This window comes from Sminthopsis crassicaudata, chromosome 1 (assembly GCF_048593235.1).
Source record: "Sminthopsis crassicaudata isolate SCR6 chromosome 1, ASM4859323v1, whole genome shotgun sequence".
Taxonomy (NCBI): Eukaryota; Metazoa; Chordata; class Mammalia; order Dasyuromorphia; family Dasyuridae; genus Sminthopsis; species Sminthopsis crassicaudata.
Genome location: NC_133617.1, coordinates 351,543,492 through 351,831,849, shown reverse-complemented (window position 1 = coordinate 351,831,849; position 288,358 = coordinate 351,543,492). Strand labels below are relative to the sequence as shown.

Sequence of the window (288,358 nt, the reverse complement as noted above, 5' to 3'; positions counted from 1 at the left end):
TCCCTGCCATACTTAATTGGTTGCAGATCTCTATGATATCTCACATATTACCTAGTCTTTTCCCTCACCCCAACCATCCTACTTCAGCTCCTTTTGCCTCTACTTTTACCATAGCCCTGTTTTTTCTGCATTTAGACTTTTATTTTTACAGTTCATCTTTCATAGTTTCCAAAAAATATTCCTAAATGTCTGATCATACTCAAGAATCTTCAATGGCACCATATGCATTTAGGAAAAAATACAAACTCCTCTCTTTGGAATTTAAAGTTCTTCCCAATAGAATTGCAGGATTTCTTTCCAGGATAATTATTTTTTATTCTTTTTAAGAATAGTAGTTCCCTACTTTCCAATCAAATTGGTCTACTTGTTCTTTTTCATATATGACAAACTGTAATTCACACTCTCTAAGCTTTTGCATAGACTATCCCTCATACTTGGAATATTCTCTCTTCTCATTTCAACCTCTTGGAACCCAAACTTCTTTAATAGCTCATCTCAAGTGAGCTTTAAGAGAGCTATTCTGATTCTTCTAATTCAGTGACTTTCAAAATGTGATTTGGAGGGTTCTGGGGTCCTTGAGAATTACAATTATTTTCATAATAATACTAAGACGTTTTAATTTCTAATACAATTCATATTAAAAGGACCCACAAAAGCTCTTTGAGGGGGACTTCAATAATTTTTAAATGTCTAAAGAGGACTAGACATCAGAAAATTTAAGAATGACTGCTCTAGTTGTTAGTGATCCATTCCAAAATTATTTGGCTTTTATTTCATATACAGCTGAAATTTACTTACCATAAGTGTATTATGTTGTAATGACCCAATGAATGCTCAATAGTATTTGACTGACAAAAAGGGGATATGATACCATCTCCAACTGAAACCAGATAGGACATGTAGTGCTGTGAGTAGACTATAATGACCTCAAATAGAACTTGGCCTTGATTCAGAGATTAACAGTAAGGTCTTTCTTGGAAACCCCAAGGGAACATTGCAGACAACAATTTGATCTTTCTTCTTCAACTGAAATGGATCACCTGCAGAAGCTTTAACACCAGGCAAGGATATTCCATTAAGCCCTACACAGAAATAAAATGTTTCTGGTTAAGAGGTTAGTCTTGTTAACAATTACTGACATTCTGATTTGATTTTTCTTGTGCGGCAAAATAATTGTGTAAATATGTAAGCATATATTGGATTTAATATACATTTCTACTATGTTTAACATATCTGGGGAAGGAAGCAAACGAAGGGGGGGGAATTGAAACACAAGGTTTTGCAAAGGTTAATGTCGCAGAATTATCCATGTATATGTTTTGAAAAATAAAAGGCTTTAATAAAAAATTACTGATATTTATATGGCATTTTGCAAATAGTATCTCATTTTCTTTCAGCAACCCTATGTATTCAAATTCCCCATAAAATAATATAAATATTAATATCTATTAGCATTTACATGATGTTTTAAGATTTGCAAAGCACTTTATGACCTCCTTTGAGCCTCACAATAATCCTGGGAGACAGATGCTATTATTATCATCCCCATTTTATGGCTGAAGAAATTGAGACAGATAGAAAGAGGTTAAGCATACAACTAGTCAGTGCCTAAGGCAGGATTTGAATTCAGTTCTTCTTTACTCCTGGTTCTGTGCTCTATACATTGCCTCATCCAGATGGTATTATTATTATTATTATTATTATTATTATATAATTATATTGAAATTATTATCACATGGCTTTTATATAGCATGTAAAGGTTTACGAAGCACTTTAATATGTTTTTAAATAGCTGAGAAAGATTAAGCAGCTCATCCAATGTTCATCAATCTCAATCTTCACTAGGATAGCAGGATCATAGAAAATTGAATCTGGAAAGGATCTTAGAAACCACTTAGTTTCCCTGTATTTTTTCAGATTACTCTGATGTTTGATTTTCAAACTAAGTTCAGTCACTGAATTTTACTGGAAAAATTAATTCATTGGTGAAAGAGGTGATTGCTACATTATGAAAGAGGATCATTTTAGAAAAAATGGAATATACTTATGCTTTTGAAAGAAACATTTGTTTGTTATTCTAAATACTACAGCAATGTTTGCTTAACTTTTATTGCTAACCAAACAAGATGCTATTTCTTATCAAAAGCATAGTCACTGGGTATCCTTGGCATTTTATGAGATGAACACTACACAAAAGATTACATATCCATCTTTCCTATAAAAGTCAATAATTTTTGACATTTAGTTTACCCTACTAACCCCAGGCTGGGTATGACCTACTTGGCTACTTCCTTGCCTGATTCTTTGCTGAATTGTTATTCTTATCCCACCCCTACTGCCCTAATTGTGATTATACCCTGAGGTTCTGCCCCAGGGTTCCCATCCTTTGCTCTAAACACTCAACATTCTCCTGGTGAACTCATCAGCTCCTATGGAGTTCTGTTATCTCAGATAATTCCTAGATTTTATACAGGATGCTTCAAAAATCTTTAAGCTATTAATGTTTTAAACTAGTCCCTCTTTTCTGACCTTCAGTTTCATATCAGCTGCCTGTTTGGTATTTTGAACAGGATGACCTATAAACATCTTCAACTCAAGGAGTTCAAATAAGAATTCATTATCTTTCCCCCTTCTCCCAAAACCTTTTCCTCCAAACTTCCAATTTCCAACTTGATGGTGAGAGCACTAGTGTCCTTCCATTTACACACATTCACAACTTCTCTCACTCCACATAGTTGATCAGGTGCCAGGTTCTTGTGGACTCTACTTTCCTAACATCCCTTCCTGATGTCTCTTTATGTCTACTGACATAATATAAGCTAGCATCATCTCTCATGGATTATTATAATAGCCTCTTAATTGTTCTCTTTGCCTCAAGTCTTTCTCCTTCCCTATCTTTCCCCTGAATTCAGTAATTTTTCTAAGGCAAAGATCTGACCCTTTCTCTTTTCTTCTCAGTAAACTACAGTCTTTCCTTATTTTCTCTAGGTCAAAAGCCATATTCCTCAAGTTTGTTCTTAAAATCTTTTACTACCAGGCTCCAGACTACCTTTCCTTTCTATTGTAATAGAATAATATTCTATTATACCCTAATATATAGGGCAGCCAGGTTTTTTTTTTTTTCTGTTTCTGGTTAACAGCACATTTCCATCTTGGAGTTTTTGTTCATGGTGTGCCCCCCGGCCCCCCCCCCCCCTTGAATGCACCCCCTCCTCACTTCTGCCTGATAAAATTCCAGTTCAAGGGCAAACTTGCTGGAGACTTTTTTTGATGTCTCCTCCCAAATCCCTCTCCTCCAATAGCTACATACAAGATTTTGTATATATTTATCCACATTCTACTTCAGAGAATGTGAAAATGGTCTAGAATCATCTCATGTTGGATCTCCCTTTTGCCCTTGTGTCCCCATCAATCTTTTCTATGCCTGGAACATAGCGGGTACTTAATATTGCTTGGTGATTGGTTAACTTATTGTGTGACTCTACCAGAAAATATTATTAGGAGATTCAACTTTATTAAAAGCATATAAGCTCATATATTTTCAAACCAACATAATCTTGCCATAGCCCCCACATAATTTAACAAAAACTTGCCTCTAAAGTAACTCATCCCTGGTCATGCAATATTCCCTTCTATATTCTAATTGTCAGGAAACAGAGAGTTGCTCACCTAGCTGCTTTTATGACTTAAACCAATCAGAAAACTATTGCTTAGGGTATCCAGGATAACAGAAACAAAATAAAATGATCTTCTGTCCTCATGGTGCTTTTTTCAGTCATTTTTCAATTAATGAAAATTCCCTCATCTCCAGTTTTTTGCTGTAACAAAAAGAGAAAAATGAATGGAACAAGAGAGCAGCACTGGATGTTTCCAAGCCTGCTATGGACTAGGTAAGGGGGTATTTATGGGACAATTCTACCTTATTTTTGCCCAGAGGTAGAAAACCATGAATCTATTGAGTCTCGGATCTTTTGGGGAAATCACTGCTATTATTATAACGATTATATAGTCTCAGGACTCTATAAAGACCTAATTTAAGATTTTATAGACTAAACTTTGATCATTTAAAAATATATCTTATATTTATCATTCATTATAGGACAGAGTAGCTCTACAATGTTTTCACCTAGGGGACATTTGGTACTAATGGGACAAATGATAAATATTGATCTCATGGAGACACAAAGTAGCTCTTGTTGGAGGATAGGGAACTGTGGTATAGACCTCTGCATTCCTAAAACCAGAATTGTCAGTCCTAACTTTATCAGCTTCTAGTAAACCTAATAAAAGTTTTGTTATCTAAAGGTATAGATTATTATGGGATCTTGGGATATGTGGCTGGGAGTTTTGAAACATTTATTCTACCATCCTCGTTTTATCAGTTGAAAAACTGAAGCCAACAGAGGTGAAGGAATTTATTTAAATTTAGGAAATAGAAGAACTCATATGGAAATTCTCTGTTGATTACGCCATCATAAATATAAAGCAATTTGAGGAAAGGAAATAGTATTTTGCTATTTCACATAGTTTTTTGATTTTAAAAAATCCAGTAGCATAGGTTATAGATCACTTGAAATATAACCCAAGTACATGGAGCTAGAATGGAACTGAAGTGATTAATGGTATTCACAGGGGCAAACAGATGGCAAAGTAAATAGATGGTCAGACCTGGAAAGGAAGACTCATCTTTCTGAATTCAAATCAAAGAGTCAGACTTAAATGATTCAACAATAACAAATGGTATTCACAAACTCAGATCTTACAATTAATTATTTTGTAGAAGAAATATAAAGGTGCTTTTGGGTCAGGGTCCACTGACAAAATTTTGTTACTTAAAAGTAAAGTTACTGATTTAACAAATTAAGTCATGTGTTTGCCCTTTTGGTTTTTTTTTTTTTTTTTTTATTGGTTACAACAAATTAGAAGCAGTAAGGTAGAGGCAGGAGGCCAGAAGAAGGACCTGCTTAAAGCTATTACACTTGTCTAATCATGTCATTGATTCTAGCATCCCTTTAGTATCAAGAGCTACAGATACAATGAAATCCATTTTTAATACTCTTTAATTTATGCTTCCCTACAATTTATATTTATGCCTTCTTGTATCTCCATGTAATACATTGCAACAGATATTTTTTGTAGCAATTCTTCCCTTTCTTCAGATATTGGATTATGGCCATACATTGATTTCATAGAGGGGATTTAATCTTTGATCCAAATCAGAGTTGCTGAGTTCCTAAGGGATACCAAGGAGATCTCACCTGTATAAAGAATTTGGGCCACTACTAATCTATTAAACAGTTTTAGTGCTGAACTGATTGATTACCTTTTATTAAGATAATATTCTTCCCATTGTCAGTCTTGAGGCAACTAAGTATCACAGTGAATAAAGTGCTGGCCCTAGAATCAAGAAGCTGTGGGTTCAAAGCTAGGCTCAGATACTTGCCGTCCATGAGATCCTAGGTAAATCACTCAGCTTCTATCTGTTTCAGGTTTTTCTATTGTAGAATGGGGAAGAAAACAAGGAAGCAAGGAAAGAAAGAAGGAAGGAAGGAAGGAAGGAAGGAAGGAAGGAAGGAAGGAAGGAAGGAAGGAAGGAAGGAAGGAAGGAAGGAAGGAAGGAAGGAAGGAAGGAAGGAAGGAAGGAAGGAGGAAGGAAGGAAGGAAGGAAGGAAGGAAGGAAGGAAGGAAGGAAGGAAGGAAGGAAGGAAGGAAGGAAGGAAGGAAGGAAGGAAGGAAGGAAGAAAAACAAAAGGAAGGAAGGAAAGGGAAAAGGAAGGAAGGAAAGAAGAGATAGAGGGAAGTAGGAAAAGAGAAAGGGAGGGAAAGAAAGAAAATCTCATAACTGCACAGGTACAGAATAAAGGAGATGTGGATAGTTCATGTGAGGAAAAGACTTGGGAGTTATCATGACTATTAGACTCAGTAAGAACTATGGTGTGATATGATGGTCAAAAGAATTTAATTGATCTTGCTTGTGCTGTATTAAGTATAGTATCCAGAAAAAGAAAGATTGTAAATCCCTCTCCCCACCCCACAATATCAGTCCGGTTAGATAACATCTGGAGTATCATGTTCAGCTCTGACCACATTGAAATTTTTTGTTTTTATTTCACCTTTATTTCCAAATGCATTCCACTCCTCCCACCCGCTCCATCTAGAGAGCGATATCTCATAAGAAGGAATTAAAAAGGAAGAAAAAAAATCAGTTTAGCAAAATTAGCAGACACAGCCACCAATCTGACAGTGGGTGCAGTATTCCACAGTCATAACCTACCACCTCTACAAAGAAAGAAAATGGGGAAACTGACAAATGCATGGAACTCTCTCCCTTCTCATCTCTACCTCCAAATTTCCCTGCCTTCCTTAAGAAGCTCCAAGAACAAGAACAAGAATTTCCCTCTTAATTCTAGTGCCTTATTTATTTTGTAAGATAGCTTATTAGTACACATGTATTTGTTGTCTTCCTCAATGCTTAACATGCTGCATAGCACATAATGGCATATAATAGGCACTGACTAAATATTTATTGACTATCAGAATAGAAAATGTCTAGAAGAAGATAACTGGAATAGTGAAGGGATTCTAGGCTATGTTATATTTAATAAAGAAAATGAAAATATTCCATGGAGTCTGGAAAAGAGAAAATTTGGGGGAAACATGATAATTATTTTCTTTTATGTGAAAAATTGTTTTGTAGAAGGATTCTGCCTATATGTCTTAATATACCAACTTGTTTTCTTGCTTTCATGATTTAGTCAAAAAAGCATTTACTCTGAAGTCAGAGTACCTGGGTTCAAAACCTTCCTGTCACTTTTGTGTGACTTTTGAAAAATCATTTAACTTCAATGAGCTTCAATTTCCTTATTTGTAAAAGAAGGGGCTTGGTCTTTTCCAGCAGAATCTTATTTTGTATCTCCAGTATTTAGTATTCATTAACTGACTATTCACTGACTGTCACTGTTTTGCTAAGTCTGGTTTCAATGGCCAGAGATAACAAGCTTCAGGTTAACCAGGAAAGAATTCTGTAATCCAAATGGCTCCTATAGAAAACCATGAATGTTGAAGAATTAGTATCTAATGAAACCTACATAAGAGGAGACAGAACTTTGGTATTGTGTCTTTCCTTAAAACTTTCTATTCGTGACCTGAGATATTAAGTTAAATGGGTTTTAATCTTAGAAATGTGAATGTTTTTATTGTACTGAGATGGCATTACTGTCCCAGGATTGATTATATCTCATTTTTTTCTATTTTCTTTTTAGATTGGAATTAGAGGAAAGTCCAGTTATATGTAAATCAGTCTGCTTGTAGTTGACATCAAAGGTAAGAGGTGAATTTTATATTTTATATTTAACACAAGTGAATATTTATGGAATGCAAGGCAGTACATTAGGTGCAAGGGAAATATAAAAATTAAGGAGACACAATACCTTCAGAAATCTTACAATCTAGTGAGGGGACATAATGAGAACACATCTGCAATAGAAGGCAGATAAATATTTTCACTATTAAGATACAATATTTCAAAACAAATATTTATTATGTATATATGTGGAAACAGTATTAGATTTGGGAGTAAAGGAACATGTAATGAAATAGACCCTGCCCTAAATGAGCTTACAATCTAATGTCAAGAAAGATTAAAATACCAAAATATTATGCCATAAAGGAAAGTCAGGTATTTACAAAGGAATATTCCATACAAAGTTCTATGAGAGATTTAAGAAAGAGAATCACTTCAAATAGAAGAAAGGGGGTAGTCACAGAAGGCATCTGGGTTGAGCCATAAACAAAGAGAGGAACTTTAGTGAATTGAGGTGGGAAAGAGTATGGTCTCTTGCTATGAGCTAAAAATACTTTGAAAATTGCATGAAGTAGACTAGATGTATAAGATTGGGGGAGGGAGCCGAAATGGTACTAAATGCCCACTAACAGTAACTTTATTCCTTTGTAGTTCTGATGTTGCCAGCCTTTCATAGTGTGGGAAAATGGAATTCATTTCCATTTTAAAAATATATGATTATAAATTTTCATATCATCTTTTCTGAAGTTTTAATTTCAGTTCTTGATATCAGCTTTACTGAAATGTACTGGATAATTAATTGGTGCAAAATTTTATTTTGGGCATGAATTTTTGGATTGTTGTAGCAATTTTCCTTTTAGATTTTATTCAGTTCACTTTAACACACACTTATTAAGTCCTTACTATATGCAGGGCACCTTTTAACATTGCAGGTACAAAAGCAAAAATGGAACACTTCCTCAGAAAATTCTTCCCCATATTAAGGGGAGATAGTCATGAGAAGATGACTAAATCCATAGTGATTAGGGAAGAGAAAAAGATATTTATACATATTTACACAAACAACTTTGTGATAGCCTCCATTATGTGAAAGGATATCCCCCCCTCATTCACATCTCTTCCTTCTATCTTTATCCCCCTTTAATTCCTCTCCTAATTTTATAAAGGTAACCCCCTTAAGAAAATGGAGGAAACATCAGAATGATATTCTTATGCTTTCTCTGATGTTGCAAATTTTAATTAATTTTTATTACATGCTGAATATTTCCTTTTTTTATAGTATTATGTCACTTTTCCAATCATGAGAGTTTGGGAGGAAGGGATAGCACTAAAAGAACCTTGTACTCCAGTGTTTTTGCATGTTTTTAGTTTGGGTTATAGTCAGCTTAAAGAGAAGAAATCAGTTGAGATTTGGAGATATTTTGCCTTTTCTTCAGTCAAGTTACTCTATCCATGGAAACTCACAGAATCAGAAAGAATCACTGATTTTAAAATTTAAAAGGGTTTCAAAATATATGCATAGATAACTTTCAACATTCCTCTTGCAAAACCTTGTGTTCCAAATTTTTTCTTCTTTTAACCCTTTTATTTTAGAAGTGAGAAACTGGAATCAAATAAATATAGTGAGTTCTCTAAAGTCACATGTTGTCAGATATGAAAACTGAGCACAGGTCTCCTAACTACCTTTGGGATCTTTTAGATTTAATCACTGTTTTTATGACTTCCTCAGTAAGGACCTACAATGCTAAAGACATGATATATACATATTTATATAATATATATGTGTGTGTGTGTATATATATATATGTATTCATATGAAAGGATAAAGCCCCATCTACACTTCCTTCTTCTATCTATATTCTACTTTAATCCTTCCCCTAATCCCACAAAGATAAGCCCTTAAGAGAATGAAGGAAATATCAGAATGACATTCTTACCCTTTCATTGCTATATTAGGCATGTAGCAGAGAGGCTGATCAGAGATTTAAAAAAAAAAACAAAACCTTATTTCTAAAAACTTACTCTCAGAATCAGGAAAATATGGTACACAGCAACAGCAAGATTATACGATAATCAGTTCTGATGGATGTGGCTCTTTTCAACACACACACATCATAGTGATTTTGTGATTAAGAGAGCCATCTATATCCAGAGAGAAGATTGTGGGTTCTGAGTGTGGATCACAACATAGTATTTTTGTGTTTTTTGTTGTTGTTTGCTTGCTTTTTGTTTTCTTTCTCATTTTTTTTCCTTTTTAATCTGATTTTTCTTGTGCAGCATGATAATTGTCAAAATATATAGAAGAACTGCACACATTTAACATATATATGTATATATATATATACATATATATATATGTATATATATATATACATATATATATATATATATATATATATGATTGCTTATTGTCTAGGGGAGGGAATGGGGGAAGGGAAGAAGAAAAAATTTGGAACACAAGGTTTTGCAAGGGGAATGTTGAAAGCTACCTATGCATATATTTTGAAAATAAGAAGCTTTAAAAAATAAATAATAAGTCACTCTTATATGCACATGATGTTTAATAGTCTTTAATCAAGATCAAATGACTCACAATTAGAACTGAAGCAAAAGGAAGATACTCTTAATTAAGAAAATATTGCAATGTAAATTCAAAGAAAGGAATATAGGATTTATTGTCAGATCCTTTTCTGAGAGCAGGCTTTGATAATGGTGAAGGGAAAAACAGTGAGATTTCTGCTTGAAGGAAAGGGAAGATGTTCCCCCCCAAAAGAAAAGAAAGAGAAAAAAAGAAAGAAAGAAAGAAAAGAGAAATGGAGGGTAGAGAGGCATAAACAAATTGTCCACTCTGCAGTTTTGCCTAGGGCCAACTTTAGGTATAGAACATGATCAGAAAAAGTTATAAAATGGTTTACACATATGACATATAAGTGACGTGTTAAGAAAAATTAAAACATTTTTAAAATTTGTTAAGAAAATTGGGAAATGGATTATGTAGATTAATCTCCCTACTCCCTACCTTTTCACATTCCCAATTTATCCTTCACATGGTGAGTAAAAGTCCCTTGAAGGCATAGTTCTGATCAGGTTGCTTCCCTGCTCAAAAATCTTCCTTAGCTCAACATTGCCTCTAAAATAAAATTCTGGTCTTTCAGAGTTTTCATAGTTTCTTTTCAATTTATCTTTCTAGCCTCATTTCATACTTCTCCTATTTGTCTACTCTACATTCTAACTAAACTGACTTAATTGTTGTTCTCCAAAATGTTACATTTCATCTTCCTCCTCCATACATAATTCTACAGGATGTTCCCCATGCTTACAAAATACTTTCTCCTCACCTCATCTCTACCTCCCAGAACCTTTATTTTCCTTCAAGTCTCATCTTAAATACCACTTTCTTTATGATGTTGTACCTGATTTTTCCTCCATACTTTCGCCTTGCAAGGTTGTTAGTGTCCCTTCCTTCCTCACATTACCAGATATTTATTCATCTATATATAAGGTGTATCTCTTAGTAGAATACTAACAATGTAAGGGAAGAGCCATATTTTGTTGGAGATGATGTCTTTCTAATTCTAGCAACTAGCAGAGTGCCTCAGATACAGGCAGAACTAAAAATGTTTTCTTCAATTAAATTGAAACAATATAAAATGGTCAATATTGCCCCAAGAGAATGAGTGAGAAAACTCTGTTATATTCATACAGTATAATTTCTTCAGTTGTTTTCAATTAAAGGGCACTTGCTTTGTTTCCAGGTTTGTTTTTTCCCCTGCCACAGAGTGCTGTTATTAGTTTTTTGTTATATATAGGGTCTTTTGGTCATTAACTTCCTTGGGATATATGTCATATGTGAGATCACTGGGACAAAGGGTATGAAGAGTTAATCACTTTTCTCACATAATTTAAGTTGTTTTCCAGAATGTTTGGAATAATAAACAGACCCACAAAGGATATATTAGTATGCTTCTCTTCCCACATCTGTATTCTTGATTAAACACATTACATTGTTATTACTCAGTTATGTCTAATGCTTGGTGATCCCATTTGAGATTTTCTTGGAGATATTAGAGTGGTTTGCTGTTTTTTTTTCAGCTCATTTTACAGATGAACTGAGGCAAACAGGGTTAAATGACTTGCCCACATTCACACAGCTAATAAATATCTGAGGATAGGTTTGAACTCAGGAAGAGAAATATTTCTGACTTCAGGTCTAGTACTCTATTCTTTGAGCCACCTAACTGTGCTAAAGCTATTATATTATGTTTAGAAGAATTACTACATGTTTAACCTATATCAAATTACTTGCTCTCTAGATTAGAGAGGGAGAGAGGGAGAAAAGGAGAAAATTTTGCAAAGATGAATGTTGAAAATTATCATTGAATATATATTTGGAAAAATAAAATACTATCTAATATTTAAAAAAAAAAACATAATATTAGTCAAATATTTTAGGGTTTTTATTTTTATAAAATTGGTAATAGACAATTTATTGAATCAAATTAAAAATCAAATATGGCTTTCCTCACATGCAAGGTAGGGCTAATTTTTAAAAAATCTCATATGCATCTTCAAGACATTTCATGCCTTTAGTGAACTTGTATTTACTAACTACTCTGTCATAGCATTTGCCACCAATATTTGGAAGATGTGTCACATTCTACAAATGGTTGCAAGTATTCACATAGAGTAACAGTATTACTAGACTATTTCAGAAATTCCTGTGACAAATGAACGTCAATCTAAGGAATACCCATTTCTTCTTGCATCTAAAATCCACTAGCTTTCTCTATATAAGACATGCTACTTAAAGATTACCATATTCAATGAAATGGATTTCCTGGGGCTGCCCTCTTACTCAGAGGAGAACAATTACATATTATGCCTTATATAAGACCAAGAAAAGACAGACCATTGGACATTTTTCAAGGCAATTTGCAAAGGCAAATACTAGAAAGTAAACCAGTCTTAATGGATTCTTTATAATAATCAAACACAGAACTCCCTTCTGAAAAATTTGCCACCTGTTTGTGAATAAATCTTTCAATTCCCACCAGTGAAATGGGCAACTGGGGAATTTGCTCTTTGCTTTCAACTCCCAGGTTTCTTATTCCCTCCATGGTTTCCTTGTTTTAAGCAGAACCAGATATTCCCACATTTGAAAGTAACACTACAATGCATTTCAAAGCTAAGAAATTTATTTTGGATCATCCATTGTTTTGAATTATCCTACTTCAATATAGGTAAACCATTCAAACTTTTGGTGGGAGGTTTATGTTGTGTATCTAAAATTGATAAAGGGGACAGGGAGTCTGGAAAGCCCTATGCCATATATATATAGTACTCCCTAGCTTAGATACTTAATAAATGCTTTTAAAAAATGATGAGTATTTAAATAGTAGTCCACGTGTAAAAGGCTATTTGATTGATGTAAAATAATCAAGGCTAGGAGAAAGTTTATTTAAAGCAGAAAATCGGCAAAGCATAGAATGTTAAGTGACCCTAGGAAAGCATTTGGGCTGAAGTTGCAGAAGGATGTAGAGAAACAACAGGACCACCAACAAACAGGGAATGAGAGAGATGGAAATGTGTCTTTAACATGGAGAGCAGATGCTCTTTTGTAATGTGAAATGCAGGACTGAAGAATAGAGTTCTTCAGCACCCTGACACCCTGAATTCTCATTTTAACTATGATAGTAAACTACCCACGTCACTTTAGGCAACTCATTTTACCTCTTTTTGCATTAGCTCTACCTGTGAAACAAAGGGGGTTGATTAGCAAATCCTTCCTGATCTTTTCAGATCAAAATTTTATAAACCTATGATTTGTAAGCTATTTTCATTGGGAAAACTGGAGTTATACTATAGGTAATTGGATTTTTGAATTAAATACTCAAGTAGTTAAAAAAATGAGACTCTTTGGCTTCAATAATCTGGATTGTTGATTCATGATTATTTGTGATATGGCTTTTCTAGTTAATTGATTTAATTTGCCATCTCATTTTTGTGGGCAAGTGATAAGACTTTTTGAGGCATCTTTATTATTTAAAAGTGAAATGTGTAAATAGAAGAAAAGATCCAGTTTCTCTCTTGTTCTAGCATCTTCTAGGTATGATTATATAGGCTTTTTCAAGGAACTAATTGAAAAAGCAGAACGAATGGAATAAACTATGATGAATCTGAAACTTCCCCCCTGAATCTCTTCAGCTTGTCTAAACAGTTTCAATAGGAGATCATAATAGGATAGCAGTTCAAAGAACACAAATCAATTCCTTTCTCCAGAGCCAAATGGGACGCTAATGCTCTTCAGTGTGGGAACAATCTTGCAGCTCCCTTGTGACAGTACGGCTAACATTTCTTTTTTACTGTGAGGGCATTGTCCAGGGATGAAGCCTCAGATTTCAGTTGTCACAGGTAATCCTGAGACACACACACAAAAAAAGCCATTATCTGTTTCTTCAGAATCTATATTTCTGCAAGAAAAAATTTATTGAGGATGTTTCAGAATTGGCATCTGGAAGATAGGGTGTAAGATACATGTACATTTATATCTAAGCTAATCTTTCCCATAATGACGCAAATATATCCAGTTTTAACTACATTTATTGACGTTATCATGTACAGATGAACACACAGGTCGTGGGAACACCCAAATCCTTGCGTCAGATTCGTCAACTCTTAAAATCAGCTTAATTAGGAAATAAGAAACTAAATCCATTAAATAAACTGAGAAGCCCAGAGAGCCTTTAACAAATGGTCTCATGACAATCCTTCTTTTTGGCATCTTAAAGGGGGTGTGTATGGTAATATATTCACTACTAACCTCTCCTCTGGAAGGGAAAAGACAAGATGTACCTGGCACTCCATAATTGCTGAATTCACATTCATTTATCATTAGGGTGCTATTGTATTTTGACCTAAAAATAACAATAAGGGGCCTGATTTTATTATAAGCAATGGCTATGCACTTATATATGCATGTGATATTTTTATATGTTGTATTCCCTTCTGTAAGATATAGAAATGTATATCTCCATCTATTATGGAGTGAGCTCAATGTTTCACTTTCCCTTTCCCTACCTGAAAAAACTGGACTCTCAGAAGGTAGAGGGATGGGATGATGATCTGAGATTTCTTTTTTCCTTTTGGTTACTAAAATCTGAAGCCCATCCCTTGCCCAACAAGGGAAGTTTGTGGACTAAGAGATAACATGTAAAATTGGGACTATCCTCACAGCAACTAACAGTGGGACTTAATTATTCTCCCAGATGTTCACAGCAGCTACTGTTTCCATAGGAAGAGAACACTCACAGTAGGTGTTCTTAAAAAAGAAAAAAAAAAAAAAAAGAACAAAGGTGACAAACAATCTATATGCATTAGCACTAACTTTACAAGCTAACTGGTATTTTGTTTCTAATAGGCACATAAGTTGAACTTTTATAGATAATAGTGTCATAGTCTCGAATCTGGCTTGAGAATATCTTCATTAGATTGTCTCTAATTTACCATACCTTCCCCTTGATTTCTTACTTGGTGCCTACTCCATCCCTATATTTCCTCTTTTTTGAGACCTCCAGTATTTAGAAGTTTCTGTGCTCAGAAGCTTGTGAGCTAGAAATTTCCAGCTGATTGATTCCTATGGTCTATCTCCTATCCGAGAAGAGAAATCCCTCAGATATAACAGAATGAGATTTAGCCTATAAAATACTTGACTTGATTCTAAATCAAAAATGGTCTAATATATGAAGTAGCGATGGACTCAAGAGCATTACCTATCTATGGGACTGGTCAGAGTTTAATATAATATGCCAGCTCCCAGAAACTGCTTCTCCCAAGACAATCAAGTCATGGACTCCACCATTCTGACTTGGACGAAAGATTATCATGGCTGAGATTCTCTGGCAGTCTTTTTGATTTTATCTCTTTCCTGTGCCACCTTGAAGGTATAAACTTCTACCCCAGTTTAGGAGTGGGTTCTGTCCCATGCTCCTCCCTTTGTTTTCCCTGCCTTTCTTGCCTAGGCTCTCTTGGCTGTCTCCAGTCAAACCTAATGTTTATCCATTCAGTATGCGAAATTAAAGGGCTTGTTAAGTTCAACCAGCATGTATTTGTACTTTGAGGCTTGCAAAATGCTTTACTTTATCTTCAAAATCACTCTTGAAGATAGTTGCTAGAATTATTTCCATTTTATAGATGAAGAAACTGAGACAGGCAGAGGTCCATGAGTTAGTAACGTCATACAGCTAATAAATATGCAGATCGCTCTGACTCCAAGGACATGCTTCTACTATCTCACATTGTCTTTCATGGTTTGAATTGCTTTTTCCTAAAGTACCAAAAGACTGGCGCTAGACTGATTCCTCATAGGAATCATCCCGTTTCCATTCAGATAAGTCCATCTGTCTCCTTTAGTTCTTGGATTTAAGCCAGGATTTTATTTTTAAAAATGTTAGCCCTGACTCCCTAGTGAGGGTGAATTGATTTTTTTTTTTAGTAGATTTTAGTTATGGTTTAGCTAAATATATCAGAGACTTTTTGAAAGTCAAAATGAATTGCATCCGCTAGAACCCTCTTGTTCATGTTTTTTTACTACCTCAAAGAACTCTAATAGATTAGTCAGACACAATGTTTCTTTAGAGAAACCATGCTGTCTTTGCCCCAATAGATTATATTTGCTTAAATATTCAGTGACCTGATTTTTATGCCAGATTCTATTTTTTTTTTTCTAATGTGAAAGGATGACTCATGAAGTCAAAATTTTTAGAATTCCATCTGGAATTTTTTGAATGAATGGAAGTCTTGATGGGATCTCAGAATCTCAAAGCCGGGCAGCACCTCAGGAGGCTGTAGAGCAATTCCCCTTTGTCATACCAAATAATCAAATCATCAGCAAGCCTTTGCTGGAATGTCCTGATCAAGAGAAAACCAACTATCTCTTGAGATAGTCCATTGCTCTTGGGGATAGTTCTGATTATCAGGAAATTTTGTTTTGTTTTGTGTTTTTTTTTTCCTCTTATCAAGCCTAAATCTTCACTCTATAATTTCAGCCTTTCTTATTACAGTGTGCTCAGAGTCATCACTTTATGGCTCTCAATTTCTTAATCTGTAAAATGAGGGGTTCATATTAGGATAGCTTCTAAAGGTCTTTCTAGCTCTAAATCTATGATTCTGTTATTCAACCTCTTATTCTACACTCTGGTACTGAAAAGAACAGGAATGAATTTTCCATATGAAATTGAAATATGAAATTCCATATGAAATATGAAAATTACATTACAGATGCTTCTGTCCCTGCTAAGTCTTCTTTCTTCCCAGTCATATTGCATTGAAAGAGACCTAGGGGATCTGATAGTTTGGGTGTGCTTTTTAGACTGTGCATATTTTAGAAAGGATAATGTTAAGCCATGGAGTGTTCAGAGGCAAACTAAGATAGTGAGGACCCTTAAGACCCAAACATTTGATGATTGGTTTATGGAACTGATAGTGTTATTCCCAGACCTTCCATAGATTATAAGTTACCATTCAAGAAGCAATCGATAAGCATTTATTAGGTACCTATTATGCACCAAACATTGCAGTAAGCATTAGATATATAAAAAGAGGCAAAAGAGAGACCCTGCCCTCAACAAACTTACAATCTAATGGGAAAATATGCAAACAAATATAAATGAAGCAAACTATATTCAGGATAAATAGGAAATAGAAAAAGGAAGAAGTGGGAATTAAGTGGAGTTAGGGAAGGCTAAGATTTTAGAAGTGAGGATTTTATTGAGACTAAAAGAAATGAAGGAGATTAGCAGTTAGAGGGAGGAGGAAAGGTTTTCATTCTGAGTATAAGAGATAGCCGGAATGAATGCTTAGAGCTGAGAGATTGGAATGTAGAGCAGCCAGGAGGCCAGTTTTGCTGAATCAAAGAGTATGTGGCAGGGAGTAAATTGTAAGAAGACTGGAAAAGTAGGAGGGGCCTAGGTTTTAAATGCCAAACAAAGCATTTTGTATTTGTTGCTGGAGGTAATAAGAAGCTACTGGAATTTATTGAATAGTGGAGTATCAAGAAATGCTCCATCAGATTATCTAGTTGGTTGAGTGTCTGAATGTCATCTGACCATGTCAGTATCTTAATTAATAAATACTAGTGCTTTTTAAGATCCTAAGGATCAAATATAAATTCCTTTTTTTTAGCCCTTTTAGACATTAGTTCCTTTCACATATACAATAGACTAGCCAATTTGGTCATTTTATTATTTCTCCATACATGACCCTTCATTTCCTGTTTTTATGCCTTGTCACTGGCTGATCCCTAATTGGGATGAGCTCCCTCTTCACTTTAGTTTTGTTTTTTAGAATTAACTTCTTTCAAGGCCATCTTTTCATGAAGCCTTTTAGTATTAGAGGTATTCTTCTGGTGCAAACAGCCATATCTGTGCCCATTGTGTTATTTCACATTTTTTATTTGAGGGAGTCACACAGCTACTAAGTATTTGAGGTCAGGTTTGAACTCAGTTTCTCCTGACTCCAAGGTTGATGCTTTACCCACTGTGCAGCCTAACTGCCCCATCTCCATATTTTTTGCTTTTTTTAATCAAATCCCTAACTTATATTAACAACTATGATTACTCAGAATCTGTATCCTGTCCTGTCTACTCCTTTCTGTTTCATTTGAGCCTTCAGACCTTGACCCTTAGCCTTAAAATCTACCACTTCTCTTTTCCTCTACTTTCTCCAGTATTTAATCCAAGTTTCTTTACTGCCTTTCCTCTCTAGAGGCTATAGCAATCAGGCAACTTTTAAAAATATTTTTTAATAATAGCTTTTATTTTCCAAATACATGCAAAGATAGTTTTCAACATTCATCCTTGCAAAACCCTGTGTTCCAATTTTTTTCTCCCTCCCTTCTCCCCCTCCCCCTCCCCTAAACAGCAAATAATCCAACACAGATTAATATGCAATTCTGCTAAACATATTTCCAGATTTATCATATAGGCAAGCTCTTTTTTAAAGCAACTCCAAATTCTGCAGTCCTCCAAACCTACCAGCAGTCCACAGCACTAGGTTCTGACTGGGCCCAGCCTTTATCTACTTGACTTGTTCTACTCTGTGGCCACCCAGGGCTTAGTGCTCATAGAGCAAAGAACATCTTGAACAAAATGCAAGCATGCAAACTCAAAGCAGAGCACATATTATTTCATTCTGGGAGATAACATGGATCAACAATTCCCTTTCTCCTCCCCCATAGTATCACCTCCCTCTCAAATTATTGGGCTTCTGCTTGAATTTTTAATTTGCAGCTGGCTGCCTCCCTGCGATTTTCCCTGAAAACTTCTGGGGACACTAATTTTTTTCTGCTCTATATCTTTCTTGATGCAGATCACTTCTCCCTGCCCCTCCCTCAGTAGCTCATCACTGATCTTTCCCCTTTCCCTGGCCCAGGCTTAATCCAGACTCCCATTGTTATTGGGGAGGATCATGTTTGACTAAGGAGGAACTCAAAATAAATTTAAGTTTAAAGTATTAGAGTCTTGTATCTCATGACCCAGATACACCCTAGAGAAAAGGAAAGGTCTCTGGAGGTATTGTCAAGGACATAACTGTGGCTGCCCTTATAACACGGATTCCCCACCAATCCCTTTGGCGTTCTCTGTGCCCAAGACCTGCATAACTCACTGCATTGAGCAGGAGATTTCTCCAGAGATATACATAAAACTGAGAGAAGAGGCAGCCATAGCAACAATAGATCACTGCCACTATACTCTGTGTGTGTGTGATTGTCTGTCTGTCTGTATCTTTGTCTCTCTGTTTCTTTGTCTCTTCCTGTGTTTCTGTCTCTTTTATCTCTGTTTCTCTGTCTCTTTATCTCCCTGTTTCTTTGTCTCTCCCTGTGTCTCTCTATGTTCCTTTCTCTGTGGGTTTGTCTCTGTCTCTCTGTTTCTCTGTCTCTGTCTCTGTCTCTCTCTGTCTCTCTGTCTGTCTCTGTCTGTCTCTGTCTGTCTCTGTCTGTCTCTCTCTTTGTCTCTCTCTCTCTCTCTCTCTCTCTGCCTCTCTCTGTCTCTCTGTCTCTCTCTGTCTCTCTCTGTCTCTCTCTCTCTCTCTGTCTCTCTCTCTGTCTCTCTCTCTCTCTGTCTCTCTCTCTCTCTCTCTCTCTCTCTCTCTCTCTCTCTCTCAATGGAAAACTAATCCTGCAGCCACTATACAGTGGGTATATTATTGCTTTTTCCAATGGGAAAGATGTTTTTGTCTCTTTTTAGCCTTTGGCAAGTGATTAGTTTCTTTCCAACTTTTAATTCCACTCAGTTCCCCACACAGAGCACTCCATTTCCCATCTCTGTACTGTGTCTTTGCATTGGCTCTTTCTTGGGCTAAGAAAACTGCTCTGTCTCAGACCTCTTTTCTCTTCCTTCCAGATGTAGATCAGGCAATACCTTCTGCTTGCACATCTTTCCAGATTCTCAACTACTAAGCAATCTTTCCTTCAAGCCACCTTGTATTTGACTCTTTTGTATTTATTTCTAGCTAATAGATTTGTAAAGAAATTTTTAAAAATTATAAACAATTGGGGGAGAGTGACGCTTCTTTTATTCCTATTTTGCATGATGAGAAAACTAAACTGTTTTCAAGGCTCAGTTAATTTGACAATTTTTTTCAAAAGAAAGGAACAACCATTTCTTGTGTCTACTATGTGCCAGGAACTATGTCAAGAACTTTTCAAATATTCTTATTTGATCCTCAGAACAGGTGCTTTCATGATCCCCATTTTATAGGGGAAGAAACTGAGGTAAATTGAAGTTTAATGACTTACCATGGTCATGTAGCTAGTAAGCATTTGAGGGTAAATTTGAACCCAGGGTCTTCCAAACTCCAGGAGTTTATCCACACTGTACTGCCTAACTGCCTTTTTAAAAAATCTCTTTATATTTGTTCTGAATATTGATAGAGATATATACACATATATAGGCATGTATATGTATACAGATGTATGTACATACATTTACACATTTATAATATATTCTTGAAGTGTCTTCTGTTAGAATTTTTTTTTTTTTGCAACTAGAGCCTGTTTTGTTTAATGTGTTTGGGTCCCCAGTGCCTAATACAATGCCTAACATCCTATAAATGCTTAATAAATGCTTGCTGATTGACAGATTAGCCTACTATCTTTACTGTGGTATGGAATTTATCTAAAAGTAGATTGCAAAATCCTGTATGAAGGTGAGAACTGAGAATTTCTGGTCTATCTGTATTGTCCTTACAAGATTATATTCTGTTTTTGAAATTTTTTTTCTTTTTTTTTAAAAGCCATTTAATACCATTGCAACTCTGACTTGTACCAAACAAAATAAATAAACTCTTGCAAGAGTAAGAATAATTGGTATCCCTCACTCTTCTGTGCCTTGATCTGATTCCTAAGAGGTATTGCTCTAGAGAAGCTACAAAATGCCTGGTGGGATTTGGACTACCTACTCTGAGTTTCACTTTTATTTCTTCACTTGGATTCAGGAATCTAGGAGATTACTCTACCACCTCCCTTTGAGCCCAGTGAAAGGTCTGAATATTTAGGGAAGGACAAAAATATTAAAACTTCCCAAATTTGATCACTGGGAATGGAACAGGAAAGTTGGTAAGGGGTTAATGTTTAGAATCCACTGAAAACCTCTATAGACAACTATGTAGAAATTTTCCTTGCATTAGAACCTGGGCAGGAAGCTACTAATTGCCTATCAAATGCAGTGGAGCAAAATGGCAATATAAGCAAAAGAAAAAAAAAGAAGTCAGATCAAAAATTTAGAGCAGAAAGAACCCTTATTACTAGAAAGGTCACCTACTATTCACTCTCTCATTCTACAGACACTTGGTATAAATAAATAAAGCCTCAGCAGCCCCTTGTAACAGAATCTCCAGAAGCATGCAGGCATGACAAATTGGCTGCAAGAATTACCAACAGGAAAGTGAAGAAACTCCCTTCCAGCAAGTATGAAGAGCTAGGAAAATTTTTCAGTAACTTGAAGAGAGTATAATATGTTTGTGTTTCTGTCATTGATTATATTTAAAAAGCAAAAAATCATTTTTTCTTTCTCCTGGAAGAGAAAAGAATGAAAAAGTAAGAGCAATACATCTTCATGGTTCACAAGAGACAAAGGGGAGCTAAGAATCTTTTGTTACTATCATGCTAAATTTATCATGCATACAGATACAGAGAAGTTTGCAATTTCATTTGTAACACTGTTTTCTGTTCTTATAGTTATATGATATTATAATATTATATACTATTCTTTTTACTTATTCATGTTTGTTGATTTTAAGTTTATAATAATAAAAAAAGAAAAGTTTGATAAAAGAATGCTTCCTCTCTCTCCAAGTTATTAGGTAGAAAAAAATAATCCATGAAAGAATGGAAGAAGTGCTTCAATATAAAAAATAAGGAATGCTGAAGAACCAGAAGGAAATAAATCCTACCATTTTATTAGAATGTTGGTGGCTGGAAGGAAGCCACCACAGAGGAAGAAGCAGGACTAGTGAATAATTAGAGCTAAGTAATGGACATTATCGTTTTCCCATAGTGAGGAAGCTGGACTATTTCAGAAGGAAACAACTTCTTTCATTCCAAGGAATAATGACATAAATTCATAGGAGAAAGCAAGAAAGAGGTCATTTAGAACATCATTTTATCCCCATGGGCAGTCTGATGCATATTTGTGACTATGTGCATAAAAGAAACTGTATGCATATTGCACATACATATCCTTCACAGAATACCTACAGAATCTGGACAAAGGTATAGGCTGACTTCATAAACTAAATAAACCTTGTTCTATGCAGTTGGAAAATACAATGTTGTCACTTCTGGGAAAAGAGAAAAGGCAGCCAGCAAACAGGCTTTTGGCTTGTGGGAGAGTGAGTGTGAACTACTCGAGAAGAGGCAGCCAGTTTAATCCAATAAACATTTATTAAGTGTCTACTATGTGCCAGGCACTGTGCTAAGCACTGAAGATACATTTAAAAATTGTCCCTGCCATTAAGAAGCTTATAATCTAAAGGAAGCAGGAAAGATGCAAGAAGAGAAGGGAAAGCAATAGTTCAGGGAGTTTCCACCATCTTGAAAGCAGCAGACGAATAATTAGATGACAGTATATAGAAGGGCTAGGCAGTAACTTGAAGAGAGTACAATACGTTTGTGTTTCTGTCAGTGATTATGTTTGAAAAGAACAAAATCAATTTTTTCTTTCTCCTGGAAGAGAAAAGATTGAAAAAGTGAGAGCAACACATCTCCATGGTTCACATCACAAAGGGACAAGAGGAACTAGGAATTTTTTGTTACTATCATGCTAAATTTACCATGCACTTAAAAAAAAATCAAAATATACACAGAAGTTTGCAATTTCTTTTGTAACACTGTTTTCTGTTCTTAGGATAATATGTTATAATAGTATATATGATTCTTTGTACATATTCATGTTTGTTGAGTTCCAATCCAAACTCTCATCTCCTCCACTTTGCATCTGCTGCTCTTATTGTTCAGCCATTTTTCTCAGTCATGTTCAACACTTTGGGAAGAAGTTGATGTTACATCCTCTAGCTATCCTGTAAGAAAGGAGAAGAGGCTTAGGGAGATGTTGTCAATCACCTCTTCAATTAGCAGCACAGTGGTCAGTTTGGAAGTAATGAGTGTATCCTAGGAGGGACATCTTGTTCTGCAGAGTTGAAAACCAGGCAGAGCAGCAGATGAAAAGAACAGTTTCCATAGTATATGTGCCTCCAGGTCATTCTAATTTGAGTTCAGGCCTCATTTTCAGTGTTTCTGGAGACTTTAGAAAAAAAAAAAAAAAAAAGGAAGGGGGAGAATGCCCAGGGTTTTGTCAAGTCTCTGCTGTGCCTTGGGATTTTTTTCATTTTGTTTTGTTTTGTTACATTTCAAGATTTTTTATTGTAACAACCAAAATTGAAGCCAGCCTTTGGAAAATTTGCTTCCTCCTAACAGATCCACCCATCCCCAAATGTATACTTTAACATTTTCCCACCTTTCCAATGCCCTCTTTCATTGACTAAGGTTTTGAAGTAATTCTCTAACACAAAAAGAATAGTAATGGAAGAACCAGAAAAAGAAAGAAGAGAAAGCAGCAAAATTCTACCTAAAACAGGATGTTAAAAATGGCAGAGGGTTATGGATCAAAATAGAAAAAATAATTGAAAGCGGAGGAAAAGTGGTCAATAAAATGTGATTGAATGCTTGACTGCAGTTTTAGCAGTTATGTGGTGTTTTGCGGGCAATTCAGTGACATAATTTACTTTGCTGTGGAGTGAGGGCAATATAATTTTGTCTCCTTGTTCCCTAAAAATGGCTCTCTCTGTGATAGGTTAACTCAAATATTCATGCCTCTGTTCTCTGGTAAATATAACCTGACAGAAACCTACTATCATCTGATTTTGAACTAGATGTCCCATAGGCATCAAAAAATTAACATATCCCAAACAGACCTCTTTTCTTTCTCCCTTGAACTGATTCTTCTTCCAAACCTTCTCTTTACTGTCAAGGCTACCTCCATTCTTCAGTTACCCAGGATAGAGACATCATTATCCTTGATTTTATATTTTTCTTCATCTCCACATTGAGTTGCCAAATTTTAGTGTCCACAGTATCTCTTCCATTGGTCCCCTTCCCTTCACTCAGATGAACATCTTAATTCAGTGCCAAGTCATGGAAAGCACTAAATGAATTCTTATTGATAGATTGATTTGATGTCTGCTTCTTTTTCTATTTCTACTTCTTTTACTCCTTATCAAGACTATTCACCGAATATTAGAATCACAGAACTTTAGTGCTAATAAGGAACCTTAGAGTAAAACTTTCTAATTTTATAAAAGAAATTGAGACCAAGAGCAAGGAAATCATTCTCCAATTAGTTGGCAAAGGCAGCAGGCCTGAAACCAGGTCTCCTATATATGTCTGTTTTTCACCAATCCAAACAATAAGCTGTTAAAAAGTGCCTACTATGAACAAAGCATTGTGCTAATCACTGGAGATAAGAAGGCAAAATTATGATCCCTCACCTCAAAGAGCTAATATCCTAATGGGGAAGAGATAATCTCAAATGAAAGACACAATAGAGATTACCAGGTTTTCCTTCTATCTCTGGCAACATTTTTAAATCTAAAAAATGGTTTGAAAGTTTTTGGAAAAAAGAAATAGCAACCCTATGAAGTCAGTATGACTTTATTTTTTTTTAATGGCCCATACCAGACTAACCCCATTCCCTTTTGTTGAAAGTTACTAAGATATATCAGCAGAATAATGTAATTTTCCTAGCACTAGCTTTTGGCATTTGGCAGACTCTTTTATGCTAGCCTAATGCAGTATTGTAGAATTATGGGTGAAGTGCAAAAATGTGCTGGAGCCAGCTCATATCATTTCACAAAATTTTCATTGTCAGTATTTACACTCCATAAATCAGCAAATGATAAATATTGTCTTGATTTATTATCTTTTTTTTCTAGATATAAGAAAGAAATAGAGAAAATGTTAATAATGCATATTGAAATTTAAAATATGCCCTATATACTTCAAGGGGAAAGAAAGAAGAGTCGATTATTTATACATTTATTAGCACACCCTGGTTAAGTGATGGAATCTTTTGTGTATTCAGAACTTGCTAAATGACAATACCAAAAGAATAGCCATTAAAAGTTCATTGTAAACTTGAAGAAGTATCTAGTGGTGTGTGACAATTCAGACTCTATTCTTGACCCCATTTTAACTGTTCTCTGCTTTTCCATGTCATTAAATCTTTAAAGTCCTTAGGGCCTGTGTGTCTTATAACTACATTTTTGTTTACCTTAAATCACAGGTAACTTGATGGTAGTATTGCTAAAAACCTTTCCCCCTCCCCAAGTGTCCATTATTTTATTTATTTTGGATTAACCTTAAATCATTCTTTGTTTATCTAGCTGTTTACAAATAGGGGCACTTGTCTGCAAATGGGCAGATTTCTACATATAAGGTATAATATATAGTTGTACTCTCAGTTAGTCAAAGGAAATAAACTGAATTATTTTAAGTCAACTGATATGCCAATGACACGGTGGAATGTTTGCCAACTCTTTAGGGTCTGATCCTATGCCTTTGTGTATTCAAGACTCCCAGTAACGGCCTCACCAACAAATTCTTTTGTCTTTTTTTGTGCTGCTCTTTATGTGGCTGTCACTCGTGTTGAATCACTTGACTCAACTGCTATGGATTACGTCAGAATTCAATTATGTGATACTTTGTGAGATAGGATGTGATGCAAGTTTATTGTGAATTTTTTTTCTTCACTTTGTCTTGGAGGGGTCCATAGATTTTGAGTTTTAAAACTATGAGATTTTCCCTATGACATTAGTAACATTTAATTTGGGTTATACTTTATGTATTTTTATAAATAAATGGACTTAAATTCTAATCTCTCATGTCATTTGAGCCATTGCTAATGACTAGACATTTCTTCTGTTCAAAGTTCAGTGGAAATAAATACTTTTAACATTTTAAATAAGTTTGAACTTAATGTCCTCAGCTCCTGAATTTTTAATCATACTTAGGATGCCAATATTTTATTAACTCAAACTCACTTTTCAACAAGTGTGTTTTCTTGGTTTCTTTTATTAACTTTTTAGTTAGCTGGCTGGACCAAGAACTGGATATATCCCCTCTCTCTTGCATCTCTTTCCTCCCATCCTTTTTTTGATTCTCTATGAGAACAAGAACTGCATTTTAAAAAATCATCAGATAACACAAGCCATAAGGATTTTCATTCACAGTTAAAAGTGTTGTGCTTTGTGAAAAGAACTGACAGAGGGACAAAGCTGTATACCTAGACACATCCTAAGGCCACACATGCTCAGTGACCTGTGTACTAAAGGTTAGTGCAAGGTCAAGCCGTTAATACTAGAGATGGTGATGAATTCTGAGTCACAAATTCTTAGTCTGAGATTCCTAGAACATTGTCTCTTTGATGAGCAACTTCAGCAAGATAACAGTTGATTACTTCAATTTGACAAAGCAGATTTCTGGTATTTCAGTAGCTCAGAAAAATATTTCATAGTAGTGCCTAGAAACCTAATCTTTTTTTAAAGTATTCTATTAATTACCAAGAATAGGAATGGAGGGTTTTTGAAATGAGACTGAGATAGCCTAAAATAGAGTAGCATCTAGGGGAGGTTTATAAGAGATGAAAAGTATAACAAGGAAAAAAAATGTAGGGTTTGTTTTGCTTTGTGGAGGAATTCTTTGTAGGGCATACTTAGCTAATAACTATCTTATGGATTTTTAATGTGCTTATTTATAAAAAGAATGGGGAATGGCTGAACAAGTAGAAATGATAAAATGCTATGCTCTAAGAAATGATGAGCTCACTGATCTTAGAAAAATATGGAAAGATTTATATTAAATGATAAAAAGCGAAATGAACAGAACCAAGAGAATATTGTGTACAGTAAGTGCAAAATTTTTTTTAAGAATGACTTTGAGCAAATAAGTCATTCTGAATATTTTAAATACAAAAATTAACTATAAAGGACTTATGGCGGAAGGCACTATCTTCATCCAGGGAAATAACTGAAGTATGATTAGAATAATAGATAGATAGATAGATAGATAGATAGATAGATAGATAGATAGATAGATTAAAGGAGAGAACCAATCTCCTGTTTATTTCTCTTTCATAGACAAGATAGGTGGAACAAAATTAAGGACATGCTACATTCAGGTAAAACTGGTGCAGTTTCAATGTGATCCACTTTATAGTGTTGTAGTGATGAAAGCACTTTATAAACACTAAAATACCATGCAAAAATTATCTGACATCATTTTCATTATTATATGTTTTTTATATCTAATCTTATACACATAACCTACTTATGATTAAGAATGCAAATATCAATTATTAATTCTAGTTTTCATGATGTTTGCTATTTTCTTGTTGTTTGTATTCTTGGCAAAGATATTGGAGTATGCCATTTTCTTCTCCAGCTTGTTTTATGGATAAGTAAGCTAAGGCAAGCAGGATTAAGTTGCCCAGGGTCATACAACTAGTAAGTGTCTAAGGTCAGATTTGAACTTATGAAGATGAGTCTTCCTTATTTACTATGGCATAATGGATATAGAATTAGCTTTGGAGCCAGAAGGAGTTATATCCAACTATAGCCTCTGATATATACAGACTATGTGACCTTGGGCAAATACTGACTTTCTGCATATTTTAGGCAGCTCTCTAAGACTCTGAGTTGCAGAGAAGATATATTACTAGAAAAAGTTCCTCCCCAGAAATTCTCACTTTCACAGATCCAGTCCTGATCCCTGTCTGCAAGAAGCAGCCTTATAGAAGGTAGGGTTCTGATATATTTTGGAAGATTTTTTAATTGACCAAAAAGATTATTATTTTACTTACACTTAAGGAAGTTTTCCATGTAACTGAAATTCCTTAAGTCCAAAACTTTAAAAAAATTTTAGTAAGTACTTCCTTGCCTCTTTAATAAAAGTAGATTAAATATAATTTTTCTTTTGGTGAATACTGAATTGCTATTGTGAACTTCCATTATTACAATTTGCTATACTATAAGAATCCCTTTATGGCTAATATTCATTCAGAGTTGGAAAGGATATTAAAGTTTGTTTAACTCAAACTGCTTATTCTTCAAATTGAGGAAAATGAGACTAAGAAACTTTTCCAGAATCACTCAGATAGCAAGTAGTAGAACTGATATTAGAATTGAGGTCAGTGACCTCCAAATCCACTGCTCCTGGTTTTAAACCCAATCATTGCTAGCCACTGATTTACAGCAAACACTGGTTTTAGGATATTGAACTTGTACCTGTTGTACCTAACTATAGCATGTCCTTAATTTTATTTGGACCTAAAATAAACTTCATGACTGACCATAAAAGAGGAATAAAGAGGAGATAGGTTCTCTCCTTTTATCTGACATTGTGACCATGGTCCCTTTGCTTAGTTCTCATGATTTCCTGAAGCTGGGAAAAAGAGAGCTGCACAGGCTCTCCCTCACATCTACACACCCAGATGGAGCCCACACAGTCAGATGTTGTCTGCGTTTTTTTTTAAATTCAATTCTTATTTTATTCATTTTCTTTTTGGTTCCATGCCTTCCATTTTCATTCCCATTCAGCTGCTTCACATTAAATTCTACTCTCTGTGGTCAAGACATTTCCCAAGATGGTCTCTGATTAAAACTTTATAAAATTTAAAACAGAAGCAAGTTCAGAATAGAATGATGGAGCCTTAGAAATGGTCTAGTTCACTGCCCCTTATTTTACAGATGCGAAAATTGAGGTCCAGCAAAGGGAAATAGCTTGTTAAAGGAATGATATAAACAACTCATTAGTGTCAGTGCCTGGATCTCAAACCCAAGTCTCTTGATTTCAAAGCCCTTTCTACTATATCAAATGCCTTCATTCTTTCAGGAAGTTAATGCATTCATCTTTGAAGATCTTGTATGCACCAGGAGCTAGCCTACTTAATTGGTATTTGAGTGGGTTCAAACTAGCCCACTGTACTAGCTGGCCCTAAATATCAGAACAAATTTGACCTTATTATTCAGTCCTAGCCAGATTATTTTGCCATCTCCTTACCAACTTGGGCAAACCCTCTTAGTCAGCAACCTGTGCTCTATCACTGCTTTCCACCATTTGTTCTGAAAATAGTAATCAAATCAATAAAACTATCACTTCTGGAAAGGGCATGTCAGCTGATTATTCTATATATTATCACTCTCTCTATGGCTCCTCAAGTCAAAATTCCTTTCCTTTATCATTGCTACAGAAATGTTTTGTCTGTCTTTCGTTATTAAAATGTAAGTTCCTTGAGGGACTTTCTTTAATAGAGCATCTGGTATAATAAGCACTGCTTTTTAAAATTAATTCATTCTCTTAATTAAAGAAATGGCAATTAAATTCAAGATGAATTTCACTGTATTTCATTGAATACTATCCAGCATTGCAGAAATGCTAAGTCAGTATAAAATTGTTTCTGATCTCAAGAAGTTTACAGTCTTGTTTTGAACATGATTTACACACAAAACAAATAACAACAAATAAGATACAACCAATAACCAAGAGTTGAACAAAAGAACTAAACGCCAAAAATAAATATTATGGGCAATCAGGAATGTCCACATTATTCATTGTCCTTTTTTTTTTCATGTTTTATCTTCCTTGGTATCCCTGTCCTCCTTTGACTTCCACAACCATTCACCATCTTATCTTTCTTTCCATACCTCTAACTACTACTTTTTTCTCTTCCCTAATTTCTTCCCACTTTCCAAATGTTACTGTACCACAAGGTATTGTTCTTTGCTTTCTGTTCTCTCTTAATATTCTCTTCCTTGGAGATCACACCCATTTCCATAACTTTATGTCTATGTAAATGTCAACCACATTTATATCTTCTACCCCATTTTCTTTCAAAGTCTAGTCCCTCACTTCTGACTGATTGCTAGACATTTTCTTCTGCCTTTTCCCTCAAAACCTGGTATTTGATATCACATAAAGCTGATTCTGGCTTTTTGAAGTCTATGCAAGTAAAATTCAAACTCTGAAAAGTCCATTCAGGCCAGCAAAGCATCAAACATAGCTTTAGTAATGGACTCTTGTCTAAAGTTCAGTGTAAGAGGTTCATCATGAGAAGTTGGCCATCAATATATAGATTTTCTGGCAACAGCATTCATGAAACCATCAACTAAGTAGAGAAGCTATGATCTGTACTAAACATCCCATACTGATGAAGTGTTAAAGCTAATACTTCTACTGTCCCAAATTTTTCTATCACCCTTCTATAATATCTATACCTGGAAATACTGATGTATAAACCCTCTGCATTTCAAAATTATTATTTCTGAAGCCAAATTTATCCACTTTCTCCCCTACACCACATGGCTCACTAAAGCCTCCATTTCTGTCAATGAAACCACCATTATTCCAGGCATCCAAACTCAAGGTCTCAGTCATCTATAGGTCTACCCCATCTCCATCCTCACCCTGACCTTACTCCTAACTATTCTTTCAGTCGTTTGGTTCTCTCATTTTATTCTTTTTTAAAAAAAATATCTTTAGTCCAGAGATTATTAACTTGTTGTGTGTGTTTCCTTTAGCAGAATGGCGATGCTTGTGTGTCCTTTCCTGGAATAAAAATGTTAAATGTATAAAATAAAATATATAGGATTTCAAAGGAAATCAATTCTGTTGAAATATAGCTATTAAATATATTTTTTAAAAAGTTCATGGGCTCCAGATTAAAATATCCTGCTTTAGAACATACCCCCCTTTCATTATATTCCCTTTTATTGAGACCCTAGTTAATTTACATATTTTTCTATGACAATAGAATCCTAACTGGTCTTCCCCCCCACTGCAGTCTATATGACAGAACACTGCCAGACTGTTAAGTCTTTGCTATTATCATCTCACTGTCTTAAAAAACAACAACAAATGCAACAAAGAACAAACTTTAAAAAACTCAAACAAACAAAAAAACAACCTTTCATATTCCCTTTCTAGCAGAATACTGTTCAAATTCCTCAATTTAGTATTCAGGGTTCTTTACAGTCTGAACTCATGTTTCCAGCCTTACTTCACTTTAACCATGAACTCTTAGCTCTGCTCAAATTGATCTATTTGCAGAACAGACCTTCTGCTCACTGCCTTCAGGCCTTTGTCCGTCTGGCAGCTTTTATATCTTCCCTCCCTCACAACCTTTCTTAAGGGACCAATTTGCATCTTACTTTTTCCCTCTTCATTAGCCCATTCTGAGATCATTAGAGCTTTTCTTCCCACTAAAGAGACCTCCCCTTCCCATGTACATCTCTAACCTTGTTTTGTCCACATCAGAATTTTCAAACACCTCACTCATTGGCCTTCCCAACACTCTGAAGTGTGGCTGAACCAGATTAAAATATATTTGGAAAAGTTTAAAGAAATAAACACAAATATAAAAAAATAGGTAACATTACATTTATAACTGAGTCAATATATGACCCTCAAAAATTCTTATTTAATTTTAATGGTCAAATTTCTATCTGATACCACTAATCTGCACCTTTCATTTGGGATTTATCACTTGCTACTGTGTTCCCTAGTGATTTTTTCAAGTGTGTGTGTGTGTGTGTATGTGTGTGTGTGAATATGTATGTATGTGTGTGTGTGTGAATATGTATGTATATATATATATATATATATATATATATATATATATATATATATATATACATACATATTCACACACACACATTTTTTTAATGAAACTGGATTATAATGCTCAAAGTGTATGTAGCTCCTGTCTCAGGTTTTTTTTATCTTCCTTTACTAGGTTAGGTGATAAATTATACAGATTATAGCTATAGATTATGTATATATATATATATATATATATATATATATATATATTATAGATAAATAAATTATATATTATAGATTAGCAAATAGAGTGGTAAGTGATGGTTCATGTGATATTATTTGAACAGTCCCATAAAGGCCCCAACTGTTCAAAAATATTTTCCTGTTGGAAATATATAAAAGAAATATTTGTTGAATGTAATTTTACTGGTAGAGAGCCATTCCTTTTGTGTTAAGCATTAACCTCATCTATTGGTCCTCTTGAAATTCAAATTTTCCTGGGACAGGTTAAAAAATATTGTGCAGCTAACTTTCTTTAATTTGTTAAATTGATATCTGCACAGAAGAAAGAGAAAGCAGGACTATTTAAGAATAGTATAAGTTTATGCCACAGAAAGGAAGAAGGAAAGTGATCATTCAAAGTGGATAAAAAAGAAACAAAAGCAAATTTTGGCAACCATACAGTTTAGGGTTTGGCCAGTAGATCATTGTGGGGAAATTGTCTCCTACACATGTGACATCTGTAGCCTGAAATTCATAATACAATGAATTCTCACTATTAATTTTCTCAAAACCACACATGATCTAGTCGATTAAAACCCAACCTAATTTTTTTTTAAAAGTGTTTTGTTCTGTGTTTTTGTTTCTATCTTTTGAATCCAGTTTCTGGAGAACAATGCCTTGCCTGTAAGTAGGAACTTAATGAATGTTTGTTGAATTGAACTATATAAAGGGATGTGGCCATTTTAACTGAGACAGTTTGTGAATTCGAGGCTTGCTAAGAGCAAAAAACTTTATAAAAGTGAACAAGCTCTCAAGTTGAGTAAGATCATAACAAATTGGAAAAGGAAAGAACTTAAAAAGTAAAGTGGAAGGCTGTCTTTCCTTCTATAAATTCTAAGGGCTTAGCACATCACCCACCATTTCCTATCTCTGTACATTTCTACCTGTTCTCCACATCTGAAATGATTTCTCTCTTAATAAATGATTATTTATTTATTTTTGCCATTTTTGTTAAGAATGGGTTTAAGTTGTCTGCTTTGTTCTTTCCAGTTAATCCTAGTTAACTTCTTATGGTTAAATATCACATGAGGAAAACTGAGAGAAAATTTAGTCTTCAATGAAAAAAAAATCCTAAGAACTAAAAATGTCTTCCACATGAGAATGGTTTCTAATTCTCTTATATATTCCTGTCTTCGCTACCTTTTATAAAGTCCTATAATCTTTAGAAAGGAGAGATATGTTCTATTTTAAGACAAGAGGTCAGAAGAAACAAGCTATTGGAAAGGGAAGAGAGAAGGTGTCATGAGGTCTGCAGAGAGGCACATTCTTTTTGATGCTAGATATAATTATTCCTTCCACATTGTTACTTTCATCAATTTTGATAGATCATGGATCAGCAGAAGAAACTAAAGGGGAATTTAGGGGGACTTTTGTACAGATGACACATGAAGGCCCACAGATTATACAGAGCCTATGACTAAGTGCTTCACCATTTTATAAGAAAGTTCTTTAAACACCCCATAAAAGACAAAGAAAAAAACCATACTTCTTTACATGTATTTTTCAGGTCAAAGAGACATCACATCCTGAACTCCCAGGTTGTGGAAGGGATAACTGTACTTCTTATAGTTGTATCACCTTTCTTTCAGGGTTCATCTTACCTCTTGGAGCTCCTAACTATCCCTTACCTTTCAGAAGTTCTTAAAGAGTGGTCCAAGCATACCAATAAGTTCCTGAGACTCTTTCAGGAGGTTCAAATGTCAAAATTTTTCATAGTAATGACATGATTTGTCTATTAAAATATTCCTCCCTTTTCCAACTATATTTCTGCTTGAGACTGTATTTGCTTCATTTACATCAACCAAATTATATTTTTTTGAATACAAAAACAGATATGAGAATGCAGCTGTGTTCTTTAAGCCATACATGAAGGAGATTTGCAAAAATCTATAAAGGAAGGACACTCTTTTCACTAATTTTTTTTGTTTTGGAAAATGTAGATTTTTTCATCAAAATGTTATATTAACATGTAATGGGTTGATTATTGTTTTAAAATAAATAATCTATCTTTTAAAAATTGTCAGTTTGAACTTCTAATATGGTAAAAATTGATAGATAGGACCCAAATAAACAAAAGCTCTTTGAGATCCTCAAAAAATTTTAAGAGTATAAAAGATATGAAGAACCATTGCTTTACTTCACCAAAAATGCCATTCTGCAACTCCTAAGAGATAGAGCACAAAGATTCTCTTATCAATTGTATAGTCTTTATTTCTGGACAATATCTATCTTGAGTACCTTTCTCCTTCCTTCCCCTAATAATCTAGGCTGGATTTATGTCCTTGTTTTTGTACTCTGAGTCTAGAATAAGCATAAAATAAAGCACTATGAAGTAGCCTGATCCTTCCTTCTTCCATTCAGACCAATTATGGTTCCTCTGTCTCTTCAGATTCAAATATATTATTCTATCAAAAGCAACCACCTACCCCTTGAATGAAAAAAAGCATTCCATCCTTTTATAAAATTTTCTTTTCTTTCTCCAAATGTTTCCCTCCCCAACTTCCACCTTCCAGTCATGTTATGCACATACCTACAGGAAAGAAGAGAGAAGAAAATAATTGTTCCTCATCACTAGATAGGATAGGGTCCTGCATTCTTTCCTCCTAAACTTTTCCTCTCAACATCATTCATACCTTTTCTATTTTTATGGAGGGAAAGGTTCAGATTCATCTCAGTTTATTCCATTCATTCTGTTTTTTAAATTAATTTCTTGAAAAGGCATTATGTAATCATATACAGAAGATGCAAGAATAGGGGAGAAACTCTATCTTCCCATCTATTTATACATTTCACTTTTAAAAAATGAAGATGCTTCCTTATGATAAACCACAAAAAGTCTTCACTCATCTAATTTTCCTCTTTTTTAGGTTCTTTCACTCATCTGATCTATTTATATTCTAACTTCTGTTTATTTTTATTTTATATGACATTTGTTTTCATGAGAACAAAGACTAATATTAGTCATTTATTTTTGAATCTTCTGTAATTTCTAGACCATACCATTACATATAAAGAATAAATGTTTGTCATCATAAGAACATAAAGTTGGAAGAGATCTTAGAGTAACCTTATATAAAGAAACTGAAGTACAGAAAGGAAGATAATTTGCCCAGAATCATAGTTAGTATGTGTCTGAAGAATGATTTGAACTCACTTCTTGGCTACAAGTCCAGTACTCTATTCACTACACATCTAGCTATCTAAACTATCTGAATGTTAGAGTCAGCTAGGTGGAGCAGTGGATAGAGCACCAGCCCTGAAGTCAGGAGGACCCAAGTTCAAATGTGATCCCAGACACTTAACCTTCCTAGCTGTGTGACCCTGGGCAAGTCACTTAACTCCAATTGTCTCAGAAAGAAGGGAAAAAAAAACCCAAACCTAACAATATCTGAATGTTGAATGAATAAAAATAACTAAAACTTTCATAGTACTTTAAGATTTGCAGAGTGCTTTCTTTATCACAGTCCTATGAGGCAAGCATATTTGGGTATACCTAGGCTATCTTCCTGAGAAAACTGAAAATAAATGGATTATATTCTCTTAGAGTGGAAACTACAGATGTCAAAATCTCCAGCAAATAATCATCCAGCCTTTGCTCCACCTATCAACATAGCCTTTTAAAAAAATCTTTGTACAGATTTAATGTTAGGAAAACTTAGTCTTCCTCCCTCTCTCCCTCTTTCTCCCTCCCTCCTTCTTTCTCCCTCCCCCCTCTCTCTCTTTCTCTCTTTCTTTCTCTCTTTCTCTCTCTCTTTCTCTCTCTTTCTCTCTCTCTTTCTCTCTCTCTTTCTCTCTTTCTTTCTCTCTTTCTTTCTCTCTTTCTTTCTCTCTTTCTTCTCTTTCCAATGTTCTTTCCAATGTTCCAGAAGCAGCAGGCTCCATAATCACTATCCATGAATGAAGAGGAAGGAAGAATATCCAGGATAGTACGTTTCTACACCTAGAACAAGGATATATCTTTAAAATCTTCTTGTCCAACCCTGTCATTTTACAGATGAGACCCTAAGATGTTCATGGAGGTGAAGGGCTTTGTTGAAAGTTACCCAGAGAGCATCAGAACCAGGTATTCTGGTTCATTAGATTGCGAATTTATTGGGGGGCAGGGACTGACGATTTTTTTTTGCCTCTTTTAGCACAGTGCGTGGCATATAGTAGGTGATTAATAAATGCTTATTGGCTATTATTGACTAAAGCTCTTAGGACAATGCCTCGAACATAATAGTCAGTTACTAAAAATTTATCGACTGACTATTTCCAGAATCCATCCCACCATGCAGCTCCAGTAAATAGAATTCTGTCCTTTCCCACACCAATTCAGTGTCCCCAACTATGGTGGACTGTCAAGCTGGTGCAGAAGGCAACTGTCTTCCTTTTGTCTCACAGCTCTAGCATCTTATGTGATATGACTCACGGCTTCCAGAAGAGGGCAGCACACACAACCATACATCCCTATGGCTGAAGTAAGGTTAAATGGCCTGATTTTACCACTGAAAATTAAGGAAGCCATGAATCCCACGGAGATTTTGATATTAAAAATAATAAACGAATTAAGGAAAAATATTGCTAGAACTTTGGAGTTTTGTGATTGGTTCCTCATCTAAAGATTACAAAACAACATTTTAAAAGAAACTAAGCTTTCATAACATGAAATCAAAGTTACTAGATTCATGGAACATTTAAGGTCAGCCAAGTCCAATGAGAATAAGCAATGAGAAAATTGAGGTGCTAATATTAACATAACAAAGTGTTATTAATATAACATCCCGTCCCTTTTCTGTGTGGACATTTTATTTGCCAAAGGGGCAGAAAAAGGACATTCTTATGAAAAAATAAATAGTTTGTGATAATTTTAAGGACCTGAGGAAAAACTAGACTTTTTATAAATAAACTGAGAAGATCTATTTGCAAACAGCTCACAGTCACAAGTAATGACTGAAAGTGGGTTTAACTTCAAGGCCCTGTTGTCTAGAAGTTCATTTATATATAACTGTTCCAAGATTGTGAAAAATATAGCTAAGAGATTGTATTTCAGAGAACTTTTAGGGAGCAGTGGGAAAATGGCTTTATTGTTTGTGCACCTGATGTACTTAGTACACCTAGCACTTAGTAGGTGCTTCTTAATAGATGCTTGTTGACTTGTTGGATCATGATGTGCATTATTACTCAGTAAGAAGCACTGATTTGAGGATTAGAAAATTAACAGACAAGGAGATGAAAAGATAAAGAGATAGAAAAGAAAGACACAGTAGTGCCCTAAAGAAAGAAGCTGATAGTAGAGATTGCTTTTAACTCCTTGGAAAAGAAAATAGAATCAAAAGATGAAAATAGTTGCTTGAGACAAGTTGATTAAGGGAGGGAGGTAGAGTCCCATAGACTGGGAGCTGCTGGAAATTAATTGGAGAAAAGCAAAATCCCGGTTTGGGCTTATTGCTCTTTAGTGCCACCTACAGTCTGAAGAGAGAAAACACTTTTATGAACTTGTCTTCTACTGCCTTCTGTATTGAAAAGGGAAAGGAGTGAGTGGGGTGAGAAAGATGTTTAAGAAGGTGTTTCTGAGAGCTAATTAGAAAAACAGAATTCTTAGCTACTTGAATAGATGTTTGTTCTATGGCGATTTACAACTTGAGAAAGGGGAAAATCTCTTAGGGCTTGCCTTAGTCCATCTTTATTGCCCTCTATGACTTAATAGAAGTCCCATAAAGAAGAGACCTGATTTGCTCTGCAAATTCTATAATAGAAGGAATACCAGTTTGCTAAAAAAAAAAAAATATGATCTCCTAACATATTCTATTTTGTTATTTGTGTTTTCATATGGTTCTTGTTCCTTTCATAGATGATCTAATTCCTATTTCAGGCCATTACACATAATACTATTCAATATGTTTGGTGAAAGCATCATAGGAACATAGATTTAAAGCCTATTTATTAACAGTACTTAACACTGTTTTAAGAATAGTGAAATGCTTGCCATCTAGGGGAGGGGGTGGAGGGAAGGAAGGGAAAATCTGAAACACAAGACTATGCAAGGATCAGTGTTGAAAAATTATCCCTGCATATGTTTGAATATAAAAAGCTTAAAAAAAGAATAGTGAAGAAGTAGTTTCATTTGCAGGAGTTTGGAGGGACTCAGAAGAGGAGCAGGTGACATTGTTTAAATTGTTCTCTAAGAGATATCAGTAATATCTGTTCCAGAGTCACAGGTTACCCTGAGGGTATGAATTGTCCTACTCATGTGCTTCCTAGGTAACTTTTCATACGTGTATATCTGCTCTCTTCATATGAATGCTATGTGTATTGTTTATGGATGACCTTTTACCTTGTGATTATGCCTGCTTTTGCCATATAATTATTACTACTTTTGCTTTCTCATTAAATAAATATTTAATGTATAAAAGTAAATAGTGTTATTGGGACTGACTTTGCATATAGGAGAAGCACATCATTGAGGGTCAGGAATTATAATGATAAGTCAGCATGGGTGCAGGTGAAGGATGATCACATCAATCAAAGCTCTGGAATAGGGAGATACTGGTGAGAGAGATGGTTGGTGGGATACCTGAACTACATTGTATCACTAGGGTTAACATTGCGTCAGTCAGAGAAGACAGGTAGCTTGTTAAAGTGAAAGCTTCCATGTAAGCATAGTTTGTATATAATAACCATAATATAAGATGAAGAACTATGTTTTAGTGATGTTTTAATGACAGCTTCAGAACAGGCATATTAGCAGTCAGACGGGCATTAGCTGTAGTGGAAGAAGATTACTTATAATCCTAGTTTTAAAAACAATACTTATTCATTCCAAATGACTAGACTATAATAACAACCAGGATGAAATTTAGTTAAAGACAAAGGTAAGGTAGTATGCTTGGTGGCCCATATAACCAATATTCTGCATTATATATTCCTTTCTAGGGATGAAAGTAAGGCATAAATGCATCTGGTTTTAATCAGATAAACTATGCTACTGGATTCTGTCTGACACTAGCCTGCATCATCATGTATTGTCCCAATTCTATTGTATGCTATTTATGGTCTCTGTATGACCACATACACCTGTGAACATCTGTGGGTGGTGGAGAGGTGAGCCCCAGGTCTGAACAGTTACCCAGTGTCTTTCAGTCTGAAGCAGTCTGTTTCTCCTTCACTGACTCTCCTTGAGCCAGCCACTCTGACCTCTTGCTGTAGCTTGAATATGACACTCTAGGTCCTGTCTCCCAATCTCTGGGCCTTTTTACATGCAGCATCCATGCTTTCAATGCTCTCTCATCCTTCTTAGAATTCCTGATTTCCTTCAAGATTCAGCTCAAAAGCCAACTGGTGCTAGTCACCTTTCCTGCTGCTCCCCAGATGCCAGTCCCTTCCTCTCTCAGGTTTCCTTCCATCCATTCTACATGTTTCTTGCTTACATAGACTTATTCACACATTTTTCTCCCTCATTAGAATGTGAGCTTCTTAGGGACTATTTTTGCCTTTCTTTGTATCATTTAGTGGTTAGCACAGTTTCTGCCATATAACAAATATATACTATTAATATATCTGATAGATTGATCAGATGCAATTAAGCTATTTCAGTCCAATATACACCAGTTTCTTGCCCTTATCGGCTTCTCATAAATATAAATAAAAATAAAAATTTCCTCACAGTACTGGTACAATCAGGTCGCAGTTGGTTCAGTTGTCTTTTGTTGCTTTGGCACAGTAGAAAACATCTCAGAAAATCTCCTAGGTATCCTACAAAATTTCCTGTATGTTCTTTGTTTGGTCTCTTTGCATTCCCAAGGCTTTTTTTTTCCCCACTGACCTCTGAAAAATAAACCCAAATTCATAAATAAGAGATAGAAAAAAAGACTAATTATAGCTCTGGTTAGAATAGTCATCATTAATAGGGAGTTGGCCAGTAAGATGTGAGATAGAGGAAACTGTCCAAATAGACAATATGACTTCACAAAAACTATGATTTTACTAATGTTCTCATTATTAAAGCAGAAAGTGGTCATCCTGGGGAGTAGGGTAACAAATCATGATTACAGACTCAAATGGAGTGAAAATAAGATGAAATTTAAAATTCAAATTTAAATTATTATAAATTTTACCAGTTTGAATCTCATTCTTTCAGAAATATTAATCATTCTGGACTAAAGTTTGCCTTTGTTCAGCATATAATAAATTTTTTTTTCATTTTTCATTTGTAAGAAGCAAGTTTAACCCATATTTAGTTTGTTTTTTGGCAAGGCAATTGGGGTTAAGTGATTTGTCCAAGGTCACACAGCTAGTAAGTGTTGAATGTCTGAGGCGGAATTTGAACTCAGGTCCTTTTAATTACAAGCCCAGTATTCTATCCACTGTATCATCTAGCTGTTCTTTAACCAATATTTAGGGGGAAAAATATTTTTTGGATACAAACAGCCCATTCACCTAATTTAATTAATTAATTAATTAATTTTTTTTTTCTGTTTCTAAATAAATTTAGTTTATTTAACTTATTTCTATTTTGGTGGGTCTTCAAGCCTCAACTTGCTGATATTTTCTTAACTTGCAATTAACAAATGTTTACTTCTTTTATGAAAAATCAGATTCAAACTTTCCACTAATTCTGGGAGGTCATGCAATTTAATGTAAAAGCCTATTATGTACAAGGAGTTGGGAATATAGAGATATAAAATCTTTTCTCAAGGAGTTTATAATCTAATGATTAGCTGGAAAAAAGCAACCATTATGGGAAGAGGATGGGGGCAAGCAGTAAGAAATAATCCAGGCAGTACTATGAGAAAAAAAAAAGGGAATGAAGATGTGAGACAGGAAGTGTTTCTTGGCTGGCTCCAAGGGAGAGGTAGCACTTGACTTTAATCTTGAAAAGAGATATTTAAATAAGATGGTGATAAGGTATTCATTCCAGATTGAGGAATGGCATAAGAATAGTCTGGAAAAGGAAAGGCTGATAAGAATGGAGGAGAGAATCCACTCTAATGTGTCTGAAAGATAACATCTATTGAGGATACAAGAAAAGACTGGAAAAGTAAGTTGGAGACAAATTGCAAAAGGCCTTGAATGCTGGAATCAAGAATTTCTACTTTTTTCAGGAGATTGTAAATATCCATGGACATTTTCTGAGTAAAGCTAAGGCACAATCAATGAGCTACATTCCTAAGATTAGCTTATAGGAGGCTGCATGGTAGGAACAAATGTTCATGAGATCTAAGGCGTGATTTTGTCTTTGTCATTAAACTAGATCTTCAACAAGTGTTTTAATAACATAGTATCTCAGTTTTCTCATCTGTAAAACAGGATAATAATGGTTCATTCTACCTGTTAAACAAGGCTGTTGTAAGAATCAAATGAAATACCCTTTAAGAAGATGCTTTGGAAAGGCTAAAACTCTATAAATGTAAAGTATTGGCTATCAACAATTATAACAATTTCTACCAATTTTCCCCATAAGTAGTGCAATTTGACTGTATGATGGCTACTGATCCAGGCTATGAAAATAAATTACAATTGAAAAGGGGAAGGTGTCCTATTTGTTAGCCAGGAGAAAGCATTTATCCAGACTTCTTAAAAAAAAAAATAGATGTTTTGAAAGAAATCCCAATTTGTCTTTGTGTCTTCTGAATGCATGCCATGTAATTAACTCTCTGTGGTTTCTGCCTGGGGTTAGTATCATTCTCTTAAATTTTCTTTTCTGTAGTCTTTTACCTGTAGTCCCACCTATAATTCATAATAATAAAGTCTAAGAGAAGTATTACCAGGCACTGAGGAACCCTGAGGGTTCAGCAACATGGCACGAGGAAAGGCTGAAATCCACTGTCTATCCCCAGTGAGTCTGTTAATGCACTTTGTATGTGTGTTCCCTATTGATGAACACTTGACTAAGGAATCTGTTTTGTCTGAAATGTGTTCTCCAAACAAATTCCACATTCTTCCTTTTCATCTTTGTATTCCCAAATACCTAGCACAAGTGTCTGGCATGTAGTAAGTACTCAATGAATGCTTATTCATGTTTGTATAAAATAAGTAACTTATAGAGCAGCTCTTTTATATATAATACTGTGAGAGAACATTTGGCATATATGCCATGCTTTATATATATATATATATGGATTTTACTGTATATAGTTGTCCCATGTAGTGGAAGAAGAAGTAGATAGAAGTATAATTTAATCCAGGGATGTTTTGATGAGACTTATTATAATCATGATAAAAATTAAAATTCATGTAGCATTTTTCAGGTTTTTTTCAGCATGATGTATTGGAAAGAATGCTGGATTCAAAGGATGAAGGGAATCCACTAAAAGATTTCTATGGTCTCTTCTAACTCGGTACAAGAGTACTGTGAGGTAGGGGTTACTGCTATCCCCATTTTACAGAAAAAGGAACTGAGATATACAAGGGCTAAAATGATTCACCTAAAGTCACAGAGTTAATAGGTAGAACTTTGTATTGCCATTAGAAATTATGCTTCACAAATACCAATGAATGATCTGGGCTATCTTCCTTTCATCAGGAATGGCATACTTTTTTTTTTTTAAGTGCAGAGGAAAGAGGGCTCTTTTCTTACCCTTCCTTTTAAGATCTACAAGTGAAATCTATCTCTCCCAAGCTTGTTCTCAACAGACAGGGCATTCTACTGTTTTGCTCAGTAATCTGTTTAGGGAAACACACACACACACACACACACACACACACACACACACACACACACACACATACATATAGCCAAATCTATAGAGTGCCAGCATCTAAGATCCATTGCTGAAGTTCCAGAAGACTGCCTTGAATTCCTGACACATAAAGGCAGAGTAACTCTCTGAAGAGCTGTTCTCTTAGGGTTTATTCCTGAGGGTTATTTAATTGCCTACAATGGCTTTCGGAGGCATTGGGTTTGAATACTGGTTTTGCTGACCTTAGACAAATCATTTTCCCTTTCTAAACTTCAGTACAAAAACAGGGACCTGGACACAAAAGTTCCTTCTAGCTGAAAATTCCCCCCGGGGACTAACTCTTTCTCACATACTTAAAGGCAACTTATTTATATATTTACTTCCTGAATTTATAAAACCCTTTTCTTCCTTTATCTCTGGATGTTTTTATCTCTGGACTGTCTCTGGATGTTTTTGTCTCTGGACTATCTCTGGGTGTTTTTATTCAAGAATCATGTCCTACCTCCCCATAATTTGCACTTCTCAGCAGATTGTTCATGTGATTAGAACACCTATAATTAGAAATGTGACAGTGAACTGCTTTGTCAGTTTGGTGTCCCAGTTCTCCTTGGGAGAATGATTTTTTCCTAATTCAAGAAGGAAATAACAGAGGCAGAGATAAAAAGATGTTCTCTTTTAAAATTCAGGTGTTTCTGGTGTTAGATTTGTTTTTCATCTCCAAGTTTAATTAGAATTTATGAAGTCCAAAGTTGTTATTTTTAGGAAAATGGTTGTTTCCCTTTTCATCCTGAAGACTGGTCAAGAGTTATAATTGTTAAATACCAAATAGATTTAAGAATATAATATGGTTGTGGTTTTTAAAACTGAAAAGCTTACTTATTGCTATAATACAGATGATTATCAGCTTTTAATTCTACCCATTATAATCATTGGCTAATCTCCTAAATATTGCTAAAGTATATAAATAAATTGTTTTCATGGTGTTTTCTCCTCATCCCCCAAACACTTACCAGGAGCACTACAATATAAAAAGACCAAATATTCCATAAATAATGTTTATTGTTGATCTTTGAGCATACAACAAATCCAATTCTGCCAAATTCCTTTATTTGTCTCCTCAAAGCAAACCCTTGAATTTTTAATTGCAATGTGATTTCTTTTATATATTATCATTTATTTTGAGACTTAACTGATCAAGATTGAAACAGTTCAGTTGCTCCAGAATATCCACTCAATGAGATGGCTCTTAAATTTAGGGCACAAAGAGTCAAATTAAGAGGGCTAAAAACTGTTCCTCTTCTCTATCACTACAGAAGTGAAAGGGGTTTACAGAGGACTAAGGGTTATTTTTAAATTTCCTTTTTTTTTTAAAAATTATAACCAGTCACCAAATAATTCATCATCAAATGACCCTGCTTAATCAGAGCAACCCTTTTAAAGCAGACTCAGTTCTTATTTTGTTCTTTTCTGGGGCAATTGGGGTTAAGTGACTTGCCCAGGGTGACACAGCAAGGAAGTGTTAAGTGTCTGAGGTCACATTTGAACTCAGGTCCTCCTGACTTCAGGGCTGGTCCTCTATTTCACCCTTCAGTTTTTGTTTTTTTTTAATATCACTAGACTCAAAACTTAAAAGAAAATAATATACAAAATTTATTTTTAAAATCTTTCTTAGTATGAGTCTTATGGAACATTGAATATTTGTCACTGGTGGCAGATGAGGAGAAAACACCATGAAAATAATTATAGCTTAATTACCAATGACTGCTGAATAGAATTAAGTAGAAAAAATTGATGACCTTAATTTAAAAAAAATTAAATCAACATATATTTTAATACTCCATGACAACAATGCAAAAGAATAAATATGTAAGTAGATCATATAAAAGAAAATATGGATCAGGAAAAGGTAATTATAAAGGCCACAGATTTGTAGGCTAAACAAAAACCTCATGCTTCCAAATTGAACACTTTCTTCTTTGAGGAAAAAACTGGTGACTATTAAATTCACAAAAACCGGAATTGATTCTATCTTAACAGATAGGGAACAGATTATTAATAATATGGGGTTATTCCTGAACCAACTATCTGTAGATTCCCAACTTGTTAGAGTAAGAATCAAAATTAATACAATGACCCAATTTTTCAGGCTGACTCAAGAGAAGCAACAGGAAAAAGAAAAAGTAGATATGTGTTACTCATCCTGCCTCTATCTCAGACATAGAGAAAAATCTTTGGGAAAGGGAAAAATTCAATAACCATTTCACCTTCTTTTAAGGAAAAATCTTAAATCAAAACCATAGACTCAGAATACCAGATGTCATTTAATATAAATCCTAATCAATTGAAATCATGAGCCATCACTCTAAAATCTAATTGAAAACTTCCAGTGATAAGGAAGTCACTAACTCCTCAGCCATCCCTTCAACTTTTGGAGAATTCTAAATTATAAGAAAGTTTTCTGTTACATTGGATCCAAATCTCTCACCCTAGAACTTTACCTGTTGGTCTTAGTTCTTTCCTCTAGATACAAAAAGATTAAGTCTTTTCCCTCTTCCACATCACAATCCTTTAAATAGCTAAAGATTCTTATCATGTTTCCCCAAGGATTCTCTTCTCTTTTCCACAGGCTAAACTTCCTGAAGTCTTTAAATCCATTCTTACATTGCATAGTTTTGAGTCCCCTCACCCCCGATGACCCTCCTCTGTTTACAAAATGTAGTGTCTAAAACTGGACATCACATTCCCAATGAGGTTTAACTGGGGCAGAGTAACAACAAAATTCAAATTCTTTTTAAAAAATTAGAACTGAAGATATTATAGGAAATAGAGTTGATTTGTTATGTTTTTCCTAGAAGCCCAAATTAGGTCTTCAATGAGGAAATTTGAGCTGCTTAGACAACACACAATAATAGTGACCCATTTTCTAACATTGACAGAATCCCTTCTTCTCACTGCTTTACATGACTATTTGCTACAGTTCTTATGATGATAAACTTGGGAAACTTCCTTCTAAGACTAAGAAGACACTACAGTTTTGAACATTCCTCCTTCCCTTAGGAACTAATTTAATCTTTAGAACAGAAATATAGAGCCAAAGGCTAACAAAGAAATTCTCTAATCTTGGCAAGAGTTATTGACCAGTCAGTACTGTGAGAATGACACCTTACTGTCAAGGGTTTAGTCTAAACTGCAAACATTTGTTTTCCCTCAAACCCCAAAAATATGGTTTGCAAGATAACCCCTAATAAACATTGTATATAGTACATCTCTGAAAAAAATTAAAGGACAATTATTCATATTTATATCAAAAAAGCAAGGAAAGCTGTTTTTTTTTTTTAAGTCTTCTGCTGTCTTTTTTGGGTATATCTTGAATTCTTTAGAATTCAATCTAGAATCTCTTGGGATTTTGAAGAACATCATAAAAGTACATGGAAGGAACGTTTGAGTTGGTCACATATTTTAAAGAAATTAACAGATTTAATTTTTCTTGTACTGCATGACAAATATGGAAATATGTTTAAAATATTTGTACATATTTAGCATATATCAGATTGCTTATTGTCTTAGGGAGGGGAGAAATAAGGGAGGAAGGGAGAAAAATTTGGAACACAAAGTCTTATAAAAAACGAATGTTGGAAACTATTTTTACATATATTTGAAAAATAAAATACTATTGGAAATTTAAAAAAAAAGAAATTTACAGACTTATAAAGAGGATTGAGGGCAATATATGAGGTCCAGTTAGCTTCTGCAACTAAAGAGCCAAGGGCATTGGATATTGAGTAGGAAGATCTGAGTTCAAAGCCTTCTGCAGATATATACGAATATATGAGTAATTCATTGAACTTTTCAGAGCTCAAGGCCATTCTCTAAAAGTCTAAGTTGCAAAGAAGAGGCTGGCCTGCATTGTCCTTCATCAGGAACATCATGCACCAGTGAAATCACAAGGTCAGTTCCTACCCCTATCTCTAGATAGGAATGTTTCATGGCAGTCTGACACAGTAGGTGGTATTTTGAGTTCCCAAGAAAAGACTTTCTTCTTTAAAAAAAACCAAAAGGTAAAATCTTTGTTAAGGAAGGAAAAGAATTAAGTCTATAACTATTTTAGGTCATTTCCATAGCATCTGTCTCCCTATGGTAGTGTATTTCTGCTTTGATTGCATAGGTGGAATCATGTGGCTTTTAACCTTTTCTTCCAAGGATGCTGTCACCAGTAACTTGACTCCACTTTTCTACTCACTGTTATTAATATGAGTGGTGGGGTCTAGGATCACTTTGCTCTAACAAGAGTCTGTGAGCCAAGGCTCATCACAGACTAGTGACATGCCAGTGGACCACACAAGTACACTGCTCCTCTAGGACCACCCACCCCTGACAGCAGATGATAGAAACCCAATCTTCAGGGAATGTGGATAAAACAGCCTTGCTCTGAGCCAAAGACTACTGTCCCTTGACCTTGGGTGGAGCAGAGGAAATTCAGTTCCAATTAATTCCAAATTTTATACTTTTTCTTCTCTGGGGTCTTATAATAAATTAAGTGATGTTAATAGAGCACCTTTTGTGGTATATGCAGGACAATGTTAATAGTTCTGTCTAACTGAATTCAATAATTATTATTAAGTATCAGTTATACTCAAAGCACTGTACTAGGCACTAGCCATAAAAGAACCCTCTCTCCCCCCCGCCCCCCAAAAAACCCTTCCAAACAATAGTCTTCAATTTAAGGGGAGAGGTCAGGGGAATGAGATATGATCCCTGCTGTTGAGGAGCCAAAATTTTATTTGGGGGGAGGGGATATAAATTTACTAATACAATATTGTATATGCTTTATGACAGGTGAGTGACATATGAAGTTAAGTGCCACCAGGGTTCAGAAGAAGAGGAGAACACTATGGATTAAGTTATCTTAAAGATTGTTTTTATGGAGGAAATGGGATTTGAAGTGGGGGTAATTATTCAGACTCCAATTACTGTTACAAGGTTAGCCAAACAAACACATGGTAACAACCAGAACGGTGTCTGTTTATTTTTGCTTATCCACATCTGATCTGCATTCATGAGTTTCCAATCCAAATTTACACCTGCAGGCTATGTACATTTATATTTTCATACTCACATCCTATTAGGCTAGAAACCACAGTGGAGACAAAGAGGCTGCCATCATCCTATGAGAGAGAGAGAGATGGGGTGAGGGAGGGCAGCTGGGGCATGTGTTTGCCCTGAAGGGAATTGGGAAGTTTTAGAAAGCAAAGAAAGTGTGAAGAAGATGGGACAGAGAGATACATTTAAACAGAATTCACTTGTGGCTATAGCATCCTGCCCCAATTAACATATGCAGGTGTTTTACCCATAACTTGTGATCTACCTCTACTTAAAAATTTTTACTGATATTTTCCAATATTATGCTTTCCTGTATTCCCTCTTGGAGTTATCTGTTATAAAAAAAAAAAAAGAGTATGAAAAAGGAAGCAGGGGAAGATCTTAAAAAATGGAGAAACAAAGAAGTCGAAGAGTAGTATTATGCACTCATGATCCCCAGCTTCTGCAAATAAAGGAAGAAGGAGTTGTCTTCTCATACACATTCTTCTTTTAAGTTACTAAGACTTCAAAATATGTGTATTAAATTATTGTTACCCATAAGTATGCAGGTTACAGAGAAGGAGGTACTAAAACATGTTTCTTTTATCCAATGACATGGGTGGCCTACTGGAAACAATTCTGGGTTGGGAGATAGGACACCTGGATCCTAAACCCAGTTCTGCCATGAATTATGACCCCAGGCAAGCCATTTAATTACTCTGAGTTTTGTACATATTGCAGGATGAAACACAACTGCACATATGTGTAAAAAACAGCTTTGTGTTTTTTCAAAGGAAAAAGTTCAACGTAAACTGTATTATCTAAATCAAGGCAACCCCCATTCTGTTTTCTCATGTCTCCAACTTGCAGTAAAGGAGGGAGGTGATAGAGATTTTCTATAACATGCAGAAGGGAAATTTCAGGCATTGCAGAGAGCAAGAAAATGGTATTAATGAACCTATCTTGATTCAAAACTAGAAGTATCAGGAAGACCTGAATTCAAATTTGTTCTTTGTCATTCTGGGCAGATCATTTAATCCTGTTTGCCTCAGTGTCTTGATCTGTAAAGTGAGCTGGAGAAGGAAATGGCAAATCACTCCAGTACTGTCATTATGAAAAGTTGGAAATAACTGAAAATCAACAGAATAACAACAATGAGACTCAAGCTCAAATCTTTGTGAATTAAGTATTAAGACGATTGTTGAGTCTTAATACTTATCTGACTTTTAATGAGAAAAAGAAGCTATAATTCATGCAGATCAAGAGAACTAAGAATTTTAATAAGAACTTTCATTTTCTTAAAAATTCCTACAGCTAAAATATCTCTTCCACTTATTCCCTCTCTCCAATCACACAACAGTCAATCAACTCTCACCTGATTGAAGTGTAACAGTTTCCAAACTGGTCATCCTGCCTCTAATTTCTTCACTCTGAATCCTTTACCTAATTTCTAGATAATATCTTTGCTCTAATCACATGCATTCCCTCCTCTCAGAACTTTCAGATGCTCTCATTACCTACTAAATAAAGTACAAACTCCTTGACTTGGAATATAAAACCGAATGCTTTGTAAGACCCACACCACTCATCTCTTTTCTGAGCTCAGTGCTTCTCATCAAAGAGGCTTTTAATGTTTGTTGAAATGAATTTCCATTATGAAAGGTTGTTTGTGAAGACTCCAGCTATCTTGGGAGGCTGTGAGTTGTCTCTAATTAGAAGTTATCCTGAGAAAGGTGAGTGACTACTTTTGAGGTGTGTTGTGCAGCAGGATCATAAAACCATCGTGTTATATAGTTTTAGAGCTATTAGGGACCTCAATGGTCTAATCCCCTTATTTTTACAACTGCAGATGAATGAGATTCTTTCTCAGGCATAGGATGGTTTCATTATATGGTCTCTTTTGACTGAAATTCTTAAATTCTGATTCTTGGGAGGGGGGTTTCTCCTTTTTTATGTAGAAGCAGTCTTTAAAAAAAAAAAAACTAACTGGAGAGAGGGAAATCCTGTTGACCCTCTTCTGTTCTACCTTTCACTGTAAATTTCAAATCTCCTTAAGCTACAGGTGCTTGGACTCTTCTGAGTAAGGAATCCATATTCAACTGTAGCTGTTCTCATGTTACCAAAGGCATCGTTCCTCATTGTCTGCTGGATCCCTATAATCAGCATATCGGGGCTATTGCAGATCTACTAATGTGTTAAGCCAACTTTGGGGGCAATTGCCCTTTGATATGGAAAGGAGATTGTAATTTCATCTTGGAAAGAACATTGCTGTATTTTTATTTCCCCCCATCCCAGTGGAAAATGAGAGATGAAGAAGCCTTGGCTCCCTGAGGGGCAGTGAGAATAGCTTTGTTTGGTGCTTGAGCGGGAAGCTCTCTGTTCTGTGCTGCTGGAGGAAGTTACATCAGCCTGCATAATTAAGCAGCTCGGGAGGCTTTAGCCCGTGAGGCTCTCGGTTTCTCACGGTCTAACAAGTGGGCGACTGCCTGAGTGGAACCTGGTACTCTCCCCTAAGAAATGTAGCGCGGGACAGACTGCGGGCTAAAGCGGAGAGCTGGGAGGGCAGCAGGGAAGTGTCAGATGAAATTTTTCAGGGTGCCGGGGACTTCTGCACAGTGTGTGCTCTCTTGACAAAGTGGATTTTATGGAAACATTTTTTACATTGAGATTGGAACAAAGGCAGTACCAACATGAATCCCAGAGCCCCCGCTCCCAAGACCCGAGGTGATAACTATTTGAGCATAAAGGTATGTTGGGATAACAGAAAAGTGCCACAGTCGTGGGGAAGTTTCCGATGCAGATGAAGAGACAACTCTAGTTACCTTGTTCCTCTGTTAGTTCATGGGAAAAGGAAACATTGACATTTTGATAACTTTTAGGATTTGGTTCTTTGACATCAAACCGGTTTGGAAAATTCAAACCCTGCAGCTCATAAATATGTAAAAGTAAAGGAACTCAAAGCTTTGCCTTTCAAGGGAGATTCAGACCCTCAGAATCTGAGTGGGGGTATCGGGGACAAAAGGGGCATTTAGGAACATTTTACCTCTTCTGTATTTCTGGCTTCCCAAGCCGGGGGTGGTGCTGAGCCCAGTCTTTAGCCCAAAGCATGCAAAATGAACCCCGGGAACTGTTTCGGGCTGGAGAAAAAAAGGAATTTGTCGCCTTAAAAATACCAGGGTTGGCTTTGATGTAGGAATGTCTCTTGGCTTAAATAATGGGCATTGCTTAGTAAAACGAGTCGATCTTTTCAGCTTTTGGATAAACGTGAAAGAAGCTGTTTTATATTTCTTCATGTGAATTGCAAAAATGAGTTGGACCAGTCTTTGCCTTTTCCTGTGAAAGCTAAATTAAAGACTGCTTTTCCGGTAGTTAATTACATTTCTGTTGCTCACAAGCAGGTTAACACACATTTAGTCGGTCGTTTCAGGTGCCTAATTAAGAATAAAGTGTATAATTAAAAAATTAAATGAAGCATGGGTGAAACTTTGTGCATGATTTTTTTTTTTTAATTTTGAAACATTTGCATTAAATGAGGAGAGGATGAAAAAAAAATTGTTTATGCTAAATGATGACCCTGCTTAGGAGACATAAATATCCCTTACTTCGGGTAAGATTTTAGGGCATATATGAAAGTTGAAATTTTGGATTATAGTGGGATTTGCTTAAGTGTAAGATACAATCATAAAATGTTCCAGGCTGTTAAAAACTTTGGAGATCACTTTGGACATCACTTAGCCCAACCCCTTCATTTTACACATGAGAAAACTCCCCCAGAAGGAGTTATCTAAGAGTTACCAAGCTAAGTAGTGACAGTTGGAACTAGAACCTAAAGTTCCTTGTCCTGATCTTCTTTCCAAGAAATACTTTGCCTCTCTAGGAAAACATTTTCTTCATAGTGAATATGCACTCAAAATTTTATAAGGCTTTTAATAGTAACAGATTTCCATCTCTAATGGGATTTTATTCCTTGCATTGGCAGCATGGTTAATATCCACCTTTACTAAGTTGCATTTCTTTAAAGGGGATCATCACTTTTCCTGTTTGCTAAGGAAATACCAACATATTTAGACCATGCTACAGGGTAAAATATCACACCCCCAAAATTGGCATTTGTTTTATATAAACAAATGCTGAATGGTTAGGACTTAAGATACTTTATTAAGTGGGAATAAAACGAGAACACTGACTTTAGCCTCTTTCAAGGTTCTTATGGGTAGCTTGGTATTTAGTTAACTCCATATACCTCTCTCTACAACATTTAGCACCTCCTTTGAAAGAGTCGTAAGATAATAGATTGAAAGAGCATCTCCAAGACTATCCAGTGGTTTTTTCCTTCCTTTTCATTTTTCCTTCACCTATCTCACCCCTACACAATTATGAGTGAAGTTAAATGACTTATCCTAGGTATTTGTCTGTCTCTCTTTCTGTAATAGTCTCTGTTTCTGGCACTATCTCTGTCTGTCTCCCTCTCTTTCTCTGTCTCTCTCTCTCTCTCTGTCTCACACACAAACACACACACATATACACAGAATAAGCATCAGAGATAGAAATTAAATAACTACCTCAACTCATACCCATTTCCTCTATATAATCAAATGAGATGAAATTTGTAAAGCTTTTAGGACATTGCCTGGTATGTAGCAAATGCTTAAAAAGTGTGCCTTCCCTTTCCTTGTTCCCTTACAATGGGTGTAGGAACATTTTTTTTAGCTGTGCTACCTTATGCCATTTATGTTAAACTTGCAAATTTGGGACTTGCAGGTGAATTAATATCCATGTGTTTTTTGGTACTCTGAAATGAATATTTGGTTACTTGAGTAATAGCCCAAAAATTAAGTCTGAGGAAATCAGTTTTTCAAAACTGAATGTAACTCTAAATTTAATTAATAAATGATCACAACACAAAATAATTAAATTTAGCATAATAATAGTTTTGGTGCTTACCTAGACCTAAATTCATAGGTCTTAGAGCATGTTCTGTTCATCTTCATAATAACCTACACATATATGTAAAAACAAAACATCATTATCATTATTTAAGAAAAAAAGAATGAGCATAGAAATATGAGTTGCTTCGTAAAAATTGCAGCAAATTATTGGTGACACTAATTAGTGACTAAAACACTAGCTCACACAAGATTTTTTTGCCATTTGCTAATGCTATTGGTGATAATGATGTTGATGATAAGAATGATGATAGATTATACAAAACTTATATTCTTGTGCTCAGCTCACTCTATCCACCGCCATTCCATGGAGAAAAAGTAACTCAAATGGGAAATAATGGGATTCCCTTGACACTAGTAGGTATAAAGCAGAAAAGAGCCATAAGGAAGAAAAGAAAAAGTTTATAGTCTGGTATGAGGAAGAAGATAGACATGCAAATAACAATTGATCAAAAAAATGCTTATTAATACTCTAGTGAGGGTGTAAAATGGGGAGGGAGAGAAAAAAATAGTGTGCTTAAACACTGAGCAGAGTGGATCACAGAAGTCTTCATGAAAGAGGTAATATTGGAACTTGGTCTTGATGGATAAGTAAGATTTTAATATAGGGAGAGGGCATCTCAAGTAGAGAGACTAGTATAAACAAAGATGTGAGATTTCGTGGTTTTTAAAATAAAATTTGACACACATCTAAAATATATATAGACAATACTGTGAAATATATAGCATTTTTAATGAATCCAAACTGATCTCTGGAAACCCCATCCTTTTAACACCAGTATTCTAAATGTTGTTGTTCAGTCATTTCTAGTTGTATTCAACTCTTTGTATGCCCATTTTGGAATTTTTTGGGCAAAGATACTGGAATGGTTTCCCATTTCCCTTTCTTCATCTTATGTTACAGATGAAGAAACTGAGACAAATAGAGTTAAGTGATTTGTCCAGGGTCATACAACCAGTAAATGCTGAGGCTGGATTTGAATTCCGGTGTTCCTGACTCCAGGCCTGGTCCTCAATCCACTAAGTCATGTAATTACACTGAAATGCTTGTTATATCATTACAAGTTATGGGGCACCAAAATCTCCATAGTCAAAAATTATAGGTGAGCCAGCAATAATAGAAACATATGGTGACTGTAAAAATAGGCTACAGCATGTGACCAGTAATGACTTTCACCTAAGAAATAGCATAAAATACATTTTCTGAGACATGTATAGTCAGAAAAGGAGGTGAACAGGTCATGTGGCAAGCTCAAGGGATATTAAATGGATGGCATCCAGGGAATGTTTAAAAAAAAAAAGGAAGAACTCCATCATATTGGGTGGTCTCCACATGGAAAAATTACAAGGGACCATGCACAGGAGACACACAGAATGAAAAGGTGTGGATGAATTGCAACTTGTACTGTTAGACTGAGTACCCACATCGATAAGATCATAGATTCAATAAAAGATCAACTTAATGTTTGTAGAAGTTTAAAATAAACATGAATAAATAGATTAGAGACATATGCAAAAAAGTCTTGAACTTCAGGTTGGGGAGTTTGGGCTTTAATGTAATAAAAAAGAATGGGCAACTAATAAAGGTTCTTGAGTAGGAGGACATATCTAGAGCTAGACTATAGGAAGATAATCCAGCAGTGTATGAAGGCCAGAAAAAGAAGTGTTTGGCTCTCTATTGAGATTCCTGAACAGAGAATGAGGGCTGCATGGGAGTTGTAGGAAGACAGCCAAGGCATATATTTGAGATCCCAGTGCAATGCCTGAAATGCTAAAAGCTCCAAATTGAATCTGAGTGAGACTACTAGAAAAGAAAGGAAGAGGGAAGTTAGGATAGAGCAGCAGCCCTGAAGTCAGGAGGACCTGAGTTCAAATCTTCCTAGCGGTGTGACCCTGGGCAAGTCACTTAACCCCAATTGCCTCAGCAAAAAAATAAATAAATAAAAATAAAAATAAAAGAAAGGAGGCATATTCACCAGGAAGAAGTGTATGACTTGCCCTCTTCCTATAACCCCCTCTCTAGCTCCATCTAGATTTCTTGAGGTTTGACTATTAAAAAGAGAGAGAGAGAGAGAGAGAGAGAGAGAGAGAGAGACAGAACTGGAAAATACATCCCTCCTTAGGAGGGAGGTGAAGAATATGGTGCACAATAATGTAAACTGAACTTGAGAATATGCCTATGATAGTACCCTCAGTGGGAAATTTTCTAGTTATCCAGAAGTTGATTGAACTGAGCATGTAGACTTGTGTTTGAAATGAAAAGGATTATTTCAATGTCCTATTTTCTGAATTTGCTCATGAAAAAATGAGGGGTTGGGTTGTTGGATTTGTGAGCAGGAGACTTAGACTTTATTTACTCAATTTCTAGGAGTATCATTTGCTTTTTAAGCCTGCATTACAGGTACAGTGGTTTTTTTTAAATTATATTTTATATTATATTTTAATACTTTTTTAGTTACCAGATATATGCATGGGTAATTTTACAACATTGACAATTGCCAAGCTTTTTGTTCTAATTTTTCCCCCTCCTTCCCCCCCCCCCCATGGCAGGTTGACCAATACATGTTAAATATGTTAAAGTATAAATTAAATACAATATATGTATACATGTCCATACAGTTGTTTTGCTGTACAAAAAGAATCAGACTTTGAAATAGTGTACAATTAGCCTGTGAAGGAAATCCAAAATGCAGGCAGACAAAAATAGAGGGATTGGGAATTCTATGTAGTGGTTTATAGTCATTTCCCAGAGTTCTTTCCCTGGGTGTAGCTGATTCAGTTCATTACTGCTCTATTGGAACTGATTTGGTGCATCTCATTGTTGAAAATGGCCACTTCCATCAGAATTGATCATCATATAGTATTGTTGTTGATGTCTACAATGTTCTCCTGGTCCTGCTCATTTCACTTGGCATCAGTTCATGTAAGTCTCTCCAGGCCTTTCTGAAATCATCCTGTTGGTCATTTCTTACAGAACAATAATATTCCATAATAGTCATATACCACAATTTATTTAGCCATACCCATAATTGATGGTCATCCACTCAGTTTCCAGTTTCTTGCCACCACAAAAAGGGCTGCCACAAATATTCTTGCACATACAGGTCCCTTTCCCTTCTTTAAGATCTCTATGGGATATAAGCCCAGTATCACAGGTACAGTATTGAGGAGTATCAGCTGGTTTTGACAAATGAGACCTAATGGTTAAAAAGACAAGAGGTTCAAACCCCAATTAATCCATATTTGTTATGGCATCAAGATTATGCTTATGAAATGGAGAGAGAAACTAGCTTTAACATTTCAAGTAGGCAGTAGCTTTACAACAATAAAGACAATTATAAACTATTTTCTTTTAGATCTTTAATTTAGTTGGACCTGAATGCAACATTGGTATCACATGACATGTCTGAGTCTCCCAAAGAAAAAACTGGTCCTTTAAAATCCATTTTCTAGCCCTTCATCAACATTGGATGATTGGATCATTGAACAAAACTCTACCCACGTAATAAAATTGAATGACAACATTTGATTTGTTATTACTCTGACACTGACTGTCATGATAGGATGTGGATTGGCAATGTCCTCATCAAAGACCTTCTTATTTCCTCTTTTGGTATTTTACCTTTAATTAGGAAGCCTTGCATTCAGGTAATGAGGGGGCCTTAACTTCATAGTCCACAGAGCTGGGGGTCTCATCTCTCTGTTTATTTTTCATACTGCTTAGCTTGGTGTTTTATCTGACACCGAAGTTCTTACTCCTTGGGTTTTGGGGCTTCTATTTAGCAATAACCTGTGTTCCTTCAGTAGATACCTAAACTCCCTTTTCTCTAATATTAAACTCCTCCCTCTTAAGATCTATTTCAGCTGCAGTTAATGGTTGCCTTGATTTCTTCTCTTAAATTCTCTTATGATCCTGAATGTTGAAAACAGTCACCACTTGGCTTAGTTAAAGATTAGAACCACAAGTTGATTGAGCTCAAGACAGGATTGTTGAAACTCAAGTAGCAAAGGTCTGAATGTCAACACAAAAGTCCAGGAATGCAAATAGCAAATGAACTGCAGGAACAGAAAATGAAGCAATAGGAAGACTAGCTGTTGAGATCACATAACTGAGGCTCCAGCAGTCGTACTGGGCTTAATTGTACTTAAAAGTCCTGGAAGAAAATGGACTGTTTCATGAAGGCTGGCCTTGAAAAGCTAACCTTCTGAGTTGAAAGAAATGGTCATACAATCCTAATACTTGCCACATAACTGTCAATAATCAATGGCAGTTTTTGACAAAGGATAAAATTTTTCTGCTACAGCCAAATAGTGCCTTCCTGGAGTCAGTCAGGAAGTCCCATCTTCCTGAGTTCAGTTCTAGCCTCAGATACTTACTAACTGGAAAAGTCATTGCACCATAGGAAACCATAGTTTCTTAACCTGTAAAATGAGCTGTAGAAGGAAATGGCAAACTACTTCATTATCTTTGCCAAGAAAACCCCAAAGAGGATCATAAAGAATTGGACATGACTAAAAAGGATTGCATAACTTCACCTGATGTCAAGATGGGAGGATTTTAGATTTAGATCTGGAGGGGACCTTAGAGTTTATCTAATACAATCCCTTCTTGTTACAAATGAGTAAACTAGATTCTAGAGGGATGAAATGACCATGTAGAAAGTAGCTGCTTCAATTGTGCTCATTGTGATCAGAGGTCCGTAATCAGAGGTGTGCTTCAGAATCTCAATAATTGTATAGAATTTATGACTCAAATGTTCCTGGACTTTTGATGATCTTCATAATCTGCTGAGACTAAAAATTTCCCAAATGGTCAGAGGCAAATTCTGAAGCTAGTTCCTTTAATATGCCATCAGTCACATTTTAAGTGAAATTAAATCAAAGTAGTCTTCATGTTATTTTGCTCCATTGATACTTATGGATGAATCAGATGTAATGGCAATTCTTATATGACTGACCAATCATGCAACTCTAATTTTCTCATCAATTGCTTAATACAGTGCCCAGAACATAATAAGTGCTTGATAAACAATTCTTGGCTAATTACTTTGTGGGTCTCTTTTTTTTTAGCTATTTTCAAAACTGACCATAGTTTCTTGCAGGCAAGTAGGGGGTTAAACTGGCTCATTGGAGCCCCAAAAGGTAACAAAAAGGCAATTGAATCCTGACTCTCAGGGCAAACTCCTTTGAGCTGAGAGATGGTTCTGATAGCTGGAATGCTGCTAAGCTTGAAGGGGGAGAGAATTAATTTGTATGGATTGATACAGGAGTATTTGACCAGGGGATGCAGGGAATGCAAAATATCAGAGGTGATGGACAGGTAAACCATAGTGAATTACCAAAGTTTTATTCAATACAATGAATGCTAAGAAAGGAAGAAGGAGGGAGTAAGAGTAAGCAAGACAGATAAAGAAGAAAATTGGGAACTCCCTAGATGGGAACTGTTGATGCCCTTCTACCAAGATAAGCTGTTGAATGTCAGAAATGAATGAATTCAAGGTTTCTTTTGATTGGAAGTGTGCCAAAGGGCAGAGCTGATTTATACCATTGTTGTTAAGTCTTTTCAGTCATGTCCGACTCATGACCACAATTGGGTCTTGACAGAGAAGCTAGAATAGTTTATCAGTTCCTTCTCCAACTCATTTTTTCAGATAAAAGAACTAAGATAAACAGAATTAATTCATTTGGCCAGGATCACACAGCAAGTATATCAGAGATCAGATTTGAACTCAGGAAGATGAGTCTTCCTGATTCTAGCCCATGCTTTATCCATTACATCACGTAGCTATTCCTATATACAATATAGCATATATTAACAAATATTTATTATAAAATAATAATAAATATTATTAGAAATAATAAATATTGACATATACAATATATTAAAGGATTCACAACTTTTTGAACCTTAATGTTGACACCTAAGACTATGTTTAAAGTATTTAGGATATTATAAAACTGTCCTATAAAATTCTAAGAAAAAACCAGTTTTCTGAGATTTTTTCATCCATGGGACATCAAATATGAGGCAATGGGCAGAGATGACAAGCCTAATATGATAAATATATTATTTTTAATGCTCCTAGGAAAGAGGGAACTGTTTCTACCACTAAGCTCTAAATTGAAGAATATATCTGTCATTCCCTTTCTACAAATGAGTTTGAGAGAAAAGGCATCCAGAAATGTAACCTCGTGTGAAGGCTGAGAGAAGTGTCAAATTTGAAACCAGGAAAATCATCAGCTCTGAAGGAAAGAGCTGTGTTAATTGATGGGAACTGATTACTTCTATTCGAATTTCAACACAAAGTAAATAAGGAAATAGCCTGCCCTAAATGTGAAGATTGAAGATGCTTCTGGTCACAATGAAGCAGGTTTTTGACAGTATAGATACATTTGAACTTGGAATTAGAAATGGGTCTGGAGATCTAGAGATTCACATAAGATTAAGCTGAAGATTGAAAATCAGGAGGCTCTGTATCTCTGTCTCTGTATCTCTCACTCAATCTCTCTCCGTGTCTCTTTGTCTCTGTTTTTTTTCCTTTGTCTTTTTCCTTGTGTGTCTTTTTTTCTCTGTCTCTGATTTTATCTCACTGTGACTCTCTGTTTCTCTGTGTCTGTGTCTTTCTGTCTCTGTCTCTCACTGTCTCTTGCTGTCTCTCTATGTGTTTGTATCTATCTGGCTTTCTGTCTCTCTCTCATCAACACACAGAATACAGTCTATTTAATATGTTCCTGCATTTTTCCTGTTCCTGACAAAGAACAAAGATTCTCTTTCTTTTATCCCTTCTAGGACTTAGCACAGAGTCTGGTATATAGTAACTGGTTAATAAATGTTTACTAGCTGACTAACTGCTTAAAGTCTCATTACAATTCACTGAGCATGTTAATCATGATATACTTTTTGTTGGCTAATCCTGCAGGCAGAGCAGGGCAGTGGATCAAGAGCCAATCTCAAAGCTGGGAGGACCAGAGTAAAAGTTCTTTTTCTGTCTCTTATTGGCTGGGTTGTCCTATGCATGAAATTTCATTTCTCAGTGCCAGTCTTTAAGAACCCAAAGTTGCAGAGACAGAGGCAAGGAGTTACCTGTACTATATAAAATAATAATAATATATCAATCCCTACCATTCTTAACTTTTATCTACAGTAAGGATCTTGTTAGCAATAATAGTAATTATTATTATTTTTAGCATTTATACAGTGCTTTCTATGTACTAGACACTTTACAATTATTATTTCATTTGATCCTCACAGAAACACTGGGAACTAGGTGCTATTGTTATCTCCATTTTACAGATGAAGAAGATGAGGCAAAGTGACTTTATCAGGGATACAGAGCTTGTAAATATCTGACCCCTAATTTGAACTCAGGTCTTCTTTGACTCTAGGCCTTAGAGTCAATCCACTGCACCACCAAGTTGCCTAATGGGGAATAGGAAGATATCATGGCTATTGATATAGTCATAATTAATAGGATATAGAGTGAGAGGTCTAACTCAATAATTTTACAGATGGAAAATGAGGCCCATATAAGCATTAGAAGTAAGATGTGAAGTCAGGTCTCTTGACTTCAAAACCAGTGTTCTTTCTGTGGCAGTAATAATAGTTATATTCTTGTGAAATTTCCCAAGTTAGGTTTCATGTCTCTACATATCTCAGTATGTATTTTATAGTTTTAGGCACTTTACTGATTGCCATTCTGACTATAATGGTGACTTTTAAAGGAGTTTTATCTGTTTTATCTTTAAGTTAACAATCAATATTTCTAATTTATTGAATATGTTAAATATAATGAATAGCATTTATTGAATATAACATTTACTAGGCATATAAGGCTTTATTTCCAGGGGTAGAAAATTTATTTAAGTCACCACATATGACTTTTTTTCCCTCTAAGATTCCTTCCATGTCCATGATAAGGATAGAAATATTTTTCTTTAGATCAATAATGAAAACATGTAGGGGTCCATTTGGTCCTCCAAAACATTATAGGAATATTTGATTTTGTAGTTTCTAAAAACAAATTCTTTGAGACTTCAGAGATACTTTTGGAATGGAGGAAGGCCTAATGGATCTTTGACCTATCTCTGAATCTAGGACCTTTCCTAGATTCACAATAGCCACAAAGGTATTTGAACTTTGTGAACACCTAAAAAGCTGGCACTGTTCCATTGTGACTAGTTCTTCAGTGAGAGATAGCTGGAGAGTCTGTGTCCCCCAGGGGTTACAAAAATGTCGATCTACATTCTGTTTCTATAGCAAAACAGAAAACAAGATTAAATTGTTTTTATTTGTGTTGGCTAAAAGAAACTTCCTTTTGAAAGCATGACCTTTAGTTCATTATTTTATGTGCTCTTTTAAAGGAACAGCAAAATTCATTATACTGTTGAAAAAAAATTTTTTTTATTGCTTAAAAGTTCTGATGAATTCTGACTACTTGTTTTCTTTAAGTGACTTTAATTCTGTAGTATTTCATAGAATTTGTATGGCATCTATTTTGTATCATGCCTTTTCACAAACACCCATACCTTAGAGTACAGCAGTATCAGTGCTGGGTGCAAAGTGTATCATTTAATAAGCTATAATTTGTTAATTGATTGTTAGAATTTAGGAAATGGTTTCTTGTCTTTTTTTTTTTCAAGTTCTGCTAAGTCTCCCAAATATTCTGAAACACTCCATGAAACTAACAAGTTGTTCTGAGAATATGCTTATTAACAATGGGATCTTAGAATTTACATTTGTCAAATTCTATGCATTATAATGTGCATCTTTGTTATCAAAATGCTATAAAAAAATTGAGATGGATAATGTGACTTCAGATTATTATGGATGGCCAAACATGAAGAAAAGGGTCTCATGAGGTTTTGAATGTGAGAAACTACCAGGAAAGGAGAGAGAAAGGAACTTTACTTGAGATTTTGCCGATATAAGAAACTAATTCCCTAGTGAGAAAAATCCCTTTGCTAATGCAGGTTTGCACTTTCTCTTCAACTTAGAATTGTAAGAGTTGCCTAGAGCCCTGAGAAATTTGAGTTGTTTCCCAGAATCACATAGCTATTATCTATCAGAGGGGGAAATAAACAGGAGCAAATCTTAAAGATTAAGGGGAAAAGGATTTGAACAAGATTGGTTTTGGATATGGTTTTGCACTCAGATTTCCTGATTAGAATTTGAATTTTTAGAAGAAAATGGCATCTTCATGGACTCTTTCTTAAGGTCTTGCTATTCCCACCTTGGGGTAGCTGGGTGACAAAATGAATAGTGCATCGTCTCTGCTCAATAAGAAGTAACTGAGTCACATGACTCATGAGTTCAAGTTTATTCTCATACATATACTAGCTGTGTGACCCTGGGCAAATCACTTATGCCTATTTGCCTCAGTTTTCTTATCTGTAAAACTAGGAAATGGCAAACTCTCTAGTATCTTTGCCAAGAAAACCCCAAAAAGAGTCATAAAGAGTCAGAGGTGACTGAAAAACAACTAAACATTTTCTCCATGGAGGAAGAAGCAGCAGCCAGATTCCCGGAGGAGCTACTGAATAGATAGAGAAAGAAGCATTGTTTGGAACTGTAGAAGTTGCTCCATGACTTGGTTAGGTTTCTGATAGAAGTCAGGGCTTCCCAATCCAAGCAACCAAAGTAGCCATAGCCCTTCTAACACCAAAACAGAATGGTTTGTAAAAGGCTATTAGAAACTAATGTCAGGCTAAGACCTGGCATCACCATCAGCGCTTAGAAGCCTTGTGGGTGAACAAAAGTACACAGCAGAGCTCAATTTGACTAGGGTTAGAGTAAGGGAAGGACCACTGATAAACCAAGACTTCTAGAAAAAATACTTTGCCTTAACAAAAGAGGTTCTTATTCTGGGGTCCATGAATCTTCAGAAGTAATAATTACAATTTTATATGTATAACTATAATAAACACACTATAAATATAATAAAATAAAACTCAACATAATTGGTTTCCTGTATAATTCCATATTCATTTTATACATTTAGAAATGGTATTCTAAAAAAGGTGTTCCTAGCTTTCACCAGCAGCCTGTCAAAGAGGTCCTTGGTTAAGAACTCTTGCAGTGATAAAACTATGGTTTCTATTCCAGTATTTCTCTACCTTGTCATCACTCAGGTTTGAATTTATATCAGTTGTTTTGTCTTGGGATAAAGTGATGGTTTGCCACAATTTATTTCCAAAGTATTAAGCACCATTATTTATCAATATGCCAGAGTAAAGGAATATGGGGTTTCTGTTACAACCATACTGACTGTTAAAAAAAAAAAAAAAGTATTTGCAAATTTACAGGGAAGGTTTAAAAAGGTAGACCATTAAAAACAACCTTACATATTAAGTATTTAAATCCTTCAGTGGGAACGAGGACAGGGGAAATATATACACATGTGTGTGTGTATACGCAAAATAATACACACACATGTAATTTCTGTGTATATACATATATTTACATGCAATTTACATATATACCCACAAACATACATACATCTTCATATACATATGCTTATATACACAAATATACATATGTATATTAACTTACATCATCATGATTAACCTTTGTATTGTTAATCTCATAGCAGTGCCTAGAATAACCAGGTGTTTCCTTTAAAACTAAAATCTGGCTGAATTGATTTTTTTTCTTGGCACTTTATTCTCATTTGTCCTTCTCTGCCTTTATTCCCAGGATGCCATGTTTTACAGTTCTCTACAATTACACACATTTGTTTTGCTACTTGGTCTTAAACTATATCATTAAAATAAGGACAGATGAGCAGATAAAAGGAGATTCTGGTAAACCTCAAAGGAGTTGGGATTTTATTTTAATTAATCAGAGAATATAGGAAATTAATTGAAACTTGAGAAATATCTCTTTTCAAACTTTCCTGAACTCATTAGCAATGTTTCCACTTCAATCCAATTTGTTCACATACAAAAACAGAGCCCCATATTTGTCTCTTACTGCCTTACATACATCATTTAACAGGACAAAGTTAGGGTCAAATCTTGCCTTAGATATACTGAGGAACAATGAGATCTGATGACTTGCCCACAGAGCTATTATGTATCTAAAGCAGGATACATAATAGTTTTGTGGGCAAGTCATCAGATCTCATTGTTCCTCAGTTTCCTCCCCTCTTAAATGAAGTGGGTTAGACTTAATGATCTCTAAAGTCGCCCCCATCTCTAATCTGAAATTCTGTGACCCTTTGCTATTATAATGTTTGAAGAGGTCTTAATTTTACAAGGAATGAGGAAGGCCTTAGTCCAAAACTTCGGCCAATGAGTGGTGTAAATTGGCATTCAATCCTGATTCCTTGTCCATCCAAAATTTTATAACACTTGCTTCTGTAAGACCAGGAAAATGGAAGACAATATTTTCAGAACACCCAAGAAGACACATCCACAAGTCATAGCCACAGAATAGGCATTCTTTTTTAACAGAGGGATGCCACGGTGAATTAGAGGGGAGAAATTCAGGAGGAAGGGACCCCCCCAAACCTCAGAGGACCATCATGACTAAGTTTTGATTGAGTACCTGGTGTTTCCTGGAATCCATGCCCATATATTTTAACATCTCAACAGTCTTGGAGTCTAGGGCTTTTCCTGAACTTCCAATCATAATAAATAACATTTATATATCCCTACTATGTACAAGATACTGTGCTAGGTGCTTTATAAATATTATTTCATAGGATCCTCACAACAATCCTAGGAGGTATCATTATGTGCCTTTTACAGTTGAGGAAACTGAGGCATACAAGTTAAAGGACTTGCGCAACAAGTATAGTTAGTGAGTGTTTAAAATGAGTTAAAATTAAAGACTTCTTGACTCTAGGTCTAATTATTTATCCATTGTTCCACTTCAGTTTCCCCATCTATAAAACTAAATAAAAATCTAGTGCATTAACAACAGAGAGTTAACAACAGAAGATGACTAATAATTCCTAATCTAGCATGCCAGCTCTTCCATCATCCCACTTGGGCAGCAGGAATACCCAAGTTGATCCAAGGACTTGTAAAAGAACTTGACCCTATCTCCCTCTCACTCCTAAAAGTTGCTGAGTTCCAAAGGGCAGAACTCTGTTCCTGGCACAGCAGTAAAGCATCATTCTGTGCCATAGCAGAGTTCATTCAAGAATTGAGGAACAAGAAAGTCCAGAAAGATGTGTATATGTGTGTGAGTATATGTATATGTGTATGTCTGTGTGACACTACACTAGAACTCAGAAAAAAGCTAGGGCTAGTTTTGTGCCCCCCAGAAGTCACTTAGATCAGAAACTGAGACTGGTAAACTGAATTTTGCTCAGCTGGGGAAAAATTGAGAAAGCTTAGAGATCTAATTTCCAAGGAAAGTATCTATGTAGGTGAAGGAGTCAGAAAGTGAGCAATAAGAGAAAACAGAGAGGGAAAGACTCTTTTTTCTTTTATAAACAAATATATATGATCTTTAAAAGTTTAGGTCATACCCAAAATCATAACTTAGTTTTGTGAAACCACAATGTGAGGAGAAGCAATGTTACCAGGGGTAGTAAAGATATAATAATGTTTTGAATGACAGATTTAAAAGGTTACAGCAATGTATTATAGTAGGGCATTGCAGTTTGTTTATGTTGTCTAAATAAATTTATTGTGGAATGGTGATGGTCAATACAACCTTATCAATGTGATGTCCATGTGGTGTTTAGGAGTGTTCTCTGCTTCAAGTAAGGGTTACATTAAACACTTTCTTTTGTGCCATACAATTTTATGATTCCAATACTGACTTAGTTTATTGTTTATTTTAAAAGCAATTTAGATTTTTTTTTAGAAAAAAAGAAAAATATACTTATTTCATTTTTAAGTGAAAATTTATACTTTGTTTAGTACCACTCTGGGACCCTGGGTTTTCTCATTGGTGAGAATTCATCACGTGCAGTTGGGTCAAGATCCATCTTACTACTCCCCAAGCATCTTTATGCTATATCAGTGAGCACACATACTCTCCCATATTACCTCCATTTTCTTATGTCCTCTAGCTGAAACAGTAATCTACTGCAACACTCCTACCTGGTTATCGCTCTTTTGTATATGTTATCTTCCCTATTAGCATTGTAAGCCTCTGGGGGCAGAGACTGCCTTACTTGCTTGCTTTTGTATTTGCAAGGCTTAGCACCATAACTTAGCACATAGTAAAAACATAATAAGTGCTATTCCTTTTGAACCATAGAACACAAGATTATTGCACTCTCACCTGCATTTCCTTATGCCAGGTGACCCTATTTGAAAGTAAAGTACTCAAAATAAACTAACCACTTCAAAAGTGATGGATGCTATAATTGAAATATAACAAAGAAACATCATAGTCCTTCCAGAAAAGAAGTTTTATTGTGATTATCATTCTATCAAGAAGTTTTTTTATTAAGTTTATACTTTGTGTAACATAACCCTTGTATGATAAAACCCCTTAAATTATAGGCTTTTAGTGTTGGAATGGGAATTTGGGAGCCATATAGTCTAATCCATGTCATTTTTCAAAACTCTTATGTGAAGTAAATGTTGAACATTTAAAAGGCAAGTAGTCCCAGGAAGTACCTCATGCTGACCCAGCCTTATTACACCCTTCCCATCAAAACAAACTCATTTACCATAAGAATATTTTCCCCCTTTTGCCTCATATCTCTCCTATTTGTATAGTAGATAGAAAACAAAAAACGAGAGACTCCATTGCTGAGGGTTTATAATACAATATTTTCAGATGACAGAAAGAAGACAGAAAACTACTGTTTCTCTTGGATTTCTGTCTTCTTCAAAGAGAAGATTGGTCCTCTCGTTGGAAGGGCTAAACAATATAAAGAAAGAATTGCTACCCAGAATAAGTAGGTAAATATTAAGAAAAGCCCTGACGTATTTTAAGTTATTTCAACTCTCCAGGCCAAAATGAGTTACACCTCAGGGCACTGAAGACCATTGCCAACAATCCTTGAATCATGAGAAAAGAATTTCCTGATTTCAAAAAATTAGGAAAGGGATCCAGAAATAAAAGTGTGATAAGCTTAACATTGATTATAAAATTATACAACAGATGGTAAATAGTTTTTAAGAATTATCTATTTCTAACAAGTAAGGGTATGCTTATTTATGATAGCCAACAAAGACTCTTTAAGGATATCAGGTCAACATAATTAAATTCCTCTTTTTGTTATGAGGTTAATGGACTGGCAGAAGTTCACAGACATACTGCATCTTGATTTTCTAGAATTTTTGATAAACTTGTTGATATGTGTGTGTATATAAATATAAATATATATATATAAGTATATGGGTGTATGCATATATGTATGCTTTGTGATGTCATCAGTAGGGAAATACTTTTGCTTCACCTCCTCTTATGGGAATTTTGTTCTTGACCTTTTGTAATTTTTCATCAAAAACCCAACTAATGTGTTAAAAGCCTTTCTGTAATTCTTTCAGTGTAAGAAAATAACACCTGGGCTCTTCAGATATTGTCTCTCTTCTTTGCTACATAACCAGGTCACCAGCTTTTTAAAAAATACACCTACTTGATGATCTCTTATTCCATCTTTTATGCAAAAGCCACTTTTGGTAAGGTTATAGCCTATAAATATATACACTTTCCATGATCATTTCCATTGCTCTTTAGGGCACAAACACGTCTGTTTCCTCTGAGATCACTTTATTCCACAATTCATAGTCATTTAGCATCAATGTAAGTGTGTAGGTGTCGGAGAGATGGATGTTTGCAATGATAAGCAGTTTCATCAAAACAGGATCATCAAAAGCACTGCCCACTTCTCCAAATGAAGCATAATCTGATCTTTTCTTCTATTCAATATTTGTTCATCATTTCACTTTTATGCATAACTAAATATATTTTTTATTGTTCAGTTGTAATCAACTTTTCATGGTTCTGTAGATCATAGCAGGCCAGAGTAGTCCATGGAGTTTGCTTGACAAAAAATACTAGATGAAGGCAAGCAGAGATTAAGTGATTTGTCAAGGATTATGCTGCTAATAAGTGTCTGAGACTGTGTTTGAACTCAGATATTCCAGACCCCAGGCTCAGCTCTCTGTCCACTGAGTCCCCTCATTAGTTCCAACCTAAATACACACACATGACATCAGATAAACAAGAGTATCTTATGTTCTCTATAGCTCTCATTTGAATGACTGTGAGTTTATAGAGTACTATTAAAAGTCATTTATAGAAAGCCTGCCTATTTTTAAATTTTGTTTTTCATCAAGAATATATTTGTTTCAGTATAAACCATTATAAAGAATTGATGGTAGGGGTTAAGAACCACTACCCTTTTTGTGCCCAATACCCTTTTGGCAATGTAGTTGACTCCATGGATACCTTTTCAGAATAATTCTTTTTTAATTAAAAAAAATTGTGATTACAAAGAAAACCGAACTATATTGAAATAGTTATTGAAATTTCAAATGTGTCCATATGCCTCAGGATGAAAACCCCTACTTTATGGATATAAGATATTAGACATGGCTTGATATTCCAAATTCTTCATACCTTTAATTTTTAAATTATGATCTTTTCTATATTTTTGGATTCTTTTCTCTTTGAAATTTTGAAAATCAATCTTTGAGCACCTTTAAAATATATTGCCCCAAATGTAGATTATTTTTCTTTATATATTTGTTCATATCTAGGCATTCTTTCCAAATTCATCTTAAGTATGATGTATATATGCATTCCTCATTATCTCTCTTCAATTTGAATCACTCAGTTACCTGTTTGGACAGCTCCACTGGCATAATGCCATAATTTTAGAGTCACATCTAAAATAGAATTCAAGAACTATTTTCTTCAACCCATCTGTCCTCCAACTTCTCTATTGCTACCTGGCATATTACTATATTTCCAGTCTTCCAGGCTCCCAATCTAAGAGTCACCCTTGTTTTCTCATTCTCCCTCACTTCCATGTTAATTCTCCCTCCACATATTTTACAATCACCTTCTTTCTACTCACATTCATTCAGTCCTTCTTTCATTCAGTCCTTCCTCCTAATTGGTTACCCTGCCTATAGCTTCTTCCTTCTTCAGTTCATTCTCTACATAGAGGCTGAAATGCTATTCTTTTTCTTTTTAATTAAAGCTTTTTATTTTTAAAAATATATGCATGGACAATTCTTCAACATTAGCCTTTGCAAAATCCAGTGTTCCGATTTTCCCCCTTCCCCCATGTCCTTACCTAGATGGCATGTAGTCTAGTATATGTTAAACATAGTAGAAATATATGTTAAATCATATATACATATACATATATATAGATATAGATAGATAGATATGCACTCACATTCACACACAATTATGCCACACAAGAAAAAAAAAAGACAAGTAAAATAAAATGCAAGCAAACAACAACAAAAAGAGTGAAAACACTATGTTGTGAACCACATTCAGTTCCCACAGCCCTCTCTCTGGATGTAGCTAGCTCTCTTCATCACTGAACATTTGGAACTGGTTTGAACCATCTCATTGTTGAAGAGAACCGCGTCCATCAGAAATGATCATGTAATCTTGTTTTTGCAGTGTACAATGATCTCCTGGTTCTGCTCATTTCACTTAGCATCAGTTCATGTAAGTCTCTTCAGGCCTTTGTGAAATCACCCTGCTGGTTATTTCCTATAGAACAATAATATTTCATAACATTCATATACCATAACTTATTCAGCCATTCTCCAACTGAGGGGCATCCACTCAGTTTCCAGTTTCTTGCCATTACAAAAAGGGCTAACACAAACATTCTTGCACATACAGGTCCTTTTCCCTTTTTTAAGATCTCTTTGGGATATAAGCCCAGTAGAAGCACTGCTAGGTCAAAGTTTGATGCATAGTTTGATAACTTTTTGAGGATAGTTCCAAATTGCTCTCCAGAATGATTGGATCCATTCACAGTTTCACAATGTATTTGTGTCCCACTTTTCCCATATCTTCTCTAACATATGTCAACATCTTTTCCTGTCGTCTTAGCCAACCTGAGAGGTGTATAGTGGTATCTTCAAGTTGTCTTAATTTGCATGAAATTTGCTATTCTTTTAACCCAGAGTTGAACATTTTATTCCCCTAGAAATTTTAAGAGATCTTAACTCTCATCTAGATAAAATACAAACTTATCTGTCTAGTAGGTAAGATTATCACAAATTGGTCTCTTCTTGTCTTTCTGGCTGATTTATTACTTTATTATTTATTATGTGATATTTCGTCTCCTACTACTATTCTTCATACAGACTGCCCCCATTGCTAGAATGCTCTCCCTCCTTATCCAACTTCTTGGAATCAATTCAAGTTTAGCTCAGGTAACCCACTATAAAATGCCTTTCCTGACCCTCTTATATGTTAGCAAAAGCCCCTTCCCTAACTTCTCTGAAAATTTTCATTATATTTACTTAGCTGTATATGTGCTGTATCCTTCTAGTGAATTGCTAACCTATTGAGAGTAGGTTCTATTTCCTTTTTTATCTTTATATCTCTAATACTTAACCTAGTATTGTAATAGGTGATTAAGCAAAGCTTGTTGAATTAAAGCAAACTGCCACTTTTTCACAAAGTATATTGGATTTGATATAGGTAAAAATCAATGTGATAATTTTATTGTAGCCACTGATGAGAAGAGATCACTCTAAAGATAGTGAAAAATCTGTTCTATTTTTGCATCAATTTGTTATCCTGGTATCATCAATAATTTTTTTCAGGATGATTTGACTTAGCTAGATCTTATATCAAGATCCCTGTAAATTCATTTATTTTCGCATTGACCAGTAATGTTTTTAATCTTTATTTTCTTCCCTATAATGTTTCTAAAGCAATGATATTTTGCTCCTTTTTAAAGAGGAAACCAAGTCTTAGCTCTGGACTCTTCCATCATGGTTACTGCTTTACACAAGACAAATTTTTGTAATAAATAGGATTCAGAGTCATAAAGAACCCTATATCTAGTCCGACTGCTTCTTTTTAAAATGAGGAGACTGAGCAGAGAGATTACATGACTTCCAAAATCCAAAAATTTGAATCCAATAGTCCTTATATTACTTCAATGCTTTTCATCTATTTTGCATTTTTCAGTTGATAGTATATTTAAACAACTAAGGTTGGAGTTTTGTACTCACGTGAAGTGAGCCCACTTCTATACTGTTATTTACTTGGACTTTTGTACTAACGTGTACAGATCTGATAATATCTAACATCCTTTTCATTCTTGTGTACCAAGCACTGTGCTAAACACTTATTAACTCATTTGATCCTGACAACAACCTTGGGAAATAAGGTGTCATTTTATCCCTATTTTACAGATGAGGAAACTGAGGCAACGGAGAGTAAGTATTTGTACAGTATCACAAAACTATTAAGTGTCTGAAGCCAAATTTGAAGTCATAATTTCCTGACTCCAGATCCAATGTCCTATATATTCCAAATACAAACTAATTTTGAAGCAACTGCTACATCTGTAACAAATCCTTTTGTTTCTCAAGAAAATTGGGGCAGATAGGTGGTGCAGTGGATAGGATACCAGCCCTGAAGTCAGGAGGACCTGAGTTCAAATCTGACCTCAGACACTTAGCACTTCCTAGCTGTGTGACTTTGGACAAGTCACTTAACCCCAATTGTCTCAGGAAAAAAAAAAAGTTAATTTTTGTGTGATGCTATAATTAAGTGTTCACCATGGCAAGAGATTTCTGACTTTCTTCTTGGAAAAAAATGTGTCAGCAAGCATAACATTTATGAATAATTTATGTCTTTGACATAAATACAATTTTCTCCATTTTTCCCCTGGGCCATTTGGGATTGAAGTCACCAAATTAATTAAGGTATAACATTAATTTCATTTGTAGGGTCTTGATAAATTCTTCATAAAGTGCTCTCCTTCTTGATTGTTTGGAACAAATATTGGATTATACAAGCTGCAATTATTTTCATAGTTGTCTGCTTTTACTTATCATGAGCATTGAAAAGTGAAATAACCAAGTTCTTTTTTCTATTTTATTTTTAGAGCTTTTCATTTTCAAAGTGTATGCATAGACAGTTGTCAACATTCACTCCTACAAAACCCTGTGCTTCAAACTTTCCACTTCTTCCTTTCTCCACCATCCCCTCCCCCAGATGGCAATCCAATATATGTTAGACATGTGCAATTCCTCTACACATATTTCCACAATTATCTTGTTGCACAAGAAAAATCACTTCACAAAAGGAGAAAAATAAGAGAGAGAACAAAAAGTAAGCAAACAACAACAAAAAAGGTGAAAATACCATGTTGTGATCCATACTTAGTCCCCACATTCCTCTCTCTGAGTGCAGATGGCTCTTTCCATCACAAGTCCATTGGAACCGACCTGAATCACTTTGCTGAATAACCAAGTTCTATAATATGGTTTCTTATTGTCTTTGGGCACACAATGAAACCAATTCTTTCATTCCCTTTTCTGAAGTAAGTCTGTGAGTTATTCTTCTACTTCACTACAATTTATTTGCTTTCCAGTTTTATTTATAGTAACAAAAACATGGGTAAGATAGTGTCTTTCAATTCAATAAGCATTTATTTGGCTCCTATCATTGTAACTATGCTATATTCTGGGGTTACAGAGGCAAAAGCAAAATAAGGGAACAGTTCCTGCCTTCAGGAATCCTCTATAACCCTAGGAGAATATAATATACAGTGATAAAGACATACAGAGCATATAAATAGCTAGTAAAAGGCAGTTTCAAGGATTGAGGTAAAACACTAATAATTGGGGATTCAGGGAAATTAAATCAACAATTATAGGTTTTCTAAAAATAGTTTTTAGGATTGAATACCATTTTTATTGTCTGTTTTATGGGCCAAATGGATTGGCCAAGAAATTAATCAGCAAGTAGCTACAATTCCAGTTATGAGCCTCTGAATTTAGCTTGGCTGCTTTTGAGGCAGGAGACAATCGACCTCTGTAAGAATGTGTTCCAGCTTTGTCAGCCCTCCAGGAGCTTGCACCATCTAATCAATCTAGCCTTCACAAACTTCCAGATCATTTTGATAGTACAATGAAGCTTCAGCATATAACTTTATCCAGGAAGATGTAATTTAAAAGAATTAAATGTAAAGTATTGGATTTAAATTTTAAAAATAAATTGTAAAAAATGACCTTGTGGGTTTTAGTGGACTACAAACTAATGAGCCAAAACTGTAATGCAGCTACTAAGATAAGTAAAAGGCAATGCCATCTTAAGCTATATTGAAAAACTATAACATCTAGATTATAGGAAGTTATAATTCCATTGTACTGTGAATCATTCTGATCATTCTTCAGAGAGCGGCATTCAATTCCAGTGCAATTTTTAAAAAAGTATATAGATATACTAGAATTCACCTAGAATTAGTTGATAAGGATGGCAGAATGTCTAGATATCTGACTGCACTTGAACATCGTATGAAATATTCTTCCAACATCAGTTAAAAGAACTTGGTGATTTTTGTCTGGAAGGTAGAAAGTTTAGGGAAACTATGATAAGATGTTTGAAAGTATTTAAAGAATTCTTAAGGAGATAAGAGAATGATTTGTTTCATGCTAAGTCAGAGAAAGAGACAATGAATAGTTAGAATTTATAGAGAGGTTAATTCCAACTCAATATAAGGAAGAACTTTGCAAAAGCTTTATTTGTCTTACTATGGAACAGTCTTCATATGGAGCTATGAATTCTCTCTTGTTAGTAGTTTTTTTTTAAAAGAGACTGGATAATAATATGATAAACATATTGTAGAAATAATATCTATATTGGGCAGTAGATTGTATAAGAATCCTCCCCACTTTAAGATTTTGTGATTCTAAATAAGTGTCTACATACCATATATGTAGCATTGTGGTATGGCAAAAGGTAAAGGAGCCTGCTAAAACCTTCCATTGCCCTCATCTTTTCATCCAACTCACCTTATCACCATCCCATCTCCTCATCTTAAACCATTCGTAACCCACGGTGCTTCTACATGTTTTGATCTTTTCTGGATTTCTTCTTGTATTACACTCCAGGGAAAACCATTTCTCTCTAAAATTCTGGCCTCTTGAGAAAGGTGATTACTTCCTAAAGTAGCTCGTTCCAGTTTTGCATATTTTATCTTATGTTAAGTCTGCATCTTCTATTCATTGATCCTAACAGACCTATGGTCCAAGTGTTATAAATCTAACCCCTTTCATATGGCAACCAGAAAAATTATTTAAAGAAAACTAAAATGGCTCTTAGGTCTTACCTAAATGAAAGATCCTCAATTCCTTCAACCTCTCTTCATTGTTCAGTCTATGTGTTTATATTTCTATATTTAAAAAAGATGATCATTGCCTACTTTCTCAGACATAGAATGGAAAAGACCTTGCTTTGACCTACTACTTATGTCTTAAAGACTCCAGTGCCATTTTAGCCTATTTCTTGATGCACCAGAGAAACATGAGCCAACTTCTGGTCAGTCTGTGTGTAAGACACAAATTGAAACCAAAAATACAGGGCACAGAAAGTCTGAGAAAATAAACATTTTGCTTCAAAGCTTTATTTGCTTTAATGTTTGCTTGAATTTAGCTGTTTTCATAAAGTTATATTTTTATCTAAAAAAAAAAGATGGGGTCATCTATGGTTATACTTTGGTGGAGCTTTGAGAGGATAGCTACTATCTATAGTCTCAAGAAAGATAGACACAGCTTAAACTTGAAACCTTGAGGCTAACTATTCACCCAGCAGTGTTCTTATAGCAGCCTTTCTAAATTGAAAACATAGACTTTTGAAAAGTTAGATCATTCTTTGAGGCAAAAACGGGGTTGAAAAAAGAATCAAAAGGGAACTTAGGAAGTTGAATAGAGACATTAGGAAATCCTACTTCAGCGAGGTTTCTTTAATAGGGAATGTCTCCTTACTGAAGATTTACTAACATGGAAGGTAACTTTCCTTTGAACCAGGGCTCTGAAGAATAGATAGACTGATAAAACACCATAATAACTTGTACTAGCCAGTTTATCTCAGATGTATTCATTCAAAAAGTACCTACATCAATTTATATTAGATGTGAACATAATATAACATAAAATAATGCTTTGCCTAGCCCAATATTAACTGTAAGGTATGTACTGCCAAAAAAAAAAAATAATGAATTTTTATAAATCCTTTTTCATCCTGTTTATGCTTTGATCCTGTAATGTTTTTTGAAGTAGTAAGTTTCATGAATTGATGTTTGTCTTATAAACATTAATTCATTAACCTGTAATAAATTTACTTCTTTATTGCATCAAGGGCTTTGCCTTAGTGCTTGATTTCTAGGATTTGATGGAAAAAATCTATATTTACTCCACTCCTATTCTTCTTGTACTTTTAGATACATCAATTATTTCCTCTGGGATTAAAGGTTTCTAACTCTTTTAGTGACTCAGTGCACATCTTTCTTCTTCCCTCCCCAGTATTCCATCAGTCTCATCCTTTGATCATTTTAGTTGCTCTTATGTAAAGTTTACTGAAGTATAGTACTATACCTCCACACACTTTGTGGTTTAAAATAAGTATAATGTTTTATCTTTACTTTTATATTCAGTCTTATGCATATGGTTTGGATTTATCTTTCTCTTAATATACTAACTTTTAACCACATTGAAACTTTTCTGCCCACATATCTAACCTCAAGAGATTTTCCTACAATTTATATCTGTCAGCTTAACCAGTGTATCAGAATTTAAAAGAGTTTAAACATCATTTTTAAACTTGGAGACTTACTACTTCATTATATTTTCCCCTTTCAAAATATTTTTTGAAATGTTGCATAAGACTAATCCTAGTGTTCTTACCTAGATGACCTCATTGTTTATAGTTTTTCAATCCATGAAGAATACTCATTTATCTCTATCTTCTATTTCCTGTCTCTATGCCAGTTCCGTGTCTATATAAAATATTACTCCCAATCCTATGCTGATCCAATATTTTAAAAATAGTGCATGGTATAGTACCTTGTTAATCCTGGAAGTCTAAATAAATGACATACATACATTCCATCTTGTTCAAATATTTATCTATAAACATAAATGTTACTAATTATCACCTAAGCATCCAATGCAATGGTATTTTCTCAATTATCATCTTTCTCCACCTGTCTAGCATTTTAGAACACTGAGTGCTCTGTCCTCCTCTTTTCCCACTGGATTTTGGTGACACTGCCCTAATTTGTTTGTCCTCCTAAATGTCTAACCTTTCCCAAGCCTCCTTTATGGATCATCACCACTATCCCATTGCCCAACAATGGGTTACCCCACATGTCTGTCCTAGGCTTTCCTCATCTCTCTCTTTATTCTCTCCATTGGTGACCTTACAAGATAACATAATTTCATCCATTACCTCTATGCAGATGACATTCAGATTTCTATATGTAGCCGCCATGGCTGAACTCACGCTCTAGTCCAGAATCACCAATTGCCTATTTTATTTTTAAAAATTGGATGTCCTATAGACATCTCAAATTCAACATTTCTTAAACAGAGCTTATTATCTTTCCTCCCCCTTGCTTATGACAACAAGCAGAACTCGAGGTGAATTTCTCTTAAAACATTAGTCCACCCAGGGGTTCACTGCTAAAATCAGCTGGAGCTGGTTCATGAGAACCAGTTGCCAAATTTTCAGTGTGAGCATTTACACTTCAGCAATTGACATCGCTACAAACAGGGTTTGATTTATTGTTTTGTTGGTTATCTAGACCTAGGGAAGTGATGGAGAAAATGTTAACAGTATAATGTTGTCAAAAAATATTTCTCCATTTTTTGAGATGCAATTAGAGAAATCCTTACCAGTTAACAAAGCTCTAATAGATCTCACATTTATGTTCATTATGGCTACAAAATGGTTACAATATGTTCAATATGGCTATAATACAATTTATGCATTTTATGTGCATATCATGTATTTTTCATGTCTTATTTTCATAATATGTTTAAAATTCATTCAACAAATATTTTATTAATTGACCGCTGTATGCAGAGCACTGAGCAAGATAATGAAGAAAAGGTAATGAGACAAGGCACCTGCCCTCATGGAGCTTACACTCTAAATAGATGTTAAGACACAAAAAAAGATATCATTAATATAGCATATTAAATGCATGAGAAAAGTTGTGAACAAAAGTACTGTGTAATGTCCATAGAAGATGTTTTCTTTAAAATTGAAAACCAGGAGAGTCTTTGTAGAAGAGGTGGCATTTGAATTGATTTTTAAAACCAACATATGAAGAAAAGACTTTCCAGACACAAGAACTAAGGTGAATCCTGTGGATAATGAATAGTCCAATTGAGCAGAAGGATAGAATGCATAGAGGGGAATAATATGAAAAAGGGCTGAAAAAGGGTATCACTATTTTATAGAAAAATTTTGAATGACAAGCTAAGTAGTTAACAATTCACTTTGTAGACATTAAAGAGATATCAAACACATCCAAGTAGAGGAGTAACATGATTAAGTCTGTAAATTGAAATTATTCTAATAATTCTATCTTGGTTTTCTTTTTCTCTTTTTTCTCAACTTAAAGAGATTGAAGGAAAGAAGGATTAGAAATCTGATAGTTTTTTAAAAAGGGAAAAAGAAAAAAGGGTTTTATTGAAACATGTTTTAATGCACAAAAGATAACAGAAGGAAAGTTAAAAAGAATCACAGATGAACAGGTCAGCTTTGAGAGTTACATGTTTAACTGATTATATATTTAAAAAGAATCACAAGCTATACATAAGAGATTACTCAGCTTCATTTACAATCTCCTTTTTCTCTTCTATTATGTATTTACTGTTAAACTTAAATAAAAATTATATGACATATACATACATATATACATATACATATCTCTATGTTGGACATATACATGTTATATATATGTGTGCATATGTTTTATATATAATATATGAAACATTATATATATATATCATACAATAAGATTAAAGTATATAAGAGAGAACATGAGAACCCGTTAAGAGACTATTATAATATTGAAAGAAGGTTTTAATGAAAGTCAGTAATAGGATGGCACCACTGGAAATAATGATGAGATTGATTCAAGAGATGCTGCAGATCTGGAATTGATAAAATGTAATCATTTATTAGACTGGAGCAATGAAAGATAAGGAGGAATTTAAGATAACCTCAAAGTTTCAAACATGAGATACATGGTGAATAATGTGCCAGGAAAAATAGTGGAGGCAAAAGAAGTAAGATCATGAAATTAGTTGTGTTGATTTTGAAATATAAGCAGAACATCCATGTGAAAATTTTGTAGACTGAATTTAAAAGAGAGTTCAAGCTAGAGATTTTGATTTGGAAATCATTTACATAGAGATGGCAGTTGAAGTTATAGAATGAAATGTGACTGAATAAATAAACTAAGAGAGAAAATGAGTTGGAAATCACACAGAAGTTGCTAGCAGAGCCAATGCTTGAACCTGATCCTCCTTGAATCCTAGCTGAGTGTGTGGCTCTTGGTATGTGGAATCAACTCTAATCTGCTTAACAGGCATGTGTTCAGTTTCATTGTGAGAAGTAATTGGCAATTTCTTAAAACTAGGACTTGCTTTAATTGTTTTATTGATTGTCTAAACTTTTTGTTACTGTGATGGTTGAGTTGCTTGGGTTTTCTTGGCAAAGCTACTAGAATGGTTTGCCATTTTCTTCTCCAACTGATTTTACAGATTAGGAAACTAAGACAAATAGGGTTAAGGATCACAGGATCACACAGCTATCAAATGTAAATATCTAAGATCAGATTTGAACTCAAGAACATGATTTTTCTGACTTCAGATTGGGAAATTTATCCACTACACTATCTACCTGCCTTTGTCTAGACTTAAAAAGCTTTAATAATGCAGATTCAACTTGAAGTGTTTGTATACATATCTTCCCACCCCCAGCCTGTTATCTAACATTGACCAGTGTACTCCTATTATGTTCTGTCACCATTGCTTGAGCTCAGCAGGAGAGTAATAGAAGGTTCAGAGAATATAGCCGTCATCAGATTGGAAGCCTGGTGACTATAAGCTAATTAATAGTAATGATAATAACAACAACAATAATGGGCATTTATAAAGCACTTTAAGATTTGCAAAAAAAAAACTTTATATCCATTATATCACAAAATTTTGCTGTTATATGGTGGGAGAGTATAATGAGAAACCCTAGGTTTAAAACTCTGCTTCTGATACTACTTGTGTTGCAAAGAACAAGTCACTTAATCTCTCAGGCCTCAGTTTCCAAATTAATAAAATGAAGAGATTGGACTAGAAAGTCTCTTAAAGCCCTTTTGAACTAATCCTATGAACTATGTAGAAATGCTTCTCTTTTTATTTTATTTAATTTTATTTATTTTATTATTATTATTTGCTGAGGTAATTAGGGTGACTTGCCCAGGGTCACACAGCTAGGAAGTGTCTGAGACCAGATTTGAACTCAGAGCTAATGCTCTATCTACTGTGCCTCCTAGCTACCCTTGTAGCAGTGCTTATCAAAGAAAAATGACAGTGAGGAAAAAATCAGGAAACAGGACAAAGGAATTTACTCTCCACAAAATCTAAAAGAAATGAGGGTACCTGTATCTTCTACTATTTGACAAATAGCAACATAAAGTTTTTCCTTTTGGGTAATTACATGCGAGATATATGTTAGAGTTATTTTATCCCCAATTTATAAATGTGGGAACTGATGCTGAAAGGATTAATTTCTTGGAATCACAGAGAGTCCCATAATAAGTGTCTAATGTGGGATTCTGTCCAAAATCCTCGTGATTCTAATTCTAGTTCTATGTCCATTATTCAGTGGGCTTAATTCTCCAAGTTTGTCTATCTCTCAAAAGAAAAAAGCTGGCACTTAAATATTACTTTAAGGTTTATAGTTATTTTACATATATTATCATTTAAACATCACAACACTTTTGTGAGGTAAATGTTACTTTTACCCCCATTTTTCAGATAAAGAAGCTGAAGTTGGGTGAATTTAAGTGACTTGCCTAGCATGACACAGCTTATAAATATGTTATTAATCAAAATAGTAGGAGAACTTTTACTCAGTTCAAAAGTCTAGCACTTTTTCCACTACTCTGCAACTTTGGTTTAGGTAAGAAATGAACTTTCTTATTTTCTTTAAAGATTTTATTTATGTCTCTTTTTTATACCAATGTCACTTCCCAGTAACCTCTCTTCCACTATAACTTTCTCTTATGACATAGGAAACAGTTCAGCAAAACAAATCTACGCTGAAACAATAGTATAAACAAAAATTCAACTCTTCAGTATATCACCTTTCTGTCTTGAGGGAGAAAAAGTGTATCTTTTCACCATCAGTTCTCTAGAACCAAAGGCTAATTAATTTTCATTACTAATTGTTTTTGGCCAAAAGATTGTCAGTATTTGTAAAGGTAGCTTGGCTTCAAAAATTTTTATTAAAAAATATAAAACAGAAAAATAGTGGGTAAATTAAATTTAGCTATATGAATGGAAAATTGAGTGGGAAAAACAAAAGGCTAAATATATGCCAAAAATTCTACCCCAATGACAAATGGTGTGAAAGGATTTTAATCATTACCAATCAAGTGATTTATAAAATTATATACCATTTATTACAAGACAAAGTTGATTGATTTTTAAATGCAATTTTGGCAGGAATAAGATCCCATGGAACTCTTATTCCATAAAATATTTGTCAGAAATATTAATAGGAAAAGAAAAAAATTTTCTTACACAAAAATGCAGTCTGGAAAAGAAATATGTTTAACACATCAGGCATAATATTATATACATAGTGATATCCCTAGTTGGTTTCAGGGTTAACTTCTGCTAATAAATCATTTGATATACAAAACTTCTTGGAGGAAAACAACTCATAATATTAGTCATTAACTGTCTGATTCAACCTGAAAAATTAACTTTAAATTATGCTGCTCTTTTAAAAAAAGTATAATGTCATAGTTCTTAAAATATTTTCCTTTATTTTCTATTCATTTGTTTTTCTTATTATTCAGATCAAATCAATAAAAGATTATTCAATACCAACCACATATAAAGTAGTATGTGCATGTATACATTAGACACCATGAAGATACAACCACTAGTCTTACTTGGAATAATACAATGGTATTCATATTTCTAACAAGAAGTGAACATACTTTTCACTAGTAATTTAAAAACATATAGTTGCACTTAGTTTTTCTATCAGTTATTATGACAAATCTTTCTCATAACAATAGATTAAAATTAAAATAAAGAAAATTCATTTAAAATTATTATAATAAGTGGTTCTGCTCTCATTTATAAGTTAGAGTAACTAGTTAAAAAATTAAAGCATCCAGAAATACTAGAAAGGAGTAATTGTTATATTATTGGGAAACATCCACTGGAAAGGGAGCAACAAGCCAGGTGTGTTGTTTGAAGACAGGATGCCAGACAGACATTGGCAAGGTGGTTTGACTCATACAAAAGACATTTTTGTTCATCTTTAAAGCTAGTTTGTTTTGGCTAGATTTAAGTGAGTGAAATTGAAGAGAAAGAGAATGAACAAAAACAAAATACTTTGATGGACCAGAAGAAAACAATGTTTGTTTCTCCACCTTTGACTTTAGGATATTAGAAAGGATTATTTTAAAGCCCTGAAGGAATACTGAAAACATATGCTTAGGGAACATATTTCTTTCCAATCTCAGTGCTTTCTAGGCATCACTTTAAAAATCATCCATTTGTCCACAGTTTTGTTTTATAGGTGGGAAATGGAGGTCTAGAAAGATGCATGACCTGCTAAAATTAACCTATTCACTGATGTTGCCTGGAATGCTTTAGCTTTAGTAAGGTGAACTTTCATGCAACTGAGCTAATCCTTAAGAAAGAATTTAATTTGAATAGTCAATAATTATCATTGTTGAGTAGAAGATCAGAAGAGTTTTGTTTCATTGAATTGATTTTGGAGAAAACTGAAAAGACCCTATTTGGATTGGGATAATATTGACTCTAGTTCATTATACTTTTAGTATTTATTAATTCACAGGATAATAGATGGAGATTTAAAAGGGACCTTAAAGTTCTTCCAGTCTAATATTCTTTTTTATAGATGAGAAAAGAGAGGCAAAGAGAGGCTATTTGATTTACTCAGGGTTAGTACTATTAGTGGTGAAATTTGAACCCAATTCTTCTATCCTGCTTCCCAATTATGAAACTAATCCTGTGAAGACTATCAGTCTTAGATATGTGATGTCACAAAAGTTAGTATAGCCTTAAGCTTTCATAATATTATATATATATATATATATATATATATATATATATATATATACTGCAAACCTTATTAAAATGATTTCTAGATTTCTTTAATACTTAGTTTTGTAAATTTTGAATAACTGATTTTTATTTTTTATTTAAACAAATAGGTCACCCTAACCCTGTTTTTGGATAATATTTTCTCAGACTAGTGATTGGCCTGCTTGGCTATCCTGGCCATCTATCCCCAGTAGAATTTTTGTGAAAGCATATCCAGTTTATCATGTAAGCATTAACTCTTGATTCTTTGGATAATATTAAGGCTGGTATGACAGATTGATCTTTTCTCTTACTGGGTAGCAGCTGATAAAAGCTTATGCAGAGTTTGAAAGTTTACTATAGTGATATATAGCACAAGAAGGTGGTTATGTTAAATTTTAATAAGAAACATCAACATTTTTCAATACACATGTAATTAAGGTATATAATTATATAATGATAATTATATGATGGCATATCGTAATTGTATAACATAAATAAATAGTTAATATATAGGTAATTATAAAATGTTTTTTAATAAGCTTGTTGCAATTATACTTCTGAAGTTATTAAAGCTTAAAAGCTGCACAAAGATGTTTGGAACAGGCTACAGAGTATTAGTAACACAAAAGTGGTTTGGTTTTTTTAATGACAAAAGAACTTTACAATCTCTGTGATTGATAATTATCTCTTGCCCTCACAGAGTGTTCCGTGAGCAAAGTTAGCATTTTTCAAATGAAGAAACATACTACAGGAACAGAGTACAGTGGAAAGTAGATTTAGGGTTCAAAAAAACAAAACCTGGCCTGGACACTGACCATAATATCTGTGTGCCATTGGGCAGTCCCTTCCATACTGCAAACTTCCATTTCTTCATCTCTAAAATGAGAAAGTTGGATTGTAATCTCTAAAAATTCTTTCTAGTTCTAAATGCTACTGAAAGTTCAGAACTCTTGTTCATTGTCCTAGTTGGTGACAGAACCATTTGCTTGCTCTACCTGGATTTTCAGTGTTTTAGCCCAAATGAAGTAGATTTCCAAGAGGTGCCTATGGAATCAGCGGAATGAGAACCTTCCCTTCCCTTTCTCCTCTAAGCAGGTGGAGGCTTTTAGAAAAACAACAGTCCCCACAATAAACCCCAATTTCCTTTTTTCATGAACAGGAGCCCTCCTATTTCACACCTATTCCACACCTATTCATCTCTTCTTTATTCCTTGATCTGTTCATTTGCTGGCTTCTGCCAACAAATGATAATTGAATAAATTGTTAGGAAGAGAACTCATCATGGGAGCCTAATAGGTAGGAAGAAAAAGACAGGTTTCTGTAACCACTTGATAGATTACATCTCAAGCAGTAAACCTCCACACCACCATCAAGGCTAGCATGATCTCCTTCTAGATCGCCATTTTATAACTTTCATGACTGCTTTAAAATGGAAGAGAAGAGGGGGAGAAGAAAGATAAGGAAAGGAAGGGGATAAGAAAATTAAGAAAAAGAACAGATTCAAAAGTTAGTTTATCTAAACCCCCTCAGAATGAAATAATTTTATAAGACTTTCAGATGTTTAGATGCCTCTTTGCTTTTCTTTAAAAGAATTATCAATGATATAACTTTACATACTTCTAATTGCTACTGCCCTCTTTTACCTCAATTCTTACCTAGCTTTTAACAACTGAATGAATGTCATCTCAGACAAAGAGGGGCCTGTGAAAGACCCAAGATTAAAAAAGTCAAGTTCTCCCATTTCATCCTGAGACATCTCCAGTCACCCTGACCTTTATTTTGCCATTGGACCCAGATAACTCTGGAGAATAGAATGAGGCTAATGACTTTGTACAGTCCTACCTCACTTAAATACAATTCTCTTGCAAGTCAAGACATCACCCTCCTTATGTCATTGGTCTTCTTTGAGATTGAAGGATGCACAATAACATCAAACAATTGCTTGTAGGAAATTTATGAAGGAGTGGTGAAGGCAGATGATCAAATTTCTTTGCTGTGGTAGTCCTGAAACATCTGAGTTTTCTGAATCTTGCCTTTCTGGCAGTAGCAGGTCTATACCTCTTCTTATCCTTTCTTCCTGTCTGCTATCTGTTCCCTGTCCCTTCTTTGGAGACCTTCCCCTTCCCTTGCTTGCTTATGTGCCCATGGGTAAATATACAGACACATAAATACTTATATAGATACACACATACACACACATATATATGTATCAGAAATCATCCATTCTGAAAACTTTTATGACCTATGAAATCTTTCTTCATTGAAACTTCCCTGCCTGTAATATCAGGGGTTGGAAATAAATCAAATGTTCCTAAGCAAGACCCCTCCATCCTTATAAAATATTTAACCTCTTTCAAATTAGTATTGTGTGGGATAGTTCAGGGGACTTGTACTAAAGCATTGGAGTGACTAAGAGCTTGATATGCTAAGGAGTCAAAATGGGAGTGCTTCTTGCATATATCATTTACTGGTTTCCTTCGTCTTCTTATTGAACCTGAAGATCTTCACAACATATCTATAGCTGGATGTCATGTATCCTACTTTCTCAAGAGTTCTATTTACATCCTTGATTCTATGAGGAACCATGGCCTTAGTTCAGTTCTCTGCCCACCCTCTTTAACTTTTCCTTTTCTCATACTTATGTCTGGCCCCCCAGTTTTAAAAATTTCTCCACTTTCCCTTGTTTGAAGTCAAATTTGCCTTTTATAAGTCCCATTGCATTTTAGAATTTTTGGCTGGCTTTTCTCTCAAAATATTCCCCAACCAGCTATAATGGACTTGAGATTCCTGCACAGCTTTTTTTTCTTAAGAGGTGTCCATATCATTAGCCCACATTCTTTCCAGATTCTCAGGAAAAAAAACCCTCCAACTTATTATTTTTTTATTATTATAGCTTTTTATTTACAAGATATATTCATGGGTAATTTTCAGCATTGACCCTTGCAAAACCTTCTGTTCCAACTTTTCCACTCCTTCCCCCCACTTCCTCCCCCAGATGGCAGGTAGATCAATACATGTTAAATATGTTAAAGTATATGTTAAATACAATATATGTATACATGTCCATACAGTTATTTTGCTGCATAAGAAGAATTGGACTTTGAAATAAGGTAAAATTTACCTGAGAAGGAAATCAAAAATGTAAGCGGACAAAAACAGAGGGATTGGAAATGTTATGTAGTGGTTCACACTCATTTCCCAGTGTTCTTTTGCTGAGTGTAGCTGGTTCTATTCATTATAGAACAAATGGTACTGATTTGGTTCATCTCATTGTTGAAGAGAGCCACGTTCATCAGAATTGCTCATCATACAGTATTGTTCAAGTTATTCTTAATTAAATATCTAACATGTATTCTTGAGAGTTGATTCATGTTAGCTAGATAAACCTGAGGAATATTTAATGTTCTTTTACAATACATTGGGGAACTTCTGTAGAATCATTTAACAAGACATTTTAATTTAAGGAAGGCAAGACTAATAAAAAAAACCACTAGATTTTTAGCAGAAGACTGGGGTTTTAGCCCCAAGTTTTCCATAAATTCATGTGACTTTAATCTCTCAAAGCTTACCTATAAAATGAAGAAATTGGTCTAGAACTCAGTTCTTACATTGTAGTTCATGACCCCATATGGGCACTCATAACTGAATGTGGAGGTCACAAAATTATGTTTTATTATCAGTATATGTTTGATTTGTATACCTGTTTTATATACCTATATACACATAGTCACATAAAAATTTCTTGGATAAAAAGGTGTAGTGAGTAGAAAAAGTTTATGAAGCCCTTGTCTACATGATCTCCAAGAGTATTGTTGTCTCTATAATTCTATCACTATAATTAGGAGCATATACTTACCATCCAAGGTGATTATGGGGGTTTATAGTTGTATCTTTGCTTCTCTGACAGCACTTTGACCATATCTGTGATTTATTTTTTGCTGAGCCCATGGTTTGAAACACCACCTTCAATTATAATATTGCTTCTATGGAAAAATCCATTTTGCATCATGCCAGTCTACTTTACACTGTGGTTTCCAGTAGTAACCTTTGGCAAAAAGTTGAGGACCGCCTATATTTGGATGAAAGAACAGTATGCTTAAGAGACCAAAATGAAAAAGCTATTCTGCATAAAGACAAGTCCTCTCATTAAAAAGTCATGGCATCAGTCTGATAGTCACTGGAGGTATGGATGCTAGGGAATGGTAAGACAGGAGCATCTTTGCATTGCATGATGCTCAAAGTTGCTTTACAATAAACACGATAAATACGTTTTAACCAACTGAGGACTTTTGTTGTTTGGTTATTTCAGTCATGTCTAGTTCTTCCCCATTTGGATTTTCTTTTTTTTTTTTAACTTAATAGTATTTTATTTTTTCCAATTACATATAAAGATAGTTTTCAACTTTATTTTTTGTAAGATTTTGAATTCCATCCCTTATTTCCTCCCCTCCCCAAGACAACAAGAAATCTAATATACATGAACAGTCATTTTAAACATTTTCCACACTAGTCATATTGTGAAAGAAAAAGCCACAAGAAAGTAAGAACAAGCAAACAAACAAAAAGCTGAAAATGGTATGCTTCAATTCTCTTTCAGTCTCCACAGTTCTCCCTTTGGATTCAGATAGCATTTTCTATCCCAAGTCTTTTTGGATTATCCTGGATCACCACATTACTGAGAAGGGCTAAATCTGTCATAGTTGATCATCACACACAATTTTGCTGTTACTGTGTACAATGTTCTCCTGGTTCTGTTCACTTTCCTCAGCATCAGTTCATGTAAATCTTTCTAGGCTTTTCTGAAATCATCCGGCTGATTGTTTCCTTTAGAACAATGTTATTCCGTTTCATTCATATACCATAACTTATTCAACCATTTCCCCAATGATGGACTCTATTTCTGAATCCTTGCCACCACAAAAAGAGCTGCTAGAAACAATTTTTGCATAAGTGTCCCTTTTCCCTCTTTTATGATCTCTGGGATACAAACTCTGTAATGACACTGCTGGATGAAAGGACGTACACAGTTTTTATAGCCCTTTGAGCTTTAAATGCTCTCCAAATTGCTCTCTTCAGAATATCTGGACAGCTCTACCAACAATACATTAGTGTCCCAGTTTTCCCACATCCCATTTGGAGTTTTTTGGGGCAAAGATACTAGAGTGGTTTTCCATTTCTTTCTCCAGCTTATTTTAGGAAATTGATTAGGAAACTGAGGCAAACAGGGCTAAAGTTAAGCAAAAAGCAAGCATATTCCTGAGGCCAGAGTTGAACCCACAAAAATGAGTTTTCCTGACTGTAGGCCCAGAACTCTATCTACTATACAACCTAGCTTCCCATAGCTAAAGTCTAAGTCTCTCTGAAAAATCATGCATATGCAATCCCTTGTTCATATGGAAGTAATTAGTTTTGATAGAGATAAATTGTGGGAGAAAGATTCTCTGTAGTCTTTCATTTTCCAGAGCCAGAGTCAGAGCTCTTCTTCCAGGATGTACCAACCAAACTGTCAAAAGTCTGCTTTTCTTATTACAACTTTTAGTCAATTCTTCAAAGGTATTTCGTTAAACATCTGCTCATACCACTAAATTAGCCTGTGATAAAGAATATTAGCAGTAAGAAGTTAAATTAATAATAAAAAAGAAATTCCAATAGTAGGATGTAAGCCATCTGGAAAGTCCATGCTTCCAGGTGGATTTTGGTCTAATGAAGACTAAATCACAGAAACAATGAATTTGGGGGAGGGAGGGAAGAAAGGCAAAAAAGCAGTACAAGCTCATTTCTAATTCTTCTCTTCATCCTTCTTATAAACTTGAGAAAGAAGTTGGCCTGGCAGTAGTCCAAAGCTGAGCAACTTCAGTTTAATTATCAAAGTGAAAAGTCCCAGCATGCTGAAATTGGCAGCTGCCCGGGAGTAAGGTTGGAACTGTTCGGATCTGTTAACGGATTTATCATTGGCAATGCACCCCCAACACTCTCTAATCCACTGTAATCTAAACACTGTCTATAAAGTTATTGAATGCTGGCAGTTTGAGTGCTTTACACTCTGTCTGATAAGCAATGTGTACATTAAGAAAATGCCCCATAAGAATTTAAATTTAGAATACTTTGCTTTTGTTTAACCCTACTTCAGTTAAATAATAGTAACAGCTGGCAGCATTATGGTATTTTATAAATTGCTTTACATGCTTTACCCCATTTAATCCTTACAATAGATATATGACATAAGGCAGGATAAGCATTATCATCTCTATTTTATAGATGAGGACTCGGTGATGTGCTTGTTATTCAGTATTTTGATGGATGGAATAACAACCACATCTCTTGGCCTCAAGGGCTTCATCTATAAAATGGGGATAGTTTTTATTTATGCTGTCTTATTCATATGCTGTATTATTCGTCAAGATTAACAAAGCATTTCATTGATAATAACTCTTAGAAATCAAAAGATTGTAGCTCATAAGTGGCAGATCAGGTTATAAGATCCTAAATCTGGAATGGGAAGGACCCTTAAATTTTATCAAGGCCATTTTACAGATGAGAAAATTGAGACCCAATGAATAGAATGATTTGTTCAAGGGTGTCACATAGGTTTCTAGAAGATGACTCCATATTCCATGTTCTTTTCATGGAAAGTAGAAAGTGATGTCTCATTAAACATGGCATCTCTTTGAGTACAGGATACCAGAGTTCTTTTATACCTATGCCCTCCTCTCTTGTCCCTCTGCCTTAGGACTGGTCATTGTTGCCTCTCAGTAAAGGAGGCTTTGTGAGTTATGAAGAAATGTATGACTTTGACTTAAAAAGTATTTCAAGGGGGCAGCTAGGTGGCACAGTGGATAGAGCACCAGCCTTGAATTCAGGAGGACCCGAGTTCAAATCTGGTCTCAGACACTTAATACTTCCTAGCTGTGGGACCCTGGGCAAGTCACTTAACCCCAGCCTCAGGGAGAAAAAAAAAAGTATTTCAAAAGTATCCTCAGTCTCTTAGGGAGATTTGGATTTACATCCAAAGTAAAACAAACCTAAACTTCCCCATTTTGGAAGCATCTTGACTTGGACCTATTTTTCCAGAGGCTTCCAAGAGGGCACTGAATTAGGGATCCAGATCTTTATTGAAGTTGGATGAGTCACTCCAAATGTAGTCACTTTGAACCCCTCTGGGCCTGTGACCTCCTTATGGACCTCCTATGTATTGCTCCCAACATAGAATAGAATCAGTATTCCTATAACTCCCCTGAAGGCTTTTAAAAATTACCCAGGTTCTGGGGGAATCCCAGCAGGGCACCTTATGACTGGTTCAATTCCGCATTTATTAAGCATATACCATCTAGCATAGCATTGTGCTTGGATATTAAATAAAACACAAAATCAAGATGAAACGAACTATTCCTTTATAGAGTTTACAATCTAGTAGACCAAAATGTTCCCAAAACACTTAAAACGTGCCAAAAGTCCATGCTGCCCATGATTATCATGGAGAAACATCTCATTTCTAGATGACACCGTATTCTTCCCTCTGAATCTACTTCCTGCTTTCAAATAGTTCACACAGCTTTATGTGCAAACTAACTACGTGTGAATCATTCCAGTTACTAATTACCAATTAATCAGTAACCAGTGGTTCTTTCTTTATCTGTAACAATCACCATCACTCTTCCTAAAACATGAAATAAGTCTAGTAATGTGACTGGTGGGGTATAGGGAGTTCAGCAGGGATAGATCAGGTTCACTGAAGGGTGGATCAGGGTAGACAAACAGTGTTTGTTATACTTGCCCAAGCATATACATGCATGCTCTCAAACACATAGGCAGTCAGAACCGGGTCTCACTGTGTCTTAGGGAATAACACTATTCATATCTCCACCCAGAGCTAAGTGAAAAATGTATGCATATTAACCAAACATTAGTAAATGAAATCTCACTTTAAGCTGATAGAGGAGAGCTTAACATTAAAAAGAGGGCTGAAGAGAAGCCTCTTGTAAATGAAAGAACCCTTTGTAAAGGGGTCACATCTAAGTAAGTTCTAAGTATGATTTTATATTACATAGATGCATTATGTATATATGAGTTTCATTTAAAGCAGGTCATGCCTTTATAAACAATTATCCAAACAGTGGAGAAGCAAAGCTCTCTTTGAGAGCAGTTTCATCCTTTAGGAAAAAGTGGGGGGGGGGAAGAATTAAATAAAATCAAAGGGGTAGCTGCTACACAGCCTTTAAGGTTATTTCCAGAATCCACTGAGTATCTTCCAGATCCCCTTGCTGGCTAATGGAACCAATGGATTTCAATCCTGTTGTGAGTATATATATGTATATTTCCCTCGCTGCTTATTTGAGTCTCTTATCTTTGTTTTGAATAAGTTCCTTCTGAAAAACCATTTCCAAGAAGCTTGCATCCATTATCCCAATTTTACCTGCACTCAACAACAGCCTTTTATAATGGTGCCATTGTGCATCTACTCTGACGTGATAACCCTGATTAAAAAACAGAAAAGAAACTGATCCTCTATCAATTTCCCTGAATCCAAATCATTCATCAGCTTCCTGTCTGGCATTGTTGTCCCTGCGGATTTTCTGTACATACTCCTGATGCCCTCTCCTTTTGTTAGGTCGATTTTAGCCACATTTCCAATCTGTTTACCCATTCATTTATTCAATCATTCAACAAATATTTTTTGGAGTGTTTGCTACAAGCATAGACTACCTTCTAGCTAAGTTTAGGGGTAACTATGTGGCAGCATAGAATTCTGGGCCTGGAGTCACAAAGACCACCTTCTTGAGTTTAAATCTCTCCTCAGATTCTCAATAGCTGTGTGATCCTGAGCAAATCATTTAATCTATTTGTCTCAGTTTCTCCATCTGTAAAATCAACTGGAGAAGGAAAAAGCACACTGTTCTAATATCTTTGCCAAGAAAATTTCAAATGGGTCCACAGAGGGTCAGACATGACTGAACAGCAACTAGCTAGATTTATCCTAGTTTGTAGCTCTCTTGTTCAACTTGTTATATTCTAGCATATGGAGAAAATTATGGTACATGAAAAGGCTTTTAAATCAACTCTTCCCTGGACATGGAAGAAGACTAGCTCTTTTCCCATAGTTTCTACTACTTAACTATTGTTAAGTCCTGCCCATTTGATAAAGATGGTTTAATTTTTTATGTCTGCTAAAGGCTGGCCTGATTGTTCCTGTTATTGGCCCCACTTTTTTACCCCCTTATCCACTTGACCAAAACTTTGAGAAATACTTTCCTTAGAGATGATAGAAGAAAGTCTTAACACAGTGATGAGACCTCTTAACTTTTGATTCTTGATTGAGACAAGGATTGGATCTTATCAGGTCAATTCCTTGAGTATAAATCGGGCTTTTTCAGAAATCTATTAACTCGTTTTGACTGGCAGGGGATTGGAAAGTTTCTGAAGAGGCAGCTTAATAGCTTAGAAAGTTAAGACTTTTTAAAAGGCCTCACATATACACAGTGATTTATTATTAATCTATTAGTTGAATCCTATTAATAAGAAATTTAAATGTATTGTATTTTTTTAAATCATGTTCTTTTTTATGGTGTATTGAATGAAATTCAGTGAAAATTAAATACACAAAGAATATCAGCCAACAAACTTGTATAAGAAATTAAACTATGAATTTTAGCTATGTTCAGTTTGTTTTTTAAAAGTATTTATATAACATTATATGTACATAATACATATATATATATAATATGCATATACATCATTTAACAAGATAGTAACAAAACCACTGTTTTGTGTCCACTTCTATGTTTTTATTTGTTTTATTTATTTTATTGATGCTCTAGGGTTTGGGGTTTGGGTTTGTTTGTTTGTTTGTTTTTTTTGCATTATCAATAGCCTACATTACCTTCCTTCCTCCCCACAATATTAGTTCTTTGTTACAAAGTCCAGAAAAAAAATCAACACATTGGCTATGAGAATGTGTATCTCACTCTACATCTCTGGGCCATGTGTTTTAGAAGAAATTCTTCTTTGAAGCAATTTCTGCTTCTGGTTATTTCTCAAAAGATACCCTGAATCTTATTTTATTTTTGAAAAAATTCTTTAAAAAAATCATATTGGTCTTTTCATTTAATACAACCTTTATTTCTGAATATATCAATTTTCTCAGCAAGATATAGATATGTTTATATGTATACATACATATAGACACATATGCACACAAAAACATATATGGATAGATGTTATATATAGATAGAGTTCAAATTTCGTAGTTCTCATTTTTATAAAGGAGAGGAAAGTGTCTTTACATAACATTCAATTTTGTGGGTTTTTTGTGGTTTGTTTTTCCATTTTCTTTATTGAAGTCATTGTGTATAGTGTTTTCCTAGTAGTGTTTCTTTTTTTTACTCTGAATCAGTTCATGTAAGTCTTCCCATGCTTCTCTGAATTCTTATTCATTGTTTCTTGTATCTTGATGCTATTCCATTATATTCATATACCACAATTTATTTAGGCATTCCCCAGTCCTGGGGCATTTACTTTTTTTTTCCTGTTCTTTTGTTACTACAAAAAGTATGCAGCATTATTTATGAAATAGAAACGGAATCTTTGTGGGTCTACTTTTGTCAGAGGATTAAAGTCATTCAGGCTGGAGTATTGAAAGAGAACATCTTACTTTATTTAGTTCACCTTCTAAAACAGAGTTCCTTTCATCACTCTCCTTGACACTGGATCATTTGGAGATTGCATTGGAATTTTTATCCAGACTTTTAATTGTGCCAAACAAGAAGAATGGTATCTGATCAATTATTTGAAATTAGAAAACAAATTTAGTTAGCACTAGGGAAGAAGGTCAGTTCTGGGGAAGTCCCTGAGGATGTGGAAATTAGGGGAAGGGGCATATAGTGGTCCTAGTGTTTGGTCTTGTCTCTTGCCCTGGAAAGATCAAAGGTGGGGAGAGGGAGGGGAGTCTTCATATGTGTCTGTGTTTTTTGGGAGTGTGCCTAGTTTCACAACTGAGGAAACAGCATGTTGTAATGGAGAAAACAATGTTGGACTTGGAATCAAGTGAATCCTGCATTTAAATTTTACTTCTAGCATTTTCTTGTGTTGTGCGTATGCAAAAGTTACTTAATCTCACTCATTTCTATAATAGGAATAATAATACTGTAGAAACTACCATAGAATTTTTTGGGGGGCTCAAATAAGATGTGTATATATATATAATTCTTAGCAAATCTATAAATGCCAGTTTTTTAAAGCAATATAATTACTAAAATCCCATATATCACATGGGGCAAGTGGAAATTTAGCTCAGTTGGATTTTTGTCTAACCCTACCTTTCTAAATTGTACTAGCTGAACTTGTTCCTGGTTTTCCTCAATAATGTCTAAGGCCTAGTAATTCCAAGAATAATTATAGTTGTATGTTGTTTATTTGGGGGGATTTTTTTAAGTCTTTAAAACTTTGTTTTTGAATGAATAATGGAAAAGCATTTATTTAGTTCTTATTTTTTGTCAGGAACTTTGCAAATCATTGCAAACATAAAACAAAAGTGAAATAATCTTGCCTTGAAGGAATTTATATTCTATTAGGGGTAGACAGCAATTGTAGGAGAGAACTAACTGTCCAGAGAAAAAATTTTGTCCTGAAGAGAACATCTCTTCATAATGAATGGGACTATTAAGAAGCTAAATGATAAAAAAAATTTGGAAGTAATGGCAGTGTTAGATTGCTTAATATGTATTTTTATAAGCAAATATATGAGTGTATATATATATATATGTATTTATATATTATTCATCTTCAATCCGTCATCAGCATGTCATCAATGGTATACCCATTTCAAGTAAACAGTCAAAAATGAAGGTGAGGAGGAATAGCCATTTTTAATTCTTTTCCCTTAAGTAAAAAGTTTGGGTTTTTTTTTTTGTACTTATCTTCCAGATAATATTTAAGTTAATAATCTGTTGTCAGTGATTCCCATAATGTACTTTCAGCTTCTGATATATTCTTTGCTATCTCAGTAGCCTCATCTCTAGTTTGAAAGAAATCTTAAGATTTCTAGTTGTTGATTATTCCAAAGAAGTTTTTTTTTTCCTAGAACCACCAATCTGTTAGTATAAACAGTATAAACACATGCATTCTTTCAGAAAGTAGAATGAATTTTAGTTTTGCAAAAAGATGAAACAAGAATTCAGCAAGGGAAATCATGAGGGAAAGAAAGAGGGCATCATAAACAATGGAAATGTTTCTGCTTTCAGTAAATAAGAGATCTCATATTATGATAAATATCATTCTTGATGTCTGGTTCTGGGTATTTTCAGAGTCTGTCTCTCATGCCTGGAACTTGTGTCCATCTCCTGACTTCCCAAGATTCTTTCAAATCTCAGCTAAAGTTCTACCTTCTAAGTGAAACCTTCCTAGTCTTTTTGTATCTTAGTGCCTTCCTCCTGGGATTATTATCAATTTCTTCTGTATATATTTTGCATATCCATAGGTTATGCTTGTTATCTCTTCCTTTAGGCTGTGAGTTCTTTGATAACAGGTATTTTTTCTTTTGCTTTCTTTTGTATCTCCAGCTCTTAGAGTTAGCATAGTGCCTGGCCCATAACAGGTGCCTAATAAACGCTTCATGACTGTACTTAATGTGTTTTTTGCAAGTTTAATGGGAACTTTTCTGATAAGTTCAATAAAGAAATACACATTGTTTCATTTTCTCTATATATTTATTAAAAATGAAAATCTAATTGATTTGAAATATCACAGGATTGTTCATCTGCTCCCATCTTTTATTTAAATAGTATTTTGTGAATTTTACAAAAGGAAAGATCTGGGATAATAAGGTATGTTTGTTTGAAGGAATTCTAAAATCTTGGGGTTTGCCATTAAATTCTTACAAAACTTAATGATGACTTGAGATGCTTTTGTTCTACACATTAAAGAATAGAAATTTCATGTTACCCTTCCTCATTTCAGTTGGAAATTTAGGAGTGAAGAGGGTGCCAGAGCTGGAATCAGGAAGACCCATCTTCTTGAGTTCAAATCTGGTCACTGACAGTAGGTGGGTGATCCTGTTCACCTCTGTTTTCTCATCTATAAAAGGATATAGCAAACTAATCCAGTAATTTGCCAAGAAAAACCCCAAATGAGGTCACAAAGAGTCAGGCATAAAAAACAATTGAACAATAACAAACAAAAAGCAAGACTTCAATCTCAGAGGAATTTATTGACCAGATAACACAAACAGAATGGGTAAAGGGAAGATAAAATGGAGAGTAATACATTGCTCCTGCCTTCCAAAGTTTTCTAATCTAATAAAGAAGTTTACATTATTTGTTAAAGCTGGAAGTGATCTTCAGGAATCATTTTCTCTCAGCTTCCCATTTTACAGAGGGGCAAATAGTCTTTGGATTTAGATCACATTTAAAGGCTTTGGTTCAGAAAAGTTGGGGTCACATTATATATAAGATTTTCAGAGTCCTTGTGAACTTTTAAAGTAATGATTTATGTTATAGGTGTGACAGTTATGAACTTTAAATAGCACCTTAGTGTCATTTTATTATAGTTTAGGTCAGCTCCAGGAAACAAGTTTGTATGGTGAATTTTCTTTTCAGATCTTCTATTTACAGATTATTTTTATCAACTTTATAATGTAAGATATTTCAATTTGGAAGTTTGGGGAAAAATGTAAATTGTACCAGGATTTTGTATTGTTCCCAAAGCATATATTTCATGTCGTAGATAGAGGTATAACACTCTAGAAGAATATTAGGTTGGCTTTAAAACTGAGTGGAAGGTAAAGCTCTGGAGAGAAAGAGAGAAGAAAGAGAGACAGGGACAGAGAGAGGGGGGGAAGAAGGAAAGGAGAGAGAGAGAGAGAGAGAGAGAGAGAGAGAGAGAGAGAGAGAGAGAGAGAGAGAGAGAGAGAGAGAGAGAGAGAGAGAGAGAGAGAGAGAGAGAGAAAGGAGGGTCATTCAGATAAACAGAGAAACAGAGATGGGGGGACAGGTTCTGAGAAGAGATTGTATAAAATGCAGCCTGTTGATTGCCATTTAGATGCTTGCATTTGGGAGGGTAGAAGACAAAAAGCAAAGTGTCCATTGATATCATCAGTAATGTTGCAAGATGATTTTGCTTCTACCATGGAGCAAAGCAAATAGTGGGTAGTGTACTGGAATGTGTGGATTTTTTCAAGCATGCCTATTTGGAATGTTTGGCAGGCACTAAACACCTCCAATGGGTTGTAGGAGTCAGACATAATGAACCTCATTATCAATGGTCAGCCAGCTACAGTACAAGATTATGCTCTTGTCTTGCCTGTTACTCAAGGAACAGTTGTCAGTCCACAGAAATCATGATCACTCTAAAGCTTGTCAATATTAAGCTTTCATCACAGTCATTGGGTTTAAGTCAGATTCAATCCTTATTGGCCAATACTTCAAAAGATCCATGATTTCACTAATTTCAGTACTCTGTCTGCTGGCATAGATTATAGCTCTTACATACCACAAACAAGGCTTTGGATTCCATTAGTTGCTATGACCAAAAAGCACCCCCCTACCACACCACCTCCCAAAAAATATTCCTAGTGGTTAACTCTCTGGTTATGGATTTCTCCAAACTTAGCTACTACTAGACTTCTTACCCTAGAGGGTCCATGAATTTATTATTTAAAAAATTTTAATAGTATTTTACTTTTCAAATATATGTAAAATTATTTTCAGTATTTATTTTTATGACTGTTTCATATTTTTTTCTTCTCCCTCCCTTACCTCCTCCTTCTCTAAGACAGCAAGCAATCTGATTTAAGTTAAATAATGGGCACTTCTTTTAAATATATTTCCATATTTGTGCAAGAAAAGTCAGACCAAAAGGGAAAAAAACAAGAAAGAAAAAACAAACAAACAAAAAAGGTGAAAATACTATGTTTCCATCCAAATTCAGTCTCCATAGTTCTCTCTCTGGATGTGAATGGCATTTTCTATCCCAAGTCTATTGGAATGGCCTTGAATCACCACATTGTTGAGAAGAGTCAAGTCCAACCCATATGGACTTATTTTACAACAAATATTTTGATAACCACTTCAGCAAAATTATTTTACTTTATAATGTTATATATTTTATGCCAATATATATTTATATATATATATATATATCATTCTGAGAAGGGGATCATAAATGTCACCATACTACCAAAGAGATCCATGACGCATGTACACCTGTGCAGACATACTCCGTTAAAAGCCCTTGTACTAGCCTGCAAAGTTTCCATTTTTTTATCTAAACTTTTAAATTTGCCCCTTTGTTCCCTGGGTATCCTGTGTACAGGAGGCACTTTTAAATATTTGTCGAATTGAATTGAATTAGCTTGGCTGATCCTTGGATGTTCAAACATACAGCATGCTACCAATGCATAGCAACAGGATCAACCAAGCTTTGTTACTTACAAGGACTTGCTAGAGCTTTAGAAGCACAACCTTGTGGAGCCTAGAGTCACGTGGAGGTAATTTCAAGAAGACAGAGAAGATTGAAATAATGGATCATATTTGCACAGTACTTTATAAAGAACATTTGCCCCCCCCCAATAACTTTAGAAGATGAATCAAATCAGTATTTTACAGATGAGAAAAATGACACTTAGAAGGGTGAAAACATTCATCTAAGATCACACAGAGCAATATCTTTTGACTCCCAAGTCGTTTTCAAAAATTACTAATCTGGTAGGTTCTTCGTTTGCATTGCCCGAAACACTAAGGTGATGTTTTTTATTTGTCAAGTTTATTAGCAGTACAGTTTAAAAACCCAAGCATTCAAAGAGGCTTTTAATTAAATTTTTAAAATTTATATTGATATATTTTCTTAATTTCTGAACAAATCCTTCTATTTTATCTCCATCACCCCACTCCCTCCAGCCATCCTGACTATTATCCTCTAATGGCTGTCTTTTTTTCTTTTAAATTTTATTGATGGCTTTTGGTTTGGGCACATCCGTCATTCTCTAATATGTCTTATCTCTCTAGAACTTTGCTTTGTAACTAAGAAAAAGAGTTAAGTAAAAGAAGCCATATGGAAACTATATGACAGAGTGAGTAGGAAGCATTATTCACCCATAGAGTCAGCTAAGGGCCGCAATGGATACAGAGATTTCAAACATGGAGTGAGTTCAATTTTGGTCTTAGAAACTTACTAGCTATCTGAACTTGGGCAAATAATTTTAATCTCCATGTGCCTCAGTTTCCTCAGCTATAGACTGGACATTAATGGCACCTATGTAACAGACTTGTAATGATCAAATGAGATTATGATTAAATGAGAGTATTTTTTTAAATTAATTAATATATTTATTTGTTTATTTATTTATTTTTAAATCTTTTTTTATTTTTTTATTTGGAATTTTTTTTTCACAGTATATATGCATGAGTATTTTTTATAACATTATCCCTTGTATTCATTTTTCCAAATTATCCCCCCCTCCCTTCACTCCCTCCCCCCGATGACAGGCAATCCCATACATTTTACATATGTTACAGTATAACTAGATACAATATATATGTGTAAATACCATTTTCTTGTTGCATGTTAAGTATTAGATTCCAAAGGTATAAGTAACCTGGGTAGATAGACAGTAGTACTAACAATTTACATTCACTTCCCAGTGTTCTTTCTCTGGGTGTAGTTGTTTCTGTCCATCATTGATCAACTGGAAGTGAGTTGGATCTTCTTTATGTTGAAGATTTACACTTCCATCAGAATACCTCTTCATACAGCATTGAAGTGTACAGCGATCTTCTGGTTCTGTTCATTTCACTCAGCATCAGTTGATGTAAGTCTCTCCAAGCCTCTCTGTATTCCTCCTGCTTGTCTAAATGAGAGTATTTTTAAAGCACTTAGCTCAGTGCCTGGCACATCAGAGATGCTAAATGAATACTTGTTCCCTTCCTTCTTGTCAAAAGGAGGGAAGTGTGTTTAATAGCTCTCCCCTGGGATTTTATGTGAATTGAGTTGCCTTTCAGAGGTGGTGTTGTGTGTTATCTTAGTTGTATTTCCCTGAATCCCTTCCTACAAGTCTTCCCATGTTTCTCTGAAATTTTTATTTTCAATTTTTTTCTTTTTTTTTAGGATATTATCATACTCAATTCTATTTATATATCAAGATTTATATTTTTCTAAGGTTTTTTTTGCTACCTATTGGCTTTCTGAGGCAATTGGCTCCTAAAAGGATTAGAGACACTCATGTCTAATTCTTTGTGCCCATTGAAAGCGTCTAAGGGAAATTATGCTGTATGTAATTAATAAAATCTAGAAAAGATACAATCCTTACTCTCATTAGGCTAAGAAGAGGCTTCTTTGGAGGAAGTAAGGGAAGGAAAACTATGATTTCATTGGTATAGGGAATTCCTAATAAGGAAATTCCCACTATCATTACAGATTAGCACCTACTTTTTTTTAAACTAAAGCTTTTTACTTTCAAACTATATACATGGATAATTTTCAACATTCACCCTTATAAAGCCTTGTATTCTAAATTTTTCCCTTCATTTCCCCCATCCTCTCCCCCTAGACGGCAAGTAATCCAATATATGGTAAACATGTGCAATTCTTCTATACATATTTCCACAATTATCATGCTGCACAAGAAAAATCAGATCAAAAAGGGAAAAAAATGAGAAAGAAAACAAAATGCAAGCAACAATAACAAAAAGTGAAAATACTATGTTGTGATCCACACTCAGTTTCCACAGTCCTCTCTCTGGGTGCAGTTGGCTCTCTTCATCACAAGACCTTTGGAACTGGCCTGAATCCTCTCGTTGTTAAAGAGAGAGCCATGACCATCAATCAGAATTGATCATCTTATAATCTTGCTGTTGCCGTGTCTAATGATCTCCTAGTTCTGCTCATTTCTTTTAGCATCAGTTCTTGTAAGTTTCTCTGAAATCTCCTGCTGATCATTTCTTAAAGAACAATAATATTCCATAATGTTCTTATACCATAACTTTTTCAGCCATTCTTTAACTGATGGGCATCCATCATTTTCTAGTTTTCAGTTTTTTGCCACTACAAAAAGAACTGCCACAAACACTTTTGCACATGTGGGCCCCTTTCCCTCCTTTAAGATCTCTTTGGGATACAAGCCCAGTAGAAACACTGCTGCATCAAAGGGTATGTACAGTGTGATAGCCCTTTGAGCATAGTTCCAAATTAGCACCTATTTTCAATTAACATGCTTAGAGCCTTACCTGGTCCAAGGCCAGCTCTCCAACTATTCTATCATGCTTCTTCTCTAGAAGAGGGATAGATATTCATGCATGATAAATGCATTAAAGGGTTACAGAAGAAAGTGATTGTTCCTGGCAAGGGCATTAAGAACAGTGACATTTGAGTTGAGTTTTTAAAGGTAGATAGTCATTTAATAACAAAAGAGGGGGAGAAAAGACATTCCAAGCTGAAAGATTAAGGTTTTGTTTTTAATTTGGGGTCTTTTTCCATCTACCAGGGTCATCCAGACATTACAGGCGAGTTAAGGATGCAACATGCTGAAAACTCAGAAAAATCAGTGGGATTTCTGAAGTAATGTTTCTTTCTATCTAACCACATAGGGATCTGTGTGACTACCAGAGATGAGCAGAGATTCTAATGAATGATTGCTGCCTCTTACAAACTGACATACTTGATTCCAGCTCTCAGCTAGTGTGAAAATGGTCTGCTGTACCTGGAGTCCTCACTGACTATACCAAAAGGGTGCTTAAAATTTCTTTCGGTGACAGGATCAATTTCAGCTGGTCTCCAGGTCTCCACTAAGAGGCTGGAACAACTAAACTCTTAAGGAGGGTGGTCATCACTGGTTAGTATTCAAAGTAGAATGTCTGCCCAAAATGACAGGGCCTGCCAAAAATAGAACCCACAGATAAACTCTGGATCTCCATATGGTGTATGCCCTTATTTGTACTTTGTACTCCTCTATACTGCCCTTTACTTCAAATTGTCCTGTGAATGCTCCCTTTTCCCTTATGTTATACCAATATAGGAATTAGAATCTGGAAATGAGTGAATGAATTAATTAATTAAAGGGAAAATTTATTGGGACTTGAACAGTCTGGCATAGCACTTTGGGCCATTTGAGTCTTGAAACACTGCAGTATACTACAATAATGAGAGCATCAATGAACTGGATCTGGACACAGGAGTAAAAACATTTTCTGTTGTTGACAATGAAGGGATGATGACAAATTCCAAATTCTGTCTCAGACTGGACTCAAGGGAGAATTTTTCTAAGGATCAATTAGATCCTTGAACTACTTCAATCTTGATACTTTGGGGTTTTTTCCCCTACCATAACATTTGGGAGGAAAGGGCAGAGTATCCCAGGGGCTTACTAAATTCACACTTTTTTCTGGGTTATTGATCACAACAGGTTTGGTTTCAACTAAATGAGGTTAACATGTTACTGTTTAAACAGCTGTAGATAATCAGGAGGAGTAAACCTTAAGCTTGGATATATAAACAATCTTTTAAAAAACATTGAGGGGAAAGGGATAATTTGCTTCTTAGTTCATTTGAGCTCAGAGTCTGGTTAAAGTTCAGACCTGATATGCATATTCTGGCCCCAGGTAGAATTGAAAGAAAAATATTAATTTTGGAAATGTGAAATCTGATGAATAAGTCTAGTCCTAGATCTTGTACCTTTTGGAAGGCACTTCCATTAATGAAATCTCAGATTCATTCAAGTTTTAAAGCAAGATGATATTGATTGAGGAGTAAATCATTGACTATAAAGGTTATCCCGGTGAGATTTTCTACTTGAAGGATCTTGCTCAGTAATTCTAAAGCAAACCAATTAATTTTGAGTGTCAATTGCACAATTCATCCTATCATGCTTTTTTTGTCCATTATTGAGTTTCTCAGGCGGGTCACCAGACCACATAAAGGTAAAAAATGAAAACTTAAAAAACCTCCTAGAAATCTTTCTGTGCACACATTCTGGGCTAACTACCTGAAAAAGCTAATTTGCTTACACTGTGGTGGCCAAGACTCTAAAACACACAAGAGACTTGCCCATGCTAAATTTACAAGGAACTAGTACAGACAAGTAGACAAACAGCCTAACTAGGCAGACAGGTTTCTGAAATTTTTTTTTAAAGAAGAAAAGTAGATTCTGAATTCTATGCAAACAGGATGGAAAAGATGGATATCAGTAAATGAAAGAATGTGAGCACTATCTACCATTCAGGGTCTATCTGTGTCTCTAAGGAACAAATACTACTGTTTATAGCACCTGAGAGGATATAGCCTGGCTAATAGCCCTATGATAAACCTCCTGGAGAGAATAGGATTTCACACCCAACCTTTTTCATTGCCCAGCTAAGATTCTTCTAATTGAAAAGGGAATAGCCTCAGGAGAGGACTTAGAAGGCCCTTCATATCACTGTGCTTGGAGAGTCTGGAATCTGAAGTCTCTGACTAGTAGCCAAAGGGACCTCAGAAACCTCTAGAAAACTGCACCAATGACCATATATATCTGCTGCCATTATTACATTTTTGATTCTGTAGTAGCAGACCAAAGCAGGTGCAAAGTGTTTGTTGCTCTGAGATTTCTGTTAATAATTAGTAGTCTCAATTTGTCACCTTCCAGGTTGAAATTCATCTATGCATGAAGAGGTCCCCTCTGCTTTTGGACCTTTCACCTACAGCTTCTTATCCAAAAAGGAAAAATAATAACTCTAGAACATCTTAAAAATGTTAGATTTTTTCATATCTTTGTTACTTCCCTATAAGCTTCTTCTTACAATATAACCTTCTCCTTATAACAAAGTATAGTTTAGCACAATAAATCAATATGTTAACCATATTTGACAGCATCTGTTTCATTATGCACCTAAAATCTACACCCCTCTCTATTCAGGAAGGAGGAACTATATTTGATCTTCAGCCCTCCAAAGGCAAGTAGTTATTGTGTTTAATTATTTTTTTCAGTTGCGTCCAACTCTTTGAGATCCCATTTAAGGTTTTCTTGGCAGAGATATTGGAGGTATCTCCTCCAGCTCATTGTACAGATGAGGAAACTGAAGCAATCAGGGTTAAGTGATTTATCCAGGGTCACATAACTACAAAGTATTGAAGACTGGAGATGAACTTAGAAGATGAGCCTTCCTGACTTCAGGGTCAGCATATTATCCACTCTGTCACTTAGCTAATGTTTTTAGTGATTTTTCCTTTATATCAAGATATCTTAAACTTTTTCCACTTGCAACTCCTTTTTTGTTAAAGAAATTTTTTGCATGGCTCCTCATATATAAGTATACAAAATAGGTATATATATCAAACATTTACTGACAATATATCTTAATTTTGTGACCCCCCTCCCCAATTCAGTTATACAACTCCATGAGGTTACAGCCTATAGTTTAAGAAACTTTGCTTTTTATCATGGTAGTCAGTGTGAATATTATCCTCTTAGTTGATTCACTCTTCTTTGGATTTCATACACGTCATCTTAAGTTTCTCTGAATAATTGTTTCTTTTAGTATAACATTAGCCCATTTCATTCTTATGTTCCAGTTTGACCATTTTCCAATGGGTAGACACTCAATTTGTTTTTACTTTTTGAGTATTGCTGGGTGCAAGGATATGAATAAATTAACTTCTTTCTCATTCTGGTTGAACCAATTCCAAGATCTATCAAAGATGTTCCCATTTAGACAGTGTTTTTTCTGAATTTGCTCTCCCCCTCATCAATCTACTTTTGAAAAAAGCTACTTAAAAAAAATTCATGTCAATTTCCAATGATTCCCTTCACACAGAACCTCCCTTGTAACAAGGAGGTATGGCTAAACAAAACAAATGAATGCATTGACCATATCTAGTAATATATGTGTCATTCTGCATTTTTATCCTGTTTCCTGAAATCATTATTGGGTGATATGTTTATCAAAGTTCCAAAAATCTTTCTATATTTCTTTTCTTTACATTATTCCTTTATCAGGTATGTACCTTGACTGTCATTCTTTCACTAAAGTTTGACAAAGATAATCCCTGGGCATTATACTTCAGCTTAGTTCTCAGAGTGGAAAAGTGTATTTGAAGAATCCAGCTATTCCCCAGGCCTTGACATCTTATTTCATATTAAATAATAAGAATTCATTAATTATTTACGATGGTCCAAGCACTGTGTGGGGACACAAAGACAGAAATAAAACAGTTGAGTCTTTAAAGAGTATGTTCTAGAATAATACACTGAATTATGATAGTAAGATTCATTCTATGGAAACCTGCCCACACAGCTGCCAGAAGAGACAATAGGTATGACAGTGAAGGTCATGCTAGCAACAACTATTCTAATAGCCCTTTAGAAATCTGTCCACCAACAAAACTTTACTATTCTAGGCAAATTTTTTTCTGGTGTAATCTGCTATTACCATGGTAGCATTGACTCAGAAGTTCCATAACTACAGCTGTATGTCAAAGCACCTTATTTTAATACTAGTGTGATCCATGACAAAAGTCATGGGAGCAGATTCAAATGAAGGCTTTTGAGTATTCAGCATGATCATCACAAATACATGCTGTACTCCAGAAAAGGGATCTTTTTTAAAGGGAAAAATAGATAGCTCTACATTGAAACATAAATAGAGGAACTCTTATTTTTAAGAAAAATTATAATTTAGATCTTATTAGCTTTGTGATGGGGTATTCAATTAATCTATCTGGATCTAATTACTCCTCCATAAAAGAAGGTGATATATGAACTATTATCTCTGAACCCTTCCAGCTCTTAAATTCTATGATAAATCCTTATCCAAGATGAGTGACCATTCTCCTTCGCTCTCTCTTTCTGTATCTTTGTCTCTCTCCCCACTTTCTCTCTGTCTGTCTGTCTGTCTGTCTGTCTCTCTGTGTCTCTGTCTTTCTGTGTTTATCTATGAACACACACACACACACACACACACACACACACACACACACATTTTGATTAAAGCGAGACAGGCTTGGCTTACACTCTGGCCTGAAAACCTTCAAATCTATTGACAGAACCAGGCATTATAGAGATGTCTCTGGTTCCTCTGAACAGACTTTTGCCTTCCTCATAGAGGTTTTCTTATTACCCAGAAGCAAGAGATGCTTCAAAGGTCAAAAATAGAGCTGGTCCGACTATGGTACCCTTCTTGTCTGTGGATCTAAGATCATGTTTTTAAAAATGTAAGGGACAGTAGAGGTTAGTTAGATTTGAACAAAGTAACATAGCTAGATGGCATGGACTTTTAAAAAGGACAAAGAGTGATAGTGTTGAGTTAATAGTCGAAAAGTGCAATTGCTTTGACCCTTTTCTGTAATATTGGCACAAGAAAAAGAGGAGAAAGCCAGGCCTTCCTGGAAAAATCATAGGATTTGGAGCTAAAAGGAGACCTTAGAAAGTATCTAATTCAGGATAATTAATGTGGCTTCCTTGTTCTGGTCTTTAAAATATTGACAACTGTATTTCAAAATAACTGGTTTGAGGCCTTTTGTGTTTTGTCTTATTTTGTATCTTGGTACTTTATTTTATGCATTTAAAATATTATTTTGAAAGAGGGTCCATTGCTTCTTTAAATTGCTAAAGGGCATCCATGAAGCAAAAAATTTTAAGAATCCCTAATACAATTCATTTTATAATTAGGGAAATTAAGATCCCAAGAAATGTGATGTTCCTAATTTTGATCAATGAGAAATAAGCAGAGAAATGGGTAGAATACCAGGTCTGAAATTAAGAAGGTTCATGTTTCTGAATTTAAATCTGGCCTCAATTCAAATCTGCCTTTGTGACTCTGGGAAAGTCACTCCATCCTGTTTGCCTCAGTTTCTTCATCTATAAAATAATCTGGAGAAGGAAAATCAAATCAAATTATTTCAGTATCTTTGCTAAGAAAACTCCAAATGGGATCAGAGAGAGCTGGATACAATTGAAATGACAGAACAATAAGAAAGTAGGAGCTGACAGTATTCAAAACTAGGTCCTTTGACTGTAAATTGAATTTTTTTCTCTATACCAAACTGCTTTCTTTGTACCATGTTGCTCTGATGTTTCCTTCCAGACTCCCAAGAGGCTTGTTCCCTCTTCTTTTGCTTTTAACAGCCTCCCAGCCTTCTCTCCCTTGCTGGTCTGGCTCACTATTTTGCCTTCTCAGGCTGGGCACCAGATGTTCTGAGAAAGAAATCAAATCATGATTCTGTTTTCTACTTCATCTATGACAGACTGAATTGAGATTGAGCTTGTTTAAAAGCAATTATCCTTGTCAGAGAAACAGAATATTAATTTTCTCTAGGAGACAGTTTCAACAAACATTCCCAGAAACTTCAAGGCAAACAGAGGAATAAACAAGTCACAGCTGCTAGAGGAAGTCAAGACGATGCAGTTTGCCTAATCCACTGGAAAGTTCCTCTTTCCCAAAACCTAGGTGCCCAGAAAAACGAAATCATGGTAGACAAGGTGGTAAGAAATCTCAATCACCTATGCAGCTGAGTTTTCAAATCACTTGGAAAACTCTGAATGGCATCCCTTAAGAAAACATTGTAGATCTATTGTGTTTGGAGCACTGTGCTAGACAGTGGGAGAGATACAAAATTTAAATAATTTAGTTTCCCTCTTCCTTCTTTCCCCCCTTTTCCCCTTTCCCCTTTCCCCCTTCTTCCCTCTTCCTTCTTCTTTCTTCCTTTTTCATAATCATGATCATCTCCTGACATCTATTTTGATTTAAAGTTTGAAGAAATATATATATATATATCAACCTCTACAGAGCAGAGTTCCTAAAGTTCAAGTCTTACAATGTTAACTTCCCACTGGTTTAATGAGTTTGAGGTTCAAAGTTAAGTGATTTTTCCACTCAATACATGGAATTTGGCATAGTAAGAAGATTTATTGTTGTTCAGTCATTTCAATCATGTCTAGTTATTTGTGACCCCTTTTCAGATTTTCTTGGCAAAGATACGGAGGTGATTTGCCATTTTTTCCTCTAACTCATTTTACAAATGAGGCTAAGTGACTTTACAAATAGGGTCCAACATCACAAAATTAGTGTCCAAGGCCAGATTTGAACTCAGGGCTTTCTGACTCTAGACCTGGCACTCTATCCACTGCATCACATTAGCTGCCCTATAATAGGAGGATAAACTGCAATAAATAAACCTGAGACCCCATTGCCCCTAGAACAAATATAAGCTTCTCTATTTAAACCCCTCACAATTTGGAGAGATATGAACTGATGCTAAGTGAAGTGAGCAGAACCAGGAGAACATTGTACACAGGAACAACAAGACTACATGCTGATCATTTCTAATGGACAAGACTCTTCAACAATGAGGTGATTCAGGCTAATTCCAAAAGACTTGTGATGGAGAGAGCCATCTGCAGCAAGAGAGAGAACTGTGGAGACTGAATATGAATTTCACCTTTTTGTTGTTGTTTGCTTGCTTTTTTTCTTATTCTTTCCCTTTTTTGATATTACGTAGCATGCTAAATACAGAAATATGTTTAGAAGAATTGCACATGTTTAACTATGTTGGATTATTTACTGTCTTAGGGGAGGAGATGAGGGTGAAGGAAGGGAGAAAATTTTGGAACACAAAGTTTTGCAAAGGTGAATATTGAAAATTCTCTTTGCATATATTTTGAAAAGAAAAAACTTATTTTTAAAATAGAAATTCTGAGAGACAAATAAAAGAAATAAAAAAATAAATAAAGGGATTGGATCAGTTCTAGATCTTTGATGATACTATGGCCCACAACTTATTTGTATTTCCATTTTATAGAAGTATTGAGTTCAGGAAGTTAAGTGATTTTTTTTATATTGGACACATAACTAGCAGATATTGTGAACTCGAAGTCATAGTGGGATAGGGTACAAATACAGGTAATTATAATGTATAGTATCATATAAGTGCATTAGACAATTGCAAAATAATTTGGTCTTCATGAGATCTGAGAGGAAGGCCCCATAATGATACTTCACAATTATCTTGGTGCTTTATGTTTTCAATTGCACTTTTGATGTCTGTTTTTTCACTTGATCCTTATAATGATCTTGTGAGCTTTTCAGGGAAAGCATCATAATAGACATTTAACAGAAGCAAAAACTGAGGCACAGATGGGGTTCATGAAGATTGACTAAAATGACTAAACAACAAAAACAATAAAGATCATTGAGTTTTCCTGCAACTCAAAGTCTGGAAAGGAAATAAAAACTATGGCCATTTTATAATTAATTCATGGCAGGCAAATTTGTGAAACAATAATCAGATGTTCAGTGAGGTAAATCAAAATATGCTCCTCCTTAACAGCTTAAGAAAATTTCTTCACCAAGATTTATATAAACTGATACTGAATGAAGTGAGCTGAATCAGGAGAATTTTGTACACAGTAATGATAATGAGTGATGATTAACTTTGAGACACAGCTCTTTTAACCAATACAATGAGTTAGCATGATTCCAAAAGGCTCATGAAGAAAAATGCTATCTATATTCAGAGAAAGAACTATAGAGTCTGGATACAAATCTAAGTATACTATTTTTACTTTTTTATTGTTTTGTTGTAGTTTTACACTTTTGTTTTGTTTCTTCTTTCACAACATGACTAATGTGGAAATATATTTACATGATTTCACATGTATAAACTTTATCAGATTGCTTGCTGTCTTGGGAAGGAAGGATGCAAGGAAGAAAAAAATTGGAACTCAAAATCTTATAAAAATGAATGTTGAAAACTATCTTTTCATGTAACTGAAAAAAAAAAGGCTGTTTCACACACACACACAAAAAAAATTTCTTCAACTTATTAGGTTTAATATCTCTGTTTTTACCTGAACAGCCTTCTCCATTTTCACTATTTTTTATTCTCTCCTTGCTTTCACAAATTAGCTTATTCCCTTCCAAACACTTTCACCATCACTTTGTATATTTTCTGATGCCTAGGAAAGGTATGCCTTACTTTAGGACAGAAAGAAATGGGGACCACTGATTCACAGATAAGGATCACTGACTACTACATGTTGACTTAGTTTCAGAATATATTATCTGTTTTACTGTATTTTTATTTATTTTGTTAAATATTTCCTAGTTACATTTTAATTGGGTTCAGCCTTTACTCAAGAGTGTTGTGGTGTTTGATATCTCTTCTTGGAAACAATAGATGTGCTCCTAAAAGTATATGGTTGGATTAAATTTTAGTAGATTGTATCACTTGAATGCATTAGCATTCACTGTTCAAAAGAAACAGGAAGTCTGTTTTTTAAAGCCAAGAATACCTTGGAAAATGCATGCTAGCTCTTCATTTACATTTTTTCTAAGACAAGATCTTCATATATTGGAATTTTTAGAAATCTGGCAGCACCTAAGCATTAATGAAACTTGATTTGGGTGATAAGATATGTGTGGAAAGGTAATTAATTAACCAAGCCTTTGCCTTTGGTATTAAGGGAGGTTCTATGTGAGCAAAACTCTTAATTTTAGATTTCACTCTAAGAAGAATCATGGGTGGCACGCTAACTTATTGAAGAGAAAGTTAATGGTATGAAATCAGTTCCAATAGAGCAGTAATGAACTGAAACAGCTACACCCAGCGAAAGAACTCTGGGAAATGACTATGAAACACTACAAAGAATCCCTAATTTCTCTATTTTTGTTCGCCTGCATTTCTGATTTACTTCACAGGCTAATTGTACACTATTTCAAAGTCTGATTCTTTTTGTACAGCAAAATAACACATGTATACATATATTGTATTTAACTTATACTTTAACATATTTAACATATATTGGTCAACCTGCCATCTGGGGGGAAGGAGAGGAAGAGTTGTCACAAAAGGTTTTGCAATTGTCAATGCTGAAAAATTACCTATGCATATATCTTGTAAATAAAAAGCTATAATAAAAAAAGAAAATTAATGTTATGTGTGGTGTGGATCTTTTTTGTTCCAAGATGCACAAGAGACACATTCAAATGAATATTGGCAAGAGCTTCATCATATTGCAGTGTTTGAGATCTGTGCAATAGGACAATGTTATTGGCAAAAAAATGTTATGATCATATGCATGGTTGGTCATTCCTATAATAAAGTGTCTTATTCAATATACAACACAGATTTGTCTGATATAGAGACCCTACTATTCCAGAAACATGCAAAAACAAGGATCTATTAAAGAATAATGTCAGAGAATAGAGCACAAAGGTCTGAGAGCTTTTAGAGGAATTCTGTTTTTCTTAACTTTTTGGAAGACTGAATCCAAACCTACGTAAAGAATTACTCCTTGCCCATGTCTATGTGCTAATTGTTCTAAAGGCATTTAGATTTGATGGTTTCATTTTCTCATACTACTGTGCACTTATACAGAGACCTTGGGGACATGTCAGATAAATTGCCTATATCAATTAAAATAATATTTCCCAAATGAAAGTGATTGATTGTACCTGCTATCATCTCTGTTAGGTCAATATTTCTTCATTACCCTAACTCTTTGGGATTTTTTTTCCTAGTTTTTATTTCTTCCCTTTTTCGTGTTTCAAACTTAAAAACACAAAAGTTTAGCACTAGAAATTTGAAAATACAAATATTGAAGGAAGCATTATAAGTAGAAAGTTCCCCAGAATTCTAGTTCTTTTGCATTTTGTATTTATCCTCCCCCCCATGGGGGAGGGAAGAAAAACAAAACCCTCATGTCAAATATACATAGTCAAGCTGAATTAATTATGAACAGATTGCTCAGTCTTTATAAATCTGGTATTACTAGGGTTAATGAGAGAAATGGGAAGATTTGTTTCTGTAGGAATATTCTATAGTCTAGATGAACAGCTAGAATGAGTCTGCATGTTTTATCGAAAATCAAAGGACACTGATTTAGTATTTGAAGTGGGCATTCATTCATTTTTTTTTTCTTTTTTGAGATCTTTATTCTCCTGGAATTTTGCTATATTTCTCTTCTAAGGTACTCCTGTCTCTCTATTGGTTTCTGTTTGAGCCAAAAGACCCTTCCTTGTATCTGAGACAGGAAGTTGGGCTAGTCATCTAGTAAGCACTGAATTTTTATTTCATAAATACTCCTCTTTACTTTCCCTTTAAAAAGTCCTTTTAGGAAAATTCAGATGAGGAACACTTGTTTTTAAAATTTTGATTCCTCATTTTTGATCTTCTGGATTTTTTAAAAGAGTTTTACATTTTTTTTCCAACAAAAATATATCTTGTGGTATTTCCTCAGGAAATGTCTACTCTAAAAATAGCACTGTTAAAATCATAGTATAATTTTGGAAGAACAGCATTCCCTCATTACAGAGGGGAAAAAAAAAAACCCTACCGCAACAAATTGCTATGAGAAGAATTATGTGGCCTTAATGAACTATGCCTCCTGTCTAACTCAACAATAATGTTATTTTTGAGAGGGGAAAAATCAGTCACTATGGGCAACTGAAATCCATCTGCTATCCATAAAATTGTTTCCCATCCTACCTAAGAACTAGGTAACTCTTCCTCAGCAGTATTAAGAAAATGAATTCATAAATCCTAGAACTTTCTCTCTCCAGAAGTCTTTAAAGATCATCTGATCTAAACTCCTAATTTTAGTTTCTAAAATAAACTAGAATAAAGTTACTAGTCGTGTGACTCTGGGCAAGTCAATTAATCCTATTTGCCCCTAATTCCTTACCTGTAGAAATAAGCAGGAGAAGGAAATGACAAGCCATTCTATTGTCTTTCCAAGAAAACCTCAAAAAATGCCTGTCAGACATGACTGAAATGACCGAACAACCACAAAATATAGTAATTAGCTGGAAATCGCACAGCTTGTAAATGGCAGAACCAGAATTAAATTCTAGCAGTTATAATTCTGATTTTGGAGCCTTTCCCATTATGCTACACTGCCTTCATATTGCATCCTAGTAAATAGAGGATTGACACAGAAATCAGAAAGTCTTGGGTTAAATCCCACCCCTGAGATTTGCTGACTGTGGGAACTTACGCAGTATGGGTAAGTCTCTTAACTTCTTAGCGTACCAAGAAACACTCTAAGGCAGAAAGTTGCAAAACTGGTACTAATATGCTGTAGTAGAGGAAGTTGCTTAAGAAGGCATTTTTTTATACAAAAGAAAACATAAATACAATCCTCACACACATCCTCTAAAAATAATAAAAGTAGTTTTCTAATATCAGTGAATGAATGAATGAAATTTAAACAAATATATTCTAGCTCATCTGCAACAGAGTAAATTGTGAAGACATAGGCAGGAGCTAAATGGTTAAACTGGGAAGTGTAATCAGTGTACAAATGCATAGACAACATCTTTGTTCCTCTACTTGGGAACTGAATAAACATTTAATGAACAAATACAAACTAATGAAATCTTTGTTACAATTATGTTGTCATAGTGGCATTAGATAGATGTTTTGTAAAGGTTTCTGTGAACATTGAATTTCATTTTGGCATTTAAATTCTACTTTTCAGAGAGAAAGAGTCCTATTATGATGCATTTCTGAGTGATTGACAACTGATATTTAGTATAACATGGTGAATCTAAGAAGGATAAAACCATTTAACATACTTCAGTATTATAAGATTTCTCTACGGGGTAAAAGCCCAACATTGCTCAGGTAGACTGAAAGGCAGGCTTCTCCAATAGCAGTATTATTAAGGGGTTTCTTGTGCCTTGTCAAAATTATATATTTGAATGTCCCTAATGACTATTATTTTTTTTTCCCACAGGACTCTGAATCCCTTGACACCTACATTCAGAACACACTCTCTGCGCTGTATCCTCCCTTTGAGGCAACAGCTGCCACTGTCCTGTGGCAGCTTTTCACTACTGTTGAAAAGCTATATGGAGGAGATGGTCTGCGTTGCCTGATTGATTTCCTTGTTCCTGCCAAGAGGATCTTACAATGCATTCAGCAAGAAACCTGTGTAAGTTTAGCTCCTTTGGCCAAAACAGGCTTTTTATGTTCCTGACTGGGAGAGAAGAGATAAGAGAGAATAGAATCTCTTAACTGGAGAATTTCTGAGCCAAGCAAAGCAAGTTTTGGATAAGAGAAGAGTACAAATGTTAGGCATCTGATGATAGTGACAATAGACAGTTTCTAACCTTTTAAAACTGGGCCAGAAATAAGAGTTGACATATAATGCTTAAACATTTGCTGCTTCCTAAACGTTGCTAAGGAAAACCATAGAGGATGTGAAAAAAAAGGAGAATGTTTCTCTAAAGACACATCCCCAAGGAGACAGGAAGAAAAACCATCTTCCAAAGCCATGTCCTACATCTAGGACAGTCATTTCCCAGGGTTACCATTCTGGTGCAGAAATGACTCTGTTATAGATGTAGAACATGACAAAATGGTCCATTCCACTTGAGGACACTTGTAATCAATCATTAAAGAGTATTTTTTTTTCTTTCCTTAAAGCTTAAATCTGTCTCTTTCTAACTTTATCTTTTCCCCTAATTTCTGTTCTTGGAGACCTAGAAAAAGTCTTCTAATTGAGATCTTCAAACATTCAAAAACTGCTATCTTCCTCCCTAAGTTTTTTCTTCTACAGGTGAAATATCCTCATTTTCTTCAATTGACCTTTCTTCAATATGAAGAGGTTTCCAGTCCTTCATTTTTTTCTACATATAATCCACTTTGTTAATGTCCTTTCTAATATAAAGCACCTAGAATTCAACATTGTATTCCAGTTGATATAGAACCAGGTACAAGACAGAATGTTGCGTCTCTTGTTCTGGACACTGCTCATCCTCAGACTTCTTTAGGTTTTTTTGGCTGCCCTCAATTATGAAAGCAATTAACATGCATTTAGTAAGCTTTACTATGTGCCAGGTGCCACACTAAGCATGGGGGATACAAAGAAAAAGAAAAACTAATCTCTGCCCTCAAGGGACTTAGGTTTTTTAAATGGGGATACAGCAAGTACATAAATATGTATATAGAAGATAGTAAGTGTGTATGTTAATATCTCAGTCATGTCCGACTTTTCATGATTCCGTTTGAGATTTTCTTGGCAAAGAAACCTGAGTGGCTTGCCATTTGCTTCTCCAGTTCATTTTACAGATGAGGAAAATGAGATAAACAAGATTAAGGGACTTTCTCAGGATCACACAGATAGTAAGTGAGGCCAGATTTGAATTCAGAAAGATAAATTTTCCTGGCTGGCACTCTATCCACTGTGCCACCTACTTGCCCATACATAGAAGTTATATGCATAGTAAATGGGAGATAATGTGAGAGAAAAAAAGAGGAGCAATTGGGGGCGGGAGACAACTGGGAAAGGCCTCCTGCAGAATGGGCTGAAACTGTGACTTGAAGGAAGCCAGGGAGACCAATAGTCAGAAGTTAGAAAGGAGAGCATCCCAAGATGGGAAACAGCCATAGCAAAGGCATGGAAGCTGGAGATGGAACATCATGTGGAATAGCACATAGAACTGTAATGCTGTACCATCAAGTTTGTGAAGGGGATTAAAGTATAAGATTAGAAAGATAGAAAGGTAACAGGTTATGAAAAGCCAAAAGTATCCAAGAGAGTAGTTTATATTGTATCCTATAGAAAAGGAGTCTTAAGAGTTTATTTTGGGGATACAAGGTTGACTTGATCAGACTTATTCTTTTTTTTTTCCTGAGACTGGGGTTAAGTGACTTGCCCAAGGTCACACAGCTAGGAAGTGTTAAGTGTCTGAGGCCAGATTTGAACCCAGGTCCTCCTGAATTCAGGGCTGGTGCTCTATCCACTGCACCACCTAGCTGCCCCCAATCAGACTTATTCTTAAGGAAAACCACTTGGTAGCTGGGATGGATATGGTGATTCAAGGCTATTCTAATAGTGTGGGATGGAAAATACCATCTGTATCCAGAGAGAGACCTATGTAGACTGAATGTAGATTGAAGCATAGTATTTTCACCTTTTTGTCATTTGTTTTCTTCCCTTTTGGTTTGATTTTTCTTGCACAATGTGATAAATATGGAAATATATTTAGAAGAATTGCACATATTTAACCTATATCAGATTACTTGCTGTTTTGGGGATTGGGAAGGTAAGGGAAGAGGAAGAAAAATTTGAAACATAAAGTTTTACAAAAATGAATGTTGAAAACAATATTTACATGTATTTGGAAAAATAAGATGAACTGGAGTGCAGAAATACTTTAGATAGGGAGCCCAATGGGAAGGTTTTTATAATAATTCAGGCAAGAAATGGTGAGGATCTGAATTCCCATGGTGCCTGTGGGAGTGGAGAGGAGTCCTATATGAGAGAGGATGGAGAGTAAAAATGGCAAGATTTGGCAACTGACTGGATATGGGGGAAGGGTGAATAAGGGTAAAGAACTCAAGATGACAATCAGGTTGTGAATCTAAGTGGCTGAGAAAATGGGGACACTAATAAAGAAGTTGAGCCCTCCACTCAGATCACCAATTCTTTTACTCTTCTAAGATTTGAACTTGTTGAAGTCAGTTAGGGATAATTTCTTGCTATTCTCTCACTTTATATTGAGTTTCATCTCTCTGTTAATCATCTTTATTATTTTCTTCCCAAACCTGAGTTCTATTTTGTATAGAAAACAAAAAGAAAATAGATTGTGTTGCCATCCATTCATTGTTCAATTAATAAATTCAATTTGCTTCTCATTATGCTTTAATTATAGGTTATTTTTGAGACAGTTATAAGTGCTCTGGCTTTCTTTGCTCATCTTATTGTCTCAACCATCTTCCCTTCCCCTACCATATAGCTCTAAAAGTCATTTTTGCTATTCTTAGTAATCATTGCCAGCCTCAGCTTGTTTTGAGCTTTAGCGTTCCTGACACTATTATTACAGTATAGATCATGAAAACATCTCTGGGCACAAAAGTAGCTACTTATTCCTATGCTATCCACGTGTGATCATCTTATCCACTGAAATGGTCACACATCCAATCTCAGCACAGTCAAAGTAAAGCATAATCACAGGGGCATAGAATAGGAGAATGGGAGGCAACCATGGAATCATCTAGTCTAATGAAATTTGTCAAATGAGAAAATTATAACCCAAAGAAATACAATCAATGCATAGAAAAATTGGATGCAAGGTCAAGAATCGTGAGTGCATTTGGAATAAATTTATCTCAAATTCTGCTACCTCTGTCTCCTTCTTCCCTTTCATTCCCTTTCTCTCTTTCCTGACCCAAATTTTGCTTTCAAACATGTTCCCATGCCCTTTCAAATATGACACTTCTTAGTCTCATATTCTTAGTCTTTTTTGGGGGGGTACCCTGGGTAAAGGTCATAATGAGTTCCCTATATGTAAAATCCAATTCTCCCTGACTCTTCTGGTAGATTCTTATTGGGAACCAGGGAAAAAGGAAGTGAATCATTCTTTGACCTAATCATCAAATAACCAATTTATTGGAGCAAATCCAGTGTATACAAGTTTAACTTAATAGATTTCTTATGTGTTTAGTTCGCTTCTTGTAATCTTTTTATTTTTTTTTATTACAGGGTATTTTGAGGTAGAGATAAAGCAGCACAGTAGCTAAGTTATGTGTTTATTGGCATGGGGTAGTGGGAAGTTTATGCATAGTTCTTAAACAATGTTTTTATTACATATCAGCCTATCTTGTTGCTCCATTTGTATTTAATTATGTAATTTTATTACCAGTGAACTACTCATTAAATTTTTTCACAATCAGTATTTAGTGAGTTAGCCAGATGGAAATCAACTTTGACTTAGTTTGGTCTTTTATGGAAAATGGGTCATCCTACCCAGGAAAATTTTCCTTATTTTTAGTTTAAAAAAAAAATATATATATATATATATATATTTAAATCAATCAAAGGTCAGAGAAGGAACTGAGGTAAAAAAGAAGAAAAAGTAGAGCAACTATCACATTTTCCCATAAAAGCTTAAAATTATTCTCGTATGAGCTTTATTTTATTTTATCTTTTTTTATTGAAAACAGTCACTTTATTATAAAATTTTTGACAGTACATATGCATGAGTAATTTTTTTAATAACATTATCCCTTGTAATCATTTTTCCAAATGATCCCCTCCCTCCCTCTGCTCCCTCCCCTAGATGACAATGCCATACGTTTTACATGTGTTACAGTATAACTTAGATACAATATATGTGTGTAAATCCAATTTTCTCATTGCACGGTAAGAATTGCATTCCGAAGGTATAAGTAACCTGGGTAGATAGACAGTAGTGCTAACAGTTTACATTCACTTCCCAGTGTTCCTTCTCTGGGTATAGTTGTTTCTGTCCATCATTGATCAACTGGAAGTGAGTTGGATCTTCTTTATGTTGAAGATACCACTTCCATCAGAATACATCTTCATACAACATTGAAGTGTACATCAATCTTCTGGTTCTATTCATTTCACTCAGTATCAGTTGATGTAAGTCTTTCCAAACCTCTCTGTATTTGTCATGAGCTTTATTTTAAAAGGACTCATGAATATAACTTGATGGATATAAAAAGGACTCATGGATATGTAGTCTGAGTTAAACTTTTCACTTTCAAATTTTTCTAGTGGAAATAATAGCCTAACCAGCTTTTTCTTCTCTTTCGGTACATCCTTTTTCCCCACCTGTTTCAAAAATTGACTTCCTCTTAAAAGTGTTTATGTGAGTCACTCTTTTTACTTCCTAAAGCCCTGTACACCAGGAATTCTTAAACTGGAATCTATGAACTGTTTAAAAATATATTGTGAACCACATTTCAATAAAACCAGTTTCTTTTGTAATCCTGTATATTTTATTTTATGTCTTTTTGATCTGAAAATGGATTCCTTTGTTTTACCAGGCTGCCATGAGAATCCATGACACAAAAAAGATTAAGAACTCCACTTGTAAATTTATTCCAATAAGCTAAATTCATACAAAGGTAATGTAGGAAGTGACTCCAAAAAAATAAAAGACTGCATTAGTAGGCCCTACCTTATCTCATTATGTGACCCCAATTCCCTTTTCTCTTCATGGCTAATTGGCGATATTAAAAGTTCAGATACTTACTAGCTTGTTTAAGCCTGGGCAAATCAATTAAATTCTTTTGTATATTTCTCATCTATAAAAATGAGAATAATAACAGCCTTCACTCCACAGTTATTATGAGGATTAAATTAAATAATATTTGTATTATTATTTTTATGATTGATGTTATTTTATTAGTAATTATTATGTTTACTGGTAGTTAATAAAATGAATAAATACTACTTAATTTTTTCATTGTTAATTAACTTATTATCTGGTGACTAGACTTCTGATTATGAACCACTCCATATTTTGCAAAGTTGGTCTTAGGACAATAAATATAATATAATAAATATGATGTAACAAATATAATAATGATATAATATATGATATATAATAATACAATAGTATAATAATAACAAATATTGATATAATAAACATATGAGACCTTTCAGCTTGGTGTAGGCCATGTTAAAGCTTATATTTGACTTGCATAATCATCTGAGAATAGAGTCACTTCTATGATGCCATCAGAGCAGGAATTGAGTATAAGGGACTATATATACAATATATAATTATGTGTACATGTATATTATATATATATGCATATATATATACAATTTAATTTAATAAATGGTTAGTAAGATGTTCATGTACCACCACTATATACTCACCTTTGCAAAAGCATAGTGAGTACTTGAGAGTAATAATAATAATAAGAAGAATGTTATTATAATTATAATATATTGTATATATATTTTAATATGACATTCTCATCCAAACCTGCCTCTTCTGTCAGCTCCTTTTTCTGTCCCAACCTTCTCTTGTTGTTAACTCTCTCTACACAAAGTAGAAATATTTTAAATCATTGTTCTTGTTCTTTCACACTCTCTTTACACACTGAGTAAGATTTGAATATTTTGGAAGGTTTTGTTCTAAACTTCTGCCTTGAGATAGAGATAACATGGCCTAATAGAAAGAATCCTAAACTGGATTTTGTTCCATCTCTATTGTAAGAACTAGGTGGTGCACTGGGTAGATTGCCAAGCCTGGAGTCAGGAAGACTTATCTTCTTGAGTTCAAATCTGATCCCATTTACTCTCTGATCCTGAGCAAGTCCCTTAACCCCATTTGTCTCAGTTTTCTCATCTGTAAAGTTAGCTGGAAAAGGAAATGGCAAGCTACTGCAGGATCGTTCCCCAGAAAACCCCAAATGAGTTCATGAAGAGTCATACACAAGGGAAACAATTCAACCAAAACCATTGTTACTAAATATTTGCTCAACACTTATATAAACGGATGCTAAGTGAAGTAAGCAGAACCAAGAGAACATTGTACACAGCAAGAAGAAAATTATGTGATAATTAACTATGATGACTTGGCCAATTGATAGTCCAATTCCAATAGACTTGTGATGGAGAGACTCATCTGCATCCAGAAAGAGAATTATGGGGACTAAATGTGGATCACAACATGTATTTTTATCTTTTTTGTTGTTGTTTGCTTGCTTTTTCTTTTTCTCATTTTTTTTCCTTTTTGATCTGATCTTTCTTGTGCAGCATAATTGTGGAAATATGTAAAGAAGAATTGCACATGTTTAATATGTATTGGATTACTTTCTGTCTGGGGAGGGAAGTGAAGGGAAGGAGAAAAATTTGTAACAAGGTTTTGCAAGGGTGAATGTTAAAAACTATCTTTCCATGTATTTTGAAAATAAAAAGTTATTATTTAAAAAAGAAAAAAATTATTCATCTTCCAATAAATCACTTAACCTTAGGAGAACTTAGTTTCTTCATCTGTGAAATAAGAAGATTGGATTAGGGGAATGCTAAGGTTCTTTTCATCTCCAAATTCATAATTTTAGATTGGAAATGAATTCTGCATTGACTCCTTCCAGTCTCTTTTAGCTAAGCTTTCCTTTCTCAAGATAAACGGAGAGGAAGCCAGTTTTAATTGGTGAAAGCCTGAATTGTAGAACTTTTTTGGGGGGAGGCAATTGGGATTAAGTGACTTGTTCAGGATCTCATAGCTACTAATAGTATCTAAGGTCAAATTTGAACTCACTTCAAGGTTGATGTTCTATCTACTGTGCTCCTTGAATGTTTTTAATACCAATTTTTAAAAATACCAATTACTTTATATGTCATAAAAGTATCCAGTAGTCTAATTTTGAAAAGTAATAATAACTTGGAAGGCTAGTTAATATTATATGTAAATCAAAATACAGTATCAATCTTGAGGAGTAAAAGACTTAAGTCAGTTTGAAAAGACACAATTTTAGGGCAGCTGGGTAGTGCAATGGATAGAGCACCAGTCCTGAAGTTAAGAGGATCCGAGTTCAAATCTGATCTCAGACACTTAACACTTCCTAACTGGGTGATCCTGAGCAAGTCATTTAACCCCTCCTCCCCCAAAAAAAGAAGAAGAAAGAAAAGACACAATTTTACAATTGTATTTTTCAATTGAAGTATCCTCTAGGGGAAAATGCCCACGATGTAGAGTCGGGAGATCTGAATGCAAATCCTACCCATACCATGAAGGAATTGCTTCTCTAGGTCTCCATTCCATAATATTTAGAGCTATAAGCAATCTTGAATATCATTTAGTAGTCCATGCTTCTCATTTTACAGATGAAGAAACTTAGTTCTGAATTAGAGAAGAATCTCACCATTGTTAAATCAGAGTTAAAGCTAAAAAGGGACCTTAGAGACCAATTAATTCAATCCCTGCATTTTAGAGATGGATTCTCTGATGCTATGGAAAAAGGAAATGAATTATTCAGAGTCACACAGCTACTTAGCAGCAGGATTGAGATTAGAACACAGGGGTTTGGAATTTTTGGTCATTTGTTTTTATCCAAGAAAAGAAATTTTTCAACAAAGGAAAACCAGGCAAAAACCTGTCTTTCAAAATCATTATACAGAATCTACAGCCCTCCTCAGTCTCTCCCAACTTGCTAAAATTCAGATTTTCATGTCATATGGTAAATAATTGAATGTCTGTCATGTTTCATTTCTGAGATCCAGTTTCCCCATTTCTCAGACTACATATGGTTCAGAAAGAAAATGAAAGTTTCTGAGTCTAGGGTAGAAAATAGCCCATAATAAATTATTAGGATTACAAGGTGAGAACTCAGGTTGTCTGGACAGTTCTCTGGCTCAGAATTCATACCTTTGGTTCAGGCCTTTGAAGGGAGTTTACACCTTTGATCTTCTGAGGTAGAGTTTACATGTTTAAAAGAAGTTTTCACCTTTAAGAAGCCTGGGTTAAAGAAGCCTTTAAGCCCCTGAGTTCTCACATGCCCCTTTAAAAGGAGCAAGTTCATTGGTTGAAGTGTTTTCTCACAAGCCCCGTAGAGTTCTCACTACAATCTCTGGGAGGATAAAAGAGACAACATTGGGCCCAGAGAAGGAGTCTACTCTAGGTCAGAGTTGGGATGGCTCTATATAGGAAGAAGAGTCTGGCGGGGAAATTGAGTTGAGACAGCAGATCTCCTCCCAGAGAACGATTGGCAGTTTCTGGAGACAACAGAACATTACAACAAATGTTGAAAACTATCTTTGCATGTACTTTGAAAAATAAAAATCTATTATAATTTTTTTTTAATAGCAAAGAAAAAAAAAAAAAAAAGGAAATGACCCATATCTAATGAGAAAGGTTCTCTAAACCCAAGGAAAGTATGGATTACTTAAGTCATAAGATATATAGCTGGAAACAGATTTGGAGATCATTTGTTCTAGAGATCTCATGTTATAGATGAGAAAATTAAGGTCTAAGGTATGACTTATTTAAGATCATAAAAGTGTCAAAGGGACAACAAATGGAATCAGAGTCTAAGTCCTCTGACTCAAATCTGGTGCAGGCGGGGTTTACTATATCATGCTGAAGTGGTTCATAAAAGAAGAGGGCTCAGATTTGCTAAAGGCATAACTTTTTTTTAAGTAATAGCTTTTTTTATTTTCAAAATATATGCAAAGAGGGGCAGCTAGGTGGCGCAGTGGATAGAGCACCAGCCTTGAATTCAGGAAGACCTGAGCTCAAATCTGGTCTCAGACACTTAACACTTCCTAGCTGTGTGACCCTGGGCAAGTCACTTAACCCCAGCCTCAGGAAAAAAAAAAAAAAAAAAGAAAGAAAGAGAAGAAAATATATGCAAAGATAGTTTTCAACATTTACACTTTTCCTTGTATTCCAAATTTTTCTCCTTCCCTTCCTCTATCCTTTCTCCTAGACAGCAAGTAATCCAATATTTGTTAAACATGTGCAAATCTTCTATACAAATTTTTACACTTATCATTCTGTACAAGAAAAATCAGAAAAAGAAAAAAATGAGAAAGAAAAAAAAAAAAGCAAGCAAACAATAACAAAAAACAGTAAAACTACTATGTTGTGATCCATACTTAGTCTCCACAGTTCTCTGGGTATAGATGGCTCTCTCCATTGCAAGTCTATCGGAATTGGCCTGAATCACCTCATTGTTGAAAAGATCTGAGTCCATCAGAATTGGTCATCACATAATCTTGTTGCTGTGTCCAATGGTCTCTTGGTTCTACTTACTTCACTTGGGATCAGTTCATATAAGTCTCTCTAGGAAATGCTTATCTTTGAGTTGGAAAAAATGAGGAAATAATGAGAACATAGAGTGCTGTAGATGAATGAGGGCTGAACCCAATTAGAGATTGAAAGACTTGAATTTGAATCCTGACTTTGAAGTCTACTAGTTATATGACTGGTACTATATCTCTTTGAGACTCAATTTTCTCACACGTAAATGGGAATGGTAACAATGTCTTTAGTATGTAACTCACAGTTGTAAGGATCAAAGGAAATTACATATGAAAAGCATTCTGTAAATTAAAGCATTATATCAATGTGATGTTGTTATTGTTTTTCATTATTTTGTTAGGGCGACCTTAAGGGGAATAGTCCCCTAAAAGAGAGATAGATTTGGGGATAGTAAGGGAAATGAGCAGCACACTAATGGATGCTTCCTTAGTAAAGAAGGGTCTCAGATTCAACAGGGAGAAGAGCTAGATTTGATTACTTCCATGTTCCCTTTCAGCTCTTGAATTCTATGATTTTTTGAATATTTTTTAGTTTCTTAATTCTTACAGAACATTGGACATTAGACAGCAGTTATTATTAATATTGGATTAAACCATTGGTTTAGTAGCCCATTGCTAAACAAAAGTTTTAATATACTTTGCAATGAAACAAATGTTTTATAGACTTCTTAGGAGAGCTCCTTTAATAAAAGAGATACATTTAATAAATTTGAGGTAAATATAAATTAAATTTTAAAAATAACTTAAAATTGGATTAAAAAATTTAAACATTCAAATAAAAGTATGAATTTATTGTGTTTGAATAGGTGCTTCCCAAATACCTAAAAATAAATGAGGTAGAATGTGAAAGCTTTCTTCTCTTAAATATTTAAACATTGCACTTCTTTTCTGGTATTTGCTAATTAATTGAACTTTCTTTCACAAAAGGACTTGCCAAATAAAGATGAATCATGGTTGAACCCTTAGTCAACTGATTACAAATTTTGAATTATCGAAGTTCACATTTGGGAGGTTTTAATGTTTGTTCCTCAAGCACTATATTATGTAAATGAGTCCATAGCACTGATTTACAGTTCAATTGATATTCAAGCCTAGCATAGTTCTTTTTTGTTATCTTAATTCACCTGATCCCTTCTGTGCTGACAGATAAAACTACATGAGACAGAAGAAGGTGACAGGGGGTTATCATGACCTCACAAGAGCTTGGTGAAACCAATATTTATCTTCAGCCTTACTAAATATTATCATTAGTTTAAAGGAGGCTGCTTTGCTGAGCCCAAGATACATGAAAGTACAGTATTGTTTGCTGAGTAATGTCTGGCATCTCTTCCTCTAGTTCAGGAATGTATTAATGGCTTCAACTTGAATTTTCTTATTCTAAAAAGCTACAGGCAGACAGATGACTTCTCATCCAAAATGCTCATTTAAATAACTGACTTCTTTTCTCCTTACTCCTGATTCTCAAAGATGAAATTTCTCTAATATTACCTAGAGATATGACTCTTCAATCACAGCTGTTAGACTCTCACTCTTTGCACTGTTCTGTTTTGTTTTTTTTTTTTTTTTAAACCTATTTAAAGTACTGGCTGAATGACTGTTTGTGATGGTAAGTTCCTAGAGTTCTACCTGCTCTAAGTTTCTCTGTTAATCTGTCCTACACCTTTCCTAGATGGATGGATGGATGTTTGGATAGATGGGTGAATGACATACTCTCTGAAGGGTCCAGAGATAGATACTTGACCATTTATAGATTTTGATTTTATTGGACATTAGTTTTAAAATGAAGATACATGAAAACAAAATGAAACACCAAAAAATGAGGCATAATGTGAATATTTTATTTAATTGTCCTTCTAACTTTTCCCCTCTGTGTAAATGTACCAATTACTGAGGTGAAAATTTACTGTGTGCAACCTAATGGTTGATATTATTATTATTACCATCTATTTTTTATTGCTCCTCAGTAAAACTGGGTTATGACCCTCCATATGAAATCTGTTTAAAGATTAAATCTAAGTTCAGAAACATGTATTCTTAAGAAGTTGGAAAAGATAGCAACATTCCCTGTCTTTTCCTGGGGGTTTCCCAAGTTATGCTTTTTAAAAGAATGTTGACATAGTTACTGTGATTAATTTATTGTCACTTAAACTAATGTTTCACTACCCTGGGGAAGATTTAGCTGTCTTTTGAAATTTAGATTCCTCATCTCCTTGTTGGTCTCCTGCTAAAACAGGACATCACATATTAGAAGAGCCCCTGAGTAATGCTTTTGAATAGCAAAGTTCTTCCATGTTTTTTTGAATTAAGACAACTTTTCTTTTTAATAAAAGAAAAGAGAAAAACCAACACAATCCTTTGTTGAAAGCCATTGTGTAAATAAGCTTAGGTTAGCATTGGAGAAAACATTCAAAGCCAAGGACAGGAAAAGAAAGAGGAAGATTTACCCACATTTGCACTTTACAAACTGGAATTTTCTCAGGACTAAAACTATTCAGAAAATGACTTGAAGATTTATAATGGTTACTTTTTCTAATTTAGAATCCCCCTAGGGGGTAGGGAGTGAATTGGGGAGTATAATCAAAGGATTTATTTTCAAAACTTTGGGATTGGTTTCTCCCTGAAATATAGAATCCTGTTGAAATGGGAAAGGACTGTTTCTTACTTGTTGCTTAAGCTATATATTGTGGATTAATTAATAATCACAATTATATAGTATTTTAAAGTTTTCAAAATAATTTATAAATATTATCTCATTTTATACTCACAACATCCCTGACTGCTATTATTAATCTTATTTTGCAATTCAGAGAACTGAAGTAGACAAGGTAAATAGTGTATTTAGCGTCACACAGTAAGTATCTGAAGGTAGATTTGAACTCAAGTCTTCCTGCCTCCAAAACCAGTGCTCTATCTAGTATGTCACTTAATTCCTTTGTAATATAAACAACAAAGATTTTAGTCTTCATACCACTCTCCTATTGTTTCTACTCAAAGGTTTATTGAATCCATTTTCTATGTATGTATGTGTATACATATATTCATATATATGTGTGTGTATATAAATATATATGTATAAATAAATATATGTATTATGCCTGTATATATGTGTGTAATACATGTATATGTGTATATACATATATGTGTGTATTTGTATATCCTTAGAGAGATACAGTATATAATGATGGTTAAGAGAGGCAAAAAACCATAAGAGAGATCAGGGTTTCACTGAAGTGGTAGTATCTAAACTGGAGACAGGTGACCTATTGGGAGAATGTAATCATTATGAAGTGACTAAATGGCAAAAGTCTGTTATCTATGATGGATGTCTTGTCTTGATTGTTCCATGTCACCAGCCATTATGCCTCCCAAATCTATTTCATATTATCACTTCTGGTACCTTTACTTTCACTTCAATTAGAGGTTTGAGTTTAGAGTTCCAAAAACCTGAGTTTGAATTCTCTGCTGCATAGTATTTGTGTGACCTTAGACAATAAATATCACTCTTAGCCTCAATTTTCTTCTCTGTAAACGAAGGTGAGATTAAATGAACTTTGAAGTTTTTTTCCAACTCAAAGGGACACTTGAGAAAGATTGCATTGTCAGACTATAAGATTGGAATGTTGCTGTGATATAGGAGATAATGAGTTGGTAGAGTAGAAAAATGTGGAAAGACTTAGACTTATGAAGGAAGTTGATATGTATCTTTAGAAAAATGGAGGACAAACAAACATGAATGTGTATTTATAATAAATTAGACATTAAATATCTATTAAATTTATTTAAATTAGCTTAAATAGGAGATTAGAAACTTTGAAAAACAAAATTAATGATAAGAAAACATATCCTAATATTTTACTTCTGGTTCAAAGGATATGGACATTTTAGTCAATTAACTTGCATAATTCCAAATTGTTTTTCAGAATGGTTGTACTACATGATTCTACCAACAATGTTTTAGAATGCTGATCTTCCCATAACCTCTCTCAGGCCATTTTTTGTCACTTTGCTGGATATCAGATGAAACTTCATTTCTTTTATGATGAATGATTTAAAGTCCTTAATACTTCTAATAATGTAGGCTAAAAGCACATTAGTGATTTTGAAAGATTTTTCTGGTTATACTAGTGGTTGGAGTCTGTTACTTAGTGAGTAGCCTTAAGGACATAAACTCTCTGTATCTTACCTTTCTTAATTGCAAAGTGAAGCCTAGGACTAGACATGCATCTTAAAAGAGATATTGTCAGGGAGGGGAAAAAGGAAGGAGAGAGGTAGAGAATTTGGAACTCAAAATTTTTTACATGAATGTTAAAAATTGTATTCATGTGTAACTTTAAAAAATATGTATGTATATTTTAAAAAGAAATATTATTAAAATAAATAAAATTTTAAAAAGAGAGAGGCATTGGCTATTTTTAGGGCATTTAGAAGAGAGTGCCCAGGGTTTGAAAGAAGTCAGAAACATTCCAACAAGGATCAGTTGAAGATAATTAGCTTGGAGAAGAGAGATGTACAGGAAACCTGATTATTATCTCTAATGTTCTTCTCTAAAATATAAAGTTCTCTGGAAGCAGGTTTCTTGGGGGGCTTCTGGAAGCAACCTTATTTTCAGTTCAGTTCAATAATCACCTCAAATTCAGCCAGGAGTTAAAGTCCAAATCCTTTATTGTTTCCTTTTAAGTCTTGTCTCCTTCCTTGGGCTTGGTTAACTTTCTTAGAGGCCTATCTCTCTCTTTGGTTCCTGCTGCTAGTCCTTTGTCTCTTCCAGCTTCAGCCTCTCGTCCTGCCAATGTCTCCACCCACCACAAAGGTGGAAGTTGGAATGAATCTGACTCTGCCTCTGAGAGTGGGCTTGTGAGTTAGTGGGCTGTGGGAGTTCCTCTTTATATATGCTTTCTTAAAGGTGTGAATCTTGCAGAATCTAATAAGTACTAAGTATATAATTATTGTCTCTATCAAGTCCACTATGTTAGCACCTTGTAAAAATTCTAACAATTATCAGTTACTTGCAAGCATAAGTAGGTGACACATCTAATCCTGTTTAGCCTAAACTCCTCCAAACTATTTTCCACCTCCCTGCCAGGGGACTCTCAGATTACATCTCTACTCTTGGGACTTTTTTTTCCTCTGATTGGTGAGCTCCTTCGGAGAACATCTATTTGACAGCCAGCCAGCCAAACTCCAACTTGCCTCAGCCTCCAAATCTCCCTCTCTTTTTTTTTAGCTCTCTTTGATGTGTTGTCTTAATCCATTAGAATGTAAACTTCTTGAGGATAGGAACTAACTCTCTTTTTGCTTATATTTGTATTCCCAAGACTTAGTATGGTGCCTGGCATATACTAATTCCTTGATAAATTTTTAATCTAGTTTTATCTGGTTATCACATGGCAGAATTAGGATCCACAGATGAGAAAGTTATCGGGAAGCTGATTTCAACTCAATATAAGAAAAAACCATTAGACAAAAAGTAATGGACTGCCTCTGGAGGACTATTCTGGGAGTAATAAAACTTCAGGGAAGTAGAATTTCTTGGCTACCAAAAGAAGCCATGGAGCTGACATGTTAAAGATAAGAAATAATTTGTTTTCCTCTAATGTCCTCAGGTCTTTCTCTATGTGCCTACTGGTCTATAATGTATATACTTGGCTCTTTGAGTAACTAGGAGAAAACTGGTTTTATGACAACTTTTTAACTCAGGCTTGGTTGATTAGTTATTTCAGCCTCTTTATTCTTGTTCCTTGTCTCTGCACTTCTTTCTCAAGAGGCTTAATGACTAATCGCCTTGTCATGTCAAGGATATTATAGTTTTCTTATATAAGACTTGGTCTAGATGAGAGAATCTCTGAAGTGCCTTCCTACTCCCTGAGGACAAACCATTTCAGCACTACAAAAAATTTTTAAAACAGATGGTGATTAAAAGTAATTTAATTTTACTTTTTAAAAATTTACTTTTATGAGCATGTTTTATAGTGGCAAAGCTACCTTTTCATTTTTTTTTCAGTTGTTTTGCTTTTCTAATTACTACTCTATGAGTAGAATGAGGGAGAACAATTGGATAGTAAACAAAATCACTTAGAATATATTTTATACCTACCTCCTTGATGGTAAGAGCTCTCCAGAAACTGCTTTACAATGCCCCAGGACTCCTTTGAAATACAAAAGCTGAATTCCTTTTGCCTTGAAATAGTCTATGGCCAACCCAGTGCTAAATAATGAATTAATTCATAACTTTGGATTCCTTTGCCTCCTGTAAGAGCTCCATTTTTTCTAATGTTCTATTTAATTTTTTAATTTCTTTCTGATTTGTTTTGTGGTTTGATTTGTCTAAATCTGAGCGTGCAAGGTTGAGATCTCCCACTATTGTAGTTTTACTGTCTATTTCTTCTTGCAACTCTCTTAACTTCTCCTTTAGAAAGTTAGATGCTATACCACTTGGTGCATATATGTTTAGTATTGATATGGCTTCATTGTTTATGCTACCTTTTAGCAGGATATAGTTTCCTTCCTTATCTCTTTTAATTAGATCAATTTCTGCTTTTGCTTGATCTGAGATAAGGATGAAGAGCTCTATTTTTTAAAGTTCAAAAGATTTTTTTTTTTTTAATTATGTTGCCCAAAGGTCTTGAAGACGTAAAGAGCACTGGGTTCAAATCCTGTTCCTTATGCTGTGTGACCTTGAGCAAATAACCTGAACAAGAGATTTCTCATTTGTGAAATAAGGGGTTTGGAATAGACAGTTTCCAGAGTCCCTTACAATGCTAGATCTATGATTTATGATCTACAAGTTTATAACTCAGTTTGAGTCTAATTTTTGGAAAAGGGAATAACACACTCACATCCAAAGAATTCTATTAAAGTCTTCCCAGATCTGTGTGACATTCATGTTTAAGTCTAAAGGGTTGTGAATTCTAAAGTAAAATTAGGACTGAGCATCTGTGGAAGAAGATAATTATATGATGACCTTCTTCCATTCTGGTCAACTTAATCATAGCCTTATTAGCCATCTACCTATGTAAACTGGGGAAGAAGGAGAGAGAGAGTTGGATTCCAAATCCATAGGAGTGCTACTTTCTATGCTTAGAAGGCTCAGGTCAAACTTGAGATGGAAATTTAGGGAATCAGAATTTCTTGGTTATCGAAAGAAGACATGGAGCATCAGATAATTTTGTTTTGCTCTGATGTCCTCAAGTATTTCTCAGTCTGCCTATTGCCTATCTTGTATATACTTGGCTCTTTAAGTGACTTGGAAAAAATTGGTTTTATGACAACTTTTTAGCTCAAGTTTGGTTGATTAGTTTTCTTCAGCCTCTTTATTCTTTTTCTTTGGTTCCCTAGTAACTCAATATTGTTAGGCCCCTTTAAAAAAAAAAGCGAAATATGGAACCAGTGCCCAGAAAGTGGTTTTTCTGGGAGCTAAAATGCCCCTTGCTTAATAGCCCATAAAAAAAGTACAGAAGCAAGGCAAAAATTGTTTTTCTCCAATATGTGATGTCAGCTGTCAAAATATAAATCACTTGTATCTTGTAGTAAACCCATGACGGATTTCATTTTCCTTTTCAGTTTACACTAGTAAAAGTTAACCAACCATACTCATTTTCTGGAAAATATATTTCACAGGAGCATATCATTGGATAAAGCCAGATGTGCAGTCTTCAAGTCCAGAAGACCCCAGTACAAGTCACACTTCTGACATATACTGTCTGGGTGACTCAGAAAGTTTCTTGAATCCCCAGGGAGTTTTTTAAGACTATCAGCTCTACTTCAGTCATCAATCAATCTACAATGTAGTAAAAGGATTTTCCACTCATGACAAGACAGTAAAGAGAAAAGATTTTCCCCCCTGAGGCAATTGGGGTTAAGTGACTTGCCCAGGGTCACACAGCTAGGAAGTATTAAGTGTCTGAGGCCAAATTTGGACTTAGGTCCTCTTAATTTCAGGTCTGGTGGTCTATCCACTGCACCACCTAGCTGCCTTGAAAAAAAAATTTTTTTAAAGGTGCACTATAACTATAAAACTATGGGACTGGATATTAACCATCCCCATTTCCCCATGAGGGAAAAATGATATCTGGAAGTGAAAGAAAACTTTGAGATAATTTGTAGTAAAATTCTTTTACAGATGAGGAAACTGAGGCTCACAAAGGTTGAGACTGCTTGTAGTACCACAGCTAGTGTATATACCAGCAAGAATCCTAATCCATGCCTCCCAATTCCAAATTCAGAGCTATTTTCACTATACTATTTTTTATCCTATCTGTACCTTCCAAGCAATAGAATTCTTTTAATAACACAGGGTCAGAAAACAAGACCAATTTATACATCATAAACCAAGTGATTTAATGTTTTTACTGTGTAGCTTTATCTTTCAAGATTTGTGGTCTGATGCATTTCATAAGAAAATCAGTGGGAAAAGCACAAGGGATTTACCATATTTCTCATAAATGTTAAGAGACCTAACTGTTGAGTACATTTGTTTTTTGTATAAAGGCATGCCAATAATTTGTATGAAATGAACCATAATTTGCCTAATAACATGGTGAAAGAATGTGAAGTCCTTTTGGAATGGACTACTAACCACTCCTCTTTAGGTCACTATAATCAGTAGACTATGTGGTAGAAATAACAATGTACTTTGAGAGGAGACAATTGGAATGGAAAAGTTGGCATGCCATTCTCAGACACAACAATTCCCACCAATACAGGGACACCTTGGATGAGTCTCCTTATTGCCTATAAGTGGATGGAAGTTTGTCATAGAAGAGAATCCAGGAAAATAAATAACCTCCTAGAGGCTTTTACACTAATGGAAACAGGTCTAAGCAAAAGAAATGATTAGGAAAAATAAACTGATCAAGCTTAATAACTATGCTGATTGCCTAAATGTCACCAAACACTGTCTACCTCCACCCTCCACCCATTTAGCCCAATTTTATTTTGTTTTGAGAAATCTCATTTCTAGTCATTTATTTTGATGACTCCTCAAATTTTGGTACCTCTCTTCTACACTGGGTATTACTAAGAAAGGATACAGTCACTGAATTACTTAAATAAATTAATATGTTTAAGAAAAGATAGATAAACCCAGGTGTAAAGTATGTAAAAGGAGTGGCACAGTGAATAGGGGCTGGGACTAGAGTCAGAAAGATTCTTCCTGAGTTCTAATCCTGTCTCAGAGACTTACTAGCTATATAGTCTCTTAATCCTGACTACATCAGTTTCCTCTTCTGTAAAATGAGATGGAGAAGAAAATGCAAACCACTCCAGTATCTTTGCCCAAAAAAACCCCAAATGGAATCATGAAGAGTTTAATATGTCTGGAAAAAAAATCAACAAAATATATACAGAAAAGGAAACTGCAAGACTATATTTAAAATGGAAACTCTGTGGTTTGGGGGAAACTTTTTTTGTATGTGAGGAACTGATTTAGAAACAAAAAAGCAAAGGCCACCACTATCTTCTTACCTGATAATTCTGAATGACAGAAAAACTGAATTTTCCTTCTCATTGATCCTTCTGCAGCATTCAACATCTCTTCCTTCTAGGTATTCTCTCCCTCTACACTTCTGGAGCAGGTTTTTTTCTGATTCTTCTCCTGCCTATTTGACAACTCCTCTGTTTCCTTTTCTGGATCATTATCATCCTTATCCCCTCACCCATTATCATTCTTAGGGATATCCCCTAAGACTGTCTTGAGTCTTCTTTTCTCTTCCTTAGTATTCTCATCTGATCTCATGGATTCAGTTATTCCTTACACAATGATAATTCAAATCTTTATACTTAACCCTGATCTATCCCCAAAATTCTACTCCATTTGTATCTAATTATTGGACATTTCTACCTCTATAGTTCGTTTTTTTGGTACCTCAGTTTGGTATGTAAAGCTTTTTACATCTTGCACCTTGGCTCTAACTTACCTTTCCAGCTTTCTTTTATACATTACTTTCTTTCATGTACAATATGTTATAGCCAGAATGATTTCTTAGTAGCTCTCCAGATCTGACTTCATCTCTCTTTTGCCAATTCACACTCTCCTTTTTACTATACTTACCTACATATATGTCACATTTTTGAGGGCAAAGAGTCTATCTTTTTTTGCATTCTAAATCCTAGCAAAGTTGTTTGTAGGTCGTTAGCAAATGTTTTTGTAATTGAATTGGAAAAAAAAAGAGTACTTCTCTAGTTAGAAAAAAATGCAAATAGTGAGATCCTTAAGAAAGCATTGCTAGAACTATTTACATTTTTTTCAGAAACCTTGGGAGGAAACCTGTGATGGTATCTGTGTTGGTAGAAAGTACAAAGTTCTAGGTAGCAAGCAATGGTCAATTGCAGGAGGCCTAGAATGGTCATATTGTCCAAAATGTACCTTATCAGGGAATATCGTCTGTAATTTCCCTAATGAGTGACCATTTAGAGACCTCCAGTGATGCAAAATTTACTACCTTATAAGAATCACATTCCACTGTGGACACATTCTTATTGTGAGAAAAGTTTCCTTATGGGAGTCAAAATTTGCTTTTCTGTAATTTTTAACCATCACTTCTAGTATTCACCTTAGTAGCAACATAAAACCAGTAGAGAGTCCTTATCAGTTTGAAGATTGCTATCATATCCCTCTATTGCAGAGTAAACATTCCAACTACCTTAATTTGACCTACATATGACTGGATTCTCAATAAAATAGATAAATCATTAGCTAGTCTGATTTTAAAAGAAACACAAGAAAACCAAATTGTCAGTATCTAAAATGAGGATAATAGTATCTCCAAAGTTGTCATGAAAATTAAATGAAATAAAATGTATTTATGTTAATGTTATTATGTACATACATTGTATACTTACAGACCTTAAGAAATAAAAGAAATTTTAGCAATTTTTGCCCAATTATATACTAATAGAATTGACAAAATGGATGAATATATATAAAAACATAAAATACCAAGGGTAATACAATAAGAAATTAAATTTTTTTCCATTTTTTAATTAAAGCTTTTAATTTTAAAGACATATGCATGGATAATTTTTTAACATTGACCCTTGCAAAACCTTGTGTTCAAAATTTTTCTCTCATTTCCCCCATTCCCTCCCTTAGATGGCAAGTAATCCAATATATGTTAAATATGTTAAAATCATATATCTCAAATTCAATATATGTATCATGTTTATACAATTATCATGCTTACCAAGAAAAAGCAGATCAAAAAGAAAAAATGAGAAAGAAAACAAAATGCCATTGTTATGCCACAATAACAAAAAAAGTGATGCTATGTTGTGATCCACACTCAGTTCTCACAGTTCTCTCTGTGGGTGTAGATGGGTCTCTTCATCACTGAACAATTGGAACTGGCCTCAATCATCACTTTGTTGTAAAGAGCCAAATCCATCAGAATTGATCTTCATATAATCTTATTGCCATGTACAATGATCTCCTGGTTCCATTCATTGCATTTAGCATCAGTTCATGCAAGTCTCTCCAGGCTTCTCTGAAATCACCTTGCTGATCATTTGGTATACAACAATAATATTCCATAGCATTGATATACCATAACTTATTCAGCCATTCCTCAACTGATGGGCATCCACTCAGTTTCCAGTTTGTTGCCACTACATTTTTGCACATGTGGGTCCCTTTCTCCCCTTTAGGATGTCTTTGGGATATAAGCCTAGTAGAAACACTGCTGGATCAAAGGGTATGCACAAGAAATTAAAATTTTAATAATCCAATATTATAATGCTTGGTTTTTTAGTGTCCTATTTAGCTTTATTCCTTCCTTTACATGTGCTCTATTTTGTCAATTTCCTTTTTGAAATCGATTCTTAAAACTGAACATAGCATTCCGAATATAATCCAAATTAGGACAAAATATAGCAGAACTAGATATACCTTCCCCTTTTTAACCTAAATTTGTTTTAGTTCTTTTGGCAACTATACTACATTGATGAATCACTGAAATCCATTAAAACTCCATAAGATCATATTATAGGATACAGAGCCAGAAGAATCCCTGAAAGTCTTTTTCACATGACAATTGTTTAGCCACATTTTTCTCATTCTGTCCCTATGCAATAAAATTTTCAACTCACATTAAAGTACTAAAATTTATTCTCTGAAAGTCCTCATGTTAGATTCAGCCCATCATTCCAACCTATCTGGGTGCTACAATTAATGTAGTTATTATATCTTCTCTCTATGATATCATTTATAAAAGGCAGCTGGGTTAGAACACTATCTTGAAATCAAGAAGACCTGAGTTTAAATTCCACTTTTTTATCCCTGGACAGATTACAACCTCTCAGCCTCGATTTCTTCATTTGCAGCATAGGGATAATAATAGTAGGACTTCACATGTTTTTTTGAGAATCAAATGAGAAAATATTTTAGTGTTTTGGAAACTTTAAAGTTTGGTAGCTTCCCCAAATATTGATAAAAATAGAGTAAAGGATGGATCCTAAGAACAGTCCATTAGAAATCTCTTTGAGTTCACACTGATCCATTAAAGATTCAGTAACAACCAATTCAACAATAACCCTGAAAGACAGGCACTATACTGTGTTATTGTCCCCATTTTACAGCTGAGGAAACTGAAACATAATACATATTTCTAAGATCATAAGATTTACAACTGAAATAAATGACAAATCATCTAATCCAAAACAATCCAAGCAAACAAACGATAGCCAACAACCACAAAACTGAAAATACTATGTTTCAATGCACATTCAGTCTCCATATTCTGTCTCTGCCTGTAAATAGCACTTTCCATTCCAAATCTGTTGGAATTCCTTTGAATCACCTCATTGTTGAAAAGAACCAAATACATCACAGTTGATCATGACATAATCTTCTTGTTGCTGTGTACAGTGTTCTCTTAGTTTTGCTCACTTCACTCAGCAATAATTCATGTAAGTCTTTCTAGGCTTTTCTGAAATCAGCCTGCTCTCATTTCTTAAGAGAACAATTATATTCCATTACATTCATATACCATAGCTTATTCAGTCATTTCCCAGCTGATGGGCATGCACTCAAATTCCAGTTCCTTGCCGTTAAAAAAAAAAAAAAAAAAAAAGGCTGCCACAAACATTTTTGCACACGAGTCCTTTTCCCTTTTTTATGATTTCTTTGGGATATAGACCCAGTGATGACAATCCTGGATCAATGGGTATGCATAGGCTTATATCCCTTTCAGCTCTATATGCTCTCCAAATTGTTCTCCAGAATATATGGATCAATTTTCAACTCCACCAGCAATGCATTAGTATCCCAGTTTTCCCACATCCCCTCTAATATATATTATTATCTTTTCTTGTCATCAGCCAATTTGAGAGGTATAAAGTGGTGCTTCAGTGTTGTCTTAATTTTCATTTCTCTAATCAATAGTGATTTAGAGCATTTTTCATATAACTAGAAATGACAATTTCTTCTTCTGAAGAGTGTGTCCATTTATCTTTTGGGGAATAACTTATATTCTTATAAATTTGAGTCGGTTATCTATATATTTTAGAAATGAGGCCTTTTTCAGAAACACTGGATATAATTTTTTCCAACTTTCTTCTTTCTGTCTAATTTTGGTTGCATTGTTTTTTTTTTTTTAATTTAATGTAATAAAAATTATTCATTTTGTATTTCATGATGTTCTCTTTGGCCATAAATTCCTCCCCTCCCCATAGGTCTGAGATATAAACTATGCCTTGTTCTTCTAATTTGCTTATAGTATCACCCTTTATGTCTAAATCATGAACCCATTTCAACCTTATCTTGACATAGAGTGTTATTTGTTGATCAATGACTGGTTTTCCCATATTATGTTCCTGTTTTCCAACATTTTTTTTTTATCATATAGCAAGTTCTTATCCTAGAAACTGGAGTCTTTGGGTTTATCAAACACTAGATTACTATAGTCATTGACTATTGTGTCCTGTGAACCCAACCTATTGCACTGATCACTACTTTATTTCATAGGCAGTAGCAAATAGTTTTGGTGGCTGCCACTTTATAATATGTTATAGGTCTGGTATAGATACCTTCTTTTGTATTTTTTTAAAAATTCTTGATCTTTTGTTCTTCCAGATGAATTTTGTTATTATTTTTTCTTGGCAGTTTAATTGGTATGGTACTGAATAAGTAGATTAATTTAGGTAGAATTGTCATTTTTGTTATATTAGCTCAGTCTACCCCTGAGCACTTGATATTCTTCCAATTGTTTATAGCTAACTTTATTTGTGTGAAAAGTAATTTATAATTGTATTCTTATGGTTCTTGGCTTTATCTTGGCAGATAGATTTCCAAATATTTTATGTTATCTACAATTATTTTTAATGGGATTTCTCTTTCTCTCTCTTGCTCCTGGACTTTGTCAGTAACATACAAAAATGCTGATGATTTATTTTGGTTTATTTTATATCCTGTGACTGCTAAACTTGCTAATTGTTTTTAACAGTTTTTTTTGGATGATTCTCTAGGATTCCCTAAGTATGTCATCATATCATCTGCAAAGAGTGATAATTTTGTTTCCTCATTGCTTATTCTAATTCCCTCAATTGCTTTTTCTTATTGCTAAAGCTAACATGTCTAGTACTATATTGAATAGTAGTGGTCATAATGGGCAACCTTGTTTTCTATTTGATCTTACTGGGAATGCTTCTAGTTTATCTCTGTTACATAGAATGCTTGCTGATGGTTTTAAATAGATGCTATTTATCATTTTAAGGAAAACTCTATTCTTGTGCTCTCTAGTGGTTTTTAATAGGAATGATGTCAAATACTTTTTCTGCATGTATTGATATAATCATATGATTTAGTTATTGATATGGTCAATTATATATATTCCTGATATTGAACCAGCTCTGCATTTCTGGAGATAATTTTTCTTGGTCATAGTGTATTATTTTGGTGATAAGTTGCTGTAAGCTCTCTGTTAATATTTTATTTAAAATTTCTGCATCGATATTCATTAGAGAAATTGGTTTATGATTTTCTTTCTCTGTTTTGGTCCTTCCTGGATTAGGTATCAACACCACATCTGTTATAAAAGGAATTTAGTAGGACTCCTTCCCCTATTTTTCCAAATAGTTTATGTACTGTTGGAATTCATTGTTCTTTAAACATATGATAGAATTCACTTGTAAATCCATCTGTTCTTGGAGATTTTTTCTTAGGAAGTTCATTAATGACTTGCAAAGCTCTTATTTTATAGAAAAGGAAACTAAGATGCAGAAGAAGCAAAAAGATTTGGCCTGTCACAGGGAGTAAAGTAATGAAGGCAGATTTTGAACTCAGGTTCTCTGATTCTGAATCACTTGTTTTTTCTCCTCATAACCTAGATAATTTCTTAAAACAATTGAGTATAAAGGCAACTCTTACATTATAATGGGGAATATGAGACAGAAAGTATTAGTTCCTGGCAAGTAAACCTAGCATTCTAATCAAATTCCTCACTCTTTCAGAAAGAGTAAAGTAATGCACCTCAGACAAACAGATCTTTGTGCACTCTTTCCTCTACATCTTTTCAGACAAAGCTACCAATGACGTTGTCTTCCTAGTCACTTCACCTGTGTATCCAATAACTTACTTTAGACCCCTCTTGACAATGTAGGGAATTCAAAGCAAATAGAGTCTGTTCACAAAGAAATTTAACACTGAAAGGAAAGGCAACTAGGTAACCAAAATGAAGAACACACACAACAGTCACATGTTAGGTGTCTAGTATGTGAAAAGATATCAGAGGAAGTGAGACATGGTATCCTCTCCATTTACGAAAAAAGAATCCTCTTTTTTGCTGTTTCTTTTCAATCTGCCATTCCTTTTCCTTCCTGTGCTCCCTATCCTTGCTGTAATATGTTACAAGATAACTTTGGAGCAAATCTTCATAGAAGGCTAAACCTTCCAATGGCAGTGAATGAAAACATATAATTTGTGAAGTTTGTGTTGTTTCCCTAATTTGCTGCAATTCACAGTAAATTATCTGGCTTGATCCATCCACCCCATCCCCGTTTTAGAATAAAATAAATTCATATAGGTGGTAAGTTTATGCTAACAAGAGGGAAAGAAAAAATCATTCCGCTACATGAGCAGAACCATATCTAGCAATTCTGACTTCTGGATTAAGTAGAAGAATGGAAAATACTAAAAGTCCATTTCTGAGAGAACCACTGTGAAAAGGGAATGAGAGGTCCAGACAGTGGAGTAAATCTACTGATATGTATCTTCCAGAAAGAACAAGAGAGTAGAATTCCATATCACAAAGGTATTTTGTTTGCTTATTTCATCTTTCTCTATTTTGAGTATTAGAGCTATCTTTGATATAAAGAGTTTGGTAGAATGTACTCTTTCCCAATTTTGTGGAAAATTATATATAGTATAAGTATTAACTGTTCTATAAATATTTTTGTAGGATTTCTAATTTATTTTAAATATTAGTAGGGTTGCTCCTAAATGGTGGCACATTTTCTAAATTTTAATAACCTAGAACAAATTCTTTGTTGCCACAACCTAGTTGTATTTATACATGTGACTGTTTGCCCCATTTGCCTTTAAAGTCTTGTATGATTACAGAAAATGTGGAGCTAAGAAGTCTTACATTCCATCTCAAACCTCCAGTGTTTTATTTCTATTGGAAGAGAATTGTTACTACTATGGTTCCTGGTGATTATCCAAAATGTCCAAAAGCCTGGGATGGCATATTTTCCATCCATGTATAAGAAAGTATATGCCATTCTTAGTTTTCTGGATAGAAAGCAAACTGATGATGGTAATGATGATGATACTGTATTTTTATTTCTCAAGTAAACCTATAAAGAATATTATGATAATGTAGTCTTTAATGATAAAATTATATTCAGAATATATGCTAAAAAAAATCCAGAAAGAATTTTTAAAGAATTCATCAAAATCTAACATGACTCTTCTTTACTGTTATACCTTTACTTACTTTTCTCCCCAAAGTCATTGGAGTAACTGCTATGTGACCAGTACTCTAAAGAGAACATTGTATCCCTAAAGTAGTTGAAAACAGGTTTATACTTTATAGGGATAAATTTAAAGAAAAGTGATAGTTTCTCAAAATCTTTGTAACATTTAAAATAAGTCCTATCAAGTCCTAAACAGATCCTATTAAATGTTTATAGAACAGCTAATACTTAGAATCAATTTTATGACATGGGAGACACTGGCTCAGACTGCCCAGCATGGTGTGCCCTCATTACAGAAGACACTGTACTTTATGAGCAAAGCAGAATTGAATTAGCCCAAAGGAAATATGAGATGTGCAAAATTGGAGAAGCTACCCCAAATGTTTATATAGACTATTTGTATCCGACCTGTGGTACAGCATTCCGAGCTCATATTGGTCTGATAAGCCACAGTTGGATACATTTTAACTCGACTCTAATATAATGATGTCATTTTTGTCCTCTTCAAGAATGAAAGACAACAACCAATTTAGGCTATGCAAATTTTTCATGAAAATTAAAGTATTTATGAAACAAATATAGTCCTAATATTCAAGCCTTGGAAGCTCAATGGGGGGGGGAAAACTATAAAATCATATCATTAATGAATTTTTATTCATAAAATTTAAAGAAAATTAATTGCATAATATGCTACAGAAATATATTCAAAAAATATTCAATGTAACCAAGCTGTATTTATGTTAAAATATAAAAATAATTCAGTGTCAGGAAAAAAATTACTTTAATTGATGTTATTAAAAAACAAAATCCCCCAATATCATATTCTTTTAATAAATGCAGAAACCTTTAACAGAATATAATAATAACTTATAATAAAACCCCTAGTAAACATATGAATAGAAAAGATTTTAACATGATAAAAAAATCTTTAAACCTAAAAGTTAGCATTATTTGCAATGGGAAATTCTAGGAGCTTTCTGAATAAAGGATTCTTTTTCGAGTTATTTGACATAGTTATAAAAATATTACAGATAACAATAAGAGAACAGAAAGAAATTTAAAGGCAAAGAGGAGAAAACACTGTCTACTGTTTGTGAATGACAGTGGTTAAGAAAACCCCAGAGAATCAGCAGAGAAACATATTGAGAAAATTAAGTTTCAGTAAAATTTCAGAATAACAAATAAAATACATTTTATATAGGCATAAGAAATATTAGAAGGAACAATCTACAAATGTAGTGCTAAGTATATTAAGTATACTTTCTGGAATAGATAAAATAACAGCAAAATTCACTTGGATAAACAAAAAAGTCTGAATCTCAAGAATGGGAAAAGCTAGATGCAAAGAGGTAATAGAACTTGCAGTTCTCAGATCATATTGTAAAGCAGTGCTCATGAAAACTATTTGGTCCTGGGTTAGAAAAATAGAAGAGTGGATTGGTAGAATTATCCAGGTATAGAAGAATCACAATTGAATTCAGTAACTCAGTGTTTGTAAATCCCAAAACAATTACTTGAGATAGGTAGATAAATGGAATACTCTGTCTTACAAAAACTCCGTGGAAATTTTCATCTATATCTAGAAAATTCTAGCAATCTTTTTCTAACCTTAGCTTAAAAAGGCCAAGATCTCTCATGTATTCAGAGCCATCTCCAGTCATCCTGATCTATATTTGGCCATTGAACCCCAATGGTTTTGGAAGGGAAAGTGAGGCAGGTGATTTTACACAGCCTTCTCTCACTTAAATCCAATTCACTTGCAAATCATAGAATCACCTGCGTGATTCATGGTCAAACAACAACCACCACTACCTTGAAAATCAGTCTGGCAGAAATTAAGTTCATATTAGCATTTTACATCACTATTATTATCATTATACATAAATACATATATCACTATAAAATTTCAATAAACACACATATATATTTAATTGATCTTCATAACTCCTGGAAGGTGAGAACTATTATTGCTCCCATTTTACAGATTAAAAAGCTGAAGCTGAATGATTTTAAGTGATTTGCTCAGAGTCATGTGATGTCTGAGTATCTAGGGCAAGATTTGGACTTATGTCTTCTTAACTTAAGACACTGGGAGGATTAATGATGCCTTTGACAGAAATAAGGAAGTTTGAAAGAAGGAAGGGTTTAGAGGTAAAAATAGTGAATTTACTTTTAGACAGGCTGAGTTTAAGATGTCTTAGGGACTTGAAATGTATAATATGTATTTAGTAATCTGAGATTAAAGCTCAGAAGAGAAGAAATAATGGTTATCATGACTTTCGATCATGGTTTCTTTTCTTTTTTTTTTTTTTTTTTTTTCTGAGGCTGGGGTTAAGTGACTTGCCCGGGGTAACACAGCTAGGAAGTTTTAAGTGTCTGAGACCAGATTTGAATTCGGGTCCTCCTGAATTCAGGGCTGGTGCTCTATCCACTGCGCCACCTAGATGCCCCACTTTCCATCATGGTTTCGATAAATCATGGATTGATATCAGAATTTTTAAGTGTTTTGTGGAAGCCACAAATGTCATGCAAAGTCTGGTAGGTGACAGAGTCTATGAACAATATTTACTTCAAATTTTACAGTAAGATACCATACCCCATTCAATACTTCATAAATGAAAAAGAAAAAAATCAGACTTCTCTGGTTATGAAGAGCTAAGAAATTTTCATGGATTTTCTGGATCACAAGAGCACCACATCCCCAACCCCCATGATGTGGAAGGGATTATAGTCATATTACAATGACTATAATATTGTAAATGAAAAGAAAAAATTGCAACTGGATTCTGATTATTACTAATGACCAAGCTTGTCCCAAGAGAATAGCTGAGAAAGTACACCTGCTTGTCTGATTTCAGAAAAACCTGGAAAGACTTACTTGAACTGATGCTGAGTGAAGTGAGCAGAACCAAGAAAACATTGTACAAAGTTGCAAGATTTTGTGATGATCAACTGTGATGGACTTGGCTCTTCTCAACAATATGGTGATTGAAGGCAGTTCCAATAGACAGGATGTAAAATGCCATTTGCATCCAGAGAGAGAACTTTGGAAACTGAATGTGGATTGAAGCATAGTATTTTCACCTTTTTTTTGATGATGTTTGTTTTCTTGTGTTTTTTTCCTTTTGATCTGATTTTTCTTATACAACATGACAAATGTGGAAATGTTTAAAAGAATTGAAAATATTTAACCTTAAAAAAGTACACCTGCTTTCCTTCTTGGTAGGTCTGGGAGATTGTTGATGTGGACTATCTTATAGATATATAGACTGTCAGCTACTCTGTAATGTTGGTTAGTTTTGTTAATGTTTACCTCTCCCTTTCCCCCATTTTTATAAAGGATGACTCACTGATTAGAGGAGAAGGGCTATATTTATAAATGAAGGCATTATAAAAGAAATTCACCAATAAAATGTCACAATTTTTAAAAATAGTAATGGCTATGCCAGCCCTGAAGTCAGGAGGACCTGAGTTAAAATCTGGACTTAGACACATAACATTTCCTAGCTGTGTGACCCTGGGCAAGTCACTTAACCCCAATTGCCTCAGCAGAAAAACAAACAAACAAAAAAACACAAAAAAAATAGTGATGACTAGAAGTATGAGGGTAGATGGGCAGCCAAATATGGAGGCAGCAAATGTTGATGTTTGGGGGATTAGATCACATTTTTCATTTGCTTTAGGATATCTTGTCACATTACTTATAACAATGGCTGGCTTTACAACCACATCTTGTCTTTGTGGTTATCTTCTTCTTGACAATGGTATTAACTTGCAGGGCTTCAGACTACTTCCTACCATCCTCTTACCTCCGGATTTGGTTTCAACAGTAAACTTTGGTTTGACTTCCCTTGGTCTCTTATTTGCTCTCTTAGAACTCAAGTTGAACCATACCCCCATGAGTTTATATAGAGTCCTGGTGATTGCTCTTAATCACCAACATCTTTGAAGGCAGAAATTAAACACCCCTTGCCTTTAAAACAATGATACATTTGGTTGGCTAGAAAGTTATTATGATATAATAAACTTTTTTCACCTTCCTTTCCCTTTTCAAAGTCAGAACTAAATATTCAAGAAGATAGGTGGCAGAAAAATTCACAAAAAGTGTACAATAAATGCATGTTATAGAAAAAATAAATCCAAGAGTAGGGGTTGATAAAATCCAAGCTCACAAAATATACCATGGAATAAGTTATTCTTCTCATTACCAAATATTTCTATTAATGAGTAAATCTCTAAGTGTATTTATAGAAAAAAAATAATCTATATTTTATAGGTCATTTAAAATGAGCTGCACTTTTTTCTTTTTTTATTATAGCTTTTTATTTACAAGACATATGCATGGGTAATTTTTAGCATTAACCCTTGCAAAACCTTCTCTTCCAACTTTTCCTCCTCCTTCCCCCTCTCCCCTAGATAACAGGTAGACCAAAACATATTAAATATGTTAAAATATATGTTAAATACAATATATGTATACATATTTATACCCTTATCTTGCTGCACAAGAAAAATCAGATTTAGAGATAGGGTAAAAATAACCTGAGAAGGAAAATAAAAATGCAAGGGGACAAAAACAGAAGGAGTGCAAATGCTATGTTGTGGTCCATACTCATTTCCCAGAGTTCTTTCGCTGAGTGTAGCTGGTTCTCTCCGTTATTGAACAATTAGAACTGATTTGGTTCATCTCATTGTGGAGGGCCATGTCCTCAGAAGTAATCATCATATAGTATTGTTGTTGAAATGTATAATCTGGTTCTATTCAAAATGAGCTCTACTTTTACAAAGAAATTGTGACTTACTTCACAAATGATCTCACAGTGAACATTTATATTTCAAGCTTTTGTTATTAATGGTATCCCCGTATTACTTTATTATACTCATCAATCTGATTTAAGTATTTATTTTTGCAACTCAGACACCATAGAAATACAGTAAGAGTTCCTAACATGAATAGTGACGGCAGTTCCACATCTAGTACACTGCAGCTATCAAAAGAGGATTTCTTAACGCCATGATACAATTTTTGGAAGGGACATCATTTTCTTGTGATGATCATGTGATTTTGTCTTCTTAATTTTCTATTTTAATCAATAATACTACACTCCCCTTTTTTTTTTTACCAAAACTTAAAATTAGCATATTAGATTTGTGTTTCACTGATTTTGAATTCTAATGTTTCAAAATTTAAGAAACAAGAAGCTTAAGATGTCTTGTTGAATTAGCTAAACTTTACTTTGTGGTAAGCAGAACTTGAGTAAGAAGTAGGGACTCAATAAGTGCAAAGTTAACTAATCTAAATTTAGTAATGGGCAGCTAGGTGTTGGACTAGTATGTTTAGTTTTTTATTTGGATTGGTTATTTCTTGGTTATTGAAAATTTCTAGGGGGGAAATTCCTTCTGTCATTGAAGACTCACAATTGCTATCTATTTATAGTTTTAGAGAGCTGCCTGGCTTAGCAAGAATTAAATGACCTGCCCATGTGACAAAGTGAATAGAGTGCTAGGCTTTGGAGAAACATGAGTTCAAATTCTATCTCAGAAACTTACTGTGTTACCTTGGGTAAATCAGTTAATTTTGTTGTGCCTCAATATCCTCATCTATAAGTAAAATGGGGGGGAGTTGAATTCAATGGCTTCTAAGTCCCTTAAACCCTAAATCTATGATTCTAAGTATCAGAGGCAACACTTAGACCCATGTTTTCCTGACTCCAATGATAATCCATGCTGCACAGGAGAATTAGATTTTTAAATGAACTTATTAAATTTTTCATTTTTGTTTAATTGTCTTTGTGACTTCACTTAGCACATCTTTTCTTTGTTTTCTACCTTAAAATCTCATCAAAATCACACATTATACTTTATAGAGCTGTATGGGAAAAAAAGGAAAAAGACAAACAATTTCTAGACTTCTAGATGAGACTAAGAACATACTACTTATACAACTTGTTTCATTATATTCTTGGGTGTATGTGTTCACTAATTAATATTCCTGTCTCTTGGAGGGAAGTAGAGTACATAAGCATGCTAATCTCATAATGGACAGTTTTCTTGTTTTCCCAATGGATGGATACCTTTGTTTTCACTGACTTGTATGTCTCTCTCTTCTTGGCTTTCAGGCAAGGTACACAGGCCTCATTTTCTACCATGAAGGCTGGCCGCTGTGCATCCATGAAAAGGTGGTGGTACAGCTAGCATCCCTCCACAAAGTACGGCTCAAGCCAGGAGATTTCTATCTGCAAGTTGTTGCAGCGGGGAAGCAATCTGCCAAACTGGTTCTGAAATGCCTCGCCCAACATGGACAAGGAATGGAAGAATTCACCGTACCTGAAACCATGTATGGATGCATCTTCACAGCAGAGTTTTTGGAAAATGTGAACTGTGACAGGACCAACTTTCCCTTGCAAAGTTGCTTGCTGACCACAGGCACAGTGGTCTACCGTACCCCATGGAGCAACATTATGAACCCCATCTTTGTCCCTACATCTGAAACCATCCTTCATAATTATTCCAGTAGCCCAGTGCTAAACTCATTGAGTCTCCACAATCTGGATTCCCATTCACCCACGCAAACCATGGAGAGCAACCATTCTCAAGGTAGCTCTACTTCCAATGACACTGGCTGCACAGTCATGGAAGCCTCACTGTCCTGCAGCCGTGGAAGCTCAGGCAGTGACCTGTCCAGCCCACTCCATTCCCCTGAATGTAGAACTGAATTAGAAAGTCCCAGAACCCCTACTGAGGATTGTGAAGGCGAGTATGTAAACCTTGCTGTGTTTGCTCATGAGTGCTCTAGCTTAGAGAGGGACCTGTCTGAATTTCCTGAGATATGTAAGGAGGCAGAGAGAGCACTCCACGTTGAGGAATTATCTGACACAGTAGAGGAGAAGAAGACTGGCCTAAGAAATATTACTTTCAGCACAGACTTGAGCAGTCCATGTGCTAGACGGCGGCAGCTAAGGGATTCTACCTATTTTGAGACCAGACGTCTATTTCGAAAATCATACATGGAAGCCTTACAAAATCCAATGCACCTTGGATCCAGTTCAGAGGAGTCAATAGCCGAAGAAATCTCAGACCAAATTGTTCATTCACCTAAAGTGAATGATGAACAGACGGCAGATGCCAGGGCTACTGCTGAACTAACTCAGAAGGAAAGTTATCTTTCTGAGAGACTTCTCCCTAAGGAAGAATTAAGAGGAAACATGAGTCCTAAGCCCTGTTCCCAGCCAGAAAAGTGGCTTGGACCTGTTGGATCTTCTTTAATGTCTGGAAAGAGGGTTATTCCTAGGAGATCTCAATCCTTGGATAGATCCCACAAAAATTCCCAGGATAAAGGCCATGACCCCCGTCGGGCCTCAGATGATTCATCAAACGTAAATCCTAAAAAGCTCTTAAATGGACAATCTTTTAGCCCAGAAAAGGTGGACGCCAACAATCACTTCTGCATCACTGTTAAAAGTCACAAATGCACCAAAGAGGATGAAGGTAAGTAGGGGGGAGGGAGGGAGAGGGAGGGAAGAAAGGATAAAGAGAGAGGGAAGGCAGGAGACAGAAGAGAGAAAGAGAAGAGAGTAGAAAGAGAGGAAGGGGGAGAAGGAGAAGAGTGGAGATTATTTTATAATTTTTTTAGTCAAAATTCCACATAAATTTTAACTCATTCACTTAAACTCTTAGTCAATTTATTCAACTTTCTGAGAAGGCCTTTGAGATGTAAATGTTATTTATTTAATCACTTTTCACCTATCAGTTTGACAGTACTCTTTGCAATCAGATAAGTTATTGTTCTGATTATTCCTTATACATAAAAAACATACATATATACTTACAGACATGGGCACAACATGTGTAGAAAATATTTCCAAGAAAAAAACCTTAATTGGATAAATGTTTTCTTACCCTCATCTAGAAGTCTAGGAATTGTTTGTCTTTTTTTTTTTTTTTTCCATACAGCTCTATAAAGTATAATGTGTGATTTTGATAGAGATTTTAAGGTAGAAAACAAAGAAAAGATGTGCTAATATAGTGAATAAATTCCAACATTTCCATTTAAATAAAAGAGCAGTAATGCTTTGGAAAAGACCTCAGTAAATACTTCATAAAGATCAGTTATTGCTTGATGAACAAACTTCTGATGAGTCTTTTCAAATTTTGGCTAGCCAGGTGCTTACATGATTGTCAAATAGTATTCTGAAGTGATTCTGGTCCTTCTAAATCATAGAACAAATCCCATTTAAAACCAATACATCAATAAAGATTCATTAAATATCTACTACACATGTTTTAGGCATGATACCAAGGAGCTAGAATTGGATATAGTACACATGCTATAGGTTCAGATAAAGTTGTCCATTACTCGAATTCTTCATTTATTAAAGGTGCTGCTTAAGAGCATTTCAATAAGCAGTCAAGGCAATTCTTTCTATGGTCTTAAATTACATTTTTCAGATTGTAGCTGCAGTTGCTGACTTGTGACACACACACACACACACACACACATATATACAGCTATAGATATAGATATATATACACATACACATATATGCATATATGTAGAATATATATGTATATGTGTATGTATATATTTATTACTAGAATACTCAATTCAGGAAATAGACAGTGGATTTAGTCCATAGTGTCCCCCTGTAACATTCATGTTTCCATTTCCTGTCCTCTAAGGTTTTGGAACTTGGATGCCTAGAACATAATCCCTTAGCTTCCAAGTCTGGCCAGTCACTTTATTCTAATATTGAGTGGAATTTACTTCTGAAGCAAAGTTTCTTTTTATAATGCTTTCTGGCTTCTTATTTGTTATGATAGTAAGAAGAAAGGGCCACCTTGATTGCTTTATATTAGAAATTCTTATCCTTTTTATATCTTGGATCCCTTTAGCAATTTGAGGAAATCCTATGGACCCCTTCTAAGAATAATCTTGTTAAAAATATATAAAATAAAGTGCATAAGATTGCAATTATACAGTTATCAAAAGTCTTTTCCCCCAATTTAACAAATATTTATTAAGTAATTATTATGTATAAACTATTAAAGATACAAAAGCAAATACAAAAGAAATGAATGAAACAAAAGCCAAGCTCCTGAACTAAAGGAATTTATTATATTATATTCAAATGTTATTTTGATAGATAAATCAACATTCTTTCTTTCTTTATTTATTATATAGGTTTTCTTTTTTAATAATAGCTTTTTATTTTCAAAATACATGCAAAGATAGTTTCAAAAGTCTTTTTTTTAAAGCAAGTTCAGAGGCTACTAAATGATGCAACAACTCTGAAATCAGAAGGATCTGAGTTCAAATGTGGCCTCAGACATGTAACATGTCCTAGCTGTGTGAAAAAAAATTCAATATATTATTTGAAGTGCAATATATCTAAAAAAATTTTAATCCCTATCATTTTCTCATGGACATATCAAGGTAATTTAATTCCTTCCAAATAGAGAAATGATTACAGAAGAGTTCTAAGAAAGGAATTTCCAATTCTGCAAAATTTTAATATCTGCTAGACTAGCAATATTCTCCTGTGCCATTATCATTAAGTCAGTGGTAGAAAATGATAACCACCAAAAATGAGGACGACATGTCCCATGTCGTCTGTAAGCCTGTAAGAACCTGTCAAGAGGCAGTTTTTGAGAAATAAGATTATTGATTTCATTTACTTGCCTTGGGTGTGTAAGGGTTGGGCTAAAAGATTATGACCATAAATCTATTATTTTAGGATTTAATCCTTTTATCTTAGACTTCTGTTCATCTTCAGGAAATTTATTTGCAATCAGTAGAAACATAAAACATCAGAGATGGAAAGAACATCTCTCTCATTTATCCCAGACCCTTTATCTTATACCTGAATGGACCTGAAGTTTGTAGAGAAAAAGTGGCTTGTCTAGAACTATAGAATTGATTAATAGCATTAATACTAGAACCTACATCTCCTGGATCCCAGTCCCCAGCTCTTTCAATCAAACAACATATGCTGTTGTATTGATCAAGATCAGCACAATTCTTTTGGGAATACCAGCCTTCTGGAACCCTGACATTTAGAATCAGCCCTTGGTGGTGCCATGATGTTTGATGCCTTCATGGCTATTTTTGTTATTCCATTAAAAAAGGAAAAATAAACAGCTGAGATATTCTGGTATCCCTAAACTGGATGAGGCATACAACTTTTTAGTTATTTTTCCACTCAGGAAGAGCTGCTTAGGCAGACATGTCACTATTTTTTCAGCTTACTTGCTATATCCATGATGTCATCATGAGAGCACTTCCTCTGCTGGTACAAATCACTTATATCTAACTTCTCTTTTTGTTAAATTATTTCCCATGCCTTCCTTTGTATCTTCCATGGTTGAACTTCCCAGTATTCTGGAAGTCTTTCTTTGGGATTTTGAGTTTTCATTTCCTGAAGTAGCTCTTGAGCCATCTGCTTCTTATTCTCATACATTTTCTTCATGATATCTTTTATGTCACTTCTTGTATGCAAATTATCTTGGGTAATATTCTACAATCTATTTACAGCCACCAAGCAGATATCAATTGTCCTCTGGGTCATGTACATTGTTGATCCTTAGTATTTTTTCATGGTTTATAACCATCTAGCATCACTGGGACATTGATAGAGGTAATGAATAATGAGCAAGTTTTGAAATTAAGAAGGTTTAGATCCAAGTCTCACCTTTAAACCCTATTTGAAGTATGATTTTGCCCAAGACACTAGACTTTCCATTGCCCCCAGGCAATGTTCTTAGACTGTAAGTTGCAAAGAAAGTAACAATCTGCATTGGTAAAGGAAGTCCTTTACTAGCAAATTACCAACCATGATGATAAAATCACAAACTCAATACAAGAAAAAAAAAGAAAAGCATCATCAAGAAAATTATTATTATTATTGTGGCTATCATCTGTGGTGACCAATTGCATTGAACTATCCATGCTCTTTTGTCTTTTCTCTTTTAATCATTAATAACATTGTGAATTGCTCGCCCAGTGCTACATGTGAAGACTATGACTATAAGACAAAGTTTATTTTTGAATGTATACATTATACACATATCCTTATTCATTTATTTCTATATAAACTATTTTTTTAATCATTCTTCAGATTTGCTGATGATGTAAGTCTACTGATTTATAATACATCCATTAAATATTTATTGAGAGTTATGTGGTTAAAGTAAAAGAGTAGGAAAGAAGGCCTAGAAGATTTAGTAGAGGCAATGAATAAAATTAGTGATATTCTCATTAGAGCTCACATTTGGTCTAATTTGTATGGATAGATATTTTTTTTTGTAATAAGGTGAATTAGTTAGATTTATAGAGTTTAAATTCACTTTGGAAGTCAATGTTTAGAGTCTGAAAGAATTAGACAGGGAAATAAAATGATAATGGGTAAGGTTGAAATACCTATGATAGTAGGGGTGATGAGCAGGGCAGAGATTTTCATTGATTTTTTTTTTCTCAATGAAATAGTAATTCTGGAATTTTAATGATATTGTCAGGAAGGAAAATATAAATTAGTTCTTGACCTATTATTTTTAGTTGATATGCACAGAATAGTCCACGGATCATTAGGATGATGATGAAGAATCATAAAGAAGTATTGATTTTGAGGAGTGATTAGAGCTCTGTAAATATTTAAATACTACACTTGCTTCTCAAAAATGACTATTCTGGAAGATCATTAAAAAAAATATTTTAAAGTGGTTATTTCTAAAATAAGAGGTATAAAACTGGGATTAGAACCACAACTTTCCGAGCATTACCATAATTGATATCTGGGCAGGTTAAGGTTAGGGTGGCTTGATTTAGTTGTCCTGGGATAATGTCTGCCTTTAAGTCTAATAATAGAACAGCTCTTGTGTGGAGGACTTTTTCTGATGAAATTAACTTTCAAATTGGAAGTTCTATAGGGAGAACTACTCAATTATCAACTTCTAAGAGTCAAAAATGATCAGATAAAGTCTTGAGTTGGGATCATGTATGAGTCAGATGTAAGATCTGTATATTCATAGCTTCAGTATCATTGGTGACCCATAGATTTGACTGTTAAGTAAGGTTATAAATTTCATCCATTATATAAAGAATGCAAAGAGAAGGTAGGGCAATTAATACTAAGATAACAGAGGTCATAATCATTCAAATTGTTTCCATTTCTGAGCTTCTATGGTACTTGTTAGCTTTGTCGTTTTATATATATATATACATATATATATGTATATATATATATAGAATAAGATAAGTTGATCATTGAATAACCATTAATGTCACTAAAACGTAGAGTGGTATAGCTAGATGTCCCAGCCATTTCAAAAAGTTAATCAGTTGGCCACATTTAAAGTGGCTTGAAACAATTGTATTAGGCAATACTATTGGCACGAGACAAAACATAAAGCTCAAATAACTCTTATAAGTTGCCTCAACATTTCAAATACTCTGTAGCTCTATTAGAAAAGCTGTCTATTGCTTCATATATATGATTATGCCAAGAACACTTAATTAACTGAGTAATATTCTTTTATCTGGATGAGCACACAACGCAGATCATTATCAGTAGTTGACATGCTATGGTTGGCAAGCCTATTTTAGTAATCCCAATTTTAAACCTGATCCTTTTTTTTTTTGCACCCATGGGAAATTTTCTTAATGGATATTCATTCTATTCTGCCTCTTGTTCTCACTTTCTTTATGGGAAGCAATGGGGTAGAGTGGAAAGAGTACTGACAATAAATTTAAAACTTGTTACTCCCAGACTCATAACCCCATCTCAGCTACTCACCAGATGTATAACCTTGGGGCAGTCATTTGATCTCTGTGGTTTTCATAATCTATAAAATGTGGCTGATAGCTGAACACCCAAAATTCATAAGATTGTTATAGGAATCAAACATAGTAATGTAAACCACAATTGCTCCTTGTTGTTCAGTTATTTCAGTCATGTTCAACTCTTTGACCTCATTTGAAGTTTTCTTAGCAGAGATACTGATGTGATTTGCCATTTTTTTTTCTCCAGCTTATTTTACAGATGAGGAAACTGAGGCAGATAGAGTTAAGTGACTTTCCCAGGATGACCCAATTATTAAGTATCTGAATTTGACCTCATAAAAATGATTCTTCCTGCCTCCAAGCCTGACACTATTCCATGGCACAACCTAGCTGCCCCTAGTTTATATGTAAACTATAAAGTAGTTTAAAAATATAAGTTGCTGCCATCATTTTCTGTATCAAAGTTCTATTCTGATGCTTGTCCTGGTATAAAAGTAATCCTAGGTTGTCAAAGACTATGCCAGCAAAAGACAAACTGTTACATTTCAAAATCTGCCCCAGCTATATATGTATGTGTATCTATGTAAATGTGTATGTGTTTGTGTACATGTATATGTATAAATGTGTGTACATGTATGTGTTATCTGAAACTGGTATTAACACATTCAAAGAGACTTGCTTCCAGAGATTTGGCCACCAATAGGAACAATTTCAGCCACAAAAACTTATGAAACTCATAGGATTTGGGCATGAGAAATCTGGCCATGGTTGAGAAAAATGTTAGCCTCAATCATTTATCAACTCATGTAACCTATGGGATGGGGAAAAGGAGAATGTGTGTGTGTGTGTGTGTGTGTGTGTGTGTGTGTGTGTGTGTGTGTGTGTTAGAAGGAGGTTGATAATTACAGTAGCAAAAAATAGGAAGAATGCCAGTGTTCATATAATTGTGGATCCTCAATTTATTATTTGCCAACCATAGATAAATAAGAGACCTTTATTCTCCTTTCTTCCCTTTCTAATCTGAAATGCAAAATACTGTGCACTTTGAATGCTGAATAAGATATCCCTTTCCTCATCACTTTCCATTCATAAGGATGCAGTTAGATAGAAGTAACAGTGATCCCTGATTCTTCATTTCCTTGTAGCATCAAGGCAATCTAATGTCTTTGGGGGGGGAAAGGTAACTTTCTGAAAAACTCAAGTCCTACTATGCAAACCGTAGTTTACTTAAGATAGTCAGGCTGTTATCCAATGGATTTTTATGTAGAACAATTTTCTAGAGGTATGGTTCTGATGACCAGGTCAGAAATGCCATTTGGATTCTAATTTTTAGTAATGCTGCTCGCTCGTGCTCAGCTCCAATTCATTCATTCAAAAAACAAGGATAAAGTGACTTCTACATGCAAGGCAAAATTGGACTCTGGCCCTGGTTGCTTGCCTTAGACAACATTGTATTTCAAAAGCTCACATCAGGGCTTTCTTAAGAGAAGTCTTGTTCCAATCTGCCATTCTCTCTCTCTCTAATTGCCATCATCTTCTCATTACTGTGAAAACATAAATCCATTAGCACAATGCCTGGATCCTAACTTAAGAAATGCTTATAAACTAATCAAATTAAAGAGTGTTTGTGTGGTTAAACCTAAAAAAAAAGTTTTAAAAATCATGTTTATAAAAGACCCAGTTCAAATTCTTTCACTGATTCTTAATACCTGTGTGACGGTTGGCAAATCATTTCACTTTTCTCATTTCATTTCCTCTTTAAAATGAAGGGGCTGGCCTGGAGGGCCTCTGAGGTCCCTCCTTCCAGGTAGGTCTATGACTTATATTTTCAGGTATCACTAGAAAGTAGCAGGTGGCTGGTTCTTTAGCAAATATACCAGAACTTATTCAGTGAAATGAATGTTGTACCCTTCAAAGGAGTCACCTTGGAAAGCCTCATACTTATTCTAACAATATAGAAATTGCTTAAAACATATTTTGAAATTCTTCCTTTACAACCACCTCCACAGTCTATGGCATATTCCTTTTGAATATCCTCAGTGATAGCAAATCTTGATTTTTTTAATGTGGGATTTTATTAATTTATATTGTTATTTAGAAGTAATTTGGTGCATAGGGTCCAACACTTAATAGTGAGCAGTGTGACCCTGGGCAAAAACATTTAAATTCTACCTCCTTAAGAGATCTCTTATTCTGTTTCCTCATTTATAACATAGGAACAATACCACCTGTACTGCACAGGATTTTTGAATCTAAGTTAGAAAAGATTCTAATGACCCTTTAACCCTTTAGTTTCTTCAACTGTGATTCATGATACCATATGAGGTCTCATAACTGAATGTGGGAATTGCAAAATTATGATGTTTGATTTTTATGCCTCTCTTATATATCTTATATATCTATATACCCATGGTCACATAAAAAATTCTCAGGTGAAAAGAGGTCATGAGTGGAAAAAATTTAAGAAGCTCTATTTCCTTAACCTGTGGTCCATAAACTTGGTTTTTGAAATATACATTTTGATAACTGTATTTCAAAATAATTGCTTTCCTATGTGGGTTTTTTATACTTTTAAAAACATTCTGATAAAGAATTCATAGGCTTCATCAAACTACCATAGAGTTCATTATAAAAAAAAAAAACAAACTTGTTAAGAACTCCTGCCCCAAACTGTAATATTATCTTCTTCTACAGAACCAATAATTGATCCCTCAGTGACTGTTCAATGGCATCCAGTGAAGGGGAACTCTCTGCTTCCCAAGGTAGCTTATCATCCTTTTGGACACTTTTAATTATGGGGAAATGTAACCTTGTGCTTAGCCTAAATCTATTTCTCTATAGTTTCTTCACCTTATTCCTCTTTCTGCCTTCTGGAGCACAGTAAGCCATGTCTAATCTTTCCTCCTGATAATCCTTGAAATACTTAAAAACAGTGATTCCTTTAAATCTTCTCTTCTCCTTGATAAACTTCCCCATTTTGTTCAGTCAGTCCTCAGATGGCATGCCCTTCTATTTTCTCAGCATCCTGGTTAGTCTTCCAGATGAATTCTTTCTTGTCTGTATTTTGCCCATAATGTAATGCTTACAACAAACCAAAAATAGTTTGATCAGAGTTGTGTGTTGTAGAATTATTTCCTCCTGCATTCTGAACACTTTGCTTCTCAGTGTATTAATTATATAATCATATAGATAGATAGCATAATTACATATTAAAATGTAATTAAGTATAATAATTAATATTAGTAATAAAACTCTTTACATAATCTCATTTGAATCTCATAACAATCTTATGAAGGAGTATAATAATGCAACTTATTATCCCACTTTTACAGGTGATGAAGTTAATATTCAGGGAATTTAAGTGACTGCCCTAATTACCTAATAAATATCTGAGACAGGATTTGAACCCAGACATTCCTGCATGTAGTGTAGGACTCTATCCATTATACCATACTTGTCTTTAATTCTTTTACTTATCAGATCAAGTAATCAATTCATTTTGTAATCTACTAAAAACCCCAGATTTTTCACCAGAATTGTTCCCACCTCCTGGTTCCTATCTATCTTGTTCTTATAAAGCTGACTTTTAAAATTCATCTGTTGAAATTTATATTCATTCCTGTTAAAATTCCTTTTATTTTATTATGCTTATAACTTTAGCCCATCAAGATTTTTTTTTTTTGGGGGGGGGGCTTAACTCCATTCTCTAATGTATCAGCTATTCTTTCTAGCTTTGTATCACCTGGAAGTTTAGCAATCATTTATTTAACAAATATGATAATTCACATGAAAATATTTTTAAAACCACTCTTAGTGAAAGAATAGTGAAGTTCATCAAACTGAGCAATAATACCATTGTTAGTCAAAAAATGAGGAGTGCCTAGACAGTATTCTTGTATGGCTCAAACTGGCTTTAAAAGTAATTGTAAAAGACTCTTACTTAGCATATAAGTATGTTGCAAATGATGTTTATCTGGTTAAATTCTCTTTTAAACAGAATGTCAGCATAATTTGAAGTGAAAGCTCATTTGAAGTGCTGTAATAATACATTAATGAGTATTAAACAGATCCAGCTACACTTGAAGATATAAGAGAAATCCTAAAGGACTTTCAAGTTTATAATAGACTTTGTTGCAATCCTAGATTTTTTTTGTTTGTTTTTAAGTTACACAGTAATCATTTTTTAAAAAACCCTCTCCATTTATGTGTGAGTACCAAGTATTTATACACTTTAAGATTCATACCTTATCCTTTTCTCTTCAAGCTAGTCACGTCACTTGTAATGAATTGCTTCCTAGTAATCTTAGTAAATTCACAATTCCAATGAGAGAAATAAGTAACTGAATGAAATTTATATTCCTGTCAGTTTGATTATATGTAAAAGAGGTGTATCTGTTCAGGTTATCAACACCAGGTCGTGACTGTTTGCCAAGCAGGAGATTTCAAGACCTGGAGTCTAGACTTGTATCTATAGAGTCAAAGCCAGGAAGTCAATCAGCAGTAGAGAAGTGTGTCAGTGCTGAGAGTAAATACATTTGAAGAGGATATGCCCAGTGTCCAAGGATACCAGCAACAGGAAGAGCTGAGAGACAATAAGCAAAGTCTGGGGAACCAGGCCAAGGTCAATGTCATGAACTTCAAACCAAAGAAGTGGACAAACAGGGAGCCCTAAGATTGAATGTGAATCACACCATAGTTTTTTGGGTTTTTTTCCACTTTTGTTTGCTTGTTTTTTTTTTTTTTTTTCTCATTTTTTCTCCTTTTTGATCTGATTTTTTTTTGTGTGTGTGTGCAGCATGATAAATGTAGAAATATGTATAGAAGAATTGTACATGTTTAACATAGATTAGATTACTTACTGTCTAGGAGAGGGGGACTGGAGGAAGGGAGAAAGAAAAATTTGGAACACAAGGTTTTGCAAGGGTGAATGTTGAAAACTATCTTTGCATGTATTTTAAAAATAAAAAGTTATTATTAAAAATAAAAAAAAACAAAGACCCCAAGTCTGATCTAGGTAGCAGGCAGATTCAGGACAAGCAGAACAAAGTGTAAACAAGGAAATCTTCAGTGATTATAAGTGATCCAAGGGTGGAGGCTAGCTGTTTCTGTCTTGTACTTATACTCCCTGCTAGACATGGGTGGGTAAATATTAAGAGCAGGTGTGCCCAGGAATCTAGAGAAGCAGATCTCCAAATGGTCAGAGCAGCTGTCTCAAGCAAACAAAAATGCTTGAAGCATGGAGTCCAATGACCGCAGGAGAGTATTTTTTTGTCTTTTTGGAACTGATCATTTTCAACTATGGAATCCCCCTCTCTTGTTAAAGAGTCTAAACTGAGTCTTGAGAATACCTGCACTCTCCTGCTCTGGGCATGGACTCTCAAGTATCCCACACAAACACAAAATCTCAAGCATTTGTGCTGGAATCTCACTGCAAGGCAAGAGACAAGGTCAGAAAACGCCAGACTGAAAACAGTCTGTGGTTCTCAGGAGTGCTTCTTGGACAAACACAGAGAGCCTCGCAGCTGGTTTCTTGGGTTGAAAAGCTTTGTTTTCAGTTGAGTCAGTGTTCATTTGTGGTCTGACTCAGAGACAGCTTTTGAGCTCGTTTGATCCTTAAACCAATAATGTGTTGCTTTGTTTTTGTGTGGTATAAAGAATGCTGTGTGTTTTCTGTCCTCTTGGCACTCTCATGAAAACAAGATGTCATAAGACTATCCCAGGGAATCTCCTTTTTATTAGTATAAATATGGCATTAATTGATGGTTCCAGCTGCAGCATCATCTCAGAGCCACCATTGTGAACTTCTTCATGATAAAGGACCATGAAGATGCAGAACCTTACCTGAGAACCCAGTCATGGGTCACAGGGAAGCATCAGCAAGCTAAAACTAGATTGCAGCTCCCATTTTCTGAGATGCCAGCCAATTATCCAGCCCTTGTCCCATTTATAACATCATTGTCAGGGTCTGGAAGGAAGCAGGACTGAACAAAGCACAGAAGACAGGGCTAGGCATTGGTCTAGCCGAAAGAATTTGGCAGTAAAAATCATGGTTTCAGGGCCAGAAAATCAATTAGCAAAGGGAAGAGCACTGAAAACCAGGATGTGGAGCCAAGTCCCAGGTCTAGGGAAACTATATCAACAAAAAAGAAGATCACATCCTAAAGTCATCATGTCCAAACAAAACTCTTTTTACCCCTACTCCATCCAACTCCCTGTCTTCTAAATTTCCTATCTATTAATTCCAGTTTACAATCTTAGGGTGATCCTCAATTCCTTACCCTCCCACTTCACAGCCAATTGTTTGCCAAACCTTACCAAACCTATCTCTACAACATGTCTGACATCTTCTCAACTCTCACCTGGCTACTTACAACATTGGTCAAGTTTTTGGAAGAGCCTCCTAATTGGTCTCTGTGCTTCACCTCTCTCCCTTCTTTGATCCAACCTTCACAAAGCTGCCAGTGATATTCCCGTGTCTGATGAAACTATAAAACCTTTAAGTAAATGTTTTCAATCTATCCTTGATCCTTAGTTTAACATAAAATGGGTGTCACTGGTCATTTCCAGGGGGATACATGTAGGTATATTGCCCTTCTCATTCAAACATTGTATTTAATATCTCAAAACCTATCTGAATATATATCATTACCTTGTTTAGGAACTTAAGAGTAATTCACTGTAACTTCTAAGACCAAATACAAACTCTTTCTTTGGCTTTAAATCCTTAAACTAAATGCTGTGTATCAGTCGTCAGTTATGAGATCATGCAGAAGCTAGTTTTGTTATTATGGACTTGATCATGTGGCCATAGATCTTTAGCCACAAAGGACCTCAGAGGCTGTGGAGGACATCTCCTCATTTTATGGATGACTTTTTCTCAGTATCCCTTTTCCTTGATCTCTCTGTAGTATTTGATACTATTGAACATACTCATCCTTGTTACTCTGTTCTCTGTAGGTTTCTAGAATACCGGGGTTTTCCCCACCTATATCATTGTTCCTTCTCAATTTTTTTTATTGGATCCTCATCCAGACCATGTTCTCTAACACAGATGTCCTGCAGAGTTCTGTTCTTGATCCCCTGCTCTTCTCCCTTTATACTATTTCATTGGCAATCTCATCATAGATGCAATTTCCATGTTTATTCTAATGGTTTTCGTATCTTTCCTGTGCTAATCTTTCTACTGCCATCTAATTTCCTATCTATAACTTCTTTTCATATATCTTGGACTAAATGGCCAGTAGACATTTTAAATTCTTCATGTCTAAAATCAAACTCATTATATTTCCTCCTAACCACTCTCTCCCATCTTCCCAATTACTAGTAGTCACTCTGGCACACCAGCTGGGAATCAACCTGGATTCCTCATGATCTCTCACATACTGCCCCAGATATACATATTTTTGCCAAAGCCTGTCAACTTCAGTTTTGAAATATCTGTCAAATATTCCTCATTTTCTCCTCTAATGCTCCCACCACTCTAGTATATGACCTTGTTACCTCATGCTTAGATTACTGCAATAGCTTGTTTATAGATCTGCCTGCTTTAAGTCTCATCCCACTCTAAACATCTTCCATTCACACTCCAAAGTAAATTTTCCTAAAACACAGGTTCCATCATGTCTCCCCTCCTACTCAATAAACTTCATTGTCTCCCTATTGCCTCCAGGATAAAATAAGAAATGCTCTCTTTGGTATTCAAAATTCTCAGTAATATAGCCCCATCTACTTTTCTAGGCTTCTTATATTTTATACCCCTCCATTTATTCTTCAATCAGGTGATACTCTCAGAGATAAGATATTCCATGTGTTGACTCCCAGCTTTTTCTCTGGCTATTCCCCATGCCTGAAAAACTCTCCTTCCTTATCTTTGCCTACTGACTTCCCTGGCTTCCTTTAGGACCCAAGTAAAATCCTACCTTTTATAGGGAGTCTGTCCCAACTCCTCTTAATTATACTGGCTCTTATTTCCTATTTTTCCTATATAGAACTTTTCTACATATTTATATGTTTGTTAAGTTGTGAACTTCTTGAGAAGAGGGATTGTCTTTTGCAGCTTTTTGTGTCCCCAGTGTTTAGCATAGTGCCTGGTACATAGTATATGCTTAATAAATATGTGTATATATAAATATGTAGATATATAGATATAGATATACACACATATATACACACATATACATATATATGTATATATACATATACACAATTTGCTTTAACAAAAGAACAAAATCAATTTATTAGTATAAAAGTGCAAAAATTGAATTCCCAACCAACGAAGAAGAAATAAAAACAATTATTTCATTCACATAAACTGGATATATAGTTAGAAAAAAAATAAATTGTACAGAACAATTCAACAGGAAATTTTATACATGTATACAAACAAAATCTTAGAAAAGGAAATTGTCAAAAAAAAAAAAGGGGGGGGGCAGCTAGGTGGCACAGTGGATAGAGCACCAGCCTTGAATTCAGGAGGACCCAAGTTCAAATGTGGTCTCAGACACTTAACACTTCTTAGCTATGTGACCCTGGGCAAGTCACTTAACCCCAGCCTCAAAAAAAAAAAAGAAAGAAAAAAGAAAAAGAAATTGAACAAATCACAAATGAATACCCTTTAAAAATCACCCACAATAAAATGGATTTGCAAGGGAACTCCATCAAAATCTTTTTTAAAATATAAAAATACCTTTTATTTTCAAAGTACATGCAAAGATATTTTTCAAATTCACCCTTGCAAAATCTTTTGTTCCAAATTTTTTTCTTTCCCCTCTCCCCATCCCTCCCCTAGACAGTAAGTAATCCTAATATATGTTAAATGTATGCGATTCTTTTACACATATTTCCACATTTACCATGCAACACAAGAAAAATCACATCAAAAAGAAAAAAAAATGAGAAAAAAGCAAGCAAACAACAACAAAAAAGATGAAAATACTATGTTGAAATCCACACTCAGTCCCCACAGTCTTCTCTCTAGGTTGTAGATGGCTCTCTCCATCACTAGTCTATTGGAAATGGCCTAAATCACCTCATGGATAAAAAGACCCACATCCATCAGAATTGATCATCACATAATCTTGCTGTTGCTGTGTACTGTGATCTCCTGCTTCTGCTGACTTCATTTCATGTAAGTCACTCCAGGCCCTTCTGAAATCATCCTGCTGATTGTTTCTTAAAGAACAATAATATTCTATAACATTTATGTATCATACCTTATTCAGCCATTGCCCAGCTGATGGGCATCCACTCAGTTTCCAGTTCCTACAAAAAGGTCTTCTACAAACAATTTTGCACATGTAGGTCCTTTTTACTTTTTATTATCTCTTTGGAATACAAGCCCAGTAAAGACATTGCTGGCTTGTTATTTGCTTGCATTTTGTTTTCTTACTCATTTACTTTCCTTTTTGATCTGATTTTTCTTATGCATCAAGAGAATTGTATAAATTTTTACACATATTGGATTTAATATATATTTTAACATGTGTAGCATTTGGATTGCTTGCTATCTAGGGGAGGGTTGAGAGGAAGGAGGGGAAAATCTGAAACACAAGGCTATGTTTTGAAAATAAAAAGCTTTAAAAATAAAAAATAAAAAGGAGACATTGCTAGGTCAAAGGGTATGCACAGTTTGATACCCCTTTGGATATAGCTCCAAATTGCTCTCCAGAATGATTGGATGAGTTTACAACTCCATCAACAATGTATGTCTATCCCAGTTTTCTCACATTCCCTCCAATATTTGTCATTTTCTTTTCTTGTCATCTTAGCCAATCTGAGAGGTGTTTGGTGGTTACCTCAGAGTTGTTTTAATTTGCATCTCTCTAATCAATAGTGACTTAGAGCATTTTTTCAAATGACTAGAAATAGTTTTAGTTTCTTCATCTGAAAATTGTTCATATCCTTTGACAACTTATGAACTGGAGAATGGGCTTGTATGCTTATAAATTTGAGTCAATTCTTTATATATTTTAGAAATGAGGCCTTTATCAGAACCTTTGAATGTAAAATTTTCCCCAGTTTTCTGTTTTCCTTCTAATCATGGCTACATTGGTTTTGTTTGTACTGAAACTGTTTAATTTAACATAATCAAAAATTATCCATTTTGTATTTTATCATGTTCTCTTGCTCTTCTTTGGCCATAAATTCATTCTTTCTCTGCAGATCTGAGAGATGGACTATTCATTGTTCTCCTAATTTGCTTATATTTGCACTAATTTGCACTCTTTAAGTCTAAATCATGAATCCATTTCAACTTTATCTTGGGATAGGGTGTTAAGTGTTAGTCAGTGTCTAGTTTCTGCCACAGTATTTTCCAATTTTCTCAGCAATTTTTGTCAAATAGTGAATTCTATACTTGATCTTAGCCAAAAGGCAGAGAAGCGATAGTGAATTCTTATCCCAGAAACTGGAGTCTGAGTTTCTCAAGTATTAGATTACTATGGTCATTGACTATTGTATGTTGTGAACCTAAATTATTCCACTCATCAACTACTCTTATTTCTTAGCCTGTACCAATAAATATTTATTGATTGACTACAAATATGGAAATGGAAGACAGGAAGGTTTATGGTATTTGCCTAAAGTCACATAGTTATTTAAAATCAGAGGTAGGATTTTAACCCAGACTTCTGCCTATAAAACTATCCCTATTTTTATCCCTATTGTTGGGGTCATTAAATGATGGGTGAATAAGACCTCAACACTATGAGGTCTACTCTAGATCTAGATCTATGATTCTCAGAATTAAGAAACAGCACATAAAACCGAAAAGGGGTTTATTATGTGTCACTTATCATGTCAGTCAAGATCATGTTCTTAATCCCCTCATTTATATTCCACAGGTGGAACTTGACCTCATTCAAGACCTCCAAGATCAGTTAGTCCTCTCAGTTCACTATGCACCATTCATTACCATTGGTATAGAAAAATAGGGTTATTATCTTTCCAGTGGTTAGAGAATGACTAAATAAAACATAGTAGGATGACATTATAGCATATTATATTTTTGGTTAAAATGGCTGTATAGTTAGAAGGCTCACTAGAAGGCCCTAGATTCAAATACTTTTTCTGACATATATTTAAGTTCCATAATCTCTCAATACCTCAAGTACCTCTCTACCACAATGTATTGAGTGCTGTCTCCCTGGAAGGAGTTTCTACTTCAGTATAATCCCAACATTATTGAAATCACAGGTATAAAGCAAATAGATATAGATATATGCATATATCTTTATTTGTATATATAGATGAATATAAATATATAAACATGTATGTATATTTTTTAACCTGATTTTTTTTTTTTTTTGGCGAGGTATTTGGGGTTAAGTGATTTGCTCAGGATCACAAAGCTAATAAGTCTTAAGTATTTGAAACCAGATGTGAACTCAGGTCCTCCTGACTTTAGAGCGGATGCTCTTAACCACAGCACCATTTAGCTTTCATATATATGTATATACAATTTCAATTGAGATTTTATATATATATACTTTCAATTCTGGCTCTAGTTTCACTTCTATCACTATATAGGTCTTTCCCTATTTATGTATTTCATATTTATCCTTCTTATAATAGCATATTTAATTATATTACCATATCTGATTCTTCAGTCACTGAAAATATAACAAAGCTAATATTTCAAGATGATAAAGTGAGTTCTTAAAAGTATTAAAGAAAGATTCTAAACTGTATCTTACTTAGTAGTCTAAAATATAATTAAAACCAAACCTGCTATATCCTCAGATTTTGATTAGAATTTCCATTTTTAATTCATCCTAAATATATCGAAGGCACAAATCCTACCTGGGCCTTGTTAGTCTCCCAGGGTTTCATTTGATTGCTTCCTTCTGTTGTCTAAGTTATACAATCGCAGGGGATTTAGTCAGTCTGTTTTTGACTATTTTTTCTTGTTTAGTCATGTTCAACTCTTCATGACCCCATAGAACTTACTGCTTATGGGTTTTCTTTAGTCATTAGTCATTTCCTTCTATTATGGATTAAGGCAAAGAGAGATCATGTGACTTGCTCAAGATTATATGGCTAATAAGTGTCTGAGGCTGGACTTGAACTCAAAACTTCACTCTAGGTCTAGTGCTCTATCTATCAATTGAGGCACTTAGCTATCTCTTTTAGCTATTAGATCCAACTAAAAAGTTCCCTTGACACAGAAGATGCTAAAAAGAGCTACACAAGCAAAAACATAAATTTCCTCAAAAGCGATCCTCTCTATTCAGAAGAAAGCAGCTTTCTAAAAAATAAAACAAAATAAAAAAAGTGTTAAATAAAAAAGAGAAAGCAGTTTTCCAGTTTTAAAAAATTAGCTTCCTCCACCCTTCTGCTATTTGTTTTTTTACCTGGAGTTAAATAGTAATAATAATTATTATTATCACAACAACAGTGACGATGCATTTTTAAAGAAGTTTAAAAAGCATATTTGTAAAGGCTTAGCAAAATTCCCAACACATAGTAGGTGCTTAACAAATGTTTCCTTGTTCTTTTCACTTTCCTTACTTCCCTCACAACTCTTTGGAGAAGACCTTCCAAGTATTTGCAGATCTTGACTCTCCTATTACATCTATTCCAAGTGCATTATTTTACAGATGAAGAAACTAAAACCCAGAGAAATTAAATGAGTTATCTAAGTCATCTTGTTAGTGAATTTAAATTTAGGTCTTTGACAATGAATTCATTATTCTTTCCACTACTTTTCTCACATTTCCTATGATTCCTCACATTCATTTCCTATGGCAAAGTAACATACCATTAATTCATATTTTATTGCAACCAGTCATTGTCCACTAGATGAGAACTCATTCTGTTTCCAGCTTTTTTCATACAACCAAAAAATTCTGCTATGGATATTTTGGTATATATAGGATCTCTCTGTCATTGATTTCCTTGGGGCATATACCAATCCATGTGCTATATTTCAAAAGAAAAAAAAATTTAACTTTTGGAATTTTCTCCACTCTATTAATTTAGAGCTTCCTAATTTAGAGATGGTACAGTGGATAGGGAGCCAGGGCTGAAGTCAAGAAGATCTGAGTTCAAATCCAACCTCAAATACTTACTGGGAATATGACACTAAGTAAGTTACTTAACCCTGTTTGCCTCAGTTTCCTCATCTGTCAAATGAGCTGGAGAAAAAAAAAATAGCAAATCATTCAAAGATACTTGTATCTTCATTCAAGTATCTTTGCCAGAAAATACCAAATGGGGTCACAAAGAGTCAGACATGACTAAAAGGACTGCACAATAACAATACATTATCTTACTAATCCATTCTGGGGATTTGTTATTTACTTATCTCTGACCCAAAGACCTCAATTACTTCAGGGAGGATAATGCTGATATATACATAAATCGCTGAAGTCAAAATGCCAATTCTTGGTATTTTGCAGTCTACTTAACATTCATTGCATATATCAAGAAAGAATTGTTCTTGGGAGTGTTGTAAGGACTCAATTAAGTTTTCATGAACTTTCTCATCCTCTAGGTTGGGGACCTTTTGATAAATCAGTATCCTATTTCAAAAATGTCTCACTCATGTGATGTAATAGGTATACAAAACATTGTCTATTAACAAATTTCTGTCCCCACACTAAAACTCCACTTCCCTTGCCTTTATAGTCACAAAAACTATAGAATGTAGAACTAAGGGCCTCTTACAGGTCATATAGTCTACTTCCTTTATTTATACAGATGAAAGAAATGAGGTCTGGAGAGAAGAAGGACCTCGCCCAAGACTATGCAGGTGGTCAGTAATAGAGTTTGCCTTTGGATAGGTCCTTCTATTTCAAATCCATTGTTCTTTCTACCATTGCAATCTGGGTCATTTTTCTTGGGGTGATTCATGTTTCTCCTTGGATCAGAGGTAATTCAGTTAAACCAGTAATCTATAAAAATTATTTTCTCCTATCATGGCACTTCAGAAAAGGAAAAATAAAGGAAAAATGTACCAATAAACACTTAACAAATTTGATGGAGTTGTGGTAGAATGGGCAATGAACATTGATTCTGGAATCAGAAATCGGTTGTTTTTTTTAGTCCTGTTTGATTTTTCATGATCTCATTTGCAGTTTTCTTGGCACTGGAGTGATTTCTCATCTCTTTCTCCAGCTCATTTTACAGATGAGGAAACTGGGGCATACAAGGCTAAATCAGAAGATATGAGTTCAATTTCAGCCTTTGAGTGCTTATTAATGGTATAACTTTGGACACACTTTTAACATTTCTGGGATTCACTGTCCACATCAGTAAGATGGGAGTGGGTAGTAAGGGAATAGTGGACTAAATACCCTCTGAAATCACTTCTAGATCTAGGTCCATGATTCTATAATAGCAACTTTCTCCATTATATAGGATATATTTTGTCATTGTTTGGACATAGATCCATGTCTAGTTCATTTATTCTAATTTTAAAATATATATATAATATGTGCATATACATATATATATATTTACACATTTATATTTAATATCACACACTTCACATAATCTAATCAATTCAATTCACTTAGTGAATTAGATTAATTAAATTATGTTATTTAACTTAGTATTGTATATATATTTATATTTAATATATTTCCTGATTTATTACTCTTCTCTCTCTTTCTATCATCATCCTGATATCTTCTCTCTCCTCATATCGCCATCACCTTAGCATAGTCCTTTATTGCGTAGAGTTTTCCAACCCTGATTTCAGGTTCTCAGTTAATACTTACTATACATTACCAGATTATTCTTTCTGTACAGATCTTATAATGTCTCTTCTCTAATCAAAATCTTTTCACTGCTTATTGAGGAATGTCTACTTCCTGAAATTTAAGGCCATCTACAATCTGGCTCCAACATTATCTTATATATCTCCTTCCAACCCCTGCAAATGCATTTTTATTATATTTTCTTTTTTTATTATAAACAGTTTTGTTACACATAATAAGAATTTTAGATATGCAGAAATGAACAAATCCAATATAGAGTAAAATTTTCCCCAAAGGAATATTATTAAAAATGTTTGCTTTTTTTAAAAAAAAATTGCAAACTTAACATCTATGTGTTCTTTTTCCTTTAGATTTCTTTGTACTTGTAAAATTTTTATGTTTTTTCTATTGTAATCATTGCTATATATGCTCTTATCATGTTTTCACTATTTTATATCACTTTATATTAAGATAGCTTTTTGTGTCTTTCATATTATCATATTTTAAGTGGCTCTGTAATACTCTATTACATGTAGGTTATAGTTTATTAAGCTGTTTCCCTAAGCATTTAATAAATGGCTTCCTTTGTTTTTTCCCTTTTGCAAATTCAAGGAACTGATAATAGTTCTGTAGAAAAAGGTTTCTTTTAAAACAAATAGCAGGATACAATCTTGCTAGTCTAATTACTTAATCAAAGTTATAAATTATAATTTTTTCATTTTCAACTTTTTATGCTTTGTAGAATCTAAGTAAGATCTTATTGGGAAGATCATTAAATACCATATGAAAAAGATGGTCTTTGACATGGGTTAGGGAAGAATGGGTGGAATTTCAACATTTTTTTAATAGAATACAATTTTCTTGCTGATATTGTAAGGTCATTTAAATACTTTTGTTTTAAACAGAGCCAGTGTAAATCATAGGCCTTATAAGAGTTTGCTAAGGGGTTCTGTCCATTTTCTGCTGTGGCAAAAGAAACATTATTTTCTTTCAGAAATGGTTTCAGGATACATCTTACAGACTATCACTATGCTTCCTCTTTTGCAAGCCTGTACATATGCAAACATAACCTTTTATTTAAGTCTACTACCATTATCCCACCATTGAATTCTGTAGTTTTAAAATATTTATACTAATTTGATAGCTGTGAAAGGAATCTAAAAATTGTTTTAGTCTTCATTTCTTTGAATGTTAAGGATTTGATTTATTTCTCTCTTCTCAGACTCTGCCCTTGATTGTGCTTCAGACACGCCCTCTATTACCCTAACTCTTAGGATTCACACATGAATTTGTTAATGTTGTTATTGTGTGTCCTTTGTTCTCAAAGAGGATCATGACATCAGGGACACGAAGCCATGACATACAAGTGAATTGGATTTAAGGGAGGAAAGCCTGTGCAAGGTCACCTGCCTCACTTCCCCTTCAGAGCTATCTGGGTCCCAGGACAACATAAAGATCTATATCTGAACACCCTATCTTCACCATGTATATCTCCATCTGTTGAAATTCCACCCATTCTTTCCTAACCAGGTCAAAGGCCATCTTTTCCATAAGGTATTTAATGATCTTCCCCATAGGATCTTACTTAGACTCTACAAAGCATAAAAAAGTTGAAAATGAAATCATTTTTGCCTTCAAAGAGGTTTGTGCTCCACTTAGAAATTTGACACATATATACAAGTTAGAGAATGAAGAGGGGGAGAAGGAAAGATCAAAGTATTCTAGGAAAAGTTGTAGAAATATATATGTGTGTTTGTTGGTTGAATGTCTTAGGCACTTGTTATGTTCATTGTATTATATACATTTGTTTCATATTTTTATCTCCCTTACTTGAGCAACTTGAGAGGAGGGACCATGTCTTAATTCATCCTTGTATTTCTGCCAGCATCTAGGAGAGTGTTCCACACTTATAATTTATTGAATTTAAATAAAATTTTAATTTAAGAAAACATTAGCTCAAACATGATAATAGTCTATAAACTGTAAAGTGTTGCATGTTTATAAATGTTAGTTATATAAAAATCTAAAAATAGATTAGGGGATGATTATTCATATTTTTAAAAAGTCTTCACTTTGCAAAATGTTTTACTGCAGTTTTTTTGTGTTTATGGGTTTTTTTAAGCAATGAGCTTCCTGGTATGCTTTTTTTTTAAGGCTACACTTTTAAATTTTCATTTATGGCCAACTTTTTAGGAACATCTAATTAAGCAAAATTGTTCTGGACCAGATAGTCATAATGAATAAAAATAAATTAGTTAAGCATTTATTACATGCCATAAACTGTGCTAAGCATTGAGAATACAAATATATAAAACAAAAGACAATAGTCTTCTCCCTCAGTAAGCTTATATATGTTCTAATGAGGAAGGCAACACATTTAGTAGAGAAGTGGCAAAGGAAAGAGTATTTTGGTCTAGGAAATGACATGGTGAGTTGAGTCATAGAATAATTGACTGCCATTCTTTTCAGGAGCATAGAATTGATTTGATTACTGTTCCCAGAGCTAGAAGTAGAGCCAAGACAGATAGCTACAGTGGGTTAGCATGGACTCTCACCAGTCAACGATAAGATCCAGACCCTCCTTTGTGTGGAATGCAGCAGCAGGGTTGGACGCTGATTAGAAAGCTATCCATAAACCTTTTATTTTCTTGTGCATATTTTTGAATTTGTACCTATTATAAACCAGAAAGAAAAATCTTCCTTTCAACCAAGTCTCTCTCATTTGATTAGATATTCTTCAGAATACAACCATAAGAGATGCAAATAACAGCTTCCAAAGCCACGAGTCCAACACATTTTCGAATGTATCCCCTGAATTGCTGCCCTGTGAGAGTGAACCATTGTCTACAAACACAGGAGACTTTTATCATAAGCTGCCCAATCAGTTACTTGAAATCAACCAAGAATTGCTTCAGTCTGGAGTCATTTCCATTCCTGGTAAGTTAACATCCAAATCTCTGTCCACGCAAGCACCTTCTAAAGCTTGCCAGTCTCTTCAGTTCAAGCCAAACTACACACATTAGATGCTATCGAAACTATTTTACAAACACTTGTGTTTACATTCCGACTGATTAATTCCCTGCTGTTGTTGCTCACCACTTTTCATGTGAAGCCAAGAATGGGATCCAGGCCAGAATAACACTGTGCCTCTCCATTTCTTTGTCATCTGGTACACAGGTTTCTCAGAGGTGACTTTTTGTTTTTGCAGGAACCAGAGACCGTAATGGGAGGGCAGTGATACAGGTGTGCACCAGAAGTGCCTTCTGGTCAAAGGAGCAGTTCTCGAGCAGTGAGCTCACCCGCCTTTTGATGTATCTCTACAGCATCCCCAGGTCAGCCCAGCTTGCTCATCTGCTTTCAGATTAAGTTTTGATGGCACAATCTGAGAAAGCCTTTTGTATATTTATGGAGTTTTTCTTTCCTTTCCAGGTGGAATGAAATGCAAATTTCATTCAACATGATTAGTAGTTGTGTTAATTTAACCTTTTAGTCTTGTCTTCTAAATAAATCCTGGTTTAAATATAGAAATGCTGCAGCTTAGACTCATGTATCTGGATACATTTAGACAGGTACAATTAAAAAGGAAGTCACTACTGGCACCTGCTGTCTAATTTTCACTGCCTTTCATGATCTAGCCCCAATCTTATTTCCTGCTATCCTCTGGCACAGACTAGTAAGGGAGACAAAACTAACACAGGAATCAGTTTAACATGTAATTAGGGGGGGAGGAATAAAATAGATTAAATTTTAAAAAGAACTTGGTGAAATAAATGTGATTCTTTGCAAAAAGGAGGAAGAGAAAGAGGAGCGGAAGATGAATTGTTAAGTCTATTAAGTCCTGTTAAGTCCATATTAAGTTCTATCACTGACTCATACTCTGTGGCAATGAGTGAGTCATTTAGTCTTTTAGTATCCCAAGAAATGCTCTAATCCTATAAGTCCTCAATAAATTATATTCATGTAGGTAGCTTCCACATTTGGAATTCCTAACACTGGTAAGGTCACAGCTGTGATCAATAACAATATTAATAATGATAACATTCATAATAATAATGATAATGATGATAATGGTGGGTAATCTTAATGATAACAATCTTGATTATGATGATATCATGCTTTTATTTCTGAATTGTGTGTGCTATAATAATTAATTAATTATTCTCTGCTTATTTATCTATAAATGCAGTCATATCTCCTGAGAATAAGGAGAGTAAAAAAGGGCTTTCTTTATTCACATTTCCTGACACTTAGGTGCCAAGAGTGGTGTTGAACCAGAATTTCTAAAGGAAGATTCTTAGCCTGAAGGCCTAAAACACTTATCCCAATCCTGTTATTAAAGGATCTACCAGTGCATTCCCTCATCTAATTTTCTGTTCTCATTCACATCTTTAACCAGAAGTTCTTTTGGTTTCTGCAAGAAATATCCTGAAATTTCAAAAAAAAGAAACAAAATTAGTTTTAATTCACTTTAATTTCAAATAGTCAAAATATTTCATATCACTTTTCAAATAATGAGCTTTAGTCAGAAAAAAATTTTTAATAAGCATAGTGTGTCATAACTCCAAAGAAGTTGGGAATTACAGATTTTAAGGGTATCTACTTTCTTCCTTCAATTCACCCTATCACTTCATTTTAGGTCATCCAAAGCTTTAATGTCCAAAGATACTTATGCATTGACACACCAGAAGGTTCCAGAAGCAGGACTTGAACCCAGGTTTTTCTGCTCTGGGACCATCTTTTGCCAAGCTCTATCAATATTTTTTCCATTGTAGATGGCTAGGATAAACCAAGCTTTGATCTACCCTTTAAATACCTCAACTTTGGATCAGTGACTTTTAAAACCAATCTTGGTGCTTTTTGGCCAAAAACCAGAATTATTATTATTATAAATGACTATTATCCATATGATATATACATGGCTGACATGTTTATATATATATATATATATATATGTGTGTGTGTGTGTGTGTGTGTGTGTGTGTGTGTGCACGTGTGTGTGTATACACACTTACACAAATAAATGCACAAGGGTCAGACATATGTATTTCCCTAAGTCTTTACCTAGATCTCAAGTTTCTTTCCATTCACATCTCTTTAGTATTTTTATTTTCTCAACTCAATGGTAGACCATCCAATTTTTGTCTACCTTTCAGGTCCTTTCCATTTTAGTTCAGATAAAACCCAAAAAGTCATAAGTCTTTTCTATCTTGTTCTTTAAGATAATATGTATAGTTGATGTGTATCAAAATATCATTTTTGTCTCTTTCAAGAGTATTATGAAGCAAATCAAAAGTCATCATGTAGACAATTTCTTGTTTTTAGGATCATAAGATTTATAGCTAGAAAGAACTTTTGAAATCACAACTCCCTCATTTTACAGGTAAGGGAAATCAAGGCTGAGAAGTTAAGTGATTTTCTCAGAATGACAAAAAGAATGAGGTTCAAAGCCAGGTCCTTTGATTTTAAATTCCATGATCAATGTTGTTCTAAAACTCTGTCCATCTAGATTGTTTTACTTTGAATCCTCAACATATAGAACAGTGCCTGGTATATATATTAGATGCCTAATAAATTCTTGTTCATTAATTGTTTTATTAAAATCAAAGTCTATGATGGAGTATTATCTCACAATTACTTTCTATCTGAATCCCCTTTATTTATGTACTTTTTGTTTAGTTTTCTAGTCATTATGCCAAATTGCTTCATAGGATTCTAGGGCATTCTTCCAGATATCATCTTTTCTAAGAGGCTGGTTTTTTTCTTCTTTCTCTCTCTTCGGTCTTTTTCAAAACATTTTAAATATATTTTCTTATTGATTAATTAATGTAACTACATTCTGTGATGAATTGTAATCTTACAATTACTTCATATCTATGGATCCCTTTGTTTATGTACTTTTCATTTAATCTTCTAGTCTTTATGCCAGATTGCTCCATAGGGCATTTTTCCAGATACCATCTTTTCTAAGATACCAAGGATTTTTTCCTTCTTTCTCTCTCCTGGGTCCTTTTCAGAACATTTCAAATTTATTTTCTTATTTAATTTAATTTAAATTTAAAAGTTTTCTTATAGTTAAAACCAGGCTCTTTCTGTCAAGTATTTGATCTGTAGTTTGATAAAAACTTTTCTTAACTTAAAAAAAAAAAAGATATTGTTACATGGTCATGGAAGAGTATAACATGACAGAGTACTGATAAGGTTTTTTAAATGCATGCCATTTCTAAGATAGCATTAGCAAATGATCTCTAGGAGACTTTTTACAAATGTCTAAACTACAAGTACATCTATTTTATTTTTTTAATTAGAAGGAATCTTCATTTTCATTAAGTATGCCCTTATAGTGAGGAAAAACCGGGTGCCTGATTGTCAGTACTGTGGTTAGAGAGCCACAAATAACTTTAAAGATCATCTTAGTCTTATTGAAATGTTAGCAATGCCCTTTCTTGCTAAGAAATTTTAAATGCACAATTAAAAGTTATACTGCTTTTCTTTTTACAGGAAGGAAGTGAGGGATCTGGGACTGGTCATCTTAGTGGATGCTCGAAAATGCCAACCTGTCCCTGCTCTCTTCAGAGCTGTCATGACATTACAGGTGTGTTTGTTGCTCTTATTCTTTGTTGTTGTTTGTTTTACAGATAAGATTCAAAACCAGATTCTTTGATTCTAAATTTTATTTTTCAATGTTGCTCTAAAACCTGTCCATCTAGATTGTTTTACTCTTGAATCCTCAACACCTAGCACACTGCCTGGCATGTATTCAATGCCTAATAAATTCTTGTTGATTAATTGATTTATTGTAATTACATTCTGTAATGGATTGCTATCTCATAATTACTTCATATCTCTGGATCCCCTGTGTTTATGTACTTTTTATTTAGTCTTCTCGTCTTTATACCAGATTGTTCTAGGATTCTAGGGCATTTTTCCAGATATCATATTTTTTAAGATGCCAAGGTGTTTTTTTTTTCATCTTTCTCTCTCCTGGCTTCTTTTCAGAACACTTTAAATTTATTTCCTTAAGAGTGTTTAAAAAAAGTTTTCTTATATTTAAAACCAGGCTTTTTATGTCAATCAATTGATCTTGATAAAAATTTATTTGTTGTTACTTTAAAAAGCCTTTGTTTTGCCTTCAAAATTAATCAGACTGCCATTAGTTTTACCAGCTAATGTTGTGCTCTAAGGGAAGTAGTAATAGAGGAATTCTGGAGGATTCAGGTAGAGAGGCTATCACTAATACTTTCACTGAAATGAAATATAAAGAATTGAAATGAGAGACCAAAAGGATATTGTATCTGTTCCAAAGTCAAGTTTTTTTTTTCTTTTAAAAAAGAACAAATGAGAGCCAAAGAATTTATTTTCTTGGTATTATGCCAACTTTGTCCAATAGTTACTGAAAATAGGGAAGCAGATCCAGAAGTTATTGCAAAGATTCCATGGCATTTGATTTCATCAGTGGCTACTAGGATAACCTTTGCTTTTGGTAGTAACTGAAAGAAAAACAAACAGCAGTTCAGAAAGTTCTGTGGTGATGGAAAATCACGTGATTGAAGGATTAAGCATCTTTATTTGCTCTAAGGAACTGAAAGTTCTGTCAGGGTCAGGTTATGCAAAACCACAAAAAATCTGGGACTTTTAACCTATTTTCTTATGTACTTTAATATTCCAATACTTCAAGGCAACTCACAAAACAGTTATTTTTGCCCTTCCTTGGAATGTGGAAGGGATTGAATGTCTGGACACCAAAAGTAGCTTTGATTGGTGTTGACTTGAAAGGAAATCTCCTATAGAGTGCTCAATGAATCTGTGCTTAGCCTATTTAACATTTTTATTAATCAATTGATAAAATATATATGTAGTACCAGGTGAGAGAAATATGACTAAGCAAGATTTCATTTTTAAAAGATACAAGGAACATATATAACTTTTATCAAATTTCTTGTCATCTCAATGAGGGAAATAGGGAGGTAGAGGATAAGGAAATGTGGAACTCAAAATTGTTAGAAAGAAAGAAAGGAAGGAAAGAAGGAAGGAAGGAAGAAAGGAGAAAGAAAGAAAGAAGAAGGAAAGGAGGAAAGAAAAAAATTTAAAGGCTAAAATTGACTAACATGTAATTGAAAAAATAAAATGTTTTCATTTTTTAAAAAATCAATTATTAAAAAAATCCTGATTAGTACAATGTATTTGAGACAACAGAATGCAATTTTACTCTATGTTAAGAAAGGAATGGTACCAGGACTATGGAGTTTAGTCCTGGTTGGGCCACATCTAGAATACTGAACTCCGTTCTGAGTTTTGCATTTTAGGAAGGATACTGATAAACTAGAAAGTATTGGGCAAGCAGGATTTTGAAAGGTTTGGAATTAATTCCATACCACAGTCTTTTAAAGTAATCAGCATTGTTTAGTCCGGATAAGAGTCTTAAATAATATAGGACTGCTGTCTTCAGGTCTTTGAAAAACTACCATGTGAACAAAGAATTCAAGTTTTGCTTTGCTCCAAAGAGCAGAACTATACTCAAAGGTTGGAAATAACAAAGAAATAATTTTGGGTTTGATGTAAGGAAAAGCTTATTAAGAACTAGAGTCATTCAAAAGAGCTGCCTCCATAGAGAACAGAGTCTCTCCACTTGAAATTTTAAAGCAAAAGTATGGCTTGCATATTATAAAAGGGATGCTTTTTCAGATATAGTTTGGGCCATGTGACCATTGAAGTCCCTTTGGTTGCTGAGATTCTATGATTCCATGTTGTTGTGATGGTGGTGATTTCTATATGCATCTATCTTGTTTCATCAGGCATTTTGTTTTATCATTTCATCAATTCAACCACCCAGTAAATTAGGTGAGTGGGGAAGATATTAAAAATCACAGACCTTTAGAAAGGAACCTAAGACGTTGTATAGTCATAATTCTTCATTTTACAAGGGAGAAAAATTGAGGCTAAGTTAAAGGGGTAAGTGACTTTTCCAATTTTACATAGCTCAATGAATGGGATAAGATAGAACTATAACCTTAGTCTCTAAACTCTCAATCATATTTTACATCATCACCAATTCTTGAACTAGTTCTAGCCTAAAAGAAATTTTTGCTAGTCAACAAAGGCTTACCACAAAACATTCTTAGGTTTGGAAACCTATGACTTTGAAAAAACTGACTTTTTCCTTTCTTTCCTGATCTTTGAATCATTGACTTGATCCCTCTCTGCGGTTTCTATTCTTATCAATGTATCCCCAGGACTGCAGTTCTAAGACTTGAGGACTGAATATCCCATGATGGTGAATTTAGAAAATTTTACTGATGTTCAGTGTTTTGGGAGGTAGGAAACATTACTCTGGACTGTTCTGCCTCTCGGGCACATGAGTGTAACTGCTCTGCTCAATGATCTGTTTCCAAGGCTACCAGTGGGATAAGGGCCAAGTGTTATTGTTCACATTCAATAGAAAAACTCTAAGTCTGGTTTCTGAGTCACAATAAATTGGCTAGAGAAGAATGGGAGAAATAAACAGTGGAAAAACTAGAAAAAAAATCATAATTTTATCTTTTTAAATTACTTCCACTTCTGTAAACAGATAGCTAAGAGGCTACTATATCACAGTGTCTTACAATTTTCAGACTCTGAAGGGATTTCACAGACAATCTATTCTAACCTCTACCTAAGTACTCCCTTTATTATGTCTCTGACAAATAGTCATCCAACTTTGATTCGAAAATAACCAGTAATGGGGAAATGACTACTTACCAAGGCAGTCTGTTATATTTCTAGACAGCTATAAATATTTGGAAGCTTTTCTTCACATTGAAATGAAATTGGTTTCTTTGTAACTTTTACTTTTTACCAAGCAAGACAACTCCCCCAAAACGCAAAGACCACTAACTAATCACAAAAATACCGGAGTTCAAATTCTACCTCATATGCTTATTGTGTGGCCCTGAACTAGTCAATTGAATGTCTCTCAGTCTCAGTTTCCTCATCTCAGAGTTGTTGTGAGGATTAAAGGAGAGAACATAAAGCATTTTGTAACCTTAAATCATTATATGTTGTTATTGTTATGTCCAATTATTTATGACCCCATTTGGGGTATTCTTGGCAAAGGTACCAAGGAATGGTTTGGCATTTCTTTCTCCAGCTCATTTTACAGATGAGAAAATTGACTTGCTCAGAGTTACACAGCCAGTAAGTGCTGAGGTCAGATTTGAATTCAGGAAGACTCATCTTCCTGACTCCAGGATAGCATTTAGCTGCCCAAAGCATTATATACATGTTAGCTGTTATTAATATTATTATTATTTGTATTTGTGTATTATTTGTATAGCACAATCTCCATTCCGTTTATTGACGATAGCTCTCTGGATAAACTCCAACTTACGACCTATTCTAGATGCCAGTGGAGAAAGTCAGCTGACTATTGATTATGTGTCTATCTTGATAATTAGTCCACCTTCTTCTCTATTCACCAATTTCTGCTTATATCACGAGTTCTAAATTCAAAATCTTCAAATTACATCTGTGATCTTATCACTGTGAGTGTTCTTCCTCCACTGATGAAAAACAAAATCTATGTATATCTTAGAAATTCACCATAGGTAACCTTTTGTCAGTCACCCCATCCAGCTTCATTATGCTAAAATATGTATAGAAGAATAAAATGATTGAACTTTTCACGTGATTTAAGGGTATCACTTTATTCACTGACATTAATAAATTCTCCTGCTGGTAGACATTCTCTTCATATATTCTTCAACAGAACCCAAGTTCCTTTTTACTATTTTTTTTTAGCCTTCCATTGTCCTAGACCAGTGTTATATTCAGTCTTAGATATGAAGAATTTCAACCCTAGGCATAGAGAAAATAAAGGAAATTGGTGTCTATCTTAATGAAAATATTGGTCTTACTGAATTTATGAGAACATCTATGAAGATAACTAGTGTAATTAGATGATGTGCTATTCCAGGAAATCTCATGTGATTCTCAAAAGACAGATTGTTTAAAGAATCTTTTATTCATATTTTATTCATTTGTTATGAACATGTAATCCCAGAGAGAAAAGAAACAAAAGAAAAAGGACATAAAAGTGAACTAGAACAGCCCTTGAGAGAAGTCATTGGTCTTGTATTTTTCTCTTGGGCTTAAAAAAAAGATACAAACATCTGTGATTCTGCTTTGTTCTATTAGAATGGTGTCCCTTTCTTCTCCTACCCCACAAGGCCTTTTAAAACAAAAACAAAACAAACAAATAAAAAACAATTGTAGTTTGCTGAAATATATTATTTCCACAGCATTCTCAAAAATGAGGAAAATGTGATTTTTATTTATCTGTAAGGACAATAACCTTGAATTATGAGAAAATAAAGTTCCTTTCACTTTTCCTCTATGTGAAGAAAAACTAGGATGTGTGTGTGTGTGTGTGTGTGTGTTTGAGAGAATATATGTGCTTATAAGTTTCAGCTAAAGAACTAGTATTTGCTAATATTCATAAAAGAGAATAACAATGGAAAAATTATGAATCAAAGTAATATTTATACTTCTGTTAGAGAGTAAAAAAATCTTTGTGTAGTTTAAAGCTATTAAACTTTAAAATCATTCTCCTAAGTATAAAGTTGGGGGAGTGTGGCTAAGCAACAATTCCTTTCATGAAGATGAGAGGAAAAGTTAATGGAACATATTATAAGACAATGCAATATAATCTTACCTTACATTATGAAAGTGTAAGGGCTAAGGGATTTTGCCCAAATGTCTTAGTGTGGTTTTAAACTATTAAAGCTTAAAACAACACTAACATTTGGGGGACACCCTGTATCTAATCTCATTAACTTAATTAGATGATTACAGAAAAATAAGGACTAAGTCTGGATCCTTGTGAAAATCCAAACATATCATTCCATCAGTAGCACTTGCCACCTGTGTGACCTTGAGCAAGTAATTTAATCTTTTAGGGTCTTAGTTTCCTCATCTATAAAATAGGGGAGTTGGATTAGATGGCTTCTGAGATCCCTTCTCCCTCTGGCTCTTTGATACTTTGATCATTTATCATTGATTATCCAATTTGGGGGAGGGGCAAGGCACAAGGGTCACATAGCTGCTAAGTATCTGAGACTGGATTTGAACTCTGGTCCTCCTGATTCCAGGGCTAATGCTCTATCCATTGTACCATATAGCTACCCTCCCCTGTAATTTTTTAAAATCTTTCAATCTTCCACAAAGGATATACTCATCAGTCTTTTACAGAGGGTCCACTCATACTGGAACCCTTCCCCAACACCCCTTGACATTGGATAATACCAGTAAAGCACACTAACTCTCCGTTGATTATCTGTCTCTATTGTTACATAGTTGCCCCACTTCCTTTTCTATTCATATGTCTCTGGCTATATCACAAGGATTTAGTAAAAAGGGTTAGCCCATTTAATTTCTCTGGGCCTCATTTCTCCAACCTGTTTTTAGGAAAAAAAAAAAAAGAGAGAGAGAAAGAGAAAATAGAGAAGGAAGGGAGAAAGGGAGGAAAGAAAAAAAAGTGGGGATGGATGTTAGAATACACGGGAGAGCTGTTGGAATACACGAGAGCCACCTGACAGTGGCTGCTGGAGATCCAACCCAGAATCCTCTTGTGAGATGATGAATCAAGGACACTGAGAGACAGATGCTGTTCTCTGACCTCTCTCCTCTTCCCTCAGCCTCCAATTTATCTCATTCCCAGTCCACTACACCTGTGTCAGCAAAGGCTGCCTTGCAACTCCTTCAGATGTTATGATCCACAGCTGTGGAGGCTCTCAGAGAATTGACCTGTCCCTTAATAGATGGACAAATAGTGGGAGAGGAATGGATGCCCACTTAGGTCTCTTCTAGCCATAAATTCATCATACAGCAAAATGATTATTTTATTCTAAAAATTTGTGGCCTGTTTCATCCTCAACCATTCCACATTTATAGAAACACTCTTTCTGTGTAAACACAACACGCACTGTTTCTTTGCTATAAACTATAATTTTATGATGGTAAATTGAAGGAGAAATAGTATTTTGATTCATATTGTTTAGGACAACAGTTATAATCTAGCCAGTGTCAAATATAAGAAAATCATGAGATGTTAGTGTTTTCCCCACATAGTCATTCTTCTACTGCAAGATTTTTTCCTTCCTTGTATCTCCTGCTCTCCTTCCATTTCTTTGGAGCTCTCTGAGGCAAGTAGGTAGAGCAAGACATAAAATGCTGAATCTGTGTCAGGAAAAACACTGACTCTCCATTTGTTATGACTTCAAATTGAGCCTCAGACAGTTAGTTGCTATAAGACCCCAAGAAAGTCATTTAACTACTTCCAATCTCAATTTACTCAATTTACTATAAAATTATGATAATACCATCTACTTCCCATACTTGTTATGAGGGAGAAAAAGAACTATTTGAAAATTGCTTCACAAACCTTAAAGTGTTATATAAATGCTGTTTGTTGTTGTTAATATCTATTATTGTTATTTACCCCAAAGTATAGCGCTCCTATACAAATAATGAGTGCTGGGCCTGAATTAAAAAAACAAAAAAAGCAAAACCTAAGTTCAAATTCAGCTTCAGACTCTTAATAGCTATATGAATCTGGGCCAGTCAATTAACTTCTCCCACATTAGTTTCTTTATCCTTAAAATGGAAATAATAATAAGACCTACTTTCTGGAGTTATTGTGAAGATCAAATGTGATAATAATGTGTATAGTGCCTGGCACACAGTAGGTGCTTAATAAGTCATTGTGCTCACCCCACACAATCTTCCACAAAGGATATACTCATCAGTCTTTTACAGAAGGTCCACTCATACTGGAACCCTTCCTCAACACCCCTTGACATGGGATAATACCAGTAAAGCACACTAACTCTCCGTTAATTATCTGTCTCTATTGTTACATACTAGGCCCACTTCCTTTTCTATTCATATGTCTCTGGTTACATCACAAGGATTTAATTTAAAATATTCAAGAGATGTCTCCTCCCTCCACTGGGCAAATCAAACCCAATCATGCCTTCCCAACCTGAACGCCTCTTGTTATACCCTCTCTTAAGTTAGTGACTTGTACCAATGCTATAACACCTGCCTCAAATTGAGGCCTCTACCTGAAGTCTCTCTCCATTCTAGTCTATCCTCCATTTAATTTTCAAAATTATCTTTGACGGTGCAGCTATGACTATTACTCCCCTATTCAATAAACTTCAATAACTCCCTGTTACCTCTATACCTATCAAGTCTAAAATCTTCTGTTTAGCTTTTAAAGCTTTTCATAACTTGGCTTTCTTTCTACCTTTCCAGTCATCTTATTTCCATCTTTCTTCTTTCCCACATATTCTGTGTTCCAGTTCTAGCCAACAGGCAAGTAGAGAATTGAGAAAAGGCTATCAGTTTGGTAATTAGGAGATCATTGTATGGTTTATTGGTGGAGTCCCAGGACTAGCAAGATAAAGACAATGTTTTCACCAATTCTCATGACTTTCTGAATCTCTCCAAGAGAAGAATTAAGAGCCATAGATAAAGCAATTTCCTCTATCTTCATGATCTAACAAACATGGTAAAAATTTGATGAAATAACAACAGAGGCCATTAGGCTTTAAACTCCTAATATATGTTTGTTCAGTAACCCCATATTACAGCCCACAACACTCCCAGTAATAGGACTGCACAAGTTGATCCACTGGCTTACAACAGAACTTAACTCTATACCCCTACATCTTCTCCCCAAAAACTTTACTAGAATCCAATACCTAAGGCATCGAAACAACGGAAATTTGCTGGGCCAGAGAATTGAGAAACAAAGGAACTCATGAACTGAAGAACAAAGGAAACAAGAGCGGGATGGGTATCTCTGACTGTGTGGTGCTCTACTAACCCTGAGGAAAGTGCCTAACTTCCAGTTGTGACCAATTCTGTCCCTTTCCTCACTATTGTAGTGGATAGGGTACTGGCCCTAAATTCTGGAAAACCTGAGTTCAAATCTGGCCTCAGATACGTAATTCATCGAATTATATGATCCAAAAAGTAAAATTATTAATGTTGGAAGTCTGTGGGAAAAACAAGGATATTAATGGACTGCTGAAGCTCTGTCTAGAAAGCAATTTAACAAAGTGTATTTTAAGTTAAATTTTCAGAATACTGGTTTTTCCAATTGATTCTATGAATATACAATATTAATGATGCTACATGGCTCTTTTTTACATGGTTATAGGACTATAGGTTCGTATGCTTCTTCTTGTCAGGGACATAAAGTGTTTATGAACTGAGATGATTTCTAGGCTCTTTCAGTCTCTTCATTGTGATGACTAATTTTTATTAGTTAAACTTCATTAAGAAGTAGTAATTAAGTTAATATCTTTCCTTTTACCTATTTCCCCTCTTTTTGGAGTCAGCATCTAGGGAGTCCGATAGGGTTACTCACCACACTTTCTTTAATTCTTTTCAATCTCATCTAATTTGATGTTTATTTTGATAACTTTATTCCAATCATCTAATGATACAATTGCATGTAGATAGCCAATACTGAAATGGCTCTCACACCTGTAACCAGTTTTTTTCCTCTCTGTTATAACATCAGAGGAAATATGGTATAGTGGATAGAGGTTGACTTTGATGCAAAGATTTGGTTTAATTAGACCCATATTGGCTGTGTAAATCTGGGCTAGTCACTTAACATTTTAGAGTGCTGAATAATTCTCTAAAACTATGTGTTTTAGTGGGGCCATCATAGTTGTCTTGACTTGTATCTTGCCACTGGACTCTGATGGGCCTGGAACAGAAAATGAGACTGAATCCAATTCACTCAAAAGTCAAGACATCACTTTCATGATATCTTTGGTCCTCTTTAAGAACAAAGAAGGAACAACAATAACATGTTGTTCGAGAGGCGCTAACTTTTGTTGGTAGAGACTGTTTCTTCATCTGGAACTTCCCTGTGCCAGGGAAATCATAAGTCTAATCCCTATCCTTAAAATATTGCTAATTTCATTTTTTATTATTATTATTATTTTTTTTATTTTTGTATTCATTTTTCCAAATTACCCCCCCTCCCTCTATTCCCTCCCCCCGATGACAGGCAATCCCATACATTTTACATGTGTTACAATATAGTCTAGGTACAATACATGTGTGTGAATATCATTTTCTTGTTGCACAATAAACATTAGAATCCGAAGGTACATGCAACCTGGGCAGACAGATATTAGTGCTAACAATTTACATTCACTTCCCAGTGTTTCTTCTCTGGGTGTAGCTACCTCTGTCCATCATTGATCAACTGGAAGTGAGTTGGATCTTCTTTATGTTGAAGATTTCCACTTCCATCAGAATACATCCTCATACAGTATTGTTGTTGAAGTGTACAGTGATCTTCTGGTTCTGCTCATTTCACTCAGCATCAGTTGATTTAAGTCTCTCCAAGCCTCTCTGTATTCCTCCTGCTGGTCATTTCTTACAGAGCAATAATATTCCATAACCTTCATATACCACAATTTACCCAACCATTCTCCAACTGATGGACATCCATTCATCCTCCAGTTTCTAGCTACAACAAAAAGAGCTGCCACAAACATTTTGGCACATATATGACTCTTTCCGCTCTTTAGTATTTCTTTGGGATATAATCCCAGTAGTAGCGCTGCTGGGTCAAAGGGCTAATTTCATTTTTATGGACTCATTGAATATTTGTCATATCAGGTACTTTCTGTCTCTTTTCTTTAAGGAAGCAATCAAGGTAATTTTCTGTGATTAAGGAATGATTCTCTGGGAAAGAGAAAGGATAAAGAAATCAAGGTGGTATAAATAGAAAACATATACAAAAAACCAATATTTTAGAAAAGAAAGTAATCAGTATATAGGAATAAATTTTCTGATTCGTATTCAAGCCTTCTTTCTTTCATTTCTTGATTCCAAATTGTATCTCCAGTATAGTTTTGCTAACCATTCTTGTGTCCACCTTTGTACTGAAACTGTTGAATAGCAAGGCAGATGTTGACAGTCTGGAGAGCATCCAAAGAAGAATAGCCAGGATGGAGGGCTTTGGATACAGAAACATATTGAAGGAAATGGCTATATTTATCCTATTGAAGAGAATAACATGATAGGGGGCTCCCAGTATTTGATAGCCTTTAACCAATTTATAAGAATTAGTTTGTTAGACTCTAGGACAGTAGAATTAATTAGAAAGAGGCAAGCTTGATCTTGCTATTAGGAACACTTATTAGCAATTGGAGCTATCCAGAGCTGGAATGAGCTGCCTCAAGAGCTAGCAGGTTCTCCTTAATTGGAAGACTTCAGGCTATATGAATACTTATTAAATATATTGCAGATTAGGTTCTGTTCAGATATGTGTTGAATTAGATGGCTTATGAATTTCCTTTCAACTCTGAAATATTGTAACTCTATAACCAAGCTCTTCATAGAATTTCTTAGCTTCTTGATCTGCTGCGACAGATGTCATTACAATAAGCTACAAGTGTTTTCATGGTGGTCATGTGCTTATTCTTAGCACTACAAGGCTAGATGGCCAAAGATTTCATAAAATGACATTTCTGGTAGCTGTGGGGCACATGATAATAAAATCAATTCTGCCAATTCCTCCATTCACATCCCCTGAAAGGTTCTGCTAAACATCTTTCAATTAGCAATTATTTCTCTATTTTCATTCAATAAGCATCTAATTAAAACACTGCTTTATTCAAAGCATATTGCTAGATACCAAGGTTGCAAAAACACAAAAGAAACAATTTGTTCTTTTTGAATCTGCAAGGAAGATACACTAAAATAGAGCTGAAACTGTCTGAATATGTAAGTAGACCTGTTATCTCCTCAACTGGGATGTTTCTCAATGAAATGTAGATCTCAATCTGTCCCCATCTAGTGAAATTCTTGTTCAAATTCTACCCTGTTTGCCACTCATCATGGCACAATCCTTCCTCAATGACATTAATAAACTTTTAAATATTTATTATTAGAATCTTTGCTTCTAGAAAGCAATGTGGAGCTATTAAAAAATTCCTGAATTGTGCATGCTATCTAATCATAGGGTACTACTACCTATAACAGAGTGATCAAAGACAGAGGCAAAGGATCTATTAAGATCCTTTATTTATTTATTTGATGCCTTTTTGTTGTATCAAAGAACTAGAAACAAAGTGACTGCCCATCAAATAAAGACTGCCTGAACAAATCTGGTATAAGAATTTAATGGAGCATTGATTTAGAAATAATGAATGACTGATTCAGAGAAACTGGCCTGAAAATACTCTTGTGATCTGATGCCTAGTTAAGTGAGAAAGACCAAGAGAATAATTCACACAGTGAATAAATAATAATGTAAAAGAAAAGAACTTTTAAAGTCTTCAAAACTTTGATCACTGCCATGATCTTCATCATCAGAAGACTAATGATGAAATGTGTCTCCCACCTATTAGCAAAGAAGTGATAGGATAGACGTGCAGAATGAAGCACACATTTTTGGACATAACAAGTGTGTTTATTTGTTTTATTTGATTACACCTATTTGTTTCATAGAGTCTTCTAATTGGTGGGAAGGAGCATGAATTGCAATAGAAATTTTTTTTGAAAAGCAAAGTACTTCAATGAAATACTTTAAAATATACAAAAAAGAAGGAAACTCACAGGAGACAGAAAAATAAGTTAATTTTGTTGCTTTCAGATTAAATAATAATATATGCTTGAAAAAATTGTAACAAAGGTTCACATTTTCTTACATATTCAATACTCTTGTTTTTTTTATTTATTAAAATGTTCACATTTGTTAATAATCAAACATTTATAAAGCATTTATTATGTTCCAGACACTGTGTTAAGTGCTGAAGATAGCAAATATAAGCAAAAATAAAAATAGCCACATGCTCTCAAGATGCTTATATTCTAGTTGTGGAAAATAACACATTATAAAGAACTGAAAATCAGGGAATGACTAAGGATGTTAGTCCTGGGATTTGGTGGAGAAGCCTGAGAAGTAGGAAGTCAGGAACAGAAGCAGGAAGAGAAGGGAAGCTGACAGCCTGGAATTCTGCTCAAAATGGAGATCCAAAGAATAACTCACAAATAGGAAAAGGGTACCATCCTGATGGAGGATTATTCCAGCACATGAAGACCCTAAGCACTGAAGGAGATACCAGAGTGAAACTATTAGCCAAATCATCATCCATGTAGTCAGGAACAGAGAAAGGAAAACAAGAAAAAAAAATTCAAATAATATTCTCTAATCTAGCCTTACAAACCCAGACAGATTTTAGTCAATTGGCATATAGCCCCTGATTGCTTGTCTGTATGCTTTGCAGATAGGGCTAACTTGACACAATACCATTTGCCTTATCACTTATTATTTTTCATTTGAGTAGCCAAGTGTCTGCAAATTACTACTTTTGCTTAATATTCATTCTGAGTCATGTACAGCTAATTTCCTCCAGCTGGCAACAGTCGCCATATGTGGTCCTTGGATTTGTTTAGCCTTTCTTCCTGAATGCACAGCTGCTGCCCTGAGACAAGCATTTTTTCAGAAAAGTTAAACTGATGATGGGGTGGGGGGAGTGATAGAATTCAATCACTTCTCAAGTGTTCTGTCTTAACTGGATGTTCTAAGGGATTTTGTAATCACTTCTAAAGGGACATCCAAATGTTATCAAGCTGATATTGATGTGTTTTTTTTTTCTTTTTTAAAATTTGGCATTCAAACTGCATTAACTGTTGCATATTTTCAGGTTGTCACAAGTATTGATCTTAAGAAAAAAAACACCATAATCTTGTACCAAGAACTCATAAAAGCAGCAGAATGGATTTTGGCAAAGCATCTAATGAAATGTTTGTTTCTAATGAAGGAAGTTTCTAATGATGGAGTTAGGGAGACATGATAGTATTGTAGTTGGATTAAATTTGAAGATCTGGATATGTTTTCACTCTTAATTCCATTTTTGACTGATTTCTAATTCCTATTCAGTGTGTACCCTACATATTTTCCTGACAAGAAAGATAACTAGTTTTTAAGTTAAAATTGAAAAAACAACCAAAAATCATTGCCATATTGAGTGGTGATGTTTGTAAAAGTTAAAGATCCTGGAAGAATAAGATACAATGCTTTTAAAAATTTTACTGTGTTTTATCTACTCACCATACAAAGTGACTATCATATACCCTAAAGGATTAGTTTTATCTGTAGCTCACCTTTCTTCTATTATGAATTTTGAATGCAACAAACAGAATCAGTCAAAAACATTTATTAAGCACTCACCTTGTATCAAAAATTATCAGATACTGGGGAAGACAAAAAATGAAACAGTTTTTCCCCTCAAAGTACTTGCCTTCTGCTAATAAGTCATAGTGGTAAAATTTCACTCACAAAGGACTTATAAAGCACTTTTAACTCTCAAAATGTTGATTGAATTGGATTATATAACAAAATGTTAAGAGGCCAAAAATGCCTGGTTCATTCTCTAGATGCTGTTGAATAGGAGTAAAATTCATAGAAAAAACTTTATAAGAATGAAATACTATCATATAATCATGCAACTCTATCAAAATATTCTAAAAAAAAGAGGGTAAGGAAGCAACTGCTAAAGAAAAACCAATAAAACTATTTTTAAAAATATAAGCAAATAAAGAAATAAAGTCTAGCCTTTTGAGATTTCAATCAGCCTTTGTACAAGCAGACCCTCTGGCTTGTTCTCTGCTGGAATAGAATCGGCATCAGACTTTTGAAAACCTCTTCTTGAGGTAGAAATTTGGCTAGAGAAGCATTAAGCTCAACCTCATTGTTCTCAACATTGATTCATAATCATCATGTTGAGAGAATGATAAAAGTATTCAGCCCATCCCTCCAGCATGCCATCCTTATCAAGATGGATCGGTGAAAATTGAACCAATTCAGCTGGCAAGATACTAAGGTCCTTTTTCAAGCTGAATTGCCAAGCATTTAAATTCTACTGTAAAGTGCCCAAATTCAATGGGTTGGTCACATTGTTCAAATGTTAAATGTGTATTTGAAAAGACTATTTTACAGAGGTCAGGCACTCGCTTGGCAGTCAGAAGAAATGATATAAGCATGTTCTCAAGATCTTTCTAAAGAACTTTGGAATCGATTGTAAAAAAGAATCATCAGCATGTTGTTCCCACATCCAAGGAAGCACTGTGCTCTATAAGCAAAGCAGAAATGCAGTAGCTGAAAAGAAATGTAAGGCATGCAAATATAGAAACATCTCCCTCCCAGATATTCACGGACTATTTGTGCCCAATTTGTTGAGTCTTCCAATCTAGTATTGTTCTAATCAGCCACAGTTGCACACACTGACCATTGACCTTGACATTATGATGTCATTTTGTTCTCCTTCAAACATGAACAGTAATGAATGTGTTCTTAGGAGCAAGTATTTATCTAATTAAGGTAAATATAATGATTAACAAAATAAATGTTTGTTGAATGAGGAAACTGCAAATTATAGAATCACAGAACATTGAAAACTAGAAGGAATTTTGTAGATTGTCTTCTAACCTCTTAATTTTTAGAAAAGAAAAATATAGTCTCGCGAAATCAAGTGATCAACTATGGTCATACACTAGTGATAAGCAAAGGTAGCCTTAGAATATCAAATTCTTTGATTGGGGGTAATCTCCCAAATCTGAGGCTAGTATTTATTCCATTTTATACCCCGCTATCTCTCCTTCAATTTGAAAATGTATGGCCTGGGCAAATTTCTACCTTTCATAGATAATGTCAATCAATTGCAATTGCATTTAGTTTATTTTTCAGATTAAAAAAATAGAAAAGGCAAACAAGCAGAATCAGAAATATATTGTGTACAGTAATAGCAAGATCATGCAATGATCAACTATGACAGACTTGGCTCTTCTCAGCAGTTCAGTGATCCAAGGCATCCCAATAAACTTTGGATGATAAACACCATCCTTATCCAGAGAGAGAACTGTGGAGACCGAATGTAAATCAACACATGCTACGTTCATGTTTTTTCCCCCCCTTGGGTTCTTTTTTTCTCCCATGGTTTTTTCCCCTTTTGTTCTGATTTTTCTCTCCCAACATAATTCATAAGGAAATATGTAAAAAAAAAAATGAATGTATATGTATAATCAAAAATGTTGTTTTTACATGTAACTAGGGGAAATTAAAATGTAAAAAAAATAGAAAATGTTATGACTTAAGAAGTATTGATGGTGATGATTTGTCCCTCCTACTTTTTACTACAAAGGTGATGTCTAGAGAAGCAGAATGAGACATGCATTTTCAAGCATTGCTAATGTATTGAAGTGTTTGATTATGCTTATTATATTAATATATTACATTAATATATATTTATTATATCATTTCATATTTCATATTATTTATTATAGTGAGGGGATTGATTAGGTGTGGATTGTTTTTATTTAGAGGATTCTGTTGAGATAGGATGAGGGCAGAGTTAATGGAAAGTGTTAAGGATACAAATAAAAGAAGATTAATAAAACAAAAATACATAGGAGAAACCAAAAAGAGATTCAGAAAGGGACACAATCAATTAAAGTAATATTTATTACATGGTAAATTCAATATGTGCCTTTAAAATATATATATACATATATATTTATAATACATATAAAAAATTAAAATCCTTTTTATTCTTTATATACTGAAAAATTTGTATCAAGTATTATTTCATTGATAATAAAAATATAATTTTAAATGAAATTTTTAAATTATTATTAACATTACTTTTTTCATTCCAGAATTCCGCACCTCAATCTATTCACAGCATTCTGCTTCTGGTGGATAAAGAATCAGCATTCAGGCCTGACAAGGATACAGCATTGCAGGTAAAAAAATTTTTTTTATTAATTTTATAATTATAACATTTTTTTTGACAGTGTATATGCATAGGTAATTTTTTTTTTTACAACATTATCCCTTGTACTCCCTTCTGTTCCGAATTTTTCCCCTCCTTCCCTCCACCCCCTCCCCTAGATGGCAGGCATTCCCATACATATTAAATGTTATAGTATATCCTAGGTACAATATATATGTGCAGAACCGAATTTTGTTGTTGTTGTTGCAAAAGAAGAATTGTATTCAGAAGGTATAAATAATTTCAGGTAAAATTTTAAAAATGGTTTTAGATTTTTAACACTATACCTAAATTCAAAATAATATGTATTATTCAGGTGTTTGTATGAGCTGAGAAAAATAAGATATATAGTAAAAAAAAAAAAATTCTGGAAACTTAGTTGTTGTTTTTTTGTTTGTTTCTTGAAAAGACACCCCTCTTAATTCTAATGCTTTCCCTCTTTTAATTTTTTTTTTCCATTTTGTGTGTAGCTTTTGTGTATATGTGTTTGCTTGTTGTCCTCTTGGGTTGTAAGCTTCTTGAGGGCGAAACTATCTTTTGCATCTTTTTTGTATCCCCCAAGGCTTAGTTAGCACAGTGCCTAGCATATAGTAGGCACTTAATAAATGTTTGTTGATTGAGAAATGGACCCAATTCTACTCAAAATAAATTTATCTTCTGTCTTTTGTATATAATCTATTTCCATTAATACAATCTTGAAGTTATTTTTCAATTGTGATGATAAAAAGTAGGAATTGATATTCATTTAATCTTCAGTTTGACAGATTTAGTTTGTTGGAGAAAAACAAATTGTATATTAAAATACAGATAGATAGTTTAAACTTGAGAAGCAAACATAACAAAACTGTCCCATTTGGTTTAATAGACTAAACTTAGATTTCTTTTGTCCTTTTTGAATTAAAATCCAGATCAATTTAGAAAGAAAATTGTAAAAGGATTTATGTATTCTTCAACTTAGTGAAAAGAATCCTATTGTTTCTTTTTTTTTCTTTTTTCTTTCTTTTTTTTTTTTCTCCCTGAGACTGGGGTTAAGTGACTTGCCCAGGGTCACACAGCTAGGAAGTGTTAAGTGTCTGAGACCTGATTTGAACTCAGGTCCTCCTGAATTCAAGGCTGGTGCTCTATCCACTGCGCCACCTTGCTGTCCCCGAATCCTCTTGTTTCTTAATCAAATTATTGATTGTTAATATAGAAAGGAACAAAATCTTTGAATTATAGTTTACATTTAGTTGGAGCAAAAAAAAAGTATGGGAACTTGCATTCTATTGTACCTTTTTAAATTGATTCATTGAATTATTAAAATATAGAGCCTGATTGTTACAATTTGACAAATACTAGAAATTAGCTTAAGGCTTTGTTATGTCATACCAAATAAACTATTTGAAAAGTGGAAATTTCTGTCAATCAACAAGTGACTGTCTTACTCTATGCCAAAGCGTCTTAAACTGTGGGTTGCAACTCTCATGGGTGAAAATTTTGGCAACAGTAAAAGGTATCAAATACTCTGTCAAAGATTTAATTCTTTATGTAAAAATAAACAAGCATATCTACCTCATTAGTATGCAAACTAATAAATAAAATCATGTATACTAAAGAATTGTTTTAAAATAAATTTCTTTTTGATTCATCAGTAAATGTTTGATTTGCATATCTTTTTTACATCCCTATATACCTGGAATTGTGCAAAAATTTCTTGGTAAAAAGGGGTGGCAAGTGGGAAAAGTTTAAGAAGCCCTGTTCTGTATCACAACATGCCAGGTCTGTGTAACTCACAGTCCCCATATCCTTACAAACTTGACCAAATTAACATCTACTTAGAAGGTTAGCTCTACTCCAGACTCAGAACCAAGCCTTGCCCCAGACAGGGACCATATAAGGAAATCTTTGTGAGAAGTCATATGAGATTGCAATGAGAATACCACGGGTTAGTCTTGCTGTTCATCATTATCTAGATCTTAGCATCCCAGTTCTCCAGTGGTTGGATTTCCTGTCATATTCTCCAGGGTCTGTGTCTTTATCTATTTTTGTTTCCCTCTATATCAATTGCATGCCCTCTTAGACGTCTAATAGTTTCCTTTAAGTGGATCATCTACCTACCTTAGATAGACAGCTTCTATCTTACATTCTGTTTAGACCTTGGGAAACTACATATAGATCATCTATCTTTTCTTCTTGGCTTGATATCTCTTTTCTGATGTACTTTTTGGACTTATTTCCCTTTATTCCTCTCTAGAATATTATACCTTGGCTGGACTCTCAATAAGGTCTACTAAACTTGTTATTGTTCTTCCGCAATCTAGCCAAAGACTTCGAGTCCTAATTATGGCAAAATTATTTGACTGATTTTTTTCACCAAATTTAATTGATTATTTTTATAATCATGCAGCTATAACAAAGTTTGTACCATAAATGGCACAAACAAAACTGGAAAGTAAAATTGATACTAAGTTGAATGATAGCATATCTTCCCTATTGTTACAGTTGATTTTCCCATCTAGGATGTGCTGGAATATGTTGGTATTTAAGTAAAAATAAAATAAAATAAAATAAAAAAATTGGTAGCTCCATACCTAGCTGTTCAATAGTCAGAGTTAGTGCCCAGTTTAGTTATGAAAGATTGTTGCTGCTAAAAGTGCTACATTTTAGCCACAGTTCATCAGCCCCAAAAGAAACAATGGACCATAATGGTGCATCAAGTGTATAACATTCCCCCTTTGACACCTCTGTTGTGATTGGGGGGGTGGGGAAGGGACAAACATCCTAATGTAAATATGCTTGCCTCGCTGTCTCCATATAGTGATGGGATTAGAAGGGAATAGATTAAGAGAGTAGTAGTTAAAGGGTGGATCAAAGCCACAAAATCTGTCCTTCAGAATTCTTGGCTTCCATTTCCTCTCATCTCTTCTTGGGCCACACTGGATCTCCATATCTTCTCTTCACACCTTCTTTCTTCCCTTTCTCAACTTCTGCCACTGAATTGGAGAGGAGATTCCACCAAAATGTTCCCAAGTATCCCAGCAATAGTAGTGAGGAGTATTCACCCTACCTAGTTCCATCCAGAGTAGATCCAGTATTATGAAAAACCTTTTCTCTTCTATATTCTTCTCCTTTTCCTTTTGTGCTTTCTCTTTCTTTCTCTTTTCTTTGTAATTCTCTTCGTTCCTTCCCCCTTTTTTCTCTATTCTTCTCTTCCTTTCCTTGACATTTCCTGTTCATCTGTTCCACTCTTGTCTTTACTTTTTTTCTATTCTAGAGTATTTCCTTCTTCCTTTGCTCCAATTGCCATTTTCTTTTCCTTTCTTTTTTTCTTACCACTTCCTCTATCCCTTTGCTTTCCCTCCCGTTACTATTCTCTTTTCTTAGTGCTTCCTTTTTCCTTTCACTCTTTCCTTTCTCATATCCTTCATTCCTCCATTTCTTTTCTTCATTCTTCCCCCATAAAATTCACTTTTCTCTCTTCATTGTTGTATTCAAAGATTTACTCTACTTTTATTTCTAGGAAAACAAAACCTTAAATTTTTTTTCTAAGCTTCCCAAACCTCAATCCTCAAGCATTCAAATATTAGGAAGCAGTACATTAAGGTGACATTCTCCACTAATTCTCAAGCTGTGAGAGCAAAGCCAGGGCAGGCATTTGGTCAGTCTTGGGCCTTACAGGAGCATGGAATGATTAATACCACACAATAAAACAATACAGAATTGAGGCCTGGATTTTCTCAAACTTAAGACTTCCAAGTGCCAGCAGGCCTCTTGGGTATAACCTATTTACTTTCTAGAGTGTTTGAGAAAGCAGGGAAAAACAAAACAAAACATTTCTTGCAGGATTCTCTTTTCCCCAACAACTGGATTTCTGTCAATAACAGCAATCTTTAAACTCCTTTTCCTCAGCAGTGTGAGGTTCTGACCTCCCTGAAGGCCCTGCACAAGCTCATCGACAGCACACAACTGACAGCAGAGTTTGATGGAACTTTTCCCTACAACCATGGTGACTGGATCCGTTTCCGAAGGGTAAATAAGGCTCAGTGCTCTCTTCCTTTGTGTTTTCCTTTTCTGAATTTGTACATAGTTCTGCTTTTCTACCTATTATTTTATAGAGTTGTTTATTCATTCATACAACAATCATTTATTAAATGCTTAATATGTACCAAACAATATGTTAGGTACTAGACATATAGATGTGGTGGCCAATAAGAAGTTTACATTGTGAGGAAAATATTTTGCAAACTTTAGACTTATATGTAAATGTGAATTTATAGAGTATTCTATAGAATATTCTTCTTGTTATAATAATGCATTCAAATAAGTATACTACAAGCTGGAATGGAAGTAGTACCACAATGTAGAGAGATGACCTCTGGGCAAGGAAGACATATTTAAGATGAATTTGATACATACTAACTATGTGACCCTGGAGGAATCATTTAGCCCTATCAGTGCTCTAGATAATTCTCTAATTTATAGTTTACAAATATATATGTTTTTATATATGTATATATATAATTTATATATATTTATGCATATATATATATAATTTCTAGTTTTATAGCAGAGAGGTACCAACTTTAATTGGTAGTCAGGGAGTCTATCTGGGAATTCTCTATCCCATTTAAATCATAGGGACTTAACTGTAATGAGGGTGGGATGTAATAAGCAAAGATATATAGTCAAAGTCCTGTAAAAAATATAGGAGGAAGAGGTAACTTTACCCAGAGGGAATCAGACACTAAGCCTCTAGTTTCTCTACAATCTTTGTCCCGTAGAACTCTTCTTCTCTAGTCACACATCTATCACCCTAAGGGGGAGAGGGGAATGATTACCATCTTTTGGTAATCACCGGACATCATATAGAAAGATCACTGCTTTGTTGTGACAGATAGCTTTGTGTAGCTTAATTAAATTATGAGCTATGCCATGTAAGCTTATCCAAGACAGGTCATGATAAAGAGTTCTAACAAAAGGCATCCAATGGAGAAGGAAATGGCAAACTGCTCCAGTATCCTTGCCAAGAAAACCCCATGGACCTTATTAAAACACTAAAACATATGGCATTGGAAGATGAATCCCTTAGGTCAAAAGAGGGCCTGGTATTCTCTGATCCACAGGGCCACAAGACCAAGACCAATGAATAAAAGCTACAGAGAAATAGGTTGAAACCTAATGTAAAGAAAATCTTCCTAATAATATTCAGAGAAGGAACCTGCTATTTTAGGAGAGAATAAGTAACCCATCATAGGATTCACTGACTGTAAGATGAATGAATACTTGGAGATGATGTGGAGGGAATTCTTCATCAGGTTTAGCTTAGATATTCTCTGAAGTCCTGAAATTCTGTGATTACATGTGATGTAGCAATGATCTCAGAGTCAAGAAGACTTAGTTCAAGTCTTCCTCTGACACATACTACCTGTGTGACCCTGGCCAAATCATTTAACCTTTGAGTACCTCAGGTAATTCTAGCACCATTAATTAGTGGGAGTGTGCTAATCTATAATGGTAGGGGAAATTCCCCATCAGGAACATTCTATATTGATAAAATCACAGATTCACTAAAAAAAAAGATTTAAAAAGTGGTCTATCTCTTTCCTATCCTGTAAACTACATAATGTTGATCATGGTACCTTATCTAGTTATACTCCATGAATGTGTCCTACTTAAACTTTCTATCTCTTCCACTGTTTAGCACAGTGTTCTTGCAGACAGGTAGTACTTAATATTTGTCAAGATGATTTTATTTGAATTGGATTTTATAACCAATAATAACACTTTAAGGCAACAAACAAAATCCCAGACTGGTCTTTGAAATCTCATCTCTGACTTTCTGTCTCTTTCAACTCACAAAACATGGCAGAAACTGGAACCATTTGCTACAAACTGCAAAGAAGCCATTACTTTTCTACAGAATTCCGTCTGTTCCCTGAATACAAACAGGACTCTAAGTACTGTGCAAGTAAGTAGTTTTTTATTTGATTTAGAAAGATAAGGTTTTTGTTCTAAAAAGCAAAGAGATATTTATGAAAGTATAGGTTTTTAAGTAGACAGCTAATTTTGGAAACCAATATTTATCAAAACTGGGAAGTCCAATTTTCAGTTTCCTTGCTTACCTGTGACACTTGTGTTCAAAATTTTTTAGTAATCTTAAGTTGAACACCTTTATTATCTTGCCTTTTCTTTTAATCATCTTCTTATGTATATATTGGGCAGCTAAGGTACAGCACTAGGCCTGATTTCAGGAAGACTCATCTTTCTGAGTTCAAATTTGCCCTCAGACACTGACTGAACAAGTCATATAACCCTGTTTGCTTCAGTTTTCTTATCAGTAAAATGAGCTGAAGAAGGAAATGGCAAACCCCTCCAATATCTCCATCAAAAAAACTTCAGATGGGATCATGAAGAGTCAGACACAACTAAAAATAACTCAACAACAGTTTATATATTGGTTTATGTCTTATGTTAAAAATGAACTGACCTTTCCCTACAGATCTTTTCCAGAAAAGTTTTAGGTAAAGTGAATTTTAAAAAAAAAATCACTTGAATGTCTCCTCCAAAAGAGATCATTTTTTTTCTTAATGAGAAGTTTTTGATTAGTCATTTGGCATGTGATCATATAAGTTACTAACTAAGAGACATAAATAATACAAATTCCCTATGTGGGGAGGGACCAGGGAAAGGGGAACAGAGGATTTTGAAAAATGGAACAGGTCAGAACAGGATAGACAGATAAGTTTCAGAACAGTGCCTAATACAGTGCCTTTTGTCTAGAGACTGCCTAGTAGGAACATAGTAGGCAGGGTTTCACTCATCTCTTTCTCCTGAATCTGCAGGATTTGTTCTGCCAATTCTCCTATTGCTACTACCTATCACTTCTAAACAGTGTTTCTCTCTGAGGAAAAATTTTCCCTTTGAGAACTTTTTTTTTTTTTTTATTAAAGCTTTTTATTTTTCAAAACATATACAATTTTTCAACATTAGCCCTTGCAAAACCTTGTGTTCCAATTTCTCCCCCTCCCTCACCCCCTTCCCTAGAAGGCAAGTAGTCCAATATATATGTTAAACATGGTAGAAATTTTTGTCAAATCCAGTATATGCATACACATTTATACAATTATCTTGCTGCACAAGAAAAATCAAATCAAACCAGAAAAAAAACTGAGAAACAAAATAAAATGCAAGCAAACAACAATAAAAAGAGTGAAAATGCTATGTTGTGATCTACATTCAGTTCCCACAGACTTTTCTCTGGGTATAGATGGCTCTCTTCATCACTAAACTATTGGAACTGGTCTGAATCATCCTTTTGAGAACTTTATAAAGATTTCTTGGGTTCTTTCACCACCCAAAAAATCTTATTAACAAAGAAGAGAATACTTGCTCTCTGGGGAAAGAGGAATGAGGAGAGGGAGGAAGAAAAATATAGAACACAATATTTTGCAAGGGTAAATGTTGAAAATTATTTTTGCATGTATTTTGAAAAACTAAAAGCTGTTGAAAACAAAGAAGATAATAAAAAAGGTCTTCCTTTTTCTCCTTCTCTTTAATACTGAAAGAAAAGATGATGTCTCACAAATGTAGGCTGATGGAGCAGCTCGATGGCTGGCACACTGGCCATGGAGTCAGGAGAACCTGAGTTCAAATCTAGCCTCAGACACTTAATACTTACTAGCTGTGTGACCTGGGCAAGTCACTTTACCCCAATTACCTAAAACAAAACAAAAATTTTTTAAAAGAAAAAAAAATGTAGGCTGAAAATAGGCCTGCAAAAAATGTATTGAATAAAGATTCATCTGTATTTCCGTGGAAATCTATTATAGGCTATCAAGCTATCATTGGCATTGGTCCCTGAAATTCTGATGAGTAAGGACAAGGAATAAGGTTGACAAGAGCAGGACTTGGATTGGGAGAGTTATGGTAAAATGACAAAAGGGTAAGGAGGGCTTAGTCCCTACTAATAGAGAAAGAGGTGAAGAGACTAAAGGAAAATTCTGTGGCTACTCCTCTGCCCTTGAACTTACCTTGTCAGCCCTATGCGAAGATGAAAATGAAATATTAATCTATGTGCATAGTAGTTTTATATTTTTGTGGTTTTATTATTAGCTTTTTTTTTTCCTTTGCAAAACAATTAGGGTTAAGGGATTGTCCCAGGATCACTTAGCTGGTCAAGTGTCTGAAGCTGGATTTGAACTTAAGTCCTGCTGATTTCAGGTTTGGTGTTCTATTCACTGCTTGATACCTAGCTGCCCTATTATTATAGTATTTTATTTTTCCAAATACTTGCAAAGATAGTTTTCAGCATTCACTTTTGCAAAACCTCATGTTCCAAATTTTTCTCCTTCTCCTCTCTGCTCCCCAAGACAGCAAACAATCAGATATAGGTTAAACATGTGCAATTTTTCTAAACATATTTGTCATGCTATGCAAAAAAAAAAAATAATAATAATAATCAGATCAAAAGGGAAAAAAAAAACATAAGAAAGGGAAAAAAACAAGCAAACAAATTAACAACAAAAAGGAGAAAATACTATGCTTTGATCCACATTCAGTCTCCATTCTTCTCTTTCTGGATATGGGTGGCACTTTCCATCACAAGTTTATTGAAATTGCCTTGATTCACCTCATTGTTGAAAAGAGCCAAGTCCATCACAGTTGATCATCACATAATCTTGGTGTTGCTGTGTTCATTATTCTGCTGGTTCTGTTTATTTCACTCAGCATCAATTCAAAACATGTCAAATATAGAAATATGTTTAGAATTATACATTAGCTGCCCCTATTATTAACTTTCATTTATATATAAAACTGTATTTCTCACAGCACTTTCATATCTTTTTTGGCATAATGGAAAGAACATTGGACTTGAGGTCAGGAAGACCTGAGTTCAAATCTGGCCTCAGATACTGGTTGCATAACCCTGGGCATGCTTTCTGCCTCAGTTTCGTCATTTATAAAATGGGATCATAATAGTACTTACCTTCTAGGCTTGTGGTGAAATCAAGCAAGATAATAAATGTAAAGTTCCTTACGAACCCTAAAATATCAAATATATTAACTTTTAATGTTTTATTTTTCACAGTTACATGTAAAACAATTACTTTACATTTATTTTTAAAAACTTGAGTTCCAGATTCTTTCCCTCCCTGTGGAGAAGGCACATATAAAATTATGCAAAACATTTCTATAAAATTCATCTTGCAAAAAACATAGATGTCCCCCCAAAAAACACCTTCAAGAAAAATAAAGTTTTTTTTAAAAAGGTATCCTTTAATCTGTATTCAGACACAATCAGTTGGTTTCACTAGGTATGTATAGCATATGTTACCAATTTATTTATTATTTTATCTATGCATCCATTTTATTTTGCTTTCCTCCAAGGGTTATTTGTCCCTTTTCCAGATGAGGCATAAAACAATTAATCATCAAGTTCGGTATCAGGAACAGAAGCAGAAAGTATTTTTAATCTATTTAATTTTAAACTTTTTGTAGAAAAAAATTGTATGAAGAGAAATTTTAAGTTTAAATAATTTTCTAGGATGATAAGTTACTAGTTCTCACAGCAAGTTCCTTACAGGTTTTATTTTTTTATTATTGTGCGATAGAGATTAGAGTTTTTATTTTTATAATAGTGGACACATTGATAGGAACTAGATTCATGATTTCATTGATATAGAAAATAGTCAGATAGGGACCTTCTTTGCCACTTTTAATCTTAGTTGTGTAGCACTCTGAAAAGTTAAATAATTGCCCAAAGTCTCACAGACATTATAAATCAGTGGCAGGACTAGAATTTGAGTCATCTTCTCAGAGACAATATGTTAATTTCAATTCTATGGGCATTAGTTGCTCCAACAATAAATGTAGGAGGATATACCAGATGATTTTTTTGAGGTCTATTTCAATTCTAAACGCAATGATTTAATGGCTAGTAACAGATTAATTATAGAAATAAAATAGTAGATAATTGTCATTTCAATAAAAATGCTACAAAAAAACCAAACATGGGAAACTCTCAAGGATGACAAAAGGTCTAGAGTACAAAAATTAAGTATCAATGATCAATAGCCTGATTAGTCAATTGACAATTCTTTCTATTCTATTTTTTTGTTTTTCTTTTCAAGATCCACAAAGACTTCCTAAAATTTTTATTTTTATTTGTGAGTCTAACATTCATCAATTCCCCTTATTATTAATAGGCTCCAATTACAAGCCAATTCTTCCTGTGGAGTAATTGTGGGATTTCTTTAACTGGACTGATTCTGTTTAAATTAAAATCAATCTATCAATAAACATTTATTGAGTACTTATAATATCAGGCACTGTACTAAGTGCAGGGGATATAAAAAGAGACAAAAGACAGTTCTTCCCCTTGAAGATCTTACAACCTAATGGGGGAATATAATGTATGGGCTAGCTTTCTGAAGGTCTTTTGGACAGGCCTTGGTCTCAGCAGGATAGACACCATGAGCATGGTCAAGAATAGAGTCTAGAATCTATATTCTGGCCCAGTCTTGATCTTAGTGCAGGAGGCATGAGAGCCGTCACAAGGCTGGTCAAAGAATGTCTATCTTCCAGTCCTTCTTAGCCCTTATATACCTTATTATAATTACATCATTACAGCATACTGATTTTGTGTGAACTAGAGAACCATTACATCACCATACTAAGTATATGTGTGAGCTACAGAACAATCATCTCATAAATTCCACTGAGAACACCTTGTTTCATGTATACTTGTCCAGAGTTCCTGCCCTCTATAGGGGAAACAGCATGGAAATAAATGCATCCAAAGATGATATAAATAGGAAATAGTTAACAGAGGGAAGATACTCTAATTAAGAGGAGTTAGTCTTCTCCCAGGTGATTGTTGCTGTGGTATGGTGTTTGTCACTTAGTTTCTTAGACAGGAAGCACCTGAGTCTTAAATATTGCTTCATACTTCAAAGCACCACCCATCCATCAATACATTATGTAACCTTTCTCTCTCTCTCTCTCTCTCTCTCTCTCTCTCTCTCTCTCTCTCTCTCTCTCTGTATATATATATATTATTGTATTTTATACATATATATTTTAATATATCTTTTTTGCATATATCTTTATATATATATATATATATATATTTTTTTTTTTTTTTTTTTTTTTTTCTCCTCTCCCATAGGAGGTGGTAGAACTAATCAACAAACATAAGACAATGATGAAGCTTGTTCTGGAAGATGTTCTTCTGGTAACTCTTCGCTTAGAAGGTGGCACAGTCCTGGCCAGGCTCCGGAAAGAAGATTTTTGTGTGACTGAAGATTACAGGTAAATGGATACTTTTAAGCAGCATTGGGTAAGAGCCAAAATTTTACATTAATCAAGAATGAGAATCTGCGAAAACAGTACTTAATATCATGTGCTGAGGCACATATGGCTGAGTTTCTTAGAAATTGTTGCTCCAAAAAGAGCAATTGTAAGATATACAACCCAAACTTCTCCTCCCCTTGAAGCCACAATCTCCATAAACTGGCAGAGCCAGTCCTCATTTGCATCTGTTTATATAAAACAAAAACAGGCTAATTTTATTTAAATACTCAAATGGAAGAAAAATGAAAACTCATCTTATTTGCCATAGAGTCAGAGGACTTGTTTGATCATGAATGAATTCTCCTTTGTTGTCCAATATTATAATTTGATTCCATCTTAGGAAACTCCATTCCGCCTACCTAAATTCCTCTTGCCATTTCAATTAGACATGGAATTCAGCTTTGCTCCATGCTGCTCAAGAGTTATTGTTTCTCTTCCAAGGAGACTGAATTGCAGACTTCATACACACGCACATATATATGAGAGTGAAAGGGTCATTGTTTGACCATGGCTTTGTGTGGAGGGATCATGTACTGGCTTTCAAGCAAGACTTAGTTTATAAAATTTAGAATTTGTCTTACTCTGAGTCATCATTGCACTGGCGCATTCCAATACCCTTCCCAGAAATATTCAAAAAAGCTGTTTCTCTTTGCAACAGGCCTGTCTGAATAATACTATGTATTGATCGCTGTTGTTTTCTCTTCATCAGAGATGCTATGGATGCTATAACCAGACTGTATAACCAAGTAGATGAAGAGGTCCATAGACTAGTCCTGTCATCTAATAAATGCCTTCAGCAGCTGGAGAGCCTGCAGGAATTAAGAAAGCTTGAAGAGGGTTGTAACCAGGTCAGTATTCTTTTTGATAAAGAAGAAATAAGAGGTATCCAAGTCTCTGGCTTTCAATCTGGCCATCTACATCCTTGATTAATAAGTATAATTTGAAAGGAAAAAATGAGAAGAGTCAATACACCAATGTTCATTTTCAAAACATTTTGTTTGGGCTGATTTCTTGCCCCCAGAATTCTAGCCCTGGTCACGAAGAGAATCACTCCTGAGACTATCATCATTTTTTCCTTATCTCTGACGGTCTAATATGGCTACAAGGTTCCCTGAATCCTTTATTTTCCATTATAATATCATTTGTCTCTGAGCATCTGGTAACCTATTGCCTCTCCTTTTTGAAAGCAGCTATTTTCCAAAGACAAGAAAGATTACCTTGTTATTTTTCATAGCAGACCATGTTGGTCCAAAGAGTTTGCTTCTAAAATTAAATTTTAAAAAAGCACAATTTTAGATTCTAATTGTAAATCTATCATAGGCACCAGATGGAGGAGATGACAAGAAAGCGGACTGTGTTAAATCCAGGACAGGCTGGGTGTTTGTCATCCATTTTAAAGGGAGTTCAGTTCTATCTTTCACAGAGAATATTAAAGGCTACAATTATTGAGCAGCTTTATGAACATTCTTTGAGGAAAGTACTCTTGAAATTACATCTCTTACTTACTGTTTCCTTTGTGTAGGGAACTTCCAATAAAGACGCTTCCCTCCCCTATTGCAGTTAAAACAGCTGCTTGGTAACTTAAATTCTTAGGGAATAACTAAAGATTATTAAGATGTAAAGTGACTTGCCCACGTTCATACATTTAGTAAGTGTCAGAAAGAGGACTTGAATGAAATTTCTTTCTATTGTGTTAACACTGCCTCTCATAACATCCAAACATTCCAAACCTGAAAGTTTTGAATCCACTTAATTTGTTATTCCAAGGTCCCCTTTCTAAACGGTGAAACTTGTAAGTTTGAACCAAAGACAGTTTCTTGTGCTTTGAGCATTTGTATAAATAAAAATGGAGAACATAAGCTCATTAGTGAATATTTTGTTTATTCAAAAACTTTATCTTTCAGTTGGCCCTGTTAGAAAACACATAGTACTGATTTATTATTTATTTTGCTTCTAGATATTTTTTTTTTGGTAGGGTAATAACTGATTTGCCCAAGGTCACACAGCTAGTAGTGTTAAGTGGCTGAGGTTGGATTTGAATTCAGGTCCTCCTGACTCCAGGGCTGGTGCTCTGTCTACTTTGCTAACTTGTTACCCGCATAGTAGTGTTTTTTTAAAAGAACAGGGCTAATTCTTCATACAGTTCAATTGTGATTGATGCATGTCTAGTCAAAACTTAATTAACAGAAATTTAAAATACCTTTTTGCCTATAAATGATGATGTAATTCCATTATGAAACAAGTAAAACTATTTCCTAAAAAAGGGGGGGGCTGGCTCACATACATGAGGTTATTAGATTCTTCTGAGGCACTATGGTGCCTCCAGGGAATTTAAAAAAAAAAAAAAAAAAAGGCCTCATTTTATCATGATATTTTATTTGGGCCAAGGTCCTACATGCACTTAAAAAAAAAAAAATACTGTTTTAATCTTCTTTTCCTATTTAGATCAAACTATGGTTTGAAAATGAGCGAGAAAAATATCTTGGTCCTTTGGATCTACTTTCTCTGGAGAATGTAAAGAAAAAGCAAGAAGAATTTCGGATATTTGGTGACATGGTGATGGTAGGTGTTATGGAATGAGTCGTTTCCATTGTGGCCTTCACAAGTGTTCTTTTCTATCATTATCATACTTTTTTTGTGTTCTGATAATATCACTTATGTTGTTAAATAGACATCTGAATCTGCTTTGAATGTCTAAGCAATAAATTGATCTTGATTCTTGCTGGAAGACAGGAATGCAGTTATCTCTATTATTCATACCACAGTATCTGTTAGATGCATATGTAAATAAAATGGTATAAGGATGCTTAAGTGGTATCAGTTTATATTCATCAAATTTTACTATCTATGATAGTAACTAAATGCCTTAGGCACAAATTCTATTCTATTTTTCACAGACAAGGTAAAAAAAAAAAAAAATAGGCATCAAAGGTATGAGTATAAATTACCACAAACAGTATCTCTCTAATTCAATCAATCAGTTAATCAACATTAAATGTCTAAGTGCTAGGCCTTATTACAAACATATCAGTTAAACAGTCCCTATCTTCCACATAGAAAAATATGAAAAATATAAATGAAATAAATACAAGTTAATTTGGGGGAGCCACTATAAATTGGGGTAGGGAAGTGGGGATCAGAAAATGAAATTGTCTGAGAAGAGAAGTCTGAGGAAAGAACTTTAGGAAAATGTACCCTCTCCTTAAAGAACTAGGAAGATAAAGATTAAAGAAGATAAAGAAAGGTTTAAAAATATCAGAAGATCAGTAGAATGTTTATCATGGGACCCAGTATATCTATGAAGGAACAGAGTCAAAAATTTTAGGAGTTTCCAAGAAGTTGGGGATAGCAAAAACTAGAAAGATTTAGCAAGAAGTCACTAGTGATCTTAGAGGAAAGTAGTATCTGTCCAGTATAGAATTAGAAAAAAATGCAATGTGGCATCTTAAGTAAAAAAAATAAAATAAACTCCAGAATTTGACTTTACTGATGTTTCGTTCTTGGTACTACAGCAATATTGTAGGAAAGGACTACAACTGGTAAAAGATAATAACTCACCCAACATGGAAGAAAAAATTCAGAACTTCAAAAGATACCTGAATGACATCATCAGTCAAACAGAAAGAAGGAAAGGGGAGCTGGAGAAACTGGCCAATCTCTATGAATTTTATGAGACGGTAAGAGATTCAGTAGCTCTAAAAAATGTGAAGAAATTATTTTTTTTCTAGGTCTCATTCTGGTGCTCTTTAAAGTTATGCCCAAGCTCCATCTGGCTTTATAAAGTTAGAAAAGCTTTGCACGCAGTCTCATTTGGACTGATTGTGCCATTCAGGGCCTAGCTGACAATGGAGATGTAATGCACCAATATCTTGATTAATGCATAATGAATTGTTTGGTCACAGCAATGATCAATCAAAAAAAAAAAAAATCATATTCAGTCCTGTGCATTCTCCTTCTGTTTCCAGAAGTTTGAAATCAACTATAAACATTCTTTAAATTTCGTTTCATCTAAATGTTCTATCTTTATCCAATGACCAATTTTGTATTTTGTTGAAGGAACTAAATGACATCAGTATTAGCACAAAATGTTAAATAACCTAGAGGAAGATATATAGTATGTTGGGTAGATGTTTCTATGTGAAATTATGAAAGAATGTGAACAAGAATCACTCAAGATGACATGACACAGATGGATAATGACAGATGCCAAAGGAAAGGATATCCTCATCAGCAAGATTTAAAAAAAAAAAAAAAAATATATATATATATATATATATATATGTATATATATATATATATATATATATATATATATATATATATATATATATATATATAATTATTGATGTAAAGTTAAAATATAGCCAGCCTTCTAATTTAAGAGATGATAATTTAGCCATAAACAGAGATTCTATATTGTTAACTTTAGGAAGCATATTGAACTTTATGCCAAGGTTGTCCTGAATAAATAAATCTTTTTTTTTTTTTTTTTTCCTGTTAACGATTGAAGTTCATTATTGCCCCAAATCCCTTGGCTAGACAACAACCAATTCAATATTCATCATTTTCCTCTCTGGACTACTAACATCAAAATCTGCCTCAAGAAGAGATTTTCTTTAAGAGACAGCAGCCGTGAGAAGGAGCAAGAGAAGTCTGGATTATGAGTAAAGGTCTAGCCCTGGCTCTGATACCAAACCTGAACCATAAGCAAATAACTTTACCTTTATCAGTCTTAATTTTTTTCATTTATATAATAAGGAATTTGAATTAGTTGATCTTTAAAACCTCTTTTAACTGTAAATTTCTACAATTCTGAAACCATACTCTTAATTTCATGCTGCCTGAGCAGTGCTCTCCATTACTGGGGACTTTGGCTAATAGAGGATGAGATAGTAAGTTCTGTCTGGGCTATGCAATAGCAAAGAACATGGTTTATATGGAAGTTACTGCTGAGAATTAGGTGGTGAGTCTGTTTCTACTTTTTACATCATACAAGTTCCTTATTTGACTGCTTTGCAATCTCAATACTAGAAATAATATTGTCCTACTGGGCCACTTTACTTTGAAATATCTCAGGAAATAAGGATACTTTGTAGTTATATGGAATTTTATAGAAACTCTGATTAATCCATACCCTCTTTTCTGGTGATACAGGCAAACGGATGGATGCTCCATTGCAATGAGTACCTTGAACATCTCTCTCTGGAGACTAATTATTCTCCATCAGTAATAGAATATTTAAAAAGCTACCACCAAGAGGCTACTAAAGTATCTGCTGAAAACTTCCACAAAGTGAATGAGATGATACTGGGCCTTGGTAGCAAGAAGGAACAGAAACAGTGGAATATTTTATGGCTAAAGTGTCAGCAAACCAAACATCGTTTGGAAGAGGTACTTTCTGAAGCCATTCGAGGTTCTGGCAGACAGTCTTTAAGCCAGGGTCCACTGGAGGCAAGTCAAAAAGTGGAACATGAGTTTGTCATTGAAGGTCTGCGGAAACATGGTCAGTCTCCTGGACTTTCTCTTACTAACCTTGAGAATAGCCTCTGGGAAAACAATAGACTGCTCCTTCCTCAGAGAGCCAGTTTTTCTGGAATACAGGCTCTTTCAGAGCCAGAGGGGCCAAGTTCCAGTATGTTTACTCCTCTTAGCACATCACCCTCACCGAGCCTTACTCCACTGTTGGGGGGGCTCCCTAGGACTGGTCCTCCCTTGGAGGATATGGACAACATCTCTACTTGCTACTCTGAACCTATTCAATCCCCAACAACCCGCCACAGGAAACACCCCTTCAAAAAGATCATGAAGAAGACCCAAAGTTTTGAGCTTCCTCAGCTTGACAACAGCCCCAGTGAGCTGCATCGACATGGATACTCTGGTGTTTATATAAAAGGACTGGAAGTGGCCAGCAGTGTGGCTACTGAGAAAAAACATGGGCAAAGGCCAAATGTTAAGAGCCCTCTGGTCAGTAGGAACCGAAGCTTGTCATCCCCTTCCAGGATTCATCATACTGAGGAGGAAAGAAAGAGAGTAGGAAGGTGAGAAATGACCACCACTCAATCCTCTGAATCTAGGGAGGAGAGGATTTTAGAAATATACAAATTGTAACTGTATCTTTGCTTTTCTGCAAAGTAGAAACTGTAATTCTTGACTCCAAGATCTAAAAACATTCTGGTCAGCCTGAAAAGGACATGAGTTTGTTTTGAATCAACTGAAAATATTCAGAAATATTTTCCTGATTTTTTAAAGATGGGAATCAGTGAAAATATTTCATTTTGTTTCCTCTTTCCCTTGTGGTGTAGAGACTCAGAAATACTGGCACTGATTAATTGTCGAGCTGGTAATTACACCAACATTGGACTAGACTTGTTTTTCTGGTCCAGATGGAGAAAATATAGTAATCAAATTAACATCATGATTTGAAAATTAATTACATTTTTTAAAAAACTTTTTTCTTTACTTCTAAGTGCCAAGAGGTAAGAATTTTGAATACAATTTCTCTGTTGCACCATGTCTCTTAAAGGAGAGAATTGTTTTGTCATACTTTAAAATGTTTGTAAAGAAATTGACTTAGTGAAAATAAGGATAAAGATAATTTACCAATGGTTAAAAAATTGAGACCAGAATTCATATCATAATATTTTCTTATTTAAACCTCTTTATCAGCAGTTTCAAAATAGTTTTGAGTTTGACTGTCTTTAGGTTCCAAAGAAAGGTATTTTTCATTAGTGCTTAAAGTGGCACCTTAATCCAAGGAGGAGGATGAGGTCAGAACAATAATTATAAGAGAAGGCTAAGATTTTAGGACATCTGAATGGCAAAACACAAAACCACATACCATATGCACACCTAAGATCACTAAATATGTAGGTAATTTTTTGGAATAATAAATCAGTCACAAGTATTTATTAAGTACTTACTCTGCACCAAGCACTATACTAGGCACTTGGGATGCAGACAAAATGTATCTTTACTCTCAGGGAGCTTATATTCTACAGGGGGAAGAAATTTAAATTTAGAAGAAGAAATAAATTTAATTCAAGGTAATTTATGAAAAGGCATTATTATGAGTTAAAGTATACAAAGTACTTTCCATTCAATACATCAAGACTTTATTGAACACCTATCATTTGCCAGGCACTGTGCTTTCCCCCTAACATTATGATGAAGGTATTATAAGTACTTTCCATCATCATCCCCATTCTCTCTAATCTTCAATTTCTCCCTAACTTCTATTTTCCTCTATGCTGCTTACAAACATGCCCAAGATTATTTCCTCTTTAAAAAATAAAAAATAAAAAAGTTTGACTGCATTCCAACATCAGCTATCATTATTCATTCCTCCTTCCCTGCTCAGCTAAACTCATTGAAAAAGCTGTGTACATTCAGTGCTTCTACATTCTATCACTGCCCTAAGCCCTTTCTGCATTCCAGCTTCTGACTTCTTCATTCAATCAATATCATCCTCTCGAAGGTTATCAGTGGTCTCTCAATGGTCCTATATAAATGGACTTCCCTCATTTCTCATCCTTTTTTATCTATCCTGCCATGTTAAATGACTGTCTTTACAAATACAAATGAGATTCAATATAGCTTTCTCTGTGAGGTTTTTAATATAAATATAATTTTTCCCAAGTTGTTTTACAATCCTGGTAACTTGTAATCTATTCTAGGTTATCTGTGGTAATGAGATTAACTCAGATCATCAAAATCCATAGATAATCCCAAAATTCCATTCTAATCAATAGCTGTTGTCTTCTTTCCACCTACCAAAGAAAAACTGATACAGATGCAAACCCACACACTCAAAAGAGTGTGCATAGTCCCAAAATTCTATCTGAGACAGTAGCCACACTTATTGGTTTTTTTATCTCATTTCTCCTCCTTATTCTTTATAAGAGATTCTAAGGAGTAATGCAGTTGCCAAGAGAGAGAGAACAATATAAGAAGGACAAATAAGAGAATCCAAACCTGGTTTGTTAGTGAACTTGATAATGAGCCCCTGAATCAAGGAATTAACTGCACTTAAGTCTTTAGGAGAGGAGGCAGGAAGGAAGAGTTTGAGTTTAGGATGCTATCAGCAGAGCTCATATCCATAGCATCCTAGTTACCATCCCTTACTCATCTCTGAAGTAGCCTGCACTTTTTGAGGAAGGCATTATTCCTGACATGAATTTGCCCTATAGAGAATAGATAAGCTATTTCAAAGAGCATTGTCTTTTTGCAAAGCACAAATTTGTGGGGATAGGTTCAAGAATTTTGCATTGGTAGAAAGCTCTGCTTCATTAATATATTTATGGTAATTCAAATTTTCTAACATTAGGAATTATTTACATTAGAACTCAACAGAGACAAACTCAGGAATGATCAGGAATGCCATCATTATATACTCTTCTTCATTCTTGGCTTTTATTCCTTAATCTAATTAAATTATTATTTTGAGTTTAATCACTAGACTAATGAAAAACAAAAGGCATCAACAAAACATTAAAATAAATCACCAAACCTCTGTCTCCTCGTGAAAACAAATTAGTTTTAGCAGTCTACATAAAATTGGTATTGATTTTTTAACAAACTAACGACAGAAAAAGGAACTTATTCTCAATGTTGTACCCTACTTCCTCTCTTCCCTCACTGCTCCTATAGCAACCCATTGTAATTTAAGCACAAAAATCAATAATTCTCTGCAAGTCTTTGCTTCCCCCTTTAAAAAGGTAGTAGTAGCTCAGTATTTCTAAAACTGACCATAACACCTAAGTCTTATTCAGCAGAGGAAATCCTCACTGCTAACACAGCAGTTTCCTTCTTTGTTGGCCTGCTAGATAAAGTTTAATTTGGTATAGCACAGATACCTGCCAGAAATGTGTTTCAGCCATGCTGGCCAGCTCTTCATAACCCAGTGGTGCTATTAATAATCTGTTATATCTGAATCTATTTAAACAATTCATATTATTTTTTAAAACAAAACAAAACATTATCCAGTTAAGTGAGCAAACCAAATGTGTTGTCCATCTATAATATAAATCAAATATCACCAGACTTTCTCATTATGAATATCATTTTTGATATTAGGTAAGTTGATAATTACTTTGTCAAATTGTATAAATGATGACAAGTCAGCATCTATCCCTATCCCTTCTTACCAGCCCAGTGCCCTACTGAATTATTGCAGGTACTACTGAGGATTTCAAAAGGCTTTTAATTTAACTATATCCTAGTAAAGAGTCAAGATAAGTACTTAGTTTAGTTTTTGTTTTCGTTTTTTAAAGGATTGGACAAGCTGTCACTCTTTCTGTAGGTGATAGTTATCTTCATTTAGGTCTCCTTTTGAAAATATGGTTGGATTCTGACTTAAGCCAAAGGGTACAAAAGCTAAATCCATTGGGACATAATATTAAAGTAATCACACACTGATTTCTCCTCATAAACAACAATGAATCTTATAGCCCATAGGCTTGGCTCTTTAGTTACTGTGCCTTTCATTTGTATTCCAGGATTTCATGCTGAGTTTATAGTTGGAACACCCATTTTATCAATTCATGCAGGAATCTGATGAAAGGAATTATACTAGCCAAACTCATACAAAATTGATTTTTAAACCAGAAGGCCACTTTGTTCGGTTTTGAGAACTACAAATGGATAATATAGTCTCTTGCAAGGAAGGACACCTACTTGTGGAATGAAATAAAAATTAGGAGAGGATTTCCTGAATACAGAGGCACAGCAAAAAGGTTAGAAGATTCATGGGTTCAAAATTTTAAGATCTCTTACAAGTTATAGATTTATATAACGTCTATTATGTAAAGGGATTTAGTGGTTTCCTCCATTGCTACATTGGGTAGCAAATGGCATAGCTGGGCTCATAACCCAGACAATCTGACTCCAAAACCAAATCCAAATTTTATTACAACACACTTAAATAGATTTAGGTACTGTTAATCAAGCTATGGGAGTCACACCTTGAATCACATAGAATATTTTAGCTCAGGCCCCCACTTAGTCACTCTGGAGACACCATGACACATTCTCACTTTCTCTCTCCTTTTTAAATGTCCCATAAGGACCATGAGCCTTTTTATATGTTTAGGATTAGAATATCCCATTTCTTCATTTTAGCAGTCTTTCAAGACATGTCTTAATTTCTAATGACACAGCGCATTTCACATTGATCACATTTTAAGACAGTTGCTTCCTGATAGGAAATACACTTATCGTTGTAGTAAATTATCTCCCAATCCTATTGTAAAATGGATTATTTCAGGGACAGTTTCCTGTGGACATTTATATGATAAGTATATTCTGTGAGTTCCATCATTCCTCCTCCTTGAGCTGGGTGTCTTGAACTTTTCTTGACTATTTCCTGACCTGATCTGAAACATTTCTTTTCCTGTATCTTTGGAGTCCCATTTTATTTTGAAGCCTATTGCCTTCCATCCACAGTTTATCTTCTTAATTTTTTATTTGGTTGAATTTGTGACTACAAGACAAAATGGATTTTTCAGAGCATTTTGAGTTTGAATAATTGGCTTTTGAATCAAAACTTAGTTTTTTCCCATTTATTTCATTAGCTTCACCTAATTTTTTTGTCTTGTTGAATGTTTTTAATTCTTCTTTAATTATAGAACTACTCGTGTTTAAGACTCCAAGAACTGCATATATTTCTGAACTAAAAGTCACTTTGACTCAAAATATATGCAACATTTTTATTAATAGCTTGGATAATGGCATAGATATGCATATTCAATGTAAAGTCGGGATAATTAACATGCTGGAAGACAGCATTAGGATTCAAATAGATTTTGATAGGTTAGAAGATTGAGCTAAATCTAATAAGATGAAATATAATAGGAACAAAGTGAACTCTCACATTTGGATTTAAAAATTCGAATAACAAGTACAAAGTGAGGAAAGCATGGCTAGACAGCTGATCATTTGAAAAATATCTGGGAATTTTAATGGCTTATAAAGTCAATAAAAGTCAGCAGTGTGAGTTGGAACCCAGAGCAACTAATGCAATCTTAGATTACTTTGAAGAACATAAGATCCAGTAAAAATGAGGTGATAGCCCCATTATCTGCTTTTATCAGACTACATCTGGCATTTTGGGGTAAAGTTTTCAGTGCTATGTTTTAGGCAACTGAGGAGTGAGTAGAAGAGGGTGACTTAAACAGAGAAATCTCAAGTTTCATCCTTAAGAGGACTCATTTGAGGAACTTGGGATGCTTAACATAGAAAAGACTGAAAGGGAGACATGAGAGCTGTCAACATATTGGAAGGGCTGACATGTTGCAGAGAGATTAAGCTTTTTCTTTTTCTTTTACCTCAGATAGCAGAACTAGGCTAAGTGGATGGAAATTATAAAGAGGCAAGTTTAGGCTTGAAAAGCTTCAAGATAATTAGAGTCATCCGAAGGTATAATTGGCCAGGTAGTAAGTTTCCCTTCATTGAACTCTTAATGCAAAAACTGAGTGACATTTTGTCAGGTATATCATTTAGAAAAAAATCCTGTTTCAGAATAGTTTGGTTTAGGTGACTTCTTTAATCTCTTCCAAACCTAAAATTTAGGGGCTTGATGCATGGAGTCCCTCAAGAATTCAGTCATATTATACTTGTCTTCTTTATTTCTTTATTTGGGGTAGGAAAAGGACAATACTGCCTTTTATAAATAATATGGAAAACTTTCCTGCCACAGAAAGATCTTTCTAAAATCAAATAGTGTTGTGGGGGTTTTTTTTGTTGTTTTTTTTTTACTTTCTACCATTTCTTGTTTTCCTACCTCAAAAAAAACAATCCCAAGGATTAGAGAAGGCAAAATAGCCCTCAAGGGTGCAGCATTAGAGAGGAAGGATGCACCAAAAAAATTATTTTTTGTAACTTCACATTTTTTTTAATGCTAGAAAACTCCATTATCTGTGGAATAAGGAGATTCATGCTGTAATGATTTATTTTGAGTTGCATAGAGGAATTTAATTTTTCAAGTGGAGGGAGAAATAGAGATGTCATGCTAATTTCATCTTCCTTATACTACCCACAAACCTTGTCTTGGTCAATTCTGAGGTTATCTTGGAGGAAGGGAGGGAAACCATGGTATTAGGTCATTTACTAAAACTATGAATATTTTACTGTGTAGAATTATTCATTCTTTGAAAATTAGAAGTGAATGAAATGATTATCTTTTTGACCATGTGACTAATCTATTTATAATCTAGCTTACCTCTTTGCTTCTGTTAAGTAATTGCTTTCCTTTTTTTTTTTAACAGAGTTCTTTAAGCCTGTTTTTGTTCCTATGTATGACATGTATAACATTAAATAAAATTTCTTTTATAAAACCCAAGCAAAGCCACTATGACAGCACCCCAAGGACCCCTCACCATGTTTGACTGCTGAGTAGACATTGTCATGACCTGTCCATGTTCAAAACAGATGTTCTGTGTCTTCCAGCAATAAAGTGCAGCATATAATGGATGAAATGATCACCACTGAAAGGGAATATGTTAGATCGTTAGGATATATCATCGACAACTATTTTCCAGAAATGGAAAGAATGGACCTGCCCCAGGACTTGCGAGGGAAGCGCAACATAATCTTTGGGAACCTGGAGAAGCTCTATGATTTCCACTGTCAGTATTTTCTAAAAGAGCTGGAGCACTGCAGAGACTGTCCCTTGCCTGTCAGCCACTGTTTTCTGAGACATGTAAGTTCCCCTTCCTAGGAAGGCTTGGTCCTCCCAAGATTTCAGGTATCTACAGCTAGCCAAGTGTTAGGATTACCAAGAGAATTACTGTATTCCTTACCTGTTCTGGGTTTCACTGAAGAAATTATGTCTAGCTAATGAAAACCTGGTGAGTCCTTCCCAGTTTTAAAAATTCCTCCTGGATAGTGAATAGTCCTGTTTGCCCACAACAGTAAAGTTGAATTTTTCAGATGCTTGGGATGGAAACACTACTGAGTCAGGAAATGTATATAGAAGATCCAAGACAATTTGCAAAACAAAAAAGTCTACGCCAAAACAAATTTTTTGTTCTTCTAACAGGCTTATAAAAGTGTTAATTTTTTCCCATTTTTCCTCTTTTCATTTTTAGGCATATTTTATTTTTTTATTTTTAATAATAGCTTTTTATTTTCAAAATACATGGAAAGATAGTTTTCAACATTCATCCTTACAAAATCTTGTGTTGTAAATTTTTCTCCCTCCCTTCCCCCCATTCTTCTATCCTAGACAGCAAGTAATCCAATATAAGTTAAACACATGCAATTCTGCTGAAGTGTTATTTAGACTAGTCATTCTAAGGGGATGAAGTAGGCATGCAGTCTCTTGGATTCTCTTGCTGTTGGCCTCCTAGTGCCTGTCAGTAAAAATAAGAAGAATGTTGTAGAATTGTATAGAATTTTGTGGTTTTCAAAATACTTTCGCAGACATCTCATTTGTGGACTAGCCTACTTACTGACACACCTCCTGTTCCTTATCCAGAATTGTACTCTATGATCTCTGTGTTTGAATATGAAGAGCTCAGGTTATGACAAAGGAATGGTTACTTTCAATTCAGTTCACCTTCTGGATAAGTCACTTTACTCTCTGTTTTCTCATCATTTAATAGTAGATTGGACTAGATGGCCTCTCGACCTTTGAGAAACTTTCCAGAACTCAGTCTATGATCCTTCAAATTGGAAAGCGACTTCAGTTTCTATCCTAGGACCATTGGGAATTTTTTGTTTTGTTTTGTCCTTTCATCAGAATGTGCAAGTTCAGAGCTTATTTTTCTAAAGCCCAATAATAGACACAAACAGAATAAGTTAATTAAGTTTTGTGAAATTTTTCAAGGAGTAATATTTGATTTTGCATGAGGATGAATGTTGTTTTGAAAGTTGTAATAGTAGTAATTTCCAATATTTATGGATCATTTTTATCTAAAATAATCCCAATATTTCTCTTCCATTAATTCACTCTATTATCTTTTGTTGAGGCAAATCAAGGTAAAGGGAATTGGGTCTCAAAAACTCCAAAGCCAGAAGGGAGTTCCAAAAAGATTTTAACAAGCTGAAATAATGGGTCGTATCTAATAGGATGACATTTCAGAGGAATAAATGTATGGTCCTGCCCTTGTCTGTACCAACACATGTGGCCAAGGGTCCTACTCCATCTCTTCATAACACTCTATCCTCTCTTATCAGATTTCCAAAAGAAATTAACTATTTAAATACAGGATAGGGGAGAAGTATTTAGACAGCAGCTCATATGAAAATGAGCTAGGGGTTTTACAGATCTGCCAGCTCCATACCACTCAAGCAATTGATGATGTACCAAAACAGAACAATTTTTTTTTAAAAATTACTAGTGTGATTTTAGGCAGCCAAGAAGGTGATAATCTTGATCTACTCTTTCCTGGTCAGAGCACATCTGAAGTATTGTTTCCAAGCTCTTGACACGACATTTTAGGAGAGACTCAAAACTATGACATACAGATAGAAATGGAAAGAACTATAGATATTATCTGGCAGAAAAGAATATGGAGATGAAGGATTTATCTTCCAGTGTCTAATTCAATACAAAAGCCATGTGTTACAGTAACTTGTGACATTCACTGTTTAGTACTAAGGATACAAAAATAAAATGTTACTCAATCCCACCACATACAACAACAAGCTTATACTCAAAAAAGGAGCTATAATGAAAGTCCCAGAGGCTGAAGTAAAACAGCTGGATTGACATTAAAGAGAGACAGAACTTTGCTAAATAAAAGGAAACATTCCTAACAATTGGAGACTATTCAAAAGTAGAATGGTCCACTTCTGGAGGTAATGAGCTTTCTTTTTCCAGAGGTCTTCAAGCAGAGATTGTATGGTCCTTTGTCAGGTAGATTGGATTCATTCAGGTAAAAGTTGTACTACATAATTTCTGATATTAATTTACATTCTAAGAGCCTCTGATTCTTAGATTCCATCCATTTCATGACATCTCAAAGTCCTATTTCTTATACCTACCCTCCCCCTCTCCAAAACACACAACTCACTCCCTTCATTCCTAAATTCTAAAGCAATTTCCTGCTCTCACTGTGGTATGTGGGTAAGAAGGAGTAGAGATAAGAGGATATATCAGTTGTCCTGTCCCATAGAAGATAATGATAATAAGATTAATGAGACTTTGGTTATTAATGCCCCCTTTTAATATCTTGAGTAATGGTGGATAAGCTACAGAATGTGTCAAGAACTACATAGCTCCCTTCAATTCCCCTCCATTGATTACCAATGAAAATCGCAGTCATTTTTTGATGTTTACAGAGGTCAGAAAGTAAGGTCACTATGAGTGATGGCTAAAGACCTGCTTTGGGACTTGGGGACTCAATCTATTTAGATGTAGGAGAATAATGACATGTGTTCCTTGGAACTATTGTTTCTTTGTTCTTTGAACAGTAGAAACATAAAGTGCGTGAGAAGTAATGCCAAAATCATGCTGGGTTTGAGAATGTCAAGACATTTTGAAAGATGGCAATCCCTGACTGCCCTCCACCCCATGGCAAAAGCTTAATGCCAAAGAAAGAGAAAGTGAAATTATTAGATGTCTTTCTGTCATCTCCTTAGCAGTATGTTGGAGACTAGGGTCTGCCAAGCAAAATGAAAACAACACAAATACCATCAATAAATAAAGTACTACAGATAACCTGGATAACATTACCAATATAAGAAAAGCTTCTGGATCGTCAGGTACCAAATGCATAAGATGTCAAAATGGAAGCTTTCAGAAGGGAGCCAAAATCTAATATCTCCTCTTCTTCCTTCCCCACCCCCACGAGCCCTATAAACAACAGCAGCTTCAGATGTTAACATCTTACTATTTTAAAAAAATAAAAATTCTAGGCCACAACAGTACTGTCATGACCTCTGAAAACATTTTCTTGGTTAATAATAGAGAGATAGTTAAGTGGTCTAGTGGATACAACAGTGAAATTAGAGTCAAGATCTGCATTCAAATCTAGCCTCAGATCCTTACTTACTGTGTGACTCTAGATGACTCTCAAAGCATTTAAGTTGAAGAGAAAGTTCCAGTGTACATTTTTGGTACAAAATTTTTTCTTGCCAAGATGGGCCCTATCACAGTGAAATTAAAGATTAAAGGCCTATCTTTTAAAAAATCTACTTTTACTTATTTACAATCTTATTTTTCATTTTTCCTTCCTTTTTCTTTTTTTCCTTTTTCCATTTTAACACTTCTCTTTTCTTTAAACCTCAAGTCTTTTTTCTTTCAATTATCTCTTTCCCAAGGGTAAAGGAGAAGGAGCTCCAAGCATCTTTTCAATAGCTATTTCTATTGGAGATATCACATTATTACAAGGAAATCATCTAAGGTTGATCATGATTAAACATGGTTTCTGGACTCTGGAGATTAACTCAGAGGTTGCCTGTGTTTATCTTTGGCTTACATAATAATTATAGCTTGTCCTTATATCACATTTTAAGATTTGTGAAGTCCATTATGTACATTCCCTTTTGAACCTCACAACAACCATATGATGGAGGTGCTGTTACTCATCCATTTTACAGATGAGGAAACCGAAGCTCCTAATGGTTAGATAACTTGCCTAGGGGAAAATTTTTTGTGGCATTCGAAGTGAGGTCATTCCTGATGCCAAAAGCCACATTACCTTCAAACTGTCTCTAAAGTAGCTGGAGATGATGAAATTGGAGACCTCAGGGTAGTCTCCCAGGTCTCCCTGAAGGTTAGAGGGAAATAAATGAGTGAAGAGTCTTTCCTAAATAATTGTCTTTCCTAATGTTTCTACCAGGCCCTTGTCATGTAGTAAACACAATTGGTATTGATTAAGCATCTAACACTTAAATGTGGATAGGAGGATATTTGAATGAGGGTGTTTCAGGACAGAGTTTTAGTTCTTATTTAGGACTGTCTTTATGTGGTTTAGGAGAAGCCCATCCCTTGGTTTTATTGTTCAACTTCACAAGATTTCCCCAAAGCCTCAAAATAATATCACCCAGCTCTGTGATTATCAGCTAGTACTTCCCTCTCCCATTTGTAAAAAAAATGTATATGTGTTTTGGCAAAATAGTTTCCATTTCCCAAATCTTCCATTCCTAAGGGATCTCTATTGAAACATTGGATTGACTGCTGGACTTGGCATCTGGAAACCTGACTTTGAGTGCAGCTTCAGACACTTATTGTGTGATCCTGGACAAAGTAATCTCCATTTGTCCCAGTTTCCTAACCAGTAAAATGAGGATAATAAAAGCATCTACTTCAGAATAAAATGAAAAACATCTATGAAAAATGCTTTGCAAACCTTAAAGAATTAAATATTTGTTGTTGTTATTGTTGTTCAGTTATTTTTTTTTTTGGTCATGATCCCATTTGAGGCTTTCTTGATAAGGATACTGGAGTGATTTGCCCTTTTCTTCTCTAGTTCATTTTACAGATGGGGAACCTGAGGCAAATAGAATTAAGTGACTTGTCCAGGGTATCACAGATATTAAGTGTTCGAGGCCAGATTTGAACTCAGGAAGATGAGTCTTTTTTTTTTTTTTTTTTTTTTTTGGGGGGGGGGAAGAAGGTGCTCGTATCTGGGTGTATGGGAATCTTTTTTTTTTTTTTTTTTTTTTTAAATTTTTTTTTATTATATATATATATATATATTTTATAATATTATCCCTTGTATTCATTTTTCCAAATTACCCCCCCCTTCCTTATTCCCTCCCCCCGACGACAGGCAATACCATACATTTTACATGTGTTACAATATAGTCTAAGTACAATACATGTGTGTGAATATCATTTTCTTGTTGCACAATAAACATTAGAATCCGAAGGTACATGCAACCTGGGCAGACAGATATTAGTGCTAACAATTTACATTCCCCTCCCAGTGTTTCCTCTCTGGGTGTAGCTACCTCTGTCCATCATTGATCAACTGGAAGTGAGTTGGATCTTCTTTATGTTGAAGATTTCCACTTCCATCAGAATACATCCTCATACAGTATCGTTGTTGAAGTATACAGTGATCTTCTGGTTCTGCTCATTTCACTCAGCATCAGTTGATTTAAGTCTCTCCAACCCTCTCTGTATTCCTCCTGCTGGTCATTTCTTACTGAGCAATAATATTCCATAACTTTCATATACCACAATTTACCCAACCATTCTCCAACTGATGGACATCCATTCATAGGAAGATGAGTCTTTAGGATTCCAGTACTCTATATACTATACAGACCCAGTACTCTATACACTATGGTACCACCTAACACCCCAAAGAACTAAATAAATGCTAGCTATTATTAGTGTTAATTGTTATCAGTGTAGATTAATAAGATAATCATGTGTGACACTTTTCCTTCTAACATTCTTCAGTGACCCACTAAAAAGTGTTTAAACTGTATTCAGTTACCTTGCCTTCCAATATCTCTAAACCATCCTCACTGCTAGACCAAACAAAGCCTTCTTTTCCACCTCATACTTCATCTTAGCTAAAATAGTACAATCTTTTTTCCCAAAAGGCAAAGATTCTATTGCGAAGCTAACAGCAGGTTAAATCCTTAAGAGTTTTTAGCAAGAAAAGGGGTTTTAGCCATTAACAAGGGGGAAGACATCATTAGGCAGAAAATTCCCTTAAAGTATAGCAAGTTCCTAATGAACCCTCATCTCCATAAGATTGGTTAAATTGAAATTTTACCATTGACTGACTGGCTAAATTCTTAAAGAAGTTTAGCAGGGGATTAGTAGAAAATAGCAGACTCTTTAAAGGTCATTCTGTTCTTCTTCCTTGATTCTCTGAATCTTTCTTCTGCAAACTGTCATTACATTTGTCAACATTCTTTATTCTATCCCAGGTCCCTTTGATAGCAGGACTCTTGATGACACAGCTGTGTTCCTGGGCAGTTTTGTAAATTTAAGGAAGCCCAGTCCCCTTCCTTTTCCACATTTTTTTTTTTGGTATAACACCAATAGAATTGAAAAGTGTTTAGGATTCAGGACTCACATAAGATTGTTAATCAATTAATGAAACATCTATTAAGCAATGATTCTGGGGCAGATACATCGTAGTTACTAGAGACAAAAAGACAAAAACAAAACCATTCCCTATCTTCAATGAGTTTACATTCCATTAGGAGAGATAATATGTACCTATATAAGTATATCAATGTATGAATGAATGAAAAATCATTTATTAAACATTAACTGTGTGTCAGAAACTGTGGTAAAAGCCAAAAGAGAAGAAAAAAAAAAAACCCTGCTGTTAAGAATATGGTAATTTTTATGGGTCCTCATTCCCTCCTACATTATAAATTCCATGATGTCAAAGATTATTTTATCAAGATTTCATGTTTGTTCCAGTACTTAGCACAGTGTTTTATATACCTCAGGTGCTTAATAAATGTCAGTTGAAGTGAAAAAAAGGAGAGGTTTTTTTTTTTTCCCAAAAGGGGTTTTTCATCTGCATCTGTTCATAACTCATATTTCTTCCATGGACCTTATGTGAAATGAGCACAGAAGTCTAGGATCCGCTATAGCTATCCTCCCCCAGGGATCCATCAGGTAGACAGTTGACAAGCATTTATTTAACTCTCACTGTATTCCAAGTACTGTGCTAAATCCTGAGGATACAAACAAAGACTAAAACAGTCTCTACCCTCAAAGAATTTACAATCTAATAAAGAAAATATGAAAAAAAAAGTTGTACATAAATATTTAAAAGTACATAACTTTTAAACACTTTTTAAAAGTACATAAGCAGTTTAAATAATCAAAACAATCTCAGAGGTAAGATAATATTGAGATACTATTTGGAAGATGGGGCTAAGTCTAGGTGGAGGATGTGGGATAGAATGTAAACTAAAAAAAAAAAAAAAAAAGGCATCATGATGAACGTGGCATTTAAATTGAGCATGGGTAACCACTATATCTAGTAGTCATAGACTTCTTAGACTTCTCCATATGAGCCTTCAAAGCAACCATTATCCTCAGGTTATCACACTGACTTTCAATCAGCTCAAATCCCTTCCCATCCAACCCCTTTCAGTACTTTTAATGATTTTTGATACTGGTGCCTGTTAATCAAGTGAGTTTTTTTTCCCCACAAATGGTAATAAATTACTGAATCTGCATATGTGATAACCAACACAAGTATAGTGGGATTTGTACCTAATTGGCAACAAGGCTCAACAAGGACTAACAAGAAGTTGTTGGTTAATTTAGCCATATACCTAGGGGCAAGTTGCACCTTGTGCCTGAGAATCATTAGTGTGAAAATTTATCAGAGTGATGGCAGTAATAATTTCTATATTTTATTATTCTTTCTCCGAGAAATAAATATATTATGAACCAAACCTCAGAAATACATGCCTTCTACCTAACCTCAATCACCTAGGTATATTTCACATTTCTTGAATTATCCAAAAAGTATAATGTTGGAGTAAGAATTGTGAAGAGATATGCTGAGTTTTTAACTTCGTTATGCTGTGTAAACCCAACCAAAAACTCAAATAAAATGAGAATTAGATGTGACCAAGACAACTCAAATCACTTCCCTTGGGGTTATTATAACCAAAACACTTGGCTATAAAAATAGATATAGTGTTGCAAAAGTACTTCTCTTTGTTTCCTAGATGAATATAGGCATCCTCCCAAGGGCAGAATTAAGACCATTTAATGTGGAATTTAGAATTCATTTCCCCATCACCAGGTATAAGTGATTTTAGAGGCAGATCCTAAGTAGTCTTGACATTTACTGGAAATCAAATCAAATCAATAATTGTCTATTGAGAAGTGGCTCTGTATAAAGCATGATTGAGAGCCACTGTTAGCATTAACTGAACTATATTTCTAAGTGCAAGGGAAGTGGAAATCACAAAAATGCACTGCATTTGTAATCAGAGAACCTATGCTACATATTGCTTATTTCAGCCAATCAATCACCATTTATTAAGCACCTACTATATGTCAAACACTTTGCTAAGCACTGGGGATATAAAGAAAAGCCAAATGTATTTGCTGCTGTCAAAGAGCTGACACTCTAATGGGGGAGAAAACGTGCAAATAGTTTTGTGAAAATAAGCTTCCTGCAAGATAAAGTGGAAATAGTCAATAGAGGGAAAGCACTAGCTTTAAGGAGGTTGAGAAGGGCTTCCTGAGGAAGGTGGGATTTTATCTGGAGTTTGAAGGAAGCTCGGGAAACCAGAAAGGAGAGCATTTCAAGCAAGTGAAAATGCTCAGTCAGGAAAAATGTCTTGTTTAAGGAACAGTGAGAATAGAGTATGTGGGAGGTAAGGGTGGTAAGAAGCCTGGAAATGTAGAGAAGTCAGGCTTTGAATGCCACAGAATTCTACATTTGATCCTGGAGGTGATAGGGAGCCATTGAGTTTATTGAGCGAGGAGGTCACAGTCAGGTTTTTGCTTTAATATCACATTGACAGGTGAGCGGAGGATGGACTGAACTAAGAAGAGACACTTGTGGCAGGAAGACTCAGTATCCACCTATTGCAAAAGTCCAGGTGTGAGGTCATTAGTGTTTACTCCTCTGTGACATTGGACAAAGTATTCCACTTCTTTAGACCTTGGTTTCCTCATCTGTAAAATGTTACATTCCGTCATATCCATCTCTCTATGATTCCATTTGGGGTTTTCTCAGCAAAAATACTAGAGTGGTTTTCCATTTCCTTCCCCAACTCATTTTATATAGGTAGAAAATGAAACAAACCAAAGGGGGTTATGAAACTAAAAAGTGTCTGAGGCTAAATTTAAATTCTGGTCCTCCTGACTCCAGGCCCAGTGCTCTTTCCAGTGCACCACTTGGCTATAAAGTAGAAAAAGAGAAATTAGTGGCCTCTGAAGTGGGATAAAAGGGACAAAACATTGAAACTGGAGCAAGAAGAACTCAGAGTTGTATCTTCAAAAACTTTCTGTTTGACTTTATATAATCACATAATCCTTCTGTGCCTTGGTTTCCTTATCTGTAAAATGATATGGTCAGACAACCTCTAGATTCATGCTTTAACTCCATAGTCCAATGATTATAGGTTATATTCCTATTTAGAATTTGAACTCCCCAAAAAACAAGTTGAATGAGTTTAAACAAATTACATGAATGAATGACAGTCTCTTTTACCCACAGTGTAATTTATATTTTTCTAGATAATTAACCATTTTTTTTTTAATCTGTGCAAAAGCTATCCTTAGAAATGACTCATTTCTGTTTGTGACTCTATGATATGTCATGAGAATGGGATTTAGATGCACACTTTGGGAGTTCTAGTGAATTTCAAAATGGGTTTTAGCCAGAGATGAAAGATGCACATTCCATAGGGGGAAACAATAAGCATGCTTGTTCATTTAGATTTTGCTTCTAATTATCAAAGTTAATCATTTTAATGATCAGATTGAATGACTTCTTTCATCAAGTCACAGAGCAGGGGGAAACTTCTGTAAGGCTTTCTTATTTCCCAGGCCAAAATAAGTTAAATGATTTGTCTAAAGTCACACCAATACTTAGTGGAGGGATCACAAATATAAGTGGATATCTCTAGCTGGTTTTTAGTGAGATAATCCACTTACAAATTACTGATGCTTTCAAATAAATGAAAATATATTCAAATTCCCCGACATTTTAAATTTTGACACAGAACTCCAAACTCAGCTACTTTTGAGTAGCTAATCTACATAAGCTCTTAAAAACGATCAACTTGCAGAATAAATATAAACAGTAATGGTTCTGGAATTTAATAAGGAACACTTGTTGATTATTCTACCTTTACAAATATGTATTTAGCTTCAACAAATAGATACAAGCTGCTGAGATAATATACTCTCCCTGAAACTTAAGGGGAAACATAAGAATGGTCTTTAGAACCAGTTTTGAAGGCTCACAAGAAAATCAACCTCTTTATTTTATATCCATGATGTATTTGTGTTTCATTTTTCAACCAAAATCAGCACTAGATACTTTAATCATCCACCTTAATCATCAGTTTATAGGACTGTTAGAAGGCTCTATTTATGGATATAGGTACATTCTTTTATATTATTTTATATTATACATGTCACATATATTATAATATTATATTATATTAAAATATTGTTGTTATATTATTGTATACTCAAGCTCACACACAAGTACTAGACATCAGTGGCTGGATATGAATACATGTTCTCTACATCCAGAGCCAGTGAGCTCTGCACTGGACCAGGCTAATTTGACCTCACATAATTTAGGGCCATTTCCAAAAATCAAATCCTTTCATACATGTTGTATATTTACCACCATGGAGTATATTGCAAAGAAAGTGGTACAGACTCTGAAGGCAAACGAAAAAGATTAAGTCTCAGAGATATTTTGAGCAATAGAAGAAGAATCAGATGAAAAGATAGAAAGTTTCTCAAAGGCAATGATTCCCTTTGAAAAACAACTTTCGCTTGTATGTATGAATTTTAATATATTTGTTTAAAAAGGAAGATAAATAAGACATTTATACAGAACCTGCCATATGCCAGGCACTATAGCAAAAACTTTACAAATATCTTCCTTTGAAGCAAGATACTGCACCTCACAGTCATACCACACACACTACATGTACCATACTCATACTGTTGTCCAAACCATAAGATTGGTTTAAGAGAATAAGATTTTGCAATTTGATTTCTTGAATCCATTTTCCAAATTATAAAAGTTTGTATTGAATAGAGCAATTATTTCCCCCAAAGAAAACTCTCAGTTCCTCCATCTCTCCTCATCTGCATCTATTGCTCTGAATCAGATTATTTTGTTGTTGTTCAATCATTTCAATTTTACCCACTCTTAATGACCTCATTTGGGCTTTTCTTGAAAAAGATACTGGAGTGATTTGCCATCTTCTTCTGCACATTATTTTAAAGATGGGGAAACTGAGGCAAACAAGATTAAATTAATTGCCCTGGGTCAGTTTGCCCAGAGCTAGTCAGTGTCTGGGGACTATATTTGAACTAAGGTTATGAGTCTTCCTGACTCAGGTTCAGCCCTTGGTACACTATGGTGCTACTCCAAATCCAATATAATACTATGTCTAAGAAGAGGGTTTTTCCAAATCTAGGAAGGGTCCAGAATCACACAAAAAATAAATCTTATTCTCTGAGAGCGAGAGACAAAAAGAAGCACTAGGACTCCTCTCTAATAAGGAGCTGGAGCTCGTGTTTTTTAGGATGGGCCTAAGCCTCATTTATTTTATTTTTAAAAATTTTAATAATTTTTTTATTTTCAATATTCACCTTTGAAGAACCTTGTATTCCAAATTTTCCTCCCTTCCTTCCCCCCTTCCTTTCCTCTAGACAACAAGAAATCCAATATAGGTTAAACATGTGCAATTCTTCTATACATATTTCCACAATTATCATGCTATAGAAGAAAAATCAGGAAAAAAATTAGAAAAAAAAGCAAGCAAACAACAAAAAAGGTGAAAATACTATGTTGTGATACATAAGAATATATGCCATGAGAATGACTTACTGTCCATAGATGCCATCCAGGGCTGTGATGTAAACATTTTCTTCTCATATTCAGTCCCCACATTCCTCTTTCTAGATTCAGATAACCCTCATTTATTTTGACCCTTTGAAAAGCAGTATCATTTTTCTTTGAGGACAAAAATGGAATATACCCTGCTTTCTAAAGGGATTCATCGTATTCCTGACATTAAACTATGTTGTATAACTTGCTGTGAATCTCCTTTCTCTCATCTCAGAATTAGGAAAATTACTCAATTAACTAGCTGGTGTCCCTCTTCTATGCAGAGCCACAATATGAGATTGCTCCAACATCATTTTGTAATAATAGTGTTAATGCATTTTGGCAAACCCTACTGCTAAGTCACAAAACTTCCTGTAATATCATTCAACAGCAAGCCCATTAATAGCACTGTGGGTGTGGATGCAGTATGCCCTGCATAATGTCATTTTGTCCAACATCATGTTTTTACCAAACTAATTAATATAGTTTTTCAACATACATCTATAGCAGATGCTATTTGTTATTCAGGCATTTTTCAGTCCTAAGGTTTTGAGTTTTTCTTGGCAAAGTTACTAGAGTGGTTTGCTATTTCCTTCTTCAGCTCATTTTGCAGATGAGGAAATTGAGGCAAATAGGATTAAGTGACTTGCCCATGGTCACAAGCTAGTAAGTGTCTGAAACCGTAGTTGAACTCAGAAAGATGAGTATTCCTGATTCTACTCAATCTACTATGCCACCTAGCTGCTCTATTAGGTTCTATAAAAAGATATCCAAAAAAAAAAAAAAAGCATTCTTGGATAGGATGCTCCCCTCTTATGGGAGCATCTATGCTAATAATGGCTTAACTAGAGAAACTCTTGGATCATTCTGTATTAACCAATAGACTTAAATCCATTAATAATAAGTATGCAAGAGATCAATAAAAACCCCTTTGCAAAATCCCTTCAGCTCATCAAAAATACTATTATTGTCCATAAATTGCAATTTCTGTATTGCATAATAATCACAAAGGACAATGTGATTTTTTTTTGTTTTGTTTTTAGAGGAAATTGTATCTAAACCATCAGTCATAAGATTTTCACGGTAAACTAACTACTAGTTTCTCTTCTGTGACTTTCTCACTAAGTCACAAGTCATGCATTTTCTCTGTTTTTCCCATGTCTTGTTGTTTAAGAACAATGCTAGAGTTCTTGGAACTGTGTATACAGTTTTAAGTGGATAGTTAGCAAAGTTCTCCTGTTAGATTTGGAATGCCTAGGGCATTTTTAAATGAAACATTGAGTGAACCACTGAGAACAAAAACTTTGCAAGGGACTTAAAGTTCCACTTTCAAATACATCTAAACCAAGAGTACCACCTAGAGGATTTCATGGGATAATAACAGTTTTTCCCTTTATTCACTGAAAAGCCTGGTCCATTTATTTCATGGGATAGTAATGCCAGTTTTTCCCTCTATTCACAGAAAAAAACCTGGTCCATTTCCAATTTAGAAGCAGATATGTTTGTATAAATGTAAATGTTTATTGACTTCATCTAAGAAAAAGAAAAATTGTATTTTCTCTTCTTTTTTAGGAAGAACAGTTTGGAATGTATGCACTATACAGCAAAAACAAACCACAATCTGATGCTTTGCTTAGCAGCCACGGAAATGCCTTCTTTAAAGTAATTATATATTCATTATTCCATCCAGTGAAGTCTACACCCAATGTCAGTGATATTTTGATGGCTCTGAATCATTAGCCATGAAACTAATATCTGCCTTTTGACATTTTCTTAGAATAAGCAACAAGACCTGGGTGATAAGATGGATCTAGCTTCCTATTTACTTAAACCAATCCAGAGGATGAGCAAATATGCCCTGCTGCTCAAGGACATGATCAAAGAATGCACGAAGACTCAGGAGCAGGAACTCAGTGACCTCCGAGCTGCTGAGGAGATGGTCAAATTCCAGCTTCGCCATGGGAATGATTTACTGGCCATGGATGCCATCCGGGGCTGTGATGTAAGCATTTTCCTCTCTTTGCTTCCTACTGGCAACCTTTGTGTACCATGTGGTAAGTCAGTGGGAAGTCTCCCTTTGCTGCCCTTGATAAAGGGACTGACCAAGGAAGTACCATCTGGATAAGTATTTTTCCCTCTCCAGGCCTTGCAGGGATGTGGGAAAGTGAGGAAGGAAATTACATCCACATATCTCTCACCTTAATCATCAGCTCCAATCTGACACTTTGGGCTTTGAAGGGAAGGAAGGATAGGGAGAGTGGAATTCTATGTTCTGTAATTGATGATTTCTTTTGGGTATCAATTGGATTACTGAGACTCCTTCCAACGCTCAGATTCTGTGATCTTGGCTGCTGCTGATAGCTTCTTTCTAAGAATTAAAGCAAACCAAAAGCAGGGAACACTATTATTCATTGCTCATCTCTAGAAGCCAGCCCCTCTGCTGTGTAATGATCAGTTCTACAAAGGACCTGTCATGTCATTGATGTGTTACCCTCTTCCACTCGTGAAGATTTAAAACCATTCATAGCTTATCCTTTCATGGGATTATTGTACCTGTCCTTCCATAAATCTTCAAGTATCTTGCAGATTTGTGCAATAAACACCTAACTGATGTAGGGATGGGCATTGTGCATTAGTATTGTGTCATTTGGCAATTCACTGTACAAAATCCAGCCACATTGAAACTTGTTACTCTGAAAAAAAGCTCAATGAAGTAGCTAAATTCAATTCACTTGACTATTTTAAAATTACCTCATAGTTACAGTCATACTAGAAATAAGAACAATTATAATATATGACTTAGTTATACAGTGCTATAAAGTTTGCCAAATGTTCCTCACTACAGCCTACAAGGTAAAAAGTAAACATATACCCACTTCACAGACAGAAAACTGAGGCTCATTGAAATTGTATGACCAGGGGGAGAAATCATATATCAGTCAATCCATCCATCAGCATTTCTTAAACATTTTCTGTGTGCCAGACGCTGTATCAAGTCCTGGAGACAAAAGAAAAGTGAAAGATAAACACTGGATAGGGCTTTTGAAATTTTGGAATATATTTTAGAAACTTTCCCATTCCACCTTGTCTGAAGCTGAACCAAAAAGCAAAACCTCTGAAACTCTCTAAGGTATCTCCTAAATTAGGGTCATTAGTCCATTCTATGACATACATAACTAATGCAAAAGGGATGTAGCAAGATTCAGGGAAAAGCAAAATGGGCTTGGACCCACCTGACTTCAAACTGTGTCACTCACTGGTTTGTCTTGGGCAGCAAGGTTGTAAATAGATAAGGCAGTCAAGCCTGGAGTCAGGAAAACCTGAATTCAAATCTGACTTCAGATATTTAATAGCTGTGTGATTTGGGCCAAGTCTACTTTGAAAGATTGTTGTGAAATCAAAATGAAATCACTAAGTACAATGTCTAGCACTTAGTAAGTTTAATAAATTCTAGCTATTACTATTTTCTATTTGCTTGACACTTAAGGGAATTCTTAATCTGGCTCCAATAAATCTTACATTTCCTCCTTTTTCATATCCTGTGTTTCAGTCAAATTGGACTATTAACTGTTCCTGTAACTTGTCCTACTTTTTACCTGATTCTGTGTATTCATGTAGGCCATCCTCCTCCCTAAAAAGCCCAGCATCCATAGCTGACTATTCATATTAATTTCTTTTTCATCAAGGCCTAACTAAGGTGAAATTTCTTCCAAGAAGCTTTCCTTGATCACTTCTCCCAGCCCTCAGCTCTGTATCATTTCTAACTCAGATGTCTTTTTAAAATTTTATTATTTTTATTACATGTAATAAAAAATTAACATACTTAAATTTTTTAAATTCTATATTCTTTCCTTCCCTTCCTCCTTGAAAAAGAATGCAATTTGATATTACATGTAAAGACAATTTTTAACATTCATTTTAAAATAAAATTTTGAGTACTAAATTTTCTTCCTCCCTCTTTCTCTTCCTTTTTCCCTTCCCTCATCCTTAAGATGGTAAGCACTTTGATATAAGTTATATATATATGTGTGTGCAATCAGGTAGAACATATTTCCATGTTAATCATGTTGTATAAGAAGAAACAAAACAGAATTTCCTCATTCTCTTAAAATCCTTTGAAACTCTTCTCATTTAATCTGTCATACAAATTTATATACACATCCTCTTCTCCCTTTTAGATAAAAGGCTAATAATAATAGTTAGCTTTACTATATGTCAGACATTCTGCTAAGCACTTTACAAATATGATCTCATTTGATCCTCACAACAAGACTGAGAAGTACTGTTATTATCCCCCATTTTACAATTGAGGGCATGGATTGTTGTTTTTTATGTTTGTATTCTCAGTAACTAGCACTATTCTTGGTGCTTATTTGGCATTTAAAAGTATATTGTTGAATGAAGAATATGAAAAAAAAAGTTTAGAATGATTGTACATGTATAACCTATATCAAGTTGCTTGTTGTCTTGGGGAGGAGGGAGGGAGAAAAGAACATTTGGAACTAAAATCTTTCAATAGTGAATGTTGAAAGCTATATTTACATGTAATTGGAAAAATAAAATACTATTAAAAAAGAAAAATATAGAGTTTTAAAAATATTGTTTAAATGTGTTTTCTTCTTTTTTCATATGTTCTAATATAGTATTATATGTACTTAAAAATTGTTAAAGACAAATTTTTGACATTGGGTTTTTTTTAAGCAAGAAGCTTGTATCTGTTTCACTATCCTTAAATTTTGCACAGCTACAGGGATGTTTAAAGGTGAAAAATAGTACCAACTTAAAAATACTCTCAACCCGCTTCAAACAAGATCTTCATTATCTCTTTAAAATGTTTCTCTCTCTCTCTCTCTCTCTCTCTCTCTCTCTCTCTCTCTCTCTCTCTCTCTCTCTCTCTCTCTCTCTCTCTCTCTCTCTCTCTCTCTCTCTCTCTCTCTCTCTCTCTCTCTCTCTCTCTCTCTCTCTCTCTCTCTCTCTCTTTCTCTCTTTAGGTTAATTTAAAAGAACAAGGGCAACTGAGATGTCAGGATGAATTTATTGTTTGTTGCGGAAGAAAAAAATATCTGAGACATGTCTTCCTTTTTGAGGATCTTATCTTGTTTAGCAAGACCAAGAAGATTGATGGAGGATATGATATTTACATGTACAAACAGTCATTCAAGGTAAAAACAAATAAACCAATCAATCTGAGGCATGGGCCCAATACACAGGGTTGTTGCACAGATTCTAAGTTTTGGGTTTTTTTAAAAATAGGATTGGTTGGCAATTATTTCTGGATTTAAAGGAGCTCACAGTTTTCTTGGTTTTCTATATATTAGAAATATATATGTAAGTAAGGAAAGGAAAAAAAAGCACAAAAACTCAACTTCATGAAGTGAAATGGAGAACAACATAGTATTTTTGTACCTCACTCTATTTATAATTCCTTCATTACCATTACCTGATTTTTCCAAAAACTTCAGATCACTATGAACTCAGTTTTATTCCCCAGAGGTGTTACTCATCCCTGTACCACTTGTATTTATTTATATAGTGCATTGAGATGTCTTGCTGAATGGGACTCAGTGGAAGCCAGATGTTTCCTGAACAAATAATTCTATTTTGCATTTCTATTATGCTCATTTGGCAGTCAACAGCTGTCTGAACCACGCCTCTTGGTACACTTGGCGGTCCAGAAGCTCCTGCAAGTTGGGCCAAACTCACTGTGAACTTCCAATCCCCTTTAATTGGGAGTTTCTGACCACCTGCCTTCAATTAGGAACATCAGTGAGGACACAGGAAGCTGCATGGTGCACTAGATAGAGCTAGGCTTAGAATCTTGAGACCTTGGTTCAACTTGACACATACTGGTTGTGTGACTTACACAAGTCCCTTAACCTCTAAGCACTCTAGATACGTTATAAAATTATAGAGAAAGTGCAGACCGCTGTCTAGACTTTAAAAAATAAAACAGGATATTCACATAAAGAACATCTACTCTCCAAGTTTGGGTGCATTTATAACCATTTAATGCTTCAGAGACTACCAGAGCAAAACTTATGCTATCAGTTTGCAAGAAACATTGGGTTCCGGGGTTTTTCCTTTGGAAGCCTGAATAGTCTAGGGACTATAGCACTGTAATGGAGCCAGTGCTCCTAGGATCACAGTATCCCTTCGTGTGCATGACTCTGGGTAAGTGCTTCATAGAAACTTAATTATTTCAAAACACAGCAATAACTAGGGATTTGTTGTTGTTGTTCAACCATTTCTGTCATGAATGACTCTCCAAGATCCCATTTGGGGGTTTTCTTTGAAAGCTACTGAAGGGCTTGCCATTTTCTTCTCCTGCTTATTTCACAGTTGAGGAAATGGAGACAGTTGTGTGACTTGTCCAGAATTACACAGCTAGTGAAACTCTACTCCTATCCCTCAACAATCCACTGGAAAATAGTGAAAATTAAATGTCACAGAGGACTTTTTTTGGTGAGGCAATTGGGGTTAAGTGACTTGCTCAGGGTCACACAACTAGTAAGTGTCAAATGTCTGGGGCTGGATTTGAACTCAAGTCCTCCTGACTTGGCCAGTGCTCCATCCATTGTATCACCTGCAGCTGCCCCAATAACATAAAATTTTAAATTTGCTTCTGAAGAAAAAGGGAATCATTATGGGTGTGTGTGTGTGTGTGTGTGTGTGTGTGTGTGTGTGTGTGTCCCAAAGCTCAGAACTAAACTTTAGGAAAATCACATAATTATAAAATTATAATTTTAATTGTCCTATATAAAAAGGGTTGTTAAAATAATCTCTGCTCCCCCTTTAACCATACATTCACAAAAATGAATGAGGTTGACTAGGGAGATGACATTGATAAATACAAGTCATTTGAGAAAAATAACATTTCATAAATATGTGAAATAGTTGCAGCTCTTAGGAGCTCCTATAGAAAATCAGAATTTACTTTGTACAGAAAATTAATTCCCACATTGAATTATTTGAACCCTCACATTCTTAGCAGTAAAAACAATTTTATATTGCTGTGGAAAATGCTAAGATAAAATTGAACACGCTGATTTTTTGGATATCGGATATGATTTCAGACCGCTGAAATTGGAATGACTGAGAATGTTGGAGACAGTGGTCTGAGGTTTGAGATTTGGTTCCGAAGGAGGCGGAAATCCAAGATACATACATTCTTCAAGCAAGTTCAACGGAAGTGAAAATTGCTTGGACAAATATCATAGGGAAAATCCTATGGAGACAAGCTCTGAGGAACAGAGGTATGGAATGTGCAGAAGCAGTAGCTCATATTGGAAAGGGATAATTCAAATTTTATTTTATGAGATGTTTAACATGATAGAGATGCAAGCCAGGTCATATTATAATTTGAACATAAAGAATTCAGCCATGTGAGTCAGAGTAACTATTCTCTGGAGCTATGGAGAATAACCTACTTGAAAGCTATAAATACTTTACACATAGAGGTTTTTTTTGTGTTTTGTTTTGTTTTTGTTTTTTATAGGTGGTTGGGAGAAAGTCAATTTTAATGAAACTGGCTTCTCCCTAGCTGTTCTCTACCCTTGCCTGTTCAAATGGCCTTTTCTCAGAATTCATTTCCCTTTGATTTTGGAGATCTGCCAGACCAGAAGCTTTCTATCAGCTAGGTGATTCCATGTACATGCTCCTCCGCTGCCAGGACCCCAGATAGCCACAGTGGAATTACAGCTACAAAAACTGAGCCAAAGACATAGAGCTACCTTGGTTATTAACATCCTTCTTGTTGCTATGAGGCTATTTTCTTGTTTCTTTTCTCCTTGGATTCTGCAGATCTCTCAGGTCATGACAATGGTTTTTTTTGTTTGTTTGTTTGTTTTTGACAGCCTACTTTATTCAGCTTTATACATTTATGTTCCTCTCTCCTGTTTGTCTGCTTAATCTATTTATTAACAGATGGACTGAAACAATAGATATTCCCTAGCAAATTGTCAATTTAGCTCCTCTTACAGAGTGTTGGATTTGGAGTCAAAGGTCCTGGCATCAAATCTTGGCTGTGCTGTTTGCAATCTGGACATCATTGGTCAAGTTACATGACCTTTCTAGGCATAGTGTCCTTAAAGAGGGAATGTACAAAATGATTGCTGGCATTTCTTCCAGTTTAAAATCTATAATTTAATGACATTTTCTCTCAAATGATGCACATTTTTCTATTTTAGAACTCAGGATGCAAGAAATGGTATCTATGGGAATAGGCAACAAACCATTCATGGATATCAAACCCAGCGATGCAGCCATAAGTGACCGGGCAATAGATTATATCATGAAGGGAACAGGTACCACCTGTTACTTTGCTCTTCATTCTCTCTTCCACTGGAGAAATTTGATTCTAAAAATAAAACATCAGACTTGAGAATAAAATCTTGGGGGTATGGCTTAGAGTCAAGGATTCTATGTATAACAATCATAACCTCATGTCCATGACCAATGAATGATCCCCTCATTGAAAATTCAGAAGAAGCATAATAAATTTTCTAAAATGTGGTCGTATTTCCAGATTAATAGAATACAAAGTTTGTACCCCACTTGAGCACTCATTTATTTAGGAGCCAATAGGGCTTTTAAAAAAAATCACTGAAGGATTTTGACATGGAGTAGGAAAACAAAAACTTCCTAATTATTGCAGCTATCTCAAAGTGATGAGTAGGCTGCCTTCAGTGGTAACAGACTTCCTCTCAGAGTGTTCATACCCAGGTTGATAATCACTCTTTGGATTATATCATAGAGAAATTTTCTAATCAATATCAAGTTGTACTTTGGTCCCTGAGCTTCTTCTAGCTTTGAGACTCTAGATTTTGAGCAAGTGATAATATGAGAAGTACTGTGCATTATGAAGTTAATCTAAGGCTGGCCATGATAATCCCTGCTGCCAGGGAGCTTGGATTTTCTAAAATATGGTACTCAATCAGGTGTTCACCCTAAGACCAGAACCAATATAATGAGTCCCTAGAGAGGGGAGGCCATCAGGTCACCAAAGCAGGGCGAACTGGCTCAGATTGGAAACAAAGTAGGTCAAAGATGCTTTGTCAATCAATAATGGTGATGATGCTTGCACGTTTAATCTAAGGCAAGATAGACGATCTAAAAAAGGGAACGAAGGGAAGGCAAAGGGAGGCAAGAGAAGGGAAGGCAGTGGAAAGGAAGGGAAAAGAAGGTAGAGAAGAGATAAGATAAAATTAATCAGTGACTTAGATGATAACATGACAAAGGAGTAAAATGGACCTTTTATTTTTTGTTTCTAGAGTCAAGATCTAGGGCATCTATAGCTGTATCTTCATTTGATCACTCGACACCTTTCAAAAGGCCTCACTCTACCATCTCCAACAGCAGCACATCTTCCTCAAGCAGCCAGTCCTCATCTTCAATTTTGGGGTCACTAAACCTGCATGTTTATTCTAGTCCATCTTATTCAGGTCTATTGAGCCCTCCCTTTTATCACTGGACTTATGACATAAAAACTTGCATCGAGGAAGATGAACTAGAACAGGAAACAGGAAGCCAACCGTCAATGAGTAAGTGGATCTGTACATAGTACAATAAAGAAGGTTAAAATGATGGTGGAAAGGGGTATACAATAATGAGGGGCATAGGAGTTTACAAATAAGGCCAGTTTGGGGCAGCTAGGTAGTGCAGTGGATAGAGCACCAGCCTTGAATTCAGGAGGACCTGAGTTCAAATCTGGTCTCAGACACTTAATACTTCCTAGCTGTGTGACCCTGGGCAAGTCACTTAACCCCAGCCTCAGGGGGAAAACAAAAACAAAAACAAAAACAAAAAAATAAGGCTAGTTCAAATACTCTGAAAAGGAAGATATCTTGACGGACTTGACCAATGAATTTGAATATATCTTGAGGTATTTCTGATTGCTTCAAGTGCTGCTATGAAATTTTCAAAGTTAACTCACTTTAAAGATATAATTATATATTCTAGAGTATTATAAGAGCAGAAAGGGCTGTGTTGAAAATTCAGTGAAAAGATAGTCCAACTGTTCTCTTTGTAAATTATTTTAAAAATATTTATCAAAAACAAAGATCCAAAGAAAATTTAAAAGTTGGCAGTTATTACAATAATTCTGAATAAAAGTTAGTAGTTATTACAGTATTTCCTAGTCATCAACAGGGACTATGTGAATTGATCACGATGAAAGGGAATTAATTTGTAGAGAATTATAACTTAGGCTTTCTGATATCAAAAGAAAATATCAAAAGAAAATATGAGAAGTTGAGCCACTTATTTCTGTAAATAAACTGATTAATGCTTGATTTTATTATGTTATTATTATTATTCTTTGTCTGTAGTCACGGAGAGTTCCGAGTCATCACAGTGCACCTCTGGTGAGAGCATTAGTGGATTTAGCAACTCAGCCCACCCTGGATTGTCTCAGCTTCTTCCAGACACATTTTCAGATGAAAGCGCTTCAAATCCTGGCTCCAAACCTCCCTCTCAGTGCACATCTCCAGCTCTCCCTGGAAAGAATTCCAGGTTGAAACATGATAGTAATCAGTATATTACAACAGTAAGTATTTGGGTTTTTTAAAATAAATTCACATTATATCCATGCTATCTATTAATGTTGAATTCTACTCAGTTAAGTTCAGCAAATATTTAATAAAGACATACTATGTGTGAGACACTGTGATGGGTTCTGAGGATTCAAAGACAAAAGTGAAAAACAGAACTTCCATTCTCCCTTCCCTCAAGAGACTTTCATTCTATTGAGGTATGAAAGATGAAAATTCAAAATAATTTGAGGAGGGAGACAGAAAGAGAAAGAGACAGAGACAGAAACAAAGAGAGAGAGACAGAGAAAGAGAGAGAGAAGAAACAGATGGACAGAGAGAAAGAGACAGAGAAAGAAAGGAAAAATTAGAAAAGACTTCCTATAGAAGGTAGCAAGTGGACTGAATCTTGGTAGTACCTAGAAATGCTAAAAAGTGAAGATGAGGAAAGGGCTACAGTACAGTTACAAGGGACAGCTTCTGCAAAAGCAAAGAGGCAATTAGGGATAAAAGTTGATAGAATGTAAAGTACATGAAGAGGAGTTCAGAACCAGCCTAATTCATGTGGCTTCTTTCAACATCAGAACTAATCTAACGGTTCATTTCCCATTGGTGTAATATACTTATAGCACTGAAATTGGGTGAGAATGGAGTTTTTTTTTTTTAGACATTTGTGTTGTCTTTTTAGCAAAGCAGGTCCTATTCCTAATAATATTCATGTAGAGCACTAGGGAGATCAATAGGAAATGCAAGTTTTATGGATAGTTTTAATTTTCCCATACCAACTCTAAATGGCCTACTATTATAAAATTTTTCATTGAACATTCATTCACTTAATTAACAATTATTAAATACTTACTATGTTGAAAATGCTAGACTCTGGGAGAATTATGAAGATAAATAGGACTTAGACCCCCATACTTATGAAGTTAGTGAGCATTGTAATCTCACTAGTTTCTGTGGGAAGTTTTGGAAGAATTCCCATTCCACTTTTGGATAGTCCTACTGAAGAGAAAACGGGCTAGCAGAGCAGTATAGTTCATTGAACCCTGATGTACAAGTCTTTTTGCTTTTCTTATAAAGTTTGCACCAGCAAGAGAGCAATGGGAGTTAATGGTGGTCATGATATGACTCTGACCAGCCCCCTGATTATCAATCAACAGAAACTGAAGTACCTGTCCATTCAGTGTAACATTCATTTTTGTGAGAACTGCCATAGTAGAGAGCACAAAGTAACACCAATTGGCCCTGAGAGGAAAGCTTTAAACAAAGTACAATTTCAAACTGGACATAAAACCAATACTAAAACTTGGATCTGTGCCTTAAAAGCAATGATGAAATTGTGGTTTTAGTAAGGCATCTTGCAAACCAGATCCATTAGAGATCCCATGGGATCCCATGGTGTTTATATCCCACATTTTAGTTCATTTTTTTTAATTGTCCTTTGCAGTTTAGATAGTCAAGGTGAATAAGAAGGCCCTGTCATTACCTTAAGTAAAAGAAGGCATTAGGTAAGAATTCGGCTTAGCCAGAGTCTTTTCAACAACTGAATTTCACTGTGATGCTCCTAAGACTATGACTGTACATCTAGTCAAACCAAAGAAAGTATTTGTAATCATTAGTATCTGTAATTATTAAATAATTAATACAAATACACATACAGAGAAAACATCATTTCAACTTAAATCAATAAGCATTTTTGAGCATTTATAATATATTATGTATTAGGTATTATTAGATATTGTTCTAGGGCCTGAGAATACACAAATAAAAAAAAAAAAAATTTTGTTCTCAAGAAGTGTCCCGGGGAAAACATAACTAAGAAGAAATTTCACAAAGGGTCTTCCAAGTCATTAATTCAGCCTGTCAATTGTCTATTCACAACCTATCAGTTGGGCATTAAGAGGAATACAAGAGAAATAATAGGACCTTTCCTTTCTGTGTTCTCAAGACTCAGATTGTTGGAGTTAAAGATACTCCAGATATCATTTGGTCCCTTTACTTTAAAAATGAGGAAAGTGAATCTTAGGAAAGTTAAATTACTTGCCAAAGATCACCTAGTAAAAAAGGGAGAGCAGGAATTAGAATGTGGGTCTTTTAGGTCCCAATTTGTGACTATCTGTGCATACCACCTACTCTCTCTGTTGAGGATGATAACACTGGTTTGGGAAAAGAGAATTAATTTCATTTCATCTTGAAGGATTTTTAAAAGATTAGATGACTTTTGAACTAACTGAGGCAACCAGACTTAGATGAAACAATGGCTTAATGCCAAGAATTTATAATTAAAACTGATCATGGAAAAAGGGGGACAAGAATATGAAATTGAAAAGTGAAGGCAATAAAGACAAATGCAATTCATCATCTTTTTTTTTTCTTCAAAGAAAAGCTAATCTTATACTCATAGTACAAAAATTTGTTCTGCCTTTAAAAACAAAGTTCAAAAATAATACCAACCCTCCCTAATGTTAATTTAAAAACAAAAGATTTAAAAAATCTTTTTGACCCATTTAGAACGAGGCAAAAGTAGCTTCTATAATTCTGACAAATGAGAGATCAAGAGATAGCGTACATGAACTAACTTTGTAAGTTCTTTAGCCAACTACATACCTTCATACTACAAAGAACCTGTGATCTCTTCAGGATGATACTCCTTTCATTGGTTCAGGTCAGAAACTTTCCACTTCTCATTTAATATTTGTTTTTCCCTAAATCCCCTTGCCAATGCATTGAGAACCACTAACATAGTTAAATAGTTAAGCAGTGAAGAATTGGGGTATTAAAACTAAGCTTAACAGCTTAGATGACTATGAGTGCTCATAGAAAAGATAATTAGCAAATAAACAATCCATTCATTCATCCAGATTTTGTTAATTACCCTTTCTAGGTAATAGTTGCTGTGAGGAATATAAAATAAATAACAAATTTGGCCCTTCAAGTGGAACTTATGTTGTAATTAGGCTAAAAAGAAAAGCATTAACAATCACAATAGACATAAAGAATTTAAGATAATGTAGGACAAACAATGTACAAGGTTTTAGAAATGTAAAGTAAAAAACTGATCAGAGTATCTGTCAATCAGTCAATCACTTCACATGGCCAACCATGGTCCAATCACTGGGATGCGCTGGGGATACAAATAGAAAAATAAATGAATGAATGAGTAACAATGAAAACAATCTTTTTTAGTTACTTTCTATGGGAGAGGCAATATGCAAATATAGAGACAATAAATATAAAACAAATACAAATTTATATCAATATATATGTATTATTTACATATTTATGTTTGATACATTATTTATATTTCATATATTATTTATGTTTTGTTTATTATATTTATATTTTATAGATATTAAATATATAAATATAAAATAAGAACAAAGTAGTTTAAGAGGAAAAACCCCAGCATTTGGGGCAAGTGCAAAACAGTTTGATAAGAAAGAAGACCTTACAAAAAAGAAAAAGCAAAAATAGAAGTAGAGATGGGTAAAAACACAAAGATGGCAGCAAAGAAAGTCTGGTTGGAGACATGAAGCTAAAGTGAGAAGTATAGAGAGAAGAGGATGAGTAGGTGTGGTGAATTAGGAAGAACACCTTTAGTGGCTTTTGAAGGATGATTCAGATTTAGATCCAAGAATGTTAACCAAGGATGCCGGCTCAGTCCCCATCCTCTCTAACTCATAATACACAACTTTTTTTTCCCATAGTCCTGTCCCTCCTAAGATCTAGTCAGAAGGGAGCAAGAGGAATGAACTGATCCCTAGGTCAGTCAGTCAACCAGTCAGCCAACAAGCATTTATTAAGCACTTCCTGTGTGCCAAGCATACAGACCCATTTTAATAGTCCTCTGAGTCAAGAAGATGGGTAATAGGTCTTGGAACAATCAGTTAGTTCAGGGGAAGTCATATTCCCAAAATTGTCTAGGACAAGAATTGACATTGGTTTTAATTAGTTGATTTCCCTCCCTTTTTTGTCAGAACAAAACTTCTCATGTATTAGGCTTCTCAACAATGGTTTGACTGGCATGCAAACATTCAGTAAGTAACTGGTTTTTTTCAGCTCAACACTGAAATAATCAAGTTAAATTGTTTAAGGGGAGGGAGGCGAGGGATGCTCTGAGTTGCCACATCTGTGTCAAAGTTAACAATCAATTAAATTGGAGCATGCACACATTTCTCCAGGCTGATTTGCATGTCTAACCACATTAAAAGAGCACTGGGAGCTTAATTGCGTTGCCTGATATTAACAATGCTTCCTTCCTAAGGGGGGTTCTGCCAGAAAGGTAATGTAACCCTGCTCTCTGCTGCTTCTCCTTCACTGAATTTTCCCTTCCGTGTATTATGTGTCCACCCAGTTCTTGTCTTGAGGGATGGATTGCACTGTAACCAAAACGTGACTTTTATAGCAGCTAAACTCTACCCACTAGGAGTGGGGACAATATTTTCACTTAGGAAATGCAATAAAATATGGCAGTTCTAATCTCAACCCATTTATCATCAGCTTTACAAGCTGCCTAAGAACAGGATGGATGACCAGAGATCCTGGCATAAGTTAACCCAACACCAGAATTTTATTTAAAAATAAAAGCAAAAACACCAAGCCCCATGACTTATTTTGAGAATAAGCTCATACCTAGAGAGGTTTCCTTTTACTTCAGTCTGCCAAAACTTGTTTCACAGTGGGTACATAGGGAGGAAAGAAATGACTATTAAATAACTTGCCTGGGATTAATATATTACTAGGAATTAAAGAATGGGGCAGTCTTCTTTGTTCTATTCACCTACCTACTCCTTTCTTTCCCCCTTTCCATTTTACCTATTTCTTCCTGTACTCTCTTCCTTTCTCCTTTCCCATATCCACCTACCTAGGCCATCCTTTTTTCCCCCATTTTAATAACATTTTGCTTTTCTAATTACATGTAAAGATAGTTTTCAACACTCATTTTTGTAAGATTTTTGAATTTCAAATTTTTTTCTTCCTCCTTCCTTTACCTCTCCCTTCCCCAAGAGAGTAAGCAATCTAATATAAGTTATACATGTACAATCATTTTAACATATTTCCATACTACCATGTTAAGAAAAAAAAAATCAGAACAAAAGGAGAAAACCAGAAAAAGAAAGAAAGAAAACAAAAAAGGTCAAAATAGGATGTTTTGATTCACATTCAATCTCCATAGTTCTCTGGATGCAAATAGCATTTTCCATTCCAAGTCTATTAGAATTGTCTTAGATCACTGTGCTACTGAGAGGAACTAAGTCTATCATGATTGATTATCACATAATGTTGCTGTTGCTATGTATAATATTCTCTTTGTTCTACTCACTTCACTCAGCATCAGTTCATGTAAGTTCAAATTTTTCTGAAATCAGCCTGCTCATCATTTCTTGTAGAACAATAATATTCCATTACATTCATATACATTAATTTATTCAGCCAGTCTCCAACTGATGGGCATCTATCCACTCAATTTTCAATTTCTTGCCACCACAAAAAGTTGCTACAAACTTTTTTTGCACATGTGAACCCTTTTCCTTCTCTTCTGATCTCTTTTTCAACCAGCTGTTTCAAGAAATGAGTTCTCAGAACTATTAAAGTACATAGTTTTCACATTAGATGCTCCAATATTGGATGGAGAAGACAGAGAGAAAGGGGTTTCCTTGAAGCAGTGAGAGAACCCAGTATCTATTCAGGGATCCCCTAGGAACATCTCACATCCTGCTTCCTTTAGTCATCTGATCCCAGGAAATGGGAAGAATTCCACTTATGAAAATTTATGGATAGTATGGTTCAACAAGTGAATCAAAGGCAAGACCCCACAAATAATAAGCTTGGGAGTTTTGAAAAGATGCAAAACAAAAGAACATCAAAACAGAATTCTTAGCCCTAATTGGAAACTTAATCCCAACTCAGCTGTTAAGGGACAAGTCAATTTTCTGAGAGCCTCCATAGCAGCCTTTCAAGGCTGTAAATTGCAAAACAAATATGCATTGGGAAAGAGAATTTCTTACAGTTAATTCTTTATATCAATGAAATTACATATCTGGCCTCTCCCCCCAAAACCTTTGTGGTATAATGAACTGATGGCCAACCTTACTCTTAGGCTGGGGTATGCTTCCATTTAGAAAAAGGAAGACCCTCTGCCTCTACAAGTCTCTGACAATTGAATCCATGGCTGCCCATGCCCATAGTTTCACACAACTGCTTTTCTTTATGCTCTTGTGATATAATACCTACAAAACCCCATCCCAGTCTACCTGATACCTAACACATATTGGAATCATCAAAGTATCATTTTAAATCAATTTCTTCCAACATAAAAAAATAATTTCTATATTTATTTATCCAACAATATGAAAGGTCTAGCTTAATCTGCTGGTGCCCACCTTGCTAGATGCTGGGAATATACAAAGTCTAGGTGATTTGTGGCGCTTACATTCTGGCTATAGAATATAACACCCAGATAAACTATGGGACTACATAATACCTGAGAAACAAAGATAAGAAGTAGAAGTTGAATGTAATATATCTGTTTTATCTGAAGGAGAAAATAACATTGCGAAGAAATTAGGCTCCTAGAAAGAAAGGGAAATTTGTAAGATTTAGAGCTAGAATACACTTTTGGATACTGTCTCCAAATGTCACATTTTGCAGATGAGGAGACTGAGGCCCAGAAAACTGATGTGATGTGCCCAAAGTCATCCAGGTTGTAAGTAGCAGATTCTCAATCATGATTCTCAATCCCATACTTTTTTTCTCTGCTTAAGAGGAAAAGGAGCTGCTGCCCTCCAGATAGAGTACAGTTAATTCCAATTAGTGCAAATAATGGATTCATGAATGATTTTGTTATTCAAATTTGGGCTGTCTATTTCTATCTATTCTGGGTTTTAAAAATTATTTTATTTATATTTTATATTTATTATATTATATAATACATATATAATATATTTATATTGGTTATTTAGAATATTAAATATTTTTATTATACTTTACATATAATTCTAAATAGTATAAATTCAAATAATACTACAATTTTGCCATAGTCATTATTCATTGTTCTCATTAATTGGAACCTGGGTACATCTGCAGGAATTGGCAATCAATGTGGTTTACATGGCTTATCCATGATCTTTACCAATGTTATGGTATATAACAAGATAAAAATTCATGAAAAGTTGAAATGCTTGAATAGTTTTGATTTGAACCAATCAGAGACAATAAATTTATTATATAAAAAAAAATCAGGTTGGAACAATATCCATTCAAACAACATTTTATATAAAAATAAGATTCATTTTCCACTAATCATACTGTTAAATGAGCAAACCTTTAACATAGATGCTTTCCCAGAATTAACTAAGGAATTTATTAATTATATGTTCAGAGGAAAAATCCCAGTGACCTGAAACACTACAAAAGCAAATGGGTTTATCCATATTACTGCTTTGGTTCATCCCACTTCTGACACTTAATGTGTGTTTGACCTTGGGCAAACTACTTAATTTCCTTGGACCTCAGTTTCTTTATATGTAAACGATGGGATTTGGATTAGATGGTCCCTAACACCTCTCCCCACTCTGAATCTAGATTCTAAGAGTATAGTGATCTAACCTTATGTCAGATGAAGCCAGATGAGAATGTCATTGCTGCCACTGGTGCTGCTGCCGCCAACCTTGGGGTTACTCCAGGCTAATCTGTGACAATGTCCCTCTGGGAAGCATTTCCTGCAAACATGCTTATTAATAGTTATCCTGTCATCCAGGGGTCAGCATCACAAATGTAGAACCATATCTTATGCAATGACTATTTTACCCACAGAAATTCCCTTTGATGTTGGTGTATCACTTTATGCCTGAGGATGTTAGGGTGAAGTTATACCTGGTAAAAGGGGGAGAAAAAACCCAACATAATTGTTTGCTTGCATTTTGTTTTCTTTCTCATTTTTTTCCTTTTTGACCTGATTTTTCTTGTGCAACATAATTGTGGAAATATGTATAAAAGAATCACACATGTTTAACATTTATTGGATTACTTGCTGTGTAGGGGAGGGGTGGGGGAAAGTGAAGGAGGAAAAATTTGGAGCACAAGGTTTTGCAAGGGTGGATGATGAAAAGTATTTTTGCACATATTTTGAAAATAAAATGCTGTTATTAAAAAAAAGAAAAAAGAAAAAAAAGAAAGAAAGAAAAGACATAAAAACTCAAGTGTTCAAGGAAGGGACTCCAGAAGTCAATTAACCTAGACAAGATCAGAAGGAAGAATCCTCTCTTCTTTGAATTCAACCAATTCTTTAAGGAGCTTCAGTGATGAGAAAATCACTTTCTCCAGAGGATATCCATTGCAATTCTGAGCAGATTTTTCTTACACTGGACCATAGTCATCCTCCCCATAGTTTCCATTAGTCCTATTTGTACATGTTAGGGCCAAGCTGAACATGGTAGATTCATCTTCCACATCTAAACCTCCAAATAATTAAGCAGTGGAATGAAGTGGAAATAAACACTATCTCTCTAAATCTTACCTCTGTCACTTTCTACTTGTGTAACCTTGGAAAGTGATTTCACTGGGCCCCCACTTCCTCATTTGTAAAATGATTTCTAAAGTCTTTTCTAGCTCTGGAGCTTTGATACCATGATTGTGTTCTCCATGAGTTTTCTCTTCTCAAGGCATTTTAATTCTTATGTGACATAGAGTTGTCCTTCCATGTCCAGGTTGACCTCCTCCAGATATCCTCCATCTGGTCAGTATCCTTTCCAAGATGTAGCCCCTTAAAGTGAAAACTCCATTCGAAACGTGTCATTGAGTAGATTATAAGATAATTTGTTGTTGTTCGGTCTTTTTCAGTCATGTCCCCATTTGGAGTTTTCTTGACAAATACATTGGAATGGTTTTCTTTTTTCTTCTCCAATTCATCTTATACAGGCAAACTTGCTCAGAATCATTCAGCTAATAAGTGTCTGAAGCCAGTTTTGAATTCAAGAAGATGAATCTTCCTCACTCTAGTTCTGGCATTCTATCTACTGTACAATCTAGCTGCTCCTGTAGGATAATAATCTCCATTATGCTAGACTCATCTCCTATTATCCTAAGCTCATAGTTGCTTTTTTTTGTCTGCCTTGTCACATTATTGAGTTTTCAGTCCACTCAGACCTATAGGTTCTTTTCTTCTAAACCTTTGTGTAGCCATATTTCCCAAATCTTAATTCCTGTTGGCTGCAAATGTAAAAAAAAAAAAAGTTATATTCAACTTCATCATATTTGTTTTGACCCATAGTTATGGTTTGTTGAAATCTCTTTGCATCTCAGTTTTGTTATTCAGTGAGTTAGCTGACTCTTCTATCAACCTTCATGTTATCTGTAAAGCTGATAAGGAAACTGTTTTCCTAGAAAGCATTGATTAACCTGTTGAAAAAAATAGGTCCCTAAATAGGGCTCTATGGTGTTCCACTATAAACTTCACTCATTGATCTCGATTTATTAATCACTATTTTTGAGCCTACATGTAGAATCAATTAAAAATTCACCTGAGCTATCATTTCTCTATCTTGTTCACAAGGATATTATGAGAAATACCTCAATTAAATTTTAGTTACATATTCCATATGGTATTCCTCCAGGACTCAAATCTGCTCATGAGAGCTGAATGTTAAATTTCCATGTAAGCATTTATCCCTCAAAATTGGCTAATGTTGTAATCTGTCATTGATTTGTTGTTTTGCTGATTGTCTAGACACAATAAAGTGATAAAAATTTTCATGATGCAGATTCATGCATGCTTTTTTTTTTCCAGAAAGCCAATTGTTAAACATTTACCTGCATATCCTAGCATTCTCCTGATCTAACTACCAATTTAGAATGCCTGATAATAAACAAAGAGAGTCTGCCAAGATTTGTTCTTAATAGATTTCTTCTGATTTATGGAGCTCAGATTCCCTTTTAAATTACTCACAAAGCTTCTCTTTAATAATGATTTCTAAAATTTTTCCAGGAATTCAATTCACTATGTATATTGAGCTCCTACTATGGACCAGACATTGCACTGGATGCTAGTAGTATAGGGACACTAAAAAATGCCCACTTTCAAGTAGTTTACATTCTACTGAAAAGAATTTGCATAGAAATTAGTAATTGCAAAATAGACATATACAAAACAAATACTCATTTACATTTTGACTGACTGCAAAAGCAGGAGTTTGTCCTTATTGAATTTCATCACATAAGCTTTGACCATTATTATGGCTACTAAAATTGTTTGTATACCAGTGGTATGATTGAATGAGTTAATTAACTCTTCTATTTAGCCATAGTATTGTGGCTTCTACTATGATCATATTATCATGTCAAGACATATTAAAAAGTCAAGTTATTGGCCTACCATTTTGAAGAATCCATCTTTTTCTTCTTCTGAAAATTTAATACAACATTTTGCCCTTTTCCAATTTTCATTTTGTTTTCTATACTCTTTCTAGATTTCATTAATGACAAAGGCACAGCAGCTTTTTCCAAGTTACCTAGGATAGACTTGGTTCCAAGCTTTATGGAATGGTTGGTCTTGAGATTCCTATCTGCTTTCTAACAGCCTCGGGCCTTCCTGAGTCTACACCCCTTGATCCCTTAGCTAACATTTCTGTAGTACTTTTTGGTTTGCAAAGTGTTTTATACATGTATTGTCTCAATTGATTCTTTCAGTAACCCTGTGAGGGAGGTTCTATTTCTATCCCCATTTTATTTTTATTTTTATTTATTTATTTATTTTTTTGCTGAGGGTCACACAGCCAGGAAGTGTTAAGCATCCAAGACTAGATTTGAACTCAGGTTCTCCCGACTTCAAGGCTAGTTCTCTATCCACTGCACCACCTAGCTGCCCCTATCCCCATTTAATAAAAGGAAAATCTGAGGCTGACAGAGGTTAAGCGATTTGATTAGAGCCATAGCATGAAAAATGTCTGAGAAAGAATTTTCACACAGGTCGTCCTATACCACCTAGCTTCTTTATCTAATTCAAAATGGCACCATGACTACCTTCCAAACATTATAGTCATTTCTGTTTGGGCATCCATTCTTTGCTTATGGTTTAGAATAAGGTCCAGAAATAACATTTATGGTCATTGTTTCTTTTATTAAGAAGGCAGGGGGATAGCAGTAGTGGAATGAAGCAATTAAGCTGATTTAAGGATCTTCCAATGATAAAAGAGTTAATGAAAAACATTCACTCCTATTACTTTCTCTGCTTCATTGGCTAACTACAAAACTTTAGAAGATATAGAACTTCATTTGTGTGAATATTCCTTCCATTAATGCAGATTGCAGCCCACCCAAATCCAACTTAAATGTCTTCATAGGTTGCTAAAAGCGGGAGGGAGAGAGAAGAGGAAAGGTCTTTTCCTTTGCATTTGTTTAACCTATATCAGATTGCTTTCTGTTTTGGGGAAGAAGGAAGGAGTGAGAGAGGGAGAAGAATTTGGAACACAAGGTTTTGCAAAGGTAAATGTTGGAAACTATCTTTGCATGTATTTAGAAAAATACAATTTAAAAAATTTTTAAATTATTTCCTGATAGCCAATCAATTTCTTCTATCTGTCACCAGCCTGTGCTCAGGTCTTTCCACCTTAGTATGACCTGCTCGAGCTTGTGATGCATTGGAATATTCTTTGAGAGTCCATTGTTACCTCTTTGCCACAGTGAGGCAACATGGGAGGATTCTAGTGAAAGATATTTGGTAGCAAATTCATTTGTGTACATTTGACGTAGACACATATCTCTATATCTACATATTTGTAGCTATATCTTTTTGTGCATATAAAGCTATCACAATAATAGTATAATATTATAATATAATAATATTAATGTAATATTATTATAATATAATAAATATAATATAATAATAGTATAATATATATAATCTCATTTGATCTATATATAACTCCAGGAATTAAGTACTGTTATGACCCCCATTTTATCTATGAGGAAACTGAGGCAGATAGAGATTGAGAGACTTGTCCTGAGTCACACAACCATCTGAGATCAAATTTGAATTCAGATCTAACTCCAAAACTAGCACTCTATCTGCTATGGCAGCTAGACTACAAGAAGGTTCCCCTTTGCTTCATGTGGAATGATTAGATACCAGAGCAGTAGATGGAGTACAGGCATTGAATATTTTCTCTGGTTATAAGATCAAAGGATCATTGGAAGGGATCTTAATGAACATCTCTATGCCATATTTCAGGACAATGAACAGAAATAGAAATGCTTATTTATAGCAAATGCCATGTTGCCATTCATGCACTTCTCTCACTCATCAGCTGACATTAAGAAAAATTACCTCTTCATTAAATATACAGACCTTTTACCTGAGCCATCTGACCAGCTTCCCCACATTTTCATGCTCTTTTAAACTCTGTCCCCATCGAGTTTCCTCTGCTTTTTACTTTGAGCCTCTGTTCTCATTCCTATACACCTTTTTCCCTGGGCTCCATCTTACGCTATGACCATGGTTAGGGGAAGAATTTGGGGGGGGGGGGGAAGAAGGGGAGTGGTATATGAACCTAAAGATAGTGATATTGGGGAAAATGAACTCTGACTTCCAGGAAGGGATTGCTGCAGGCTTGGAGGCCTTGGGTAAGGCATGTTTGCATGGCATGGTTGGATGGCCATTTTTCTTTGGCAGCATTATAATGTGATATAAAGACACTGCTTTTTTCTTGGGGCTTTCTCTCTGAGCAACTTTGGATTCTTTTTGTCAAAATGATTCAATGTTCTGTTTTTTTATCTAGAGGGAACAGGGAAGGGAGAAGAGAGGGTGCAGAATGCGATCAGTCACATGTTTTTCTATAATATTGAAGTCTCTAAAAGATCAAGTAACATTATATTAATATTAGTCACTGTTTTGACAGCTGTGATTGATTTGAACTTGTTGACATTTTCTACGCAACAAACATCTCAACACCCTTCTGATCCAGACATGGGAATGTTCGTCTCAAAGAGAAAACTTAAGACTGCATATTTACTACAACATGATGTCAGGAAGAAAAGGATCAAGCCCAAGTTACAGGGATCAGTAGAGTTGCTTATGCCTTAGAAATCACCCTTCTTTGATGATCACTCCAACTTACACCTGTACACCAGTTCAGCACTCACTTCACTCCAACTTGGCCATCATTTGGAAACTTTCTACTGCCTGACTTTGCTTTTATATGTCAGGGGAAAAGCTGAAAAGCCTTTAGACTCAATCCCACCTCAGAATGACCAAATATGGATCTGCCACCCAAAGCAAGGCAACCAATCCTTTAGGATGGAAGCAGAGGGACCGGAGTAGTGCTGATAAGTCACCAGGGAGACAGACATTTCTTTCTTGAAAAGACCCAGCCTTCACATAAATTCAGCCCTCAGGATTGCATGGGCCAGAGGTACTATCAACACAAAAATCACAACTTGTTCCCAGCTGAGGATGCTTTTGTCCCTGTACACTCATTTATTTGCCCTTCTGCATCTCTCAAATAATGATGGACTTGGGTTTTGATAACAGACTTTTTCATTTCACTTTTTAAAATATTTGTTTAGTAGTACATCTAACCTGCAAAGCTAAAATATTGATAAATTCTGACTGGAATAGATACCTGAGATGTACTAGCCATTGAGTCAAGGGAGCAGAGATTGACTCTAAATGTGTATGTTTGTACACATATCTGTATGGGTGTTAAAAACTTTAAATCTTTTCTTCCTTTTCTAACAAGTTCTATGTAAATAGCTTAGGAGTATATTAGAACTTACAGTCAACTTCTGATTATACACACCATGGAAGGGAAGCCAAGTGGTACCTGAAATTCCACAAAGCCAGGCCAAAGTTATAACTTCACTTTCCTTGGCCTGTTTTCCTGCTAAGCCAAACTAATAGTGCCAAGAAAGCTCCCAGCAATGCATGGCTTGGAGAATCTCAAGTTGACTGTACTTGGTATTGTGCAATCCTGTCAAGGTAGGCAACCCTAAGGAGTGAGCTAACCTCTGAACAAAAGCGGAAAAGGTGCAAACAGCTGGAAGCTTTCATAAATAGTACTTTAGGGGGCATCACTTTTAAAATTCCTATAACTAGGACAAGGTCTTCTTGTCTTTTAAAATAGTAGCATCTTCTGCAAAGGTCCACAGAAACAATGTGTATAGATAGAAATGTATGGGCCATGTTAGAAAATGATAATGATTTTAGTAATGGTTTTTTAAAAGTATTTTCAACCACTTTTTTGGAGATCAAATATGAAAACATTTCACTATCTGTCAGCTGTTGATAACATTTTACTTTTTTACTTTGTTTCAATACAGACTTGTTTACTACTTAAAAAAATAAATGGAACATTTTTCTACCATATCACATTTCTTCACTGACAAAAATGAAAATGATTTTCATTACAAAACTAGATGTATTAAAGAATTAGTATGCTTTCTAGTTTCACTTCCACTCATGAATTTATTGCACTTAATATGTATTTTTTCCTACAGAAAGAAGTTTAGCAAAATGAATCTGTGAAAAAAACAAGGCATGAAGCCCAAGCCTTAGGATGACTAAAGGCTGACTTCCACTGACCTATCTCCTCTTCACATTCTCTGGCTCTGGTTTATATAATGTGTATTTGACCTGAGGGCCACAATGTCAAGGCCAGCTTCACATGGTAGGATTTAAAGGAAAAAAAAAAAAAAAAAAAAAAAAGCATCCCTCTTTGGAAAAAAAAAATCCTGTTTGCCAGCTTGATGACACTACAACTTATGAGTTCTTCCCTTTAGCTTGCAGCTTCTTATCCCTTGTTATGATACAAATGTCCCTCAGGGAAACCGTACATTAAGCCTTATAAACCATTTATACCTTAATGTGAAGTTTATCAGCCTGAGAATAGATTTTTTTAAGGTGTAAATATGAAATAGAACATGAGGATATCTGGTTAGTGGTTGAGAGGTTGGTGCAAGAATTCCACAGAGAAGGGGGAAAGGACTCAAAAAGCTGTGGGGCTAGGAGATAGAGAGGATGTTTCCATTAAATTTTATAGTGTTGCCTATAGGTGGCCATTGCTAACAGTTTTCTTCCACTCCCTGTCATGGGCATCTTGGTCTTTTGTTCTGTTTTCTCTCTCTTTTCATTCTATTTGTTTTCTTTTTTCCTCCTCACTTTCTCTGCAGAAGAGGGGACAGGTAAGTTGCCCAGTGGATAGGAGTGCTCAGAAGGATCTGAGTTCAAATCCAGCCTCAGATGCTTACTGTATTACCCTGGGCAACCTCTGTCTGCCTTAGTCCACTGGAGAAGGAAATGGCAAACTATTCCAGTATCTTGGCCAAAAAAAAGTCATAAATGGGGTCACAAAGAGTCAGATATGATTGAACTATATCAGTTGTGAAGAGGATATAAGAAACTGATTTAGGCCCAATGAAACCTGAGTTTAAGTCCCATTTCTGACATACACTAGTTGGGATCTATGGCAAGTCACTCAGACTTTCAGTGCTCTAGACAACACAGCAAGCAAAAATGATGCAACCGCAGAAGGAATTTTCTCATTTAGGAGTTCCTCATACCAAGGAAATTCAAAGCCTTTTCCTTATCCCCTATACCTCAAAGTTAAAATATATTTCAAGGAAAACTATTAAAGAAGATTCATTAACATCTCTTGGTGGCTCTGCTGAGCTCCTTTTTTTCCTCTTTCTTTTTAAATCTTTGATACAAAGGAAAGCATGTTGAGAGGAGAAGGGAGGAAAAAATACAGAAATTGTGATTTTACAACAAAAGGCATTGATCAATAAAACGGTTGGATACGCATTTTAAAAGAAATGAAAACAGAAGCAAAAGTGGTTTAAAAAGAACAGAAAAATGTCTGTTCCAGATACCCAAGATGAATTACTAGTGTTTGATTGATCTTGAAATCTGTGGGGTCCTAAGTGATATTAGCTTCTTTCTTTACTAGTAAGGGAAGAGCAAAAAAAAAAAAAAAAAAAAAAATAGTATTGAGCAGTCATAGAGGTATGGAAAACCAAACTGAAAACTAAATCTACATTTAGTCTAATAAATCAACCAATTTGATATAAAATAGAACAAATGCTAGCAACCAGATATTATTCCTGTTAACATCCCCACCTTTTCAAACATATGTCACTGTGTTCTTACTTCCTTTCTCTTCCTCCACTTTCTCCCTTGGTGATTTTACCTACTCTTATGACTTCAGTTATCACCTCTATACAAATGATTCCAGAATCTTACTGTAGAGAGTTATGTGGCAGAAAATATTAATAGTTCACCCTCTCCTTCCAATGATTCTAATGCCTTGTTGAGCTTTTAAAGATTTGTCATAATGTGCATAATCCTGGGTTAAATAGGAGTTTGGGATGGGAAGGAAGGAGATTAGGAAAAAAATCCTCAGAAAACTCATATTCTGGGGTAATGGAGGATTTAGGCTCCAGGGCCAATTTGCCCCACCAAGGTGAAATGAAAGATTTTACCTACTTATGGAATGGGGACTGAGTATTTCCTTTTGATCAAAATTTCTTAGTTATTTCATCCCAATTAAATACATGGCTATTTGATTTATTGTTCTTGCCTGGTCTGTCTTGAGAGTAGGCATATAGTGGGAAGTTAAATCTTACATTAAATATATTTTTTGGCAAGACAATCAAAATTAAGTGACTGATCCAGGGTCATATAGCTAGTAAGTGTCTGAGGCCAGATTTAAACTCAGGTCTTCCTGACTTCAGGCCCAGTGTTCTATTCCCTGCACTACCTAGTTTCCCCTTAAATTTCTACTAAACTCCATAACCCATAGAAATTCCAGAGTGGAATGTAGAGTATACACATATATCTATACCTATACATATTATATATACACACATGCATGCACAACACATGTGTGCATATATATAAACATATGTGTAAGTACATGGATAGATAAATTGTGCAATTATTAAATGCAAGCAGACATGCCAATTTTTTGAGTATTCACCAGGAAAGACCATGACTAGCAGTAGGAACAGGGGGACTATTTCACTTCAATAGGTCACAGAGGGTTCAGAGAAAAGCAGCAAAAAATTGAAAAATATATAGTGGCAGGATTGGCTGGAATAGAGTTGGGAGCACTGACACCAAAAAGAGAGAAGAAAGAACAGGAGTTTGAGGTCTTCTTTTCATATAGTTTTTTTGGGAAATTGGACCAATGCCAATTTGTACCACCTTGGGATTAGTTCATTAACGTCTCCATGTCATCACAAAGTTATTAGTAAAACTTCATAGTCTTCATCCCAAAATGATAAGCACCATTTTGATATTCTACTGATTTGAATTTTGTCCAGAATTTGCATATCTCAGGACCAGAACTTTGACCTGCAGCTCCTAGATGTTTTTTCCCTGATTATTACATATTACCAGGATATGAATTTAATTAATATATAATATAATTTGCAAATTATGCTCCTTCGATCTTTGGGACAGTTTATATATGACTTTCAGGTTCCCATTTGCAATTTTATTTCCTGCTTTGGCCACTTATAATCTTATTTATTATACTGACTGGAAAAGAGGAAATAATCAGGGGGACCACAAGATAGATTTTTAAAGACAGAGTGGGTATATGTATGTGTGTGTTAGTATGTATACTCACATACACATATATACACATATACACATACGTACACTTACAGTCATAGACCCTCCTCAAAACCTTTCTAGTTTGTTAGGGCTTAAGAAATAGCCACAGGAAGATGGAAGAGAATAGACACTTTTTGCAGGACTGTTACTATTACAGATATTTATTTAATTGAATTAGCCCAGAGAGTCTTTGTCTATCCTGATCCTGTCGTGAGTAGCTCCTAAGATAAGGAAGATGAAGATGCTGTGTTCTTCAAGCTCAGTCCTCTCAGACCTGAAGCAGAGTTACTTAAAAAATTATGTGTTTGCTCTTACTTCTAAGGGGCAAGTAAGCCCAAGACCACTGGGTGGTGTACCTGTTTCCATAAGGTGACATATACCCAAGTGGCTCAAACCACCACCTCCCATACACACTCATGGGAGAGAGCCCAGGAATAACAGAAACCTCAAGACCACCAGTCCTGCATCCAGCCTGGACCCTGTAACCATCAAGGTGAGTAATCCTTATAGAGAGAGGACCTTCTTTCCCCTTCCCCAATACCAGCTTAATCTTGGTAACAGCAGCACCCACTGACCACAGGTACAATCAACCTTTGTGAAGATGTCCCCAGGTTACTTCCTCCCCAGCTGTTGCAACCCCAATCTCTTAAGCATCCTCAAATTCTGAAGATCCAAAAAAGAAATTTCTCAGTACCACAATCCTTGGCACTCTCAAGTGCTTCAACATTAGAAACACATAGGGTTTTCTTAAAAGAAATGACACATACACAAAAGGATAAAATACATCTCCTATGCTATTGCACCTTGAACTGGAAATTTCCATCTTAGGCAAAAACTTTCCAGAAGTGTTGGCTCCTTCATTAGAATGTGAGGAAGAATTCACTGAGAACAGGGACTGCCATGCATTTCTATCTGTATCACTACATCTTAGCACAGTGCTTCCTATATATTGTTTAATAAGTACTTTTTTCAAGCACTCATTCAAAATTAGTGCTACCATGTTTAATCTGTATTAGAGTACTTGCTATCTAGGGGAGGAAAGTGGAGGGAAGGGAGGGAGAAAAATATGGAATACAAGGTTTTGCAAAGGTGAAAATTGAAAACTATCCTTGCAGGTATTTTGAAAATAAAATGCTATTTTTAAATTAGTATTATTATTATAATTATTATAAATTAAAATTAGTGCTACATAGAAGAACAGCATTGCCCTCCTAGGAAAAAGTCCAGCTCTTGCTTTGGATATTTCCCTGGTTCTTTGTCCCTAGATGATTTCTTAGCTTCTCTAGCTTATGTAGTTCACTGACTAGTTTTCTACTTACTTCTGTCTCTCAGCCTCATATTCCAGCAATGCATTCACTTCTTCCCATTTTATTTACACTCCCCCCACTTCAATTAAGAGTCATAGCCCTCTCTTCCTTTGTCCAGGCCTCTCACTTTGTCTTGGATCCCTTGAATCAAATTTCCTTGTTATCTAACTCCAGTTCACCTGACCGCTGACCCGTCTCTTGCATTAACTCATCAGCATTCGACCAGTATCACCATCAGTCAATCCCCCCAGCCTATACTTGGACCCATCCGGCGGGTCTCACAGTTTATTTGCAGACTGCTCAATCCCATTCCATGCAAAACCTATCCTGGTTCCTTGCTTTTTCCAGGAGTCTGTGTGAAGAGTTTTGTTTTCCCTTGTGCAAAGTTTGACACTGGCTCCCTCATGTGGTAGTTACTAAGATCAAATGCTTTCTATTCCAAATGCTAAAATTGTACTTATGAATGGTAGACTTTAGACTTGATTCCACACAAAATCCAGCCTGGCAGTATTAAACAGACATATATGTCAGTATATAAGGAGGTGTTTTCCCATTCAACCAGTTGCTGCCTCTTCCAAATGAGTTTTACTAAGAGGAGGCACTTGACCCTTTTACCTGACATGACCTCCTTCCATTCATATCCCTCTCAGGTTCTATCCTTGTACAGATGCTCCTTGGCTGGTTGTATTCTCCAGATTCCTAAATACTGATAACATGTCCTTATTTTTAAGATGAGATCCTTTTCAGATATAAAATTGTAAAAATTATTTACTTATTAGCATTTTTATTTTTTCCCAATTACATGTAAAAATAATTTTAACTTTTTTTTTAATTTCAGTTCCAAGTTTTCTCCTTCCCTTTTCCTCCTTCCCCCTCACTTTGAGAAGGCAAGCAATTTTGTATGGGTTGTACACAAGTAGTTATGCAAAACATTATCATATTAGTCATTTTGTGAAGGAGAACAAACTGAAAAAAGAAAAAGTTTTTTTTAAAGCACGTTTCAATCTATATTCAAACTCCATTAGTTCTTTCTCTGAAGGTGGATAGCATTTTTTACCACAAGTCCTTCAGAATTGTCTTAGATCATTGCATTGCTACTAATAACTAAAGCCATTTACAGTTGATCATCATATAATATTGCTATTACTGTGTAGAATGTTCTCCTCCATTTCACTTTGCATCAGTTTGTATAAGCCCAGGTTTTTCACATTTAAATCTAATGTCCTTTCACAGAAATGAATTTCAGCGCTCCTTCCACAGCATGGTTTCAGGGAACATTTTTCCTGATGTTTTCCTTGTGGAATCCCTTATCTTCCTTGAGGCCTTCTCTCTGTAAAGTTCCAAGGTACCCCTTGATACCACAGGGCCATAAATGATTACCAAGCAGCCCGTGCTTAAAGTCCTTTAACCCCAAAAAGTTAACTCTCTCCTTCTTTTCATGCTGCAATATTCTGCTTGAATACAACAGTAACCCAAAAGTAAAGAGATACTTCAGACAAATAAATCCAAGTACTTAGCCTGGGCAGAATCTGAAGCTGGGCCCAAAATAGAACTCAGATGGCAGCATGTGATTGCTCACTCACTCCTGTCCCAAAGATCCAGCACTGTCAGGACCTGTTAGCAGCTGCTCCCAAAAATAGACGGAAGAAGCAGCAATTCCAGTCTGAACAACACCACGGAGCGATCTCTTCCATACTGGTGGGTGCCCTGAGGTGTCATGAAGTCTCTGAGGTTTGCGAGCGCAGAAGCCCTGGTGTCCAATGCCCAGGTGACCAGGGAGAATCTGCCAAACGTGGCGTACAACCTCTACCCCCTTCTGTTTAAAGCCAGCTATTTGCTGGAGCAAGGAGAAGTGATTCACGACCTGTTGGAAAACTGGCCACTAGCAGAATTCAACCTTGGAAACCTGTTGGGACCCACGGCAGACTCCCCAGAAGATCTCAGCACTCGGGCCTGCAAGATCTGCCTGGAAGCCTGTCTGATGGGGCTCAAAGACTACGTGCTGAATGATTCCCCAACTTACACCAAAAAGCTGAGAACAGCCAATCTCACGGGCATCCAGGATGTGGAAGTTCAGCTGTGCAAGTGCCAGACCTCCCTGGGGCGATGGGGCCGGACGGGCCTCCTAGCCAGACTCTGCTTTGATCTGCTGGTGGAGCTGCAGAGGCGACCGTTCAACCCCAGCGTCTTGGACATGGGGATCGACGTCTTCATCAACTTCTTTGTCACGGAGGGCAACTATGAGTGTGCCCTGCAAGCCCTTATGGTGAGGTGCCATTCTCCGCTGAAGGTGCGTTGTGTGGCCTTCCGCGCTGACAGCCTGGGCCTGAAGAAGCTCTTCTACATGCTGCGCCTGGTGGAGCCCGACTCCCTGGAGAAGCTGGAGATCGTCCACAACGTGCACATGGAGATGGAGCACCTGCAGGTGTTACTCAACCACTTGGACTTTCCCCGGCTGGTCTCACTCACGCTGCCGGCCAGAGCCTTCAACGTGCGCCGGCTCCAGGGAGAGGATGAGTCCATCCTCACCACCATCGGGGAGAAACTGAGCCGCATGTCCCAGCTCACCGAGCTGAGCCTGGCCTTTTCCATCCTGACGGGGAGAACTCGGAAGCTGCTCAGGTGAGATCCTGATCCTGGCAGGCTCTGTCACCCGGGGTGGTCAGGTTACCAAACAAAGGCTAGAAATCCACAGGTAGTCTAATCAAAATAAGCGTTTCCCAAGCAAGCAGTGTGATTCAAGTATCAGAAGATAGAGGATTCTGAGGAGTCTGGGAAAGGATAAATGGTGTAGTAATAGAGTAGTTTTGGTATTATATCAAGTAATAAATAATAAATTTGACATTATATATTTTGTTTTATATATTGTAGATATGTATTTTAGCTCAAAGGCATGTCAGTGTATCCAGAATGAAGAAAAATATCTAGTCCTACGGAATAAAAACTTTTATTTCCATTAGGAAACCATACAGATAATATTGTATTTTATAAATTATTATTATTATATATTATTAAATATAAATATATTTATATTTTTTATTTTATATATTATAGATATGTAATTTAGCTCAAAGACAGGTCAGTGTACCCAGCATGAAGAAAGTCATCTAGTCCTAAAAAATAAGAGCTTTTGTTTCTACTAGGAAACCATACAGATAATATTGCATTTTGCATATTTATATATTTTATTTTATATATTGTAAATATATATATTTTAGCTCAAAGACAGGTCAGTGTATCCAACATGAAGAAAGTCATCTGGTCCTAAAGAATAAGAGAATTTGTTTCTATTAGGAAGCCATCCAGATAATATTGTATCTTATATATTAATATATTATATTTTATATATTGTAGATATGTATTTTAGCTCAAAGACAGGTCAGTGTATCCAGCATGAAGAAAATCATCTAATCCTAACGAATAAGAGCTTTTGTTTCTATTAGGAAACCATCCAGACAATATTGCATTTTATATATTATATATTTATTTTTTATTTTATGTATTGTAGATATATTTTAGCTCAAAGGCATTTCAGTGTATGCAGCATAAAGAAAGTCATCTAGTCCTAAAGAATAAGAACTTTTGTTTCTATTACAAAGCCATCCAGACAATATCGTATTTTATATGTTAATATGTTATATATTTATTTTTTCTATTTTATATATTGTAGATATGTATTTTAGCTCAAAGACAGGTCAGTATATCCAGCAAGAAGATACCTCGTCCTAAAGAATAAGAGCTTTTCTTTCTATTAGGAAACTGTCCAGATAATATTACTACATGTTGGCATTAAAGGCTAGTAGGTTTCGTCTTAGCATCTACCTCTTTTTTTAATATCTTCAAGTTTTGGGGCCAAATTTAAAATGTCATAGTTCTAAGTCAGATACATCCCAAATACACTATTAAGTATAAACCTAAATAAAAACCAGATCATAGTGAGGGAGACAGAGGTGACAAAAATGAATTGAAGTCAGAGCAATAAGCTCTGTCCCTCAAAGAGAAGGGATGGCAGAAATGGTCAAGGAGGTCACTCAGAGTCAATAGAGACTAGGATGGAGATGCATTTCCTTTGGAATTCTTGACCAAGTTACATCACAGCATATTCAATAGTCTGCTATTCAAGCAGTTACACTCATAGTCTCTCAAACTTTAAGGAAGTAAAAGTTGTTCCATTTTCCAGCCTAGAGGAAAACAGACTGAGGAAAGCATTGTGGTAGGCTGGTAAATCTAGAGTGAGCTTGTAAATGAGTAATTCTGAGCTACTTTGACTGTATAAATAGGAGAACTAGAAAGTACCTAAAGCAGGGAGACTGTTATATCTAGTTGTGACCTGATGCCCTAATTCACATATGATAGTGTTTGAGGTGCATTTTTTTTGCTAGGTATCACAAATCCTTGCTAAGAGTTTTGCCTCAATCAATCCAGTAAGCTTATTGCTTACACTAGCATTTGTGTATGTTTTTATTAACAATTAATTGTGTGATTGTTTTCACTTTTGGAAACCCATGCTAACACATGGCTGTGTGCAGTAGAATAAAAATTGAGAGGTCAATAGATGCAAATTTATGGAGTGAATTCTATCTTAATAGACACTTCACTAGTCTTGTTCTCTCTACCTTTGCAGAGCACTCCCCGTGCATTTCTTGTATATTTCTTTTATTTGTCCTAAAATCTCAAGGACTGTACTAGCATACAATAAATGATGCTTGAACTGCATCTTAAAACCAGAGAGGGATTCTGTGAGATACAGGCAAAGGGCATATGCATTCTGGACATGGGGAAGGACCAATCCTAAGGCATGGACACAGGGATGGAGTTATATGTGAGTAACAGAGAGAATGAATACTGTCCAATTAAACTAATAAGATTGGGGCTTAAAAATATAAAAGAAGCTTATCTTTTATTCTAGAGGCAGTAGGGAATCAATGGAGTTTGTGCACTTTAGGAAAATCACTTTCACACAGCTGGAGAAAGAAATGACAAACCACTCCAGCATCTCTGCTTAGAAAACCCCAAATGGGGTCACAAAGAGTCAGACACAACTGAAAATATGAAACAACAAAGAGAATATGTAAAAGGACAGGAGAAATGAGATCCTTGAATCAGGTAAACTAATTCAGAGACTTTTATAATAATCTAGGAAAGGGGTATTTAGTTGCTGAACTAAATTTGCAGCTACATAAACAGAAATAAACAGCTAATTTAGCAACTGATTTTATATATATTATATATGGAGCAACCTAGGAGAATGACAAGCAGCACCTTCAATAGAAATCAAAAGTTTGGAAGAGAGAAATGTATGGAGAGAAAGATAATTAGTTCAGTTTTGGACATATTCAAGTTGAGAAGTCTCCAACATACTTTCAGGTTTCTACTATTAGTTGAAAAAAATTAGTGTCAGATATTCAATAGCAATGGGCTGAATAGTCTACAATTCGAGGGTTATGTACACTGAATGTTCAGATGTTAACATGAGATAGTTAATAAAAATATGAATTGCTGTTCAATTACTCAGTTATATCTGACTCTTCGTGACCCTGTGAAAAATAGTACTCCAATACCATCTATTGAGTTTTCTTGGCAAAGATAATGGAATGGTTTGCCATTTCCTTCTCTAGTGGATTAAGGAAAACAGAAGTTAAATGTGTCTAGTCACATAGTAAGTGTCTGAGGCCAGATTTGAATTCAAGACTTTCTGACTCCAGACCCAGTGCTCTATACACTGAGCACCTAGCCGCCTCTAAAATATATGACTACAAGATGATTTTTAAAATTACAAAAGGCAGCAAGATTTTTGGCACATAGAGCAAATTTACAGAAACACTGGAGATGAAATGAGAAGACCTGGGTTTGATACCTATCTCTTCTACTTAGACCCATGAGACATTTGAAAAACCATTTCTCCTTTCTAAGTTTCTTTAAAAATAAAATGAGAGTCTGACTAAACAACCCACATATCGCCCCCTCCAAGATTCCTTCCAGCTCCAACATGCTGTGTTTGGAATTCTATTTCCAATCTCTGAAGCTAATGAGCTGGAAGATATGTTTTATTTTTTTAAACAATATTATATTTATTTTGTTAAATATTTTCCAATTTCATGCAAACAAATTTTAACATTCATTTTTTAAAATTTTGAGTTCTAAGTTCTCTTCTACCCTCTCATCCCTTCCCTCTCATTGAAAAAGCAAGCAATTTTATATCAAGTATACATGAGAAATCCTGTGAAACATTTCCATATTAGCCATGTTGCAAAAAAAATAGAGAAAAAAAACAGACCCAAAAAAGAGTAATGTTTTTTGAAGTATGCTTCAAGATGCATTCAGATTCCATTAATTCTCTCTGGAGCTAAACAGCAGCATTTTTTTACCATAAGAATTTGGAAATATCTTCGATCATTGTCTTGATCAAAGTAGCTAAGTCTTTCACAGTTGATCATCCTTACAATGTTGCTCTTACTGTATATAATGTTCTCTGGGTTTTACTTACTTCACTTTTTATCGGTTTATGTAAATCTTCCCATGTGAAGAGATATATTTCCAAAGATGTATTCAATCTGAGTAATTCATTGGTAGTCAAGATATGATTTATCACAAATTTTATCATTCTCCTGACAGAATTCTGAGAGACTTCATAGTGTTAGCAATGGTCAAAAACACCATTAAAATAATATATTTCTCCTACATACATATATATATATATATATATATGAGGCAAAAGAGGGTCTTTAAAGTACCATGTAGTCTCATAGAGATCTTGGACACTGCCTGGTTTGAACCTTTTAATTTTTCAGGTAAAGGAAACCAAGATCCAAAGAGATTAACTAACTGACCAATGCCTATGACTTCTATATAGGTACATATACATTCTGCCTCAGTAATCCCATCTCCTTCTGGCTCTACCCTCACTAAATGCTACAGAGTCAGACACTTAAAGGAAGGCTAGTGTCAGGGGAATTATTTGAAAAGGATATACAGGAAAGAACATAAGATGTCATGTCATTTTAGCACATTTCTGATGGATTGATAATGAAAAGAAAGAAAATATACCTCTCTAATTTTGAGCATTATGAATTCTTTTTTCCTTCCTTTCCTTTTTGGGGCAAAATTTGGGATCACTAGGATATGTAACTCACATAGGGAGATGCCTCTGCATGAGAAAACACTTTTCTGACCCTTCTGCCAATGTCTTGGATTTCTCTCTTTCATTTAACATGTGTTGGATTTTAATGATGTATCATTCTGACACATGGGCCAAAGGCTAACAGCTCAAATGTTCCATCCCAGAATTGCTCCAAAAGATGCCCTTCTCACTCAACATCCCTTTGCATGTAGATAAATCCTAATTGCCAAAGGTCTAAAATTAACCAACAAAGAGATGTATTGAGCATTTTGTACATTCTTGACCTCTGTGCTCATTTCTAACTAGCCCCTTCTAGTTAACATTATTAGACAATTTTTTAAAATTTCTACACTCAAATCATAGACCAGTACCAATTGGAGTATTGTGATAATTCTGGGCTCTCAAAGGCTAACATAAGCTATCATAGGTCCTACTCTGCTAAAAAGGGTTCAAGTGTGGGTCTTGGGACAGAATGTGTGTCTGTTGTGTACACATTAGCTTAACTCATAAGAAACAAAAGCTCCTGACCAGAAAATTGGCCACTGGGTGATGACTATTTGGCCACAATTCACAAACCTGTCTTCTGAGACATAGAAGGGCTGCTGCAAGAAGCTCCCACACTGATCAAATCCAAATCAAAGTAATGAAAACAAAACAACTTTTAAAACAACAACTGCAACTTAGTTTTGGAATTAAATGCAGCTAGGATACAGTTACATCTAAATTTGGCTTACAGATAAAGAGTACAAGAGATGAATGTCATCCCAAGCCAAGTGTAACTTGTTTATTAATGTCCACTGAAGGCTCTGAGAACTGTATTAGTCACATAAACAATTTAAATTATCATAAATAAATTTGTATTCCTTCCTCCCAGGGCACTGTTCCTCTATCTTTAATTAGAATATAAGTTCATTTTGAGGATGGATCATTTCATTCTTTGTATTAGCATTATTATCAGCTAGTTTAGTGATTTGGCTCATAGCAGATGGTGCTTCATAAATGGTTATTGTGGTTTTGGGGAACCTTCTAGTTCTTCTACCCAAAAAACTACAGTAGTATCCAGTTTTATAATGGTATCATGCATCAATATTTTACCATAATGCTGTTGGGCTATCCATGAAATGTTCTTTAGCTTCCTCTCTTCAGAGTGACTGCCCCAGTTTGGGAGGCCACGTTCAAGACTGCTTATTGTTACCTGCAGGTATATAACTGTCACTAAGGTTCAGAGATCAGGAAAGCAGTTCGAAAGTAAGAGGTAAATATATCCTTTAAAATGCATCAGACTAAAATACTGAGTCAGTAACATCCATGAGTTTAAAGGGAAGAATGTTATCTCATGGTCCTTGTTTCTGCTGGTGTGGAAGGAGCCACAATAGAAAGCACTCCTTGTCATATATCAGACATGGAGGGAAGAAGAAACTCTCATTTTAAGTATTAACTTCTAATTGTCTTTTTGTTCTTTCTTTTTGACTTTGCCAGTCAATAAACATTTATTAAGCACCTCCTATGTGCCAGGTCCTATAAACTTAACCTAGGTATCTGTTTTTTATTTGTAACGACTCTGTATCCTTTGGGAGTCTCAAAATTCCTCATTGACATGTTCTAACAATGAAAATTGTGCCTAAATTCTACATTTCAAAACAGATACTTCCTCAATCACTATTGGAAGTTTCAGGTACCATATTCTGCCCTTTTATTTCCCCACCTTCCTTTCTAGTAAAGCACAATTTTTTTTTTTTTACTCACATGGAACTATAAAATCTCAGCATAGGAAGGGACCTCAGGACATCTAATCCAATCCCCGCCTCAAACATGAATCCTTTCTACAATATTCCCAACTAGAGATCACCTAGTGCCTATGGAAAGATCTCCAGTGACAGGAAAATCACTGTCTATTTGGATCATCTCCAGGAAGCAGTCAGGAAACTACAGTCTGTGGACCAAAACCTATCTACTCCTATTTTTTGTATTGCCCAAGACCTAAGAATTGTTTGTTTGTTTGTTTTTTACATTTTTTAAATATCATGAAACTTTATTTGAAAATGGAAAAAACAAAACAAAACAAAACATTTTTAGCTCACATAAAGAATAGGAGGCATGCTAGATTTGGCCTATGGACTATAGTTTTCTAACCCCCCTAGCCTATTTCTAAATAGCTTGATTTTCAGGAAGTTTTTCAAAATAATGAAGTAAAACCTGTTTTTCTATAGCAATTTCTCATTGTCCTAATTCTTGTCTCTAGAGTCAAATAGAACAAATTTATTCTTTCTGCCAAGAAAGCATCTTTTGCTTTTCTAATCTATTTTTTTTTCTCCTCCATGATACTGAGATTAAGTATATCTGGATTTTGTCAAGGCTTTTTTGACAAAATTTCTCATGATATCTTGTGGACGGAATGAAAGGATAAGGACCTATTGATAAAGACCTACTAGTCTACTACAGCCAAGCAGATTTTCAATGAGCTGAGTAAACAGATTTTAAAAAAGGGTAATGATTAATGAATCTCTGTTAAGGAGGAGAGGGGAGTAGCCTTAGTGATATTTAAATCAACCTAAGAGGTGAAAAATGGAGGAGTTACATGCTGGGGGGGAAAAAAAAAGAATACATAAATAAGTTAATCAATCAATTAATTAATTAATTAATTAATGGATGAATGAATGAATGAATGAATGGAGAAACAAATAAATAAATAAATATTTTTTAAAAATACAAAAATGCTGAAAATTCCTCTCTTCTGGCCTAGTCCTGGAGAGTTTTCTGTTTCCCCAAACTGAGCTTTTCTTCCACCAGAAATGTCTTTATGATACTACAGAGTTCTTTAGATTCCTCAAAAAGGAGAAAGGACTTTTACTGATAGGAACTATTCCAAGTAGAAGTCATCAGTTAATCAAATTTCACCTTGAAGATTTTAGAAAATTCCTATTTTTTATTTCTCTCAACCATTTTCCTTTGTATTTTTCATTTCAGTCCTTTGAGAACTCCCCTGAAAACTTTGGACTTGTCTAACTGCTCTCTGAACTACGCAGATATGGCCTATTTAGCAAATTGCCTCCATGCTCCCCATCTGGAGGTGCTTGACCTCAGTGGACACAATGTGGTCAATCTCTACCCATCAACGTTCTTCAAACTGCTCAGCCAAGCCTCCTGTACTCTGAGGGTCCTGATCTTGGAAGAATGCAATATTGAGGATCGAAACCTTAACATGATGATCGTAGGCTTAACCCCCTGCCGGAAACTCCAAGTCTTCAAATTTCTTGGAAACCCACTTACCTCACAAGCACTGAAATGTCTATTCAATGTATTTTGTCAACTCCCCAAGATGAAATACATTGAGTTCCCAGTGCCAAGGGATTGCTATCCAGATGGTGTAAATTATCCATTAGATGATGCTACCCTCTCCAAATTTGATCACCAGAAATATGAGAAAACTAGAGATGAACTTCATGCAATCCTACTTCAAGCTAATCGGGAAGATATCAAGGCTTCCACACCTCTCTTTGGAAGCTACGACCCAGACATTCAAGAAACAAGCAATGAGCTTGGAGCCTTTTTGCTTCAGTCTTTCAGAGATGCTTTAGAAAACTTTACCACAGCACTAAAAAAAATGAATTAAGTGCCTTAAAAGAAATCCATGAAACTACATCACAATGAGATGCTCTTGCATCAATTTTCCTTTTCCCTCTGGAGATCTGTCCTGGGTTGGGGATGGAACCAAGAAGAAGCATAATTATCATTCTCATGACTACCACCACCACTACCACCATCATCATCAAGCATTCATTCATTAGACACCTGTTTATGCAGGACATTGGGATGGGCACAGTTCAAAGCAGAATACCTAGTCCTATTCCTGCCCTCTTGGAGTTCGCACTTGAAATACACTTGAATGCTATTCTTTTATTCTTCATAGTCGGTTCTGAGAGTCTGGGTAAACGTTAACAGGAAGAAGGGAAAATCCCTGAGATCTTCAGAGAAGTTGCATCGGCTGTCGTCCAGCATGTACTGAAGAAAAGATGTTATGGTCAGGCAACCTGCTTTGGAGGACTGCTACAGACTAAGCAAATCTCCTTGGTCCTAGGTGTGGGGAAAGACCATACCATAGCAGTGGGGAAAGGCACTAAGTGATTGGAAGAGGATGCCAATTGTAGCAGACAACTGTAGCCAATTATAGCTACACAAAGTGCAGCAAGCCAACAGGAGTGTAATAAAGATAGAGTAAGAAGGAAATCAATGATAAAAAAATAGGGAGACAGAGCTACAAGAAAATACAAAGAGTAAGTGAGTTGGTCACCAAGTTAATGAACTTAACTAAGAAATAGAAAGAAAGATGAGAAAAGCAAACCAGACTTTCATTCTTATCAACAAATTCTCTAAGGAACTGATTTTCAAGATATGATCTATAAAAGGTTTGCAAGCCCTCCAAATGGTTCACAAGTACCTTTTTTTTTTTTTTTTTTTTTTTTTTTTTTTTTTGCAGAACTCATGCAGTAATTTTGCAGTATGATTTGACAGTGTTTCTACTTTTATTTCTGATCTGAATTAAGAATCTATTAATGCTGTCACTCACTGTTCTCTTAAAACCCTGTGGCAGGGTTTTGTTTTTTGTTTGTTTGTTTGTTTTGGTTTTGCAGTGATTAGAAATAATAATGAAATCAGTAGTTCAAAGAGAAGCCATAATAAGAAAGAATTCAATTCAACTTAAGAAAAAACTGCTCTACAATTAGAATAATCTAATCCTAAAAATAAGCTACCTTGTTGAGGGAAAGGAATTTTCTCAGAGAAAGTCTTCAAACATAGATGACCATCTTCTCAAGGATATTATAAAGAGGATTCATGGTCAAAAAGAGGTTAGATTAGAAGGCCTCTGTGATCCCTTTCTCCCCTGAGATTCTGAAACTCTGAGAGATACTGCTTTTGTCCCAAGACTTGTAAATACATAAGGGATTTAAAACTGATGGTTGAGAGCCACACTTTAATGATTGAGACCTTCCCGAGTTTTAGAGCTTTGGAAAATCCCTTTCACATGATCATTTCTAGAATTCACTAAAATAACCCTAAACTCTTTAGCAATTTGTCCCAATCTGGAAGATTGTAATCAGTAGGCCCAACCCATTCACCATTAGCAGGAATCACCACCACTTTCTAGTGCAATTGTTATAAGTGCTTAGATTTTTCAGTATTTTGGGCATATGAAAAACACTCTGTTGAGTCCAAGTATAATATATCCAAGGTGTATTATTTAGATCATGTGATCTTAACAAGGAGAATATATTATCTTCACCAACTATACCCATGAACTCACATCTCAAGGATTCATAAATTCATATCATAAGGATTCAGTTTGGCTCAAGATCTGAGTGACAACAATAAACTGCCTGGAAATAAACAATAAGATATCATGTGCTTTTTTTCTTTATTTTAATATAATTTAGAATGAAAGATATCTGAGGTTCTGAAAATTTGTTTATTTATTTTTGTTTGACCAGAAAGGCATCCATATTTTAGGTAAGGGTTAAAAAGGATCATCTATGAAATCTTAATCAACTCTGAGATTTTAGGATCCTATTATTTGATATTGCAATTGTCAATCATTTTAGTGATTAATTCCCAGAGTCATAAGTATCAGTTTGGGGACAAGCAACTCAAAATGGATCCTCACATCAGCTTTGTAATTCATGAAATGGGACTAGAACAAGAATTAAAAGAAGATTCAGTTAACTGGCTACTATCAGTGTGTTACAAATGGGTATTATTAATAATAGTAGTTTCCTATTTTTACTAAATATACATGTTCGTATTCTGGGGTAGAGCCCTCATCTCACTTTATAGTATGTATCTTTATTCTAACTTTCTACATTCACATCATTTTGGTATTTTGTTTTTTTCAAATACTTCATCTCCAATATAATGTTTGTTTTCCAAATATGTTGATACTATTATATTTTCTGATTAAAGCTGCAGAAAGTCTTACTCATGAAAGTTGTTTTAGAATGAAGCAGACAACTGAAGAAGGTTATGGAATCTCTTTCCCTTTTCCTTACTCCCCACGCTTTAGTTTCTAAAACCTCTAACTTTACCTCAAAATATCTCTTTATCTCAAAATATTACTATCAAAGATATCTCTTGCAAATGTATCCTTCCAGTGGCTACCTCTACTGGAATTACTCTAATTCATTAAAATTCACTTTAGTAGTGAGTAGACAATAAGTCACCAGGAAAAGATTTGGGAATTGAGTAACCTGCAAGCTCAATGGAAGTAAACAATTTGTTATTGCAACCAAAAAAGTCAAATGTAATCTTAGATGGCATTGTCTAGTTGTTTCCAACTTATTTTGACCTCATTAGGGGTTTTCTTGGCAAAGAATAGTTTGCCATTTCCTTCTCCAGCTCATTTTGCAGATTAGGAAACTGAGTCAAATGGGGTTAAGTGACTTGCCCAGGTCACACAGTAATAAGTGAGACTAGAAGATTAACATTCCTGACTTCAGGCCAAACACTCTATTCACTGTGCCACCTGGGTGTGCAAGAAAGGAACAGTATACAGGAATTGGGAAATGTACTTCCACTGTATTTTACTCTAGTAAAACCACATGTGTGAAATATTGCATTCAGTTCTGAATGCCACATTTTAGGAAGGATATTGATAAGCTGAAGAATATCTAGAAGAGTTTAATCAGAATATAAAAACAGACAAATGGTACAGTCGATAGAGAACTAGAACTGTAGTCAAGAAGACCTGAGTTGAAATGAAGTTCACTCCTAGGCACCCTGGAAATAGGGAATTTTTTTCTTCAGGAGAAAAATCTCTGACTATTCCAGTGTTCTATTCTGATCCCAAATCTCTATCTCACTGAGCAGCTTTTGTTAAGGTGGGGTCTACCTAACCATATAATATGAAAATATAATCTTTTTTAAAGTTATTATCAATTTCCAGCTGCTTTAGCATGTCTTGGAATAGAACACAAAAGACCCTAGTAGAGCAATCCAGTATTAGAAAAATTTAAAGATTGGGGGGGAGGGGGGGAGAGGGGGAAGGGAGAAAGAAAGGAGCAATAGACCTTTCAATCTCAATGATTAATATATCAATCAATAAACATTTAGTAAGCACCTTCTATGTGCCAGACACTGTATTAAGTTGATTATTACTTAAAGCAGTAGATCAAGTAAATGTATGAATACTCAAATTATGTATGTACATGAACACACACACATGTTAACAGTAAACTCTTGGTTTGCTAATGAGTGTCATACCTGTCATACCATGATCAATCCAGAAGAACAGATATAACCTAAAAGGCATTCATATTTAGCTTTGGACTTAAGGATGGGTGAGTGGGTAAGTAGATACATATGGAGAAAGAAAAAGTGAGCAAAATTATTATTTTTTTTTTTTTTAGTTATAACTTTTTATTTACCAGATATATGCATGGGTAAGTTTACAGCATTGACAATTGCCAAACCTTTTATTCCAACTTTTCCCCTCCTTCTTCCTTTCCCCCAGATGGTGGATTGACCAATACATGTTAAATTTGTTAAAGTATAAGTTAAGTACAATATATGTATACACGTCCAAACAGTTGTTTTGCTGCACAAAAAGAATCAGACTTTGAAATAGCGTACAATTAGCCTGTGAAGGAAATAAAAAATATAGGTGGACAAAAATAGAAGGATTGGGAATTCTTTGTAGAGGTTCATAGTCATCTCCCAGAGTACTTTTGCTGGGTGTAGCTGGTTCAGTTCATTACTGCTCTATTGGAACTGATTTGGTTCATCTCACTGTTGAAAATGGCCTCATCCATCAGAATTGATCATCATATAGTATTGTTGAAGTATACAACGATCTCCTGGTCCTGCTCAGCATTAGTTCATGTAAGTGTCTCCAAGCCTCTCTGTATTCATCCTGTTGGTCATTTTTTACAGAATAATAATATTCCATGACATTCATATAACACAATTTATTCAGCCATTCTCCAATTGATGGGCACCCGCTCAGTTTCCAATTTCTGGCCACTACAAAGAGGGCTGCCACAAACATTCTTGCATATACAGGTCCCTTTCCCTTCTTTAAAATCTCTTTGGAAGATGACAGGAAAAGATAATGATGAATGTTGGAGGGGATGTGGGAAAACTGGGACATGATGCATTTTTGATCGAGCCATTCTGGAGAGCAATTTGGAATTATGCCCCCAAAGTTATCAAACTGTGCATACCCTTTGATCCAGCAGTGCTACTACTGGGCTTATATCCCAAAGAAATACTAAAGATGGGAAAGGGACCTGTGTGTGCCAAAATGTTTGTGGCAGCTCTTTTTGTTGTAGCTAGAAACTGGAAGATGAATGGATGTCCATCAATTGGAGAATGGTTGGGTAAATTATGGCATATGAAGGTTATGGAATATTATTGTTCCGTAAGAAATGACCAACAGGAGAAATACAGAGAGGCTTGGAGAGACATCAACTGATGCTGAGTGAAATGAGCAGAACTAGGAGATCATTATACACTTCAACAACGATACTGTATGAGGATGTATTCTGATGGAAGTGGATATCTTCAACATAGAGAAGATCTAATTCACTTCCAGTTGATCAATGATGGATAGTATCAGCTACACCCAGAGAAGGAACACTGGGAATTGAGTATAAAATGTTTGCACTATTGTCTTTCTACCTAGGTTACTTATACCTTCGGAATCCAATTCTTACTGTGCAACAAGAAATTTGGTTTTATACACATGTATTGTATTTAGGTTATACTGTAACACATTTAATATATATGGGATTGCCTATCATCTAGGGGAGGGAGTAGAGGAAGGGAGGGGAAAATTTGGAAAAGTAAAGTTTGTACTGTCAAAAAAAATTATAATTATAAAATTAATAAATTATTTTTTTAAAAAATCTCTTTGGGATATAAGCCTACTAGTAACACTGCTGGGTCAAAGGGTATGCACAGTTTGATAACTTTTTGAGTATAGTTCCAAATTGCTCTCCAGAATGGCTGGATGTATTCACAATTCCACCAACAATGTATCAGTCTCCCTGTTTTCCCACATTCCCTCCAACATAATGCATTATCTTTCCCTGTCATTCTAACCAATCCTACAGGTATATAATGGCATCTCAGAGTTTGTCTTAATTTACAACAAAATCATTTTCTTAATTATGTCTTGTCTCAATGCTTCAAAAGACATGTAATTTCATAATCAGCCTTCCATTGTATATATTACAGCCCTTTGCTAAACTGCCTTTTAACCCTTTTACTGCATTAGCAGCCACATGAGACATCTGTGTCATGATATGGTCATAGGAGGATGTTTGTAAAGGAGCCATTCCACATAACAAATATTTTTAAAGGACAAAAAGTGAAAAAGAGGAAGAGAAAAAAAAAATCAGCAAAATCAGGCAATACATTAAAAAAGCCTGAAGATATAGGCAATATTCTACATCCATGGACTTCCCACCATAGGAGTAAGGAAAAGATGTCTTTTTTATATCTTTTTTAGGGGGAAGACATACTTATTCATTGTAATTTTGCAACATTCACTTTTGTGATTTTTTAAAAATTTTACATTGTTGTAGTCATATTTTGTATGTGTATTTTTCTCAGCTCTGATTATTTCACTCTGCATCAAATAATGTCTGTTTCCATACTTCTCTATAATCATTATATAAGTTGTTTCTTACAGCATAATAACATTACATTACATTCACATGCTACAATTTCTTTAGGCATTTCCCAGCTGATGGGCATCAATACTGCTTCCAGTTCTTGATTAACACTAAAAGGGCTGATTATAAATATTTATATATATATGAGGGGAATGACCAGATGGGGTATATTCCAAACAATAGAATCTCTGGGTCAAAAGGTGAGTGGTGAGTATTGCTTTGCTTGCATAATCTAAATTTACTATCCAATAATGATATTTCATTATGAAGGGCTCTTCCAAATTTAAACCATTACTAATATTGAACCAGAAAAGTTGAGAAAATACAACTTTTAGAATTTTTTTTTCCTTTTTTTGCAAAGCAATTGGGGTTAAGTGACCTGCCCAGGAATTTTCCTATAAAAACCTCTACTGACAAGGAAAAAAAAATTATTTGACCACTGGGTGGCAATCAAAGCCAAATAATTAGTTCCCAAACATAATTCCTTACATTGGAAGTAACCATAAGAACCATATCTAAACTGGTCAAAGGATATGAACAGACAATTCTCAGATGAAGAAATTGAAACTATTTCTAGCCATATGAAAAGATGCTCCAAGTCATTATTAATCAGAGAAATGCAAAGACAACTCTGAGATACCACTAGACACCTGTCAGATTAGCTAGACAGGGAAAGATAATGTGCAAGGTTGGAGGGGATGTGGGAAAACAGGGACACTGATACATTGTTGATGGAATTTTGACATCCAGCCATTCTGGAGAGCAATTTGGAACTATGCTCAAAAAAGAAGGGACAGGGACCTTGTATGTTTGTGGCAGCCCTCTTTGTAGTGGCCAGAAATTGGCTGAATAAATTGTGGTATATGAATATTATGGAATATTATTGTTCTATAAGAAATGACCAACAGGATGATTTCAGAAAGGCCTGGTGTTGAACGAAATGAGCCGGACCAGAAGATCATTGTATACTTCCAACAACAATACTATATGATGATCAATTCTGATGTATGTGGCCATTTTCAACAATGAGATGAACCAAATCAGTTCCAATAGAGCAGTAATGAACTGAACCAGCTACACCCAGAGAAAGAACTATGGGAGATGACTATGAACCTCTACAAAGAATTCCCAATCCTTCTATTTTTGTCTGCCTGTATTTTGGATTTCCTTCACAGGCTAACTGTACACTATTTCAAAGTCCGATTCTTTTTGTGCAGCAAAACAACTGTTTGGATATATATACATATATTTTATTTAATTTATACTTTAACATATTTAACATGTATTGGTCAACCTGTCATCTGGGGAGGGGGAAGGAGGGGAAAAGTTGGAACAAAAGGTTTGGCAATTGTCAGTGTTGTAAAATTACCCATGCATATATCTGGTAAATAAAAACTATAAAAAAAAAAAAAAAAAAAAAAAGAACCATATCTAATCCAGCTCTTTCATACTTATTGAACAGTATTTGAACCCAAATCCTCAAATTCCAGAGTCAGTGTTCTTTCCATTGTACCACATTTTATCAAGGTAACAAAGATATGAAAATGCAGGAATTGTTTAGCACTAACTTAGAATTTTTTTTTCTTCTGGTCTGGTCTTAGTTTTTCTTGAAATAGATTATAGGACTAGATTATTAGGAATTATTAGGAATACGTTAGAACTAGAAAAAACCCAACTTCTTCAGTTAATGTGGTATAAGTAGGAAAAGAACTGATCAAAAATTTCTAATCAGAAAACCTAAATTTAAACCAAATTTTCTGACCTAAAATGGGACATGGAACAGGTCATTTAATGACTTTGGACCTCAGGGGTTTAATGTAACATGTGTGTGTATACACATACATATTTACATAAATTGAGTATTCATATATTTGTTCTACTGCTTTAACTAATAATCAGCCTAGTACAGTGTCTGGCACATAGAAGGTGTTTAATAAATGTTTATTGATTAATATATTAATTATTAAGATTGAAAAGTCTGTTGGTCTTTTCTTCTCATCCTAATCATTACTTTTTTGGACCTTCTTACCTATAAATGGAGGGAGTTAGACTAGATGATCTCTAAGATCTCTTTTGGTGCTATATGCTTGTTTGTTTTTTGGTTTTTGGGGAGAGGAAGGTCGAGACAATTAGCATCAAGTGACTTGCCCAGAATCCTATGGCTAGGAAGTGCCATATTTGAACTTGGCTTCTCCTGCCTTCAGGGCTGCTACTCTATGCACTGTGCTGCCTAGTTGCCCTGCATAATTTTTGATCCTTTTATGAAAAAACCTGTTGAACCCTGGATAATAAGCCATAGCCATCATCGCTTCCTTGCAATTAGGACTGGGAAGATTTAGTTTAGAAAAGAGGAAAACCTTGAAGCTCCAACGCCCCTTTACATACCATTGTGTCTTAAACATCCAGGTACCTTATCTCAATCCTTGCTAAGATAATTCCTCCCTCCTTTTGAGCATTGCCCCTCACCTCACTGTCTCCAGTCCACAACCTTCTTATCTTGTCCCCTATTCTGTCAGGATTAAGTTATGATTCTTTTCTGGAATTATGACTTGTCCCCCTAATCTGCCTTTGTTTTCCCTGATACTGCAATATGTTAGGATAAAATTGTATACTTAGGTTATGTATTCTGTTTACACACTCTAGTTAGCTAAAACCCTATATAAGCTTTCTGCCTCTCCTTAATTGGACCAAATGCTTTAGACTACAGTTCCATTTGGTCAGCTAGCTTAAATTCTCCACATTAAAAATTAAAATCAATCTCTACTCACCTCAATTTCTCTGGAATTACAAACCAAGGCCCAGAAAGATGAAAAGATTTTCCAGAGTCGGATGAGTATTGTATGGCTGAGCCCCAACAGTCAGGGAAAAGAGTAAATCACAAGGTTCTTGAAAAGGCATAGAAGATTGCTTTGAAATGGATATTGATGTTCTTTCTGTGGATAGTAAAGCTGATGAAGAACTCCCCAACAAATACATGACAGTTCCTACCCTACATGATAGTTCCATATCTTTTTTGGAAGGAAAATTCAGTCTTACTCTTCCTTACTGTAAAAAATAACTGGCTTTAAAGACAAGTAAAATAGGAAATTTAGGAAGATTTTATTTTAATATACAGAAATAATCTTTCTAATAAGTGCATCTGTCTAACAATTAAGTGGGCAGCTTTATGGAGTAGTTAAGCTCTCCATAACTGGAATTATCAAGCAAAGGATGAATCAACACTTGTCAGGGCTGTTATAACAGAGATTCCTGCCCAATGAAGGAATTCAGGTCAAATTAAATTTCCATTGAGACTTCTTTCCATTTATAATGGATAATCAAACATACTGAAAACTTAATGGAAGTTGTCATAACCTACATTTGAAATTTATGTGCCTCCTTTGAAAGATATATCTATTAATAACTCTATTTCATAGTAATTAAACACTTACACTGCAAATCAAGTTAAAACCTAACTGGGAAGTTTTTTGCTGTTTCCCTTCTAAATCAAAGACAGATACTAGGACACAATGAATGTGGTCTGCAACTAGTCAAGTCGACGAACATTTTTTAAATGCCTTCCGTGAGTCAGGAATAGTGTTATTCAAGAATACAAAATTAAAAGACAATTTCTGCTCTCAAGAATCTCTGGGGGAGAAAACATGCAAACACTTATGTATAAATAAGATATATACAGGATAAACTGAAGATAGCCAGTAGAGTTAATGCACCAGCATTAAGGGGAACAGGAAAGATTTCTTTAGGAGGTGAGATTTTTGTTGAGACTAAAGGCAGAGAAGCAACAAGGTACAAATGAGGAGAGCCATGGGAGATAGCCAGTGAAAATGCTCAGTCTGGAGATGGAGTATCTTATGTAAGGATCAGCAAGGAGGCTAAAGAGTACAGGGGACTAGGGTGGGTTTGGGGAGGGATGGAATAAGGGATCTGGAGCCTCTGGAGCCTAAAAAGGTAGGAGGTCTCCAGGCTATGAAGAGCCATAGCACTAGTTAAGCTCATTCTATTAAGGCTTTCAAAAAGTACAAGTGTGTTGGTATTGTGCCACAGTTCTCTTTTAATGTTTCCCTAATTGTCCTATTCAGTTACTCTGCCTCAGGTTATAACCATTCCCTCTTAATATTAGGATAAAAATTTTATATCTTAGACCTTAGGCTATACTTATTCCCTCTTAATGTTTAATGGGATAAAGGTCTTTATCCATTTTAGACATCATTAGAATATCAGGAGCCTCTCCAGTACCTCCCTCCATCATGTTATCCTAGGTGCCTCCCCCATTAAGTCATCCCCATACAGGTACCTCCCCCATTATGTTATTGTTCTTGTTAACCTATTAAAAATCCTGTGTCCCATATTCAGTGCTGGATTCGTTGAGAAGATAGTTTCCTTCAGCCCTGGGACCAACTATGGATCCATTGGTCCCAGTAAATCTTTCCATTTAATAAATTCTGTATTGAATACTCTCTAATCTCTGTCTTGCTCAGTTTCTTTGGCATTACATTGGGAGATAATTTAGCAATTCCATGTGCCTTAAATTTACAGTTAGGGTCTAAATCTGTGATTTCATTGGTATAGAAAACTCCCAAGTGAAGAAACTCTCTAGACCAATTCAAGTCAGAACCTTCTAGACAACATATAGTTTTAGAAAGTTGCCTAAAAAAACACTTGGCAGACTCACTGAGCCAGTATGAATCAGTTAGGTCTTAAATCCTAGGCTTAAATTCCCAGCCTAAGCTATTATTGAGGTATTTTTCAATTGTATCCAACTCTTTGTGACCCCATTAGGAGTTTTCTTGACAAATGGTTTGCCATTTCTTTCTCCAGCTCATTTTACAGAACTGAGGCAAACAGGATTAAGTGACTTGCCCAGAGTCACACAACTAGTAATACTGGAAAAACTGAGGCAAGATAGAGATTAGTTTTTATTAGTTTAGTAGTGGAGATTTTGGGATAGCCAGTTAAACAAAAGATGTTTGACACCCCCCCCCCTAGTCCCCAGCAGATTGCATGGACTCTTCTCAAAGCATTCAGCAACAAGCAATTAATTACAGACTTTTATAGAGTTCCAACTATCAGGGAAACAAAGGCAGAGAGTGGGGAGAACACTGGGTAGGTGGACAAGCCATAATTGCAGAAAAAAATCATAACTTAATCCTGACAGGATAGGGGTCAAGATAAGGCGGAGGGCAGGAGACAACAATGGGAGAAATATCCCAGCAGGCATTTAAGATAAACCATCTGGAGTTTTATGACTCACTGAAATGTAAAGTGGCCAAAGCTTTGAGGTTTTATTTCTTTCAGTCCTAATAGCCAGGAAAGGGAGAGGTGTGGCCATAATTTTATTCAGGGCATAGTAATTCAGGGAAACTGAGGCATTATAGTATCTGAGGCCAGATTTGAACTCAGGAAGAAATCTTCCTGATTCTAGACCATGCACTTTATCAATTGCACCAACTATCCCTAATCTAAATTGTATCTATTCAAATCATTATTAACACAATAGCTGAAACAGAAATTCCAGTCTGGGATAGAATTAGTCTACTATTCCCACCACCTTCTTTACCACTTCCTGGCTCTTAATAGGTACCACAGAGGAAAGGAATCTGGGGTCATATGGACCTAATACCAAGGGTTAGAAATATAAGAATCAAAGAAGCCCTGAATTCAATTTCTGAACTTCTGAAACTCTACAAGTTATCTAATCAATCAAATTCCTTAACAGATTATCAACATGAAGTCCTCCAATTAATGAGGGAAAGGAAAGGGGGAACCCCATTTCTCGGCACATAGATAAGATAATCCCATGAGGCGCAGTATCCCTTGTAAAATGAATTTACAGGCCTTAAAACCTAGATTGATATACAAAAGGTTTATTGTAGGAATTTGGAAGTGAAGTTAAGTTAGCAAGAAAACCAGGGCCAGAGGTGGCCACTGGGCGGGCAGGAACCCTTACATGGCTGGAAGGATACCATGTATTGGCTAGGAGGGCTCCTATAAAGAGGGAGTTCCGGCTCACCTCTTTAATACCCAAAAGATTGTGGGCAGTTCCAAGTTCTTGATGGGCTGTTCAGTTAACTCAGATCAGGTGAGGAGTGGGGTAAACTGAGCTGATAGTAGGGCCGATATTCAAAGGGTGCCTTTGACCAGGATTTGTGAATCAAGGTTAGCCATGGGTTGGGCAATTAGAAAGAAATCTTAAAGGGACCTCCACCCTCATCACAATGACAATGCACTCCAGTTCTACAATTACTTTTGGATAGCTCAAGTTGTGAATAAGATTTCACTTTTATCAGATGAAATCTGCATCCTAATTTATGTTCTCTGGCTCAAGAAAAATAAATCTAAAGAAACAAGTTTCTTTATGAAAGTACTTCAGACCATACTTTCTGTAAAAGGCTAAAACTCTGAAAAAAGTGTGCTTGAATCAGACAACCACTTAAGGCTAATTACCTATTCAATATAAGACAATGACTCTATTAGCATATGTTTGGAAAAATGGCTCTTCTCACAGTTTGATGCTGGCTCAATGTTTGGGTTAAGATAATCATAGGCAAGGATTAGAAGGTGGGGTAATAGACACAAGAGACTCAGTTGGTGAAGAGGAGGATAAAGATGGAGATTCTCAACTCCAGAATCCAGAATAGATCTTTGGCAAAACTCCTGGCAGTTTGCCTGCTTCTTTCACCTCTCCCCCTAAAGATCAAGGACTTTTACTTATCCTGATTCTGGCTGATCCTGAGAACTCCAGGGAGCTGGCCCAGACTTAACAACTTTTAATATTTCTGCTTTTCTACTTTTAATTATAATATATTTATGTACAAATATGGCCAGTCTTTGTAAAGGTACTCTGAGCTGTTGAGAAAAACCCACCTGTTTTCTCTGTATTAATTTTTCCTCTCATGCCCTGTTTTTATGAGATAATTGCTTTTTATTGTTTCCTACCCAATTCCTTTCTATTTCTAGTCTGTTTTCTCTAGACATCTGCCATATCAGGTTTATCTAAAATTCTATTCACTTCCTTAGCTATTTTCTTATTTATTTTTGGATTAGATTTATCTAATTCTGAGAGGGGAAAATTAAAATCCGTTATTCCTATAGTATTACTATCCATCTTCACTTGTAATTCATTTAATTTTCTTTTAAAAATGTTGATGCTATATTATTTAGTGCATCTATAAGTTCAGTATTGATATTGCTCCATTATCTATGGTACTTTTTATCAAAATGTAGTTACCCTGTTTTTCTCTTTTAATTAGATCTATTTTTAGCTATAACTTTGAGATCAAAATTGCTATCTGCTTTTTTTCATCACTGGCACATAAATTCTACTTTCATCCTCTATTTTAACCTCTATCTCTGTAAGGGTCCTTTAAATGGGCGGTGCCACAGTGCAACAGGAGATTGAGTGGCCCAGAAGTAATCTCTGTGGATATAGGACTGCCCTGTGGGTAGGATCCTGGCCATATTGAGATAGCTTCATAATGGGTGACGGCTCTCTCACTGGTTGGCTGTGCATGTGACCTCACAGGCCCTTTATAAGCCCACTGCAGACAGTAGTCACTCTCTTTAACCTGGCTCCCTAACCTGGGGTAGCTGAGCCAAGCTGATGGATAGTCGAGAGGTAAGGAGTTTGGTAGTGAACACGTGGGTGTTCAGACCAGGTGTTCACTAGGGAGCTAACAAGTCAGGCATTAAGTCAGTGTATTATGTGAGTAGGTATAATAAAGGCTTTTAAGTTTACACATGGCTGTTCTTGAGGATGCTACCAGTTATTAAACTATAGATTTAAGAAATCATGGCCAGAGACCTTTGAAGGCCTCAGAGGCGGCGAGCCAGGTAGAGTTGACACTGCAAAGGTCAGTGGTCAAAGGTGCTCTGTTGGGCCTTGGACAGACTGGTAATAGTAACTGCCAGGAAGGAATGTTACATATCTCCTTTTCCTAAATGTGTTATCTTTTAAACAATATATTATTGAATTCTAATTTTTAATCTATTTTTTATCCATTTCTATTTTGTGTGAATTCATCCCATTCACATTCAAATTTATAATTACTACTTGTAAATTTTCCTCCATCTTAAATTTTACTGTTTTCCTTATTAGCCTTTCTTTTTACCCTATTGTTCTTATTTTGTTTTTTCCCCCTTGCCTTCTTATTACTTATTTTATCCACTCCTCTAAAATTCTCTTATTTTCTCTCCTCACTCTCTTCATTTTATCTTATACCCTTTTTAAAAGTTACTCTCCCCAAAATCTCCTTCAGTTTTCTCACCTTTTTAGAAGTTCGAAAGATTTTTTTCTGTTCTGTGTTCATTTGATGGTGATTTGCTGTCTGTTTGTGGAGGAAATCTGGAGAGCCTAAAAATGTCTCACCTATCACACCATCTTCACAGAGTCCCTTCTATGTTCTAAAATGTTCATAGCAATTCTCTTTGTAGTGACAAAGAACTGAAAATTGAAAGGATACTCATCAATTGGGGATGGATGAACAAATTGTGATGTATGGTTGTGATGGAATAGTTAGTTCTGTATTATAAAATGATGACCACAAAGATCTTAGAAAAGCATGGAAAGAATTACAAGAAGTAATGAAGAATGAAATGAACAGAACCAAGGGGACATTATACAGAGTAACAACAATACTGTTATAAAAATTGATTTTGAGAGAATATTGTTATGAATATAAATATAAAAACTATTATAAATATACAAATTAACTCTAAAGGATACATGAAGAAAAACATCTGTTATCTGCAAAAATAAAAGTATATATGGGATATGTGTGTATATATACACATAAATATATAACATAAATATATTTGTACATAATTTTAAATATATATATATATATATAAAATTACATTCATTAAAGGATCATTGAAACACAGATTAAAAATTAATTAGAAACTAAATAGCCTAATCTTAAAGAATGAGTGCATCAAGGAATAAATTATAGAAACAATAATTTCATGAAAGAGAGAATTACAACAGTGAGATAATATACTGCAATTATAGAATGCAACCAAAGAAAGACTTAGGGAAAATTTATATTTCTAAATTCTTAGATCAATAAAAAAAGGAGAAATAAATCAATTAATTGAGCATGCAACTAAAAATCAACTAGAAAAAGAACAAATTAAAAAAACCCAATTAAATACCAAATTGGAAATTCCTAAAATCAAAGGATTAAAAGTAAGAAAACCATTGAATTAATAAATAAAGCCAGAAGTGAGTTCTTATGAAAAACAAATACTCAACAAAATAAATTATTGGTTAATTCGATTTAAAAGAAAAAAGAAAGCCAAATTACCAGCATCAAAAATGGAGAGAATGAATTCACTACCAATGAAAAGGAAATTAAAGCAACTATTAGGAGCTATTTTGCCCAACTGTATGCTAATAAATGTGACAATCTAAATGAAATGGATAAATATTTACAAAAATATAATTTGCCCAGATTAACAGAATAGGAAACAGCATACTTAAATAAACCCATCTTAGAAAAATAAATAGAATAAGTCATCAATGAGCTCCCTAAGGAAAAAATCCCCATGATCAGATGGATTCACAAGTGAATTCTATCAAATATTTAAATAATTAATTCTGATACGATATAAACTATTTGGAAAAATAGGGGAAGAAGGAGCCCTACAATATTCTTTTTATGATAAAAATGTTGCTGGTATCTATATCAGGAAGAGTAAAAGCAGAGGGAAAAAAAACTACATAGAAATTTCTCTAATGAGAATTTAATTTAAAATATTTTATATTTAATATAAATATTGAATTTAATAAAAAATATTATTGAGGAGATTACAACAATATGTCAAAAAGATCATACTTTATAATTGGGAGAAATTTATACCAAAAATGTAGGGCTAGTTCAACATTTAAGAAAATTATCAACATATCTGAGTATTTCAATGACAATAACAACAAAAATCATATAATTATCTCAATAAATGCAGAATGAGCTTTTGAGAAAATACAACTCTGAGGGACCATCTCACACCTATCATATTGGCTAATATGACAACAAAAAAGGAAAATGATTAAATGTAAAAATTGTGGAAAACTTGGAATAATACATTACCATATATATCTATATTGAATTACTTTAGTGTAATGGTGAGCACAAGATAGGACTTCAAGAAATATTTTGAAAACCATGGTTCAGGCTTAAAGAAACGAAAGCTGGCAAAAGAGGGTATTCTATTCAAAAGCCACACATCTACCCCGTAAAATTCCCTCCTGAAAGTCAGAACATATACACATAATGATCTCCAAACAGTATCACTATAACAAGGTGCTATTAACTATCTTATAAATAGGAAATAATTGGTTACTGAATGGAGAATAATTTCTGAATAAATACTCTGTGAACAGTTAGATCATTAACTAGTTGAACAAAGGTCAAAATCGGCTCCAAAGTAGAAGAAAAGCCTGCATGAAATTTTAACTCTGACCTGATTTAATAGAATAAGCTATCAGATGAAAAACTGAAAGTGGATATAGGGAAAAAAAAATAACTTCTAAGTATCGCCATTTCTCACAGTATTTTAATGGTTATAAAACAAACACAACAGCAAAGAATCTGTCCCGTTGGTTTCAAATCTATTCTTCTAGCCAAATTGATATTTGTAAAGCACTTTAGTCTTGGCTGGCAGCCTTTTCAAGTTGAAAAATTTGCCATTGGTGCAGTAGCTGACTTTGATGTCGTGTTCATCCTCCTTGAAGGCATTTAACAAAGTGGTTGAAAACATCATGCTAAAAAGCATGGGAGCAAGCACACAGACTTGTTTTATTCCCTTGGTGACTGGGAAAGTGCAACAGCAAGAGCCCATTACCCAGAACACAGGCAAACATCCTGTTATGAAATTGACATTCAACACTTTTTCAGGCAAGCAAATTTTGATATAATTTTCTATAGCCCTTGTGACTGACAGTATCAAAGGCCTTGGTCAGATTTACAAAGGTTGTGTACAGTCTCTGTTCTGTTCCTGGCATTTCTCCTAGAATTGTTGGATAGAATAGCAAATACCATATTGACTGTTCCTTAGCTCCTGAAACAGGTAGAAAGATGTCTATTAATGAGGACTCTGGCAAGAATCTTGCCAGACTCCCTTATGATTGTCATAGGACAATATTTTCTTTACCTTTAAGGAGATATCTTTGAATTCCTGGGAGTTTCAGTCAGCTTTAGTATGTATAATCCCCACACCCCATCTTGTATGTATTAGCTAGAATAAATCAACACCAGGTATTTTGCTACACAAAGACAGCCTAATGGCATTTAAAACCTCTTCTTCCTTTGGAACTTCAACTAGGGAGGGACTGACTTCAATCTAAGCCAAACAGTCAATAGCTTTAATAATGACTATGAGAACATTATATCTCTAGGATCACATCCTTATCTCTTATCAATGCAATTCCATCAGTACTGAGTAGTTTAAAGGCATTATAGGTCTTTGGCTCATAAATAACTTTCAGGAAATTAGAAAAGCACTTTGGATCATTACTATCATCATAAAATTGAATTTCATCTGCCTTCTTACAGAGCCAAGAATGCTGCATCTCTCTGTGCTTTGCTTGTACTTTTACTTTTGATGGAATTGATGCTGCCTTCTTAGAGATGAATGGACTATCTTTCTGGTACACACTAGGGCGTTCTCATTTTTCATTTAGCAGCTTCTGAACTTTCTGATCATTTTCATCAAGCCAGATTTGATGTTTGTGAGGGATCTGACCCAGATGAGTAGATGCAGCACAAGACACCAAATTTCTGAAAGCTACCCACTCCTTTTCTGCTTCTGTATGTTGGCTCAACTTTCTCTACGAGTTAGCAACAAACTATTCCCACCCAGAGAAGCACTGTTGACATTAAGTCTTCTGGTAGTCTTTTTACCTTGGGGCCCTCACTTTTGTTGAATGCAAATATTTAACTTGGAGACAAAGTCTAGGATCAATTTAGCACTATACATCACACATCATTGACTTTGTCACTCTCACTTCCTTTCTCCTTACAATCACAGTCTATTGTGATTTTTGTGTACATGTGTGTCTTGTGTACATGTTTGCTGTGAGAGCGCATTCATGAAGTTTTATTATGTCTAGGTAAATGGAACACAGTGATGGTGAGAAGATCATGAGATGGCTAAGTCTTCAGTAGTAAATGACCACTGCCGTTGCTGTTTCCAACATCATTCCTCCCAAACACTCCCTGCCATGTGTAGTAGTCTGAGCCTACTCTAGCATTAAAGTCTCTCAGAATTAAAAGTTTTCCTTAGAATTTCCTTGAGCAACTTTTCTTTTCTTTTTCATAAACTTAGAGTTTAGCACAGGGCCTGGCACATAATAGGCATTTGTTTGGTCATGTCTAACTCTATGACCCTGTTTGAGGTTTTCTTGACAAAGATATTGGAATGGTCTGACACTTCCTTTTCCAGTTCATTTTATAGATGATAAACCAAAATTAAATGTCTTGCCCGGAGTCACATAGGTAGTATAGGAATCTTCCTGGCTCCAAGTCTCCCATTCCCTCCATTGAGTCACTTAAGACACTTAATGTTTACTGATTGAGTTTAGAGTAGAGCTGTTTTATTTTTAATCTTTATATTGCTAGTTCAAAGTTAAGTATGTAGGTACATAGTGGATATTTAAATGTTCTTAAATTTTTGGAGGTCAAAAGAACCCCAAAATTTGCACAATCAACAAATATTTGATCTCTGTGTCAAGTGAAGCAGCATGGTAACCAAGAGCAATTCCAGAGTACAATATAAACTCATAATATTATAGAAGAGAATGGAATAGTATGAGCAATATTGCTTCATGTATACATAAAAAGAGGGGAAAGTAAACCTGTAAAAAAACTGGGAGACACAAAAAAACCATTATCATGATAGCATTTATAGATGAAACTACAATAGAGTTTTAAAAAAATATAAAAGTTCTACCGATACATTGTTGTTGGAACTGTGAACACATCCAGCCATTCTGGAGAGCAATTTGGAACTATGCTCAAAAAGTTATCAAACTGTGCATATCCTTTGACCCAGCAGCATTGGGTTTGTATCCCAAAGAGATCTTAAAGAAGGGAAAGGGACCTGTATGTGCAAGAATGTTTGTGGCAGCCCTCTTTGTGGTGGCCAGAAACTGGAAACTACATGGATGCCCATCAATTGGAGATTGGCTGAATAAATTGTGGTATATGAATATTATGGAATATTATTGTTCTATAAGAAATGACCAACAGGATGATTTCAGAAAGGCCTGGAGAGACTTACATGAACTGATGCTGAGTGAAATGATCAGGAGCAGGAGATCATTATATACTTCAACAACAATACTATACGGTGATCAATTCTGATGGACGTGGCCCTCTCCAACAATGAGATGAACCAAATCAGTTCCAATAGAGCAGTAATGAACTGAACCAGCTACACCCAGTGAAAGAACTCTGGGAGATGACTATGAACCACTACATAGAAGTTCCAATCCCTCTAATTTTGTCTGCCTGCATTTTGGATTTCCTTCATAGGCTAAATGTACACTATTTCAAAGTCCTATTCTTTTTGTTCAGCAAAACAACTGTTTGGTCATGTATACATATATGGTATTTAATTTATACTCTAACATATTTAACATGTATTGGTCGACCTGCCATGGGGGGAGGGGAAAAATTGAAATAAAAGGTTTGGCAACTATTAATGTTGTAAAATTACCCATGCAAATATCTGGTAAATAAAAACTATTAATAAAATATGTATGTATGTATATATATATATATACATATATACACATATATGTATATATATATATATTTATGTAAAGACCTGATATTTCTAAAGTATAGAAACATGATGCAGTACTGGAAAGAGCACTGTACTTAAAAAAAAAAAAAAGTTCAAATCCAAGTTCTACTTGCTACCTATGTGATCTTAGATAAATTACTTGAAAGGTTAGGCTTCTAGTTTTCTCATCTGAAAAGTGAAGGAATTGAAATCTCTAATGTTTTAGAGTCAAATATTGATCTCTAAAATCCCTTCCAGCTCTAAATCTATAGGCTTATTACTACCCACTGTCATTATTGGTGAAAGTTAAGGCTCTGAAGCCTCAGTCCTCCATATGGTATGATGAAATCAAAATGTCACTTGAGAAAGTAAAGTTGGGAAGAGAAGATGGACTAGACCCAGAGCAGATGAAATTCATGCTGGAAGCAACACAATGTTGAGACTATGGATTAAACAATGGGAAGTGCAAACATTCCCAGACTAACTCCACACAAACACCAAGTGGAGATCCCTGGAGATAGCTGGGTTTGTCTGGATCCCCAGGAACCACAGGAATTTTTACTTCTTATTCATGTGGAATTGGGTGTCTGAGTTCAGGAAGATTGATTAGGAATGCCAGGCCTGGCTGTGATGCAGAGACAGGGTCTTAGGCAAAAAGGAAGCAGCACTCAGTAGGTGAAGAGGCAGAGAGGCAGGAACGCTGCTGGCTGGGGCACTGGCAGGATAGTGGAGCTTTTGATTTGAGGTTACAGTGAAAGAGGAGAACTGAAGTGAAGCTAAAGGTACCATCCCCTCACTCCATTTTAGAGGTGCTTATACTAATACTTCTCATTAAAAAACAAAACAAAACAAAAAAATGAACCAGTAAAGAAGAAACCAATTATAGAAACTTACTATGGGAATAGGGAAGATGGGTTAATCTTTAGAGGATGATGAAGTAAACAAACAAAAGCTTCTTCTACCCCAAAGAATAATATTAAATGGATACCTACCCAAAGAGACTTTATACAAGAACTCAAAAAAGACTTTAAAAAAAAAAAAAAGTAAAAACCACCCAAGAAAACAAGATTATGGGGAAAAAAAAAAGTTAACCAACTAGAAAAGAAGATAAGAGTCTTAAAGAAAAAAATAATTCTTTGAAAATTAGAATTGGGCAAGGGGAAGCCGGTGAAACCATGAGAACAGAAAATAACAAAATAAAATATGAAACATAATATAATAATAGGACTATCTGAAAGCTGTGACTAAAGAACCCTAATACAATAATAGAAAAAATAATAAAAGAAAAATTTGAAAGTAGAAACAGAAAAAAATTCACTTATCACCACCCTAAAAGAGATCCTTTGTGGAAAACACATAGGAATATTATTGCCAAATGTCAAAATCCCAGATCAAAAAGAAAATGTTGTAAGAAACAAGGAAAAAACCATATATTAACAATCAAAAGAACTAGACCTGCAGCCAAAAATATATCCAGCAAAAGTATTCCTAATATTGAATGAAAAAAAAAAATGGAGATAAGTTCTCTTGGCTAAAAAACTGGAGTGGTTTGTTATTTTCTTCTCTAGTTCATTTTACAGATGAAGAAACTGAGGCAAATAGGGTTAAATAAATTAAACAGGGTCACAAAGGTAGCAAGTATCTGAGACTGAATATGAAATAAGGATGAAGTAAGTATTACAATCCACTGTACCACTTGGTTGCCTTAATCCTATCTACAATATCTATTCTTTTTTTGAAGAACTTCTGAAACACAACATTCACACTCCTACACATACATTTGGGTGAAGCAATACAGTTCACTAGATTGGAAACATGAAAAGAAAGGGGAAAGTAGGAACAAGAGGAAGAATACATTAAAGGAAGGACTAGTCTTAAGGAAAATAAATTCTGGAGGATTTCAAAGAGTCAGTGATTGAGCTCTAGTTGAGGAGACAAAGAGAGGCTGAGAGCAGTAGCAGGCAGCATCAAACTCAGAGCACTGGAGCTAAGCCATACCTTTCTTACCTCCTTCTTCTTAATCAAGAGGGGGTAGGAAAAAAAAGAGAGCAACACAATGATCAATCCCAATTTCAAAGGACTCATGATTAGATATGCTATCCACCTGCCAACAGAGATGATTGACATAGGCTATAGATTGAGACCTAAAGGAGGAAGAATGAGTTCATTGAAAAATGAAAATAAGGTTTTAAAAAGAGGGTATAGTTTGAATGGAGTTTAAAAGAAAAAGTCAACTAGGAAAACATGTTTGGAACAAGTTTCTCTGATAAATTCTCAATTCCAAGAGATATAGATATACAGATACAGATATATATGGAACTTATTCTAGTTTATAAAAGTAATTTCCCAAAAGATAAATTCTCAAAACACAAAAAAGCCGTTTTCAAAGGTAGAAATCTAAACTATCACTAGCAATATGAAAAAAATCCTCCAAAACACTAAGAAAAAGGCAAATTAATAAAATAATTTCAAGTTTCTACCCCATGCTCCTCAGATTGGCAAAACTGACAAAAAATGTTAGAATTGTAGGAAAATAGGTACACTAGTACACTGATAGTGGATATGTGAATTGATGCAACCATGCTGGACCCCCCCCCAAAAAAAAAAACAAACCTATCCAAAAAGTTATCAAACTATGTGTATTCTCTGACACAGCAATATCTCTATTGGGCCTGTGCCTCCAAGACCAAAAAAAATACCCATGTACAAAAATATTTGTAGCAGCTTAATGTACAGATCAAGAACAGGAAACTAAGGAGGTTTCTGTTAAATAAGGAATGGCTAAACAAATTATAGCATATGAATTAATGGGAAATACTATTTTTCTGAAATTATGAAAATGGTTTCACCGAAATCTGGGAAAACTTATTGAAACTGATATAGTATGAAGTGAACAGAACCAGAATTTGTATGACATATTATATATGTGTTTATGTATATATTATAATTTACAATAATTTTTAACAATATTGTAGACAAAACAATTTTGAAATACTGAAGAATTCTATAATGATCAGCAGATCAACAAATGAAGAATACTAATCATCTGTTACTGGGAGGTCACTCAAGATTAAGAGTAAAACATTTTTATATAACTATTATAAAGTTTGATTTGACTATGCATATTTCTTTCAAAGTTTT

General features: G+C 34.9%; 2 protein-coding genes and 2 long non-coding RNA genes across 4 annotated transcripts in view; 3 read left to right on the top strand and 1 right to left on the bottom strand.

The window, feature by feature from the left end:
* LOC141549582 (uncharacterized) overlaps nucleotides 1-31,466 on the top strand; it is a 104,882-nt gene extending 73,416 nt beyond the window's left edge. Inside the window, exons 2-3 of the long non-coding RNA XR_012484386.1 lie at nucleotides 7,263-7,323; nucleotides 21,143-31,466. This is a non-coding gene — a long non-coding RNA (uncharacterized LOC141549582). The remainder of the gene's footprint in view (nucleotides 1-7,262; nucleotides 7,324-21,142) is intronic.
* Nucleotides 31,467-47,824: 16,358 nt separating this feature from the next.
* Nucleotides 47,825-250,091, top strand: PLEKHG4B (pleckstrin homology and RhoGEF domain containing G4B). Its single transcript, XM_074279211.1, is given in 24 exon segments — nucleotides 47,825-50,217; nucleotides 112,385-112,582; nucleotides 145,201-146,569; nucleotides 169,286-169,492; nucleotides 169,764-169,887; nucleotides 173,054-173,147; nucleotides 189,284-189,370; nucleotides 193,288-193,407; nucleotides 195,248-195,346; nucleotides 200,546-200,688; nucleotides 201,440-201,578; nucleotides 203,176-203,292; nucleotides 204,243-204,407; nucleotides 205,885-206,768; nucleotides 213,172-213,424; nucleotides 226,779-226,868; nucleotides 226,984-227,208; nucleotides 230,198-230,368; nucleotides 232,280-232,355; nucleotides 232,358-232,459; nucleotides 233,393-233,509; nucleotides 234,476-234,745; nucleotides 235,532-235,749; nucleotides 248,629-250,091. Coding segments are annotated over 24 exon segments (5,331 nt in total). The 5' UTR covers nucleotides 47,825-50,160; the 3' UTR covers nucleotides 248,635-250,091.
* Nucleotides 226,706-280,056, bottom strand: LOC141549583 (uncharacterized). The gene is made up of 3 exons (XR_012484387.1): nucleotides 279,700-280,056; nucleotides 228,083-228,204; nucleotides 226,706-227,574 (listed from the first exon to the last, which is right to left on the bottom strand). It is a non-coding gene; the product is annotated as an uncharacterized LOC141549583 (long non-coding RNA).
* LRRC14B (leucine rich repeat containing 14B) lies at nucleotides 254,475-267,156 on the top strand. Its single transcript, XM_074279212.1, has 2 exons — nucleotides 254,475-257,272; nucleotides 264,738-267,156. Exons 1-2 carry the CDS (start codon nucleotides 256,368-256,370, stop codon nucleotides 265,381-265,383), a joined length of 1,551 nt encoding a protein of 516 aa, XP_074135313.1. The 5' UTR covers nucleotides 254,475-256,367; the 3' UTR covers nucleotides 265,384-267,156.
* Nucleotides 280,057-288,358: the final 8,302 nt, after the last annotated feature.

What these genes read in the sequence shown, in the direction of transcription:
- LRRC14B (XM_074279212.1), top strand. Translation starts at nt 256,368, where the DNA reads ATGAAGTCTCTGAGGTTTGCGAGCGCAGAAGCCCTGGTGTCCAATGCC. An exon ending in AGAACTCGGAAGCTGCTCAG is followed by an intron (nt 257,273 to 264,737) that starts GTGAGATCCTGA and finishes TTTTCATTTCAG; the next exon opens with TCCTTTGAGAACTCCCCTGA.